This window comes from Aegilops tauschii, chromosome 7 (genome assembly GCF_002575655.3).
Source record: "Aegilops tauschii subsp. strangulata cultivar AL8/78 chromosome 7, Aet v6.0, whole genome shotgun sequence".
Taxonomy (NCBI): Eukaryota; Viridiplantae; Streptophyta; class Magnoliopsida; order Poales; family Poaceae; genus Aegilops; species Aegilops tauschii.
Window position 1 is genome coordinate 421,752,856 of NC_053041.3, and position 288,358 is coordinate 422,041,213.

Below are 288,358 nucleotides of genomic sequence, written 5' to 3' on the forward strand. Positions count from 1 at the left end.
CTCCATACTTATATTTCTTCTCTTATAAAAAATCGAGTTGGTGATGATGGTACGCGTGCCATCTTGCAATATAGACCGTCCGATCTATATCTGACTGATGGAAATTAAACTAAAAGATACTTGCACCCCTCTCCACATTTGCAGACAAGGCCTTCCCTCGTTCATCCTTATCTCCAACAACCTCATTGTTGAGCAACTAAGAAAGGAAGCCTCTGGAACAAACTGGCCTGGTGGCCGCTGCCGGCGTCATCAATCCCCATGCCTCCGCTCAGTCCGACCACCGATCACCACCACGCCCCACTCCTCTTCACCTTATCTCCTATTTCTCGAGATATCATTAGTTTTTTACACATGGGATTACTCCCGCATGGGTCAATCACAATGAGTGTTTTTATAAAAAATGCATCTTGATGTTCCGTGCAATGCACGGATCTTGCTAGTACTCCTACAGAAGACTAAGTTGGTGATGATGGTGTGTCTGCCATCCGTCGTTTGTGACCATTAGATCTACATCTAACGACTGTGAGGTAAGTTGTTGTCTTTTCTCACAAACATCCCACTTGTCTACCAATTTGTAGAAAAACCCATAATTAGTATCTTAAAACCAACCACATCCCTCCCTGACCTCACCAAAACAGCCCAAGGAATATATTCTAATTGAAACATAATATATCTCTAGTGATATATGTATATCAAAATTAGAGTGTTTTGTATCAAGTTTGTGAATAAGTATTATTCTAATTATGATTCGTTGCAACGCACATGAACATTGCTAGTATTTCCAACCATGCAATTTTTTCCCTAGTATTCCATAGTTTCGAGTTTTCCATCAAGATATTAGTAACTCATGGTTGATATTTACTTTCAATCATGTACACATATGCACTATGTAACTAGCCTTGCTTCTTGGGTTCCAAAGCTTAACTTTCACTCCTACTTACAATATGTAGAGTATTTAACAAAAAACTACCACTTTCAACCAGCCCTAGGAAGAATCTATTTTACAAAAAATAGCAAAAACATACCCAAAATTTCTTAATCCACACCAAAAACTACTACCTACCGATTAGGTTAGTTTAAACCCATTTATGACAGGGTTGGCCCACACGTCCGTGCTGACGAGGCAGCTTAAACCAAGACATTTTGTTTGACCGTTGACACGAGGGACCCACATCTGACCTTCTATCCTGTTATTCCCCCTCAAATCATTATTTTTCCTGAACATTACTTCAAACAGTGCTGATGCGTGTTCGTCGGTGGCGCCGGTGATGAGCGAGTTGGCCGCCGCTCCGCCGGACGGGCCGGACACCGCGCTGGCCTCCGCACGGGTTGGCAGGCAGGCCCGAGCGTGACTCACGAGCGAGCAAGCCGCCGCGCTGGCCTTCACTCGAGCCAGATGGCTGGCTTAGCGCGGCACGCGCGAGCAAGCCGCCGCGCTAATCTAGCTAGCAAACCTTGCAGACAAGCAGCTGGACGGAGCTATCTTGGCTAGCTAGCGGTCGCGAGCGCCGGACGGAGCTGGCAGCCGGGTTGCCGCAAGATGGGCTCCGCACCGCCGGCGGTTTTGACCTCGCCTTCTGTCGGCGGCGGTAGCTGCGTCCCATGGCCGAGGATGACTAGGTGGACGGGTCGGAGGTAGGAGGTCACTCGGGGATCTTTGTGCAGACTAACATGTAGGTCCCACAAGTCATAACTCCCGGTCGAATAGAAGGCGTTGACTTAATGGGCGACACGGGCCCTGTTTGGATACTCTAAGTCAGAGGTTAGATTCTAACCCTGAACTAACTCTAACCAAAGTGGTGTTTCGATGGCAGGGTTAGATTGACAACAAATGTATCCAAACAGGGCCATGGGTTGAAACGTGCCTATAACGACACTTTGTAGAGTAGTCGTTTCTTGGTAGGGCTGGTTGGTAAGAGCATGTACAGTGGTTGATAAGGTAGTCTTATCTTAAGTCTGCCACGTATGCAAGTGGTAGTAGTTTCTTGGCATTATTAGTGGTTTCTTGCATTATTAGGGGTTTCTTGTAAGGAACAATGTACTACTAGCGACAAAAGGCGATTCTAGGTTGTGTTGTACTCCAACGAGTACTACTAGTGGTCACGGGAGTGTATACCTCGTTTTGTGGGTTCGATCCCGGCCGAACGCACGGCGGCCTTTTTTTAAAATAGTAACTTTGCTGCGAGCCAATATTTTACACGGGTAGTTTGAGTTTTGAAGTCAGACGGACGTGCGGCACCACAATCTAGGTGCACTGGATAGCCTAGCCACGTGAACGGGGTTTCCTTCCCAGCATCTCGTGGCTCGCGTGCTTGCCCTAGCCGCACCTCGCTTGCAGCTTCCTCATCAACTAGTAGTAGCATATTTAAACTAGCGCCTCCCAATTAAGCCCGAGGAGCCGGAAAAGCCTGGCGGGGCATTGGGAACTGTGCAATATGGCTCTGTACGTAAAGTGCTCTACTACTACTCTATAGCTTGTGGCGTTGCACGCATGGACTTCACTCCATTATCGGCTCTACTATAAAAGAAATTCCTCTTGACGTGTTTTTTTTGAAACGGAGGCAAAAGCTTTGCTTCATCTCATTCATAAAGAAGAAACTACTAACAAAGTTCGACGAGATCCATTACACCTCCACAAATGGAAGCGAAAAGCCTAGTCTAGCTATATCAAATAACTCAAATGTTCTGCCCCCACAGTAACCGTCGCTGATAAACAGGCTACTAGTGTGTGCGTGAGAGGAGCGGCTGAGTAGGCCAGCTACGTGAGAGGAGCGGCTGAATAGAGCACCGAGAGTACCCACTAGGCCACTATGCAGGTGTACTTTCCCTGCATTGATAGTACAGTGATGGTTCTAGAGAACAGTAGTACCCTCCACTTCCAACTGTAGCTCCTTGGCCCTGTGATTCAAGAGTTCAAAACTGGTGCACTATACTAGAAGTACAGTACATAGCACTAGTAGTACCCTCGCACTACTAGTTGAGAAAGTAGTACTAGTACTGCTACAGTACGAGTACGTACTCCTCCGTCACATAATATAAGACATTTTTTGACACTAGTTGGCGTGTACAAAAAAAAAGCAAAAACATACCCAAAATTTCTTAATCCACGCCAAAAACTACTAGCTAGTGCCAAAAATTTCTTACTAGTGCTATTATTTATAGTATAATGCAATCCCATAACGTCCCATAATGCTAGTACTAGTAGTAAATAATAGCCTCACCTGTTCGCTACAGTTGGAAGGAACGATCTACAGTTGGAAGGGACGAGGCCCTGCGGTTACTACGCTCTTATCTCCTCCTCGCCAGTTCTCCTCCCCCCGAAGAGAAGGCAGTTCGTCGCTGCTCCCATGGATTCGCCAGGCGGTTCTCCTCCTTGTCGGGGCTGGGAGACCTTGGACGACGATCCTCTGGGAGAAATCGCACGCCGCTCCGACGTCCTCACCGCCGCAAGACTCGGTGCTTCCTGCACCAACTATTTCAAGACGGTGCTTAAAATGGCTTGGGAAAAGGCCATGCTTGTTGGTCTTCCATGCGTCCTCGAGGAGAAGGTTCTTCTATGGGACAATCCTTCGAACAGTCCACCGCTCCCTGGCCATGGTTGCACGTTGACTCCGCTAGAGTTGCCGACGTTGAGAGGTAGTCGGATTTTGTCCGATGCGCAGGTCAGTAATGGAGTTTGATCAGGTAGGACTTAGTTATTCCATTTCCATCCCGTAATTTCTCCGCTGCCCACCGTCTTATATATAGGTCTGGGTCGGTGCCAACGAAGATTGGCTTGCATACCTCCGGCCGGATAACACCATCATTTTGCACAACATCCACAGCAGTGCGACCGTTCGGGTACACCCCTTCTCCACCATTGGGATCGGCCTTCCGGACTGGCCGGGCTTGAATACGTATGATGATGCCTACATGAGATTGAAGAAGATAGCAATTGCGGACCTGCCGACAAAGCGACGCGGCTACGACGATTACTATCTCATCACGATGTTCGACATAAGGATTGCCATCAATGCAAGAGGCAGTAACGACAGAGGCTAGCGCATGTTGGCGGCGGCAGATTTGTACCCCTACACGTTTGAAGACACCGTGGGCCATCTAGGCCGCATCTTCGCGGTGACAAGCCAGGGGACTTGTTTCATCTGGTTGCCATCCTACGGTATGGGAGATTACAAACGGAATGCACAAACCATCATTTGCATCCCTAACGGTACTCCATTATTTTGCAGGGACCAGTCATCCCGTGATCAAAATAAGATCGACGATCCTGGATGTGCATTTGCATCCATGATTCAGTCTAACCTGGAACCTTGTAGCTGACTTTGGCATATCGGGATCAACTATCTTAGCAGTCGTTACCCATGGTACCACTGATGTGCAACATGGTCACACAATCTACCACGATCGGACCGTCACCATCTACCCAGGTATTCCATTTTTTAACCCTCTCGCCTTCTCTTTCATTGTTGTACTAGTACTCTACTTACATACTAGTAGGAGTACTTTTTACCTTGGAGGACGCGTATAGTAGCTAGGCCCTTGAAGACTTGAACCCACTAGCCGCCACCATTTTTGTTTTTCCATGTCTTACTATCTCATCCATGTAGCCAATAGTGGCTATATATAATAAGCCGGTTATTTTACTTCCTCTATACTGGAGTAGTACTATTTGCCGCACAGTATTACTGACCGCCATATTTGAGCACAACATTATTATGCATTAACCTTGACTATGTATGTCACCATGTGTCCAGATATGAGATGCCGCGTGTACCAGATGAACGGCGCCGAGTTCGACCCCCGTGATGCTACGTGGGTGCCGAGGAACACTCTTGGAGAGTACTCGCTTTTCATTGGGGATAGCTACCCCATTGTGAAGCAGATGCCACCTTCCGTGCACGACACGGAAGGCCTGCCATTCATGAAGCATGGTTGTGTCTTCCGTGCGCACCGCCGGATGAACGACATGCTGGGACATGCTATCCCTGATTTATGCCGCTTCAGCTTGGATGAGTCTCCATCGTGTGGAACCGGACTAGAAAGCTGCGACAATGATTCCCGTTGCCCACCGCTATGGATCGTGCCATCCATGAAGAACACCTGGGACTGGAACCTGGAGGAGGACATGTAGCCCATCTATAACGTGTAAGTGGGGTATGGTAAATTGTGAACGGTAGCGCTGTGAATATATGTAGACTAGTCGTGCACAAATTTATCACATGAATTGGAGATGAACTTGTGTGGCATACTGGCATTTGTCCTTTAGAATTTATTACTAGTAAATGTGTTATGTGTACGTGCAACTTGTGTGGTTGTTGCACGGGCTCCAACACGCTCTTTGAGAAAAGAAAGGTGGCACAGCTTTGGATATACGTGACGTGGCGGCATCATACAGTAGCATCGTTCGCTATAGTTGTAGTACGCTCCTACTAGGACAACAACTCCTATAAAACCTTGCGCTTGGCTCTTTGCCTCTTCGGGAGGTTCAACAGTTCGTACTCATGTGAACCTTGCACTTGGCTCTTTGCCTCTTTGGAAGGTCCAACAATGATGATACTACAGTACACATTATGCTTCTGGCAATCTGACACCGATTGAACTGCTGCACGTCCACCGCGAGGGCGAGGGCGAGGGAGAGGGAGAGGGAGAGGGCGCGCTGTAGTCAAAACCCTCACCTCGTCCTGCGAACCACCGCGCGCGTGGGCGAGGGAGAGGCGTAGTAAGCAAGCTTCTCCTTGTTCGGCGAGTTGACGGGACACATCAAAGCAGTACTAGTACTAGTCCATACTGCGTCCTTTCCGGTTAATATGGCTTAATTTGAAACGAGAAAAATACATTGGCGGTCAACGTATGTAACAATACGCTCTTTACGGTCACTATATATAGTTTTGCGGTGATTATACAATCACTAGCTCATCGTAGAGCACCGTATTGCACCCTACTGACCGGCCACATAGTCGACGTGGCACTTTGTTGACTGGTTAAATTGTCACCTGGTTTCTGGGTCCCACCTGTCAGTTGGCAGAGCAAAGAAATCAGCTAAAAAACAAAGAGTGTAATACATCTACACTTCCAATGCATTTAGCCTTTAATCTAAATCGATATTGGTTGACTAATGCACCAACTTGTGCTCTAGTTATAGGCTACATGTCCAACCTTAATTACAGCATGCAACGACCGTCATTTAATCTTCTTCTCTCAATGGTCGCATGCACACATAACTTTTGGGCGCTAATTATGCCCTGGTCAATGTGTAAATCTCTAAATGTACAGTCTTTCACGGACATAGGGAGTAGGTTGAGCACTTTAGCGTGAGCGTGTGTGTTGTGTCGTGTGCTGTGTGCCGCATGGGTGCATGAGTGTTGCATGCGTCCATGTGTACGTGTGAGTGTTTCATGTTGCATGCATGCATGGGGCTTACTCCCTCCCATTGACATGTTCATATTTCAAGCTTCCTCTGTTCCCTCCATATGGTGATACTCCCTCTGTTCCCAAATACGGAGTAAAATCCTCCCTCTGTTCCCAAATACGGAGTAAAATCCTCTCTCTATTCCCAAATACAGAGTATTTGTCTTTCTAGAGATTTCAACAAGTGACTACGTACGGAGCAAAATGAGTGAAGTGAGCGTAGAGGCATAGGGATAATGTAGAAAGGAAGTCTTCGCGATCCATTATTCCCCATCTCGGTCAGAGAGAATTATTCAACTAGTCTTCGTAGTGAAGTGACAATACACGCTGCAGCAGATGGGACACTTAATTAATAAGCTGAACCAGCGTGTTGGTGTTACTAAATCAGCCTTACCCAGTACTGCCATCATGTTTGCCAGTAGAGCACGCTTCTGTCCTCCATTAACTGACATACGGGCCCTCTTGTAGTAGACCCACATGTCATTGGTGTAACTATTTACAATCCGAAGGACGGTATATCCTGGTACTAGTAGTAGAATTGAGATTTAATGCACTTTCTTCCCCGTCTTCCACTCTTCTTCCTCCTCTCTTCTTCTTCCTCCTCTCTTCCCCATCGTCGGCCGCACACCATTTCCCCCCGCTCACTGCTCGCCCGCCCGCGCTATCTTCCTTGGTAGCTCGCACGTACCATATCCCCCCGCTCACTGCTCGGCCACACGAGGAGAAGCTTCTTCGCTCGCCCGCCCGAATCCGGTTCCCCGCTGGCTCGCAGGCACCGAAAATCCCAATGGCAGAACCGACTGACACGCAGAGCCGCGATTGGAATTCCCTCCCCGATGTTCTCTTGGAGCAGATCTGTAATCGTATGGACCTACTCAGCACCGTCCGTCTGGGCGCATGCTCGGTGTCTTTGTACCATCTACTCGTCTGCAACCGGCCGGCCCTTTTCAAGACACCCTGCTTGCTGATGCCCGATCCTCGCAGGTGGCCCAGACACCGACTTGACGATCCTACGGAGGTTGCCGTGGTGCCCCTCGACATGCTACCACTACCCGTCCACCTGCCCTTCATGCGCGGCCACTACTAGGCGGGCATGAAGGCCAACTGGATCGTCCTCATCCACCAATCCGGTAGTCTGTGGCGTCTCATGGATATCTACACCCAGCGAGAGATCACCCTTCCATCTTTGGATACCCCCGCCATCGAGCCTCGTGGCCCGCCAGACACTCCTGCCTACTACGCACGAGACGCGTCGAGCTTTTGGCTCGACCTCTGTTTGCTGAAGGTTATAATCTGCGAAGTGCCCACACCATCAGAAGACTACATGGATTACAAGCTCATTGCCGTGTTCAACATGGGATTAGTCTATCTGGAATCCGGTCGCCATACATGGTTATGGCTCATCGTCGATCCTCTTCACCCAACACTTCTGTCTGATGCTATAGTGCATGATGGCATCGTTTATGCAGTCGACGCACAGATTGGCTGCCTATACTGGTGGAATCTATCGTCGTGTAATTGTTCTATCTCATCTCATCATTACCTTAAGAATACGACTGCCTGTTCATTGTTACAAATTTAGAATATATAGTATGTCTATAACCACATCATTGCTATATGTTCCTCTCATTTCCTAGATTTTTATGACCACACATGTTATTGTTAGAGTTGATACGAGAACAATTGGTATCTAATGATTGTTAGAATAGATATTATGAGTATAACCTCATGATTGCTATATGTTACTCTCATTTCCAGGATTTTTATAACAACGCATGTTATTGCTTAGAGTTGATATGATAACTGTAGTAAGTGCTATGGTAGAATATGAGTAGGCCCTGTCATATCTGTTTTCCTCTCATTGTTACATGATGTTTGAACCATGATATATTGCTAGAATATGAAAGCCATTGGCTTATTTTTTTTTAACTTGGGGTATGATTATGACCACGGCATTGCAATTCTCTGTCTATGATATGTGTCACTGTTATAATAATCTTAATTCCACACATACTCTAAACATTATTGTTTATTTTTGTCCTTTTGGTCTCCAATTTGAATTGTTGCAGCAGACGCAAATGCGCTGGCCTTCATGATTCCAGGACCTGGAATCATACCAGCCGATGGGTGGTGGTTTATCACTTGTTCAGCTGACGGGTGGTCATTTGATGCTCATTCGCACGTACCAAATTGACCAAACCATTTCATCAAACCACATGCAGTACAATGCCTAGGGCGTTCGTGACATTGATGGCTATGGCTGCTTCGTGTTTGAGAAAGATCCCAACTCCGTTGGGCCAGGCGTATTCAACTGGAGGCGGGTTTACAGCCTCGGCAACCACTCCATGTTCCTCGGGCTCAATTATTCGATCATCCAACCAATCATCGATCATATCACCGACGATGATTACCGTGCTATGCAACTTCCATTCGCCAGGGGGGGCTGTGTTTACACATCATACCATGGGTTTCATGAATCACCATATCCAGAGATTCGTCGACACAGCTTGTTGCGAGATAATCTTCAGTGTGTGAAAGGCATCAAGCTTCCATGCGATGGATGGCTTTTGCAAACCCGACATGCGGCGATGTGGTTCATGCCAACAACAAATATGCACAACTTGGTTCGTACTGATATGTAGACTGAGCCATGTATTCTGCTGCTGTAGCACGACCCTCTTTTGTTGGACTGTTGTTAGTTTGAAGCACTCCTCTGGTTTGAAGGATAGATACCTTTCTGGGATCAAGTGCATCCTAACTCACCTGCGCAGGATGTACTGATAATGATGATGGAGATGTTGTGCAGTATATATATAGGACAAATGTTTCCTACAAGCAGTGGTAGTTACCACCACTTGCGTTTTGTATGTTGTATGTAGTATCTGTCGAAACCGAGAGTATGTACGTGTAGCATGTAGTATATAACAATGATTAGGTAGTATATATACTAGTTTTTAGGTAGTATGTACCATTTTTTGAGTATGCTCTTTTTTACGTACAAATATGTACGTATTTCACAAATATAACAAATACTATGGGCTCATATGCATTTTTTTCATGTAACTTGCTTTGAAATATCTTAGATATAGTATACGAACATATTTAAAATAATAAAATAGTATATATATAGTACCATATGGTAGTATATGAGACATGTGGGGTAACTACCACCGGGTGGTAGGATGGATTTTTCCTATATATATATATATATATATATCACTTAGGCTTCAAGTGCGTACTTGTTAGTTAAACCTATGGTTAAAATGTGACACTAAATACGACTAGTAAGTAGTACAGTAGCAGTACTAGTATACATCGGTCAAATTATTCATCATGTCCACACATTGAATTTACGTGACAATACGCTGTGCGTGAGGTGACACAAGAATCCCGGGGGCGTGTTCGGGTATTCTGGACTTCAGATTTGGAGTACCACTTATCTGTCGAAATCTTTCATCATTCACTTAAAACAGTCGATTGATCATACATTGAGTACCATATAACTGGAATTAACCCATGCAAGTCGAAGAAAGATTGGCCGGTACTGCCGGCTGGCGTCAAGTTCGATCCCATGGATTAGGAGCTAATCGAGCACCTTGAGGCCAAAGTGAGTGCTGACAGCGCGAGATCTCACCCTCTCACCGATTTGTTCATACCAACCATCGACAGCGAGCACATCATATGCTACACCCATCCTGAGAAATTTCCAGGTAAGACACCGATCGGCCGTCTACTTGCACAAACATATTCCTTCGTTTATAGCTCTATTTTTCTTTTTAGACGCAGACCCGGTGAAGCAATTACAATTTGACAGTTAATAAAAAGTGAAACAAGTGACTGCAACATGCCAAAGATGTTATGAAAATGCCAACTACGTACACTAAAACCTGTATTCGACAATACTGCAGGTATCACACTGAGTGGCCTAAGCAAGCATTTCTTCCAGCGCAATTCCAGGGTGTTCAAAAGGGGCACGTGGACGCGTCGCAAGATACAGTCGGAGTGTGGCATGCACGCGATGTGGCACAACACCGACAATACCTTGCCGGTGATGGTCAACGGCCGGCAGACGGGCAGCAAAAAGGTTCCGGTGCTGCACACCAACAAGAACTTCGACCAGCAGAGGACCAACTGGGTGATGCACCAGTACCACCTCGGGGACCCGGAGCAAGAGAAGGAGCGGGAGCTGGTCCTCTGCAAGATTTTCTACCAGACGAACACTAGGGCCAGGAGTAAAAAGATTATAAGTTAGTTTGGTATTGGTACTTGTACTACCTTGTCGTCCGCAAGTTGGTATTGTTGTTAACGATCTTTTGGTATGAACTTGGCATTTGCTTCCAACCATCATGCCGAGGGTCACCGTGGATATAAAGCTGATTCATTTGTTTTAAAACGAATTTTCAGGCACCTGATTTTTATTTGATGGGTAGCATAAGCACCTGCCGTTCGAATTCCCAGTTCTCTAAATTTTTCGAAACAAGTGCATGCTCTTATTATCACGATGAGAAAACAATATCCCTGCTGCATCCCAGTTATCAGTCTGTACTTGCAGAATTCTCTCGTTTATTGAGCACGTATATTTTTTTCAGGTCGAGCAAGTTTCAACTGGGCTGTAGACTGCCCAGGCTTGGTTTTGTTTTTAACAGGCCCAGCCCATGACGACAACGGGGCACAAAGATCCAGCAGGTATCTACTGGTCTCTGGCCCGCCAGCATTAGTTATATTTTGTCTTACAACATCCGCATGCACTTTTTTTACTGAATCAAACACACAGCCCATTTCTATTTTCCTCTTGAAACGCATGTCCTACATCCATTTTCTAATCTCTACCTATAGTTTTACTAGTACATATACACGTATCATTATATTGAAAATACATAAAATTCACTTTTCATATTTACATCCTTATTTTTGTTGTTGTTTTCCCTCCTAGCGCTGATTTTTTTACCACTGGTTTTCCCTTAAACCAACTCAATTGTCCCACGTCTTATTTGCCTACAAAAACAAAATGATTTTTTTGGCAAATCAATAAGTTCTTACAAAAATGTTTATCATTTCGGGATTACAAAAGTTCGGACTCCACCGAAATATGCAAAATAAGGTTGAACTTTTTGACCGTGGTCCTGTGCAGAAAATGGGCTGTAATAAATTACTTAAGGATTAGCAAATGGGCTGCAAATTATTAAAAAATAGCAAATGGGCTCTATGTTGTCTGCCACAGATTTGGAGGCTGACTTGTGGGCCTACTAAGTTCATGCATACACAAGGTTTATCAAAAAAGAATCTTAGTCAACAATCGACTCTACCAGCGTCACACCGTTAGATGTCAATATAACGACAATCGTGCTTCTTCAGTCTCTGATCTTCCTGCCCCAGCCGCCCAAACTAGTGCCGTTGGAACCGCCTGCTCCCGCCTCCGATGGCCAGCTGTGCTACTGAGCAGGCCTGACGGCTCCATCATATACTCGCATCCCTGGCCTGTCTATCCCTCTACTCACCCACACCTCCTGTTATTTTCCGGCGACGGCAGCGAACCAGTCAACCCTCGTACTCTCCACCGCGTGGGCATCCACTACCGTGTCTTCCCCGGCTCCATGTCGTTCCCTTCGTAGGCCTCGCCATCGTCCACCGCCCTGGTGCTCTCGGCGCGGCGTGGTCAACGTGGTCAACGAACAACATCCATCGGAAGTGGACTGTACGTGGAGAGGCTGACAGCTGGGTCCACGGCCGCACACAAGGAAATGATTCCTTATTACGTGCAAAATAATGATTCCTCCACCTGACATCTGGGACCCGCCGGAAGGGCCTCTGTATTTCGCGAAAAAACGTTCCCTCCGCTGACAGGTCGGACCCACCAACTATATCTTTGCACGCAAGGAAGTGCCTCCTTATTGCGCACAAAAAAATGAATACCACCTGCCACCTAGGACCTACCACAGTGGGAGGCTGACTTGTGGGCCTACTAAGTTGACGGGGACGGAGGGCTTTGTCAACTTAGTCAATATGAACGATTCTAGCTCCAGCGACCGTATGATGTCCATCCAACGGCCTTAGTGCTTCTTCAACCTCTGGTCTTCTTGCTCCAGCCGCCCAAAGCAGCGCCGGTCGTGCCGCATGCTCCTGCCTCTCGTGGCCGGCTGTGCTGCCGCGGAGGCCTCACCGCCCCCTACTATTCCCACCGCTAGCCAGGCCTTGCGGCGACGGCAGCCTCACACCACAGCCGAACCAGTGAACCCTCGTACTCCTCTCCGCGCGGGCTTCCACTGTCGCGTCTTCCCTGGCTCCGCGTCGTCCCCTTCTTAGGCCTTGCCGTCGTCCACCGCTCTGGTGCTCTCGGCGCGGCGTGGTCAACATGGTCAAGGAACGGGTTCCATCAGACGTGGACTGTACGTGGAGAGGCTGATAGCTGGGTCCACGGCCGCAGCAAGGAAGTGCCTCCTTATTACGTGCAAAATAATTATTCCTCCACCTAACAGCAGGGACCCACCGGACGGGCCACCGTATTTCGTGAAAAAAACATTTCACCCTGACTGCTGGGACCCACCAGCTACATCTTCGCACGCAAGGAAGTGCGTCCGGGCAAAAAAAATGATTCGCCCCCCTGACTGCTGGGACCCACCAGCTACATCTTCGCAGGCAAGGAAGTGTGTGACAGTCGGGACCCACCTGGTCGAAGCGTACGTAGCGTTGTCATTCTGGTCGCGAACGTGTACGTACATACTGGTCGATGTAGAGGCGCGCACGTGTCGTAGTACAGGCGCACACGTAGCATGTACACGTACGTACAGCGGCCAGTGTGCAAGAAAGAAAATACGGCCACATACGTACATACGGGCACGGTCTCGAACGCCTACTCACGCATACGTACGGCCATGGCTCGTGTACATGGCTGGGTCGGAACGGAGAAACAACATCGTCATCGTGTTCATGGGGAGCCAACCGGCTGGGTCGAAACGGAATGCGTCGTCGTGTTCATCGGGAGGGCTTGGACGGAACAGCCGATGGAAACGAGGCCTGGCGTACCGCAGAACGGAGGAAACGGCCTTGTGTTCGACCGGCCACGTTCGAAACGGGATCCTGTTCATCGGGAGGGGTCTGGCGTACCGCAAAACGGAGGAAATGGACCTCCTAAAGTCGAAACGGGGGTCTTGTTGATCGGGAGGGGTGTGGCGTACCGCAAACGGAGGAAACAGACTTGTGTTGGAGCGCTACGGTGGAAACGGGGGTCCTGTTCATCGGGTGGGGTGTGGCGTACCGCAAAACGGGACTCCACGGGATACTGTTCATCTCCACCGTCGACCCCCTCCAGCCTCCATGGGCTACTGTTCATCCACCGTCGACCTCCTCCAGCCTCCACCTGCGACTGTTCATCCACGGGCTCCTGTTCATCCAGCCTCCACCGCGCGCTACTCCACCGGCTACTGTTCAACCAGCCCTCTCCACGGGCTCCTGTTCAACCACCCCTCCACGGGCTACTGTTCATCCTGCCCTCCACCGTCTACTATTCATCCTGCCCTCCACAGGGTGGTCCTATTCATCCTGCCCTCCACGGGGTCCTGTTCATCCAGCCCCAACCGGTTCGAATGATCGGGGTCCTGTTCATCCACCCCCACCGGGAACTGTTCGTCCAAACCCCCCAGCAACGCTCACTGTTCATCCAGAGGCAACGCCACGGGGTCCTGTTCATCCACCCCCACCGGGAACTGTTCATCCAACCCCCCCGCAACGCTCACTATTCATCCAGAGGCAGCATCGATCGGCTTCAGTTAGCAGCAGTAGCGAAGGAATCGCTCGATCGGGTTCAGTTAACAGCCATCGATCGATCGCTCGGGTTCAGTAACGCGTAGCCTGCAGTGCAATCGCTCGGGTTTAGTTAGAGCCCAACGCCTCGCTCGGGTTCAGTTAGAGCCCAACGCCTCCCACCCACGCGCGTGCGTGTACGATCGCTCGGCCCCGACCACCCACCGTAACCGGGAACACCCCGATATTTTCCTCGCCCTTGCTTCTACCACGGTTTTTTCTGTCATGGACAGCCCAAAGAATGTCATGCAGCTGCGTCTCCAGCCCACCCAGGACGAAAAGCCCATTTTCTGTCATGATTTTTTGTCATAGAAGTAGGACCCCACCACATCTATGATGATACCGTGTTTTGTCACAATTATTGTCATAGAAGTGTCATAAGTATGACATAATTTTTTTCGTTCGGCCCAAAATGTCACGGATGTGTCTTTTTTTTGTAGTGTAGGTAGTAGCTTGAACGGGGTTGAACGGAATCGAGAGACATGAGTTTACCTAGGTTCGGCCCATCATGGTCGAGATAAAAGCCTACATCCTGCTTTGGTTATATGGATGGCGTTATCGATTACAAGGATGCGGATTCGCTAACCTAGCTCCCGATTGATTGTAACTTAGTTCTCTCCGCCACAGGGGCTCCCCTTTATATAACAGGTGAGTCCCCCGACTTACAATTGACTCCGGGTCGTAGTACAACCCATGTCTTAGTCTATTTCCTATTCATCTTGTTCCTCACGTAAGAGAGATTCCCTCTGGCTTCCTTCTTGAGCCGGTCCTGCTAGATTCGAGGTTGTGGGCCGGCCTTCTCCTCAACCCGCCCTCTGGGCCTTGAGTCTCATTTCTCGTTGATAACCCACAAGTATAGGGGATCGTTTGTAGTCTTCTTCGATAAATAAGGGTGTCGAACCCAATGAGGAGCTAAAGGTAGAACAAATATTCCCTCAAGTTCTATCAACCACAAATACAACTCTATGCACACTTGACGTTTGCTTACCTAAAATAAGTATGAAACTATTTTGCAAGAATAAAACTACGAGTACTTTGCGAGAATAAAACTATGAATAAATTGCAGGATAATAAAATTGGATAGCTTTTTGTCAACAAGAAAGTCATTTGTCCCTAGGCAATCGATAACAAGTACTGGTAATCATTCTTGCAATTCTATATGAGGGAGAGGCATGAGCTAACATTCTTTCTCTACTTGGATCATATGCACTTATGATTGGACCCCTAGCAAGCATCTGCAACTACTAAAGATCATTAAGGTCGTGAAACCCAACCATAGCATTAAGTATCAAGTCCTCTTTATCGCATACGCAACAACCCACCTACTCGGGTTTAAGCTTTCGTCACTCTCGCAACCCACCATAAGCAAATCATGAACGTATTGCAACACCCTATGGCGGGGACCCCTCACGTTTGCGCAAGACGGAGGGCACTGTAGGATAGCACCATAAATAAAATATACAATCATACCAACCAAGATCACGATTAACCCACATGACAAAACGGATCTACTCAAACATCATATGATAGCCAAATATCATTGGGAAATAATATATGGAGTTGAGCACCATGTTTAAGTAGAGATTACAGTGGGGAGAAGGGGTGTTACACCGCTGCATAGAGGGGGAGAGAGTTGGTGTTGACGGTAGCAAGATTGTCGATGTATATCGCCATCACAATCCTTGCCCCGGCAGCACTCCGGTGCCACCGGGAGAGAGGGGGAGAGAGCCCCCTCCTTCTTCTTCTTCCTTGCCCCCCTAGATGGGAGGAGAGTTCCCCCTCTGGTCAATGGCCTCCATGGCGGCGGAGGGGCGGGAGCCCCTCCGAGATTGGATCTCCCTCTCTGTTCTCTTCTATTTCGCATTCCTCCAGATCTGACCGAAAACCATTTCTTATATTTCGGGAGATCTGTAACTCCGATTGCGCTGAGATTTTAACATGATTTTTTCCAGATATAAGCTTCCTTGCGCCCGAAATAGAGCCCCAACCGATGTACGAGGTTAGCACAACCCACCACCATGCGCCTGGCCCCTGGGGCGCGCCCTGGTGTCTTGTGGACACTGTGGGCCCCCGTTTGCGTTGATTCCAAGTCCCAAAAATCACATATATTCCAAAATAATTCTCCGTAACATTTTATCGCGTTTGGACTTTGTTTGATATGGATTTTTTGCAAAACAAAAAACATGCAACAAACAGGAACTGGCACTGGGCACTAGATCAATATGTTAGTCCAAATAAATCATATAAAATGTTGCCAAAAATATGTGAAAGTTGTATAATATTGGCATGAAACAATCAAAAATTATAGATACGATGGAGACGTATCACTCGTTACGGCCCAAAATGGTCAGGTCTGATACGTCTCCAACGTATCTATAATTTTTTTATTGTTCCATGCTATATTATATTCTGTTTTGGATGTTTAATGGGCTTTATTATACACTTTTATATTATTTTTGGGACTAACCTATTAACCGGAGGTCCAGCCCAAATTGCTGTTTTTTGCCTACACTACAAAAAAAAATACACTTCCGTGATGATACGTGTTTGTCACAATAGGTCGCGTTTTCTGTCATGCATGTACATCCATGACAAATTTATGACAGAATCAAGATAGTCATACCTGTGTTGTCGTAGAAGTGTTCCATGACATTGCCAAAATTATCATCACTGAAGTGTCCACTTCCATGACGATAAATCGCGCGTCAAAGAAGTGCTTTCGTCAAGGGTGACCGACACGTGGCATCCACCGAAACGGAATGCCGTTAAGCTATCGGGTCGGGTTTTGGATCCGATAACCCGTTAACAGCCCCGACCAATGAGTTCCGCGCTGGCTCACGAGTGCCCAGATACACCTCGTGCCCTGCCGTACAAGGCTCAAAACCAGGCGCAACCCGCCTTGAGGTAGGGCCTCGTGAGTCCCGCGCTGGCTCACGAGTGCCCAGATACACCTCGTGCCCCGCCGTACAAGGCTCAAGACCAGGCGCAACCCGCCTTGAGGTAGGGCCTCGTGAGTCCTGCGCTGGCTCACGAGTGCCCAGATACACCTCGTGCCCTGCCGTGCAAGCCACGTATCAGGGCGGGGTTGTACACGCCCCGGGGGCTCCTCCCGAAGGGGGCCCCCTCCCACGTACCAGTGGAAGCACCATGCTCCACGCTGGCTGACGACACTGCCGAGGAGCGGCTATGCCCGTACACATACGGAAGCGCTATGCTCCGCGCTGGTGATAAACAGCTGAGGGCGGCCCCACGGCCGTATCAACCTCAGGGAGCCCAGATCTCAGTGTCCGGCCTCATCGCAACCCCTCCCCTCGGGAGCGTCACGCGAGGGGGCTGGACATGGGGCTGCGCTCGGGTCACGCCCGAGCACACGCCACCCAGCCAGGTCCCACGGACCTGGTCGTCGCGCCCCCCCGAGCGGAGCCAAGGTATGAGGACCGTTTGAACGTCAAGGGGGACTCTTGAGCATCGCGACTCAGGAGCCTAACTGGTCACGTAGCCCCTCACTCCTTAGTTCCGCAAGGCTAACGGCGGTTGAGGTATGCACGGGGCCGGGCCCTGCCGACGTAGAACGCCAGATCCACTCCTACACTCCCTCCCTATTTGTTGTTCGCGCGTCAAGGGGGACTCCGGAGCATCGCGACTCGGGAGCCTAACTTGTCACGTAGCCCGTCACTCCTTGGTCCCGTCCTGGTGATCCGGTCGGGGCTAACGGCGGTTGAGGTATGCGCGGGGCCGGGCTCTGCCGACGTAGAACATAAAGCAAATAGGAAGGAAACCGCAAGATTTCGAAGCAAATCCAAAAGCAAATATTACAGACCATAATTGTCTTCACAATACCAAATGCAAGTTTAAACGCCTCCATGAGGCACGGTGCATATTGCAGGAGTTAAAACAGGAAAGAAGCCGCGAGAAGATCACCCTTGGGCAAGGCCATCGTTTGCCAGGAGCCCTGCCTCCGCGGTGGTGTTGCCTTCACCAGTTACACCTCCCGAGACCGCGGGGTCAGCAGCACCTGCCCTGGGCACAGTGACAAAGGCATGGAACTTCGCCAGCAGGCCTTCCACCTGGCCCTTCACGGCTTCAGCAGCAGCGGCGAAGTGCTCGTCACCCACGGGCTCCAGCAGCTCGTCGAGGTTGGCGCCGGGGTCGCGGAGGTAGACGTGGCTGAAGACACGCATCAGCGTCACAGAAGAAAGGACGCGAGCTTCAGCCTCGGCCATGGGGACGACGCCGGTCACAACTTCCTCGAGCGCTTCGACCAAGAAAGGAAGCACTGGGCAGGGCCCTCCTCGGCACCAGCCAGCGGCGCCTCCAAGCCGCCCTCGTAGAGCGTCTTCAGTGCCTTGCGGGATCTCTCCTCAAGATCCGCGAAGGCCACGCGGTCCTCGGCCAGGACCTTCGCCTTGACGTCCAGCTCGACCCTCTGTATCTTCAGCTTCTGCTCCAGCGTTCCCAGCCGGCCGCATTCAGCGGTCAGCTCCACGTCGCGGTCCTCAATAGCGTCCTCTCGAGCCTTCATCTCCTCCTCCTTCGCCTGGCGGCCGCGAACTTCCTTGGCAAGCTCATCGCGCAAGCCCTGCAGCTCGGCCTCCAGTGCCTTGCAGCGGTCCTGGGCGACCGTGGCCTCCTTCAGTGTCGTATCGCGGGCGGCTGCGGCCTGGATCACGGCTTGCTTCTCCCCCTCAGAAGCTGTTGCGGCCCGCTCCAGTGCCGCTCGGACAGAGGCGTCAGAGTGAACCCAGCCAGAGATCAACTCCAGGCACCCGGCTACCAGGCGAGAGTCGGCGCCCTGGAGATCCTTTCGCATCTGACCCAGCACAGAAAGGGCATGGTCCAAGACAGCGGAGGAGGCAGAAGGACCCGGAACCAGCGGAGAAGGAGGAGAAGGCGGCAGCGTAACCACGGCTCGGGAGACTGGGGGCTCCTGAGCCTCGGCCACCTCAGCAGCAGCATCGGGCGCCGGCACCTCCGGAGCCAGCGGGGCCATGGGGGCTGGCACCCCGCCAGAGCGCTCCTCCGGGCCTCGCGAGGAAGATCGGGCAGGGGAGGTGCGAACCTCACCACCTCCCCTCCCCACGGATGAAGACGCGGCCATGCAGATGAATCTGCCCCAAGCAGGGCCACCGAGTCTTCCTTCTTCTTCTTCGCTGCAAGCGGCGGCCTAACCAAGTGATGGAGAGCGTCAAGCCCCGGCAGCAAAAACAAGGACAAGACAGAGATGGAGCACTTACTAGTCAATCGTGGCGTGGGCCACCGACCTCTTGCCAAGCTTAAAGCCCGAAAGCCTCTTGGTCCGGGGAGCAGCCTCGAGAGGGCCAGGAGCAGAAGAGGGCGCACCGGAAGGGCTGGAGGTGGCCTTGGCCGGAGCCTGGGCAGAAGCGGCCCCTTGGGAGATCAGCCCCGACTTGTCCTTCTTCGGGATCACGGGCGGGTTCTCTTCCTCTCGCATGACAGCAGCCTCGTCGTTGTCCGGCAGGGTGCGGAGGATGCTGGCCCTGCACCGGGGGGAAGTCTCCCCCGTCCCCTCAGCGGCCGCCTCCGAGTCGCGCTCCTCTTCTTCCTCGCCTTCCTCTTCCTCCCCGAGGGAGTCACCAGAAGACACGTCCACCGGCACTGTCGCCCCCTGAGCCACAGGAGGCTCCGCCGGCACCAGGCCACGCCCATCAAAGGTAGGCATGGCATCCACGACCTGCTTCCAATCCTGCTGAAGGAACAGGGGGTAGGAGCGCCCTCCAGGCCTTCCAGGTCGTCTCCAACCAAGAGGCGGAGAGCCACGACCAGATCCTCGTCGGCCAAGGCCGCCAGGTTCAGGCGAAGATCGTCGTCCGCGCCCCCAAGCGTCCATAATGGGTGCGAGTGCGCCTGAAGTGGAGCCACCCACTGCGTCAGGAACTCCCTCAGGAGCGTGGCCCCTGTCAGCTTCGCCGCCTTCACGTTGCTTGGCCTCAGATCGGTGTTCATCTTCTTCAGCACCGACTTCGCCCGTCTGTCCTCAAGCTTCGCGCGAGACCACGCCTCGTCAGGCTGGGGCGGCGCCGTTGGCAGCGCCAGTCGGGAGTGGATGCACCGGGCGTCCATCATGACCCACTTGCTCCGGAAGCCGTCGGGCCTCTTCCCGGTCTTCAAGATCGCGTTGGCCTTGGAGTACGCGACGAAGCCTGGGCACGCCGAGGTATGGTCGCCGTTGATTCGAAGGGAGAAGAAGTGGCGCAGCAGAGCCACAGACGGCATCACCCCAACATGCGCCTCGCAGTAGTAGGCGAAAATCGACAAAAGGAGAACAGAGTTGGGATGGAGATGAATGGCCTGCAACCTGTAATGGCGGAGGACGGCGTAGAAGAACTCGGAGAACGGAGGAACCAGGCCGGCAACAACGGCATTCATGAAGAAGGGGTAGAAGGTGCTCCCCTTAGCTTCCGGCTCGGCGGTGCCGGCCCGGAGTTCGGTCACCCCCATCTTGCTGCTCTCCGCCACCGTCATTAGGCGCGTAGCGGCGAGATTCTTCTCTGACATGTTGGGGGCATCCAGGGCCGGCGAGTACCAAGCCGGCATGGTGTCAGCCTTAGCCTTGCGCGGCACCATGGCTCGCCGAAGGGGAAGGATTGGAGCAGATCTGGAGGTTTCAGAAGCAGGGAGCAAGGCGAAGGAGAGCAGTGAAGGCAGCCTTACCCAGGACAGCCTTTTGTCAGTCGGGAAGTTGCCGAGGCAGCGTGGGGAAGTGGAGACGCCCACGTCCAGTCAAGTCGCCATGCGTCGACCAAGGCCGCGGGCTGTTGGGGCCCGCGGCGCTCCACACTTGCCCTTTGGCTTTGCTGCTAAGCCAAGTCCGAGCGTGCCTTGGGCCCGGGGGCTACTGTCGGTGTTCTGGGAACGGGGGTCCCCAGACTTGCCTGCCTGTGGCCTACAGCGTGGCTCGCCAGTGGCCCAGTACGGCCCGTCTTCATCAACCCAAGCCCAAGACCCTCGCGAGGGGCCAAGCCTCGCGGGGCGGACGACACAAGGCCTCCTCAGGGGTGGCCTCACCATGCAGGCTCGCGAGGAGGTGGAGAGATCAAGGCGAGGGGTACCTCGCGAGGTGCCCATGACGCAAGCCATGACGATCAAGGCCAGGCCGGCGCCAGGCGGGTGCCAGCCTGCACAGTGTCCACGTTTCCTCTTTGGTGCAAAGGGGGCAAGCGCAGGCGCGGGGTACCGAGGCATCAAGCAAAGGTTTCCATATCGGTGCAATGAGACCAAGACCAGCAGAGCGGCAGGACAGAGGTCACCGTGGAGCCCAAGACGGCGTCATCACCAGTGCTTTTGGCAGTCGAAGACCACCTTTAGTCAGGATAGCTTGTACTAGCTATCCCCTTTCAAAATGGTCATTGTTGGCTCCCTTCCCGCTCAATATTTGGGAAGAGGACCAGGGCCTCTATAAATAGGGCTAGCCACCACAGTAGGAGGGATCCGATCGAATCCTTCCCAAGAAGAGCACCACACAACCACAAGAACACCCCTCGCGACGCTGTTCTTCCTCTGTACTGTTCATCATCAGCCCAAGAGGCAATCCACCACACCACACACTAGATTAGGGTATTACACCACGACGGTGGCCCGAACCAGTATAAACCTCGTGTCTCTTGCGTTGTTCATCGTGTTAGCTTAGATCCGCGGCGAGGTTGTGAGTGTAGTTCGGTAGGGAGTAGATCTTCGTGTGCACCCCAGTGTTCGAACCTTAAGGGTTTTGCCGAAACCCCACATCCGACAGCGTATATAATTAACAACGTAAATAATGTGCCAGTTGGACAAATATGATTGGAGATGGAGATGGAAATGGAATTTTACGTAAACACGGATATGCATGTCTATGTCTATGTGTGTGTGCGCGACGACTCTCGCGACCTGGAAGCGGGGGCGTGTTTTTGATCGAGTTTTCTTTCTTGGTGCGTTAAAAAAATTGTCCGCCAGTTTTCGTTTCTTTTTTCCGGGAACGCGCGTATTCTATTTAAAACCACTGCTATGGAGAGATTTTTTTACTCCATTATAGCCTCTTGTTTGATAGAGTTTCTTGCATCTCGCTCTCTCACCCTCTCCATATCAAAACAAGATGACAGTGTCCACTCTATCTCTCTCCTCACCGGTGGTCACAGATCCGGCCGAATCCCGTCCGCTGCGGGAGGTGAGGAGGTGCAGCGGACGTTGTCACCATCGGCGATGGAGGAAGCCGATGCGCACCGTCCTCTTAGAGCCGGCGCTGGCGCGGACGAAGGTCCTCCGCGCCCTTGTTCGCTGCCGTCGTGTGGGCAGATCCCGCCCGCCCGCCTAAGCGACATCTCGCCCACCTGAGGTATAACTTCTTGTACCAGTCCAGCTCCTCAGGTTGCTGCATGCGGGTTTTCTTCCATGCGACTACTCCCCAGCTCCCCATGTATAGTTGCTAGGGTTCGTCGACTGGTCCAACATCACCCACTATTATAGAGGAAATGCCACTCGAAAAGTTGTCCTGATTTATGCCTCGGTGGAGGTATACATGTTATTTCGACAAAAAGTACATGGTGGTTGTGCGGTCATTGTCCATATGCTCCTATTGCTGCTGCTAATCTAATACTATCATTGGTTAAATGAAGAAATGCTTTTTTTCTCGGATATCCTGGTTTAGTTCCCATCAAGATAATCATGATGCTTCTGTTTGTTGGTGTACTTTTCATTAATTCTTATTGACAATTGAGATGTCGTTGTTAATCTTGTAAAACAAAGTAACAACACTATATCCCTTTTTTACATTTTTGGAAACAGCGATGCGTATCCCCATACCCGGGCGTGTATTCCTCAATTTTAGTGGAACTGCACAAAATTGGATGGCCATTGTTGTTCCGCCTCACTGTCCTCTGCCACGTGGTTCTTCCTTCCTCGAGCTTGATTACTGAGAAGAAACAGACCACAGTGAGGATTTGTCGAACTTCATAGGTGCCTCACCCAAACTTGATGCCAAATGGATGATGCATCACCACGATGACCTATCGATGCTCATGGTTGTGCCTGATGGTTGCATCGGCTAGTGAAGCTGATCGATTTTTCAATGAAAAACAAGATGTCTTCCATCAGTGCTCTTTGCTTGTTACCCACAAAGATGATATCCTTCGTCAGTTCTCCTTGGTTGCATTGGAAACGCAGTCATCTTTCACATTGGTGCAATTTTATCACATAATTGGCTATGAACCAAATATTTCCTCGAAGAAGGATCGACGTTGGTACTAAGAGCATAAGTTTTGTATTGATTTCTAAGCCTTCTGACAACTTTGTCTCCAGCTCCCCTGTAATTTTATTTGTCCACCTATTAACTTTGATTAAAAAATGGTGTGGACTAAAAACCAGGATGGACGTTGTAGCCCTCCATTTTTATTTACTCCGCATATTAGATTTGACTGAAGTCAAACTTTGTAAAGGTTGACCAAGTTTAGGCCGAACACAACAAACCATAATTATTAGAGAGGGCAACTTGTACATACTCTCAAACCTTTCCGATAATTGAAATTAAAATTCTTTATTTGTACACACTCTCACACGTTTCCGATAATTTGGCGCATGTGTGGTTGTTCACTTAAGGGAGGGTAGTGTACCGCACGTGAAGGACCGGAAGTGCGACCAGGACGCGTGGATCATTAGTTCATCGGAAGTGGTTTGAAATGGACTACCATATACATATGTATATAGACATATTTTACAGTGTAGATTCACTCATTTTGCTCCGTATGTAGTCATTTGTTGAAATCTCTAGAAAGACAAATATTTAGGAACAGAGGGAGTAGTAGTTTTCTTCACTGGTACGTTAAATAAAGAGTTTCGTTTCGTACTTACACAATTTAAAACGATTGTTATGGAGAGAATAAGAAAACCACGCCACTATATATTAGTCGTATATACACGAGTACTATATGGACACAGCTTCATTGACTTTAGTGCACCTGCCTTTGGGTTTATGACAGGTGGGCCCAAAATGTGGCTGGCCCACCTGTCATACAGCCAAAAGCAGGTGCAGTTAAGGCACCGGAGCTCAGTCTGTACTACAGTATATATATAAGCTGGAGCCTCAGCGCTTGTTCGCTAGGGTTTTCACTCTCCACACTCTCGCCGCACTACATATATATATACACGTTGGAGGCTCAGCGTTCCTTTGCTAGGGTTTGCTATATTCATAGTCTCTCACCCTCTCTTCACCAGATCTAAACAAGACTGCGTAGGCCTCTTGTCTCTCTCCCCCCTCACAGCTGGTGAAGGAGGCGTCCGGATCCCGTCGCACCGGGAAGGGGAGGAGGTGCAGCGTTTACTCTATCGCCTTTGGCGAGGGAGGCAATCCACTGCCGGCTGCACTGTTCTCTTTCACCCAGCGCCTGTGCGGGAGGGCCACCGACCCCTTCTTCCTCGCTGCCGTACGTAGTGTGGGCAAACCCGGCCTCCCGCCGCACGCCTTGCCAGATCCCGATGACCCTAAGGTATAAGTTTCTTTGAAACCGTCATTGCTCTAGCTGCATGTGTTTTTTTCGATCTGTAGTCGAATCTAGGTCTTGGTTCAAAGAGGAAAGAAGGGTGCGGTGGGGTGGAGCATGAATCTAGGACGTGGTTCAATGAGGAAAGGAGGGACGGAAAGTAGTATAGACTGGCTATCCAGCCGCTTTGTTGGTCGAAAAGGGAAAAAGGGGGTAACCCAGTACACACATCTGTAAGGAACCGATCTCTTTGTTGAAAAGGGAAAGAAACTGGGGGGTCGGGTAGTTTGTGCAGGACTAGATTTGCTGCCCTCACATAGGAAAAAGGTTCGAAGAGAACAAATATGGGACCAACGCAGATATGCTGCTTGGCTACATACTCTGCATCACCCATTTATACATGTGGATGCACATGGTGCTGGCATGTCCCATACAACTATTTTGCTGTTGTTAATCTAAGAATGCCGCCGGAAAATTGAAGCAATGCCACTGTTAAAAGTAAATTACATTTTTTACTGAATGTTGTTTTAAGAGAATGTCTCTGTTAATATGAATCAATGCAGCTGTTTTAGAAATGCTACTATCCTACTTTGTTTTCCATCAAGATAAGTTAGATGCTTCTTTCTGTCACCGTTTGTTTCATCCTCCTTTATCGGCAAGTAATTGTTTCCCTTTTTGCCTCTGTTAAAACAGGGGTATCTATTCAACTTGTTGCTATTGCGACATTTTGCTTCGCTACGCGAAACACTTTGCTTGATTTCAGTGCAACTGCACAAAACGAGATTGGATTTCCTATTCGTGTTGGTAGATTCGTATTTTATGTTGGTCTTCTCATGAAAGGTCAGTACAGGCCTTCATCCACATGATTGTGCAGTGTGCTTTGAGATGTTGTGCTACATGTATTGGTACTGTTTTAAATAAATGTTGAATTGAAGCTATTGTATTGTTGTCTTTTCCCATTAAGTAGTGAACAAAAATGGGACCAACCCAGACATGATGATTGTTGCTTTGTTACAACAAACTCTGCATCACCCCCTTTATAAGTAGATGGAAGCACATATTGTTGTTGCGCCCACTCTCCCCTGGAACTGTTTATGCTTTTCGTTAATCTAATGCCGCTGGTAAAATTAAGCAATGCAACTCTCAGAATTAACTACTGAATCTTATTTCAAAACTGCAACACTTGTTAGGGATTGGCGGGATTACCATTTTTGTGGCCGCATGTTTCATCCTCCTTTATTAGCTAGTAATTGATTCCTTTTTTGCCTCTGTTTAAACAGGGATATCTATTCAACTTGTTGCTATTGCGATATTTTGCTTCGCTACGCGAAACACTTTTGTTTTAAGAGTGTTTTGTGCAGTTCAACTTGAATGTCACACCGGCGACTTTGCTTAATTTTGGTGGAACTGCACAAAAGGAGATCGAGATTTCATATATGTGTTGGGATATGTTTCCAGTCTTCCTCGCGAGCTGTTTCAAAACTTGGTCAAGAAAGGTCAGTACCAACTTTCATCCACATGATGCTACAGTGTGCTTTGAGATGTTGTGCTACTTGTATTGGTACTATTTTGGATAACTGTTGGATTGAAGCTATTGAACTGTTGTCTTTTACCATTAAGTGAGCAAAAATTGTTCCAACCCAGACATGATGCTTGTTTCTTTGTTACAACAAAACTCTGCATCACCCCCTTTATAAGTAGATGGAAGCACATGCTGTTGTTGCGCCCACTCTCCCCTGGAACTGTTTATGCTTTTTGTTAATCTAATGCCGCTGGTAAAATTAAGCAATGCCACTCTCAGAATTAATTAACTACTGAATCTTAGTTCAAAACTGCAACACTTGTTAGGGATTGGCGGGATTACCGTTTTTGTGGCTGCATGTTTCATCCTCCTTTATTGTCTAGTAATTGATTACTTTTTGCCTCTGTTAAAACGAATCAGTCGCATTGTTTTAGGAATGGTACTATCCTGCTTTGTAGTTCTTTCTACATGTTTAACCAAGGTATTGTTAAGATAATGTCTCTGTTAAAATGAATCAGTCGCATTGTTTTAGGAATGGTACTTTTCTGCTTTGTCGTTCTTTATACATGTTGAAACAACGCATTCCTAAGATAATGTCTCAATCAATATGAATGAATTACACTGATGGAGAATTGCTACTCTCCTGCTTTGTTTCCCATTAAGATAAGGTAGATCAGTAGATGCTTTTCTTCTGTGAGTACAAGTCATCAACCGTTATTTCTGAGTAATTGTTTCCCTTATACCTATTGTTGCTTACAGGGATATCAAAATTAAAGCTCGGTTTTATTCCGACTTTGATTTTAGTTGAACTGCACAAAAGGAGCCAATGTGTCCAAGGCAAACTGCTGCATTACCGGGTCCAGTTGGTCGTTCCACTTTGCAGAAAGAAGCAGTCACTATTTGCGCTACATTACAGAAGGAATGACCGAGAAGCTTTACAGAGTATTAGTAGACGCTGGTGACATGACTAGTCTGCAGAGAGCATCGGCAATTCTACAACACGTGGAGTGCACTGGGCAAAAAGTGCCCAAACAAGTACAAGAAGCCACGACAGGACTCCACGATCATAGGCATTACATATTTTGAATGGGAAAAGCTTGTCAAAGTTTAATCATTGATGTTAGCAAGAAGACGTTAGTTTAATATATTGGAATTGGAAAACCTTGTCAAAATTTGCTCATTGATGTTAGCCAGAAGACATGCATTTGATATTTTTAATTTGCTGTGAGCAGCGTCGATCGTTTTTTCCTATTCCTGTGTTCAGTTTAGAAGTAAATAGTTTCTCAAAATCAAAAAAGAAGTAAATAGTTACTCTGCTGAGATATTCCTGTGTTAAGAGTTTGTTCTGAATATTGTCTATGTAATGCCAGGCCTTGTGTTTGATTGCAAAGTTGAGCTTGGAATGTTGTGGCATGCGGCATCACGAGCTGTTCACCGTGCCTCCTGAGAATAATGCTTCGTATTGTTTTGCATGTCGATCTAATGCCAGTGATTTGCTTGTTAAGAAGATGATCCTCTTCTGTTGTTTCCGTGCTTAAGAAGTCCATCGTCTTATGTTTCATTCATAGCCTATACGACAAGTCGGGTAGGTTAGACGTGAAACCATATGATCTTCCGACCAACTCATCATCTTAGGCCGTGATTGGATCGTCGTTTTCCAACCAAAAGCGCTTGTATAACTCACGCTTGTAAATAAAAGAAGATGGTCTCGGGCGAAGCGCTTGGTTGGTCGATTCCGACTAGTAAAATATACACTGGTCTCTCAAATTACACGCGTAACCCGCCGGTTTTACTTACAGACCTCGGGCCCTCGGTTTCATTATGCCTGTATATTTTTTATTTTTTGCGGGTCATTACGCCTGTATTTTACGCGTTGTTTCCGATGACGAGTAAATTACACTTGTATGTTAATACAGGTGTGAAAAAAACCAGAGCTCCCAAGCGCGGCCTTACCGTTTCATGCCGTCTCAGTCTCTCGAAGGTGCTCATAGGTGTCCGATGATCCTGGGTTCCTGAATGAGCAGCGGGCGCTGTATCAGACTATCTGTAGGGCCTGCGAGGCCCTCTCCGTCATCCTTCGAGTTGTTGCGCTCGCCGTGGCGCCGAGCATTGTTAACATGGTCAACGAACATGAGGATTCAGGTAATGACTTTATTTTGACTGGATGACAGTAGGGACCCACTAGGGCCATAGTCGTACGTACGCAAGTGCCTCCTTATTATGTATAACTATACTTTTTTTGCTTCCTCCTGGTTTCCTGACATCATGGTCCCACACCATTGTCAACCTATGTAGTCATTATAAATGAGAGAATTGCACAAGGTGCGGCCGACAGCTGGGACCAAGCAGCTCGAGCAGTATTTGTGTTTTTTAGGCGTGAGCACTGCACAGCTTTTCTTGGCGATGTTTTCGTTGTTGTTCAGAGGAGAGCAGGGTATTAACTAGGCGGGCTGTGGCCCGTCTAGCCCAGGCCAGATATCCAGCCCAGATATTAATTTTTTTCAAGATGAAAATGGCTAGCCCAGCTATACTTTTTTTGAGGAATACCCACGCAAGGCCAACTTGTTATTCTCCGCCCCGCTGGGCTGCAAATCTTTCCTAGGAGGGATGCATTAGGCTTAACAGGAAAATGGGCTTTAAAAAATAATAAATGGGATGTAATTATAAAAACTAGGCAGTAACTATAAAAAAATGCACGAAACACGAAATTAGTTTCTAAAATATTATTTATGGATTTTGAAAATCTTAATTTTTAATTGTTGTGCGCGCAATGTTTCGTTGGATTTTTACATAATACAAATTTATATTTAATCTGACTAGAAATTTCGGGATAAAAATATTTCGGATCCCATCAAAATGTGGGAGATTTTATTGAATTCTGTCTTGAACGGTTGGTTGAAATTATTAATCGTTGTCCTAGCTAGAAAATGGGTTGTACTTTTAACAAACTGTAAATGGGCTATAGTAAATTCTATTAGAATTCAAAAATGGGCTGTACATTCTTACAAATCGGAAATGGGCTATAAGTTCTCTGCCACACACTTGTGGGCCTACTAAGTTGACGCGTCCCCTAAAAAAGAAGTTGACGCGTATTCCTCTCCGCGTGGGCATCCACTGCCGCGTCTTCCCCGGCTCCGCGTCGTCCCCTTCCTAGGCCTCGCCGTCGTCCACCGCCGTGGTGCTCTCGGCGAGACGTGGTCAATGTGGTCAACGACCGACTTCCATCGGAAGAGTACTGTACGTGGAGAGGCTGACAGCTGGGTCCACGGCAGCCGCAAGGAAGTGCCTCCTTATTACACTCAAAATAATTATTTCTCCACCTGACAGCAGGGACCCACCGGCCGGGCCATCGTATTTCTCGAAAAAAACGTTTCCCCCTGACTGCTGGGACCCATCGGACGGGCCACCGTATTTCGCAAAAAAAACGTTCCCCCCTCTGTCAGCTCGGACCCACCGGAAGTGCCTCCTTATTACGCACAAAAAATTGAATACTCCCCCTGCTAGCTGGGACCCTCCTTGGTGGGAGGCTGACTTGTGGGCCTACTAAGTTGACGGGGACGGAGGGTCTTCTTGCTCCAGCCGCCCAAAGCAGCACCGGTCGTGTCGCATGCTCCTGCCTCCCGTGGCCGACTGTGCTGCCGCGGAGGCCTCACCGCCCCCTACTATTCCCACCGCTGGCCAGGTTCTGCAGCGACGGCAGCCTCACACCCCAGCCGAACCAGTGAACCCTCGTACTCCTCTCTGTGTGGGCTTCCACTGCCGCGTCTTCCCCGGCTCCGCGTCGTCCCCTTCCTAGGCCTCGTCGTCGTCCAACGCCCTGGTGCTCTCGGCGCGGCGTGGTCAACGTGATCAAGGAACGACTTCCATCGGAAGAGTACTGTACGTGGAGAGGCTGACAGCTGGGTCCACGGCGGCCGCAAGGAAGTGCCTCCTTATTACGCGCAAAATAATTATTCCTCCACCTGACAGCAGGGACCCATCGGACGGGCCACCGTATTTCGTGAAAAAAATGATTCGCCCCCTGACTGCTGGGACCCACCAGCTACATCTTCGCAGGCAAGGAAGTGTGTGACAGTCGGGACCCACCTGGTCGAAGCGTACGTAGCGTTGTCATTCTGGTCGCGAACGTGTACGTACATACTGGTCGATGTAGAGGCGCGCACGTGTCGTAGTACAGGCGCACACGTAGCATGTACACGTACGTACAGCGGACAGTGTGCAAGAAAGAAAATACGGCCACATACGTACATACGGGCACGGTCTCGAACGCCTACTCACGCATACGTACGGCCAGGGCTCGTGTACATGGCTGGGTCGGAACGGAGAAACAACATCGTCATCGTGTTCATGGGGAGCCAACCGGCTGGGTCGAAACGGAATGCGTCGTCGTGTTCATCGGGAGGGCTTGGACGGAACAGCCGATGGAAACGAGGCCTGGCGTACCGCAGAACGGAGGAAACGGCCTTGTGTTCGACCGGCCACGTTCGAAACGGGATCCTGTTCATCGGGAGGGGTCTGGCGTACCGCAAAACGGAGGAAATGGACCTCCTAAAGTCGAAACGGGGGTCTTGTTGATCGGGAGGGGTGTGGCGTACCGCAAACGGAGGAAACGGACTTGTGTTGGAGCGCTACGGTTGAAACGGGGGTCCTGTTCATCGGGAGGGGTGTGGCGTACCGCAAAACGGGACTCCACGGGATACTGTTCATCTCCACCGTCGACCCCCTCCAGCCTCCATGGGCTACTGTTCATCCACCGTCGACCTCCTCCAGCCTCCACCTGCGACTGTTCATCCACGGGCTCCTGTTCATCCAGCCTCCACCGCGCGCTACTCCACCGGCTACTGTTCAACCAGCCCTCTCCACGGGCTCCTGTTCAACCACCCCTCCACGGGCTACTGTTCATCCTGCCCTCCACCGTCTACTATTCATCCTGCCCTCCACAGGGTGGTCCTATTCATCCTGCCCTCCACGGGGTCCTGTTCATCCAGCCCCAACCGGTTCGAACGATCGGGGTCCTGTTCATCCACCCCCACCGGGAACTGTTCGTCCAAACCCCCCAGCAACGCTCACTGTTCATCCAGAGGCAACGCCACGGGGTCCTGTTCATCCACCCCCACCGGGAACTGTTCATCCAACCCCCCCGCAATGCTCACTATTCATCCAGAGGCAGCATCGATCGGCTTCAGTTAGCAGCAGTAGCGAAGGAATCGCTCGATCGGGTTCAGTTAACAGCCATCGATCGATCGCTCGGGTTCAGTAACGCGTAGCCTGCAGTGCAATCGCTCGGGTTTAGTTAGAGCCCAACGCCTCGCTCGGGTTCAGTTAGAGCCCAACGCCTCCCACCCACGCGCGTGCGTGTACGATCGCTCGGCCCCGACCACCCACCGTAACCGGGAACACCCCGATATTTTCCTCGCCCTTGCTTCTACCACGGTTTTTTCCGTCATGGACAGCCCAAAGAATGTCATGCAGCTGCGTCTCCAGCCCACCCAGGACGAAAAGCCCATTTTCTGTCATGATTTTTTGTCATAGAAGTAGGACCCCACCACATCTATGATGATACCGTGTTTTGTCACAATTATTGTCATAGAAGTGTCATAAGTATGACATAATTTTTTTCGTTCGGCCCAAAATGTCACGGATGTGTCTTTTTTTTGTAGTGTAGGTAGTAGCTTGAACGGGGTTGAACGGAATCGAGAGACATGAGTTTACCTAGGTTCGGCCCATCATGGTCGAGATAAAAGCCTACATCCTGCTTTGGTTATATGGATGGCGTTATCGATTACAAGGATGCGGATTCGCTAACCTAGCTCCCGATTGATTGTAACTTAGTTCTCTCCGCCACAGGGGCTCCCCTTTATATAACAGGTGAGTCCCCCGACTTACAATTGACTCCGGGTCGTAGTACAACCCATGTCTTAGTCTATTTCCTATTCATCTTGTTCCTCACGTAAGAGAGATTCCCTCTGGCTTCCTTCTTGAGCCGGTCCTGCTAGATTCGAGGTTGTGGGCCGGCCTTCTCCTCAACCCGCCCTCTGGGCCTTGAGTCTCATTTCTCGTTGATAACCCACAAGTATAGGGGATCGTTTGTAGTCTTCTTCGATAAATAAGGGTGTCGAACCCAATGAGGAGCTAAAGGTAGAACAAATATTCCCTCAAGTTCTATCAACCACAAATACAACTCTATGCACACTTGACGTTTGCTTACCTAAAATAAGTATGAAACTATTTTGCAAGAATAAAACTACGAGTACTTTGCGAGAATAAAACTATGAATAAATTGCAGGATAATAAAATTGGATAGCTTTTTGTCAACAAGAAAGTCATTTGTCCCTAGGCAATCGATAACAAGTACTGGTAATCATTCTTGCAATTCTATATGAGGGAGAGGCATGAGCTAACATTCTTTCTCTACTTGGATCATATGCACTTATGATTGGACCCCTAGCAAGCATCTGCAACTACTAAAGATCATTAAGGTCGTGAAACCCAACCATAGCATTAAGTATCAAGTCCTCTTTATCGCATACGCAACAACCCACCTACTCGGGTTTAAGCTTTCGTCACTCTCGCAACCCACCATAAGCAAATCATGAACGTATTGCAACACCCTATGGCGGGGACCCCTCACGTTTGCGCAAGACGGAGGGCACTGTAGGATAGCACCATAAATAAAATATACAATCATACCAACCAAGATCACGATTAACCCACATGACAAAACGGATCTACTCAAACATCATATGATAGCCAAATATCATTGGGAAATAATATATGGAGTTGAGCACCATGTTTAAGTAGAGATTACAGTGGGGAGAAGGGGTGTTACACCGCTGCATAGAGGGGGAGAGAGTTGGTGTTGACGGTAGCAAGATTGTCGATGTATATCGCCATCACAATCCTTGCCCCGGCAGCACTCCGGTGCCACCGGGAGAGAGGGGGAGAGAGCCCCCTCCTTCTTCTTCTTCCTTGCCCCCCTAGATGGGAGGAGAGTTCCCCCTCTGGTCAATGGCCTCCATGGCGGCGGAGGGGCGGGAGCCCCTCCGAGATTGGATCTCCCTCTCTGTTCTCTTCTATTTCGCGTTCCTCCAGATCTGACCGAAAACCATTTCTTATATTTCGGGAGATCTGTAACTCCGATTGCGCTGAGATTTTAACATGATTTTTTCCAGATATAAGCTTCCTTGCGCCCGAAGTAGAGCCCCAACCGATGTACGAGGTTAGCACAACCCACCACCATGCGCCTGGCCCCTGGGGCGCGCCCTGGTGTCTTGTGGACACTGTGGGCCCCCGTTTGCGTTGATTCCAAGTCCCAAAAATCACATATATTCCAAAATAATTCTCCGTAACATTTTATCGCGTTTGGACTTTGTTTGATATGGATTTTTTGCAAAACAAAAAACATGCAACAAACAGGAACTGGCACTGGGCACTAGATCAATATGTTAGTCCAAATAAATCATATAAAATGTTGCCAAAAATATGTGAAAGTTGTATAATATTGGCATGAAACAATCAAAAATTATAGATACGATGGAGACGTATCACTCGTTACGGCCCAAAATGGTCAGGTCTGATACGTCTCCAACGTATCTATAATTTTTTTATTGTTCCATGCTATATTATATTCTGTTTTGGATGTTTAATGGGCTTTATTATACACTTTTATATTATTTTTGGGACTAACCTATTAACCGGAGGTCCAGCCCAAATTGCTGTTTTTTGCCTACACTACAAAAAAAAATACACTTCCGTGATGATACGTGTTTGTCACAATAGGTCGCGTTTTCTGTCATGCATGTACATCCATGACAAATTTATGACAGAATCAAGATAGTCATACCTGTGTTGTCGTAGAAGTGTTCCATGACATTGCCAAAATTATCATCACTGAAGTGTCCACTTCCATGACGATAAATCGCGCGTCAAAGAAGTGCTTTCGTCAAGGGTGACCGACACGTGGCATCCACCGAAACGGAATGCCGTTAAGCTATCGGGTCGGGTTTTGGATCCGATAACCCGTTAACAGCCCCGACCAATGAGTTCCGCGCTGGCTCACGAGTGCCCAGATACACCTCGTGCCCTGCCGTACAAGGCTCAAAACCAGGCGCAACCCGCCTTGAGGTAGGGCCTCGTGAGTCCCGCGCTGGCTCACGAGTGCCCAGATACACCTCGTGCCCCGCCGTACAAGGCTCAAGACCAGGCGCAACCCGCCTTGAGGTAGGGCCTCGTGAGTCCTGCGCTGGCTCACGAGTGCCCAGATACACCTCGTGCCCTGCCGTGCAAGCCACGTATCAGGGCGGGGTTGTACACGCCCCGGGGGCTCCTCCCGAAGGGGGCCCCCTCCCACGTACCAGTGGAAGCACCATGCTCCACGCTGGCTGACGACACTGCCGAGGAGCGGCTATGCCCGTACACATACGGAAGCGCTATGCTCCGCGCTGGTGATAAACAGCTGAGGGCGGCCCCACGGCCGTATCAACCTCAGGGAGCCCAGATCTCAGTGTCCGGCCTCATCGCAACCCCTCCCCTCGGGAGCGTCACGCGAGGGGGCTGGACATGGGGCTGCGCTCGGGTCACGCCCGAGCACACGCCACCCAGCCAGGTCCCACGGACCTGGTCGTCGCGCCCCCCCGAGCGGAGCCAAGGTATGAGGACCGTTTGAACGTCAAGGGGGACTCTTGAGCATCGCGACTCAGGAGCCTAACTGGTCATGTAGCCCCTCACTCCTTAGTTCCGCAAGGCTAACGGCGGTTGAGGTATGCACGGGGCCGGGCCCTGCCGACGTAGAACGCCAGATCCACTCCTACACTCCCTCCCTATTTGTTGTTCGCGCGTCAAGGGGGACTCCGGAGCATCGCAACTCGGGAGCCTAACTTGTCACGTAGCCCGTCACTCCTTGGTCCCGTCCTGGTGATCCGGTCGGGGCTAACGGCGGTTGAGGTATGCGCGGGGCCGGGCTCTGCCGACGTAGAACATAAAGCAAATAGGAAGGAAACCGCAAGATTTCGAAGCAAATCCAAAAGCAAATATTACAGACCATAATTGTCTTCACAATACCAAATGCAAGTTTAAACGCCTCCATGAGGCACGGTGCATATTGCAGGAGTTAAAACAGGAAAGAAGCCGCGAGAAGATCACCCTTGGGCAAGGCCATCGTTTGCCAGGAGCCCTGCCTCCGCGGTGGTGTTGCCTTCACCAGTTACACCTCCCGAGACCGCGGGGTCAGCAGCACCTGCCCTGGGCACAGTGACAAAGGCATGGAACTTCGCCAGCAGGCCTTCCACCTGGCCCTTCACGGCTTCAGCAGCAGCGGCGAAGTGCTCGTCACCCACGGGCTCCAGCAGCTCGTCGAGGTTGGCGCCGGGGTCGCGGAGGTAGACGTGGCTGAAGACACGCATCAGCGTCACAGAAGAAAGGACGCGAGCTTCAGCCTCGGCCATGGGGACGACGCCGGTCACAACTTCCTCGAGCGCTTCGACCAAGAAAGGAAGCACTGGGCAGGGCCCTCCTCGGCACCAGCCAGCGGCGCCTCCAAGCCGCCCTCGTAGAGCGTCTTCAGTGCCTTGCGGGATCTCTCCTCAAGATCCGCGAAGGCCACGCGGTCCTCGGCCAGGACCTTCGCCTTGACGTCCAGCTCGACCCTCTGTATCTTCAGCTTCTGCTCCAGCGTTCCCAGCCGGCCGCATTCAGCGGTCAGCTCCACGTCGCGGTCCTCAATAGCGTCCTCTCGAGCCTTCATCTCCTCCTCCTTCGCCTGGCGGCCGCGAACTTCCTTGGCAAGCTCATCGCGCAAGCCCTGCAGCTCGGCCTCCAGTGCCTTGCAGCGGTCCTGGGCGACCGTGGCCTCCTTCAGTGTCGTATCGCGGGCGGCTGCGGCCTGGATCACGGCTTGCTTCTCCCCCTCAGAAGCTGTTGCGGCCCGCTCCAGTGCCGCTCGGACAGAGGCGTCAGAGTGAACCCAGCCAGAGATCAACTCCAGGCACCCGGCTACCAGGCGAGAGTCGGCGCCCTGGAGATCCTTTCGCATCTGACCCAGCACAGAAAGGGCATGGTCCAAGACAGCGGAGGAGGCAGAAGGACCCGGAACCAGCGGAGAAGGAGGAGAAGGCGGCAGCGTAACCACGGCTCGGGAGACTGGGGGCTCCTGAGCCTCGGCCACCTCAGCAGCAGCATCGGGCGCCGGCACCTCCGGAGCCAGCGGGGCCATGGGGGCTGGCACCCCGCCAGAGCGCTCCTCCGGGCCTCGCGAGGAAGATCGGGCAGGGGAGGTGCGAACCTCACCACCTCCCCTCCCCACGGATGAAGACGCGGCCATGCAGATGAATCTGCCCCAAGCAGGGCCACCGAGTCTTCCTTCTTCTTCTTCGCTGCAAGCGGCGGCCTAACCAAGTGATGGAGAGCGTCAAGCCCCGGCAGCAAAAACAAGGACAAGACAGAGATGGAGCACTTACTAGTCAATCGTGGCGTGGGCCACCGACCTCTTGCCAAGCTTAAAGCCCGAAAGCCTCTTGGTCCGGGGAGCAGCCTCGAGAGGGCCAGGAGCAGAAGAGGGCGCACCGGAAGGGCTGGAGGTGGCCTTGGCCGGAGCCTGGGCAGAAGCGGCCCCTTGGGAGATCAGCCCCGACTTGTCCTTCTTCGGGATCACGGGCGGGTTCTCTTCCTCTCGCATGACAGCAGCCTCGTCGTTGTCCGGCAGGGTGCGGAGGATGCTGGCCCTGCACCGGGGGGAAGTCTCCCCCGTCCCCTCAGCGGCCGCCTCCGAGTCGCGCTCCTCTTCTTCCTCGCCTTCCTCTTCCTCCCCGAGGGAGTCACCAGAAGACACGTCCACCGGCACTGTCGCCCCCTGAGCCACAGGAGGCTCCGCCGGCACCAGGCCACGCCCATCAAAGGTAGGCATGGCATCCACGACCTGCTTCCAATCCTGCTGAAGGAACAGGGGGTAGGAGCGCCCTCCAGGCCTTCCAGGTCGTCTCCAACCAAGAGGCGGAGAGCCACGACCAGATCCTCGTCGGCCAAGGCCGCCAGGTTCAGGCGAAGATCGTCGTCCGCGCCCCCAAGCGTCCATAATGGGTGCGAGTGCGCCTGAAGTGGAGCCACCCACTGCGTCAGGAACTCCCTCAGGAGCGTGGCCCCTGTCAGCTTCGCCGCCTTCACGTTGCTTGGCCTCAGATCGGTGTTCATCTTCTTCAGCACCGACTTCGCCCGTCTGTCCTCAAGCTTCGCGCGAGACCACGCCTCGTCAGGCTGGGGCGGCGCCGTTGGCAGCGCCAGTCGGGAGTGGATGCACCGGGCGTCCATCATGACCCACTTGCTCCGGAAGCCGTCGGGCCTCTTCCCGGTCTTCAAGATCGCGTTGGCCTTGGAGTACGCGACGAAGCCTGGGCACGCCGAGGTATGGTCGCCGTTGATTCGAAGGGAGAAGAAGTGGCGCAGCAGAGCCACAGACGGCATCACCCCAACATGCGCCTCGCAGTAGTAGGCGAAAATCGACAAAAGGAGAACAGAGTTGGGATGGAGATGAATGGCCTGCAACCTGTAATGGCGGAGGACGGCGTAGAAGAACTCGGAGAACGGAGGAACCAGGCCGGCAACAACGGCATTCATGAAGAAGGGGTAGAAGGTGCTCCCCTTAGCTTCCGGCTCGGCGGTGCCGGCCCGGAGTTCGGTCACCCCCATCTTGCTGCTCTCCGCCACCGTCATTAGGCGCGTAGCGGCGAGATTCTTCTCTGACATGTTGGGGGCATCCAGGGCCGGCGAGTACCAAGCCGGCATGGTGTCAGCCTTAGCCTTGCGCGGCACCATGGCTCGCCAAAGGGGAAGGATTGGAGCAGATCTGGAGGTTTCAGAAGCAGGGAGCAAGGCGAAGGAGAGCAGTGAAGGCAGCCTTACCCAGGACAGCCTTTTGTCAGTCGGGAAGTTGCCGAGGCAGCGTGGGGAAGTGGAGACGCCCACGTCCAGTCAAGTCGCCATGCGTCGACCAAGGCCGCGGGCTGTTGGGGCCCGCGGCGCTCCACACTTGCCCTTTGGCTTTGCTGCTAAGCCAAGTCCGAGCGTGCCTTGGGCCCGGGGGCTACTGTCGGTGTTCTGGGAACGGGGGTCCCCAGACTTGCCTGCCTGTGGCCTACAGCGTGGCTCGCCAGTGGCCCAGTACGGCCCGTCTTCATCAACCCAAGCCCAAGACCCTCGCGAGGGGCCAAGCCTCGCGGGGCGGACGACACAAGGCCTCCTCAGGGGTGGCCTCACCATGCAGGCTCGCGAGGAGGTGGAGAGATCAAGGCGAGGGGTACCTCGCGAGGTGCCCATGACGCAAGCCATGACGATCAAGGCCAGGCCGGCGCCAGGCGGGTGCCAGCCTGCACAGTGTCCACGTTTCCTCTTTGGTGCAAAGGGGGCAAGCGCAGGCGCGGGGTACCGAGGCATCAAGCAAAGGTTTCCATATCGGTGCAATGAGACCAAGACCAGCAGAGCGGCAGGACAGAGGTCACCGTGGAGCCCAAGACGGCGTCATCACCAGTGCTTTTGGCAGTCGAAGACCACCTTTAGTCAGGATAGCTTGTACTAGCTATCCCCTTTCAAAATGGTCATTGTTGGCTCCCTTCCCGCTCAATATTTGGGAAGAGGACCAGGGCCTCTATAAATAGGGCTAGCCACCACAGTAGGAGGGATCCGATCGAATCCTTCCCAAGAAGAGCACCACACAACCACAAGAACACCCCTCGCGACGCTGTTCTTCCTCTGTACTGTTCATCATCAGCCCAAGAGGCAATCCACCACACCACACACTAGATTAGGGTATTACACCACGACGGTGGCCCGAACCAGTATAAACCTCGTGTCTCTTGCGTTGTTCATCGTGTTAGCTTAGATCCGCGGCGAGGTTGTGAGTGTAGTTCGGTAGGGAGTAGATCTTCGTGTGCACCCCAGTGTTCGAACCTTAAGGGTTTTGCCGAAACCCCACATCCGACAGCGTATATAATTAACAACGTAAATAATGTGCCAGTTGGACAAATATGATTGGAGATGGAGATGGAAATGGAATTTTACGTAAACACGGATATGCATGTCTATGTCTATGTGTGTGTGCGCGACGACTCTCGCGACCTGGAAGCGGGGGCGTGTTTTTGATCGAGTTTTCTTTCTTGGTGCGTTAAAAAAATTGTCCGCCAGTTTTCGTTTCTTTTTTCCGGGAACGCGCGTATTCTATTTAAAACCACTGCTATGGAGAGATTTTTTTACTCCATTATAGCCTCTTGTTTGATAGAGTTTCTTGCATCTCGCTCTCTCACCCTCTCCATATCAAAACAAGATGACAGTGTCCACTCTATCTCTCTCCTCACCGGTGGTCACAGATCCGGCCGAATCCCGTCCGCTGCGGGAGGTGAGGAGGTGCAGCGGACGTTGTCACCATCGGCGATGGAGGAAGCCGATGCGCACCGTCCTCTTAGAGCCGGCGCTGGCGCGGACGAAGGTCCTCCGCGCCCTTGTTCGCTGCCGTCGTGTGGGCAGATCCCGCCCGCCCGCCTAAGCGACATCTCGCCCACCTGAGGTATAACTTCTTGTACCAGTCCAGCTCCTCAGGTTGCTGCATGCGGGTTTTCTTCCATGCGACTACTCCCCAGCTCCCCATGTATAGTTGCTAGGGTTCGTCGACTGGTCCAACATCACCCACTATTATAGAGGAAATGCCACTCGAAAAGTTGTCCTGATTTATGCCTCGGTGGAGGTATACATGTTATTTCGACAAAAAGTACATGGTGGTTGTGCGGTCATTGTCCATATGCTCCTATTGCTGCTGCTAATCTAATACTATCATTGGTTAAATGAAGAAATGCTTTTTTTCTCGGATATCCTGGTTTAGTTCCCATCAAGATAATCATGATGCTTCTGTTTGTTGGTGTACTTTTCATTAATTCTTATTGACAATTGAGATGTCGTTGTTAATCTTGTAAAACAAAGTAACAACACTATATCCCTTTTTTACATTTTTGGAAACAGCGATGCGTATCCCCATACCCGGGCGTGTATTCCTCAATTTTAGTGGAACTGCACAAAATTGGATGGCCATTGTTGTTCCGCCTCACTGTCCTCTGCCACGTGGTTCTTCCTTCCTCGAGCTTGATTACTGAGAAGAAACAGACCACAGTGAGGATTTGTCGAACTTCATAGGTGCCTCACCCAAACTTGATGCCAAATGGATGATGCATCACCACGATGACCTATCGATGCTCATGGTTGTGCCTGATGGTTGCATCGGCTAGTGAAGCTGATCGATTTTTCAATGAAAAACAAGATGTCTTCCATCAGTGCTCTTTGCTTGTTACCCACAAAGATGATATCCTTCGTCAGTTCTCCTTGGTTGCATTGGAAACGCAGTCATCTTTCACATTGGTGCAATTTTATCACATAATTGGCTATGAACCAAATATTTCCTCGAAGAAGGATCGACGTTGGTACTAAGAGCATAAGTTTTGTATTGATTTCTAAGCCTTCTGACAACTTTGTCTCCAGCTCCCCTGTAATTTTATTTGTCCACCTATTAACTTTGATTAAAAAATGGTGTGGACTAAAAACCAGGATGGACGTTGTAGCCCTCCATTTTTATTTACTCCGCATATTAGATTTGACTGAAGTCAAACTTTGTAAAGGTTGACCAAGTTTAGGCCGAACACAACAAACCATAATTATTAGAGAGGGCAACTTGTACATACTCTCAAACCTTTCCGATAATTGAAATTAAAATTCTTTATTTGTACACACTCTCACACGTTTCCGATAATTTGGCGCATGTGTGGTTGTTCACTTAAGGGAGGGTAGTGTACCGCACGTGAAGGACCGGAAGTGCGACCAGGACGCGTGGATCATTAGTTCATCGGAAGTGGTTTGAAATGGACTACCATATACATATGTATATAGACATATTTTACAGTGTAGATTCACTCATTTTGCTCCGTATGTAGTCATTTGTTGAAATCTCTAGAAAGACAAATATTTAGGAACAGAGGGAGTAGTAGTTTTCTTCACTGGTACGTTAAATAAAGAGTTTCGTTTCGTACTTACACAATTTAAAACGATTGTTATGGAGAGAATAAGAAAACCACGCCACTATATATTAGTCGTATATACACGAGTACTATATGGACACAGCTTCATTGACTTTAGTGCACCTGCCTTTGGGTTTATGACAGGTGGGCCCAAAATGTGGCTGGCCCACCTGTCATACAGCCAAAAGCAGGTGCAGTTAAGGCACCGGAGCTCAGTCTGTACTACAGTATATATATAAGCTGGAGCCTCAGCGCTTGTTCGCTAGGGTTTTCACTCTCCACACTCTCGCCGCACTACATATATATATACACGTTGGAGGCTCAGCGTTCCTTTGCTAGGGTTTGCTATATTCATAGTCTCTCACCCTCTCTTCACCAGATCTAAACAAGACTGCGTAGGCCTCTTGTCTCTCTCCCCCCTCACAGCTGGTGAAGGAGGCGTCCGGATCCCGTCGCACCGGGAAGGGGAGGAGGTGCAGCGTTTACTCTATCGCCTTTGGCGAGGGAGGCAATCCACTGCCGGCTGCACTGTTCTCTTTCACCCAGCGCCTGTGCGGGAGGGCCACCGACCCCTTCTTCCTCGCTGCCGTACGTAGTGTGGGCAAACCCGGCCTCCCGCCGCACGCCTTGCCAGATCCCGATGACCCTAAGGTATAAGTTTCTTTGAAACCGTCATTGCTCTAGCTGCATGTGTTTTTTTCGATCTGTAGTCGAATCTAGGTCTTGGTTCAAAGAGGAAAGAAGGGTGCGGTGGGGTGGAGCATGAATCTAGGACGTGGTTCAATGAGGAAAGGAGGGACGGAAAGTAGTATAGACTGGCTATCCAGCCGCTTTGTTGGTCGAAAAGGGAAAAAGGGGGTAACCCAGTACACACATCTGTAAGGAACCGATCTCTTTGTTGAAAAGGGAAAGAAACTGGGGGGTCGGGTAGTTTGTGCAGGACTAGATTTGCTGCCCTCACATAGGAAAAAGGTTCGAAGAGAACAAATATGGGACCAACGCAGATATGCTGCTTGGCTACATACTCTGCATCACCCATTTATACATGTGGATGCACATGGTGCTGGCATGTCCCATACAACTATTTTGCTGTTGTTAATCTAAGAATGCCGCCGGAAAATTGAAGCAATGCCACTGTTAAAAGTAAATTACATTTTTTACTGAATGTTGTTTTAAGAGAATGTCTCTGTTAATATGAATCAATGCAGCTGTTTTAGAAATGCTACTATCCTACTTTGTTTTCCATCAAGATAAGTTAGATGCTTCTTTCTGTCACCGTTTGTTTCATCCTCCTTTATCGGCAAGTAATTGTTTCCCTTTTTGCCTCTGTTAAAACAGGGGTATCTATTCAACTTGTTGCTATTGCGACATTTTGCTTCGCTACGCGAAACACTTTGCTTGATTTCAGTGCAACTGCACAAAACGAGATTGGATTTCCTATTCGTGTTGGTAGATTCGTATTTTATGTTGGTCTTCTCATGAAAGGTCAGTACAGGCCTTCATCCACATGATTGTGCAGTGTGCTTTGAGATGTTGTGCTACATGTATTGGTACTGTTTTAAATAAATGTTGAATTGAAGCTATTGTATTGTTGTCTTTTCCCATTAAGTAGTGAACAAAAATGGGACCAACCCAGACATGATGATTGTTGCTTTGTTACAACAAACTCTGCATCACCCCCTTTATAAGTAGATGGAAGCACATATTGTTGTTGCGCCCACTCTCCCCTGGAACTGTTTATGCTTTTCGTTAATCTAATGCCGCTGGTAAAATTAAGCAATGCAACTCTCAGAATTAACTACTGAATCTTATTTCAAAACTGCAACACTTGTTAGGGATTGGCGGGATTACCATTTTTGTGGCCGCATGTTTCATCCTCCTTTATTAGCTAGTAATTGATTCCTTTTTTGCCTCTGTTTAAACAGGGATATCTATTCAACTTGTTGCTATTGCGATATTTTGCTTCGCTACGCGAAACACTTTTGTTTTAAGAGTGTTTTGTGCAGTTCAACTTGAATGTCACACCGGCGACTTTGCTTAATTTTGGTGGAACTGCACAAAAGGAGATCGAGATTTCATATATGTGTTGGGATATGTTTCCAGTCTTCCTCGCGAGCTGTTTCAAAACTTGGTCAAGAAAGGTCAGTACCAACTTTCATCCACATGATGCTACAGTGTGCTTTGAGATGTTGTGCTACTTGTATTGGTACTATTTTGGATAACTGTTGGATTGAAGCTATTGAACTGTTGTCTTTTACCATTAAGTGAGCAAAAATTGTTCCAACCCAGACATGATGCTTGTTTCTTTGTTACAACAAAACTCTGCATCACCCCCTTTATAAGTAGATGGAAGCACATGCTGTTGTTGCGCCCACTCTCCCCTGGAACTGTTTATGCTTTTTGTTAATCTAATGCCGCTGGTAAAATTAAGCAATGCCACTCTCAGAATTAATTAACTACTGAATCTTAGTTCAAAACTGCAACACTTGTTAGGGATTGGCGGGATTACCGTTTTTGTGGCTGCATGTTTCATCCTCCTTTATTGTCTAGTAATTGATTACTTTTTGCCTCTGTTAAAACGAATCAGTCGCATTGTTTTAGGAATGGTACTATCCTGCTTTGTAGTTCTTTCTACATGTTTAACCAAGGTATTGTTAAGATAATGTCTCTGTTAAAATGAATCAGTCGCATTGTTTTAGGAATGGTACTTTTCTGCTTTGTCGTTCTTTATACATGTTGAAACAACGCATTCCTAAGATAATGTCTCAATCAATATGAATGAATTACACTGATGGAGAATTGCTACTCTCCTGCTTTGTTTCCCATTAAGATAAGGTAGATCAGTAGATGCTTTTCTTCTGTGAGTACAAGTCATCAACCGTTATTTCTGAGTAATTGTTTCCCTTATACCTATTGTTGCTTACAGGGATATCAAAATTAAAGCTCGGTTTTATTCCGACTTTGATTTTAGTTGAACTGCACAAAAGGAGCCAATGTGTCCAAGGCAAACTGCTGCATTACCGGGTCCAGTTGGTCGTTCCACTTTGCAGAAAGAAGCAGTCACTATTTGCGCTACATTACAGAAGGAATGACCGAGAAGCTTTACAGAGTATTAGTAGACGCTGGTGACATGACTAGTCTGCAGAGAGCATCGGCAATTCTACAACACGTGGAGTGCACTGGGCAAAAAGTGCCCAAACAAGTACAAGAAGCCACGACAGGACTCCACGATCATAGGCATTACATATTTTGAATGGGAAAAGCTTGTCAAAGTTTAATCATTGATGTTAGCAAGAAGACGTTAGTTTAATATATTGGAATTGGAAAACCTTGTCAAAATTTGCTCATTGATGTTAGCCAGAAGACATGCATTTGATATTTTTAATTTGCTGTGAGCAGCGTCGATCGTTTTTTCCTATTCCTGTGTTCAGTTTAGAAGTAAATAGTTTCTCAAAATCAAAAAAGAAGTAAATAGTTACTCTGCTGAGATATTCCTGTGTTAAGAGTTTGTTCTGAATATTGTCTATGTAATGCCAGGCCTTGTGTTTGATTGCAAAGTTGAGCTTGGAATGTTGTGGCATGCGGCATCACGAGCTGTTCACCGTGCCTCCTGAGAATAATGCTTCGTATTGTTTTGCATGTCGATCTAATGCCAGTGATTTGCTTGTTAAGAAGATGATCCTCTTCTGTTGTTTCCGTGCTTAAGAAGTCCATCGTCTTATGTTTCATTCATAGCCTATACGACAAGTCGGGTAGGTTAGACGTGAAACCATATGATCTTCCGACCAACTCATCATCTTAGGCCGTGATTGGATCGTCGTTTTCCAACCAAAAGCGCTTGTATAACTCACGCTTGTAAATAAAAGAAGATGGTCTCGGGCGAAGCGCTTGGTTGGTCGATTCCGACTAGTAAAATATACACTGGTCTCTCAAATTACACGCGTAACCCGCCGGTTTTACTTACAGACCTCGGGCCCTCGGTTTCATTATGCCTGTATATTTTTTATTTTTTGCGGGTCATTACGCCTGTATTTTACGCGTTGTTTCCGATGACGAGTAAATTACACTTGTATGTTAATACAGGTGTGAAAAAAACCAGAGCTCCCAAGCGCGGCCTTACCGTTTCATGCCGTCTCAGTCTCTCGAAGGTGCTCATAGGTGTCCGATGATCCTGGGTTCCTGAATGAGCAGCGGGCGCTGTATCAGACTATCTGTAGGGCCTGCGAGGCCCTCTCCGTCATCCTTCGAGTTGTTGCGCTCGCCGTGGCGCCGAGCATTGTTAACATGGTCAACGAACATGAGGATTCAGGTAATGACTTTATTTTGACTGGATGACAGTAGGGACCCACTAGGGCCATAGTCGTACGTACGCAAGTGCCTCCTTATTATGTATAACTATACTTTTTTTGCTTCCTCCTGGTTTCCTGACATCATGGTCCCACACCATTGTCAACCTATGTAGTCATTATAAATGAGAGAATTGCACAAGGTGCGGCCGACAGCTGGGACCAAGCAGCTCGAGCAGTATTTGTGTTTTTTAGGCGTGAGCACTGCACAGCTTTTCTTGGCGATGTTTTCGTTGTTGTTCAGAGGAGAGCAGGGTATTAACTAGGCGGGCTGTGGCCCGTCTAGCCCAGGCCAGATATCCAGCCCAGATATTAATTTTTTTCAAGATGAAAATGGCTAGCCCAGCTATACTTTTTTTGAGGAATACCCACGCAAGGCCAACTTGTTATTCTCCGCCCCGCTGGGCTGCAAATCTTTCCTAGGAGGGATGCATTAGGCTTAACAGGAAAATGGGCTTTAAAAAATAATAAATGGGATGTAATTATAAAAACTAGGCAGTAACTATAAAAAAATGCACGAAACACGAAATTAGTTTCTAAAATATTATTTATGGATTTTGAAAATCTTAATTTTTAATTGTTGTGCGCGCAATGTTTCGTTGGATTTTTACATAATACAAATTTATATTTAATCTGACTAGAAATTTCGGGATAAAAATATTTCGGATCCCATCAAAATGTGGGAGATTTTATTGAATTCTGTCTTGAACGGTTGGTTGAAATTATTAATCGTTGTCCTAGCTAGAAAATGGGTTGTACTTTTAACAAACTGTAAATGGGCTATAGTAAATTCTATTAGAATTCAAAAATGGGCTGTACATTCTTACAAATCGGAAATGGGCTATAAGTTCTCTGCCACACACTTGTGGGCCTACTAAGTTGACGCGTCCCCTAAAAAAGAAGTTGACGCGTATTCCTCTCCGCGTGGGCATCCACTGCCGCGTCTTCCCCGGCTCCGCGTCGTCCCCTTCCTAGGCCTCGCCGTCGTCCACCGCCGTGGTGCTCTCGGCGAGACGTGGTCAATGTGGTCAACGACCGACTTCCATCGGAAGAGTACTGTACGTGGAGAGGCTGACAGCTGGGTCCACGGCAGCCGCAAGGAAGTGCCTCCTTATTACACTCAAAATAATTATTTCTCCACCTGACAGCAGGGACCCACCGGCCGGGCCATCGTATTTCTCGAAAAAAACGTTTCCCCCTGACTGCTGGGACCCATCGGACGGGCCACCGTATTTCGCAAAAAAAACGTTCCCCCCTCTGTCAGCTCGGACCCACCGGAAGTGCCTCCTTATTACGCACAAAAAATTGAATACTCCCCCTGCTAGCTGGGACCCTCCTTGGTGGGAGGCTGACTTGTGGGCCTACTAAGTTGACGGGGACGGAGGGTCTTCTTGCTCCAGCCGCCCAAAGCAGCACCGGTCGTGTCGCATGCTCCTGCCTCCCGTGGCCGACTGTGCTGCCGCGGAGGCCTCACCGCCCCCTACTATTCCCACCGCTGGCCAGGTTCTGCAGCGACGGCAGCCTCACACCCCAGCCGAACCAGTGAACCCTCGTACTCCTCTCTGTGTGGGCTTCCACTGCCGCGTCTTCCCCGGCTCCGCGTCGTCCCCTTCCTAGGCCTCGTCGTCGTCCAACGCCCTGGTGCTCTCGGCGCGGCGTGGTCAACGTGATCAAGGAACGACTTCCATCGGAAGAGTACTGTATGTGGAGAGGCTGACAGCTGGGTCCACGGCGGCCGCAAGGAAGTGCCTCCTTATTACGCGCAAAATAATTATTCCTCCACCTGACAGCAGGGACCCATCGGACGGGCCACCGTATTTCGTGAAAAAAATGATTCGCCCCCTGACTGCTGGGACCCACCAGCTACATCTTCGCAGGCAAGGAAGTGTGTGACAGTCGGGACCCACCTGGTCGAAGCGTACGTAGCGTTGTCATTCTGGTCGCGAACGTGTACGTACATACTGGTCGATGTAGAGGCGCGCACGTGTCGTAGTACAGGCGCACACGTAGCATGTACACGTACGTACAGCGGACAGTGTGCAAGAAAGAAAATACGGCCACATACGTACATACGGGCACGGTCTCGAACGCCTACTCACGCATACGTACGGCCAGGGCTCGTGTACATGGCTGGGTCGGAACGGAGAAACAACATCGTCATCGTGTTCATGGGGAGCCAACCGGCTGGGTCGAAACGGAATGCGTCGTCGTGTTCATCGGGAGGGCTTGGACGGAACAGCCGATGGAAACGAGGCCTGGCGTACCGCAGAACGGAGGAAACGGCCTTGTGTTCGACCGGCCACGTTCGAAACGGGATCCTGTTCATCGGGAGGGGTCTGGCGTACCGCAAAACGGAGGAAATGGACCTCCTAAAGTCGAAACGGGGGTCTTGTTGATCGGGAGGGGTGTGGCGTACCGCAAACGGAGGAAACGGACTTGTGTTGGAGCGCTACGGTTGAAACGGGGGTCCTGTTCATCGGGAGGGGTGTGGCGTACCGCAAAACGGGACTCCACGGGATACTGTTCATCTCCACCGTCGACCCCCTCCAGCCTCCATGGGCTACTGTTCATCCACCGTCGACCTCCTCCAGCCTCCACCTGCGACTGTTCATCCACGGGCTCCTGTTCATCCAGCCTCCACCGCGCGCTACTCCACCGGCTACTGTTCAACCAGCCCTCTCCACGGGCTCCTGTTCAACCACCCCTCCACGGGCTACTGTTCATCCTGCCCTCCACCGTCTACTATTCATCCTGCCCTCCACAGGGTGGTCCTATTCATCCTGCCCTCCACGGGGTCCTGTTCATCCAGCCCCAACCGGTTCGAATGATCGGGGTCCTGTTCATCCACCCCCACCGGGAACTGTTCGTCCAAACCCCCCAGCAACGCTCACTGTTCATCCAGAGGCAACGCCACGGGGTCCTGTTCATCCACCCCCACCGGGAACTGTTCATCCAACCCCCCCGCAACGCTCACTATTCATCCAGAGGCAGCATCGATCGGCTTCAGTTAGCAGCAGTAGCGAAGGAATCGCTCGATCGGGTTCAGTTAACAGCCATCGATCGATCGCTCGGGTTCAGTAACGCGTAGCCTGCAGTGCAATCGCTCGGGTTTAGTTAGAGCCCAACGCCTCGCTCGGGTTCAGTTAGAGCCCAACGCCTCCCACCCACGCGCGTGCGTGTACGATCGCTCGGCCCCGACCACCCACCGTAACCGGGAACACCCCGATATTTTCCTCGCCCTTGCTTCTACCACGGTTTTTTCTGTCATGGACAGCCCAAAGAATGTCATGCAGCTGCGTCTCCAGCCCACCCAGGACGAAAAGCCCATTTTCTGTCATGATTTTTTGTCATAGAAGTAGGACCCCACCACATCTATGATGATACCGTGTTTTGTCACAATTATTGTCATAGAAGTGTCATAAGTATGACATAATTTTTTTCGTTCGGCCCAAAATGTCACGGATGTGTCTTTTTTTTGTAGTGTAGGTAGTAGCTTGAACGGGGTTGAACGGAATCGAGAGACATGAGTTTACCTAGGTTCGGCCCATCATGGTCGAGATAAAAGCCTACATCCTGCTTTGGTTATATGGATGGCGTTATCGATTACAAGGATGCGGATTCGCTAACCTAGCTCCCGATTGATTGTAACTTAGTTCTCTCCGCCACAGGGGCTCCCCTTTATATAACAGGTGAGTCCCCCGACTTACAATTGACTCCGGGTCGTAGTACAACCCATGTCTTAGTCTATTTCCTATTCATCTTGTTCCTCACGTAAGAGAGATTCCCTCTGGCTTCCTTCTTGAGCCGGTCCTGCTAGATTCGAGGTTGTGGGCCGGCCTTCTCCTCAACCCGCCCTCTGGGCCTTGAGTCTCATTTCTCGTTGATAACCCACAAGTATAGGGGATCGTTTGTAGTCTTCTTCGATAAATAAGGGTGTCGAACCCAATGAGGAGCTAAAGGTAGAACAAATATTCCCTCAAGTTCTATCAACCACAAATACAACTCTATGCACACTTGACGTTTGCTTACCTAAAATAAGTATGAAACTATTTTGCAAGAATAAAACTACGAGTACTTTGCGAGAATAAAACTATGAATAAATTGCAGGATAATAAAATTGGATAGCTTTTTGTCAACAAGAAAGTCATTTGTCCCTAGGCAATCGATAACAAGTACTGGTAATCATTCTTGCAATTCTATATGAGGGAGAGGCATGAGCTAACATTCTTTCTCTACTTGGATCATATGCACTTATGATTGGACCCCTAGCAAGCATCTGCAACTACTAAAGATCATTAAGGTCGTGAAACCCAACCATAGCATTAAGTATCAAGTCCTCTTTATCGCATACGCAACAACCCACCTACTCGGGTTTAAGCTTTCGTCACTCTCGCAACCCACCATAAGCAAATCATGAACGTATTGCAACACCCTATGGCGGGGACCCCTCACGTTTGCGCAAGACGGAGGGCACTGTAGGATAGCACCATAAATAAAATATACAATCATACCAACCAAGATCACGATTAACCCACATGACAAAACGGATCTACTCAAACATCATATGATAGCCAAATATCATTGGGAAATAATATATGGAGTTGAGCACCATGTTTAAGTAGAGATTACAGTGGGGAGAAGGGGTGTTACACCGCTGCATAGAGGGGGAGAGAGTTGGTGTTGACGGTAGCAAGATTGTCGATGTATATCGCCATCACAATCCTTGCCCCGGCAGCACTCCGGTGCCACCGGGAGAGAGGGGGAGAGAGCCCCCTCCTTCTTCTTCTTCCTTGCCCCCCTAGATGGGAGGAGAGTTCCCCCTCTGGTCAATGGCCTCCATGGCGGCGGAGGGGCGGGAGCCCCTCCGAGATTGGATCTCCCTCTCTGTTCTCTTCTATTTCGCGTTCCTCCAGATCTGGCCGAAAACCATTTCTTATATTTCGGGAGATCTGTAACTCCGATTGCGCTGAGATTTTAACATGATTTTTTCCAGATATAAGCTTCCTTGCGCCCGAAGTAGAGCCCCAACCGATGTACGAGGTTAGCACAACCCACCACCATGCGCCTGGCCCCTGGGGCGCGCCCTGGTGTCTTGTGGACACTGTGGGCCCCCGTTTGCGTTGATTCCAAGTCCCAAAAATCACATATATTCCAAAATAATTCTCCGTAACATTTTATCGCGTTTGGACTTCGTTTGATATGGATTTTTTGCAAAACAAAAAACATGCAACAAACAGGAACTGGCACCGGGCACTAGATCAATATGTTAGTCCAAATAAATCATATAAAATGTTGCCAAAAATATGTGAAAGTTGTATAATATTGGCATGAAACAATCAAAAATTATAGATACGATGGAGACGTATCACTCGTTACGGCCCAAAATGGTCAGGTCTGATACGTCTCCAACGTATCTATAATTTTTTTATTGTTCCATGCTATATTATATTCTGTTTTGGATGTTTAATGGGCTTTATTATACACTTTTATATTATTTTTGGGACTAACCTATTAACCGGAGGTCCAGCCCAAATTGCTGTTTTTTGCCTACACTACAAAAAAAAATACACTTCCGTGATGATACGTGTTTGTCACAATAGGTCGCGTTTTCTGTCATGCATGTACATCCATGACAAATTTATGACAGAATCAAGATAGTCATACCTGTGTTGTTGTAGAAGTGTTCCATGACATTGCCAAAATTATCATCACTGAAGTGTCCACTTCCATGACGATAAATCGCGCGTCAAAGAAGTGCTTTCGTCAAGGGTGACCGACACGTGGCATCCACCGAAACGGAACGCCGTTAAGCTATCGGGTCGGGTTTTGGATCCGATAACCCGTTAACAGCCCCGACCAATGGGGATTTTCCACGTGTAAAATCATCATTGGCTGGAGGAAACACGTGTTGGCTCATCGTTGGGACAGATGTCATCCACTCATTGGACGGAAGGCGCCTATGATACGTCGGCACGTGGCACGGCCCAACAGAGGCCCATTCCTGTGAAAAGGCCGGCCCGTTAGACTTGGTCAAAATGTGGCGGGCCGGCCCATGGAAAGCCTGTTAACGGCCTGTTCGCATATAGCCCATTTACAGCCCGCTAACCCAAGGCCCGTTACGCCCTATCCGAATTAGGCCCAGTAGCGTCATCTGGGCCATCCAATATGATTCCAGTCCATTTTCACTTCTGGCCCATGTATGGCCCATGACGTCTTTCGGCCCATATGAGGCCCTATGTAACTCTTGGCCTATTAACGGCCCGTGGTGAAACTGGCCCGTAATGAACAGTGTATCACTTTACACCCATTAACGGCCCGTGGTGAAACTGGCCCGTAATGAACAGTGTATCACTTTATACCCATTAATGGCCCGTGGTGAAACTGGCCCGTAATGAACAGTGTATCACTTTATACCCATTAACGGCCCGTTATTCCGTTGGGCCGTTTCTAGCCCATGTTATCTTTCGGCCTTCTCAGAGCCCATTTATTCTTGGGCTCATTTCCAGCATTCATTTACTTACGGCCCGTTACTGTCATTTTCTGCTTGTGGGCCAAATTCAGCCCGTGGTTACAGTCGGCCCGTTTGTGGTCCGTTAATACGTTGGGCCGTTTTCATAGCGTCATCAAATACGGCCTATTAATGATGGCCCATTATGGTCGGCCCATAACGGACGATTCCAACTCTAGCCCGTCTACGGCCATAATGCGGCCTGTTATTGGCCCATGTTTGGCCAATCGATCATACGACCCGTATAAGGCCCATTGATGATACGACCCGTAGAAGGCCCATTGTTTGTACGGCCCGTAGAAGGCCCATTGTTTCTACGGCCCGTAGAAGGCCTACTGTTTCTACGGCCCATAGAAGGCCCACTGTTTCTACGGCCCGTAGGAGGCCCAGTGTCACTACAGTAAATATTAGCCCATGGTTATTGTGGCCTAGTTTTAAAAAATAGGTTATTGCAGCCACTAGCAAACCGTGGAAAAAGAACTGCACTGACTACAAGCAAACAAATAAACAAGACAACAAGGAAATAAATAAGGAAGCAACTTATGCTAGGCTATCACGGCTATTACACATATTACATCCACTGGGCATCAAAGTTCGCCACCAGTGCAAATATAGGGAACAAAGCAGCATATAAACGCCGCAGCAAAACACGTCCAGAACTGAAACCACTTCAGAAGAGTTCAAGAAACAATATCCTGGGTACCCATAATGCTGGCCAGATGCTTAGCAAGCTTATTAACTTTCTCTTGTTTGGCGCTTAAATCCTCCAGCGCTTGCTGTTGCACAAGAAGGTACGCATCTGAATTCTGCAGGGACTTCCTCAGTCCTTCGGCTTCTTGCCGCAGCATAGCTGACTGATGCCTTTCAGCTTGTAGCTGAGACTGAAGAAGCCGAAGTGATTCAGGCAGCAAGTTCGAAGAGCTTGTGCCAGCGGTACTGGCCAGTAACTCGAACACTACATCAACGCAGGACTGTGGGGTTTTCTCACTGTCTACAAGATCGTTTTTATCACCTTTCTTGGAGACCAACAGGGTTGTCTCACTATCTTGAACCTTATCTGCATTACTTTCTCTACCATTGCATAGTGGGGTGCTCTTCTCCAATATTCTGTTTGCATACTACAAGAGAAACAAGCAGACACATCACAGGTTTAGCTTGTAGTATACGAAACTCATTTTGGTAAACCGGTTCAGTAGTAAGGTGGACAGGATAACAACATGAAACAAACATATATCTATGTACTATGGTCATTGTATTGTCCATATCATTCTAGTTTATGTTCCCTAATCAAGATAGAGACACAGTTCAACTCATATATTTTTAAGACACATCAGCATAGACAGAATATAAGTGTGAGAAACTACACAACATTGGCAGCACTTGTAATGTGCATCACATGAGAACATAACTGTTTATACAACTTAAACTGAAATCAACATAGAGCAAGGAGTTAGAATAGCAATCCAGTTAAAGAAATAGGTTTAAAACATACCTGTTGCGCCATTGGAGTTTCAATTGGATCCTTCAAATTCGAAAGTAGTTGGTATGAGTAAATACAGTGATGCAACAGCAAAGGAGTATGGACCATAGCTACGGAATCTGACCTGAGAACAGTTGCTCTTCTGCTTTAACGTGGAGTTTGGGTTAGCTGTGGTGGTCTTCGTGCTTTGGGCACTGCAGTAGCTTTACAAACTGCTCGTGTGGGGGTACTCTGTGGTGGACATGGTGCTTTGTCAACTATAAGTGGGTTACTATCCGCTGGGGTTGTGGTTAGATGGGTTGTAGCTGGTTCTCTGCCCAACGGTGTAAGTGTGCAATCTGGAAGAGTCTCGATTATGTGTGGTGGGGCTAGTTTGTGGGCCAGTACAACCATGGTTCTATCTGCATCGACGGGTAGCACTGTCTTTTGTGAAGAACGGGTTTTTGCTCCCTTAGATACTGCCATCACCCCCTCCAATTCAAATGGCTGATAAACAAGAAAAGAAATTGAACGTACAGACATTGTATGATAGACAGATGTGGTAATTCACATATATGTTGTCTAACCAAACAGGACAGCATGACACAATTTCACATATATGATGCCTAACTAAACAGGATAGCATGACACAGTTTCAGATATATGATGGATAACTTAACAGGATATAATGGCATAATTCAACATATGATGAGTACCTAAACAGGATGACATGACAAAACTATATGATGTCTTTCTAAAATAGGTTGGGATGAAATAATTCACATACATGTTGTCTAAGTATACAGGATGGCATGATATAATTGACATAATTGATTCATATACTAAGCAGCTGGCACTCGCATGTATGATCTCTAAACTAAGCAGATAGAATTCAATATTGTGCATATGATGTCTAAACTAAGCAATGCAAGACACCATATGCATCATATGAGAAATATAAACATTGCAACTTAGAGCATACACCTCAGGTGGGACATAGGACTGGTCATCTGTCTCTGAATCCTCCTCTGAGGAGCTCCCTGTAACCATCGAGATATATGCTTCAACAGGTACCATTGCCTGCTTTGAAGACCTTGTTTTCACTCCAGATTTTTCCATAACCGGCTCAAATGGCTGATACACATGAAGAGTAGTTCAATATACACAGATTGTCGACAAATGGAATACGTAATGAAAAAAAGATGGCATGAGATAATTCACATATATGATGCCTGGCTCCATGGCGGTGCATAATTCACATATATGATAACTGGCTGAAAAACATGGCATTGCATAATTCACATATCTGATATAGAAAGCAAACAGGAGGCATTCACACAAAGCATGTCTAATCTAAGCAGATGGCATGGCAATGCAAGACACCATATGCATGATATGAGCAATATAACCCAGCCAAGTTAGAGCATGCACCTCAGGGGGGGGATACGATTGGTCATCTCTCTCTGAATCCTCCTCTGAGGAGCTATCTGTAACCAGCAAGAAATCTGCATCGACAGGTAGCACTGACTGGTCAGAAGACCTTGTCTTCACTCCAGATTTTCCCATGACCGACTCAAATGGCTGATGCACAGGAAGAGTAGATGAATGTATAAACATTGTTGACAAATGGAATACATTATGGAAAAAATATGGCACAATACAATTCACATATACGATGACTGGCTAAACAGGATGGCATTGCATGATTCACGTATATGATGCCTGGCTAAAGAAGATGGCATTGCATAATTCCCATATACTCCCTCTGTTCCTAAATATTTGTCTTTTTAGAGATTTCAAATGGACTACCACATACGGATGTATATAGACATATTTTAGAGTGTAGATTCACTCATTTTGTTCCGTATGTAGTCACTTGTTGAAATCTCTAAAAAGACAAATATTTAGGAATGGTGGGAGTATGATATAGAAACCAAACAGGTGGCATTCACACAAAGCAAATCTAAACTAAGCTGATGACATATAAGATGTATAATGTAAGCAATGCAAGGCGCCATATGCATGATATGACCAACATCAGCATGCCAGGTTAGAGCAAACACCTCAGGTGGTAAACAGGCGTGGTCGGCTCCTTCTGAATCTCCATCTGAACAGTTATCTTCCTCTGGAATACAATCTGGAAATGCAGGAGGGGGGGGGGGCACTTCGCCCACCATGGAGCGGCATCTGCATGACATTATATTCGCACACAACGGTCTTCTCTTTTTCTCTACATGTTCAGTACGATTGTGTACAATATCTGACATGCATAATAAAAAAAATAGTTAGATTTTGTAAGGCCTAAGGGGTGCATGCAAAAATCAAGACTGATGGTAGCAAACGAGTGGATGGATCCAAAACTAATGATAGTAGGTAGATTATAGCTTCAGTTTAAAAAGATAGACAATGGATCATCTATTGTTTGTTGCCCACCCAACATGAACCACATAGAAGACCCCAGATGAACCAGATAGTAGAAATATACTATTCGTTGCTGGCTCGATATGAGACCCATGGGCAATTCAAAACTCAAGATTGAACGATAAAGTAGCAGGTAATAATAACCGATGTATAACGTAAGCAAACACGAAAGACTGCGACCTCTCTTCCGGAACTGTGTAGTCCTCAGGTTCATCTGCTCAGTCGATGATGGTAATGCAGTTGGCGTGGCTGCCGGCAACGGGGAAGATGATCTGAGGCGGCAAAAGGAAGTGTGCAGGGGGATCTCTGCTGCAGTGAACGCTTCTGTCGATGGTGCACCTCAGGTGGGGTGGATGACGGCACGGCAGGAGCAGGACATAACACACAGAGTTTTCTTTGACACCTATTTGAAAATGAAGTAAATCTGTAAGGGCTCCTTAGAATTGGAGGATTCTATAAACGCAGGGACAGGAAAAACACAGGAATAGGATAGGAATGCACGTGCAAAACAGAGCATTTGGAAACATAGGATTTCAGTCAACCTGGGTGTTTGGCTCACATGAATTGGAAGAACAGAGGAATGGAGAAACAAACTGATGCGACGAGTGTACAACCTCTTTGGCATAGCCTTGTGGACCTCAGCATCATTGGGTTGGACGTGGAGGATGGTGATGATGCTGGTGTGACTGTCGGAGGCGGGGGAGAAGATCCGAGGCCTCTGGAAACGGCGTCGAGGGTACTGCTCCGCTGTGATGGACGGTTCCGTCGTTGGAGCAGCTCCGCTAATGTGTACGGCGACGAGGCTGAAGCATGAGAAGACAGACAAGGTTAATCTGAAGTGGGACCCTAATATCATCTGCAATAGATGATGTAAAATACATCACCAAAAAGTGCTAGATGTAAAACGCATCAGCCGCGCCACGGCCGCTCCGACAGATGCTGTAAGTACTTTTCACTTTGAACTTAACTGAAGAAAATGAACTTCACAGTCGAAACTGAATTTTACTGTCAAAACTGATTGAACTAGTAACAGAGCATTGCAATAGATGTTTAGGGCGTTCGAGCACTAGTAGCAGAGAAGCAGTCATCTAAATCAGCAGACGCTCGAGCAGGGAACGAACTAGCAGAGAGCAAGTCATGCAGTAGCATCGCGAGCGAGTGCTAAAGCAGCAGCTCCTATAGGTGCTGGAGGTCGTGCAGCAGCAGCAGCGCTAGCGAGAGCAAGAGCAGAGCAGCAGCACGAACGAAAGCAGGAGCAATGCAGCAGCACGACCGACAACAAGAACAGAGCTGCAGCGCGAGCGAGAGCCGGAGCAGCTGCAGCTAGTGCCGTTGTGGAAGTCGCCGCCGAGGAAGCAACGACATGGGGGAGAGACGCCGTGGATGATGTGGCCGGCGACGGCGCCGTCGATGGAGACACGCCATGTCTGCTCGGTATCGAGCACCGGCAGCCCCGTGAGATCGAAGAAAAGATAAAATGCAGCGGTGAGTGCAGAACCTCCTTGGTGGCGCCGAGTTGGCCTTGGCTTCATCGGAGGAATTGGTGAGGGTGATGCGGTTCCGGTGGGCCAGGTCAAGACGACGCTGTGGGGATTGAGGTGGCGCGATAGACGAGGCGAATGTCGGGGAAGCTCCTTGGAGGTGGAGGACGGGGCGGCTGATCCGGCGGGACGTCGAGATCGACAACGGATCCTCATCCGGTGCGGTGGATGAGGGACGACGAGCTGTTGCGGTAGACGACGTAGTCGGGGAAGAGTCTCCGGCTGGGCGGCGGTCGGGAGGCCGACGGAGGAGCGTGGGGTTTCGCGGGTTTTGGCGGCCTCGGTGTACGAATGGGGGGGCGAAGGGGAGGGGGGAGCCAAGCTTAGGGACGCGCTTGTCCGAAATGTAGGGTAAGTTACCAGCGTACCCCCACCGGTTTTGACACCGCGACGTGGAGCTTCATTTCCGGCTGAGGGGTAGAAGGGGGATTTCGCGTGTCTAGGCTGCGGGAGCGATTTCGGATGAGGAGGGAGTTCTCGCGCGCGTCCAAATTTCGGGATAACAAGGCGCGGCACGGGTTGAAGAAGCGGGAGTTTCAAAGCAGGTGAGACAAAAGATACTCGAGCTTGAAAATTTCGGGATAACAAGGTGCGGATTCCTTGTTCGGCAGAACAAACTTAACGTGTAAAAAAACAATTCATACAAGACACAAGAGAGTCATGTCCCCTTTTACTATATTGCTATAGATGCCATTGAAAAAACTACAAGAAAAATGTAAAAAATCGGGAGAACAAGATTACCCTGCATAGTACCAAATCGATTCGCACTTCCCTCAACAACAACAAAAAACAAATCAATTCCCACCAAAGAAAGAGTAATGTCCCTTTTTATATGATTACAGATGCCATGATCTCGAATGTCAATTTTTGAATCCACGTTATGTTGAATTCGAATATATCGTTAGGTGACCTTGCGGTTTATAATTGATGTAGTCGTACATTTTGATCTTCCATCATATATGAACATTTTACTCCACCATGTGAACATATATATTGTCGTCTACCATATGGACTAAATTTGAATCAATTTTCCTTATTTGAATACGATTGTTGTCAAGTTATACAATAATTTAAATATTATCTTGATAACAAAAAACATACATATAGAAGTAATCATATTTCACTATGAACTACATGTACCGTACGCTCTCCAATTCAAATATTTGTATCCATTTTATGTTGAATTCAAATCATAGTACATTATTGGTCTAGGTAGCGAGATGTTTGGGATAATCAAAACCCTGTTTTCATATGTATAATTTTTGGCTGAATTGGGACAAGTTTTGGTATAAGCCTCTTGCAAAACCGGAGATTCTCTCAACAAGCCTCGTGGTTCCGAGAGGGAACGTGTCACCTTTGTGAGCGAAATGATATACGCTGCCTCCCCCCTGATTTTATTTATAGAGGCAACATAGAACTATATGAGTGCCCTGTTAAATTTTGGAATTATTTCGGGTTCATTTGGCCTTTTTATACATTAATTGAGTTTATGGACTTTTAATGTGCATAATATAAATATGAATTGCACGCACATGCTCTGGTGCACCAAAGTGGGTTGAAAAATCACATGTGTGTCCTTGGTTGAATTTCTAGGTCCCATGGAAGAAATGAGAATGAAATTCAAACATCTGGGTGTCATGACTCGGCCGAGAACATCGAGAAACTTTGATTTTAAATTCATGTAAATCCAAAACTTGCCTGGAAATCATGAAACTTGGCATGGTGTCATGTCATGGCACTAACATGTTGTGGTAAAAAATTGGGCCGATTTGGAAGCTCGTGGTTCTAAGAGGGAACGTGCCACCTTTGAGTGTGAAACGATATACACTGCCCCCCTGGAGTTTCTTAACAAAGGCAACATAGAACTACATTAGTGCCCTGTTAAATTTTGGAATTATTCCGGGTTCGTTTGTCGTTGTTTATACATTAATTGAGTTTCTGGTCATTTAATGTGCATAAGTCAAATTTGAACTACAAGCACATGCTCTCGTGCACCAAAGTTGGTTGAAAAATCACATTTGTGTCCTCGGGTGAATTTCTAGGTCCCATGCAAGAAATGAGAATAAAATTAAAACATCTGGGCATCGTGGCTCGGCCGAGAACATTGAGAAACTTGGTTTTAAAATTCTTGTAAATCCAAAACACGTCTGAAAATCATGAAACTTGGCATGGATGTCATGTCATGGTACTACCATGTTGTGGTAAAAAAATTGGCCGAATAGGAACAGATTTTGGTATAAGCTTCTTGCAAACCGAAGCTTCTCTCAAGAAGGCTCGTGGTTCCGAGAGGGAACGTGCCACCTTTGAGTGCGAAACGATATACGTTGTCCCCCTTGAGTTTATTTGCAAAGGCAACATAGAACTACATGAGTGCCCTGTTAAATTTTAGAATTATTCCGGCTTCGTTTGGCCTTATTTACACATTAATTGAGTTTTTGGTCATTTAATGTGCATAATTCAAATTTGAACTACAAGCACATGCTCCCGTGCACCAAAGTTGGTTGAAAAATCACATTTGTGTCCTCGGGTGAATTTCTACTCCCTCCTTCCATCTATATAGGTCCTAATGCGTTTTTTGAGGCTAACTTTGACCAAACGTTAGAGCAATAATATATGACATGCAACTTACACAAAGCATACCTTCAAATTTGTATGTCAAAGGAGCTTCCAATAATATAATTTTCATAGTATACATCTCATGTGCTATTAATCTTGTCAATAGTCAAAGGCTGTCTTGAAAAACACATTAGGCCCTATATAGATGGAAGGAGGGAGTAGGTCCCATGCAAAAAATGAGAATAAAATTCAAACATCTGGGTATCGTGGCTCGGTCGAGAACATTGAGAAACTTGGTTTTAAAATCATGAAACTTGGCATGGTGTCATGTCATGGTAGTACCATGCCGTGGTAAAACAAATTGGCCGAATAGGAACAAATTTTGGTATAAGCTTCTTGCAAATCGGAGCTTCTCTCAAGAAGGCTCGTGGTTCTGGGAGGGAATGTGCCACCTTGGTGTGCATAATTCAAATTTGAAAGACAAGCACATGTTCCAGGGCACCAAAGTTGGTTGAAAAATCACATGTGTGTCCTCGGGTAAATTTCTAGGTTCCATGCAAGAAATGGGTGTCGTGGCTGGGTTGGAAACATTGAGAAACTTAGTTTTTTAATTCCTGTAAATCCAAAACACGCATGAAAATAATGAAACTTGGCTTGGTGCCATGACATGGCACCAACATGGTGTGGTGAATTTGCAGTCCGATTTGCGAAGGCGCACACATTAACAATCAACAAAGTCATTTTGGAACAAGTGCTATCACGTTACAATCGGAAACACAAGTATTATTGAAACCGTGGGCGTTTTACTTACTAGTACCATTTACGTGCCGCCACGCATCCCCATTTTTTATTAGCTAGGAGGCGCCGTGCAGGGTAGCTATTTGAGTACGAGAGGTGTGCGATCAGACCCCTGCGCGTGCTTATCGGGAGGAGAGCCCTTTGACCTCCATCTGCCGTCCACCTCTCTCCCAAGGTCTCCATTACTGGCGCCCGAGCCTCTGTTTAATGGCGTGGCTATGTCTCACTCGACTGAGATTTAAGAGAGAAAAAAGAAAATCTAAAAGCACGGATCTTGATGTAAGATCCGACGGACCTATATAGCATCTACTGCGACTTATAGCAAGACTGATGAATATATAAGGACGATTAATTTTTTTGATCAAAGAAGGGCTTGCCCCTTCCGATTTTCATTACTGAAAACCACCACAATTCACAAGAAGTTTAGCACAACTCGTTGAGAAACCACAATTCAAGGGGCGGAGGCACAAGGGCAGTGGAGCACGGTGAGGTCCATCGAGACCTTAGAGAGCTCCATCGCCGGGTCCTGTTCGGTCTGCATGATCTCGCCCTCCTCGTGCACAACCATCTCTCGACTTGGGCCGGGGTATTACAAAGATTTACCGTCACATATTTTATACTACTTCAAGGTGCATTAAATCAACACATGCAAGTATCAGAAGGAGAGTCACGGCATGCATGCATGCGTTGTAATTAATGCATCGGTAAACGCAAATTATTGAAATATATCGAGTGAAGTCCTTTGATGTGTCGCGTCAACTCGTACATCAATGAGAAGTTTGATTATCCTCTCCCTCGCGGACTTAACTGCACCTGCCTTTGGCTGTATGACAGGTTGGCCACACACCTGTCGGGCCCACCTGTCATACACGCAAAGGCAGGAGCGTCCCTCCCTCGCCCATGAGCGTGGTGGCTGGCAAGACTAGGAGAAGCTTTCGCTACACGCTCTCCCTCCCGCACGCGATGGACATGCAACAGTTCAATCAGCGTCAGATGGCCAGAAGCATACTATAGCACTCCTCCAGTGCAGTAGTACTCCATCATTGTTCGACTTCCCGAAGAGGCGAAGAGCCAAGCGCAGTCCGGATGCTTGTGCGGCAGTTTCATGTGTAGAGTAGTCTAGGATAGCGTGTACCGTGCCTGTAAGCTTAAAATCGTTGGGGTCGGCTCCATGCTATGTGGCCGTCTCGAAGTTTTTTTTAAAAATTAAAATAGTCTTCTGGCCCTACCTGACACCCTGGTGATTGTAGTTTGCACACTCATCTGGTCAAGACAGGAATATATATTTTAATTTGTTTTTTTTCGAAAAGGGGGGACTCCCCGGCCTCTGCATCAGTACGATGCATACGGCCACATATATTTTAATTTGTGGTGGGTAAATGTTAGAGGTTGCAGCAAATATATTGTACACTGCGGGTCTTTCAGCCAAGTTTAGAGGCAAGCATGTGGGGCCAGTGCTATGATGTGTCGCGTCAACTCGTACAACGAGGAGAAGCTTGATTTTACTACACGCCTTCTCCCTCACCCATGCGCGCGGTTGCTCGCAAACGAGGACATGCTTTTGCTTAGTAGTACTTCTACAACAAGCTATCCATCCCGCTCGCGGTGGACGGACATGCAGCAGTGGATTCGACACTGTAGAAGCAGTAGTAGTAACATCATTGTTCGTCTTCTCGAAGAGGCGAAGAGCCAAGCGCAAACCGAATGTTGCAGTTGCGAACATTGGAGCACGCATATAGCCAGGCTCTTGCATGAGACAAAATTGCTAAGTGAGCCCACTATTGTACTAGTACGTACAACTAGTTGCTAGTATAGCACTGTAAACCAGAAATGAGTATTTGCCCTTCTAGAGATTTCAACAAGTGACTAGACTACACCGAGACGGAGTACATATGGAGCAAAATGAGTGAATCTGCACCGTAAATAAATACGTACTAGTTCTATCGTTTTCCTCTCCGAGGTGCACAATATTGAGTATACTGACTAGTCTCTTTTTGACACTCATTTCCGTTTTTTACACAGTACAGACGCAAGCGCTCATATACACGCGCATACACTCACCCCTATGAACGCACACTCACACGACAGTATCATCTTGAAATTTACGAAGTCACCATAGGCACCTCGTCGTCGACGAGTCCATAGGTGCTTGAATGCCAAGGAGGGAGAGGGTAGCGGTTCCCGAGACGTTGAACGGTCAATGATGCATCCTCAATTACATACAGAGGGAATTAATTGGAGAAGCAGAATAGAGCCAGCACGATGTGAATGCAACACAGTTTGGACTCTCATATAATAAAGGCGCCCCACCACTCCAATCCATCTACTCCCAAGTCTCTGCGCAACACTGCTCACTCCAATCCAAGACCAAGTGACCAGAAGCCACAAGTACCTATGGAGGCGATGGACGCGAGCAGCAGTCGGCTGTGCCAAATCATCCAAGGCGCTGGCCTGCGGCCCCGCACCGCGCAGCGTTTCCAGACGGTGCTGGCGACCGCAAAAAAAAGGGCCTCTTTGATTCACAGGATACTGAAAACACATGAATGGGGAAAGTATGATGGCGATGAACCGAGACGAGGAGAACTCTAACTCAGTTAGAGGTTAGAGTTAGATTCTAACCCTGAACTAACTCTAAACCAAAGAGGTGTATGGATGGCAGGGTTAGATTGACAATAAATGCTCTATCTCAATCATTTGACTACTTTGGACCCTATTTCCTGCCGGATTTGGAGGGTGCTTGGATACGTTTTAGTTCCATGACTAAAAGTAGTGGGACTAAAACTTGCTAGCCTCACCCATGCTTGGATCCAAATACTAAAGAGACTAAAATCAAGTTAATGAGCATTTATTATCGTCCAAACCCTCCAATCCAGAACTCGCCTGTGTTAAAGGAGAGGAGTTAAATGAGGAGAGAGAGGACTAATCAACATTTTAGTAGGGGTACCCCTGACTAAATTTTTTTTAGTCTCAAGACTAGTTTTAGCCCCTCTTTAGTTAGGGGTGCTTGGAACTTTAGCCTCTTAAAGAGACTATTTTTAGTCAGACTAAAATAAGTCCCTTGGATCCAAGCACCCTCTTGGTGTGGCCGGCTCTTCTGTGGCCTCCTCCCACTCACAATTGACATAAACGAACCATCTATACAAATCAAGCATGCAAAACATGATAATTTTTACTTTGTCCATACAAATGAGATATCCCACTTAAACATACAAGTCGTCAATCAAGCTTCACAAAATAAAAAAACACTTCATGAAACAAAGAGTGAGCTAACTCATCACGGAAGTCATTCACGATAGGGAGGGAGCCCGGAGCCCCTCACGCACCGAGGGAGGAGCTCGCCATCGTCGCTCTGGAGGAAGGCTCTGTAGAGCCCGAGCCCCGGGAACCCCTCCGATGCCGGCCCTTGCGAGTTGAGGTCGACACCGGCATGGGTAGCAGGGTCGCTTGCCGCCGACTGGGAACTTAATCTTTGGGCCTCTAGAAATAATGCAAGCCTGTAACTAAAATACCTAGAAAGGTGAACTGAATCTTTGGGCCTCTAGAAATAATGCAAGCCTGAAACTGAAATACCTAGAAAGGTGAACTGAATCTTGTTGGAAATATGCCCTAGAGGCAATAATAAAATGGTTATTATTGTATTTCCTTGTTCATGATAATTGTCTATTGTTCATGCTATAATTGTATTAACTGGAAACCGTAAAACATGTGTGAATACATAGACCACAACATGTCCCTAGTAAGCCTCTAGTTGACTAGCTCATTGATCAATAGATGGTTATGGTTTCCTGACCATGGACATTGGATGTCATTCATAACGGGATCACATCATTAGGAGAATGATGTGATGGACAAGACCCAATCCTAAGCATAGCACAAGATCGTGTAGTTCGTTTGCTAAGAGCTTTTCTAATGTCATGTATCATTTCCTTAGACCATGAGATTGTGCAACTCCCGGATACCGTAGGAATGCTTTGGGTGTACCAAACGTCACAATGTAACTGGGTGGCTATAAAGGTGCACTACAGGTATCTCCGAAAGTGTCTGTTGGGTTGGCACGAATCGAGACTGGGATTTGTCACTCCGTATGACGGAGAGGTATCTCTGGGCCCACTTGGTAATGCATCATCATAATGAGCTCAATGTGACTAAGTAGTTAGTCACGGGATCATGCATTACGGAACGAGTAAAGTGACTTGCCGGTAACGAGATTGAACGAGATATTGGGATAGCGACGATCGAATCTCGGGCAAGTAACATACCGATTGACAAAGGGAATTGTATACGGGATTGATTGAATCCCCGACATCGTGGTTAATCCGATGAGATCATCGTGGAACATGTGGGAGCCAATATGGGTATCCAGATCCCGCTATTGGTTATTGGCTGGAGAGGTGTCTCGGTCATGTCTGCATGGTTCCCGAACCCGTAGGGTCTACACACTTAAGGTTCGGTGACGCTAGAGTTGTTATGGGAAATAGTATGTGGTTAATGTCGGGGATATACCATGCGGTATGACCCGGCCGAACTTGGCGGCTCACAGAGACCCGGCGAGTATTTGGTGACTTACTGATAACCTCAAATGCGGGTCAGATAGAAGACAAGGCCCAAGGCCCAGAAGGCCGGCTCACGTTTATGATGGGCCGGCTTAAGAAGAAAGGGATGACGAATATTTCCTTTACGAGGAAGCAAGACCCGGACTTGTAATTAACTTGTAAGAGAAGATAGACTAGTCCTAGTCCTACTAGGACTCCACATGTAACCCGCCCCTCTAACTTATATAAGGAGGGGCAGGGCACCCCAAAGAGGGACAAGAAACAATCGATAGGGCTAGACACCGAGAGCCGATTCTCGGCGACTCTCCCGTGATCATAATGAGACCTAGCCTCAAACAACATGTAGGGTTCTTACCGGATGATGTTTCCCGGGGCCCGAAGCTGTCTAAATCCTTGTCTTGTGTTGCGTCTCTCGATTCCGCTCAACCCCTCTCAAGCTACCACATAGATGCGTTGGCCTCACGACTAAGTCCTGACACTAAGGACATCTGCCGTGACACCTCCACGACAGTTGGCGCCCACCGTGGGGCATGCGCACGGTGGTGTAGAGTTCTTGGAGGGATCTCTCCTGGGATCGAGAGTTCGCAATCTTCCGGATGAAAAGTAACCGGTTTGGAAAGATTCACGTCACACTACAAATTCATCAGTCAAGATCAAAGGAGTTTTCAACAATGGTATATACAAAAATTGAGATCAAGAGGAGTTAGGGTTACGCCACTGTTTGGGACTTATTTGCTGGATTTTTGAGTCGCCGAGATCAAAGGATCAAGCCAAGACCCGGAGATAGATTGGTCAAAATTTTACGACTTGGAAAAGAATTCGGCCACAGTTCGCAAGTGCCTCCGAGCGGCCCTCGGATCATCCCAGCGTCACCATAGCTCGCCGCGTCGCCGGCCCTTCGTCGTTGAGGAGTTACCTGGTGTAGCCCTCGCATTGAGCCGCCGCCGCGCTTATGTTCCGCCTCTGCCGTTTCAAAAAGTTTCAAGCAGCGGGAGAGCCGACGTCGCCTCTCTTTCAAGTCACCTCCGTTGACCTGCTGTCAATCTGAATCGCCATCGAAGGATCAAATTGCCCGGTCCGCCTCTACCGCATCCTGACTCTGTCCGATTTGCCGCGTCGTTTCCTCTGTCGCCAAGAAATAGCCGCCGCGACCTCTCCAAGACGTTTTTCCTCAGCTGCAGCCGCACCGAGTAACCGGCGGACGCCATGATCTGTCTCGCGGATTGCCTCTACCATCAAAATACAACTTCAAACCGCTGGCCGTCGAGCCCTGTGAGCCACGGCTGTCACTGAGCCGCCCCGTCGCCACGGGTCCGCTCCTGCCTCTTATGCCTCGTCGACCCGCCGTAGTCCTCTGCTATCTTAGGCCGCCGCGTCTTTCCTTCATCACAGGCTGCCGAGCTGGCCGCCTGCACCGCCCCGTTCCAACTCCACTCCGACTCGCCAGGCCGTGCTGACTCTGCCTCAGATTCGCTAAACCGCGTACGTTCCGTCTCTACTGCGGCCTCCTCCGGCTCACGCGTGGCTTGGTCGCCCGCCAGTTCGCCTGCTCCGAGCCGATGTGGCCTCGCGCCTCCGCCTTGTGCGCGGCCTTGCCACTTCGTCGGTTACCACGAGTCGCCCCCGCGCTCGACCTCCAGCGCCCTGAGCCGGCCGGTCCTGAATCGCCTCCGCCTCACCGCTGCGCCTTGCCGGGTCTCCCACGCCTGAGTTGCCTCCCCCTCCGTGGAGCCGCTGTCCCGGTGTTGAACCGCCACCGGATCAAATCGACCCGGCCTCATCGCCGCCCCTGCGGCCGTCCGAGTTATAGTTGCCACGTGATGGCCTCGTCTGCACCGAGACCCGCCTGGTTCCGCCTCACCTCACCTCTCCCGCAATTCATTGGCTGCCATGGAACCACCGAGTCAATCTCGCGCGCCGCTTCGCCGGCTTCCACCGACTGTGTTTGAGCCGTCCATCCGCCTCTCCAAGCTCCGCTTTAAACGCAGCAAGGGCAAGGCGCCGCTTGCCCAGAGCCGCCGTTCGAATGCCGCTACGACCGTCTCTTGCTGCTGTTGTCTTTGCCACTCCTCCGCCTCAGCCGCCGTGGCTTTGCGCCGCCGTGAGCCGCCCTCACCAAGAGAGCTAAGTCGCCGCGGGCCACCTCCGCCGCGACGCGCGGAGCCACTACAGCTTCATCGAGCCACCCTTGCGCCTCTTTCGCGGCGGGTTACAATGCGCCTTGGGCCACCAACTGCCTCTGAGCCGCTGTCCCTACTGCTGTGTATTGAGTCGCCTGCGCCGGACCGGCTGTCGCCGACCCACTTGCACCTATGTACCGATCGGCATTGAACCGCTGCTGGTGAACCGCTCCGCACTTCCGGGCTTCCTTGTGAGTAGCCGCCAGAGCCGCCCCTGCGCCGAGAGCCGCCTGGCCTCCCTCCGACCTGCTACCCGGCGCCGTGCCTGCGTGCCCGGGCTCTTTCGAGCTTGACCAGGGCCTCGTTCATCGATGTGCTCTGCTGCGGGAGAACGGCCCCGCCTTGGAGCTGCTCCGTCGACGCATTTTTGCCACTGCCAGTCGCCCAATTGTCAACGGGTTTTTTGTTTTGGCCGGGCTGCGGTTGTGGTCTCCGTTTCCGTCGCTCGCGCCTCAAGTCGCCGTCGCCCGGGTTCGCGGCGCCGTCTCCACCTCAAGACGCCTTGCTTCTTCTACAAGATCGTCACTGCTGGCCGCGCCAAGCAGGCCTCGCTCTGTCAGCCGCCGCGTACTTGTTTGTTAAGAAAAACAAGGCCGCTGTATTTGCAACAAGTTCCTGGACAACGACGTATATTTACTAGTGCTACATGCAAAGCACGGGTGAGTTGCTCGAATGCTGGTCTCAAGTGGGTTTCAAAAAAGATGCGGAGGCTAGGAGATCAGCAAAGGAAAGCATGTACTCACATCACCAAGGACTGTATTGGCTCTCGCATCAATAGCCAAAGCGGGTACAAGATTAATTATTTATTTGGCTTCAGTGAAGACCAAAACCAGCCGCTCTGGGTGCTAGTGTTTGGAGATAATATAGCAAATGTCCTGACAACAAGATCTATCGGTTAGGAGACCGAGGGCTCGACGTCGCCAGGAAACAATGCGTGCACGCGCAGCCTAGGTGCCACTTCAATCACAAGGGCGTTGCACATACAGCTTCAATTATCTGTGGGATGTAAACAAAGGCAAAGTCAACATGACCCGGAGGATCCATTTTAAGCCGCCCGGTTCCAGCGCTTGAAAGCCTCCACCTTCGCTACGGTACCGTCAATGCCGCCTTGCCTCTAACGAAGAGAGTGACTAGAACACCATTGAAGTTATCAGAAGTCATTCACAGACGCGGATCATCCGTCATCTGAACAAATCAGGACAAAGATTCATTATAAAGGTGGTGCCATACTGTGCATATGGAGTGTATGTTAGCATCATCATGCACCAGCGTCCACGCTGGCTTACAACTCCGCGGTGGATAATCACTAGCCTGGCATATCAGGTGAAATCCATCCAGTATATTTTATATTGCATATTATTTTCTTTAAAAGAGCAATTACTTTGGCTTGCAAGTTCTCCCATGCAGGACTCAAACCGGTCTATATCACGGTCAACTACGGAGAATCTTAGGCCAACTCCTTGAGTCGTCTTAAGACTCGGGGGCTACAGTGACATGACTCGAGAACCCCGGGTCGTTGGAGGGAATGATAACCCGGTTTCGGAGGCTGCTACCATATTGATGAAACTTTAAAAGCTGTCAGAAAATTGCCGGTTCAAATAAAGAGTCCGGTTTAAAATCCGGTTCAAGAGATATCTTTCTCCCGCAAAGTTTCGAAGCTCTCAAATCCGGTTCAAACGTCCGGCTCAAGGTAAATTTATATCTTATAAAGCTTTGAAGCTCTTAATATCCGGTTTACAAATTTCCGGTTCAAAATGAGGTTATCTCTCGCAAAAGTTCGAGGTCTCAGGAAAAATTAAAGGGACCAAAGAGAGTCTGTTACAAAGCACAACTCCAATATAGGTACCTTGCTTTAATGACCATTGGGAGCTGATCGTATTCGAATTTAGCTTAACCCTTTTGGTGTGACCCTGATCGTATTCAAATCAGAGTCGTTAAATATTCTCATGATCACTAGGGGGCTTCCTGTTCAAACATAGGTCGTATTCGAACCAAAGAGAACATAGCTGTCGATACCCTTTTGATCGGCACACTGCTGAGCTCATTGGGGAGTTTCTTGGTCATATTTGAACCGTAGCTCAACCCCCTTTGGGAACCGACATGGATCGTATTCGAATCAGCGTCGTTAAACAACTCTCAAGGTCATTTGGGGGCTTCCTGTTCAAACATAGGTCGTATTCGAACCAAAGAGAACATAGCTGTCGATACCCTCTTGATCGGCAACGCCAAGGCCACTGGGGGCTATATGATCGTATTCGAATCTTAGCTTAACCCCTTTGGGACGGTTTTCTGATCGTATTCGAATCAGAAGCCTCAAAAATTTTGAAGTCTCTTTTTGCAAACAATTTTTGGATTTTATTTGAAGCTCTTTTTCATATCTAAAGTGTATATGAGTGGTTGTTATTTAACCCGGCTTGATTTTCAATGGTAAATCGCCAGCTTATGACAATCATCATCTATGTGGAAGCATTGGCTTCTAAGGATTGGGTTATCACCCTTACTGCACAGGTCATGTAAACCGGCAGTACAAATTCAATATCACAGTGGTTATATGTAAGATATTATGACCCGCCCTGCGGTAAACCACCAAGGGATTTTGTGATCTACTTGTGTGCAGGATAAGACTACATTTGGGTGGTTACCCGTCCTGGCTTTTAACGTTAAGTCGCCAGGGCATATGTTGTTTAAACTCTGTGCAGGATTTACAGGGCTATGACTTACATAAATGATTAAGTTCAAGCCCATCATCAAAGATTGAAATTGGTGTCTCAAAAGGGTTGTCAATTCTTGGTTTTCTCAAAGGCTATAAGCCGCCGGGTTATAAAATCCGGCTTACAATGGAGGCGTAATAAATTGCCATCAGCCAAGAGTCACCGGGTATTTAAACTCCGGATTTACTTGTCAACAGATAAGGTATTTGAATCTTTAAATAGCCAAACTTGGCTGGATTTTCACTATGATATTGAATGACTGAGGTTTCAAACCGGGTTATTCAAATGTTTAATAGCCAGCATGGCTGGATTTTTATTATGGTTATCAGTAACTAATATTATGATTGAGGTTTTCAAAGTTGCTTTGGCGCAATGGCTATTATTTTATCAATGGATATGATTTATTCTACAATGAAAGGAATAGTCCCGAGTCGCTGCAGGCTTACAACCCGGCACTTGGGGGCTACATTATTCAAGTTGAGATTACATCAAATATGCAAGTCCCATGTCACTGCCAGCAGGCACCATGGCACTTGGGGGCTAATGCAAAGTCATTTTTTGCTCACTTCATTGAAGACCCGACTCATCACATTCTAAATGAGCCGGCCCTTGGGGGCTACCAATTGCTCCTGGCAACAATTCAAGACAATTCTAGGATGACCCGGCTACACTACTATGACTATAGCCGATTCATGGGGGCTACACAACTGGATTTTATTTAAAGCCATGGTGATAAGTCCCGGCTTATTCATGCTGATTAAACCGGCCCTTGGGGGCTACAGGTAATATGGATGTAAGGGAGAAATATTTTTAAATTCTTTGTTTTGAGCAAACCATATTGACCCGGCGTCACCAATTATTATGACCCTGTGTCTACAACCCGGCGACATCAATAATCATGACCCGGTGTCGGCAACAGTTATGACCCGGTGCTATCAATATTTACAAGCCGACAATTTTGGTTACGATAAACCGGCAAGTTTTACCTCTTCAAGCCGACTGAAAGTCAGATGAGTATTTGAAGACCAATATGTTTTAAGCCGGCGTTCTGGAAGCCGATTCAAGTGGGTTATTTTTTACAATATTTCTCTACAAGAGACTAATGTGAATAAATTGACTCTGAAGCTGGCCGATTGACCCGGATATTCAAGGAGAAAATGTCAAGGACTCAAGGATGATCAGGTGCCGGTTTACAAGAATATTTAACCCGGAGCACAACCTGTCAAATTTGTTCTTGTGTTTATATTGCAGGATCAGTTTAACATGGATAAATCCAAATTAAACTGGGGGCTAATGTCGGGGATATACCATGCGGTATGACCCGGCCGAACATGGCGGCTCACAGAGACCCGACGAGTATTTGGTGACTTACTGATAACCTCGACGGCGGGTCAGATAGAAGACAAGGCCCAAGGCCCAGAAGGCCGGCTCACGTTTATGATGGGCCGGCTTAAGAAGAAAGGGATGACGAATATTTCCTTTACGAGGAAGCAAGACCCGGACTTGTAATTAACTTGTAAGAGAAGATAGACTAGTCCTAGTCCTACTAGGACTCCACATTAACCCGCCCCTCTAACTTATATAAGGAGGGGCAGGGCACCCCAAAGAGGGACAAGAAACAATCGATAGGGCTAGACACCGAGAGCCGGTTCCCGGCGACTCTCCCGTGATCATAATGAGACCTAGCCTCAAACAGCATGTAGGGTTGTTACCGGATGATGTTTCCCGGGGCCTGAAGCTGTCTAAATCCTTGTCTTGTGTTGCGTCTCTCGATTCCGCTCAACCCCTCTCAAGCTACCACATAGATGCGTTGGCCTCACGACTAAGTCCTGACACTAAGGACATCTGCCGTGACACCTCCACGACAGTTACCGAAGGTTGTTCGGAGTCCCAGATGAGATCCCGGACATCACGAGGAGTTCCGGAATGGTCCGGCGGTGAAGATCGATATATTGGACGAAGGGTATTGGAGTCCGGAAGTGTTCCGGGGGTACCAGGCTATGGCCAGCATGACCGAAAGGTGTTTCGGGAGCCCCGGCAAGTGTTGGAGGGCCTCATGGGCCAAAGGAGAAGGGGCAAACCAGCCCACTAAGGGGTGGTGCGCCCCCACACCCTTTCCCACGTTACTTGGGGAGGTGGGGCGCCTCCACCTGGCTTGGGAGGCAAGCCTCCACTTGCTTGGCTTGGGGGGCAAGTCTCCCTAGGATTTTCCCTAGGGAGATCCAATCTGCTTGGCCGCCGCCCCTAGGGGAAACCCTAGGGCACCTCCCCCTCTCCCCTTGCCCCTATATATAGTGGAGGGGTGGGAGGGCAGTTGCACCTCTTCCCTGGCGCAGCCCTCCCTCCTCATACACCTCCTCCTTCTCCTCCATAGTGCTTAGCGAAGCTCTGCCGGAGAACCACGAGCTCCATTGCCACCATGCCGTCGTGCTGCTGGAGTTCTCCCTCAACTTCTCCTCTCCCCTTGATGGATCAAGAAGGAGGAGACGTCCACGGGCTGTACGTGTGTTGAACGCGGAGGCGCTGTCCATTCGGCGCTAGATCGGATCTTCCGCGATTTGAATCGCTGCAAGTACGACTTCATCAACCGCGTTTTTGTAACGCTTCCGCTTAGCGATCTTCAAGGGTATGAAGATGCACTCCCTCTCTCTCGTTGCTAGCATCTCCTAGATTGATCTTGGTGACACGTAGGAAAATTTTGAATTATTGCTACGTTCTCCAACAGTGGCATCATGAGCTAGGTCTATGCGTAGATTCTATGCACGAGTAGAACACAAAGTAGTTGTGGGCGATGATTTGTTCAATTTGCTTGCCGTTACTAGTCTTATCTTGATTCGGCGGCATTGTGGGATGAAGCGGCCCGGACCGACCTTACACATACTCTTACGTGAGACAGGTTCCACCGACTGACATGCACTTGATGCATAAGGTGGCTAGCGGGTGTCTGTCTCTCCCACTTTAGTCGGATCGGATTCGATGAAGAGGGTCCTTATGAAGGGTAAATAGCAATTGGCATATCACCGTTGTGGCTTTTGCGTAGGTAAGAAACGTTCTTGCTAGAAACCCATAGCAGCCACGTAAAACATGCAACAACAATTAGAGGACGTCTAACTTGTTTTTGCAGGGTATGCTATGTGATGTGATATGGCCAAAAGGATGTGATGAGTTATATATGTGATGTATGAGATTGATCATGTTCTTGTAATAGGAATCACGACTTGCATGTCGATGAGTATGACAACCGGCAGGAGCCATAGGAGTTGTCTTAATTTATTGTATGACCTGCGTGTCAATGAAAACGCCATGTAATTACTTTACTTTATTGCTAACCGTTAGCCATAGTAGTAGAAGTAATAGTTGGCGAGACAACTTCATGAAGACACGATGATGGAGATCATGGTGTCATGCCGGTGACGAAGGTGATCATGCCGCGCCTCGAAGATGGAGATCAAAGGCGCAAGATGATATTGGCCATATCATGTCACTTTATGATTTGCATGTGATGTTTGTCATGTTTACATCTTATTTGCTTAGAACGACGGTAGCATAAATAAGATGATCCCTCACTAAAATTTCAAGAGACGTGTTCCCCCTAACTGTGCACCGTTGTGAAGGTTCGTTGTTTCGAAGCACCACCGGTGTGATAGATTCTAACGTTCGCATACAACGGGTGTAAGCCATATTTACACATGCGAAACACTTAGGTTGACTTGACGAGCCTAGCATGTACAGACATGGCCTCGGAACACAAGAGACCGAAAGGTTGAACATGAGTCGTATAGTAGATACGATCAACATGGAGATGTTCACCGATGATGACTAGTCCGTCTCACGTGATGATCGGACACGGCCTAGTTGACTCGGATCATGTATCACTTAGATAACTAGAGGGATGTCTATCTGAGTGGGAGTTCATTAAATAATTTGATTAGATGAAGTTAATTATCATGAACATAGTCAAAAGGTCTTTGCAAATTATGTCGTAGCTTACGCTTTAGTTCTACTGTTTAAGATATGTTCCTAGAGAAAATTTAGTTGAAAGTTGATAGTAGCAATTATGCGGACTGGGTCCGTAAACTGAGGATTGTCCTCATTGCTGCACAGAAGGCTTATGTCCTTAATGCACCACTCGGTGTGCTGAACCTCGAGCGTCGTCTGTAGATGTTGCGAAACATCTGACATACACGTTTTGATGACTACGTGATAGTTCAGTGCGTAATGCTAATGGTTTAGAATTGAGGCGCCAAAGACGTTTCTGAAACGTCGCAGAACATATGAGATGTTCCAAAGAATGAAATTGGGATTTCAGACTAGTGCCCACGTCAAGAGGTATGAGACCTCTGACAAGATTCTTAAGCCTGCAAACTAAGGGAGAAAAGCTCAATCGTTGAGCATGTGCTCAGATTGTCTGAGTACTACAATCGCTTGAATCGAGTGGGAGTTAATCTTCCAGATGAGATAGTGATGGTTCTCCATAGTCACTGCCACCAAGCTATTAGAGCTTCGTGATGAACTATAACATATCAGGGATAGACATGATGATCCTTGAGCAACTCGCGATGTTTGACACCACGAAAGTAGAAATCAAGTGGGAGCATCAATTGTTGATGGTTAGTAAAACCACTAGTTTCAAGAAGGGCAAGGGAAAGAAGGGATACTTCATGAAACGGCAAATCAGTTGCTGCTCTAGTGAAGAAACCCAAGGTTGAACCCAAACCCGAGACTAAGTGCTTCTGTAATGAGGGGAACGGTCACTGAAGCAGAACTACCCTAGATACTTGGTAGATGAGAAGGCAGGCAAGGTCGACAGAAGTATATTGGATATACATTATATTAATGTGTACTTTACTAGTACTCCTAGTAGCACCAGGGTATTAGATACTGGTTCGGTTGCTAAGCGTTGGTAACTCGAATAAAAGGCTACGGAATAAATGGAGACTAGCTAAAGGTGAGATGACGATATGTGTTGGAAGTGTTTCCAAGGTTGATGTGATCAAGCATCGCATGCTCCCTCTACCATCGAGATTGGTGTTAAACCTAAATAATTGTTATTTGGTGTTTGCGTTGAGCATAGACATGATTGGATTATGTTTATCGCAATACGGTTATTCATTTGAGGAGAATAATGGTTACTCTGTCTAATTGAATATTACCTTCAATGGTCTTGCACCTAAAATGAATGGTTTATTGAATCTCGATCGTAGTGATACACATGTTCATGCCAAAAGATATAAGATAGTAATGATAGTACCACATACTTGTGGCACTGCCACTTGAGTCATATTGGTATAAAACGCATGAAGAAAGTCCATACAGATGGATCATTTGGACTCACTTGATTTTGAATCACTTGAGAAATGCAAATCATACCACATGGGCAAGATGACTGAAAGGCCTCGTTTTCAGTAAGATGGAACAAGAGAGCAACTTGTTGGAAGTAATACATTTGATGTGTGCAGTCCAATGAGTGCTGAGGCACGCAGTGGATATCGTTATGTTCTTACTTCACAGATGATTTGAGTAGATGCTAAGAATATTTACTTGATGAAACACAATTCTGAATTATTGAAAGGATCAAGTAATTTCAGAGTGAAGTTGAAGATCGTCGTGACAAGAGGATAAAATGTCTGTGATATGATCATAGAGATGAATATCTGAGTTACGAGTCTGGCACACAATTAAGAAATTGTGGAAATTGTTTCATGACTAATACCGCATGGAACACCATAGTGTGATGGTGTGTCCGAACATCATAACTGCACCCTATTGGATATGGTGCATACCATGATGTCTCTTCTCGAATTACACTATCGTTTATGGGTTAGGCATTAGAGACAACCACATTCACTTTAAATAGGGCACCACGCAATTCCGTTGATGCGACACCGTATGGACTATGGTTTAGAGAAACCTAAGCTGTCGTTTCTTAAAAGTTTGGGGCTGCGACGCTTATGTGAAAAAGTTTCAGGCTGATAAGCTCGAACCCAAAGCGGATAAATGCATCTTCATAGAATACCCAAGACAGTTGGGTATACCTCCTATTTCAGATCTGGACGCAAAAGCGATTGTTTCTAGAAACATGTCCTTTCTCGAGGAAAAGTTTCTCTTGAAAGAATTGAGTGGGAGGATGGTGGAGACTTGATGAGGTTATTGAACCGTCACTTCAACTAGTGTGTAGCAGGGCACAGGAAGTTGTTCCTGTGGCACCTACACCAATTGAAGTGGAAGCTTATGATAGCGATCATGAAACTTCGGATCAAGTCACTACCAAACCTCGTAGGACGATAAGGATGCATGCTACTTCAGAGTGGTACGTAATCCTGTCTTGGAAGTCATGTTGCTAGACAACAATGAACCTACGAGCTATGGAGAAGCGATGATGGGCCCGGATTCCGACGAATGGCTCGAGGCCATAAAATCCGAGAGATCCATGTATAAAAACAAAGTGTAGACTTTGGAAGAACTACTTGATGGTCGTAAGGCTGTTGGGTGCAGATGGATTTTAAAAGGAAGACAGACGATGATGGTAAGTGTCACCATTAAGAAAGCTCGACTTGTCGTTAAGATGTTTTCCGGCAAGTTCAAGGAGTTGACTGCGATGAGACTTTCTCACTCGTAGCGATGCTAAGAGTCTGTTGGAATTATATTAGCAGTTACTGCATTATTTATGAAATCTTGCAGATAGGATGTCAAAACATTATTTCCTCGACGATTTTCTTGAGGAAAGGTTGTATGTGATACAACCAGAAGGTTTTGTCAATCCTGAAAGATGCTAACAAGTATGCAAAGCTCCAACAATCCTTCTAAGGATTGGAGTAAGCACCTCAGAGTTGGAATGTACGCTTTGATGAGATGATCAAAGATTTTGGGTTTATACAAAGTTTATGAGAAACTTGTATTTCCAAAGAAGTGAGTGGGAGCACTATAGAATTTCTGATGAGTATATGTTGTTGACATATTGTTGATCAGAAATGATGTAGAATTTCTGGAAAACATACAGGGTTATTTGAAAAGTGTTTTTCAATGCAAAACCTGGATTAAGCTACTTGAACATTGAGCATCAAGATCTATAAGGATAGATCGAAAACGCTTAATAGTACTTTCAAATGAATGCATACCGTGACAGGATTTTGAAGGAGTTCAAAATAGATCAGCAAAGAAGGAGTTCTTGGCTGTGTTACAAGGTGTGAGTATTGAGTAAGACTCAAGACCTGACCACGGCAGAAGAGAGAGAAAGGACGAAGGTCGTCCCCTATGCTTTAGACGTAGGCTCTATAGTATGCTATGCTGTGTACCGCACCTGAAGTGTACCTTGCCATGAGTCAGTCAAGGGGTACAAGAGTGATCCAGGAATGGATCACATGATAGCGGTCGAACTTATCCTTAGTAACTAGTGGACTAAGGAATTTTCTCGATTATGGAGGTGGTGAAAGAGTTCGTCGTAAAGGGTTGCGTCGATGCAAACTTTGACACTATCCGGATGACTTTGAGTAGTAAACCGGATTCGTATGGTAGAGCAGTTATTTGGAATAGCTCCAAGTAGCGCGTGGTAGCTGCATCTACAAGATGACATAGATATTTGTAAAGCACACACGGATCTGAAAGGTTCAGACCTGTTGACTAGTAACCTCTCTCACAAGCGAGATATGAACAAACCCCATGGGTGTTGGATTCATTACAATCACATAGTGATGTGAACTAGATTATTGACTCTAGTGCAAGTGGGAGACTGTTGGAAATATGCCCTAGAGGCAATAATAAAATGGTTATTATTGTATTTCCTTGTTCATGATAATTGTCTATTGTTCATGCTATAATTGTATTAACTGGAAACCGTAATACATGTGTGAATACATAGACCACAACATGTCCCTAGTAAGCCTCTAGTTGACTAGCTCGTTGATCAATAGATGGTTATGGTTTCCTGACCATGGACATTGGATGTCATTGATAACGGGATCACATCATTAGGAGAATGATGTGATGGACAAGACCCAATCCTAAGCATAGCACAAGATCGTGTAGTTCGTTTGCTAAGAGCTTTTCTAATGTCAAGTATCGTTTCCTTAGACCATGAGATTGTGCAACTCCCGGATACCGTAGGAATGCTTTGGGTGTACCAAACGTCACAACGTAACTGGGTGGCTATAAAGGTGCACTACAGGTATCTCCGAAAGTGTCTGTTGGGTTGGCACGAATCGAGACTGGGATTTGTCACTCCGTATGACGGAGAGGTATCTCTGGGCCCACTCGGTAATGCATCATCATAATGAGCTCAATGTGACTAAGTAGTTAGTCACGGGATCATGCATTACGGAATGAGTAAAGTGACTTGCCGGTAACGAGATTGAACGAGGTATTGGGATACCGACGATCGAATCTCGGGCAAGTAACATACCGATTGACAAAGGGAATTGTATACGGGATTGATTGAATCCCCGACATCGTGGTTCATCCGATGTGATCATCGTGGAACATGTGGGAGCCAATATGGGTATCCAGATCCTGCTATTGGTTATTGGCCGGAGAGGTGTCTCGGTCATGTCTGCATGGTTCCCGAACCCGTAGGGTCTACACACTTAAGGTTCGGTGACGCTAGAGTTGTTATGGGAAAAAGTATGTGGTTACCGAAGGTTGTTCGGAGTCCCGGATGAGATCCCGGACATCACGAGGAGTTCCGAAATGGTCCGGCGGTGAAGATCGATATATTGGACGAAGGGTATTGGAGTCCGGAAGTGTTCCGGGGGTACCAGGCTATGGCCAGCATGACCGAAAGGTGTTTCGGGAGCCCCGACAAGTGTTGGAGGGCTTCATGGGCCAAAGGGTAAGGGGCAAACCAGCCCACTAAGGGGTGGTGCGCCCCCCACACCCTTTCCCACGTTACTTTGGGAGGTGGGGCACCTCCACCTGGCTTGGGAGGCAAGCCTCCACCTGCTTGGCTTGGGGGGCAAGTCTCCCTAGGATTTTCCCTAGGGAGATCCAATCTGCTTGGCCGCCGCCCCTAGGGGAAACCCTAGGGCGCCTCCCCCTCTCCCCTTGCCCCTATATATAGTGGAGGGGTGGGAGGGCAGTTGCACCTCTTCCCTGGCGCAGCCCTCCCTCCTCATACACCTCCTCCTTCTCCTCCGTAGTGCTTAGCGAAGCTCTGCCGGAGAACCACGAGCTCCATTGCCACCATGCCGTCGTGCTGCTGGAGTTCTCCCTCAACTTCTCCTCTCCCCTTGCTTGATCAAGAAGGAGGAGACGTCCCCGGGCTGTACGTGTGTTGAACGCGGAGGCGCCGTCCGTTCGGCGCTAGATCGGATCTTCCGCGATTTGAATCGCTGCAAGTACGACTCCATCAACCGCGTTCTTGTAACGCTTCCGCTTAGCGATCTTCAACGGTATGAAGATGCACTCCCTCTCTCTCGTTTTTAGCATCTCCTAGATTGATCTTGGTGACACGTAGGAAAATTTTGAATTATTGCTACGTTCTCCAACAAATCTTTGGGCCTCTAGAAATAATGCAAGCCTGAAAGTGAAATACCTAGAAAGGTGAACTGAATCTTTGGGCCTCTAGAAACAATGCAAGCCTGAAACTGAAATACCTAGAAAGGTGAACTGAATCTTTGGGCCTCTAGAAATAATGCAAGCCTGAAATTGAAATACCTAGAAAGGTGAATTGAATCTTTGGGCCTCTAGAAATAATGCAAGCCTGAAATTGAAATACCTAGAAAGGTGACCTGAATCTTTGGGCCTCTAGAAAGATTTATTACCTCCTCAAGCAGCATCAAACAATTCCATGCATGCACCACAAATCTATACCAAGTTTGATCATGATCTACTTTTCCAAATCAGAATTAGCGCTAGAGCAAGCAAGATCAATGATATGGCCGTGAGACAGAGAAGGAACGAACAAACTCACCCCTCTCGCGACCTCCCTGGTAGATGCTCTGCCGCCGCGCACGACAGAGGGAGAAAAACGACTAGTGAAGGGGGAGCGGGGCGACCTTCGAAGGCCGGAGGGAGAGGGCGGCCGGAGTAGGGCGGCGGAGGCCGGAAGGAGAGGGTGGCCGGAGGAGAGAGAGGGCGAGCGGCCCTATGGGGAACAGAGAGGAGTCGTGCGAGAGGGGGCGAGCGATCTGGTGTGGGCAGGGGAGATTTTTTTAGTTCTCTTTTAGTGGGCCCGAGGATAACTAACCCAATTAGAACCTCTCCACTGGGCTAGTTTTTTTAGCTGGGTTAGAGCAAACTAGCTCAAACTAACCCCTCTTGTTTCGATAATTTGAGGCTATTGCAACCCAAACTAGCTCTAACTCAGGGATCCAAAAAAAGAGGAGTGTTACTGTACATGCTACAGTGTGGACCGTAGCACATTGTTTTTTATGGCCATATCACCACATTGTTTTCTACTACTGGTTCACTGGGCTACCGTGGTTCGCACTGCTGGTTCACTGGGCTGCCGTGGTTCACACTCCTCCGACCTGAGCAGTACTCTAGTATAGTACTAGTATACACCGCATCATTCTTTGCTCCTTCTTACTACTCCGACATGTGGGAGAGCCAGCATCCGGGTCGACGTGTCATGCACCAGATTAGAGCGTGGAACGGAAGGGGGGCATCACCCCGATCGGAGCGCCAGTAATTCATGACTATAGTGAGTGGTCATATCACAAGTCTTTCCAGCAGTAACGCGCCGTCAAATCACACAGCCCCACTCGCTCACCCTCCTCGCCTCTCTGTCAAACCGCCTACCCGAAAACTGCCACGCGTACTGCCCGGGAAAAGCCCCGCCCTCAACTTTTAACTACGCGAAAATAGTTCGAGTTTGTTCATTCTATATAAATACAGTACTTACTGTATGTTTATTGACCCGTGGGGTTGTTCAATGAATGGAGGGGCGGGGAGCACAAGTGAACAATACTGTACTACTACTAGTAGTAAGTAGGAGTCGTACAGTAGTCACCTTAAATAGAGAGTTTCTTTTCTTTAATGCCACGTACACAAATTGAAACGCTTGTTGTGGAGAGAAAAAATATAATCACTCCACTATATATGGACGCAGGGGCCTGAGCGCTTGCTTTACTAGGGTTGCTCTCTTCATTCTCTCATCCTCTCCAGATATAAACAAGACAGCGGTAGCGACATTTTCTCTCTGCTCACCGCTGGTCACAGATCCGGCCGGATCCCTTCGGCCGGTGTGTGTAGAGGACTAAAAGGTGCATCGTTCACGCGGTCATCGCCGCCGAGGGAGGAAACCCACAGCTGTCGGAGGGGCCCGATCCTCTGCCCGTGCCGTTCTGTCTGACACAGCACCGGCTCGGGAGGTCCTCCGACCCTTCTTCCTCCCTGCCGTATTGTCCGCAGATCCGACCTGCCGCCGCCGACATCCCGGCGACCCTCAAGTATAAGTTCTTCGAAAGCGGCCTTGCTCTACTGCCCCAGCTCCCCACGTGTCTGCATGTGCATCTTTTTCTACTCCCATCAGCTCTTCCAAAGCCACCTAAATTTTTAGTATTATTAGAGGTAAAGCTACTTCATGCATTCGAATCTAGGGCTTTGTTCAAACAACGAAGAAAGGGGGGAAAGTTGTAGCATGAATCTAGGACTTGATTCAAAGAGGAAATAATATGGTGACAGTAGTAGAGACCGGATACCCAACCGGTCTCTTGGTTGAAAAGGGAAATAATGGGAAAACGCAGTACAAACTGGATAAGGAACAGATCTATTATTGGTTGAAAAAAGGATAGAAAGTGGCGGCTGGTGGACAAGTCAACAGAGTATGTCCAGGATTAGATTTGCTGCCATCACATAGTAAAAGATCTCCATGATTAGATTTGCTGCCCTCACATAGTAAAAGGTCTCAGGATTAGATTTGCTGCCCTCACATAGAAAAGGTCTCAGGATTAGATTTGCTGCCCTCACATAGTAAAAGGTCTCCAGGATTAGATTTGCTGCCCTCACATAGTAAAAGGTCTCCAAGATTAGATTTGCTGCCCTCACATAGTAAAAGGTCTCCAGGATTAGATTTGCTGCCCTCACATAGTACAAGGTCCCCAGGATTAGGTTTGCTGCCCTCACATAGCATGAACAAACTCGGCATCACCACTTTATGCCTCCTTGTAGGTACATTGTGTTGATGCGTCCACTGTCGCATGTCCTTATACCAACCTTTTGCTGTTGTTAATGTAAGGGCGCATGTAAAATGAAGCGATCACACTGTTACCTTAGGGACATGTCTAACCAGTGTTATTGTTAATCTAATGCCTCCAGTGATAAGATGCAATTAAACTGTGTTACAAATGGCACTCCTGCTGTTTTCCCCAGTATGATAAGTAAGTTGCTCCTTTACGCTGCTGAGTGTCCTGGTGTCCCCACGGTCCCATGCCCTTAAACCAACTCTTTAGCTGCTGTTGATTTACTGTGTCTGGTAAACAAGTAATGCCACCATTAAAGTAATCCCATATTTGAGGAATCTCATTGTTGATCGTAATGCTTCTGGTAACATGAAGCATTGCTGACGTTTTAAAATTTCTACTGTCCTTGCGTGATTGCCATGAACATAATTAAGATGCTTCTTTTCATTTTGTATATGTTTCGTATATTCTTATTGACCAGCAACTGTTTACTTTCTATCTTTTTGTGCAGATAGGGATATCCATTTCACCTTGTTGCTATTGTGACCTTTTGGTGAACTGCACAAAACACTTAATGAGTGTCTTGTGCAGTTCAACTAAAATGTTACATGGGCAACATCTCTCAATTTTGGTGGAACTCCACAAAATGGTGATTGGAGTTTCCAAAATCTCCGTCAAATTTTGCTGGTAATCTCGTGCAACATTTTATTAGCCTTTGCAAGATGAGCCGTAGCTGAATGATGCAATCTTTGCTTCATTTCAGGCGAACTGCAGAAAAAGTGGCATGAATTGAATCATCGGGTGGAGCTGCAGGTTGACTTCCACTAGTGCCACTATTATAGTAATCATGCTCTTTATTATCTGCGCTATGGAAACATGAATACTCAACTACAGATGTTGTGATGGTCAAGAGCATTCGCCAAGTTCTTCGATTGTATGACATGGCTAGCCAAGATGGATTTAATCCCGATATTCACTTTATCAAAAGGCTCTAATGGGTTGGTTCTGAATCTTGCAAGCTGGGAATCAGTGAGATGTGTAGGCATCTTTGTTGTACTTATTATTTGAATCTTATTTGTTGGTTCTGAATCTTGCAAGCTGGGAATCAATGAGATGTGTAGGCATCTTTGTTGTACTTATTATTTGGATCTTATTTGTTGGTTCTGAATCTTGCAAGCTGGGAATCAATGAGATGTCTAGGCATCTTTGTTGTACTTATTATTTGGATCTTATTTGTTGGTTCTGAATCTTGCAAGCTGGGAAACACGGCATCATGATGCAGAGGACAACAACCATAACAAACAGTTCAAACTTGGTAGTATTATCTTTGTGAAAGTGCGACAAATGTGCTGATCGTGAGCGTCCTGAGAATAATAATTCTAATTGTTGTGCATGTTGATCCTGTGGCACTGATAGAACGAGCGAATGCATTGCTTGTTTTATAAGTATAAATTTCTATGAAAGAATTAAATTTAAGTAAAGTGACCACTAACTCCTGTTATTACAGTACCAATACAGACCTGCTCGTGAACCGACGTGTGGCCGAGGGTGCATCTTCTGCCGGGTGTGCAGCGGACGAGGGCGGGGTAGTAACTGTTGTCGCCTATACACACTCAACTTACTATTGAATCCAGTTCCCCAAGAGCTGAAAAACGAACTGCCACCACCGCCTACACACTCGTTCACTCGAAGAGACTCCAATGGCGATCCGAGGGGTGAGCCTATTGGATATGGACTTCAGCAAGGAGTTCCCCTTTGAGTTCGCCGTTCAGTCCTATGGCTGCACCAAGTTGAATGTGATGTACACCAACGATACGGACTCGGTGAAGCTCTGCCTCGCCTCAGTCCTATGGCTGCACCAGGTTCTGGAGCATTCGCCCGTTTCATCGGCAGCGCCGACTGCACGTTCGCTACGGTGGAGAGAAGGAAGAACGCGATGATTCGGCCATCTGGTGCAACAAGCTTGTCGACATCCAGAAGCAATACAAGATCATCAGCAACGGGCAGGAGAAGGACTCCGTGGTTGACCTCGCTGAGACCATCATCGACCCCTGATACGCCAACATAAAGAAGACCACCTGAACACGTGGGAGGTACCTCTGAATCTAGCCTACATAACCTACGTGGCCAAGGACGCATACGCATGCTACGACATGTACAGGCAGATCTTGGACATGAGGGCGTGTCTGCTTCCCGTAACCGACGAGTACATGGACAGCCGCAGCGTCATGATCAAGCGTGCCAGGAAGGTCTAGATGTTGTACTTTATCTGTTTATAAGCACCTTTATCATCTGAGTGTTTCATGCATTAGCCTATGTGTCGTAATTATCTGTTTTGTCCGAAATATTTCTTTTAAGAACCCATTAACCTGATTGCTTTTTAGTGGCTATTTGCTTATGTATGTAAACTAGTTCACTTGTCCGTAAAAAAACTAGTTCACTCGGCTGCCGTGCTTTGAATCTCCTTCCTCCCAACATATTCCCCTCCTCAGGTGGACCCAGCAGGTCTCTGAATTTTCTCCCACTTTCTTTTTCGATGTAAACTGAGTTTTCTCCCAGTACTTTCCCCTAGAACCAAATCAACTGTCCCACGTCTAGCCTAAAAAATAATAATACCCCACGTACTATTAACTCATCAAATTAAAATGATATTTTATTTCGTAAGTTGAAAGTTCTTACAAAATAATAATAATTGTTTATATATAACTTGGCAAGTTAACTCCTAGTGATTGCGTACATAAGCTTGCAAAGATTTTACTGACGTGCAATCATGTGTTTATGTTTTTATAACATTTCTCCGTCTAGCCCAACATGATATTTTCACCCAGCCCAGCAAGTCCGCGGATTTCAAGAAAAATGCAAATGGGATTTAAGCGGGCTGCATAGATGCTACATCATTGTTTCAGCCAGCCCACCAAATGGACTAAAAAAACAAATGGACTGGCTGACATGTGGGCCAGTAGGTCGAAGCCTAAGAAGGCGTTGGATTTACATCCAACGGCCGGCATTCTTCTTCAATCTCTTGTCTTCTTCCCCCAGCGCTGCCGGAACCGCCTGCTCCAGCCTTCGGCGTCCAGCGGCGTTGTTTTGCGCTCCTCAGCGAAACGCTACCCCGCCAACGGCCAGGCCATCCCTCCACTCCGCACCTCCTGTTATTCTCTGCCGAGTGTAGGCCCACCCCGCACCCGAACCAGTCAAGTTTCCCACTCCTCTCCGTCTGCAACTCCACTGCCGCGTCTTCCCCATCTCCGGGTCGTTCCAGTCTGGGGCCTCGCCGTCGTCCACCGCCTCGGTGCGCTCGACGCAGCATGGTCAACATACGAGAGTCATCGGAAGAGGACTGTACGTGGAGAGCCTGACGGCTGGGACCCACGAGGTCCATGGTCGCACGCAAGGAAAGTTCCTCCTTATTACGCACTGTACGTGGGAAGGGCTTCTGTATTTCGCAAAAAAAACGTTCCCCCCGCTGACAGGTCGGACCCACCAGCTATATCTTCGCACGCAAGGAAGTGCCTCCTTATTACGCACCAAAAAATGAATACCCCCTGCTAGCTGGGACCCACCATAGTGGGTGGCTGACTTGTGGGCCTACTAAGTTGACGAGGACGGAGGGCTTTGTCAACTTAGTCAATATGAACGATTCTAGCTCCAGTGACCGTACGATGTCCATCCAACGGCCATAGTGCTTCTTCAACCTCTGGTCTTCTTGCTCCAGCAGCCCAAAGCAGCGCCGGTCGTGCCGCGTGCTCCTGCCTCTCGTGGCCGGCTGTGATGCCGTGGAGGCCTCACCGCCCCCTACTACTCCCACCGCTGGCCCAGGGTATCCCTCTACTCACCCACACCCCCTGTTATTCTGCGGCGACGGCAGCCTCACGCCGCAGCCGAACCAGTGAACCCTCGTACTCCTCTCCGCGTGGGCATCCACTGCCGCGTATTCCCCGGCTCCGCGTCGTCCCCTTCCTAGACCTCGCCGTCGTCCACCGCCTTGGTGCTCTCGGCGCGGCGTGGTCAATGTGGTCAACGACCGACTTCCATCGGAAGAGTACTGTACGTGGAGAGGCTAACAGCTGGGTCCACGGCCACAACCCAGTTTTTTTGTGATTTGCCAAGTAAGTCGCTTTGTCAGGCCTGTTGGGCTGCAAATCTTTCAAGACGAGGAGAGCTTCATTCGGCTGGCCGAGAAAATGGCCTATCAGTAATGAGAAATGGGTTGTACATTTTTAAAACACATCAAACCGGCAATTAGTTTCAAATATCTTTTTTTCATTTTGAGATTTTAAATTACATTAATTTTTATGCATGGAGAATTTGTTGGATTTTATATTGATATACATTTATTTTTAAAATCAGTTTGAATGTGAGTCGAAATTTCGGGATTAAAAACAGTTCGGACCGCACCGAAATATGCAAAATTTCATATAATTTTTTAACCATGGCCACAATATGGGCTGTAATGCTAACAAAAAGAATATGGGCTCCAAAAAACCTTAAGAATTAGCAAATGGGCTGTAAATTATTAGAAATAATGGCAGATGGGCCATATGCTGTTTTCCACAGATTTGAGGCTTTCCTAGAAAAAAGGTTGACGCACAAGCAGTGACTGTTGGATGTCCATCGAACGGCCGTCGTGCTTCTTCAATCTCTGCTCTTCCTGCTCCAGCCGCTCAAACAAGCGCCGGCGGGACTGCCTGCTCCCTCCACCCCGCGGCCGGCTGTGCTGCCGCGCAGGCCTCACCGCCCCACCGTACTCCCATCACTGGCCTAGCCATCCCTCTACTCACCCACACCTGCTATTATTCTCCGGCGACGGCAGACGAACCAGTAAACCCTCGTACAGTCGTACTCCCCTCTGCGTGGGAAACAACTGCCGAGTCTTCCCTGCCTCCGTGTCGTTCCCTTCCTAGGCCTCGCCGTCGTCCACCGCCCTAGTGCTCTCGACGCGGCCTGGTCAACGTGGTCAACGACCGACATGCATCTGAAGTGGACTGTACGTGGAGAGGCCGACAGCTGGGTCCACGGCCGCACGCAAGGAAATGCCTCCTTATTACGCGCAAAATAATGATTCCTCCACCTGACATCAGGGACCCACCGAAAGGGCCTCTGTATTTCGCAAAAAACGTTACCGCCGCTGACAGCTCGGACCCACCAGCTATATCTTCGCACGCAAGGAAGTGCCTCCTTATTACGCACAAAAAAATGAATACTCCCCCTGTTAGCTGGGACCCAGTATAGTGGCAGGCTGACTTGTGGGCCTACTAAGTTGATGGGGACGGAGGGCTTTGTCAACTTGGTCAATATGCACGATTCTAGCTCCAGTGACCGTACGATGTCCATCCAACGGCCGTAGTGCTTCTTCAACCTCTGGTCTTCTTGCTCCAGCCGCCCAAACCAGCGCCGGTCGTGCCTCGTGCTCCCGCCTCCTGTGGCCAGCTGCGATGCGGCGGAGGCCTCACCGCCTCCTACTACTCCCACCGCTGGCCAGGCCATCCCTCTACTCACCCACACCCCCTGTTATTTTGCGGCGAGGGCAGCCTCACACCGCAGCGAACCAGTGAACCCTCGTACTCCTCTTGCCATGGGCATCCACTGCCGCGTCTTCCCCGGCTCCGCGTCGTCCCCTTCCTAGGCCTCGCCGTCGTCCATCGCCCTGGTGCTCTCGGTGCGGCATGGTCAACGTGGTCAAGGAACGGCTTCCATCGGACATGGACTGTACGTGGAGAGGCTGACAGCTGGGTCCACGGCCGCAGCAAGGAAGTGCCTCCTTATTACGTGCAAAATAATTATTCCTCCACCTGATAGCTGGGACCCACCGGACGGGCCACCGTATTTTGTGAAAAAAAGTTTGCCCCTGATTGCTGGGACACACTAGCTACATCTTCGCACGCAAGGAAGTGCGTCCGGGCAAAAAAATGATTCGCCCCCCTGACTGCTGGGACCCACCAGCTACATCTTCGCAGGCAAGGAAGTGCCTGACAGTCTGGACCCACCTGGTCGAAGGGTACGTAGCGTTGTCATTCTGGTCGTGAACGTGTATGTACATATATACTGGTGGATGTAGAGGCGCGCATGTGTCGTAGTAGAGGCGCGTACGTGTCGTAGTAGAGGCACGCACGTAGCATGTACACGTACGTACAGCGGCGAGGGTGCAAGAAAGAAAATACGGCCACGTATGTGTACATACGGGCGGGGTCTCGAACGCCTACTCGCGCATACGTACGGCCATGGCTCGTGTACATGGCTGGGTCAAAACGGAGAAACAACGTCGTCGTCGTGTTCATGGGGAGGCAACGGAATGCATCGTGTTCATGGGGAGGCAACGGAATGCGTCGTGTTCATCGGGAGGCAACGGAACGCGTGGGAGCCAACCGGCTGGGTCAGAACGGAATGCGTCGTCGTGTTCATCGGGAGGGCTTGGACGGAACAACCGATGGAAACGAGGCCTGGCGTTCCGCAGAACGGAGGAAACGGCCTTGTGTTCGACCGGCCACGTTTGAAACGGGATCCTGTTCATCGGGAGGGGTCTGGCGTACCGCAAAACAGAGGAAACGGACCTCCTACGGTCGAAACGGGGGTCCTGTTGATCGGGAGGGGTGTGGCGTACTACAAAACGGAGGAAACGGACTTGTGTTGGAGCGCTACAGTCGAAACGGGGGTCCTGTTCATTGGGAGTGGTGTGGCGTACCACAAAACGGGACTCCACGGGACACTATTCATCTCCACCGTCGACCCCCTCCAGCCTCCACGGGCTACTGTTCATCCACCGTCGACCTCCTCCACCCTCCACCTACGACTGTTCACCCATGGGCTCCTGTTCATCCAGCCTCCACCACGCGCTACTCCACCGGCTACTGTTCAACCAGCCCTCTCCACGGGCTCCTGTTCAACCACCCCTCCATGGGCTACTGTTCATCCAACCCTCCACCGTTTACTGTTCATTCTGCCCTCCACGGGGTCCTGTTCATCCAGCTCCAACTGGCTCGATCGATCGGGGTCCTGTTCATCCAGAGGCAACACCACGGGGTCCTGTTCATCCACCCCCACCGGGAACTGTTCATCCAAACCCCCCCAGCAATGCTCACTGTTCATCCAGAGGCAGCATCGATCGGCTTCAGTTAGCAGCAGTAGCGAAGGAATCGCTCGATCGGGTTCAGTTAACAGCCATCGACCGATCGCTCGGGTTCAGTAACGCATAGCCTGCAGTGCAATCGCTCGGGTTCAGTTAGAGCCCAACGCCTCGCTCGGGTTTAGTTAGAGCCAACGCCTCGCACACACGCGCGTACGTGTATGAGAGAAACACGCATCGCTCGGCCCCCGACCTCCCACCGTAACCGGGAACTCCCCAAAATTTTCCTCGCCCTCGCTTCTACCATGGTTTTTTCCGTCATGGATGACCCAAGGAATGTCATGCAGCTGCGTCTCCGGCCCGACCAGGACGAAAAGCCCATTTTCTGTCATGATTTTTTGTCATAGAAGTAGGAGCCCACCACATCTATGATGATACCGGGTTTTGTCACAATTATCGTCATAGAAGTGTCATATGTATGACAGAAAAAAATTTCGTTCGGCCCAAAATGTCACGGATGTGTCTTTTTTTGTAGTGCTATTTCAGTGTTTCGCAGAAAAAGAATATCAAACGGAGTCCAAACGGAATGAAACCTTCGGGAACATGATTTTCGGAACAAACGTGATCCAGAGGACCTGGATTCCACGTCAAGAAATCAACCAGGAGAGCACAAGGCAGGGGGCGCACCTACCACCCTGGGCGCGCCCTCCACCCTCATGGGGCCCACGTTGCTCCACCGACGTACTTCTTCCTCCTATATATACCTACGTACCCCCAAACTATCAGATACGGAGCCAAAAACCTAATTCCACCGCCGCAACCTTCTGTACCCGTGAGATCCCATCTTGGGGCCTTTTCCGGCGCTCCGCCGGAGGGGGCATTGATCACGGAGGGCTTCTACATCAACACCATAGCCTCTCCGATGATGTGTGAGTAGTTTACCTCAGACCTTCGGGTCCATAGTTATTAGCTAGATGGCTTCTTCTCTCTCTTTGGATCTCAATACAAAGTTCTCCACGATTCTCGTGGAGATGTATTCGATGTAATCTTCTTTTGCGGTGTGTTTGTTGAGACCGATGAATTGTGGGTTTATGATCAAGTTTATCTATGAACAATATTTGAATCTCCTCTGAATTCTTATATGTATGATTGGTTATCTTTGCAAGTCTCTTCGAATTATCAGTTTGGTTTGGCCTACTAGATTGATCTTTCTTGCAATGGGAGAAGTGCTTAGCTTTGGGTTCAATCTTGCGGTGTCCTGTCCCAGTGACAGCAGGGGCAACAAGGCATGTATTGTATTGTTGCCATTGAGGATAATAAGATGGGGTTTATATCATATTGCATGAGTTTATCTCTCTACATCATGTCATCTTGCTTAAAGCGTTACTCTGTTCTTATGAACTTAATACTCTAGATGCATGCTGGATAGCAGTCGATGTGTGGAGTAATAGTAGTAGATGCAGGCTGGAGTCGGTCTACTTGTCACAGACGTGATGCCTATATACACGATCATACCTGGATATTCTCATAACTATGCTCAATTCTATCAATTGCTCAACAGTAATTTGTTCACCCACCGTAATACTTATGCTCTTGAGAGAAGCCACTAGTGAAACCTATGGTCCCTGAAAGTGCTAGTTATCGACTAGAGGGGGGGTATAGGCGATTTTTATGAAAGTCTTCAAAACATGAGAGTTTTGAAGACAAACAATAGAAATGAACCTTTTGATATGCATCGGAAGGTAGACTACACTAAGCAAGCCATAGTCAAGTATGCAGTGAAGTGAAAGCACGAAGACTAACAACAGCTAGGTAGTAAAGATCAGGATGGAAGATAGTATGAAGCCAAACAATGATAGTAGTCACACAGTGAAGTCAAACAGGTAGTGCAAGCAGGCAATGACTTCACGAAGACAAACTGTAAGTAAGGAGAGGGAGAGGATAGAACCAGTCACTTGTTGAGGACACAGGATTTGTTGGACCAGTTCTAGTTGTTGTGAAAACTGTATGTCTGGTTAGGGAGGCTGAGATTCAACTCAGAAGACCGCATCTTCACCTTATTCCCCTTGAGCTAAGGACACCCAGTCCTCGCCCAATCACTCTGGTAAGTCTTCAAGGTAGGCTTCCAAACCTTCACAGACTTCGTTCACCGGCGATCCACAATGACTCTTGGATGCTCAGAACGTGACGCCTAACCGGCTGGAGGATTCACAGTCCTCAAGTGTAACAAGTCTTCAGGTCACGCGAACAGAAAGACTTCAGTGATGCCTAACACTCTTTGGCTCTGGGTGTTTGGGCTTTGTCCTCGCAATGATTTCTCTCTCTCAAAAGCTTCGGAGGTGGGTTGCTCTCAAACGACAAAAGCCGTGCACTAACTCTGAGCAGCCACCAATTTATGGTGTAGGGGTGGGCTATTTATAGCCACTAGGCAACCCGACCTGATTTGTCCGAAATGACCCTGGGTCACTAAGGAACTGACACGTGTTCCAACAGTCAGATTTCAAACACACGCGAATTCTTGACTTGGGCTACAAGTAAAGCTGACTCATCCAACTCTGGATAAGATTTGCTCTCATTGTCTTTGCTCGAAGACATAGGTTTTGGTTGAGCATCACTTCAGTCACTCTGACTTTGTTCACTGGGACCCCACTTAACAGTACGGTGGTTCCTATGACTCAACAAAGAAGAAAAAGGAACAACGAAACAAATAAGTCTTCGCGCTCCATAGTCTTCACGCGATGTCTTCTCATGTCATAGTCTTCACTGTGAATATCTTCACATACCACCATTGTCTTCAATGTCTTCATACATTTTTAGGGGTCATCTCCGGTAGGTAAACCGAATCAATGAGGGACTACTACCTGTGTTATCCTGCAATTCTCACAAACACATTAGTCCCTCAACCAGGTTTGTCGTCAATACTCCAAAACCAACTAGGGGTGGCAGTAGATGCACTTACAATCTCCCCCTTTTTGGTGATTGATGACAAACTGGTTGAAGTTTTCAACGGGAATAAAAATATGTGAAATTGTAAAGGATTTAGGTATTGTCTTCATAAGTAGCAAAAGGCTCCCCCTGAAGATGTGCATACAAGTAATTTGCTTTTGGAATGCAAATGCACATGGCAGGTTGTACTTGTGGAGATCCTCTTCAACTTATGAAGACAATTCATCATGCATGATTTGATATAACGAAGATAATGACATGCATAATGAAAAATGGACGTCTGCAATATGACTTCGTGCGGGATTTACCATCGCACATGCGGAATTTATCATCGCATCACAGAATAGCAAACAAGTAGCAGACGACCATCAAGTTTAAGTGTTACAACTCAAATAACCAAATGTATCAAAAGCGAGAGTTGTAAACACTAGGCAAAATATAAAGCAACCGCCCATATGGACCCGCTTGAAGACTATCAACTCATATGCTTCTCTCCCTTTTGTCAGTAAGGACCAAAAAGGTTTGAAGACATAGAGCCTCTACTCGTTCCTAGAAGGAGTAGGAGAAGCTGCAAGGTCGGCGTCAGGGTTTGGCGGTGCAGAAGAACTTGGTGCAGTGTCGACACGCGCTGAAGTTGGAGGAGGTGAAGTAGCATCATCTTGATCATCTATGACTCTGGCATTCACCATTGCAGCTGAGGAGGAATAGTTAGAGTCTTCAAGAGATGGAGTTCGACGCAAGACAACATTCCTTGGAGGAGTGGAGTCAAACTTGAATCTTTCAGTGAAGCCATCGTCTTGAAGATCTGCTTCAACACTCAGCAATGTCAAACTCTTCCATGACCTCCGACAGGTTTCATGAGTGACAAAGGCATTCTTGGTGGCAAGATTGCGAATGCGATTGACGTCCACCAAGAGGCTTTGCATCTGCTGCTTCAGCCAGTAGTGATGCTTATCCTGTTTTTGATGCAGGGCAACGAGAAGCTCTCGGTCATTGAGAACACGAGATCGCTTCCGAGGCCTTTCTGCAATAGTGCTTTCAGTGGCTTCAGTTTGAGCACGGTGAGGTAAGCGTGTATTGCCAGCCAAAGGATAAACACGAGTGACGGCCTGGACTCCTTAAATGGGCTATGTGAAGCTTTGGTGATCAGCATTGTGAAGACAAACAGGCTCCTTGGCAGGCTCGGGGTATATGACTTCAACTGACATATCAACCTCTGGCAGAAAGATCAGATGGTTGCGAGCAGAGGGCTGATAGTTGAAGTTGACTGAAGCTTGATGAGGCGCATAACCCATGGAGCGTAGAACTTCAGTCCAAAGAGATCAGAGCCTGATGCAGCCAACTGCCTGATAAAGAAGTCTTGAGCATTGAAGCTGATGCCGTTGAAGATATAAAAGACCAAAGCCTTCATTGCTCCTTCAATTTTCGTGCTGAAGAATGTCCTTTGACAGGCCATAGAGTTCACCTGATGATATGATAAATAGTGCGGGGCAGATACTCTAGGTCTTCAACAAAGAACTCCTTTGGGTAATTAGCGTCATGTGGCAGAGGCTTCATCATGCTCAGCATTTGGCTCATGTTGGGCTCTGGCTTCTGAAAGATGCTCTCCAATGCATTGCGGTGAAGCTGACAACCAGGTTCATATAGTTCACCTGGAGTGGGTAGACCAGTGAGCTCAATAATGTCAAGAGCTTTAGCTTCATGGTGTACGTTGCCTGTCATCCACTCAAGGACCCATGTCTTCGGATCCCTGTTGTAGCCGCGAATGTGGAGGGTGGCATAGAATTGCAGCAGAAGCTCTTCATTCCAATGCTCCTTATTAGTCACAAAATTCAGCAATCCAGCATCACGGAAGCAGTCAAGGGCTTCTTCAATGCATGGCAATCTAGCAATGGCTTCACAGTCAAGACGCATATGAGGGAAGATGCGCACTTGATCATAGAGAACACATGAGTAGTAGCTGCGCTGCTGATAGCTCCAGAACCGATCAGATGAAATCATTGGTTTGGAATAGGGTTTCTTGGCACTATCAAAGAAAGTGTGGTGCGCAATGAAGCCATTTGCATTGAAGGACCCTGGTGAAGTGGCAGTACCTGGAAACCTGGGCAGTCTTGGCTTAGGCATCTGGACCTGAGGCCTGTGCTCGACATGGTAATCAAATTGCTGACCAACAGCAGGTGGAGGAACCAGAATATGCCATCTGACAGTGACCAACTGACCATAATTGTATGCTTGCTCGATAGTATGTGGCCTAGGAGGCGGTACAGGAGCAGGGGCAGTGGCAGTGGCTTCAGGCTACAGATTTGCATCGGGTGCAGCATTGGCTTCAGGTGCAATCACTTCGGGCACCACATTAACTTCAGGCGCCACATGATCGTCAGCCATGACAACGTCATTGGCTTCAGTGTTGGAGTTGGTGGTCGCCTCAATGTTGTTAACCTCCACTTGAGTAGCTGGAGGGTCGGACACGTTCTCCTCGAGAACAACTTCAGGGTTGGACGGGGGTGTAGAAACACATTCTTCTTCCAATCTTGGCTCTTCTTGTTCATCGGCTGATGCAGCCGGAATATCATTAGCCGCGTTGGCTTCAAACTCGGAGTTGTTCGCAGTTGGAGAGGCTTTAGGAAATACTTGGCGTGATACTGATTGGCGCTCTTCTCCTTTTGGAACACTCGAAAGAGTGACTTGTGGCCTTGGTCCTTTGCGAAGCCTGCGGAACGCTGGCGACGCTTGTGGAGATGGAGTAGGTAGGGCTACAAAGTCTTCATCTTCAAGCACCGGAGTGGTGACTTGAGTTGGGGGAGTAACTGGTGTTTCTTCACGGGAGGATTCTTGAGGGTGATCAGCCCATGAGTCATCCTGAGCGATTGGCGTCAAAGGACGACCAATGCTGATGAGTTTGCTGTTTGTGAGAACAGGCGATGATACCACATTGTGCTCGATCTGAGGAAGGACTCCATCATCTTCAACATTGTCTTGATGACCAATGTCTTCAGCTGCGGTGGGGTCAACAGCTGGAATGTCTTCAGCTTCAGGAGCCTCTGGGGAAGCAGGCTCATGAACTATCAAACGACGTTCTTGTTGTGCAAATGCAGGACGAGCAACAGAAATTGGCTCGATGACAAGGGGCTCTGTGGGAGCAGCCCAATCTTTCTTCTTGGTCTTGCGCTTCTTGGTGGGTGGAGCATCGTTAGTGGTGTTCTTGGTCTTGCGCTTTCTGGCTTTGGCTTCAGCTGCCCTTGTCTTCTGAAGCTCTGAAGCCACTGTGCGGACCTTAGGCTTCACGCCTGTCATACTCGCTGGGAAGACAATGCGAGGTTCTTCCCGCCTGGATGGTTCAGCTTGGTCCACAGTAGGCTTCTTCTGCTTGGCAGCCATCTTGGGGTCGATGCCAAGATGCCCAAGTGCCTTGCGCTTCTCAGCTTCATTGTAAGCTTGAACACACTTTGCAGCCAGAAGCTTCATTCGCTCTCGAGAACCTTTGGCTTCTTCACGTTTCTTGTGAAACGCTTCCTTGAGCTCATGCAGCATGACCTTGAAGTTCTGGACGTCTGTTACGCTGAGCTTGGCCATGTGCTTCTTGAACTGAGCCTTTTCATACTCGATCTTGTGCTTCAGCTCAACAATTTTCTGAGCAAGAGCCAGCTCAGGAGCAATGGCGCCATGGAAGGAGACGCTTAGGCCAACGGGAAGTTGCAGATCATCAAAGCTGAGATTGGGGGTGTGAAACCACTCATCAATGAAATTGTTTAACACTTCCACGTCAAAGAGAGGCAAATCATTGAAGATTTCTGCCTCTTGCTTGCTCTTTATCAGCAGTTCAAGAGCGTCATCAGCAAGATCGCCGTCACTCAACAGATTAATGGCGTCATTCTCATTCCTCAGAACAGCAGCAGGGGTCAGAGCTGGACTAGTGGTGTGCATGGGCTTCTTTTTCTTCTTCTCAGACTTGGAGATGTGTGAGAGATCTTCTGACTGCACACTTGGTGCAGGAGGAGCAGTGGCCAGAGGCTTCGCTCGTGAAGCTTTTGGTGCAAGGTAAGGCTTCGAAGCCTTGGGTTTCTTCAGCTTCTTAGACTTCTCTGGAGCAGGCGCTTCGTCAGAATCAGCGTCGTCTGCAGGTTGATTCACGGCAGTCCCTTGAACCATGATATGAGTGATGAGACCTTCTAGATTGTAGAAGGGCCCAACAAGATTGGGTTCTGCTTCGCATGTGCCATTGGCACGAGGAGCAGAGGGACTAGGATTGAAGTCTAATCCCCGCGACTTCTTGTTCTCTTTGGCCGAGTTTTTGGCAAACTGAAAGTTGCGCTTGAACAGATTGTCGTCACGACACCATAGCAATGAAGATGGGTCAGCATCAGCAGGCTGCGGTCCACGGACCATGCAAGGGTAGAAGCCTTGATCAATGGCTTCAGCTCTGGACCTTGGTGGAAGATTTTTGTACAAGATGTCTCCCCAGGGCCGCTTGATGGCATTCTTCTCAGCATATTCCTAGGTCACGAACCTGTACTTGTACCATTGTTCTGCCCAATATCTTCGAATCCATTGGATTCGTGTTTTGCGCTGATTGTAGTCTTCCTCTGGATCTGTCTTGTACAACTCATAGAGATCTGGTGGCAAATCCTTCGATGTATTCCCACGGCGCTATCTGCCACCCTTCCTTGCTGACTTATCTGTTGCCATGAAGTTCAGACTGAATGGCTTCAAAACTGTCAAAGGCTTCCGTCTGCTGGTCAGACAGGAACTGGCTTCGGGAGAGTTGCTATGATGCTGTAAGAATTCTGCAAATGAATGCAGACTATGAGAACCAAGGGATTCTCCCACGGACATGTACCTGTGACAACATTAGAGATGCGAGGGAAGGGGAAGAGGTCATATGCATTCTCAGAAGATTTTGAAGATAAATCAGTTTAGAAGACATTGACCTCATAGCGCGAAGACATTCACTTATATGTTGAGAGTTGGTTCCAGATTTGTACGAATCCAAGAATAAGTACAAGTGAGGAATCTAAGTACGTGTGAAGCATAAGTGAATATACTTGGCATCATATGAGATGCAAAACAGGGTAGATCCAAATTTGTGGAGGCAGAAACAACTTTTGGTAGAAAGGATGAATCTTTCGGATAAAAAAGACGGTAAAAAGAGAGTTTTAATTTACCACACGATGAACTGCTAGACGGAGTAGAAGATGAGGCCGAGCAGTTCGATCTTCCGTGCCCTAACTTGGCGACGGAGGACACCTACGGCGGCGGCGGAGAAGACGATGTCCGCCGCCGGCGTGAAGATGGCGTCGGAGAGGTTGCGACAGCTAAGCGCTTCGTCGCCGGCGTCGTCGAGAGCTAGCGGAGGCGCTAGGGTTTGTCGTGGTGGAGAGGTGGAAGAAAGATTTTGACCGCGATTGGATGTGCATTTATAGGGAGAGGGACGACACCGCGCAATTACGCAGGTGCCCCTGGCGGTTCACATCTGAGGGACACGTGGCGAACATGCAACACATTGGGAGTTGTCCCATGTTCCCACGCACGCCTGGACTGTCGGGTGGTCGTTCCGGCTTCTCCGGGTTTCAGGCAATAAGAATTGAGCATTTAAAACCGATTTAATGTTTGTCTCTGTATCTTCTGCTGACAAGGACGCAGAGAAGACATTCGACAGTTTCAGCAGAATGCATATGATTTGGATAGATAGAGTTTGAGATAGGAAGCATAGAGAGGTTAGGGTCCGATCACATTCACTTAGTTCAAAAGGTTCAAACGAGAAGACATAGCTATAAATGAATGTTGTAGAGGACAGAACACTAATATATGTATATATCAGAATAAGACCAAATCAACATTGTGAAGATAAATATGAAGTCATGTTGATATTGAAGACAAACCAAATGCGAAGACTTAGAAAATGTAACGCCAGGGGAAACACTTCAAATAAGGTTTGGTGGTGGCGTTACCCACCGTATAGGAAGTATTAGACCCAGACACGGGGCACAATTATGGTGGCGCTCCGAAGTCGAATTCCGCATTAATGTATTCACACTCAGAGTGTAAGTCTTCATTGATTGAAGACATACATTACTTCGTGTGTTGCACATCTAAGTCATCAACATGCATAAGTGTTAGGATGTGTGCCTGATCACAGAACATTCGAGGATTCCAAGATATTTAGCTCACACCGCAACTTGCAAAACCTTTTCTCATCCAAGGGCTTTGTGAAGATATCTGCCAATTGCTCTTCAGTGTTGACGTGTATGATATCAATATCTTCCTTCATGACATGATCTCTGAGAAAGTGATGACGAATTTCAATGTGCTTTGTCTTCGAGTGCTGAACTGGGTTGTTAGCAATCTTGATGGCGCTTTCGTTGTCGCAGTAGAGTGGTACTTGCTTCAGATGGATGCCATAGTCCTTGAGTGTTTGCTTCATCCATAGAAGCTGAGCGCAGCAAGATCCAGCAGCAATGTATTCAGATTCAGCAGTGGAGAGTGATACACAGTTCTGCTTCTTTGAAGACCAACAGACAAGTGATCGTCCTAGAAAGTGACATGTGCCTGATGTAGACTTGCGATCCACCTTGTTACCAGCATAGTCAGCATCCGAGAATCCAACTCGATCAAACTCTGAGCCCTTTGGATACCGTAATCCTAATGTTGGGGTGTAAGCCAAATATCGAAGAATTCGCTTCATAGCTAAGTGATGCGATTCCTTTGGTGCCGCTTGGAATCGAGCACACATGCAAACACTAAGCATAATATCTGGCCTAGATGCACATAAATAAAGTAAAGAACCAATCATGGAGCGGTATACCTTTTGATCGAACTCTTTACCATTGGCGTCAGGACTCAGATGACTCTTGGTTGGCATTGGCGTCGTATAACCTTTGCAGTCTTGCATTCCAAACTTCTTCAGGCAATCTTTGAGATATTTGTCTTGAGATATGAAGATGCCATTGCTTTGCTGACGAATTTGAAGACCAAGGAAGAACTTCAGCTCACCCATCATGGACATCTGATATTGCTCTTGCATCATATGTACAAACTCATCACTGTATTTCTGGTTGGTGCAGCCGAAGATAATGTCATCCACATATATTTGGCACACAAACAGTTCACCATCATATGTCTTCATGAAGAGTGTGGGATCCAGGGAACCAGGTTTGAAGCCTTTGCTCTTCAGGAAGTCCTTGAGCGTGTCATATAAAGCGCGAGGGGCTTGTTTGAGGCCATACAGTGCCTTGTTTAGCTTTTACACCATATCAGGATGTTTTGGATCTTCAAAGCCAGGAGGTTGTGCAACATACACTTCTTCATCAATCTTTTTGTTGAGAAATGCACTCTTCACATCCATTTGATACAACAGGATGTTGTGATGATTTGCTTAGGCTAGTAATGTGCGAATAGCTTCAAGCCTAGCCACGGGAGCAAATGTTTCATCGAAGTCAATCCCCTCAACTTGAGTGTATCCTTGAGCAACGAGGCGAGCCTTGTTTCTGACAACTTGACCATGCTCATCTTGCTTGTTGCGATATATCCATTTTGTGCCTATTATGTTGTGCTTGCGAGGGTCAGGACGCTTGACAAGTTCCCAGACATTGTTCATCTTGAACTGTTGAAGCTCTTCTTGCATAGCTTGAATCCATTCAGGTTCCATGAAGGCTTCAGCAACTTTCTTGGGTTCAGATATTGAAACAAATGCAAAGTGCCCACAGAAATTTGCAAGCTGTGTTGCTCTTGAACGAGTGAGTGGACCAGGCACATTGATGCTATCAATTATCTTCTCAATCTGTACTTCATTTGCAACACGAGGATGAACCGGACAAAGATTTTGCTCTTGCTGATCATTGTCACCATCAGGAGGATTGTCTTCGGGCTGAGCATTGTCTTCAGGTTGATTAGGTGCAGAAATGATAAGTTCCTCTTGAGGCTGTGCTTCAGACGGTATGATTTCTCCAGTTCCCATTAGCTTGATGGATTCACTAGGTGGAACTTCATCTAGCACATTTGGCAGGTGCTCTCTTTGCGAGCCGTTAGTCTCATCGAACCGCACATCCATAGTTTCAACCACTTTATAGTGAAAGAGGTTGAAGACTCTATAGGAGTGCGAATCCTTTCCGTAACCAAGCATAAAACCTTCATGTGCTTTCGGTGCAAAATTTTAAGTGTGATGTGGATCCTTGATCCAGCACCTAGCACCAAATACTCTGAAGTAACTGACATTTGGCTTCTTACCAGTGAGGAGTTCATAGGATGTTTTCTTCAGAAGCTTGTGAAGATAAACACGGTTGATGACATGGCATGCAGTATCAATAGCTTCAGGCTAGAACTTTCTTGGAGTCTTGTATTCATCAAGCATTGTCCGTGCCATCTCAATGAGCGTTCTGTTCTTGCGCTCCACGATGCCATTCTGCTGAGGTGTGTATGGAGCTGAGAACTCATGAGTGATGCCCAATGTATCCAGGTAAAGATCGAGGCCGGTGTTCTTGAACTCTGTGCCGTTGTCACTTCTGATATGCTTGATCTTGACGCCATAATTGTTCATGGCAGGGTTGGCGAAGCGTCTGAAGACATCCTGCACTTCAGTCTTGTAGAGAATTATATGCACCCATGTATATCTGGAATAATCATCAACAATGACGAAGCCATAGAGACAAGCAGTAGTAGTGAGAGTAGAGTAGTGAGTAGGGCCAAATAAGTCCATGTGTAGCAGCTCGAAGGGTTGAGATGTCGTCATGATTGTCCTCGAGGGATGCTTGGCCCTAGTCATCTTTCCAGCTTCGCAGGCACCGCACAAGTGTTCCTTCTTGAACTTGACGCCCTCGATGCCTATGACATGCTTCTTCTTTGCGAGAGTGTGTAAGTTCCTCATGCCAGCATGCCCTAGCCTCCGATGCCAGAGCCAGCACTCTGACGCTTTTGCTAGAAGACATACTGCAAGCTGTGGTCCTGCTGAGAAATCTACCATGTACAGATCATCTTTCCGGTACCCTTCAAAGACTAGAGACTTGTCAGATTCCATTAGTACAAGGCAACGATATTTTCCAAATATCACAATCATGTTCAAGTCACAAAGCATTGAGACAGACATTAAGTTGAAACCAAGGGATTCAACAAGCATCACTTTATCCATGTGCTGATCCTTTGAGATTGCAACTCTACCTAGACCCAATACCTTGGTTTTACCAGTGTCAGCAAATGTGATGTGACTCTTGTCAGATGGACGTAAGGTTGAGTCCATGAGAAGACTTCAATCACCAGTCATATGATTAGTGCATCCGCTGTCCATAATCCATTCTGAAGCATGAGGTGTCATACCCTACAGTATAGTTAGGGGGATAGGCTTCACCAAGAGTATTGTGAAGCATAAACATTTGACACACAAGAGGATTATCAAAGCTCAGATCAAGATTAGGCTGATAGGATGAATGGCAAACGATTCAGGAACAAAATACATAGTAAGACCATTTGGGCATTTGATCTTGCGCCCTACAAGATGTCTTAGGTCCCTAGCATTAGCATCAGACGCCTTTGATTTTCGGCTGGAGACCTTTCCTTGCAATAGAAAGTTAATTCTTCTTAACCACCCACATCTTCAGGGATGGCTTAGAAGCAATGAGTCTAAGTGCAGCATCTGAGAACTTCGGCTTTGAAGCCCTAGCAAATAGCCTTGCAGGAGGTGAATAGTACTCATATGAATAAGCAGAAAAGTTCTTAGTTTTATGAACATAGCGGTTTGAAGAAACACGCTCATATTCATAAGTCTGAGTATGATTTCCCTGCAAGACATAGGCGTTAGGGTGACTCAGGTGAGTCCTCTGTCTGTATGAAGCCTTTGGACCATATGAAGCCTTTGGTCTGGGATTTGTCTTCTTCCCAGGCGGTGTCATGATGACATTCACAGGAAGATTCTCAAGACAACTTTTGGGAACCTAGATCTTCTTCATAGGTGGCCCATTCCTGCAGTTAGTACCAATATACCTGGCAAACACTTCACCATTCTGATTCTTAAATAGTTTATAGTTTGCATCAAAGGATTCATCAATGATAATAGGGTTAGCACAAGTGAAGCCAGATAAGGTGGATGGATCCACTGAAGGTCCCTTTGCAGCAACCCATGTGGTTTTGGGATACTGCTCAGGCTTTCAGTAGGATCCATCAACATTCATTTTCCTCTCGAACCCAATACCCTCTTTCCTAGGGTTTCGGTTCAGAATCTGCTTTTTGAGGACATCGCATAGTGTCTGATGCCCTTTGAGACTTTTGTACATCCCTGTTTCAAGCAATGTCTTCAACCTAACATTTTCATCAGCAATAGTAGTGGTATCCTCAGTAGAGGGGTTAGTCACCACATCAACAGTTGAAGATATTGCAACAGCGGCAGCAGTAGAACATTCAGCAACAGAAGTAGCGTTATCACGCTCAAGGCATTTTAGACATGGTGGTTCAAATCCTTCCTGAGCGGGACTGATCTGTTGAGCGCGAAGTGACTCATTCTCTTTTTGAAGATCTTCATGAGCCGCTCTCAATTTCTCAAGCTCTTGCTTCCTTTGAAGATAATCATAGGAAAGCTTTTCATGAGTGGTTGAGAGCGTTTCATGACGACTTTCAAGTTCCTGGTACTTAACATGAAGATTTTTTAGGTCTTCAATTAAGGACTGAGAACGGGTCATTTCCGCGTCCAACAGGTCATCGCTTTTGTCTAACAGTTTTTGAGTATGTTCCATAGCTTTTTGTTGTTCAGTTGCAATTTTAGCAAGTGTTTTGTCACTGGGTTTGGATTCACAATCAGAGTCATCTTCACTTGATGTTTGAAAGTAAGAATCGCGTGATTTTACCTTGGCACCACGTGCCATGAAGCAGTAGGTGGGAGCAGAGTCGTCCTTGTCATTAGCATCAGCGTTGGTGACGGGGCCATTGTCTTCAGTGTTGAAGATGGACTTGGCAACGTAGGCTGTAGCTAGAGCCAGACTTGCAACGCCAGGGTCGGACTCCTCCTCAGACTCCACCTCCGCCTCCTCAGAAGCAGACTCCTCCTCTGAATCCATCTCCTTGCCAACAAAAGCACAAGCCTTGCCAGATGAGCTCTTCTTATGAGATGAAGACTTGGATGAGGACTTGGAAGAAGACTTTGAGGATTTCTTCTTCTTGTCATCAGAATCATATTCCTTGCTCTTCTTCTTCTTCTTCTTCTTCTTGTTCTCATTGTCCCACTGTGGACACTCAGAGATGTAGTGTCCAGGTTTCTTGCACTTGTGACATGTTCTCTTCTTGTAGTCATGAGTGGAAGCTTCATCATTTCTTGAGCTGGATCGTGAAGACTTTCTAAAGCCCTTCTTCTTAGTGAACTTCTGGAACTTCTTCACAAGCATAGCAAGTTCCTTTCTAATGTCTTCAGGATCATCAGAACTTCAGTCAAATTCTTCTTCAGATGAGGAAACAACTTTTGCCTTCAAAGCACGAGTTCGGCCATAGTTGGGACCATAGATATCTCTTTTCTCAGATAGCTGGAACTCATGTGTGTTGAGCCTCTCAAGTATGTCAGACGGATCGAGTGTCTTGAAGTCAGGGCGTTCTTGTATCATTAGGGCAAGGGTGTCGAACGAGCTGTCAAGTGATCTTAGCAGTGTCTTGACGATTTCATGCTTGGTGATCTCAGTGGCACCGAGAGCACGAAGCTCATTTGTGATGTCAGTGAGGCGATCAAACGTGAGCTGGACATTCTCATTGTCATTTCTCTTGAAGCGGTTGAAGAGGTTGCGAAGCACACTGATCCTTTGATCTCTCTGGGTTGAGACGCCTTCGTTGACCTTGGAGAGCCAGTCCCAGACTAGCTTCGACGTTTCCAGAGCACTCACACGGCCATACTGTCCTTTGGTCAGATGACCACAGATGATGTTCTTGGCAGTAGAATCCAGTTGAATGAACTTCTTGACATCAGCAGGGGTGACACCTTCACCAGTCTGGGGAACGCCATTCTTGACGACATACCAGAGGTCGACATCAATGGCTTTAAGATGCATGTGCATCTTATTCTTCCAGTAGGGATATTCAGTTCCATCGAAGACGGGGCAAGCAGCGGAGACTTTGATTATCCCTGCAGTCGACATAGCTAAAACTCCAGGTGGTTAAACCAAATCACACAGAACAAGGGAGTACCTTGCCCTGATACCAATTGAAAGTGCTAGTTATCGACAAGAGGGGGGTGAATAGGCGATTTTTATGAAAGTCTTCAAAACATGAGAGTTTTGAAGACAAACAATAGAAATGAACCTTTTGATATGCAGCGGAAGGTAGACTACACTAAGCAAGCCATAGTCAAGTATGCAATGAAGTGAAAGCACGAAGACTAACAATGGCAAGGTAGTAAAGATCAGGATGGAAGATAGTATGAAGCCAAACAATGATAGTAGTCACACAGTGAAGTCAAACAGGTAGTGCAAGCAGGCAATGACTTCACGAAGACAAACTGTAAGTAAGGAGAGGGAGAGGATAGAACCAGTCACTTGTTGAGGACACAGGATTTGTTGGGCCAGTTCCAGTTGCTGTGACAACTGTACGTCTGGTTAGGGAGGCTGAGATTCAACTCAGAAGTCCGCGTCTTCACCTTATTCCCCTTGAGCTAAGGACACCCATTCCTCGCCCAATCACTCTGGTAAGTCTTCAAGGTAGACTTCCAAACCTTCACAGACTTCGTTCACCGGCGATCCACAATGACTCTTGGATGCTCAAAACGCGACGCCTAACCGGCTGGAGGATTCACATTACTCAAGTGTAACAAGTCTTCAGGTCACGCAGACAAAAAGACTTCAGTGATGCCTAACACTCTTTGGCTCTAGGTGTTTGGGCTTTATCCTCACAAGGATTTCTGTCTCTCAAAAGCTTCAGAGGTGGGTTGCTCTCAAACGACAAAAGCCGTGCACTAACTCTGAGCAGCCACCAATTTATGGTCTAGGGGATGGGCTATTTATAGCCACTAGGCAACCCGACCTGATTTGTCCGAAATGACCCTGGGTCACTAAGGAATTGACACGTGTTCCAACGGTCAGATTTCAAACACACGCGGCAGCTTGACTTGGGCTACAAGTAAAGCTGACTCATCCAACTCTGGATAAGATTTTCTCTCATTGTCTTTGCTCGAAGACATAGGTTTTGGTTGAGAATCACTTCAGTCAGTCTGACTTTGTTCACTAGGACCCCACTTAACAGTAGGGTGGTTCCTATGACTCAACAAAGAAGAAAAAGGAACAATGAAACAAATAAGTCTTCGCGCTCCATAGTCTTCACACGATGTCTTCTCATGTCATAGTCTTCACTGTGAATATCTTCACATAACACCATTGTCTTCAATGTCTTCGTACATTTTTAGGGGTCATCTCCGGTAGGTAAACCGAATCAATGAGGGACTACTACCTGTGTTATCCTGCAATTCTCACGAACACATTAGTCCCTCAACCAGGTTTGTCGTCAATACTCCAAAACCAACTAGGGGTGGCACTAGATGCACTTACAGCCCCCAGGTCTATTCTCCATCATATTAATCTTCCAACACTTAGTTATTTCTTTTGCCTTTTATTTTACTTTGCATCTTTATTTCTCATTATTATAAAAATACTAAAAATATTATCTTATCATATCTATCAGATCTCACTCTCGTAAGTGACCGTCGAAGGATTGACAACCCCTTTATCGCGTTGGTTGCGAGGTTCTTATTTGTTTGTGTAGGTGCGTGGGACTCGTGCGTGATCTCCTACTGGATTGATACCTTGGTTCTCAAAAACTTAGGGAAATACTTATGCTACTTTACTGCATCACCCTTTCCTCTTCAAGGGAAAACCAACGCAATGCTCAAGAGGTAGCAAGAAGGATTTTTGGCGCTGTTGCTGGGGAGATTCGCGCCAATTCAAGTCAAGTCAAGACATACCAAGTACCCATCACAAACCCTTATCCCTCGCATTACATTATTTTCCATTTGCCTCTCGTTTTCCTCTCCCCACTTCACCCTTGCCGTTTTATTCGCCCTCTTTTTCCGTTCGCCTCTTTTCGCTTGCCTCTTGTGTTACCATGTGCCTTCTTTTTGCTTGCATCTTCGCTTGCTAAAAGTTTATGGATCCTCATCCACTTTCCAATCTCTTAAGAGATCCAATTATGATGAACCTATTGCTAGTGAGTTGAGTGCACTAGGTTATCTTTATGAGGTTTTGCTTGAAATTCGTGAATCTGAAAATTGTGATGAAGTGCTTTATAAAGTGATTCACGATAGATCTTTGAATAAAAAGCATGATTGCAATGATGTTACTATGAATTCTATTGATGACAATTGTGCTAATAATATGCAAAACCCTAAGCTTGGGGATGCTAATTTTGCTATGTCTACTACTTGTTGCAATGATCATGATTGGGGTGATTCTTCTTATGATCTTGAAAATTTATTTAAGCCCCATGATGAACATGAGATTCATAATATTGTTTGCAATAATATTGAAAGTGGGTTTGGAAGAGTGTCAACTTTAGATCCCACATATTTGGAGAATGTTCAATCTTATGAAGTTTTTGATAAAAGTGGGTTTGGAGAGGTCATGACTTTAGTTAATGTTAATCACACTATTTTGGAAGAGTGTCAACTTTGCATACATGTGGATCGTGTTGAGAATATGTTATGTGATAGCTATTTTGTTGAATTAGCCTATGATCCCACATGTAATTATTATGAGAGAGGAAAATATGGTTGTACAAATCTTTATCTTACTAAATTACCTCTCGTCATGTTGAGATTGCTATTGTTTCTTTCCACTTCCTTCCATATGCTAATTTTTGCTTGTCTTGATAATTTTTTTGCTTATAAAATGCCTATGCATAGGAAGTATGTTAGACTTAGATGTGTTTATCATGTGTTCTTTGATGCTCTCTTTGTGCTTCAATTCTTGTCTTTCATGTGAGCATCATCGAAATCTCAGTGCCTAGCTTAGGGCGTTAAACGGTAGCGCTTGTTGGGAGGCAACCCAATTTTATTTTTAGTTTTTGCTTCTGTTTAGGAATAAATATTTGATCTATCCTCTGGTTAGATTTGTATTTATGTTTTAATTAGTATTTGTGCCAAGTTAAACCTATAGGATCTTCTTGGATGATAGTTATTTGATCTTGCTGAAAATTCCAGAAACTTTCTGTTCACGAAAACAATTGTTAAAAATCACCAGATCGTCCTATTTTGTTAGATTTTTTTGAGTTCCAGAACTTTGCGTTAGTTACATATTACTATAGACTGTTCTGTTTTTGACAGATTCTGTTTTTCGTGTGTTGTTTGCTTATTTTGATGAATCTATGGCTAATAAAATAGTTTATAAACCATAGAGAAGTTGGAATACAGTAGGTTTAACACCAATATAAATAAATAATGAGTTCATTACAGTACCTTGAAGTGGTGTTTTGTTTTCTTTCGCTAACGGAGCTCACGAGATTTTCTGCTAAGTTTTGTGTTGTGAAGTTTTCAAGTTTTGGGTAAATGATTTGATGGATTATGGAACAAGGAGTGGCAAGAGCCTAAGATTGGGGATGCCCATGGCACCCCAAGATAATCTAAGGACACCTAAAATCCAAAGCTTGGGGATGCCCCGGAAGGCATCCCCTCTTTCGTCTACTTCCATCGGTAACTTTACTTGGAGCTATATTTTTATTCACCACATGATATGTGTTTTGCTTGGAGCGTCTTGTATTATTTGAGTCATTATTTGTTAGTTTGCCACAATCATCCTTTCTATACACACATTTTGAGAGAGACACACATGATTCGGAATTTATTAGAATACTCTATGTGCTTCACTTATATCTTTTGAGCTATATAGTTTTTGCTCTAGTGCTTCACTTATATCTTTTAGAGCACGGTGGTGGATTTGGTTTATAGAAACTATTGTTATCTCATGCTTCACTTATATTATTTTGAGAGTTCTATAAAAAAGCATGTAATTTTCTTAAATTGAGAAATTAGTCCTAAAGTAATAGGCATCCAAGATTAGTAAAAATTATCTTATGAGTGTGTTGAATACTATGAGAAGTTTGATGCTTGATAATTGTTTTGAGATATAAAGATGGTGATATTAGAGTCATGCTAGTTGAGTAGTTGTGGATTTGAGGAATACTTGTGTTAAAGTTTGTGATTCCCGTAGCATGCACGTATGGTGAACCGTTATGTGATGAAGTCGGACCATGATCTATTTATTGATTGTCTTCCTTATGAGTGGCGGTCGAGGACGAGCGATGGTCTTTTCCTACCAATCTATCCCCCTAGGAGCATGCGCGTAATACTTTGCTTTGATAACTTGTAGATTTTTGCAATAAATATATGAGTTCTTTATGACTAATGTTGAGTCCATGGATTATACGCACTCTCTTCCTTCCACCATTGCTAGCCTCTCTAATACCGCGCACTTTTCGCCGGTATCATACACCCACCATATACCTTCCCCAAAACAGCCACCATACCTACCTATCATGGCATTTCCATAGCCATTCCGAGATATATTGCCATGCAACTTACCACCGTTCCATTTACTATGTAACGCTCCATCATTGTCATATTGCTTCGCATGATCATGTAGTTGACATCGTATTTGTGGCAAAGCCACCGTTCATAATTCTTTCATACATGTCACTCTTGATTCATTGCATATCCCGGTACACCGCCAGAGGCATTCACATAGAGTCATATTTTTTTCTAAGTATTGAGTTGTAATTGTTGAGTTGTAAGTAAATAAAAGTGCGATGATCATCAATTTTAGAGCATTGTCCCAAGTGAGGAAAGGATGATGGAGACTATGATTCCCCCACAAGTCGGGATGAGACTCCAGACGAAAAACAGAAAAAAGAAAAAGAAAAAAGAGGCCATAAAAAAAGAGAAAAGTCCCAAATAAAAAAAAATAAAGAGAGAAAAAGAGAGAAGGGACAATGTTACTATCCTTTTACCACACTTGTGCTTCAGAATATGTGGCACCCCGGCTCAGACAAACCGGAACGCCCCGTATTCCAGCCCAGAGATCGAGGAGAAGTCTCTGGAATACGGCACTGCTTGACATAGAACAAATCAGCTCTTATTACAAGAATAATAATACAAGGGTCTGATGTTACAAAGAAGCACATCAGCACGGCGACACTACGCCTACGATACTACACTTGCTCTATGCTAGCAGCGAAACAACTCGTAGCAGCGGAACAACGAAGAAGGTGGTGAACTCCACTCCGCAGGGACTCTGGCTGGGACATGATCTAGCTCGCACGAACGGACACCTCGACAAACAATCAAGCAATCATGGCATCACCTGCAATCTGGCATGACACGCCAGGTTAATACATTGAATGTACTTGCAAGCTCACAACAACCATAAACATCAAGGCAAGACAATAACATAGCATTAACAGGTTAATTAATTAACATCTACCAAGATGAAGCAACTACTAATCATGATATGAAACTGATACAATTCTGATAAATCACCATCTCAAATCTCCATAACCATATCTCTCTTGGCTAACCGGCCAAGCAATATACCATCTCGATCACCTCGTGATCAAAACCAAACGGTGATCATTCCGGCGATCACAACCCTGACCAACACCTGGTCTCTAATGGTGATCTTTCCGGCGATCACTACCATGACCAACACTTGGTCGCCAACATCATCATCAACATCCTGCCAAACTGTTACTGCTCACATATATCAACATATAAATATATATCACCTATAAGTCATTCCGTCATGTGAGTGTTGATCGAACGGTGTGAGGTAGCGCACTTTACCCACACCACGAAACCCATGGCCTCGCACTCCCATTTGGGTGGACCAACGGCGTTCCGACAAAACCGATCTACTGCCGTGACACTCTCCCGGCCACTCCGACCAACACCCCTTTTTGGGTTCAGTCCTGGGTGGCCCATGCCTACCAAAGGTCTTACGGCCACCGTCGTGGCAAAAACGGTCCCAAACGGGGACAAAGCGCGCAAAACAACTCGGGCTCACAAGGTTCATGTCCGCCTACCTGATCAGGGTAGCGCGTGCCCATAACCTTCCCTACGTTGGAGGCACCGGCGAGAGGCACGGCAATAGCATCGCATTAGGGCCTTCCCATAAAGGCAACTGTGGTTGCACTGGAGAAAGCCCGGTTCGGTGGCACATGACCAACTTAATGACAAAATTTATCCCCAAAAATATAACTGTAATGACTGATACTCCGATATCATCTATCAACCTATAATCCAAGTCATAGCATACCCAACAAATAATCCAAGCATCATAACATCATACCAAGATACTCCGAGGATAGTATAACACTACTATCATGATGAATCCAAGAACGATAATACTACTACTCAAATATCAAGAACTAACTATCCAACTATAATCCACACGCAAGCATCATCTCCAACATCATACTCCAAAACATAATATCATCTAGCATCATGATGGAAATAACACTAGCCACTAATAATCCAAAGGCAACATGATATCCAAAGTAATACTCCAAAATAATCCCAGATACCATCATGAAAATAATCATAATAGCCACTAAGAATCCAAAGGCACATGTCATCCACATAATCATCAAAATATAAGTCCTAGAACTCCAAGCAATATCATGGCAATAGCAAGATCAAAACAATACTCCGAGAATGCCATGAACAAATCACAAGTAGCTAGAACAATATTTTAAACAAGTTTAAATAAAGAAACCATGTCACTACATTGCAATCATGCAAATGGAGGGTGTGGCTGTTGGGGAACGTAGTAATTTCAAAAAAATTCCTACGCACACGCAAGATCATGGTGATGCATAGCAACGAGAGGGGAGAGTGTTGTCCACGTACCCTCGTAGACCGACAGCGGAAACGTTATCACAACGCGGTTGATGTAGTCGTACGTCTTCACGATCCGACCGATCAAGTACCGAACGTACGGCACCTCCGAGTTCTACACACGTTCAGCTCGATGACGTCCCTCGAACTCCGATCCAGCCGAGTGTTGAGGGAGAGTTTCGTCAGCACGACGGCGTGGTGACGATGATGATGTTCCACCGACGCAGGGCTTCGCCTAAGCTCCGCAACGGTATTATCGAGGTGTAATATGGTGGAGGGGGGCACCGCACACGGCTAAGAGATCTCAAGGATCAATTGTTGTGTCTCTGGGGTGCCCCCCCGCCCCCGTATATAAAGGAGCAAGGGGGAGGCAGCCGGCCAAGAGGAGAGGCGCGCCATAGGGGGGACTCCTCCTTTCCTTGTGGGAGTAGGAGAAGGGAAGGGGGAAGGAGAAAGAAGGAAGGGTGCGCCCCCCTTCCCTAGTCCAATTCGGACCAGACCACGGGGAGGGGTGCGGCCACCTTTTGAGGCCTTTCTCTCCTTTCCCGTATGGCCCATTAAGGCCCAATACGAATTCCCGTAACTCTCCGGTACTCCAAAAAATACCCGAATCACTCGGAACCTTTCCGAAGTCCGAATATAGTCGTCCAATATATCGATCTTTACGTCTCGGCCATTTCGAGACTCCTCGTCATGTCCCCGATCTCATCCGGGACTCCGAACTTCTTCGGTACATCAAAACTCAATAAAACTATCATCGTAACGTTAAGCGTGTGGACCCTACGGGTTCGAGAACTATGTAGACATGTCCGAGACACGTCTCCGGTCAATAACCAATAGCGGGACCTGGATGCCCATATTGGCTCCCACATATATTCTACGAAGATCTTTATCGGTCAGACCGCATAACAACATACGTTGTTCCCTTTGTCACCGGTATGTTACTTGCCCGAGATTTGATCGTCGGTATCTCGATACCTAGTTCAATCTCGTTACCGGTAAGTCTCTTTACTCGTTCCGTAACACATCATCCCGCAACTAACTCATTAGTCACAATGCTTGCAAGGCTTATAGTGATGTGCATTACCGAGTGGGCCCAGAGATACCTCTCCCACAATTGGAGTGACAAATCCTAATCTCGAAATACGCCAACCCAACAAGTACCTTTGGAGACACCTGTAGAGCACCTTTATAATCACCCATTTACGTTGTGACGTTTGGTAGCACACAAAGTGTTCCTCCGGTAAACGGGAGTTGCATAATCTCATAGTCATAGGAACATGTATAAGTCATGAAGAAAGCAATAGCAACATACTAAACGATCGAGTGCTAAGCTAACGGAATGGGTCAAGTCAATCACGTCATTCTCCTAATGAGGTGATCTCGTTAATCAAATGACAACTTATGTCTATGGCTAGAAAACATAACCATCTTTGATTAACGAGCTAGTCAAGTAGAGGCATACTAGTGACACTCTGTTTGTCTATATATTCACACATGTATTATGTTTCCGGTTAATACAATTCTAGCATGAATAATAAACATTTATCATGATACAAGGAAATAAATAATACTTTATTATTGCCTCTAGCGCATATTTCCTTCAGTCTCCCACTTGCACTAGACAATAATCTAGTTCACATCGCCATGTGATTTAACATCAATAATTCACATCTCCATGTGATTAACACCCATAGTTCACATCTCTATGTGACCAACACTCAAAAGGTTTACTGGAGTCAATAATCTAGTTCACATCGCTATGTGATTAACACCCAAAGAGTACTAAGGTGTGATCATGTTTTGATTGTGAGATAATTTTAGTCAACGGGTCTGTCACATTCAGATCTATAAGGATTTTGCAAATTCCTATGTCTACAATGCTCTGCCCGGAGCTACTCTAGCTAATTGCTCCCACTTTCAATATGTATCTAGACCGAGACTTAGCGTCATCTAGATTTAGTGTCAAAACTTGCATCGACGTAACCCTTTACGACGAACCTTTTGTCACTTCCATAATCGAGAAACATTTCCTTATTCCACTAAGGATAATTTTGACCGCTGTCCAGTGATCTACTCCTAGATCACTATTGTACTCCCTTGCCAAAATCAGTGTAGGGTATACAATAGATCTGGTACACAGCATGGCATACTTTATAGAACCTATAGCCAAGGCATAGGGAATGACTTTCATTCTCTTTCTATCTTCTGCCGTGGTCGGGCTTTGAGTCTTTACTCAATTTCACACCTTGTAACACAGGCAAGAACTCTTTCTTTGACTGTTCTATTTTGAACTACTTCAAAATCTTGTTAAGGTATGTACTCATTGAAAAACTTATCAAGCGTCTTCATCTATCTCTATAGATCTTGATGCTCAATATGTAAGCAGCTTCACCGAGGTCTATCTTTGAAAAACTCCTTTCAAACACTCCTTTATGCTTGCAGAATAATTCTACATTATTTCTGATTAACAATATGTCATTCACATATACTTATCAGAAATGCTGTAGTGCTCCCACTCACTTTCTTGTAAATACAGGCTTCACCGCAAGTCTGTATACAACTATATGCTTTGATCAACTTATCAAAGCGTATATTCCAACTCCGAGATGCTTGCACCAGTCCATTGATGGATCGCTGGAGCTTGCATATTTTGTTAGCACCTTTAGGATTGACAAAACCTTCTGGTTGCATCATATACAACTCTCCTTTAATAAATCCATTAAGGAATGCAGTTTTGTTTATCCCTTTGCCATATTTCATAAAATGCGGCAATTGCTAACATGATTTGGACAGACTTAAGTATAGATACGAGTGAGAAACTCTCCTCGTAGTCAACATCTTGAACTTGTCGAAAACCTTTTGCGACAATTCTAGCTTTGTAGATAGTGACACTACTATCAGCGTCCGTCTTCCTCTTGAAGATCCATTTAATCTCAATGGCTCGCCGATCATTGGGCAAGTCAATCAAAGTCCATACTTTGTTCTCTTATATGGATCTTATCTCAGATTTCATGGCCTCAAGCCATTTCGTGGAATCTGGGCTCACCATCGCTTCTTCATAGTTCGTAGGTTCGTCATGGTCTAGTAACATAACCTCTAGAACAGGATTACCGTACCACTCTGGTGCGGGTCTTACTCTGGTTGACCTACGAGGTTCAGTAATAACTTGATCTGAAGTTCCATGATCATCATCATTAACTCCCTCACTAATTGGTGTTGGAGTCACAGGAACAGATTTCTGTGATGAACTACTTTCCAATAAGGGAGTAGGTACAGTTACCTCATCAAGTTCTACTTTCCTCCCACTCACTTCTTTCGAGAGAAACTCCTTCTCTAGAAAGGATCCATACTAAGCAACGAATGTCTTGCCTTCGGATCTGTGATAGAAGGTATACCCAACAGTTTCCTTTGGGTATCCTATGAAGACACATTTCTCCGATTTGGGTTTGAGCTTATCAGGATGAAACTTTTTCACATAAGCATCGCAACCCCAAAATTTTAAGAAACGACAACTTTGGTTTCTTGCTAAACCTCAGTTCACAAGGCGTCGTCTCAACGGATTTTGATGGTGCCCTATTTAATGTGAATGCAGCTGTCTCTAATGCATAACCCCAAAACGATAGTGGTAGATCGGTAAGATACATCATATATCGCACCATATCTAATAAAGTACGATTACGACGTTCGGACACACCATTACACCATGGTGTTCCAGGTGGCGTGAGTAGTGAAACTATTTCACATTGTTTTAACTGAAGGCCAAACTCGTAACTCAAATACTCTTCTCTATGATCAGATCATAGAAACTTTATTTTCTTGTCACGATGATTTTCCACTTCACTCTGAAATTCTTTGAACTTTTAAAATGTTTCAGACTTATGTTTCATCAAGTAGATATACCCATATCTGCTCAAATCATCTGTGAAGGTCAGAAAATAATGATACCTGCTATGAGCCTCAATATTCATCGGGCCACATACATCTGTATGTATGATTTCCAACAAATCTGTTGCTCTCTCCATAGTACCGGAGAACGGCGTTTTAGTCATCTTGCCCATGAGGCACGGTTCGCAAGCATCAAGTGATTCATAATCAAGTGATTCCAAAATCCCATCAGTATGGAGTTTCTTCATGCGCTTTACACCAATATGACCTAAACGGCAGTGCCACAAATAAGTTACACTATCATTATTAACTTTGCATCTTTTGGCTTCAATATTATGATTATGTGTATCACTACGATCGAGATCCAACAACCCATTTTCGTTGGTGTGTATGACCATAGAAGGTCTTTATTCATGTAAACAGAACAACAATTGTTCTCTAACTTAAATGAATAACCGAATTGCAAAAAAACATGATCAAATCATATTCATGCTCAACGCAAACACCAAATAACACTTATTTAGTTTCAACACTAATCTCGAAAGTATAGGGAGTGTGCGATGATGATCATATCAATCTTGGAACTACTTCCAACATACATCGTCACCTCGCCTTTTACTAGTCTCTATTTATTCTGCAACTCCCGTTTCAAGTTACTACTCTTTAGCAACTGAACCAGTATCAAATACTGAGGGGTTGCTATAAACACTAGTAAGTACACATCAATAACATGTATATCCAATATACCTTTGTTCACTTTGCCATCCTTCTTATCCACCAAATACTTGGGGTAGTTCCGCTTCCAGTGAACAGTCCCTTTGCAGTAGAAGCACTTAGTCTCAGGATTAGGACCAGACTTAGGCTTCTTCACTTGAGCAGCAACTTGCTTGCCGTTCTTCTTGAAGTTCCCCTTCTTCCCTTTGCCCTTTTCTCGAAACTAGTGGTCTCGTCAACTATCAACACTTGATGTTTTTCTTGATTTCTACCTTCGTCGATTTCAGCATCACGAAGAGCTCGGGAATTACTTTCGTCATCCCTTGCATACTATAGTTCATCACGAAGTTCTACTAACTTGGTGATGGTGACTAGAGAATTCTGTCAATCACTATTTTATCTGGAAGATTAACTCCCACTTGATTCAAGCGATTGTAGTACCCAGACAATCTGAGCACATGCTCACTAGTTGAGCGATTCTCCTCCATCTTTTAGCTATAGAACTTGTTGGAGACTTCATATCTCTCAACTCGGGTATTTGCTTGAAATATTAACTTCAACTCCTGGAACATCTTATATGTTCCATGACGTTCAAAACGTCTTTGAAGTCCCGATTCTAAGCTGTTAAGCATGGTGCACTAAACTATCAAGTAGTCATCATATTGAGCTAGCCAAACGTTCATAACGTCTGCATCTGCTCCTGCAATAGGTCTGTCACCTAGCGGTGCATCAAGGACATAATTTTTCTGTGCAGCAATGAGGATAATCCTCAGATCACGGATCAAATCCGCATCTTTGCTACTAACATCTTTCAACATAATTTTTCTCTAGGAACATATCAAAAATAAACAGGGAAGCAACAACGCGAGCTATTGATCTACAACATAATTTGCAAAATACTATCAGGACTAAGTTCATGATAAATTTAAGTTCAATTAATCATATTACTTAAGAACTCCCACTTAGATAGACATCCCTCTAATCCTCTAAGTGATCACGTGATCCATATCAACTAAACCATGTCCGATCATCACGTGAGATGGAGTAGTTTCAATGGTGAACATCACTATGTTGATCATATCTACTATATGATTCACGCTCGACCTTTCGGTCTCCGTGTTCCAAGGCCATATCTGTTATATGCTAGGCTCGTCAAGTTTAACCTGAGTATTCCGCGTGTGTAACTGTTTTGCACCCGTTGTATTTGAACGTAGAGCCTATCACACCCGATCATCACGTGGTGTCTCAGCACGAAGAACTTTCGCAACGGTGCATACTCAGGGAGAACACTTATACTTTGATAATTTAGTGAAGGATCATCTTATAAAGCTACCGTCAAACAAAGCAAGATAAGATGCATAAAGGATTAACATCACATGCAATCAATATAAGTGATATGATATGGCCATCGTCATCTTGTGCTTGTGATCTCCATCTCCGAAGCACCGTTATGATCACCATCGTTTACCGGCGCACCGTGTTCGTGATCTCCATATCCGAAGCACCTTCATGATCACCATCATCACCGGCGCGACACCTTGATCTCCATCGTAGTATCGTTGTCGTCTCGCCAACTCATTGCTTTTACGACTATCGCTACCGCTTAGTGATAAAGTAAAACTATTACATGGCGATTGCATCTCATACAATAAAGCGACAACCATATGGCTCCTGCCAGTTGCCGATAACTCGGTTACAAAACATGATCATCTCATACAACAAATTATATCACATCATGTCTTGACCATATCACATCACAACATGCCCTGCAAAAACAAGTTAGACGTCCTCTACTTTGTTGTTGCATGCTTTACGTGGCTGCTACGGGCTTAGCAAGAACCGTTCTTACCTACGCATCAAAACCACAACGATAGTTTCTCAAGTTGGTGTTGTTTTAACCTTCGCAAGGACCGGGCGTAGCCACACTCGGTTCAACTAAAGTGAGAGAGACAGACACCCGCCGGTCACCTTTAAGCAACGATTGCGCAACGGTGAAACCAGTCTCGCGTAAGCGTACGCGTAATGTCGGTCCGGGCCGCTTCATCTCACAATACCGCTGAACCAAAGTATGACATGCTGGTAAGCAGTATGACTTATATCGCCCACAACTCACTTGTGTTCTACTCGTGCATAGCATCAACGCATAAAACCAGGTTCGGATGCCACTGTTGGGGAACGTAGTAATTTCAAAAAATTTCCTACGCACACGCAAGATCATCGTGATGCATAGCAACGAGAGGGGAGAGTGTTGTCCACGTACCCTCGTAGACCGACAGCGGAAGCGTTATCACAACGCGGTTGATGTAGTCGTACGTCTTCACGATCCGACCGATCAAGTACCGAACGTACAGCACCTCCGAGTTCTACACACGTTCAGCTCGATGATGTCCCTCGAACTCCGATCCAGCCGAGTGTTGAGGGAGAGTTTCGTCAGCACGACGGCGTGGTGACGATGATGATGTTCCACCGACGCAGGGCTTCGCCTAAGCTCCGCAACGGTATTATCGAGGTGTAATATGGTGGAGGGGGGCACCGCACACGGCTAAGAGATCTCAAGGATCAATTGTTGTGTCTCTGGGGTGCCCCCCTGCCCCCGTATATAAAGGAGCAAGGGGGAGGCAGCCGGCCAAGAGGAGAGGCGCGCCATAGGGGGGACTCCTCCTTTCCTTGTGGGAGTAGGAGAAGGGAAGGGGAAGGAGAAAGAAGGAAGGGTGTGCCCCCCTTCCCTAGTCCAATTCGGACCAGACCATGGGGAGGGGTGCGGCCACCTTTTGAGGCCTTTCTCTCCTTTCCCGTATGGCCCATTAAGGCCCAATACGAATTCCCGTAACTCTCCGGTACTCCAAAAAATACCCGAATCACTCGGAACCTTTCCGAAGTCCGAATATAGTCGTCCAATATATCGATCTTTACGTCTCAGCCATTTAGAGACTCCTCGTCATGTCCCCGATCTCATCCGGGACTCCGAACTCCTTCGGTACATCAAAACTCAATAAAACTGTCATCGTAACGTTAAGCGTGCGGACCCTACGGGTTCGAGAACTATGTAGACATGACCGAGACACGTCTCCGGTCAATAACCAATAGCGGGACCTGGATGCCCATATTGGCTCCCACATATTCTACGAAGATCTTTATCGGTTAGACCGCATAACAACATACGTTGTTCCCTTTGTCACCGGTATGTTACTTGCCCGAGATTTGATCGTCGGTATCTCGATACCTAGTTCAATCTCATTACCGGCAAGTCTCTTTACTCGTTCCGTAACACATCATCCCGCAACTAACTCATTAGTCACAATGCTTGCAAGGCTTATAGTGATGTGCATTACCGAGTGGGCCCAGAGATACCTCTCCGACAATTGGAGTGACAAATCCTAATCTCGAAATACGCCAACCCAACAAGTACCTTTGGAGACACCTGTAGAGCACCTTTATAATCACCCATTTACGTTGTGACGTTTGGTAGCACACAAAGTGTTCCTCCGGTAAACGGGAGTTGCATAATCTCATAGTCATAGGAACATGTATAAGTCATGAAGAAAGCAATAGCAACATACTAAACGATCGAGTGCTAAGCTAACGGAATGGGTCAAGTCAATCACGTCATTCTCCTAATGAGGTGATCTCGTTAATCAAATGACAACTTATATCTATGGCTAGGAAACATAACCATCTTTGATTAACGAGCTAGTCAAGTAGAGGCATACTAGTGACACTCTGTTTGTCTATATATTCACACATGTATTATGTTTCCGGTTAATACAATTCTAGCATGAATAATAAACATTTATCATGATACAAGGAAATAAATAATACTTTATTATTGCCTCTAGGGCATATTTCCTTCAGTAGCTTGCCTGGGGTGGAAGATATCACCGGGAAGAAGTGCGAGAAACTCGCGGAAGGAATCACCGGAAAACGTTCATTCTCAGAGGGGGATGATTAAGGGCAGGGGCAAAATGGTCATTTTCAGAATGTCAAAACATGGTGAAAATGATACCAACAGAACGGGCTCGATGAAACGAAGAAGTGGGCTTTGGAATCACCTCATTTGGAGTTACGAGCAAAAAGATATAAGGGTTTTTCTGCCAGGGACCTATTTGTAATGAAATCATCACAAACAGGCCCTCGGCTTGAAAAACAGAACGCGCCTTTCTCAGAAATACGTTTTCCAGAGAGGAAAGCGCATTCTGGACCGAAGAAGAAATGAAGTACGCCTTCGATAAGAGAACGCGTACTCACAGGAGTACGTCTCCACTTATCCACGCTGGCAAGCGCGGGGCCGGTGGCTGGCTCACTGATGCGTGGGGCCCGCGGGCGTTGACTCTCTCCTCCCGCCTCCTTCTTCTTCTCCCCCGACACTGCACGCAGAGCCGAGGAGAGGCGCTCCTTCCGGCAGCTCCGGCCATCTCCCGAGGAGATCCGGCCATGGCTGAGCTCAGCGTTGCACGACGCATCACCTGGGACCATCTTCGGCCGGCCAGGAGGGCCGAAGCGTTGGCTGCTTCGAGGCCAGCGGGCGGAGGTCTTCGGGCGCTGGTGAGCTTGCGGAAAGGGGCCACTAGAGAAGGAGAGATGCAGGGGAGGCTCGCGGGGGCTAGGTGGGTCTCTGGTGGTGGTATAAGGAGGGGAGGGGCTCGACTCCAGGTGAATTTAGCCGGAGCACCGCGGCGGCCATGGCGGCCTAGAGCAGCGAGGAGGGGCGCTGGAGCTTGGGCGAGAGGCTGGGCGGGATCCGGGGAGTGGTGTGAGGCTGGGGGTGAGCTCGAACGCCTCGGGGGAGGCATATATATAGGCGGGCGAGAGGGATGGGCTCGGGTGCCACCGGGCACATCTAGCCGAGGCGGAGACAGACGGAGGGGGAGAGGGGTCCAGGGGAACGGCGACGACGCAGGCCAGCTGCTGGACACGCTCACGCGCGCGAAGGCGACGAGAGGACGAGGGGGGTCCAGCACAAACAGGAACTGGACGCGGCCACTTCACAGAGAGCGCGTGCACAGGCATGCCATTGTCGCGGTCACCGTGTGCACTGGCATATAGCGGGGGAGATGGGCTGGAACTTGTTGTCTACGGGTTAGTTCTTCCAGGGTAGGTTTCAACTACGGTGATAGTTTGGCGAAAACGGCTCTGGTTAAAAGGTAATCACCCTCTGAAGTTTACTGCAGTAAACTTGGGTGAGCACTGGTGATCAACAGGAAGGTGATTGGGAGAAATGGAGTTGTCTGGGAGGTTTAGGGTAAGAAGGACTTTCATCCTGGTAACTTTGAGAAGATTTGGATAAATATTTAATGTAGTTGCTTTGCAACTGACCAAAATGGTCCAGAAACTTGATCAGGAAGGTGCACTCACATGGAGTGTCAAATTGAGCTCAAATTGGGCAAGGCAGAGTCATTTGGTCCTATGAAGATGCTCAAAAAGTCTCATACCAATTGGCCAAGCCAAACTGGTACTTGCTTCACAAACATCTCCTCTGGACAGAAACTTGCAAAAATTCTAGAGGAATAAAGGCTTGATGAACCATGCCCAAAATGGGTGGAGGTAGGTTATATGGATAATAGAAGGCCTAGAAAAATTGGCTGCCATAATGGAGCAAGATAAAATATACTTGCTTCACAAACTGAACTTTTGGATAGAATCAAAGAACTGAAGATGAGCGCTCATGGAGACATGACATGAGCTCTACTTTGGTGGAGGGCTATGATATGATGATATGAGGGATCATGCAAAATGGCAACTCATTTGGATATGCCTAGCTTGCACCTCCTTCACAAAGCATCTTTCTGGATAGAAACTTTGGAAAATAATAATGAAATAATTACTAGGCAAACGAGGTTTCATTTTGGCATGTGGCAATGATATGGACAGGAAAAGGTGTCCAAGGAGTTTGAGGTCAATTGGGAAAAGGAAAATAGCACTTGCTTCACAATGTGCCATTTAGGGCAGAATAGGGAATGAATTATTTGAGCATGATGATAAACATGACAAATGAAATATTTTGCCATATTTGAGAAAGATATGACCCAAAAAATTTATGAGAATTATTTGGGAATTTTTGGAGTGATGGAAATAAAGGTTGCTTCACAACCTAGGGCAATTTGAGCTATTCCTTTAATAGAAAAGGAATATTCCCAATGAAAAGAATATTGGGATTTGGGCTAGGATGAAAATGACAGGGTCTAGGGAAGGGTTTGGGAATGACAAGCCACTATGGAAACAAAGAAGAGGGCATCTTCTTCAGTTTCCAGACCACAAAGCCGCGAAAAAAGAAAACTCAAGCAAAAACCTCATAAAAACAAAAGAAAAAGAAAGGGCCAAAAATCAGGCTGTCACAAACCTTACCCCCTTAAAGAAATCTCGTCCTTGAGATTTGGTTGCTCAGGGAACAAGTATGAAGATACTGTCTTAAGGAAACCGTTTCCAACTCGGGTATCCTTTTTCTTATTTTTGTTCCCACTAAATTTTTATCTGACTGGCCCTGGGGTGGTTTGCTTTAATATATCCATATTCTGACAGATCTTACCTTGCTTGTTCATGCTTATACATGCTCCAATTTCTTTTTAGATCCGCTGACTAACTGACTATGATTGAATCTCACGACTGAAATATATGTCGGTCTCACAAATCCAAGAGTGATTTCCGCTGGGTGTGTCATCCGGCAGTGACAATCTTTCATGAAGTGGTGATCAGATTTTTCTAGTGGACACCCAAGCTCTAACTCCTCGCATTGGGTTTCTCCACTAAATGCAGGTCATTCGGGTTCCTAACAGTGAGTTGGGTAATATCCGCTTTCCTGACAGATTCTGGCTTATCGCGGAAGTTTCTGAATCATCTTAACTCGTTCCACTGTCTTGAGTATTGGATCCGTACCAAATATTTGATTGTCGCCTGTCATGGCTAGCATAAGAGTTTGACCTGTATGATAATATCTGCAGACTTGACTGACGATGGTTCTGCACCACGCGAGTCTTGCAACAATTTTTCATACCTGCATCACTAGTCTTGCTCCTTCATTATTGTTTTCTTGGTATGGATCCTTGGCTAAAAGAGCTGGGTCATATTGCTTCTTCGTATCACCATAGGTACCGTCGGTGCAATTTTTTGGCAATCATAGCTTATCCTCATTTTTCTGACAGGGTACCCTATTAAATGGTAGGTTCAACACCCCTCAAGTTCTGACCGCAGGAAAATGATCATCCGAACCTTTGCAAGAAATCGGCAAATAAATCAGTAGCCACCAGAACGGTCCTTACAACTCAGATCTGGGACATTATTGAAATAACTCAACCACGACTCAGAACGGCCGAAAAGCAGCTCAGAACATGAGACCGGGTTGATAAGAAGAAGGTGGTAGCTCCCTAAAATAGCCAAAAAGCAGCTATAGGGCTACTGTCACAAAAAGAAACTCAACAACTGTACGAGACGGCTGAAAAGCAGCTCAGAACTCGTGACAGTCGTTGAGAGAGAAATAAAAATCGGCATCCACCCCAGATAGCTAAAAAACAGCTTAGATCACAGGCGCGGTGTCGTCATTGGAGAAAAAGGGGACAAGGGCTCATCAAGATCATTTTCCAGGTTCACAGGTACTTGTATTGAGCTCATTGATGTCGTCAATCCTCATAATCCTCTGTCACACTGCGGTGTATACTGGCTTTCTTCTCTTAACCATCCTCACGTGGTTCTCAGATCCTCATCTGAGTGACTTGTAAGATCTTGGTGGTATGCCCACCGCATATATATGAGAATCTAATTCCCGAGACAGACGTGTATTCTGACTGATTCTCGCTTCTGACCGAAATGTTGTGGATATGATTCTTGGGATTCACTGCCATATGCAATTCAATTCACAGCGTACTACCTTGTACCAATGTCTTACTGAGGAAGATTGGCTTGCTTGTGCTTGAAACTTTCATCGGACACTTTGCTGAAGAAGACTGGGTATCGTGCTTCAGAAGCTTACCCCCTTAACGATCTTGCTGGGGAAAGACTCAGTACCTTATGCCGAAAGCTTTTGCGGTTGCTTACTGAAGAAGGCAGAGTACCTTGTACGGGAAATCATCCATGTATCGTATTGAGGAAGATAGATGAATCTTGCCTTGGAAGTTTCTCGGGTATCTTGCGAGGGAAGATTGGGTTGCTTACACCAGAAGCTTCTTATTGTGATATGCGGACTGATTTCCACATATATAACCATCTTAATATTTTTGTTATTGATTTCTTGTATGAAACGGGGTTTTGCAGGACTATCCTCCTTTCTGAGTACATGCCATATTTTTGCTTGCTTCCAGGTACATCGGGTTCCAAAATCATCCTCAACAAAAAATTAAACTTGTATCTCAGCCATACCTTTGATAATATTCTGTCAACCTTGCACACAATTTATCTTCTTGCTGATTTGATCATTTCTGCTATGAGGAGTGCACGCTGAGGGAGACTTGACACTCAATAACATGATCAGATATCCCCCAATCTGAATGCAGCCGGTTGAGAATTCCATACTGTTGTGAGGAGTGCACGTTAATGCAAACTTTATACTGACATTCCATCCAGGACTCTTTTGTATTCAGACGAGCTATTTCCAATTTCACTACAGTCCGCTGACAATTCCATTCTGTTTAGTTGAGTTTCCAAATATATGCATTTCTTGCTGATTCTTCGGGTCCGGTGTCGGCTGACGAGCAACTTTAATAGGGGAAAATTTGTAACACTGAAGGCCCAAAGAAAGAAACAAAAGAAACGACTAAAACAAAAGCACACAAGCATACTACTAATATAATTAATCAAGCAATCATCACATATTACTGCTACTCACACCATAATATGCATGCACACCTAAGCACACAAATCGCGCGGAAACTCCGGTATTACGGTCTAATATGCTGTGGCGGTGTGCACGAAAATTATATCCATGTGTGGAAGGAGTTGGCGTAACCGAAGCTACACCAAGCACTGGCTGAACAGTGGCTGGATCCGGATGGATACACAGGTGAGGACGGACTTGACGATCAAGTAGCGAGACATAAAAGTCACGACCACATCATCATCAAACGTACGAAATGGATTCATACACGTCCAAAGAATAGAATGACTGGGTAGGGTAGCTGTGGAAAAACAAGGCTCGCTGGCATTGCCCTTTTCTGATAACCAAGATCAGTAAGGGTTGCTAGAGGGACGAGATGGATGGCATGATTCGGGATAGAAACAAGTCTGTCACCGAAATAATATGGGTAGGTTGCGGAAAAATATATGCGATACCTGAGCATAACTCCTGCAAATGGTGTCTGGAACTCTGGGTACCAGGGCATCACTATGCTGGGACAGAGATGACGCCGAACACCAAAGAGCAGACATGCTAAGAAGGAGGGTACACGCGGTGGACCGAAAACGATGCCACCTACACTCACCAGATAAAATCGTTAGCAGCAAATAATAAGGCTATATGCATGCTATGCAACAAACAAATGCAGCAACCAAATGCAACAAACAAGGTAGACTCTATACTACCGATTACTACCGATTTCTACCACTCGCGCTGACTAGGGCGTCCTACAGCCAGACCTGCTCTGATACCAAGCCCGTGGCACCCCGGCTCAGAGAAACCGGAACGCCCCGTATTCCAGCCCAGAGATCAAGGAGAAGTCTCTGGAATACGACACTGCTTGAAATAGAACAAATAAGCTCTTATTACAAGAATAATAATACAAGGGTCTGATGTTACAAAGAAGCACATCAGCAAGGCGACACTACGCCTACGATACTACACTTGCTCTATGCTAGCAGCGAAACAACTTGTAGCAGCGGAATACTTCTAGCAGCGGAACAACGACGAAGGTGGTGAACTCCACTCCGCAGGGACTCTGGCTGGGACATGATCTAGCTCGCACGAACGGACACCTCGACAAACAATCAAGCAATCATGGCATCACCTGCAATCTGGCATGACACGCCAGGTTAATACATTGAATGTACTTGCAAGCTCACAACAACCATAAACATCAAGGCAAGACAATAACATAGCATTAACAGGTTAATTAATTAACATCTACCAAGATGAAGCACCTACTAATCATGATATGAAACTGATACAATACTGATAAATCACCATCTCAGATCTCCATAACCATATCTCTCTTGGCTAACCGGCCAAGCAATATACCATCTCGATCACCTCGTGATCAAAACCAAACGGTGATCATTCCGGCGATCACAACCCTGACCAACACCTGGTCTCAAATGGTGATCTTTCCGGCGATCACTACCATGACCAACACTTGGTCGCCAACATCATCATCAACATCCTGCCAAACTATTACTGCTCACATATATCAACATATAAATATATATCACCTATAAGTCATTCTGTCATGTGAGTGTTGATCGAACGGTGTGACCTGGTACGAACCCATGCCCATGACCAAGGACGCGGCTATCGATAGATTTAATTACACACTCTGCAGAGGTAGCGCACTTTACCCACACCACGGAATCCATGACCTCGCACTCCCATTCGGGTGGACCAACGGCGTTCCGACAAAACAGATCTACTGCCATGACACTTTCCCGGCCACTTTGACCAACACCCCTTTTTGGGTTCAGTCCTGGGTGGCCCATGCCTACCAAAGGTCTTACGGCCACCGTCGTGGCAAAAACGGTCCCAAACAGGGACAAAGTGCGCAAAACAACTCGGGCTCACAAGGTCCATGTCCGCCTACCTGATCAGGGTAGCGCGTGCCCATAACCTTCCCTACGTTGGAGGCACCGGCGAGAGGCATGACAATAGCATCGCATTAGGGCCTTCCCATAAAGGCAAATGTGGTTGCACTGGAGAAAGCCCGGTTTGGTGGCACCTGACCAACTTAATGACATAATTTAGCCCCAAAAATATAACTGTAATGACTGATACTCCAATATCATCTATCAACCTATAATCCAAGTCATAGCATACCCAACAAATAATCCAAGCATCATAACATCATACCAAGATACTCCGAGGATAGTATAACACTACTATCATGATGAATCCAAGAATGATAATACTACTACTCAAATATCAAGAACTAACTATCCAACTATGATCCACATGCAAGCATCATCTCGAACATCATACTCCAAAACATAATATCATCTAGCATCATGATGGAAATAACACTGGCCACTAATAATCCAAAGGCAACATGATATCCAAAGTAATACTCCAAAATAATCCCAGATACCATCATGAAAATAATCATAATAGCCACTAAGAATCCAAAGGCACATGTCATCCACATAATCATCAAAATATAAGTCCTAGAACTCCAAGCAATATCATGGCAATAGCAAATTCAAAACAATACTCCGAGAATGCCATGAACAAATCACAAGTAGCTAGAACAATATTTTAAAGAAGTTTAAATAAAGAGACCATGTCAGTGCATTGCGATCATGCAAATGGAGGGTGTGGCTTGCCTGGGGTGGAAGAAATCACCGGGAAGAAGTGCGAGAAACTCGCGGAAGGAATCGCCGGAAAACGTTCATTCTCGTAGGGGGCTGATTAAGGGTAGGGAAAAATGGTCATTTTCAGAATGTCAAAACATGGTGAAAATGATACCAACAGAATGGGCTCGACGAAACAAAGAAGTGGGCTTTGGAATCACCTCATTTGGAGTTACGAGCAAAAAGATATAAGGGTTTTTCTGCTAGGGACCTATCTGTAATGAAATCATCACAAACAGGCCCTCGGCTGGAAAAACAGAACGCGCCTTTCTCAGAAATACGTTTTCCAGAGAGGAAAGCGCATTCTGGACCTAGAAGAAATGAAGTACGCATTCGATAAGAGAAAGCGTACTCACAGGAGTACGTCTCCTCTTATCCACGCTGGCAAGCGCGGGGCCGGTGGCTGGCTCACTGACGCGCGGGGCCCGCGGGCGTTGACTCTCTCCTCCCACCACCTTCTTCTTCTCCCCCGACACCGCACGCAGAGTCGAGGAGAGGCGCCGGCGCCGGCGTTCGTTCCGGCAGCTCCGGCCATCTCCCGAGGAGATCCGGCCATGGATGAGCTCAGCGGAGCACGGCGCATCACCTGGGACCATCTTCGACCGGCTAGGAGGGCCGAAGCGTTGGCTGCTTCGAGGCCGGCGGGCGGAGGTCTTCGGGCGCCGGTGAGCTTGCGGAAAGGGGCCACTAGAGAAGAAGGAGAGATGCAGGGGAGGCCCGCGGGGGCTAGGTGGGTCTCTGGTGGTGGTATAAGGAGGGGAGGGGCTCGACTCCAGGCGAATTTAGCCGGAGCACCGCGGCGGCCATGGCGGCCTAGAGCAGCGAGGAGGGGTGCTGGAGCTTGGGCGGGATCCGGGGAGTGGTGTGAGGCTGGGGGTGAGCTCGAACGGCTCGGGGGAGGCCTATATATAGGAGGGCGAGAGGGATGGGCTCGGGTGCCACCGGGCACATCTGGCCGAGGCTCTGGCGACGGCCAGCGAGCACGGGAGGGCGCGGGAACATGATGAGCTATTGATGCAGGGATCATGGAGAGGTAGGCGACGCCGGGGAGCAGAGGAAGAAGCCGAGCACCATTAAAACATGTCGGGGCACTGTGCTCCCGTGGGCGTCCGGCGGCGAGCGTCGGTGAGGAAACGGACGGAGGGGGAGAGGGGTCTAGGGGAACGGCGACGACACAGGCCATCTGCTGGACACGCTCACGCGCACGAAGGCGACGAGAGGAGGACGGGGTCCAGCACAAACAGGCACTGGACGCGGCCACTGCACACAGAGCGCGTGCACAGGCACGCCATTGTCGCGGTCACCGTGTGCACTGGCATATAGCGGGGGAGATGGGCTGGAACTTGTTGGCTACGGGTTATTTCTTCCAGGGTAGGTCTCAACTACGGTGATAGTTTGGTGAAAACGGCTCTGATTAAAAGGTAATCACCCTCTGAAGTTTACTGCAGTAAACTTGGGTGAGCACTGGTGATTAACAGGAAGGTGATTGGGAGAAATGGAGTTGTCTGGGAGGTTTAGGGTAAGAAGGACTTTCATCCTGGTAACTTTGAGAAGATTTGGATAAATATTTAATGTAGTTGCTTTGCAACTGACCAAAATGGTCCAGAAACTTGATCAGGAAGGTGCACTCACATGGAGTGTCAAATTGAGCTCAAATTGGGCAAGGCAGAGTCATTTGGTCCTATGAAGATGCTCAAAAAGTCTCATACCAATTGGCCAAGCCAAACTGGTACTTGCTTCAGAAACATCTCCTCTGGATAGAAACTTGCAAAAATTCTAGAGGAATAAAGGCTTGATGAACCATGCCCAAAATGGGTGGAGGTAGGTTATATGGATAATAGAAGGCCTAGAAAAATTGGCAGCCATAATGGAGCAAGATAAAATATACTTGCTTCACAAACTGAAATTTTGGATAGAATCAAAGAATTGAAGATGAGCTCTCATGGAGGCATGACATGAGCTCTACTTTGGTGGAGGGCTATGATATGATGATATGAGGGATCATGCAAAATGGCAACTCATTTGGATATGCCTAGCTTGCACCTCCTTCACAAAGCATCTTTCTGGATAGAAACTTTGGAAAATAATAATGAAATAATTACTAGGCAAATGAGGTTGCATTTTGGCATGTGGAAATGATATGGACAGGAAAAGGTGTCCAAGGAGTTTGAGGTCAATTGGGAAAAGAACAATAGCACTTGCTTCACAATGTGCCATTTAGGGCAGAATAGGGAATGAATTATTTGAGCATGATGATAAACATGACAAATGAAATATTTTGCCATATTTGAGAAACATATGACCCAAACAATTTATGAGAATTATTTGGGAATTTTAGGAGAGATGGAAATAAAGGTTGCTTCACAACCTAGGGCAATTTGAGCTATTCCTTTAATAGAAAAGGAATATTCCCAATGAAAAGAATATTGGGATTTGGGCTAGGATGAAAATGACAGGGTCTAGGGAAGGGTTTGGGAATGACAAGCTACTCTGGAAACAAAGAAGAGGGCATCTTCTTCAGTTTCCAGACCACAAAGCCGCGAAAAAAGAAAACTCAAGCAAAAACCTCAGAAAAACAAAAGAAAAAGAAAGGGCCAAAAATCAGGCTGTCACAGAATAGCACCATGATCTTCATGTTAGAGAGTCTCCTATGTTGTCACTTTCATATACTAGTGGGAATTTTTCATTATAGAACTTGGCTTGTCTATTCCAATGATGGACTTCCTCAAAATGCCCTAGGTCTTCATGAGCAAGCGAGTTGGATGCACACCCACTTAGTTTCTTTTGTTGAGCTTTCATATACTTATAGCTCTAGTGCATCCGTTGCATGGCAATCCCTACTCACTCACATTGATATCTATTAATGGGCATCTCCATAGACCGTTGATACGCCTAGTTGATGTGAGACTATCTTCTCCTTTTTTGTCTTCTCCACAACCACCATTCTATTCCACATATAGTGCTATATCCATGGCTTACGCTCATGTATTGCATGAAGATTGAAAAAGTTTGAGAACACCAAAAGTATGAAACAATTGCTTGGCTTGTCATCGGGGTTGTGCATGATTTAAATACTTTGTGTGGTGAAGATAGAGCATAGCCAGACTATATGATTTTGTAGGGATAACTTTCTTTGTCCATGTTATTTTGAGAAGACATAATTGCTTAGTTAGTATGCTTGAAGTGTTATTATTTTTATGTCAATATTAAACTTTTGTCTTGAATCTTTCGGATCTGAATATTCGTACCACAATTAAGATAATTACATTGAAAATTATGCTAAGTAGCATTCCACATCAAAAATTCTGTTTTTATCATTTACCTACTCGAGGACGAGCAGGAATTAAGCTTGGGGATGCTTGATACGTCTCCAACATATCTATAATTTTTGATTGTTCCATGCTATATTATATTCTGTTTTGGATGTTTGATGGGCTTTATTATACACTTTTATATTATTTTTGGGACTAACCTATTAACCGGAGGCCTAGCCCAAATTGTTGTTTTTTTGCCTATTTCAGTGTTTCGCAGAAAAAGAATATCAAACGGAGTCCAAACGGAATAAAACCTTTGGGAACGTGATTTTTGGAACAAACATGATCCAGAGGACTTGGAGTCCACGTCAAGAAATCAACCAGGAGAGCACGAGGCAGGGGGGCGCGCCTACCCCGCCCCCCCCGGGCGTGCCCTCCACCCTCATGGGGCCCAAGTTGCTCCACCGACGTACTTCTTCCTCGAGGCAGGTGGGTGAACAAATTACTGCCGAGCAATTGATAGAAAAGCGCAAAGTTATGACGATATCTAAGGCAATGATCATGAACATAGGCATCACGTCCGATCAAGTTGACCGACTCCTGCCTACATCTACTACTATTACTCCACACATCGACCGCTATCTAGCATGCATCTATAGTATTAAGTTCATAAAGAACGGAGTAACGCCTTAAGCAAGATGACATGATGTAGAGGAATTAACTCAAGCATTATGATGAAAACCCCATCTTTTTATCCTAGATGGCAACAATACAATATGTGTCGGTTCCCCTTCTGTCACTAGGATCGAGCACCGCAAGATTGAACCCAAAGCTAAGCACTTCTCCCATTGCAAGAAAAACCAATCTAGTTGGCCAATCCAAATCGATAGTTCGAAGAGACTTGAAAAGATATCAAATCATGCATATAAGAATTCAGAGAAGATTCAAATAATATTCATAGATAAGCTGGTCATAAATCCACAATTCATCGGATCTCGGCAATCACACCGCAAAAGAGTATTACATCGAATAGATCTTCAAGAACACCGGGGAGAACTTTGTATTGAGAATCAAAGAGAGAGAAGAAGCCATCTAGCTACTAGCTATGGACCCGTAGGTATGTGGTAAACTACTCACGCTTCATCGGAGAGGCAATGGTGTTGATGTCGAAGCCCTCCGTGATCGAATCCCCCTCCGACAGGATGCCGGAAAAGGCCCCTAGATGGGATCTCACGGGTACAGAAGGTTGCAGCGGTGGAAAAGTGGTTTCGTGGCTCCCCTGGAAGTTTTTGGGATATTTGAGAATATATAGGAGGAAGATCTAGGTCAGGGGGTCACCGAGGGGCCCACAAGGTCGGGGGGGCACCCTCCACCCTTGTGGCCGCCTCATGGCTCTTATGACTTGCACTCCAAGTCTCCTGGGTGTCTTCTGGTACAAGAAAAATCATCACGAAAGTTTTATTCCATTTGGACTCTGTTTGGTATTCCTTTTTTGCGAAACTCTAAAATAAGGAAAAACAGGAACTGACACTGGGCTCTAGGTTGATAGGTTAGTCCCAAAAGTCATATAAAATAGCATATTAATGCATATAAAACATCCAAAACAGATAATATAATAGCGTGTAACAATCAAAAATTATAGATACGTTGGAGACATATCACGTACGTCATGCTTGAATATATTGGATGTGTATATATGATTACAGAGTAGATCTACCTCGAGATCAGCATGAGCTAAACCCTAAGGTGATGAGCTGGTATGGGAAGCTTTGTCCCTAATGACTAAAACCCTCGGTTTATATAGACACCGATAGGGTTAGGGTTTTCCGGAGATAGATTACAACAAGGAATAAAGAGATCCTGCCCGTCCTTGACTTGGAGGGCACACCACAGCTTCATAGGTCCCCCGTTACTATACGGCTTCATTAGTCCGGCCCATACTCAGTGGGCCGACGCCTCGAGGACCTCTTAGTCCATGACTCCCTCAGTAGCCCCCGAACTGTCCTTCAATGCCAAAGCTTGTGTCCGGCATCCGCTCTGCTAACTGTATTCGGCTTGCAAGGTGAGTTCTCTTATTCAGTCCGGGGTCGGACCAATCTCGCCGGTCCCTATTCGGTACCCGAACTAATGCGCTCGGGCCAGTACAACTTCAAGACTCCAGGCTTCGAAGATATCACAAGATCAAGGTGGGACCCTCAGGATTTTAATGTCGTTCCTCGGAGCAAGGGCTTCACGCACCTTTTCAGAAGGCAGGCGGCTCAATGCCATCTTTTCACGAGCCCGTCCTTCCATCTTCAAAGCAAGGCGCCTATTTATAGATCCAGGGGTGCGGGGGACAATTTACCCCCCCCCCCCTTAACAAGGAACAGCGCCAAAACAATTCCCGGCGCCATGGCCGACCTTCTAGGTTCATCCTCGCGCCTGCACAGCCCCCTCCCAGGTGATTGGTCGTGTTGTTCAGTTTCACACCTTCAGTTGAGGCACTTGCAGACGCAGTGCATCCTCCCTTCAGCAGATCTGGTTACCATCCGTGCCGGTCTCATCTCCATCGATGGCCGCGCCCTTGCTGAGAACTCCCCTGCTCCAAGTAGGGAGGAGAGAGTATGCCTCGTGCCCTTCCTTATAAGAGGTTTGAGCTTTCCTATCCACCCCTTTCTACGGGGTTTGTTAGAGTTCTATGGGATCCAGCTCCACAACCTCACCCCGGGGTCCATACTGCATATCTCTGGCTACGTGGCTTTGTGCGAGATATTTTTGAGTTGCGACGCCCACTTTGATTTGTGGGGGAAGTATTTCTGTCTTGTCACTCGCCTCCGAGGAGGATCTATATTTGAGTGGGCGGTGCCGAAGTATGGCGGATAGCTGGGACAGGGTACCCAATTGGCACCCCATGGAAAGATCCCGAAGGGTGGACCTCGTAATGGTTCTATATTGAAGATATTCCCCTAATAGATCCAACCCAGCAAGGGTTGCCCGAGTACTCAAACAACCCGCCTATAAAGCAGTTCAACTGGCCGCCCAGAGGCCCTTTCACAACAGGACAACGAGGAGGTGCGCGCGTTGGCAGCCGAGATCAGGCTGCTGACCAGCAGTAAGTTGACCATGATTGAAGAATGGTTGTCGCCATCACCCGATACTTGGAAACCCCTCCAGCAAAAGGGTCATCCTTTATGGTGCTACAACGGGACTAACGACGTAACCCGCTACCAGCGACAAGGTCCAGATAACAAGGCGGCTTTGGCCAGAATATTGGCCGATCTCTCCAAGGGAGAGGAGGCAAAATTTGCTCAAATGATTATCCGGGATGGCTGCTCCGAATACAATCCGGCGGAATGGGTAAGTCACAACCCACTGAATCTAGTACACCGATTATGCCCGAGTTCTGACTGATTATATTTGAACAGGGTTGGAGGCGTCAAGTTGAATCCATTAACTGCCCTCCTCCTCAACCGCAGGATCATTCCCGTGACGACGATCCGGGGTTTCATGACGACCCAGAGACGTCGATCGATTTTGAAAGGCGGGGTGTTTTACAGGAGAGCCTTGACGGCGTCAAGGTTGCTGTGACAGACGACCACCCCGGGGCTCTCCCTTCTTCCAGAGTAAGTGAAAGAAGACACCCCTCCCGAACAGGGAACTCATCTCGCGCTATTCCCCACGTGTCGACTTCTGCTCCCAAGGGTCGCCGTACTACGCATCAAACCGGCTTGGGAGGAGTTCGGATCGCTTCGGCTCTGGCCCCTAACAGGAGATCAAAGAGGAAGGCCTCCACCGAAGCAGAAGCACCTATCTCCTCAGCCCAAAGGTGTTGCATTGTGGAATTACAGTGAGGGCCACTTTTAACACCCCTTTATTTAAAACTTCTTTATGTTTTGCAGAAGAAGAATGCCCCTACGCCAATCCAAAGATTCTTCGGGTGCGTTGAACCACAACTCCAGTCCTAGGTCTTTGGCGCAAGCCGAAGCTTCTCCCGAACATGCAGCCATCGTCCTGCCTCCGGCGGATTCCGATGATGTTTCGGTTACCAATTCCGAAGTCGAGAGCGTAATGAATCATCGCTGCCGGAAGGAAGCTTTACGTCATGCCGCCTTTGCTAATCAACATTTTAATGCCTTTAATTCGGTGGATGCGTACCTTGGAGCGGCCCGGGCAGGTCTTGAAGGGATCACCGGTCTGTTTGCCACCAGAGTGCAGGTGTGTAACTAAAATAGCTTAATAGTAGATCATGTTCCCTAACCGACTAGCCCCCAAGCCTTAATTTGGGCGGGACGGCTGAGTTACCGCTGATGATATGATTTATGTAGGCCGCGAGAGAACAAAGCAAAAATCTTTTTGAGGACCTTGAGGCAAGCCGGACACAGTTAGTCGAAACCAAGGTCGAACTGGATGCGGCTCGAAAATCTACCGGCGATTTGTCCGGTAAATAGGAAAACCGCTCCTCATCGTGTAAAAAGATATATGGTGTATTTATGTATTAACACCTTTTTCGTCAAGCAGCCGCAGAAACCATATGCAAGTTGCAGGAGGAGCTAGAAGCTGGCAAATGAGTGCTGACGCAAAGTCATGAGGAGAAAAATGAGGTCAAGACAGAGAATCAGTGGCAAGCTGAGGAGATTGGGAGTTTGAGAACTCAACTATCAAAAGCCTTGGGGGAAAACCGGACGCTAAAAGGTGGCATATTTGGTAAGTACTGACCTAGCCATTTAGCAAGTAACATGGGCGTCTTAATAACTAAATGCACACCTGCTTTTTAGGTCTCCTGACGGGGCGGCCCGAGGAGGAAACCAACACTTATGGAGGATGTCGGCGTCCTAGGAACGGGGGTACCCAGACTTGCCTACCTGCAGCCCAGGGCGTGGCTCCACCAACGGCCTCGTATGGCCCACCTTCGGCATCAACTACTCAAGACCCTCGCGAGGGGCCAAGCCTCGCGAGGCGGATGACACCAAGACCTCCTCAGGGGCGCCCTCGCTAGGCTGGCTCCCAAGGAGCGGAGATATCTATGCAAGGGGCACTTCGCGAGGTCCTCGTGACATGAGCCACGACGACCAAGGCCAGGCGGGCGCCAGCGGGCGTAGAGTACCTGTTTCGTCTTTGGTGCTAAAGGGGCAAGCGCCGGCGAGGAGTCTCGAGGCATCAGGCAAAAGTTTCCATATCGGTGCAACAAGGCCAAGACCAGCAGGACGTCAGGACGAAGGTCATCGCGGAGCCCACGGCGGTGTCACCACCAGAACCTTTGGTAGGCGAAGACCAGCTTTTGTCAGGATAGCTTGTACTAGTTGTCTCCCTTCGAAATTGGCCGCTGTGGGATCCCTTCCCGCCTAACATTTGGGAAGAGGACTCGGACCTCTATAAATAGGACTAGCCACCACCGTAGTCAAGGTAGGGGGGCTCATCTTGGATCGGATCCACTCCACCAAGGCCATCTCACCAGCTCATCGAGCTCAAGAACAGCTCTAGTCAGGAGGCTGTTTGTCCACTGTACTAGTTCATCCTCAGCCCACGAGGTAATCCGCTACACCACACTGGAGTAGGGTATTACACCACAACGGTGGCCCGAACCAGTATAAACTCTCGTGTCTCTTGTTCCTTGGGTTTGGCGAGCTAGGCCTTGAGATCGTTGCGGGAGCGAGCTAGGGAGAGATCCTCGTGCGCACCCCAGAGTTCGAACCTCAAGGGTTTGCCGAAACCTGTAATCCGACATTTGGCGCGCCAGGTAGGGGTGTGCCGAAGCTTCACCCCTCCACCAGCTTCACCTCCCCATTCGGCCCCCATGGCCGGCACCGCTCCTCCGACCTGGTCGACGGATGCCCACGACGGCGCCATGGGGCTTAGGGCCCTCGCCCCCGCCTTATGATGGGTGCGGTGGCCGCACAAGTTCAGGCCGGAGATGCCACCCCGCTACGACGACGCGTCGGATCCGTCAACCTTCCTGCTGGCATACGAGGAGGCCGTTCTGAAGGCTAGAGGCGACGACAAGGTCATGGCCAACTGGTTTCCTATGGCCCTCGCTGGCGCGCCGCGCGCTTGGCTGCTCAACCTGCCGGGGTCCTCTGTGGCTTCTTCGGAGGAGCTGCGCGGCCTTTCCGTCACACGCTTCGCGGCGCCAGCATCTGTCGCCATCGCGGCTCTCCTCGGCGGCTCATAGGCACCGCCCTCGAACCGCCATGTCAAGGAGTTCTTCCGCCAGATCGGCACCGCCTCTATACAGCAGGGAGCCCCTCCAGGATGGGTGGCGCCCAAGGCCGACCTCACCTTCGACTCAGGGGACCACCCCACTACCACTTCAGGGTCGGGCGTGCTCCAGAGGCGAGGTCGGCATGAGCGAGCACAGGACGCAAGACATACCCAGGTTCGGGGCTCTCCGGAGAGATAACACCCCTAGTCCTGCCAAGTGTGGTTTATATGTAACAGTACAGGGTTGCTCCTATAGCTGTATGGAGGGAGAAGGAAGGCTGACCAGGGCTTAGGCAGCTCCCTCTCCTCGGGTGTTGCTTGCTAGGTGTGTGTGAGTGGTCGCCTGTGCGAGTGAAAGAGTTGCCCGTATGCATGAGGGCTCCTGGGGGGTTTTATAGGTCAACCCCCCAGGGGTACAATGGTAATGTTACAAGGTTGTAGGGCCGGGTCGTCAGTGTCCAGGAACCCGGTGCTGGGACCCGCCAGGTACGGGGGCACTGTTGGCCGTCTTGTCGATCATCAGGGAGTGGCCGGGTTGAGTCGGCTACAGTGGCGCTCTGTCAGGTTGCCGATTGCTGGCGTCATTGGTGACGACGGGTGCACTATTGCCATGCTAGCCCTGGTCCGCGGGTTGGTGGGGGCACTGTTGCCTCACCCGGCTGACCAGAGGCATGGGCGAGGCACTGTGGCTTTGGTCATCAGTTGGTGGAGACTCGTACCATCGTACGGCTGGGATGGGACGGCCCCTGACCCTTTGCCGAGTTGGAGAACACGCCAAGGAGGGATCTGGCTTGTTGAAGAAGTCTTGGTGCGCCGGGCTTTGCTGTCTTGAGCTGGTTGTTGGCGCCGAGTTGAGGAGTCTGGCCGGGTCGAGGATAAGGCCGGGTTGAGCAACCCGGCCAAGCGCGAGCCGGCTTGAGGGGCGATGCTGGCCCCGTCGTTTTTGAAAAGGATCCGGGTTCCGTTGCCTGCCTGGGGTTCATCCCCACGACAGTAGTCCCCGAAGCTGTGAAACTCCGCCGTCTTCGGATGGGAGGGCCTTCGCAGTTCCCCCCTTTGAAGGAGGCAAATTTTGAGACCACCGGGTCCGACAACACCCACTGTGTGTCGGCTTCTGGAAGCCAGATCGCGGCATCCCGGCGGCGGCGGGAAACCGAGGAGTCCACCGAATCTTTGAGGCAATCTTTTGGGATTCACGCGGGCGCCACGTGGCGTCTGGGAGCTGGAGGGGCCTGACAGGCCACGCGTGTGACGGGACATGGCAACGCGCTGGGGCCCGCGGCCGTGCGCCCTCGGCCCAAGCACACGGATTTATTACGGCGTCCGCAAGTCGTTTGCCATTCTCGAGGCAGTTATTGCACATGTACGTGCGCAGTTATTGCGGGGAAGTGGGAAAGGCGAGCGCAAACGATCCCACTCCCCCACGTTTCGAACCGTGGCTTATAAATTGGGGCGAGGAGGAGGCGGCGGAAATCATTCTCGCTCGCGCCCCTGCCTTCGTCTTCCTTCCTCTGCTTCTTGAGGCCGCCGCGCACCGCGACGCCCGTTGCTTTGAGCACAGCTTTGTAGCCACCTTCTTCTTCCTTCCCTCGCATCTTCGTCAATGGCGCTGCCGTCGGGCTCGTGGATGGGTTCAACGGTCACCCTCGACGACATCGCTTACCTCCGCACCACCAGGCGCCTGCCGGGGGCGACGGAGGTTGCCGCACGCCTTCCGCAGGGTGAGCGGGAGCCGTGGCCCAAGGGCACGGAGCGCGTCGTCTTCTTCCCGCACTTCAAGCACGGGTTCGGGCTTCCCGCGAGTGGCTTCTTCCGTGATTTCCTGGAGTTCTTCGGGCTCCAGCCCCATCATCTAGGCGCCGGCGCCATCGTGAAGCTGTCGGGCTTCGTCACCCTCTGCGAGGGGTACCTGGGGATCGAGCCTTCGATCGACCTCTGGGTGCACTTCTTCTCCCTGAAGCAGCAGGGGCCGAGGGCCGGGGAGATGTCTGAGTGTGGCACCGCCATCATCTCCAAGCGGTCGGGCGCTGACTGCCCGAAGATGCCGCTAGAGGATTCTGCCAAGAAGTGGTAGAATTCTTTCTTCTATGTCCGCAACCTCGGCGCGGACCGCATCAACTTGCCGCCCTTCATCAACTCACCGTCGAGGGAAAAGCAGAACTGGGGGTACTACCCCAAGCATCCGTCGCAGGAGGTGCTTAACCTGCGCGAGCGGGTGTCTGTGATGAAGGAGCGAGAAGGGCTCACCGGCACCGACCTCATCACCGCTTTCATCGTCCGCCGAGTGCTGCCGCCGCAACAGCGCAGCCACCTCATCGGTCAGATGACCGGCCTTCAGGACCCCAACCACATGGCGAACTTGCGGCTGGCGGCAGACCAGGTCGCGCGCCGGGTCAACAACATCTCCAAGGCCAACCTGCGGGATGACTAGCAGTTCGGGAAACCCCTGTACAGCCGCGTGAACCCGACACCGATGGTGAGTCCTTGGTCTCCGTATTTCGCTGCTGCTTATCTTCTTATCCGCCCCGACGCGACGTGGGAGGTGCTTCTGAACGCCATCCGGCATCCTTACGACCGGGAGTGGGCGCAGGTGGTGCGCGTCGCCTCGGAGGAGCCCGAGGCCCACGACGGAGAGGAGGAGGCGACCGCCGACGCGGGCGCAGGGCGCCGAGCCGGTAAGTCTTGGGTTTTCTTCTTGAGTTGCCGGTCGGGTTACGACATTGGGGGTGCTGACGTGAGCCGTTGATGTAGCGGCGCCGGGTGGAGGAGGCGGTGGCGCGGCCGGAGCCAGGTCGTCTCGGGGGGCGCCGGCGGTGAGGCGGCCGCACGGGAAGGACATCATCACGCCGTGAGCTCCGATCGCGAAGCATGCGGTGGACCCTTCTGGGGTGGCGAAGCCGCCCACAAAGAGGAGGCGCGCCGCGCCGCAGGAGAGGGTGGCGAGGCCCGCCGTTCAAGTGGTGCCAGGGTGAGTTTCTTTTTGGCTAGAACCGAGTTTCCGAGCGGCTCTGCCTGGCCTGTATTTAGTTTGTCTTGGGTTTCAGGTCGTTGATCTCGCTGGCGCTGGCGGCGGCGAATGCGGCGTCTGTCGAGGGCGCCGCGTTCCGTAGGAGCCGGTCCGGCACCGTCGACCGGGACGAGGAGGAGGAGGAGCGGGCGGATCCGGATCTCGGTCTGGACCCGGCCGATGCCGAAGGCCTGGCCTGGCGGGACCGGAACTGGACCGAGGCGGAGCTGGAGGTGGCGTCGACCCAGGCCTGGGTTAGTGCCGCGGCGATGTGGGCGCGAGCCGGCGTGGCTGGAGATGCTGGCGGGGATGGTGGCGGCGGCGACAGTCTTCGTGCCGTCGTTGGAGGAGGAGCACGGCCAAGGCATCCGTGCGGATGTGATGGACCTCGACCGGGAGTTCGTGGTCGTTGGGGACGACACCCCACCGCGGACCAACGTGGTAGAGCGGGCGGGGACCGACGGAGGCGGCGGCGACGCCATCTTGGGGGAGGCGTCATGGACGGTGCCGGAAGGGGCAGCTCGGACGCCGATGAGCGAGGCGCTGCCGGTGGTGGAGCCACAAGCCACTCCGGCCACCGGGCCGGCGTCGGAGCCGGAGAAGGCGCCGCAGGGGGCGCCGGCCTCAGGGGAGGCGGCTAGCGGGGGGCACGCCCTAGTCCCCCGGCCCGGGGGTCGCCGGGTTGCCGGGTCGCAAGCGTCGTAGAGCGGGACTAGCGGGGTCTTCTTCGGGCCCCTGACCCAGGAGGAGGCAGTGATGATCGCCGTGACCCGGCGCCTGCGAGGGCGGACGGGCCGGATCCAGGCCTTCGCCCAGGCTGAGGCGGAGGCGACGCAGGAGCTGGAGCGCGCCGTGTTTGTAAGTTTTCCGTTGCATTCTACTTTTTCTTTTTTCGTTGCTTCTTCTTTGTGGGGGCGCGCCAGCGCACCCACTGGGTGTAGCCCCCGAGATTTGGGCCAATTGCGTAGCAGCTGTGTCGAATCTTTTCTTGCTGTCTTGTATTGATCATTGCTTTCTGCAGCAACTGGACTCCTACCGGGTCGGCGTCTTCAACCGGCTCCTTGAGACGCACCATCATCTGAAAGAAAGGCTCGCTGCCAAGGAGGAGGAGCTCTGCGCCGTGGCAGGTACTTTTATTGCATGCTCTTTTTTAGTGGGGGCGCACTAGCGCACCCACTGGGTGTAGCCCCCGAGATTCGGGCCAACTACGTAGCAGTTAGGTCGAATCTTAAAGTAGTACTTTGTTTCTGAGTTTCTCTTATGCAGCCGAGGTGCTGTCTTGGAGGACCCGGCTGATTCGGGCCGGCTTCCACTACGACCGGCTCTTTGCTGATGCCGGTCGGCTTGGAGCCAAGGTGGAGCAGGCGAGGGCGGAGGTGACGGGAGCCCGGCGGGCGCTCGACGAAGCCAGCCAGCTGCAGGAGCAGCTAGCGGGCGACAAGGTCCATCTTGAGGCCGAGGTGGAGAGCCTCAAGGCGGAGGCCGCCAAGGTTGTGGAGGCGCAGCAGGCCCTTGCCGAGGCGGACCTGCAACGCGGCAAGCTGGCCGACGACAAGGGGCAGCTCCAGGCTGAGGTGGAGCGCCTGAGGGCGCTGGTGGCCACGGCGGAGGAGACCCGGCAGGGGGAGACCCGGTGCCGCGAGGAGGCCATGAAGGCGGCCGAGGACAAGGACGCCGAGCTGAAGGCGGCGCTTGCCAAGGTCGCTGATCTGGAGATGACGCTCCAGGAGCGTGACCGCACCATTGCCCGGGAGCGGCGCGGTACGTTGCTCGAAGCGCAGCACCTCGAAGAGTCCTTCTCCAATAAGTCCTTTCTTTTGGTTTTGTTGTTGCCGGGTTGGGACTCCGACTTCTTGTTCTTGGTGACTTTTTTCTGACTTGCTTTTCTTTTTGACAGGGCCTTCCTGAAGACGCGCCAGCTGGCAGAGGAGGCAGTCCACTTTCAGCGCGACCTGCAAGGGATCGTCGGCTCCGGGACTGACCCGCGGGTGGCCTGGACCTTCCCGGAGATCATGGCCGCTGCGGAGGCCCCTCTACGAGTATTGAGCAAGCAGATGGGGCGGCTCTCTGAGGCCGGCGCGGCGATGACGGCGGCCCTCTGGCCGGGTGCCGTCGCACCGACCAGCTTCATGCAGCTGGCGTGGTGGTTGGAGGCGGGCCCGGACCGTCTTCATGAGTGGCGGGTTTCCGCCGCTCGTGCCAGCGCCGAGATGGCGCTCAGGTTCGTGGTGTCTTGGCATCCGGACCTGGCGCTGGATGCGTTGATGGGCCAGCGAGCTGGCTCGGAGAGCCAGCTGCAGGCAGAGGCCGGACGGATCGCCGCCCGGGCCAGCTACATCGCCAGGTTCGCCTTCCATGAGAAGTTCCAGCCGGAGCGGGCGGAGGATGGCGGAGTCGTGCCTGCTGACGACTACGGCCTGCTTCTAGACGACCCGAAGGGCAGCTTTGAGGAGACGGACGTCTACCGCGATGCGGACGCCGGGGAGGAGGATACCGGCACCTTGGCGGACCCGGGAGCTGCGCGATCCGGCGGTGGGAATGCCTGATTTTTAACTTAGTAAAAATTTCTGTTAGGTAGCAGGCCCACCCACCCACTGGGGGTTAACTGGGTGTAATGAACTCTGGCCTTGGGCCTGTTTCTGAATTTAAGATGTATGAGCTTTGTGAATGTTTGTGCTTTTGCTTTTCGTTTTTTGAGCCGTTTTCCTGCACTCTCCCCTCCTGGGCTTCTCCCCCGTGAGTCTGACGGCCGAGGCTCCGGTCCGTGACAAGTGGTTTGGCCTTCGAGAAGAGCGTGCAGTACTTAGGCTTTCGCAACATTGAGCGCGAGCGAAACACCCACTGGGCCAGCTGGCGGCAATCCCGCGTGGCCGGGTTGGCGAGCAGTCGGTCGTGCGGCAACTTAAAGTGGCGAGGCCGGGTTGAGCGACCCGGCGTTATGCATAAACTTCGTGGATGTCTACGCTCTTGCTTTCCATCTCTGGAGCCGTTTTCTCGCAACTTTTCCCCTTTGGTTCCCCCCCCCCCCGCGACTCTGACGGCCGAGGCTCCGGTCCGTGACAAGGGGTTCAGCCTTTGAGAGGAGCGTGCGATACTTAGGCTTTCGAAACATTGAGCGTGAGCGAAACACCCACTGGGCCGACTGGCGGCAATCCGGCGGGACCGGGTTGGCGAGCAGCCGGTTGTGCAGGAACTTAAAGTGGCGGGGCACGCTGGTGCTTTGGTCTCATGCGCTTGCCAGCCAACAGCTGAAGCCGGTTCTGCGGCTTGGGGCAAAGTGAGAGGCCGTGGCGATCCAACGCGTCAGGAGCTGCTAAGGAGAATGGCGGGTGGCCAAGCCGGCCAGCCCCCGAGCCCCCGGGTCGAGCTAGTCGACCCGGTGGTCGGGTTGGTTTAAGAGGAAAGCAATGCACAAATGTAGGAGATACAATAGCTTGGTCGCAAAAGGGCAGCCCCCAAGCGTCGTTCAGGGATCCCATGGTTTTTAGATGATTACAAAAGGCAGTGATACATACGTGCACACGGCTAACTGTAAAATGGGCGAAGGAGCTCTGTATTCCATGGCCGGGTTGTTTCTTCGCCGGCGGTGTCCCTCTTGCGCTTGTTTGACTTGCGGGCGCCGATGAGGTAGTACGCGTTGCGGTCGCACAAGGCCTTGCTGACGATGAAGGGGCCCTCCCATGGGGACGACAGCTTGTGTTGGCTGGTCTGCTCTTGGATGAGCCGGAGGACGAGGTCTCCCTCTCGGAAAGGGAGGGTCTTGATCTTCTTGGTGTGGTAATGCCTCAGGCCTTGCTGGTAGATGGCTGAGCAACTGAGCGCTAGGAGACGTGCTTCTTCGAGCAGGTCGACGCCATCTTCACGGGCTTCCTTGGCTTCGGCTTCCGTGTACATCGTGATGCGCGGCGAGTCAAACTCGACGTCGATCGGGATGACGGCTTCTGCTCCGTAGACGAGGAAGAACGGGGTGAACACGGTCGACCTGTTTGGCATGGTGCGGAGACTCCAGAGGACGGCCGGCAGCTCGTCAAGCCAACTACCGGGTGAACGGATGAGTGGCTCGACGAGTCGCGGTTTGATGCCGGATAGGATGAGGCCGTTAGCCCGCTCGACCTGGCCGTTGGACTGCGGATGCGTGACGGAAGCCAGGTCGAGGCGGATGCCGGAGATGGAGCAGTACTGCGTGAGCGCGCCCTTGGCGAAGTTGGTGCCATTGTCCGTGATGATGCTCTTCGGCATGCCGTAGCGCACCGCGATGTCCTTGACGAATCGAATGGCCATTGGCCCATCCAGCATCTTGATTGGCCTTGCTTCGATCCACTTGGTGAACTTGTCCACCGCCACCAGCAAATGCGTCATGCCGCCTCGAGCGGTCTTGAAGGCCCCCACCATGTTGAGTCCCCAGACCGCGAAGGGCCAGGCGATCGGGATGGCCGGAGTGCCGACGCCGGCTGGTGGCTGCGCTTGCTGAAGCGCTGGCACCCCTCGCACTTGAGGATGAGCGACTCTGCGTCTTCGAGGGCCGTGGGCCAGTAGAAACCATGGCAGAAAGCCTTGGCCACCAGGGACTGCGAGGCGGCGTGGTGCTCGCAGTCACCCTAGTGTATGTCGAGGAGGATCTCAATGCCCTTGTCTTGCTCGACGCAGCGTTGGAATACGTCGGTGGAGCTGCGCTTGATGAGCTCGTTGTTGATCATGTTGTAGGCGGATGCTCGGCGCAGCACTTGCCGAGCTTCGGTCTCGTCCACGGGGAGGACTCCGTTCTCCAGGAACTTCGAGATGGGTAGGGACCAGGATGGGGCCGTCACCACGGCGAAGACGGCCACCATTTCGGTTCTGGGGTGGCAGCCCCCGAGCCGGGTTTGGCAGCCCTCGGGTCGGGTTCGACAGTCCCCGAGCTGGGCTCGGCAGTCCCCGGGCAGGGTTGAGGCGCGGCCGGGTCGGGTGGAGCAGCCCCTGGGCCGGGTTGAGGCGCGGCTGGGTCGCCTAGGACATGGATGGACTCGGAGTCCAGAGACGGCTTGACGGATGGCTTGTGCAGATGCTCGAGGGAGACGCCGGACGGAATGGACTACCCGGACGAGGCGATCTTGGCGAGCGTGTCGGCCGCCTCATTTTCTACGCGCGGGACGTGGACGAACTCACAGCCCGCGAAGAATCCGGACAGCTTCTGGATAAGGAAGCGGTAGCTTGCCATGTTGGTGTCGTGGGCATCCCACTCGCTGGAGCACTGCTGCACCACCAGGTCCGAGTCGCCGTAGCACAGGATGCGCCAGATGCCGAGTTCCTTGGCAAGCCGGAGGCCGTGCACAAGGGCTTCGTATTCGGCGACGTTGTTGGAGGCGGCGAAGTGGATCTGCAGTGCGTACTTGAGCCGGTCGCCCTGGGGGGGGGGGACAGCACGATGCCGGCCCCTAGGCTGAGTCGCATCTTCGAGCCGTCGAGGTGCATGCACCAGTGCGTCGAGTCCGGTGGCGGCGGCAGGTACTGGGTCTCGGTCCAGTCGACGAGGAAGTCGGCCAAAGCTTGGGACTTGATCGTAGTGCGGGGCTTGTAGAGGATGGTGTGGCCGGCTAGCTCAAGCGCCCACTTGGCGACCCGGCCAGAGGTATCCCGGCACCTGATGATTTCGCCGAGAGGGGCCGTGCTGACCACGGTGACGACATGCTCTTGGAAGTATTGCTTCAGTTTCTTGGCGGTGAAGGACACGCCGTAACACATCTTCTGGTAGTACGGGTAGTTCTGCTTCGAGGCGGAGAGCACCTCGCTCAGGTAGTAGACGGGACGTTGGACGGCTTGGACCTTGTCCTTCTCTGGTCGCTCGACCACCATCACCGTGCTGACCAACAGCGAGGTTGCAGCGATATAGAGCAACAACGGCTCCTTCTCGGCTGGTGCGGCCAAGACTGGTGCGGTGGAGAGTATGCGCTTGAAATCCCGGAAGGCCACGTCCGCCTGGTCGTTCCACTCAAACGGCATCGTCTTCTTCATCAGCTGACATAGGGGCAAGGCCCTCTCGCCCAGCCGGCTGAGAAACCGGCTGACCGAGGACAAGCAGTCGGTGAACTTCTGGACATCGTGCAGCCGAGCCGGCTTGCGCATGCGCTCGATGGCCTTGATTTTCTCCGGGTTTGCCTCAATGCCGCGCTCCGACACTACAAAAAAAATACACTTCTGTGATGATATGTGTTTGTCACAGTAGGTCACGTTTTCTGTCATGCATGTACATCCATGACAAATTTATTACAGAATCAAGATAGTCATACCTGTGCTGTCGTAGAAGTGTTCCATGACATTACCAAAATTATCATCACGGAAGTGTCCACTTCCATGACGATAAATTGCGTGTCATAGAAGTGCTTTCATCAAGGGTGACCGTCACGTGGCATCCACCATAACGGAACGCCGTTAAGCTATCGGGTCCGGTTTTGGATCCGATAACCCGTTAACAGCCCCGACCAATGGGGATTTTCCACGTGTAAAATCATCATTGGCTAGAGGAAACACGTGTCAGCTCACCATTGGGACAGACATCATCCACTCATTGGACCCAAAGCGCCTATGATACGTCGACATGTGGCACGGCCCAACAGAGGCCCATTCCTTTGAAAAGGCCGGCCCGTTTGACTTGGTCAAAAGGTGGCGGGCTGGCCCACGGCAAGCCCGTTAACGGCCTGTTCGCATATAGCCCATTTACAGCCTGCTAACCCAGGGCCCGTTTACGGCCTATCCGAATTAGGCCAAGTAGCGTCATCTGGGCCGTCCAATATAATTCCAGCCCGTTTTAACTTCCGGCCCATGCATGGCCCATGACGTCTTTCGGTCCATATGAGGCCCTTAGTAACCCTTGGCCCATTAACGGCCCGTGCTAAAACTGGCCCGTAATGAACAGTGTATCACTTTATACCCATTAACGGCCCATTATTCCGTTGGGCCATTTCCAACCCATGTTATCTTTCGGCCTTCTTAGGGACCATTTATTCTTGGGCTCATTTCCAACATTCCTTTACTTTCGGCCCGTTACTGTCATTTTCAGCTTGTGGGCCAAATACAGCCCGTGGTTACAGTCGGCCCGTTTGTGGCCCATTAATACGTTGGGCCGTTTTCATAGCGTCATCAAATACAGCCTATTAACGACAGTCCATTATGGTCGGCCCATGAACGGACGATTTCAAATCTAGCCCATTTACTGCCATAATATGGTCTGTTATTGGCCCATGTTTGGCCAACCGATCATACGACCCGTAGAAGGCCTATTTATGATACGGCCCATAGAAGGCCCATTGTGTCTACGCCCCATAGAAGGCCCATTGTGTCTATGCCCCGTAGAAGGCCCATTGTGTCTACGACCGTTAGAAGGCCCATTGTTGCTACGACCCGTAGGAGGCCTACAGTAAATATGTAGCCCATTCTTAATGTGGCCTAGTTTAAAAAATAGGTTATTCCGGCCACTAGCAAACCGCGGAAAAAGAACTGCACTGACTACAAGAAACAAATAAACAAGACAACGGAAATAAATAAGCAAGTAACTTACGCTAGGCTCTCACGGCTATTACACATATTACATCCACTGGGCATCAAAGTTCGCCACTAGTGCAAATATAGGGAACAAAGCAGCATATAAACGCCGTAGCAAAACAAGTCCAGAACTGAAACCAGTTCAGAAGAGCTCAAGAAACAATATCCTGGGTACCCATAATGCTGGCAAGATGCTTAGCAAGCTTATTAACTTTCTCTTGTTTGGCGCTTAAATCCTCCAGCACTTGCTGTTGCACCAGAAAGTATGCATCTGAATTCTGCAGGGACTTCCTTAGTCCTTCGGCTTCCTATCGCATAACATCTGATCGATGTCTTTCAACTTGAAGTTGAGACTCAAGAAGTTGAACTGATTCAGGCAGCGAGTACGAAGAGCTGGTGCCAGCAGTAGTAGCCAGTAACTCGAACACTACATCAAGACAGGACTTTGGGGTTGTCTTAGTGTCTTCAATATAGTTTTTTATCAGCTTTCTTGGAGAACAACAGGGATGTCTCACTATCTTGAACCTGATCTGCATTACTTCCTTTACCATTGCATAACGGGGTACTCTTCTCCAATATTTTATCCGCGTTCTAAAGGAGAAACAAATAAACACATCACATGTTTACAATGTAGTATATGAAAATCATTTTGGTAAACCAGTTCAGTAGTAAGGTGGACAGGATAACAGCATGAAACAAACATATATCTATGTAGTATGGTCACTGTATGGTCTATATCATTCCAGTTTATGTTGCCAAATCAAGATAGATATAGTTCGAATCATATCTATTTAAGACAAAGCAGCATAGACAGAATATAAGTGTGGGAAACTACACAGCAATAACAACACTTGTAATGTGCATGGCATGAGAACATAACTGTTTATTCAATTGAAACTGAAATCAACATAGAGCAAGTTACAACAGCAAACACGTTAAAGAAACAGGTTTAAAACATACATGTTGCGCCATTGGAGTTTCAATTGCATCCTTCAAATTTGAAATTAGTTGGTATGAGTAAATACAGTGATGCAAGAGCAAAGTAGTATGAACCATAGCTACGAAACCTGACCTGAGAACAATTCTTCTTCTGCTTTAAGCGTTGACTTGGGGTTCGGAGTGGCGGTCCTCGTGCTTTGGGCACTGCAGTTGCCTTACTAACTGCTCGTGTTTGGGTGCTCTGTGGTGGAGACGGTGCTGTGTCAACGGGAACTGGGTTACTATCTGCTGGAGTTGGGGTTAGAAGGGGTGTAGCTGGTTCTCTGTCAACTGGGTAGGGGTACAATCTGCGTGAGTCTGGGTTATGTGTGGTGGGGCTGGTTCTTGGGCAAGTACAACCGTGGTTCTATCTCCATCGACAGGTAGCACGATCTTTTCTGAAGACCGTGTTTTTACTGCCACAGATACTGCCATCACCCCCTCCAATTGAAATGGCTGATAAACAAGAAAAGTAATTGAATGTACAGACATTGCAAGATAGACAGGTGCAATGGATAGTAGGGAAGAAAACAGGGCATGAAATAATTCACATTTATGTTGTCTAACCAAACGGAATAGCAATACATAATTTCAAATATATGATGGCTAATTAAACAGGATAGCATGACACAATTTCACATGTATGATGGCTAACTAAACATGATAGAATGACATACTTCAAAATATGATGACTATGTAAACAGGATGACATGATATAACTATACGATGTGTCTATTAAAGTGGTTGGCATGCCATAAATCACAAACATGTCGTCGATGGAAACATGATGGCATGATATAATTCACGGATAGAATGACATAATTCAAAATATGATGACTATGTGAACAGGATGAGATGATATAACTATATTATGTCTTTAGAAAATGGGTTGGCATGCCATAATTCAGATACATGCTTTCTATGTAAGCATCATGGCATGATATAATTCAAATATATGATTTATATACTAAGGAAGTGAGCAGAGGGCAATGGCATATATGATGTGTCAACTAAGGAGATGGCATTCAACATCGTGTATATGATGTAAAAACTAAGCATTGCAATACAACATATGCATGATATGAGTAATATAACCCTTCCGAGTTTGAGCATACACCTCAGGGGGGATAATAGGACTGGTCATCTGCCTCTGAATCCTCCTCTGAAGAGCTATCTAGAACCAGCAACATATCTGCTTCACCAGGTAGCATTGTCTCTAAAGACCTTGTTTTCACTCCAGATTTCTCCATCACCAATTCAAATGGCTGATGCACAGGAAGAGCAGTAATATACAAACATTGTCGACAAAAGCAATGAGAAATAAAAAAAAGGACGACATGATATAATTCACATATATGACGCTTGGCTAAACAGCATGGCATTGCATAATTCACATATATAATGCCTTGCAACAAGATAGCATTGCATAATTCACATATATAATGTCTTGCAAAAAGATGGCATTGCATAATTCACATATATGGTAATTAGACACTAAACAGGTGGCATTCACACAAATCATGTCTAAACTAAGCAAATGACATAGCAATGCAAGATACCATACACACGATATGAGCAACATAACCCTGCCAAGTTAGAGCATGCACCTCGGGGGGGGGGGGGGATAGGACTGGTCATCTATCTCGGAATCCTCCTCTGAGGAGCTATCCGTAACCAGCGAGATATGCGCTTCGTCAGATAGCATAGTCTGCTCTGAAGACCTTGTTTTCACTCCAGAATTTTCCATCACCGTGTCAAATGGCTGATGCACACGAAGAGTAGTTGAATGTACTAACATTGTTGACAAATGTAATACGTAATGAAAAAAAAGGATGGCCTGATATAATTCACATATAAGATGACTGGCTAAGCAGGATGGCATTGCAAAATTCACATATATGATGCCTGTCCAAACAAGATGGCATTGCATAATTCACATAAACGATGAATAAACTAAACAGATGGCATTCACACAAAGCATGTCTAAACTAAGCAGTTGACATATTTGATGTATAAAGTAAGCAATGCAAGGCACCATATGCATGATATAACCAACATCAGCATGCCAAGTTAGAGCGAAGACCTCATGGGGTAAATAGGAGTGGTCTTCTTCTGAATCCCCCTCAGAACAGTTATCTTCCTCTTGATTACGATCCAAAATGGGTGGAGGGGGGCTGCCTTTGCTCCCACCATGGAGCGACGTCTGCATGAAATTTTATTGCCACGCAAGGCTCGTCTCTTTTGCTCTACATGTTCAGTTCCATTGTGTACAATAACTGACATGCATAGGAATAAAACATAGTGAGATTATGTAAGGAGTGCATGCACAAATCCAGAGTGATGGTAGCAAACTGTGGATAGACCCAAAACCAATGATAGCAGGCAGATAATAGCTTTAGTTAAAAAAATACAGATAATGGCTCCTTTAATGTTTGTTTGCACCCAACATGAAACTCATAGTAGACACACGAGATTAACCAGATAGTAGACAGATAGTACTGATTGCTGCCCCAATATGTACCCCACAACCATTTAAAAACTCAAGTTTCAGCATAAGTTTGGACCTAAGTCGGAGTCTAATAGGTGAACACGACGATAAACTAGCATGTCATCATATTAAGCGATGCATAATGTAAGCATACACGGAAGAGTGCGACCTCTCTTGCGGACCCGTGTAGTCCTCAAGGTCATCTGCTCAGTTGATGATGGTAATGCAGTTGTCGTGGCTGCCGGCGGCGGGGAAGAAGATCTGAGGCGGCGAAAGACAGTCTGGAGAGCGCATCCCTGCTGTGGTGAACCCTTCCATCGTTGGAGCAGCTGAGCTGGGGTGGAACACAGCACCGCAGGAGCAGGACAAACCACACAAGGGTTTCTTTGACACATATCTGTAACAGAAGTAATTGTGTAAGGGCTTGTTTGAATTTGAGGATTCTAACAATGCAGGGATAGGAAATAGACAGGAATAGGATAGGAATGCACGTGCAAAGCAGAGAATTTAAAAACACATGATTTCTGCCAATCTCGGTGTTTAGTTCACAAGAATTGGAAGATCACAGGATGCAAAGAAGTATGGTGAGATTAAGTCAAACCACAAGAAGTGTACAACCTCTTTGGCGAAGCCATGTCGATCTCAGCGTGATTGGGTTGGCCGGTGAGGATGCTCCGGCTGACTTGGTTGTCGGAGGAGGGGAAGAAGATCTTAGGCGTCTGGAGATGGAGCCCGAGGTACTGCTCCGCTGTGATGGATGGTTTCGTCGTTGGAGCAGCTCCGGTGAGTTGTACGACGCCGAGGCTGAAGCAGGATAAGAGAGACAACGTTAACCTGAGTGGAATTCTAATAGCATCTCCAATAGATGACGTAAAATACATAACCACAAAGTGCTAGATGTATACATCAGCCGCTCATCTCTGAACTTAACTGTCGAAACTGAATTTAACTATCGAAACTGAACTTAACTGTTGAAACTGAATTTTGCTGTCGAAACTGAATTTTATTGTCGAAACTAAACGCACTAGAGGTGAGGCTACACGTCAGTCGACTGACTTTTTCATCTCTGGTCAGTCGATTTTGCAGCCGTTGGATACGAAATCAAGGGCCTGCAGTTCATCTTCAACCTCCACCCCCCTGAGCCGCCTGCCACCACCGGCCAAACAGCCGCCCCGCCCGCCCCGAAAACACTCCCCACCGCCGGTCCGCCGGCGCCCCGACCATCCCTCTAGGCCCCCCCGTGCCGAGCTTTTTCTCCGGCGATCCCCACGCCACCGCCCCACCACCGCCAGCAACCACGGCCCCCACCCTGAACCCTAAGATAGATAGTGGGGTACTTCTCCGGCAAGCCCCCCTCCCCTCTGCGGCTGGTTCTTCCTTAACTCCGGCGAGCCCCCCACCCCCTGAAAATCGACTGACCCAAAAGTCGATTCAGTCGACTGAAGTGTAGCTAAATCGGAGCAGCATTGCAAGCAAGAGCAATAGTGAGAGCAGCAGCGCGAGCAAGAGCAAGAGCAAGAGCAGACCAGGCAGGGGACCGAGAGCAAGAGCAGAGCAGCAGCAGCTCCTACTGGTGTGGACGTCACCGCCGAGGGAACGACGCCGTGGAGGAAGTGGCCGGCGACGCCGCGGTGGATGGAGTCACGCCGTATCGGCTCGGGACCGAGCACCGGCAGCACCGTGAGATCGAATCAAGAAGAAAATGCGGCGATTAGTGTACAACCTCTTTGGTGGCGCCGATTAGGCCGCAGAGGGGAGGTGAAAACGGCGGTGTGGGAATGGAGGTGGCATGAAAGACGAGGGGAACATCGGGGCAGCTCCTTGGAGGTGGAGGATGGGGTGGCTGAACCGGTGGGGCGACCAGATCGACGACGGATCCTCATCCGGTACGGTGGATGAGGGACGTCGAGGTGTTGCCGTGGATGACATCGTCGGGGAAGAGGCTCTGGCTGGGTGGCGGACGGAGGAGGGTGTGGGGCTTCGCGGTTTTTCCCGGCCTCGGTGTACGCATGGGTGGGTGGATGGGATGGTGTCACATCCCTAGCTTCTGGTACTGCCTGGTGTTTTGCATCTTGTTGCATCATGTTTAAATTCTATTTAAGTTGAAATGGGGATTGACCAAACCCTAGCATCAGAAAGAATTCAACTAGGTTTAGATAAAAAATATTTTCAATGAACCCAAAATGCCTTCCCAAATAAATACTATGAGTCGTAGAGTCTTGTTGTGATGCCATGTTGTACTTGCACATATCGAGCATATTGTGTGTATGATTGAAATGCTTGGTATGTGTGGGATCCGACAACCTAGTTGTTTATCCTTGGTAGCCTCTCTTATGGGGAAATGTAGTCTTGTGCTTCCATGAGCCATAGTAGTCCGCTACAGCCCGGTTCACCGGGGTCCTGCTAGCCCAGCAGTACTGCTCCGGAACACTTGACTGGCCGGCATGCGATTCACTTCGTTCCTGTGTCTGTCCCTTCGGGGAAATGTCACGCGGTGACATCCGGAGTCCTGCCTAGCCTGCTACAGCCCGGTTCACCGGAGTCCTGTTAGCCCAGAGCTACAGCCCGGAATCGCACGCTGCTGACCGACATGCTCGATGTTGATTCATGTATGCATGTCCCCGTAAGTTAGTGCCACTTTGGATTCACGACTAGTCATGTCGGCCCGGGTTCTCTGTCATATGGATGCTAGCGACACTATCATATACGTGAGCCAAAAGGTGCAAACGGTCCCGGGCCATGGTAAGGCGACACCCGTGGGAATACCGTGCGTGAGGCCACAAAGTGATATGAGGTGTTACCGGCTAGATCGATGTGACTTGGAATCGGGGTCCTGACAGCTTTGGTATCAGAGCCTGACTGCCTGTAGGATTACCAAGCCAAACTGGTCGAAGTTGAGTCTAGAAGTGCTTTAGTTATATAAGGGAATTGATTGTGGAAGGGAACGTAAGGCTCTTTTTACTTCTTTACCTTATGCCCTTCTGATCTGAGTCATCCTCTTCTCTTCTACGGGGATTAAGAACTAGGCTTCTCATCTTTCTATCAGGATCATGTGTTACTACTCTATAGACTTGTAGGATTGTTGGATTTAAGCCCCAGTTCAGTTTCTACTACTTACGTGTGTTGTTAGGTGATCTCAGAACCTTGATATTGTGATATTAAGTGGTTATGCCACCAATTTGCAGGATGTCTCGAATCTCTTTGAGCATTTACAGTCGTTATGTTGTCCGAGTCATCCCAGGTTTCTAAACAATCTGATGCATTTGCAAATCCTTTCCCTATAGTTTTGATGTTCTTTTGGGCCAGGCTAATCACACTAATTGCCGAGTTGAGGTATTCTATTGCCTCGACATATATGTTGGAATTATTATTACGACCCTAGGTGTCTTAGAGGATCACCTAATAATCTAGCCATGTTTTGTGTTCCCAGTGTGATGATTTTGACCATCTTCCTCGAAAGCATCCCGTGATGTTATTAGTTAGTAGGCATTCTATTCCTGGGATTTTGAACCCGAGCTTCACCCTACTTACTTCATGTTGATAGTGTTTGCTAGTTCCTTTAGGATATTAGTAACCTTGCGATAGTCCTCGAGGTTCGTGGTTTATCATTCTTCCAATACCATGAACCAATATGGCAGAAGTTCCTTTGACCCAAAAGATCACAACCAGAGTGCTCTTGATGAGTTCTCCATTCTGCATTGTGAATCTGCCAGTCCTACCTTTCTGCATGGATTATCTGTGGAACTTGTTGACATACTAAATCTATGCATCCGCAACTCAGAAAACCATATGTCCCTTTGAGTTGTTTCTCTTTAGTTGTATTCTGACCTCTGTCTATCAATTGATAGTCAGGACTAGTTGTACATCCGTGTTATCGATGCATACTATCCTTGTGGTCCGTCAAGCCATTGTATTTCAGAATGACTAGGAGAAACAAACTCCATAACCTCGTCCATATCTAGGATTGGGTCAAAGCAATTGTATTCCGCAGACCAAAATGCCAATCCAGCTTTTGCTCTGCTCTACCTTGGAGCGTTACCATCTTTGTGTCAAGAGTGTCATGAGAATTGCACCACCTCTTATGAATTCTTGATGCAGTGATACTTCTCGCCATCATTATTCATTCCTCGGTCCCGTGTTGTCACAACCGGAATACCGACAAGTGAACCGTGATGTGTGAAATCAATACTCTGAGCAACTCGTTGCTTGGTAGTTAATGGCAATACTCTCATTCTTAGCGTGCTGGTTATTGAATCATCATCCTACGATTGATCGTGCTACCTAGTCCTTATTTTTGGTGCACTCTTCAATCAATGAGTTAGGATTTTGTCAAACCTTTGCTCAGTTGATCATATCGTCTTGCCCTGAAAAGCAAGATTGTTCTCAAGCTTAGTAACATATCGGTGGTTCGTGATTTTCTGAATATCTTCTCAGAAGTATCACCAGGTTGCCACCTGACCGCTATGTTGAGCTCGTGATTAAATGGTTTTCCTATAAACCACTCTTTCTCCAAGAATCTGTGTTGGATACCTTGAGCTAGTTGGTTAAGCTAAACAACAACTTGGAGAGTTGGAAGATAAAAGCTTGCCTGACTTAGTTCTTTCCAAAGGATATCTCGTGTGTGTGTGTTTGTTGTAGAAAGATGATTTCTTCATCGATTGGTCCTCGTGATCAATTAATGGACCTATCATCTTAACCAAACTTTGATTTGAGTATGGGCTATTATCAAATCAAATCAGAACCGACGATGTTCGTAATGTTGTCTTACTCGTAGTTGATTCCTCGAGCATACACCATTAAATCTTTTGGTCTGACCAATGCTATCATCATGTTCACATGAGGGTGGAAGTCCAGTGATATGGAAATTCCGATGAGTTGCTGTTGAGCCCATCAGCAGCATTTTGTCTCCTCCATGATTCATGTTGAACATCCAGCTAGTGTTGGGAAATTGTGTAAGCATTTTCTTCATGCTATGTTCATGAAGTATATGTTTGGATGAAAGTAGTGACTTCCTCTAATTCACGTGCATTTGGTGTAAGTTGCCGCCGTGAATTCGAGAAAGCTTGTTTTTGCTTCCTCTGGAATCATCCCAAGTTAGTCACGCATATGTGCGAAGTACATTATGGTTGGATAGGTTGGCCGCCTCCACTCCGTATATGTTTCCTAGCACACCAAGCCACTGATTGATTTGCTCAAGGATAATAAGTTCTAAGTGCTAGTTCTGAAGGTACCAGACGGATTTGTACAAGATTCCGTTATCCTCGATGATGGTTCCCAACCAGAACTTGGTAGTGTTTCATTGTAAGACTACCATGTGAGCATGCTTGTCTGGGACAACGTGTTCACATGTTTGTAGCAGAACCAACTCATGTTTTGGAGCTTGCTATCATAGTTCATTCCCCGAGAATCTCGCAACGTCATCTCGTCGGTTTGTGTTGCAATTCTTCTTTTCATACATGTTGAGTCTGAAGTATCCTGTTACCAACCAGATCTGAATCTCAGGCAGATATGATGGTTGGAACATTCCCAGCATTTGCATTTGGTTCCCAGCTTGCACCTGCCATTGTGCCATTGTGCTATGGTCTGAACTTCTAGTAATTGTTATTCAGGGTCATCTTCAAAAGTAGGCTTGCCATGGGTCCCATCTATTTCCAATGGTAAGCAAAAATCATCCTTTGTGTTGTCTTCAACAAGGTAGTCCACATCATCCACACTAGCCCAAGTATGCCATTCTTTTGAATTCTTTCAAACGATCAATTGTGAATTGCCTCAGGCTGGTATGAAGAGTTCCAATGGTCTATGGATCAAAAGTAATTCTTTTTGCCACTTCAGTAAAAATCCTGCAAGTCACCTACCGTAAGGTGCCCCATTACGGAATCATGGCAATCAACTCCTCGCCACTCAGAAACCTTGCACCATCTTACTTAAGCGTTGTGCTTACCAAATTGAACCCTCGTCATCTGTTACTATCCACCTCTCTCGATGTATGTGTTTGAGTATCAGATCAAGAGATGATCTAATGTCTCACTCCATGTGTTGATCCTGATTGCTCGATCTTCGAGGAGATCAATTCCTGTAGAGTTTCTCTCTGTCGTCATCATGCTGGATGAAGATCTCGCAAGCAAAGACGTCAAAATCAATTGGAGCAACAAATCAACATCTTCGAGAAGGGCTATTGGATCATGAAGATCGTGTTAGCTTGTGACTCCTCTGACTTCTTACCTCACGTCCTTAATCTCGGGACGAGATTCTTGTTTAGTGGGGGTGAGTTGTCACATCCCTAGCTTCTGGTACTGCCTGGTGTTTTGCATCTTGTTGCATCATGTTTAAATTCTATTTAAGTTGAAATGGGGATTGACCAAACCCTAGCATCAGAAAGAATTCAACTAGGTTTAGATAAAAAATATTTTCAATGAACCCAAAATGCCTTCCCAAAGGTCACTAAATTAAATCATATAGTATTTCCATTTGGGCATTTAAATCCTATAAAATATATTAAATGCCCAAATAATCACAAACTGAATTGTTTACTGTTGGAAATATTCCAAACAGTGGCCACAGTCAGTTGCATGATTTTTGGAAATGCTCTGGTATTTTTTCTAAAGCCAAACACAATTACAGAAAATAGAAAACAAAAATAAATAAAACAGACAAGGAAAGGGCCTTACCTGACTTACCTGCCTGGCCCAACTCCTGTTCTGGCCAGGCCCACAGGGGCAACACCGTCTTCTTCCTCCTGCCAGGAGGAGAAGCAGCTGCGTGTCTGCACGCGCGCAACCGACGACGCCACCTCCTGCTCCAGCGCGACGCCCCGGCGCTTCCAGCCACACCAGTGAGATGCCCAGACCCCCTGGATTCCCCCCTCTTAGCGCTCTCTTGCCCCTCGCCTGGACCCCTCTCTCTCACCCACCCGAGCGCACCGGTCGCCACCATCGCCGACCACCACGGCCACAGCCGTCCCCGCGCCTCTCCGTGCTATTTAGGAAAGCATTTTCGGTTCATTGAAAATATTTTTTATCTAAACCTATTTGAATTATTTCTGATGCTAGGGTTTGGTCAATCCCCATTTCAACTTAAATAGAATTTAAACATGATGCGACAAGATGCAAAACACCAGGCAGTACCAGAAGCTAGGATGTGACAGATGGGAGTGGGGAACCATGGCTTACGGACGCGCTTTTCCGGAATGTGGGGTAAGTTACAAAAGTACCCCCACCGATTTGAGGCCGTTCTTTCGGTTCAGGCGTACCACGGGCATTTCGCGTGTCGGGATTTCATAGGAGGTGGGAGTTTTCGCACGCGTTGTAATTTTGGAATAGCAAGGCGCGGGTTGAGATGGAGGGAGATGTCGGAGCACAACGAGACAAAGATATATCTTAAATATTTTGGGCTAACAAGGCGCGGGTTGAAATTTCCGGACAAGTCTAACGTGTACCGTACCAAATCAATTCGCACTACAAATGTCATTCAAAACTTTGAATTCATGGTATGTTCAATTAAAATATTTCGCTACGTGTGTAATGCATGCAACCTAGTACTCAAATGAACGTTTTAGTGCATTCCAAACGTATATACTACCGCGTCAATATGAACTAAATTTGAATTCGTTTCTCTATTTGAATAAGATCTACAATAATGATTGTTGTGAAGTCAAAGCGTTTGAATTCGTTTATCTGTTTTAATAAGATCTACAATCATCATTATTGTCAAGTTAAACCATCGTTTGTGTATTATCTTCACAGCACACCACATGATTAGTCTCGAGTTACATACGAACTATGTGTACTACATGAACTCGAACTCGATTTTTTGAATCCACTTTATGTTGATTTCAAATCATAGTACATTTCAAGCTCTAGCTAGATCTTCACAAACTAAACCATGTCTCATATGTATAATGTGTTTATCACGTTATGTATGGTGCCCCGCCCCCTACGCCCACAAGTATTTAGATGTGAGTTGCAAACACCACACATTACCAACAAATTCAAATAAAATGTGAGAATGTTCGATATATAGTATTGTTTAGATTGTTTGATATTTAGTTGTAAGCTGAAAATGCCACACATTATCACAAATTCAAATAAAATGTGAGATTGTTCGATGTATAGTATGGGTTAGATTGTTCGACATTTAGGTGTGAGTTGCAAACGCCATGCATTATCACATCATGGTATAACATGTGCAAAACCACAACACGTGTATCACCGCTATATTCATGCATGCATATGTTTAAAACACTATGATCTCCTATTCAAATATATGAATCCACTTTCATATCAAATTATGATCTTTGTTAGTCTCTTACACCCACACAATCCTCTAACCTTTGTAGCTACCACTAACCTTCTCTCATGCATGCACATGCCCTCCCCCTCCCTCAGCATTCTATCCATCGCGCACATTCATTTTTCTTCTTCTTTAGGTCGTTCTCCCATAGTCTCCACAACTCCTTTCCGACACACACCGATCGATAAACCTCTTCAGCGATGTCTGCCTATAACATACACACGCACCTTCAATCTCCTCCTTTATGTGTCCTTGCCTCGTGTCTCTCATACGGTCCCACTCACGTGTAAACTCTCGCCCCTCTTTTCATAAATCTCACAACCGCACACTCCTCCCCCTATCTAGCTAGTAGCTGGGCCTCTCGCACCACCTCCTAGCTCCATTCTCTTTGTCTATCCGTCTCGTCGGGCCTTATTTGCCTCTAACAAATGGACGTACACCGACCGATCTCCTGCTATACATATAGCTAGCTAGGTCCTTATAACTCGTTTTCCCCACGCGTCGATCGATCTACCTCATTAGTTATGTCTCTCCCCTCCTTCGACAAACAACAATTGATCTACCGATCTACTTAGGTTTGCTTACCAAACACATGGTTCCCCTTCATCATCCATGGATGTGTCCCGACAGATCTATCACACACAGGCACACACAGAAACACATCCCCACTCTTATTGATAATATTGCAGTTGCACCCTCAGTTTGTCTAGTAGGCCTCTCCCACCATCTTCGAGAAGCAACTCCATCACCCATCCAGCACTCTACCCCTCTCCCCCCCCCTCTCTCTCTCCTCTCTCTCTCTATCCCATCCTATTTCTTGTCCTTCAGTTATGTATGGATGTCGACCGATCTCCCTCAAGACATAGCTGGGTCTCTCCTTCTCAACACATATACGAGTCGTTCTACCTCTATAGTTAGGCCTCTGCCTACCCCTCCCCCGCCCCCTCGCACACACACACACACCCCGATACATCAAGCGCTCTAGTCATGCCTCCCTGCCAGACACAAACTTGACCTGTGCCCTCTGACGTTCCGGTAGGTAGGTCAGTTGCCCTATATCTTTGACTTGCACACACACACACACACACACACAATTTCGATGGCTCTCTTCATCGATCTCGCACCCACCCACTTGATCCTCTCTTTGACTCTATCGATATCTATGACCCCTCCCTCTCTTCTCGTGGATTGCTCGACCCTCTATATATGATATGGATAGGCCTCCATTTCACACACATTTCATGCAAAATTTTGTTTGAGATGTCATCGACACATATTCCCACAAATACATTCACGAAATCAACCTCCCCCCCCCCCAAAAAAAACAAAAAACACTCACGAACGCACAAGACATTTGTCTAGGTTTGTATCTCTCATACACACCCACGTAGGTGGGGGACGTGCACGAAGAGAAGAGGTGCACACACGTCGCACGTACTCCCGTCTCTTTCCCAACCACACCCATGCGGGTACACGGTGGAGCTCATTTCTGTACGAAAAGGCAGCCCACATGGTAACTTGACACGTGTACTGGTTGTCCATTAGATGGAGGGAGGATCGTCTACCACGGGTGAACAAACAAATTGCGAGTTGACGCGTTATGTTAAAAAAGAGGCAAACCATGTGGGGCCTACCTTAGAGGCAAGGCTCTATACACTGGAGTACTTTTGATGTGTCCCGTCAACTCACAGAACGAGGAGAAGCTTGCTTAGTACACCGTCTCCCCCGCCCACGGGCGCGGTGGCTCGCAGGATGAGGTGAAGTTTGCTTACTACGCCTTACACCCGCTCCCTCGCCCACGCGCGCGGTGGCTTGCAGGACGAGGAGAAAATTTTACTAGTACTCCCTCCGTTTACTCCTCGTCCCTACTACCTTGGTTAGAGAGATTATCATATTGTTTGGAATATATGTCCTTTAGTAGATTTCAATATGAACTACTAGTACATACTCCAAACACTGATGTATATAGACGTATTTTAGAGTGTAGATTCACTCATTTTGTTCCGTATGTAGTCCATATTGAAACGAACGTAATAGTACGCACTTTCCCTCGCCCCTCGACCCTTGCCACGTGGTGGACGTGCAGCAATTCATTCGGTCTCATATAGCCAGAACGATATATACTGCAGTACCATTATTGCTCGACTTCCCGAAGAGGCGAAGAGCCAATCACAAGGTTAATAGTTTGGAGATGCCAAGCGCAATGTTTATAGGAGAACTAGTAGTAGGTGCCACGTCATTTATAAATAAAGGTTTTTTTCTTCAGTGGCACGTACGCAATATAAATAGGTTCATATGGAGAGAAAAGGAAACCGCTCCACTATATACATAGGCAGGACGAGCCTACACGGTTGCTTGCTGGGGTTGCTCTCTTCAGTTTTCACACTCTCTCGCACAAAACCACTATGGACACATATCTAACATCCCGGCGGATCACGTCCGCCGGGGGAAGGGGTGGATGCTTAGTGTAGATGCGGTCACCGTCGCCGACGGCGAAAACCCACTGTCGACACGTCCCGATCAGGGGTCCCCGCCATTCTCTCTCACAAAGCCGGTGAGGTTGCCTTTGTCCATTGCTCACTGCCGCGACGTGGGTAGTTGCCTCCTCCCGCCGCCCTCGTCTAGGTTGAGCTACGTCCCGACATCCCTCAGGTACAACTCCCTTTACAGCCGGCTTGCACCACTGCTCCAGCTGCCCACATCACTCCATGTGGATATTTCTCTACTTCTTTGCCCCGCACATACCTCTACTGGCTTCTACGTACTGTATTTGTGATGAGTTTATGTCTCATCAACTAGTCCCACTAATCTTATTCTAATCACGCTTCTTCAATTTCTTTGCCACAGGGATGCTCATCTCGATTTTGGTGAAACTGCACAAAATGATCCGATGGTCAAAGGGTTGCAAACTTCATTTCTTAGGAAGCGCCGACGTTGCCAGCAAATTAAAGCCTGGTTAGGGTTTACGGTTCAAGGGCTAGGAACTGCATGGATCGTTTTTTTCTTTAGTTGTCTCTGTTTCAATGGCTAGGGACTGCATGTGTAGTAGTAGTACTGTACGCCTTACGCCCGCTCCCTTGCCCACGCGTGCGGTGGCTCGCAGGACAAGGAGAAAATTTTACTACTCACTCTGTTTACTCCTCGTCCCTACTACCTTGGTTAGAGAGATTATCATATTGTTTGGAATATATGTGTCCTTTAGTATATTTCAATATGAACTACTAGTACATACTCCAAACACTGATGTATATAGACGTGTTTTAGAGTGTAGATTCACTCATTTTGCTCCGTATGTAGCATAAAGTTGAGACACTTATTTTGGAATGGAGGGAGTACATATTTGCTATGATCTGTCAATCATTGTGATGCAATAGCATACATGTTATTCTCCTTTGTATTTGATGAAATGTTGCAACGGGCAACCTTGGACGCAGATGGGGAACGTAGTAATTTCAAAAATTTCCCTACGCACACGCAAGATCATGGTGATGCATAGCAACGAGAGGGGAGAGTGTTGTCCACGTACCCTCGTAGACCGAAAGCGGAAGCGTTAACACAACGCGGTTGATGTAGTCGTACGTCTTCACGATCCGACCGATCAACTACCGAACGCACAACACCTCCGAGTTCAGCACACGTTCAGCTCGATGACGTCCCTCGAACTCCGATCCAGCCGAGTGTTGAGGGAGAGTTTCGTCAGCACGACGGCGTGGTGACGATGATGATGTTCTACCGACGCAGGGCTTCGCCTAAGCTCCGCTACGATATTATTGAGGTGTAATATGGTGGAGGGGGGCACCGCACACGGCAAAAATATCGTATATCAATTGTGTGTCTAGAGGTGCCCCCTGCCCCCGTATATAAAGGTGCAAGGGGGAGGCCGCCGGCCTAGGAGGAGAGGCGCGCCTAGGAGGAGTCCTACTCCTACCTGGAGTAGGACTCCCCCCCTTCCCATGTTGGACTAGGAGTGGAAGAGGGGAAGAGGTGGAGGGGAGGAAGGAAGGGGGGGCGCCGCCCCCCTCTCCTTGTCCTATTTGGACTGGGGGGAAGGGGGGCACGACCCTGCCCTAGCCTCCTCTCCTCTCTTCCACCTAGGCCCAATAAGGCCCATTAAGTTACCGGGGGGTTCCGGTAACCTCCCAGTACTCCGGAAAAATCCCGATTTCACCCGGAACACTTCCGATGTCCAAACATAGGCTTCCAATATATCAATCTTTATGTCTCGACCATTTCAAGACTCCTCGTCATGTCCGTGATCACATCCGGGACTCCGAACAACCTTCCGTACATCAAAACATATAAACTCATAATATAACTGTCATCGTAACGTTAAGCGTGCGGACCCTACGGGTTCGAGGACTATGTAGACATGACCGAGACACCTCTCCGGTCAATAGCCAATAGCGGAACCTGGATGCTCATATTGGTTTCCACATATTCTACGAAGATCTTTATCGGTCAGACCGCATAACAACATACGTTGTTCCCTTTGTTATCGGTATGTTACTTGCCCGAGATTCGATCGTCGGTATCTCGATACCTAGTTCAATCTCGTTACTGGCAAGTCTCTTTACTCGTTCCGTAATACATCATCCCGCAACTAACTCATTAGTTACAATGCTTGCAAGGCTTATAGTGATGTGCATTACCGAGTGGGCCCAGAGATACCTCTCCGACAATCGGAGTGACAAATCCTAATCTCGAAATACGCCAACCCAACAAGTACCTTTGGAGACACCTGTAGAGCACCTTTTTAATCACCCAGTTACATTGTGACGTTTGGTAGCACACAAAGTGTTCCTCCGGTAAACTCTAGTGCGGATCTTAATCTGGTTGACCTACGAGGTTCAGTAATAACTTGATCTGAAGTTTCATGATCATTATCATTAACTTCCCCACTAATTGGTGTAGGTGTTGCAGAAACTGGTTTCTGTGATGATCTACTTTCCAATAAGGGAGCAGGTACAGTTACCTCATCAAGTTCTACTTTCCTCCCACTCACTTCTTTCGAGAGAAACTCCTTCTCTAGAAAGGATCCATTCTTAGCAACGAATGTCTTGCCTTCGGATCTGTGATAGAAGGTGTACCCACAGTCTCCTTTGGGTATCCTATGAAGACACATTTTTCCGATTTAGGTTCGAGCTTATCAGGTTGAAGTTTCTTCACATAAGCATCGCAACCCCAAACTTTAAGATACGACAACTTTGGTTTCTTGCCAAACCATAGTTCATAAGGTGTCGTTTCAACGGATTTTGATGGTGCCCTATTTAGAGTGAATGCAGCCGTCTCTAAAGCATAACCCCAAAACGATAGCGGTAAATCAGTAAGAGACATCATAGATCGCACCATATCTAGTAAAGTACGATTACGACGTTCGGACACACCATTACGTTGTGGTGTTCCGGGTGGCATGAGTTGCGAAACTATTCCGCATTGTTTCAAATGTAGGCCAAACTCGTAACTCAAATATTCTCCTCCACGATCTGATCGTAGAAACTTTATTTTCTTGTTACGATGATTTTCAACTTCACTCTGAAATTCTTTGAACTTTTTAAATGTTTCAGACTTATGTTTCATTAAGTAGATATACTCATATCTGCTCAAATCATCTGTGAAGGTGAGAAAATAACGATATCCGCCACGAGCCTCAATATTCATCGGACCACATACATCTGTATGTATGATTTCCAATAAATCTGTTGCTCTCTCCATAGTTCCGGAGAACGGTGTTTTAGTCATCTTGCCCATGAGGCACGGTTCGCAAGTACCAAGTGATTCATAATCAAGTGATTCCAAAAGTCCATCAGTATGGAGTTTCTTCATGCGCTTTACACCGATATGACCTAAATGGCAGTGCCACAAATAAGTTGCACTGTCATTGTCAACGCTGCATCTTTTGGCTTCGACATTATGAATATGTGTATCACTACTATCGAGATTCATTAAAAATAGACCACTCTTCAAGGGTGCATGACCATAAAAGATATTATTCATATAAATAGAACAACCATTATTCTCTGATTTAAATGAATAACCGTCTCGCATTAAACAAGATCCAGATATAATGTTCATGCTCAACGCTGGCACCAAATAACAATTATTTAGGTCTAATACTAATCCCGAAGGTAGATGTAGAGGTAGCGTGCCGACCGCGATCACATCGACTTTGGAACCATTTCCCATGCACATCGTCACCTCGTCCTTAGCCAATCTTCGCTTGATCCGTAGCCCCTGTTTCGAGTTGCAAATATTAGCAACAGAACCAGTATCAAATACCCAGGTGCTACTGCGAGTATTAGTAAGGTACACATCAATAACATGTATATCACATATACCTTTGTTAACCTTGCCATCCTTCTTATCCGCCAAATACTTGGGGCATTTCCGCTTCCAGTGACCAGTATGCTTGCAGTAGAAGCACTCAGTTTCAGGCTTAGGTCCAGACTTGGGTTTCTTCTCCTGAACAGCAACTTGCTTGCTGTTCTTCTTGAAGTTCCCCTTCTTCTTCCCTTTGCCCTTTTCTTGAAACTAGTGGTTTTACTGACCATCAACACTTGATGCTCCTTTTTGATTTCTACCTCCGCTACCTTTTGCATTGCGAAGAGCTCGGGAATTGTCTTATTCATCCCTTGCATGTTATAGTTCATCACGAAGCTCTTGTAGCTTGGTGGCAGTGATTGAAGAATTCTGTCAATGACGCTAACATCCGGAAGATTAACTCCCAGTTGAATCAAGTGATTATTATACCCAGACATTTTGAGTATATGCTCACTGACAGAACTATTCTCTTCCATCTTGCAGCTGTAGAACTTATTGGAGACTTCATATCTCTCAATCCGGGCATTTGCTTGAAATATTAACTTCAACTCCTGGAACATCTCATATGCTCCATGACGTTCAAAACGTCGTTGAAGACCCGGTTCTAAGCCGTAAAGCATGGCACACTGAACTATCGAGTAGTCATCAGCTTTGCTCTGCCAGACGTTCATAACTTCTGGTGTTGCTCTTGCAGGAGGCCTGGCACCTAGCGGTGCTTCCAGGACGTAATTCTTCTGTGCAGCAATGAGGATAATCCTCAAGTTACGGACCCAGTCCGTGTAATTGCTACCATCATCTTTCAACTTTGCTTTCTCAAGGAACGCATTAAAATTCAACGGAACAACAGCACGGGCCATATATCTACAATTAACATAGACAAGCAAGATACTATCAGGTACTAAGTTCATGATAAATTTAAGTTCTATTAATCATATTACTTAAGAACTCCCACTTAGATAGACATCCCTCTAATCATCTAAGTGATTACGTGATCCAAATCAACTAAACCATGTCCGATCATCACGTGAGATGGAGTAGTTTCAATGGTGAACATCACTATGTTGATCATATCTACTATATGATTCACGCTCGACCTTTCGGTCTCCGTGTTCCGAGGCCATATCTGCATATGCTAGGCTCGTCAAGTTTAACCTGAGTATTCCGCGTGTGCAACTGTTTTGCACCCGTTGTATTTGAACGTAGAGCCTATCACACCCGATCATCACGTGGTGTCTCAGCACGAAGAACTTTCGCAACGGTGCATACTCAGGGAGAACACTTTTATCTTGAAATTTTAGTGAGAGATCCTCTTATAATGCTACCGTCAATCAAAGCAAGATAAGATGCATAAAAGATTAACATCACATGCAATCAATATAAGTCATATGATATGGCCATCATCATCTTGTGCTTGTGATCTCCATCCCCGAAGCACCGTCATGATCACCATCGTCACCGGCGCGACACCTTGATCTCCATCGTAGTATCGTTGTCGTCTTGCCAACTTATTGCTTTTACGACTATCGCTACCGCTTAGTGATAAAGTAAAACAATTACATGGCGATTGCATTGCATACAATAAAGCGACAACCATATGGCTCCTGCCAGTTGCCGATAACTCGGTTACAAAACATGATCATCTCATACAATAAAATATAGCATCATGTCTTGACCATATCACATCACAACATGCCCTGCAAAAACTAGTTAGACGTCCTCTACTTTGTTGTTGCAAGTTTTACGTGGCTGCTACGGGCTTAGCAAGAACCGTTCTTACCTACGCATCAAAACCACAACGATAGTTTGTCAAGTTGGTGCTGTTTTAACCTTCGCAAGGACCGGGCGTAGCCACACTCGGTTCAACTAAAGTGAGAGAGACAGACACCCACCAGTCACCTTTAAGCAATGAGTGCTCGCAACGGTGAAACCAGTCTCGCGTAAGCGTACGCGTAATGTCGGTCCGGGCCGCTTCATCTCACAATAGCGCTGAACCAAAGTATGACATGCTGGTAAGCAGTATGCCTTATATCGCCCACAACTCACTTGTGTTCTACTCGTGCATAGCATCAACGCATAAAACCTGGCTCGGATGCCACTGATGGGGAACGTAGTAATTTCTAAAATTTCCCTACGCACACGCAAGATCATGGTGATGCATAGCAACGAGAGGGGAGAGTGTTGTCCACGTACCCTCGTAGACCGAAAGCGGAAGCGTTAACACAACGCGGTTGATGTAGTCGTACGTCTTCATGATCGGACCGATCAAGTACCGAACGCACGACACCTCCGAGTTCAGCACACGTTCAGCTCGATGACGTCCCTCGAACTCTGATCCCGCCGAGTGTTGAGGGAGAGTTTTGTCAGCACGATGGCGTGGTGACGATGATGATGTTCTACCGACGCAGGGCTTCGCCTAAGCTCCGCTACGATATTATCGAGGTGTAATATGGTGGAGGGGGGCACCGCACACGGCTAAAATATCGTATATCAATTGTGTGTCTAGAGGTGCCCCCTGCCCCCGTATATAAAGGTGCAAGGGGGAGGCCGCCATCCTAGGAGGAGAGGCGTGCCTAGGAGGAGTCCTACTCCTACCGGGAGTAGGACTCCCCCCTTTCCATGTTAGACTAGGAGTGGAAGAGGGGAAGAGGTGGAGGGGAGGAAGGAAGGGGGGGCGCCGCCCCCTCTCCTTGTCCTATTCAGACTGGGGGGGGGGGGGGAAGGGGGGCGCGGCCCTGCCCTAGCCTCCTCTCCTCTCTTCCACCTAGGCCCAATAAGGCCCATTAAGTTACCAGGGGGTTCCGGTAACCTCCCGGTACTCCGGAAAAATCCCGATTTCACCCGGAACACTTCCGATGTCCAGACATAGGCTTCCAATATATCAATCTTTATGTCTCGACCATTTCGAGACTCCTCGTCATGTCCGTGATCACATCCGGGACTCCGAACAACCTTCGGTACATCAAAACATATAAACTCATAATATAACTGTCATAGTAACGTTAAGCGTACGGATCCTACGGGTTCGAGAAATATGTAGACATGACCGAGACACCTCACCGGTCAATAACCAATAGCGGAACCTGGATGCTCATATTGGTTCCCACATATTCTACGAAGAACTTTATCGGTCAGACCACATAACAACATACGTTGTTCCCTTTGTCATCGGTATGTTACTTGCCCGAGATTCGATCGTCGGTATCTTGATACCTAGTTCAATCTCGTTACCGGCAAGTCTCTTTACTCGTTCCGTAATACATCATCCCGCAACTAACTCATTAGTTACAATGCTTGCAAGGCTTATAGTGATGTGCATTACCGAGTGGGCCCAGAGATACCTCTCCGACAATCGGAGTGACAAATCCTAATCTCGAAATACGCCAACCCAACAAGTACCTTTGGAGACACCTGTAGAGCACCTTTATAATCACCCAGTTACGTTGTGACGTTTGGTAGCACACAAAGTGTTCCTCCGGTAAACGGGAGTTGCATAATCTCATAGTCATAGGAACATGTATAAGTCATGAAGAAAGCAATAGCAACATACTAAACGATCGAGTGCTAAGCTAACGGAATGGGTCAAGTCAATCACGTCATTCTCCTAATGAGGTGATCCCGTTAATCAAATGACAACTCATGTGTATGGCTAGGAAACATAACCATCGTTGATTAATGAGCTAGTCAAGTAGAGGCATACTAGTGACACTCTGTTTGTCTATGTATTCACACATGTATTATGTTTCCGGTTAATACAATTCTAGCATGAATAATAAACATTTATCATGATATAAGGAAATAAATAATACTTTATTATTGCCTCTAGGGCATATTTCCTTCAGACGCAAGATACATGTAACAGAAGCTGGAAGCTTCATAGCATTGTACTCTCTCGCTGATAAATTACAGTACGTACTATACAAGTAGTACTATGTAAAGAGTTAGGTGTCGCACGGTGTCCAGAAAATATGGTGATAGTGTGAGGTGGGCCATGTAATCACTGAGCCTGCGTGTTTTCACTGCTCTTGCACTCCTCCGCCGTAAGAATGGAGAAAATTGTAATCTAGTAGTACCTCCTTTCGCTGAAAGCATGGGACATCCAGCAGTCCTACCACCTCAGTAATAATGACCAATGAGCCGTCAAATCACATAGACCCAGCAGTAAGTTGGACGGATGAAGCAACCATCACTCTTGAATCCGCTTCTCCCTTCAATGCAGGTGCCAGTGAGAGGTCGCGTCCGCTCTGCCCGGGCATGAATGCGGCACCGATTCTTTGGAGCGGCGCTGACCGTTTCGGGCGGGAAGTGCGCGCGGGCGATGGAGGGGCTTTGGGTGGGCCAGGCTGGTCAGGAGCGGGTGTGGCAGCTGTCCGCCTGTCCCTACCGGACGCCCAGAAACGAGAGGATGCACCGACTCTCGTGGCTAAAATCGTACACTACACACCATCTCTGTGTAGGAGTAGGTCGATCTATCGCTCTCTCTAACACACACATGCTGTTAAACACACACACGCACACGCACACACAGGTTCATAGAATAGGGAAATCGTGCGAGTGCGAAGCCACATGAAGTGAGATACAAATGGAGTACGTACAAGAAGAGAAGAGGCATCTCTTAGTTGTTTGGATTAATTGTTGCGTTTAGAGACAGAAATTAGGGCTTTGATTGGAGGAATGACCGGTCAAGTTTCTCCTTCTCCTCCAATCTGCTTGCACCTTGGTCCCGCTGCACCTTCTAACGTGACTTATTACACCTAGACGGAGGGAGTCGTACGAGATACGGTGGCACACCGACTTAGGTCGAATACAAGTGCCCAAAATTGTGTGCATGTTATAATAAGGATTCACTAAAAATAGTACGTGAGCGAACAGAGGGATCAATTGGACAGTGTTCCCGAGCAGTAGCGAGATGTGTGAGGTAAGATACACCGCTGGCACTTTTAATTTTCTTATTAATTTGTTTGTTTCACTGTCGGGTGGTAGGTGCGACATATGCCAACGGATGGCTTATCATGGTGGGAGCCAGTAAAACATCGCTGGTGCCTGGAAATGGGATGAGGCGAAGACATGCACGCTGGCGGATCTTACCCAGGTTCGGGGCTCTCCGTGGAGATAACACCCCTAGTCCTGCTCTACGGGGTCTCCGCATGGTCACTAGATCTATACAAGTAGCTACAAGCGCTCCTGGAGCTGTTTGGCTAGAGGAAGAAGAAGGGCAAGGCTAGCTCTCCTTTTCTCTCTATGTGGTGTGTGGAATTCTATGAGATCAACCCTTTGCATGGGTGTCCCGGGGGGTTTATATAGGCCTACCCTCCAGGGGTACAATGATAATCCGGCTGGGCGCGGGTCCCAGCCGTCAGCGTCTATGCACGTCGGCTTCTCCGCCGGTCATTGGGGCCTGCCGACTGGTGGGTCCCGCCGGCTGCCGGCCTCTTGGCCGACAGGCCGGCCCCACCGCTTGGGGGCTTTGTCGGCGGCTCGTTACTATTGCCTCGCCTCGGATGATGAGAGCTTTGTTGAGGTAAGCGTGGCTATAGTGTCGCCGCCTTGCGGACTCTCACTGTAGCCTTACCTCGTCTTGTCTCCTTAATGAGGCACATGTTTCGAGGGAGGGAGGTAGCCGGCTATTGGGAGCCGGCCACACCCCTGGCCGACTAGAGGAGGCTAGGTCGCCTTCGGGTGTCTCTCTGGCAAAAGGGGCCCGCCGCCTACGGGCCGTACTGGTGCCTGTCGTGGGTGACATCGAGGCCAACACGGCTACAGTTCCGCGCCGGAAGGGGGATGGCTGGCCCGTACGGCGCCCTGTGGCCATGCCTGTTCCGGGATTCGGGGGTAGTGGGATGTACTGCGGCCACGCCCCATCCTATCGCCGTTATGTGGGTACAGTCTTAGTGGGTGCAGTCTTGGCCGGCTTCTGGGAGCCGGCTTTCTTCATGGCCGGCTTCTGGGAGTCGGTCCTGGGGATAGCCGGCCGGGGGAAGGCGGCCCTATGCTTTGTATGCTTGAAGGCTTGAATGGCCTGATAGTTTTTCGAAGAGCCAGGGGGAGTCGGTTAGGCTACCCGTGGCCATTTACTCCGACAGTAGTCCCCGAAGCTGGTTGGGCTTCGAGGCTGAGAGGAGGTCGAGGAGCTCGGTCAGCTTCTTATCTTGACGAGCCAGCAGCTGGGAGCCGGCTTCGGTTGGGCGCGCCGTCTTCGTGAAATTTTTAAAGTCGGAAGGGGGAAGTCCTTTGGCGCGTGCATCGGGCCGCGGGCCGGTCGCTCGCCGCCTGCGAACCACGTGGCGTCCCTTGGCTGAAAAGAGCCTGCCAACCCACGCGTGCGACAAGACGTCGCCGCAGGCCAAGGGCCCACCACTCCAATGCCTGGGCCCAGGCGCGGATTCTTTGTGACAAAAATCTGTCCGCACGTCTTCCGGCGGCGGTTTCCGCACGCCGTTAGGGCGCAGTAATCGCGGGGCATGGGGGAGTGGGCGCAGTTAATCCCACGTTCCTCCCCACGCCTCGCTGCCGCGGCTTCGCCGCACGAGGCTATAAGTAGGGGGAGGAGGGGAAGCGGCAGGCGCTCGCACGCTCCTCTCCTCTCCGCCATCTTCTTCCTCCTGCTTTCTCTCGCAGCAGCGCCTCGCCGCCGCGCCGTCCCACCAATTTTCACTCCGTCCTGCAGCTTTGCCGCCGCAGGGCCGTGCTTTCTCCGCCGCCGCACTCTTCCTCGTTAGCTTCTCGCCACCATGCAGTACGGCGGGGACTGGGACGGCTCCAACGTCGATATGTACCACATTGAGTTCCTCCGCAAGACGCGGCGGTTGCCCGGCGCAGACCAGGTGCGGGCCCGTCTCGCACCTGCGAAGGAGATCACGCCGGCGCCGGAGGAAGGCAAGCGGGTAGTCTTCCGCTCGCACTTCCTGCGCGGCATCGGCTTGCCGGCGAGCGCTTTCTTCCGCTCCTTCCTCGACTTCTATCAACTCCAGCCGCATCACCTCACTCCGAACACGGTGGTGCTGCTGTGCGCCTTCGTCACATTGTGCGAAGGCTTTCTTGGCGTTCTCCCCACCCTCGAGCTCTGGGGGGAGTTCTTCCAATCGAAGCTAGGCACCCGCATGCAGGGCGTGCCGGCCCAGAGCGGCGCCTTCATCGTGATACGGAGGCCAGCGGCCGACAACCCCTTCCCCGTCATCACGTTAATCCAGTCGGTTAAGCTCTGGCAGAAGTCATATTTCTACGTGAAGAACGTCGCCCCACAAGGCGACTACGTCAACTTGCCGGCTTACGTAGCCGGCCCGCCGGCTGGGAGGCGGCCCCAGTGGTCCTATCGGGCCGTGACGCTATCGCAGGCTGGAGCGGTGGCCGTCGCCCGACTGCGGGTGATGATTCAGTCGAAGGGCCTGGCTGGATCCAACTTGCTGGCCGCCTTCGTCGCGCGCCGGGTGCTTCCGCTTCAGAGCCGCCCTCACCTGATCTGTCAGATGAGCGGCCAACTCGATCCAAGTCGGATGTGCACCAAGGACATGCCGCATGAAGAGGTGGCCCATATGGTGAATTATATTGCGAACTGCAAGCTCTCCGCGGAGTGGCGGTTTGGCAAGGAGCCATACTCCCGTGCACATCCGACGCCCATGATATGTTCTCTTTTTCTCTTTCTTCTCTTAGTTTTGTCGTTGAGTTCCTCTTCGTCGACTCTGACCAGTCGGCACGTCTTGGCAGAGCCCTCTCCTTCGACCGGCAACTGGGTCGGAGACGGAGCACCGATTCCTCCCCGACCAGGCGGAGCATGACCTGGACGACCACAACTTGGGGGCGGCCGCCATGGATGAAAACACCGAGGCAGGTGGCGGCGAAGCCGGCGGCGAAGGAGGAGGCTCCGGGCTCGGAGCTAGCTTCGACGACTGGCCAGATGACGACGAGGCGGAAATCGTCCCACGCCGCCAGCCGGCGCCCGGCCACGGCGCGGGTTCCTCCGCCGCGCCGCCTGCTTGGGGCGGCGGGCAAAAGCGCCGGGCCGCCTGCTCGGGGCGGCGGGCAAAAGCGCCGGGCCGCGTCGGGCTTGTTCGACAGTCGGCCGAAGAAGCCCAAGGGCGGAGCGGCGGCGACCAGGCGGGATGAGGCGGCCGCGAAGGCGGCCCGTTTCCGCAAGGTGGTGAAGCAGCCGCAGAAGGTGTCGGCGTAAGTGTATATTCCTTTGTACATTCTTTCTTCTTTTCTTGGTGATTCCGGAATCCTTGTCCTTTCTCAAAAATCAGGGCTTCCCTTTCGCTCGAGCGGGTTGCTGCCGCCTCCGTCGTTGGATCGCCGGGAGGATCCGGGAGCACCCGCCGCGTGGACCCCCGCACCGAGCTTCAGGCAGCGACGGAGCGAAAAGCGCGGGAGGCGCGGGAGGAGCGGGAGGCGGAGGAGTTGAGGGCGGCTGCTGCCAAGGCGGCACAGGAGGAGGAGGAGGCGGCGAAGGCGCGCGCCGATGCAGCGGCCAAGGCCTAAGCGAAGGCCGCGGCCGCGACAACAGTGGAGGGGGCCTTGCTCGTCACCCCTCTGCGTGTCGCGGCGCCCGAGGCCCCGGAGCCCCCGCCGGAGGAAACCAGCGGCGACCAGCCAGGGTTGGTGAGGGAGGACGACGTCGTCGTCCCGGAGAGGGAGGCGGCACCGGCCCCGTCGACTGGGGCGGCTCAAGGTAGCCGGCCTAACGTGCCGACTGCGCAATCGGCCGGGGGCAAGCCCGCCGCGAGGATGGACCTGGTGGTCCAGTCGCCATCGCGCCAGCGCGCGGGAAAGGCCGCATTGGACCCGCAGAAGGCCGCGGGCTCTGGCTCGTCGGCCCGGGACATGGAGGCGGCCAGCGCCAGCTCAGGGTGGACGCCGGGTGGAGGGACGACCGTGGTGAACGTGGCGGCGCAGGACGTCTGGAACCGGCTTCAGTCCCAGGCTTCGGCGCTGAGGAAATACAACGACGAGTTGCTTGCGACGCGAGCGGCCATTCGGGTTAGTCTTCCTATTTTTGCTTTTTTGATCTTGGTTTCTTCCGTGGGGGCGCGTCAGCGCACCCACTGGGTGTTGTCCCCGAGTTCTGAGTCGGCTGCTGAGCAGGCGGCTTGGAACTTCTTAGCTGAGCAGGCGGCTTGGAACTCCTCTGCCTGACTTGCAGGACTACCACAACCTCCGTGCGGCTGCCTTCAACTCCCAGGCTCAGGAATTGACCCAGAAGAATGCTGACCTATCTGAGAGCCGGGGTAAGTGCTTCGTCCTTTATCTCACGTGGGGGCGCGTCAGCGCACCCACTGGGTGTAGTCCCCGAGATTCGGGCCGACTGCTGAGCAGTCGGCTCGGATCTTCCTTGACGACTTCTTCCTTATTGCTTCTTTCTTTTTTGCCCTGCCTACAGCGGCCAACGCCAGACTGAGGGAGCAGCTGGGTGGGACTCAGGCCGCCCTCCGCGCTAAGGAGGCCGAATTTGATGCCTTGGCCCAGGAGCGTGACCGCCTGGCCAAGAGGCTGGCCGACCAGGAGAAGAGCCATAAGGCGGCCCTGAAGGCGGTGCAGGATAGCGAGGCCACCCTCCAAGCCTAAGATGAGACAGAGGCGGCAAGTTGGGCCGAAGCGAGGCAGTCACTGATCAACGGCTACGGCCAGATCGAAGACTTGGTTGACGGTAGGCCGCCCTCTTCTTCGTCCTTTCTTGCCGCTTGCCGTTTGGCTCATTTTCTAACTTGGTGTTTTCTTTTCTTTCTCTTTCTTTCTTGCGCAGAGTACTTCCCTGGCTACTCTACTGCCGCCAACCAGGTCGTCGAGGCCCACCGCGAGGCACAAAGGCAGGCTGGCGCCGAGATCGCGCCGGATGCTCGCTGGTCGCTGGAGGAGCAGCTCTTGGCGATTCAAGCCCGCCTTCAACCGGCTCACCGCATGCTCCGCCGGCTTCAGCGTGTTAGGGCGCAGGTGTTGACCGCTCTCTGGCCTAGTGAGGTGATTCCCCGCACCACCAGTCGGACTGCCGACTGGCTGGAGGTGGCGGTAGGCCGCTTCGAGGCCTGGAAGGCTTCTACGGCTTGGTCTGGCACCAGGCGGGCGCTGGAGTTCGTCAAGGCCTGGTATCCCGAGCTGAGTCTGGACCAGCTGGCCACCTGGCGGTAGGAGGCCGACACGGAGCTGGAGCGGGCGCGGCCGGCTATCATCCAGCGGGCTTCGGCGATTGCCGACTACACCGACACTAGCGCCTTCGCTCCTGAGGTGGACGACAACGGCGTTGCCCAGCCGGAAGAGTGGTTCGGGCTGAACCCGGCAGATGGCGAGGACTCGGCGGAGGAGAATGACTCCAGCGACGAGGGCAAGGAGGAGGAGGAGGAGGGTGAAGACGCCGCGCCAGATGGTGGAGCGGTCGGTCAGCCTCAGCTTGACCGTGCCTCCAGCAACAAGGCACGCGCGGGTGCACCGCCTGCAGCCGGCGATGATCAAGCCAAGACCCTCCAGTCGGCTACTCCTCCAGCCGGCGGCGCCGTCTCCACCGACCAGCCCGGCTCCCTGCTGCGCCCTTAGTCTAGTCTGCTGCCTCTACTTTCCTGTTTTACCACTCTTGGAACAGTTTTTTGTTAAGTTTGCACAATTCCACCCACTAGGGGTGTATTCGAACTATATTGACTGCCGGCCTGTTGGGGGCCTTATGTGTAAATATAATTATGCATGCGTTTGGCTTTCCCTTGTTCTTTGCTTTTCATCCTTCGGCTGTTTCCTTTGCCGCCCTCCCTTGGTTGCTGCCTTCCCAGCCGGACAGCTGCTCTGCAATCTGTGGCTGGAGAAGTGCTTGGCCAGTTGGGAGGGCAAGTACTCTAGCTTTGTTGGATTATAGCGAAGTGACTGGGAGGCCGGCCAGCTGGCTCTTTTGACAGCCGGTAGGCGTGGTTGGAGGCCGTCTTTGCGTTATATTAGTTCGTTAGTCCTTAGCCGTTTTTCATGTGGGCATCCTTTCTGCCTTTGGCTCTTGCCAGTCGGACAGTCGGTTCTTCGAGCTGCGACTTTCAACAGGAGAGGGCCCGGGTGCCGGCACACTACGTGTCTGACTTCAGGTAGAACTTCTAATATAACTTAAGGCGGCCAGTCCCCGGGCCGACTAGTCGAATGTAACACCCCGCATGTAACTTGCCTTATTTGTAACTCCGACTCTTGCCATTTCCGGCTATGTGTTATAATATTCCCTCCGTGGTCGGGTTTTGCCTTTCGTTTTGCTTTTGTTCATGTCATGCATTTTCATATCATGTCATCATGTGCATTGCATTTGCATACGTGTTCGTCTCATGCATCCGAGCATTTCCCCGTTGTCCGTTTTACAAACCGGCGCTCCTATCTCCTCCGGTGCACCCCTGTTGTTTTTCTTTCGTGAGCGGGTGTCAAACTTTCTCGGAATGGACCGAGGCTTGTCAAGTGGCCTTAATATACCACACGGAGACCACCGGTCAAGTTTCATTCCATTTGGAGGTCGTTTGGTACTCCAACGGTTAACCGGGCATCCGCAAAGTCCATTTGAGTGTCCACCAAAAAGCCCCTAAAAAACCTGCCCAAAACCCACCAAACTCTCTTCCATGCTCTAGGTCGTTCGATCACGATCGTGTGGGCGAAAACCGCACCTCATTTGGAGCCTCCTAGCTCCCTCTAGCTATAAAAGAGCATCCCCTCCCGTATACGAGACGCAGACGAACCCTAAAATTTCTCCACCGCGCGCCGTCGGACAAAATTGCCACCGACGGACACCTCCGACTTCCCCGCCGCCGCCACGGGTCGCGCCACCGCTCGCCGTCGTCGCCGGCCCGCCTGCGGCCCGGGGAGCCCGCAGCCAGCCCCCGCGGGCCCGCGCTCTCCTCCGCGCCGGCGCCTCGCCCCGTCGGCACCGGCCGCCGCCCGCCGCCATCGCCGGCGTGAAGCTCCGCCGGCGCCGCCGCTCCTCCGCCGCCCGCGCCACGGCGCGCCGCCGCCGTCCTTCCTCCTCCGGCCACCACCTCCCCAGCGCCGGCCGCCTCCTTCCCCTCCTACTCCGGCCGTCGCCGGCGAGCCCAAGCCCGAGCTCTCTTCCCGATCCAGATCTCGAGCAGTTACTGTAGCTCTTGAATTTCTCGATCCCGTTTTTTTTCTAAGTCCTACAAATTTACAGCATATGCTCATGTTCAACAGTTCATAACTCCTTGCATGTAGCTCCGTTTCGCGCGTGTAATATGTCAAATTGTTCGCCCGTGATGCTCTACATTTTGTTCAATTGAACCATGTTCATTAGAGGTCATCTTGATGCCCAAATCTCTGTTGGAAGAGGGCTAGTTGCTGTTATCCTCTGGTTCTTAACAGAACTTGGAGATTTGTCATTTTTGTATCATTTAATCTATGCATCTTATGAGCATCAGCTCTACATGTGTTTTGTTGTATGCCATGCCATCTTTCCAAGGGTGTATGCGATGTTTTTTTGTGATCTCTGTGGTGACTAGCACAAGCATGCAAAGTAGGCTCCGTAATGTTTCTGATTTCAGGGACTTGGTGATTTCCAAGTCCTTGTCTGCTGTTATTTTGTTGCCATGTTAACTTGATGCTACAGAGAGATCCATGCATATTTTGGTAATGTTCAGTAAGGATGTTTTGTAGCTATTGTTGTAATTGATCCATTCCTGCCCTTGTTTGCAATTATGGAGTGCCATAGAATGACTCAATCTTGCTCTACTTTTGCTATAAAATATTTCTGGCAGATTCTTAACATGATATGCAATTTTGCCAAGCTTATTGTAGTTGATCCATACATGCTATGCTCTTGTTCTTGCCATGTATAGCTTGATAAACATTACATCGTGCTGTAGGTATGCTAGTTTTGTCATGCATTGCTTTGTGGTGAGTGCATCAAGCTCACAAACATGCCTTCATATTATTGTTTCTGCTATGCTCTGTTTTCTGCTAAGTCTGAAACCTGATAACGAAACTTGCTATGTTCACATGCTTGCCATCATATCTTCTGGTCCTTTTTGGCTTATGGTCAGTAAGGGACTTTTGTCATATGCATTTAGTAGAACACTGGAATTCCTTGTTTTGCTATGTTAAGTTTCTGTAGCATGTTGATTTCGTGCTCTGAACATTGCTACCTGATGCTGTTTTCTGCCATGTCCAGTTTTTCACTAAGTCTGTGATCCTGTTATCTTTTGCACTTTTGCCATGCTTGTTTGAGCTTGATATGTTGTGATCTAGCCATAGCTCAGTGTTCATCTTTTGTCAGGCATCTCCTTTAGATTACTTCCATATGCTTTGTTGCTATGTTGGAGTGCCGTAGCATTGCTACTTATTGCATTTTAAGTGCTATCATGCTGTTAATCGCAGATTCGTGTCATTCTTGTTTTGCTTGCCATTTGCAAACCGTGCATCCGTTTCCGGTGATCTTTATATCGATTTCGACCAAAATCATCTCATCTTTCTAGTGGCATGCTTGGTTTGCCAAGTTACTGCCTTGTTCATCATTTTCCTTCCGGAGCACGCATATGCATCGCATATTATATCTCGCATATCATACATGTTTTGCATCATGTTGCTTGTGCATTTCCCGTGATTGATTGTGGTTCCGTTGCTTGTGTTCTTGTCTTGGGTAGAGCCGGGAGACGAGTTCGTGAACGAGGAACCTGTTGAGTACGCTTACGAGGATCAAGCTTTCGACAACTCTGAGAACCTTGCAGGCAAGATGACCACCCCTCGAAATCACTTCTATCTTTGCTTTGCTAGTTGTTCGCTCTATTGCCATGCTGCGCTACCTATCACTTGCTATATCATGTCTCCCATATTGCCATGTCAGCCTCTAACCATCCTTTCCTAGCAAACCGTTGATTGGCTAACTTACCGCTTTTGCTCAGCCCCTCTTATAGCGTTGCTAGTTGCAGGTGAAGTTGAAGTTTGTTCCATGTCGGAACATGGATATGTTGGGATATCACAATATCTCTTATCTAATTAATGCATCTATACATATTTGGTAAAGGGTGGAAGGCTCGGCCTTATGCCTGGTGTTTTGTTCCACTCTTTCCGCCCTAGTTTCTGATATACCGGGATTATGTTCCTTGAGTTTGCGTTCCTTACGCGGTCGGGTGATTTATGGGACCCCCTTGACAGTTCGCCTTGAATAAAACTCCTCCAGCAAGGCCCAACCTTGGTTTTACCATTTGCGACCTATGCCTTTTTCCCCCGGGTTTTCTAGAGCCCGAGGGTCATCTTTATTTTAAACCCCCGGGCCAGTGCTCCTCTGAGTATTGGTCCAAACTGTCAGTCGCCGGTGGCCACCAGGGGCACCTCTGGGCTGGCCTATCGGAAGCTTGGACAATCCGGTGTGCCCTGAGAACGAGATATGTGCAGCTCCTATCGGGATTTGTCGGCACATTCGGGCGGCTTTGCTGGTCTTGTTTTACCATTGTCGAAATGTGTTATAAACCGGGATTCCGAGACTGATCGGGTCTTTCTGGGAGAAGGTTTATCCTTCGTTGAACGTGAGAGCTTATGATGGGCTAAGTTGGGACACCCCTGCAGGGTATTATCTTTCGAAAGCCGTGCCCGCAGTTATGAGGCAGATGGGAATTTGTTAATGTCTGGTTGTAGAGAACTTGTCACTTGACCCAGTTAAAATACATCAACCGTGTGTGTAGCCGTGATGGTCTCTTCTCGGTGGAGTCCGGGAAGTGAACACGGTCTGTGTTATGTATGACGTAAGTAGGAGTTCAGGATCACTTCTTGGTCATTGCTATATGGCGACCGCTCCGTTGCTTCTCTTCTCGCTCTCTTTTGCGTATGTTAGCCACCATATATGCTATTGCCGCTGCAGATCCACCTCATTACACCATCCTTTCCTATAAGCTTAAATAGTCTTGATCTCGCGGGTGTGAGATTGCTGAGTCCTCGTGACTCACAGAGTCTACCAAAACAGTTGCAGGTGCCGACGATGCTAGTGCAGATGATGGGGTCGATCTCAAGTGGGAGTTCGACGAGGAACGCGGTCGTTACTATGTGTCTTTTCCGGATGATCAGTAGTGGAGCCCAGTTGGGACGATCGGGGATCTAGCATTTGGGGTTGTCTTATTTTCATCTGGATTTTGGCCGTAGTCGGTCTATATGTTTGTATTTTGGATGATGTATGATTTATATTCATGTATTGTGTGAAGTGGCGATTGTAAGCCAACTCTTTATCCCATTCTTGCTCATTACATGGGATTGTGTGAAGATGACCCTTCTTGCGACAAAACCACTATGCGGTTATGCCTCTAAGTCGTGCCTCGACACGTGGGAGATATAGCCGCATCGTGGGCGTTACAAGTTGGTAATCAGAGCCATCCCCGACTTAGGAGCCCCCTGCTTGATCGAATCGCTGGCATTGTTGAGTCTAGAACAAAAATGTTTTGAGTCTTAGGATTATATATATCGGAGAGTAGGATTCTTTTTACTCCTCAGTCCCTTCGTCGCTCTGGTGAGGTCTCCTGTCGTAGAAGTTTTGACTATTCTCTCCTCAAATTTCACTAAAAAAAATTTAGGATCACGCGGGTATCTTGGAATCGTTCCGATGGTTTTGTGACGAGAACATTGTTCTTGGTACCTCCTGACATTTAGGGGTTGTGGCAGTGTCCCGGGGAGTTGAGCTCCGAGGTGTTGTCGTCACAATTTTATCGTTGCAGTTCTGGAATACCTGAGTTTCGCCGACATCGAAATCTCTTTTATGCAGTTGTTGGTGAGATCACCTCGACGCCACCCAGTACTGGGGCGGGAGTTCGGGAGTATTGCCATAACTTGTATAACGGATGTTTTTCGAAGGTTGAGGTAAACGATTTCCGAAGATTTCTTGGTTTTGTGTTGACGGATGGATACAGCTGGATCTAGGGATTGCTAGTTTGGGTGATATATTTTGTGTCCCCTGTATCCCCAACACCAGATTGCATAACCAGAAAGTTTCGGGAGTTTATAATTGGGAATTCAAGTAGCCTTAGGATATCTTTCCGACAGACGCATGATATGAGATTGGGGTTCGACGTCTAGTGGTCCGCCTGTACACGGTTGATTTTAAAGTGGTCTCGTAGTGTCTTAAAGAGTCCATGGCTATGCAGACTCGGGGACGCTTCGTATGTCATGTGCACAGCCTTGTACATGATGGTGCTGTACGATTGAGCCCGTGTGGGCCCCACCACGAAAACTTCGGACGAAACCTCTATCATATGTTTGTTCCGGCTTATTCTGCAAGCCAATACTTTGTTTTGTTTTCAATTGTGGTATTCGAGTTTGCTTCGAAGTCATATGTTGATTCCATATCTTTTTCAAGTGGCTTCTCAACTTATGGAAGTGTGATGATTTACTACGGAATTCATTCGTTCTTTTTCGTTTGAATGTTTATTGTGAAGACTATATGTTGTAATTTCTATCCGTTGATTCTTCTTATCTATTTGTCTATCTAGATGCTAACGGATGTCACCCTCTTCAGGATGGCTCCGCCAACGCGTCAGAATCCGGATCACAATGAAGGGAGTCAAGCGAACCCTCCGCCACCACCTCCGCCTCCGGAGGCATGGCAAGCTATCATGGCAGCCACCAACGCCAATGCTCAGATGATTCTGCAACTCTTGCAAGAACGTACTCAAGGGCAAGGCAATCAAGGCAATCAAGGTCAAAGCAACAATCAGCCTAACTTCGCTACACTCAACCAGTTTCTCGCAAATCAGCCCAAGTCTTTCAGCTACTGTGTCGAGGCCACGGATGCCGATGATTGGCTCGTGGACATCAACAAGCATTTTGAATGTAGCAATGTCAGGTCTGAGGACTTTGTCAAGTTTGCTTCTTTTCAGCTCAAGGACCAAGCTGCTGATTGGTTTCAGCAATACAAAGATTCCAGAGGAGGTCGTGTGATCACTTGGACTGACTTCTGTCGGGACTTCAAAGCGCACCACATTCCACAAAGTGTTGTTGAGAGCAAGCGTGAGGAGTTCTGCAATCTCAAGCAAGGCAACATGTCTGTGTATCAATACAACATCCAGTTTCAGAAACTTGCTCGCTTCGCTAAACAAGACGTTCCTGATGAAAAGAGCATGATTTATCACTTCAGAGGTGGCCTTAAAGAGGATCTGCAGTTAGCTCTCGTTCTTGTTGAGCCTACTCAGTTTGATCAATTCTACAATATGGCACTGAAGCAAGAGGCTGCTCAGCTCAAGTGCGAGGCTTCTAAGAAAAGAGTCAGAGACGCAGTTCAGTCTTCTTCTTCCTCACTTGTGACAGCTAAGCAACAGAAGTTCTGGTTGCCTCCTCCTCCTCCGTTTCATCAGCCTTACCAGCAGAAGAACAAAGGTGGCCATGGTTCTTCCAACTCTTCCAACTCTGGCTATCAGAACAAGTCTCAGAATCAAGCTCCAAAGTCCAATGCTCCTTATCACCGTCCACTCTTAGAGGTGACTTGCAACAAGTGTCAGCAGAAAGGTCACTATGCTAACAAGTGCTTCAACCAAAGGCGTCTTCCTCCTCCTCCTCCTCCTGTCAGATCTTCCAGCAATGCAGTGGTCAAGCATAATCCAAAGTTTGCAAAGGTGAACATGTTGAATGTAGCTCAAGCGGAGGAATCGACTGATGTGATAATGGGTAATCTTCCTGTTAATGATATTCCTGCAAAAGTTCTTTTCGATACTGGTGCATCGCTTTCTTTCATATCAAGACCATTTGCATCTAAGCATGAATTGCATTTCCAAGGATTGCCTAGACCGTTAGCAGTTGTCTCTCCGGGCAAATGCATGAATGCAAGTTCCATGGTTTCGGATGTTTCCATCAAGATGGGGGACTATTTTTCTGTCTTCTCCAATTGTTCTTGGTGACTCGGATATTGATCTTATTCTCGGGATGGACTGGCTTTCTAAGCACAAGGCTCAACTTGATTGTGCTGCCAGGGAAATTCAATTGACACACTCTTCTGAGGATGTGATTATTTTTGCCGCTCGCGATGAAACCATTCGGTTTTTTTCTCTCAATGAGAAGGGCGAATTGAATGCCATCTCTCAAATTCCAGTCGTTTCTGAGTACAAGATGTTTTTCCAGAAGAGCTTCCGGGTATGCCTCCTCATCGGCCAGTTGAGTTCGTTATCGAACTTGAGCCAGGCACTGAACCCGTTTGCAAGCGTCCATACAAGCTTGGACCCAACGAGCTGAAGGAATTGAAGAAATAGCTCGATGAACAAGAGCGTCTGGGTTTGATCAGACCGAGTTCTTCTCCATGGGGTTGTGGTGTTCTTTTTGTCAAGAAGAAGGATGGCACGGACCGACTTTGTGTCGACTACCGTCCATTGAACAAGAAGACAATCAAGAACAAGTATCCACTTCGCAACATCAATGAGCTATTCGAGCAACTCAAGGGTGCTAAAGTATTCTCGAAGCTTGACCTTCGTATGGGTTATCATCAGATTCGCATTCGTGAAGAAGATATTCCCAAGACAACATTTAGAACAAGTTTTGGTTCTTGTGAATATACTGTCGTGTCTTTCGGACTTGTCAATGCTCCTCCAGTGTTCTCTCGGATGATGAATTTCATCTTCAACCCCTATACCAATGAATTCGTCCTGGTGTATCTCGATGATATCTAGGTCTTCTCCAAGAATAAGAAGGATCATGCCAAACATTTGCGATTGGTGCTCGACAAGCTGAGAGAGTATTAATTCTGTGCGAAGTTCTCCAAATGTGAGTTTTGGCTTGATGAAGTTCTTTTCCTTGGTCACATCATCTCTGCCAAGGGCATCGCTGTTAACCCCGAGAAGGTGTCCGCAATTGTGAATTGGGAACCTCCTCAGAATGTCAAGCAGCTTTGTAGTTTTCTTGGTCTTGCAAGCTATTGCCGAAGATTCGTTGAGAATTTCTCCAAGATTGCAAAGCCTCTTTCCAACCTCCTCCAGAAGCATGTGAAGTATGTCTGGTCTCCTGAGTGTGACGTTGCTTTCAACACTCTCAAAGAGAAACTAGTCACAGCTCCTGTCTTGACTCCTCCTGATGAATCCAAGCCGTATGAAGTTTTCTGTGATGCTTCTCTCCAAGGTCTCGGTGCTGTGTTAATGCAAGAGAAGAAAATTGTGGCCTATACCTCTCGTCAGTTGAAGCCCAACGAGAAGAACTACCCCACTCACGATCTTGAGTTGGCGGCAGTTGTCCATGCATTAATAACGTGGAGACATCTCTTGCTGGGAAGACTAGTGGACATTTTCACCGATCACAAGAGTCTCAAGTACATCTTCACTCAGCCTAACCTCAACCTCAGGCAGACTCGATGGGTCGAAATGATTCAAGAGTACAATCCGAGTATTGAATATACTCCAGGCAAGGCCAATGTCATTGTAGATGCCTTAAGCAGGAAGGCGTATTGCAACAGCTTAATTCTCAAGCCTTTCCAACCGGATCGTTGTGAAGCTTTCCGCAAGCTGAATGTCCAAGTTGTTCCTCAAGGCTTTCTTGCCAACCTCATAGTCTCTCCTACTTTGGAAGATCAAATTCGTGAGGCACAACTCCTTGATGCCATGGTGAAGAAGGTGAAACGTGGTATCGACAAGGGCCTTTCCAAATACAAGTGCTATCGCATTGATGACAGAGACACTTTGTTCTTCGAGGACCGGATTGTGGTTCCTAAAGGTGATCTAAGGAAAGTCATTATGAACGAGGCGCACAATTCCCTCCTGTCCATTCATCCTGGAAGTACGAAGATGTACCATGACCTCAAGCAGTCGTATTGGTGGACTCGAATGAAGCGAGTAATTGCCCAATTCGTGAACGAATGTGATGTCTGTCGAAGAGTGAAAGCAGAACACCAACGACCAGCTGGTCTCCTTCAACCTCTTGCTATCGCAGAATGGAAGTTTGATCATATCGAAATGGACTTCGTGACTGGTTTTCCAAAGTCCAAGCGCGGAAATGATTCTATCTTCGTTGTCATCGACAAGCTTTCTAAAGTGGCTCATTTCCTTCCAATCAAAGAATCCATCACAGCAGCTCAGCTGGCAGAGCTTTACACCTCCAGAATTGTCTCCTTGCACGGCATTCCACAATTGATTTCTTCTGATCGTGGAAGCATCTTCACCTCTAAGTTCTGGGACTCCTTCCAGAAGGCCATGGGCACAAACATTCGCTTCAGCACAGCTTTCCATCCTCAAACTAGTGGCCAAGTCGAGCGAGTCAATCAAATTCTTGAAGATATGCTCAGGGCTTGTGTCATTTCCTTTGGCATGAAATGGGAAGATTGTCTCCCATATGCTGAATTCTCCTACAACAACAGCTTCCAAGCAAGTTCGGGCAAGGCCCCATTCGAGATTCTCTATGGCAGAAAGTGACGTACTCCTCTCAATTGGTCAGAGACTGGTGAACGCCAACTTCTTGGCAATGACTTAATCACTGAAGCTGAAGAAATGTGTAAAGTCATCCGTGATAATCTCAAAGCCGCGCAATCGCGCCAGAAGAGTTACTATGATAGTAAGCACCGTGCTGTGGCTTTCGAGATCGGAGACCATGTCTACCTCCGCGGCTCTCCAATGAAAGGCACTCGTCAATTCGGTATCAAAGGGAAGCTTGCCCCTAGATACGTGGGTCCTTTCAAGATCATTGGCAAAAGAGGCGACCTCGCCTATCAACTGGAGCTTCCTGCCAACTTCGCGAACGTGCACGATGTGTTCCAAGTGTCACAGCTCCGCAAGTGCTTCAAGACGCCTGAGCGCACTATCAACTTCGAAGAGATTTACCTCCAAGAAGATCTGTCTTATCATGAGCACCCCGTTGCTATTCTTGAAGAAACTGAGCGCAAGACTCGCAGCAAGTCAATCAAATTCCTGAAGTGAAGTGGTCGCACCATTCCGACCGGGAAGCCACCTGGGAACACGAGGACCATCTCCGTTCCGAATATCCGGAGTTCCTTTAGTCCTAGATCTCGGGACGAGATTCTCTCGTAGTGGTGGAGTGTTGTAACACCCCGCATGTAACTTGCCTTATTTGTAACTCCGACTCTTGCCATTTCCGGCTATGTGTTATCATATTCCCTCCGTGGTCGGGTTTTGCCTTTCGTTTTGCTTTTGTTCGTGTCATGCATTTTCATATCATGTCATCATGTGCATTGCATTTGCATACGTGTTCGTCTCATGCATCCGAGCATTTTCCCCGTTGTCCGTTTTGCAATCCGGCGCTCCTATCTCCTCCGGTGCACCCCTGTTGTTTTTCTTTCGTGAGCGGGTGTCAAACTTTCTCGGAATGGACCGAGGCTTGTCAAGTGGCCTTAATATACCACCCGGAGACCACCGGTCAAGTTTCATTCCATTTGGAGGTCGTTTGGTACTCCAACGGTTAACCGGGCATCCGCAAAGTCCATTTGAGTGTCCACCAAAAACCCCCTCAAAAACCAGCCCAAAACCCACCAAACTCTCTTCCATGCTCTAGGTCGTTCGATCACGATCGTGTGGGCGGAAACCGCACCTCATTTGGAGCCTCCTAGCCCCCTCTAGCTATAAAAGAGCATCCCCTCCCGTATACGAAACGCAGACGAACCCTAAAATTACTCCACCGCGCGCCGCCGGACAAAATTGCCACCGACGGACACGTCCGACTTCCCCGCCGCCGCCACGTGTCGCGCCACCGCTCGCCGTCGCCGCCGGCCCGCCCGCGGCCCGGGGAGCCCGCAGCCAGCCCCCGCGGGCCCGCGCTCTCTTCGGCGCCGGCGCCTCGCCCCGTCGCCACCGGCCGCCGCCCGCCGCCATCGCCGGCGCCGCCGCCAGCCGCCGCCGCGGCCTCCTCCGCCGCCCGCGCCACGGCGCGCTGCCGCCGTCCTTCCTCCTCCGGCCACCGCCTCCCCAACGTCGGCCGCCTCCTTCCCCTCCTACTCCGGCCGTCGCCGGCGAGGCCGAGCCCGAGCCCGAGCTCTCTTCCCGATCCAGATCTCGAGCAGTTACTGTAGCTCTTGAATTTCTCGATCCCGTTTTTTTTCTAAGTCCTACAAATTTACAGCATATGCTCATGTTCAACAGTGCATAACTCCTTGCATGTAGCTCCGTTTCACGCGTGTAATATGTCAAATTGTTCGCCCGTGATGCTCTACATTTTGTTCAATTGAACCATGTTCATTAGAGGTCATTTTTGTATCATTTAATCTGTGCATCTTATGAGCATGAGCTCTACATGTGTTTTGTTGTATGCCATGCCATCTTTCCAAGGGTGTATGCCATGTTTTTTTGTGATCTCTGTGGTGACTAGCACAAGCATGCAAAGTAGGCTCCGTAATGTTTCTGATTTCAGGGACTTAGTGATTTCCAAGTCCTTGTCTGCTGTTATTTTGTTGCCATGTTAACTTGATGCTACAGAGAGATCCATGCATATTTTGGTGATGTTCAGTAAGGATGTTTTGTAGCTATTGTTGTAATTGATCCATTCCTGCCCTTGTTTGCAATTATGGGGTGCCATAGAATGACTCAATCTTGCTCTACTTTTGCTATAAAATATTTCTGGCAGATTCTTAACATGATATGCAATTTTGCCAAGCTTATTGTAGTTGATCCATACATGCTATGCTCTTGTCTTGCCATGTATAGCTTGATAAACATTACATCGTGCTGTAGGTATGCTAGTTTTGTCATGCATTGCTTTGTGGTGAGTGCATCAAGCTCACAAACATGCCTTCATATTATTGTTTCTCCTATGCTCTGTTTTCTGCTAAGTCTGAAACCTGATAACGAAACTTGCTATGTTCACATGCTTGCCATCATATCTTCTGGTCCTTTTTGGCTTATGGTCAGTAAGGGACTTTTGTCATATGCATTTAGTAGAACACTGGCATGCCTTGTTTTGCTATGTTAAGTTTCTGTAGCATGTTGATTTCGTGCTCTGAACATTGCTACCTGATGCTGTTTTCTGCCATGTCCAGTTTTTCACCAAGTCTGTGATCCTGTTATCTTTTGCACTTTCGCCATGCTTGTTTGAGCTTGATATGTTGTGATCTAGCCGTAGCTCAGTGTTCATCTTTTGTCAAGCATCTACTTTAGATTACTTCCATATGCTTTGTTGCTATGTTGGAGTGTCGTAGCATTGCTACTTATTGCATTTTAAGTGCTATCATGCTGTTAATCGCAGATTCGTGTCATTCTTGTTTTGCTTGCCATTTGCAAACCGTGCATCCATTTCCGGTGATCTTTATATCGATTTCGACCGAAATCATCTCATCTTTTCAGTGGCATGCTTGGTTTGCCAAGTTACTTCCTTGTTCATCATTTTCCTTCCGGAGCACGCATATGCATCGCATATCATATCTCGCATATCATACATGTTTTGCATCATGTTGCTTGTGCATTTCCCGTGATTGATTGTGGTTCCGTTGCTTGTGTTCTTGTCTTGGGTAGAGCCGGGAGACGAGTTCGTGAAGGAGGAACCTGTTGAGTACGCTTACGAGGATCAAGCTTTCGACAACTCTGAGAACCTTGCAGGCAAGATGACCACCCCTCGAAATCACTTCTATCTTTGCTTTGCTAGTTGTTCGCTCTATTGCCATGCTGCGCTACCTATCACTTGCTATATCATGTCTCCCATATTGCCATGTCAGCCTCTAACCATCCTTTCCTAGCAAACCGTTGATTGGCTAACTTACCGCTTTTGCTCAGCCCCTCTTATAGCGTTGCTAGTTGCAGGTGAAGTTGAAGTTTGTTCCATGTCGGAACATGGATATGTTGGGATATCACAATATCTCTTATCTAATTAATGCATCTATACATATTTGGTAAAGGGTGGAAGGCTCGGCCTTATGCCTGGTGTTTTGTTTCACTCTTGCCGCCCTAGTTTCTGATATACCGGGATTATGTTCCTTGAGTTTGCGTTCCTTACGCGGTCGGGTGATTTATGGGACCCCCTTGATAGTTCGCCTTGAATAAAACTCCTCCAGCAAGGCCCAACCTTGGTTTTACCATTTGCGACCTATGCCTTTTTCCCCCGGGTTTTCTAGAGCCCGAGGGACATCTTTATTTTAAACCCCCGGGCCAGTGCTCCTCTGAGTATTGGTCCAAACTGTCAGTCGCCGGTGGCCACCAGGGGCAACTCTGGGCTGGCCTATTGGAAGCTTGGACAATCCGGTGTGCCCTGAGAACGATATATGTGCAGCTCCTATCGGGATTTGTCGGCACATTCGGGCGGCTTTGCTGGTCTTGTTTTACCATTGTCGAAATGCCTTGTAAACCGGGATTCCGAGACTGATCGGGTCTTTCCGGGAGAAGGTTTATCCTTCGTTGACCATGAGAGCTTATGATGGGCTAAGTTGGGACACCCCTGCAAGGTATTATCTTTCGAAAGCCGTGCCGCGGTTATGAGGCAGATGGGAATTTGTTAATGTCCGGTTGTAGAGAACTTGTCACTTGACGCAGTTAAAATACATCAACCGCGTGTGTAGCCGTGATGGTCTCTTCTCGGCGGAGTCCGGGAAGTGAACACGGTCTGTGTTATGTATGACGTAAGTAGGAGTTCAGGATCACTTCTTGGTCATTGCTATATGGCGACCGCTCCGTTACTTCTCTTCTCGCTCTCTTTTGCGTATGTTAGCCACCATATATGCTATTGCTGCTGCAGATCCACCTCATTACACCATCCTTTCCTATAAGCTTAAATAGTCTTGATCTCGCGGGTGTGAGATTGCTGAGTCCTCATGACTCACAGATTCTACCAAAACAGTTGCAGGTGCCGACGATGCTAGTGCAGATGATGGGGTCGATCTCAAGTGGGAGTTCGACGAGGAACGCGGTCGTTACTATGTGTCTTTTCCGGATGATCAGTAGTGGAGCCCAGTTGGGACGATCGGGGATCTAGCATTTGGGGTTGTCTTATTTTCATCTGGATTTTGGCCGTAGTCGGTCTATATGTTTGTATTTTGGATGATGTATGATTTATATTCATGTATTGTGTGAAGTGGCGATTGTAAGCCAACTCTTTATCCCATTCTTGTTCATTACATGGGATTGTGTGAAGGTGACCCTTCTTGCGACAAAACCACTATGCGGTTATGCCTCTAAGTCGTGCCTTGACACGTGGGAGATATAGCCGCATCGTGGGCGTTACATCGAACCCGGTGCCAAATAGAAAATCAAATGTAATAATACATTCATGAGTATGACATTCGTCATTCATAGATAAAGGAGGGCAGTCCCCGAGTGCGCCTCGGGGTGCCCGTTTGTCTCATATTTAATAAAAATGGTAGCATGATACATACTGCTTTTAACTGTAAAATCTTCTCAGGAGGTTTACGTTCCATGGTCGTTCCGATTCCTTGCCGGAATCATGCCTCTTGCGTGCTCTTCGCTTCTGTGCGTCGATCAGGTAGTAGGAGTCGTTGCCTAGTGCTTTGCTGACGACGAAAGGGCCTTCCCAAGGGGCCGAGAGCTTGTGCTGGCCGGCTGTTCGCTGGATCATCCGGAGCACAAGGTTGCCCTCTTGGAAGGATCTTGGCTTGACCTTTCGGTTGTGGTAACAGCGGAAACCCTACTGGTAGATGGTGGACCGGCTGAGTGCTAATAGCCGGCCTTCTTCCAGCAGGTCGACGCCATCTTCTCGTGCTTCCTTGTCCTCCGCCTCCGTGTACATGGTGACCCGAGGCGAGTCGAACTTGATGTCAGTTGGGATGACAGCCTCGGCACCATACACAAGGAAGAATGGAGTGAAGCCGGTTGACTTGTTTGGGGTAGTACGCAGACTCTAGAGGACAGCTGGCAGCTCGTCGAGCCAGCAGCCGGCCGAGCGCTCCAGTGGTACGACCAGTCGGGGCTTGATGCCGGAGAGGATGAGGCCGTTTGCTCGCTCGACCTGGCCGTTTGACTGCGGGTGGGCAACGGACGCTAAGTCCAGTCGGATGCCCTGTGTCGCGCAGAAACATGCCAGTGCTCCCTTGGCAAAGTTTGTGCCGTTGTCGGTGATGATGCTGTGCGGCACGCCATACCGAGTAGTGATGTCGGCAATGAATGTCACGGCAGTCGGCCCGTTCAGCTTCTTGATCGGCTTCGCTTCGATCCACTTGGTAAATTTGTCCACGGCGACAAGCAGATGTGTCAAGCCGCCGCGGGCTGTCTTGAATAGGCCCACCATGTCCAGCCCCCAGACGGCAAAGGGCCAGGTGAGGGGGATGGTCTTGAGTGCAGAAGCCGGCAGGTGTTGCTTGGAACTGAAGACTTGGCATCCTTTGCAGCATTTGACTATCTCTTTGGCATCTTCCAAAGCAGTCGGCCAGAAGAAACCATGGCGGAAAGCTTTGGCCACAAGTGATCTCGAGGCTGCGTGGTGGCCGCATTCGCCTTGGTGGATATCCTTGAGGATTGCTACACCCTTCTCTGGCTCAACGCAGCGCTGGAAGACTCCAGTGACGCTGCACTTGACAAGTTCTCTGTTTATTATTGCATATGCTCCGGCTCGGCGTTGCACTAGTCTTGCCGAGATCTCATCAGTCGGCAGCTCTCTGTTGACTAGGAAGTTGAGGATGGGCTGGGCCCATGATGGACTTGTGACTTCTTCTACTGTTAGTACGGCCACTGTGACTCGGGTGGGTGGGTTGGGTGGTGGAGAGTTGGAGTCGGCCACCGCTTCTTGTGTCGCTGCAGTCCCCGGGCCAACTGTTGCAGTCCCCGGGCCGGGTTCTGAAGTCCCCGAGCCGGGTGTGACTACGGCAGTCCCCGGGCCGCTTGTCGAAGTACCCGAGCCGCCTGCTGGGTTCCTCCAGTCGGGTCTGGCTGCATCGGGGGCGGGCGGTACGAAGATAGAGTCCGACTCTGGAGACGGCTTGATAGACGGTTTGAGGAGGCGCTGGAGAGAGACACCGGTTGGTATAGCCTGTCGGGTGGAGCCGATTCGTGCCAGGGCATCTGCTTGGTCATTGTCGGCCTGTGGTACGTGAAGGAACTCGCACCCTTCGAAGTACCCACTGATCTGCTGGACGAGGAACCGATAGCTCGCCATGTTTGCATCCTTGGCGTCCCAGTCGCCAGATGACTGATGGACCACCAAGTCTGAGTCGCCATAACACAGGATCCGGCGTATGCCGAGCTCTTTGGCTAGCCGGAGCCCGTGTATGAGCGCCTCGTATTCAGCCACGTTGTTGGAGGCGGCAAAGTGGATTTGCAGCGTGTAACTGAGCTTGTCGCCTTTGGGAGAGGTGAGGACGATGCCGGCTCCCAAGCCGGTGCGCATCTTGGACCCGTCGAAGTGCATCCGCCAATGAGTAGAGTAGGGAGCCAGTGGTAAGTACTGGGTCTCGGCCCAGTCGACGAGGAAGTCGGCCAATGCTTGGGACTTGATGGCAGTGCGGGGCTGGTAGAAGATTGTGTAAGGTGCCAGCGTAATGGCCCATTTAGCCACCCGGCCGGATGCATCCCGGCTGCCTATGATCTCGGCAAGCGGGGCGGTGCATACGACCGTGATGGGATGCTCTTGAAAGTAGGGCTTCAGCTTCTTGGCGGCGAAGTACACTCCATAGCACATCTTCTGGTAGTTTGGGTAGTTTTGCTTTGAGCTGGACAGTACTTCGCTTAGATAATACACCGGCCTCTGGACTAGCTGGGCTCGGCCTTCTTCTGGGCGCTGAACCACGATGACTGTACTGACTACTCGGCTAGTTGCGGCAATGTAGAGGAGCATGGGCTCCTTCTCAGCTGGCACCGCCAGGACAGGTGGAGTGGTCAGCATCTTCTTCAACTCATGGAAGGCTTGGTCTGCTTGGTCATTCCACTCGAAGTGAGTGGATATCTTCATGAGTCGGTACAGGGGGAGAGCCTTCTCTCCTAGCCGGCTGATAAAGCGGTTTAGGGAGGCCAGACACCCAGTGAACTTCTGCATGTCTCGCAACTTGGTGGGAATCTCCATTCTTTCAATGGCTTTGATCCTCACAGGGTTGCACTCAATGCCGCGTTCGGAGACCAGAAAGCCTAGAAGCTGGCCGGCTGGTACTCCGAACACGCATTTCTCGGGGTTGAGCTTGATCTGGAATCGGCGCAGGTTGGCAAATGTTTCCTTGAGGTCTTCCAGCAGGGTGCCGCGCTTCTCTGTCTTCACCACAATATCGTCTACGTAGACGTGGGCGTTTCTACCGAGTTGCTTGAGGAGGCATTTCTGCATGCAACGCTGAAAAGTGGCACCGGCATTCCTTAGGCCGAATGTCATAGTCAGGTAACAGAAAGCTCCGAATGGTGTGATGAAGGCGGTCTTCAGGCGGTCTGCTGGGTCTAACTTAATCTGGTGGTATCCTGAGTAGGCATCCAAGAAACTCAACAGCCCGCATCCGGCTGTGGAGTCTATTACTTGATCAATCCGTGGCAGAGCAAACGGATCTTTGGGGCAGGACTTGTTGAGGCTAGTGTAGTCTATACACATACGCCATTTGTTGTTCTTCTTCAACACCAAGACTGGGTTGGCAAGCCACTCTGGGAAAAAGACTTCCATAATAAAGCCGGCGGCAAGGAGCCGGGCTATCTCTTCTCCTACGATTCTTCTTTTTTCTTCTGACAGTCGGCGGAGAGGCTGCTTGACCGGCTTCGCGTCCGCTCGGACGTGCAACTTGTGCTGGGCGAAATCCTTCGGAACACCCGGCATGTCCTTTGGGCACCATGCAAAGATGTCTCGATTCTCACGGAGGAAGTCGACGAGCTCGCCTTCCTATTTACTGTCCAGGTTTGCACCAATGACTGCAAACCTCTCCGGGTTCTCCGGGTCCAGAGGTATCTTCTTCGTCTCCTTGGCCGGCTGGAAGGAGCCCTGCGCATCATATTCCTGGGGGTTGGGGGACAAGGCCGGCTGCTTGCCGGCCATGGCCACAACTCGCTCCAGCATCTTCTTCTCTTCTGCCACTACGAGGGACTCGGCCAGCCGGCTGCTGGCTGCAGCGCACTCGATGGACTTCTTGTAGTCGCCGGCTACAGTGATGATCCCCTTCGAGCTCGGCATCTTCATCTTCAGATAGGCGTAGTGGGGCACAGCCATGAACTTGGCTAGAGCAGGTCGGCCAAGCAAGGCGTGGTAAGGGCTTTTCAGATCCACTACCTCGAACCAGATTGCTTCTCGGCAAAGGTGATCCTTGTCTCCGAAGAGAACAACCATCTTGATCTTGCCGATCGGGGAACAGGACAGGCCGGGTACGATGCCATGGAACACGGTCCGGCTTGGCATGAGCTGCTTCGCCTTGAGGTTCAACTTCTCCATGGTATCGCGGTACAGTATGTTGATACTGCTTCCGCCATCAATCAGAACGTGGGAGAATCGGGCAGCCCGCCTCTCCGTTGCGAGGGTGACATCCAACACTAATGCGTAGGAGCCAGGGGACGGCATCACCTCTGGGTGATCGGCCCGGCTCCAGTTGATAAGCCTTTCGGACCAATGCAAGAACTCGGGGTTGTTGGAGGCGACTGCGTTGACCTCTTGGTGTTGTCGGCGCCGGCTGCGCTTGTCTTCAACCTGGTTTGTGAAGACGACGTAGGCGGCGTGTTCATCAGGGAACTCATCTTGAATGGCTCCGACTGCTGGTCGAGCAGCCGGCTGCTGGGGGCTGGAGGCGGCTGGCCGGGAGGCGGAGGCGGCACCAGCCCCTCGCCCTTGGAGATCCGGGTGAGCCAGTAGCACTTTCGGGTCGTGTGGTTGGACGGCTTCACGCCGCTGTGGAACTTGCAGGGGGCATCGAGAGTCTGCTTGTAGGAGAAGGCCGGCTGCCAAGCCGGCCTGCCGCCCTTCTTCTTGGGAGCGGGCCGCTCTTCGGGCTGCTCATCTTCGACTGTGGCCACCTGCCGGCTGGTGGAAGGCGGCATAGGGGCCTTGCGCTTGTGGTCATTCTGGTAGGGGCGCCGATTGGAGTCGCCAACCGACGTCTTAGGAGCCGGAGCGAGCACCTTTCCAGAGGCGTCGACTCGGAGCTCGGTATTCATCGAGGAGTCGGCCGTGGCGTACTTGTCTGCAATGACTAGCAGCTCGTCGAGGGTAGCCGGCACGTCGCAGAGGAGTCGGTGCTTGAGGAGGGTGCCCTCTCGGCACCCGGCGGTGAAGTATTCGATGGCTTGAACCTCGTGCACCCCCTCGCAGGAGTTGCGGAGCTCGGCCCACCGCGTGAGGTAGTCGCGGGTCGACTCGCTGGGCCCTTGGACGCATAAGGAGAGCTGGCAGGGCTTGGGAGGCCGCTTGTACGTGCTGGTGAAGTTGCGGACGAAGACTTCCGTGAAGTCCAGCCAGCTGTTGACGCTGAAGGGCTTGAGGCTGTTGAGCCAGGTGCGTGCCGTGCCCTGTAGCATGAGAGGGACGTACTTCACGGCTACGCGCCTATTGCCGTTCGCTATGCTGACAGCGGTAGAGTAGTCGATGAGCCAAACTTCCGGCTTCACAGAGCTGTTGTACTTGGGCGTGTCTCTGGGGAGCGAGAACCCTTTGGGGAAGGGCTCGTCGCGGATGCGGGGGGCCAAAGCACGGCGGGGCGACATCGTCTTCTTCTTCTAGTGCCAGGGATCGAGCTAGGCGGTCGATCCGGTGGCAGGCGTCGTTCTCGCCGACTCCTTCGCGGTGGCCTAGTCGGCCACCGAGAGTCGGATGCGTGACAGACGGCGGGGTGGGATGTCTCTCCCCACGAGGCGGGGGAGGAGGTGGATTGCCTTGGCGCTCCACTGCTCGAGGGCGGCCTTCCGCGTCGCGCTCGATGGTGATTCGAGTCCGGCTGCGGCTAGCAGCCGGCTCCTTGTCTTTCCTTGCGCGGGCACCGCTCGCAGTCGGCGACCGGGATGTCGCGGCGTGCTCTCGGCGTGGGGGAGGACTCTCAGCGCGGGCGCCGGCTTCATGCCGTTCTGTGGCCGCGTCGATAAGCTGCTGGATGTGCCTTGTCATGTAGGGGAGCTCATCAGCCCCCAGCCCATTCAGCTCTTGTGCGGCCGCCTGAGCGGCTCGCAGATTCTCGAGCGGTGTGGCATAGACGGGGCGGTCTGCCTCCAGCATGCTGGCGATGGCCGCGCCGCGCTTCTTGACGAGGCCGGCTAGGCTCGGCCCGCCATGAGGCGGCGTACCAAAGGCGGCGCGGTCGACTTCGCGCTGGTGAGCCTCAGTGAGGCGTCTCATTGAAGCTATCTTCTGGCCCTCCGCGATGAGGGCGAGGCGGCGTGCCTCCAGGGTCTCGGCGTCGGCGTCGGCCGGGATGGGGACGGACAAGTCATGCATCGCCGCTTGTAGGGCGTCGTGGGCGTTCTCGCCCGAGTCGGCGACGTGGCTGATGACCAGCACCTCAGTGACAGCGCTGCTGCCGCTGTTAGCTCGATGGAGAGGGTCGTCGAAGACTACCACATCGGAGGGGTAGGCATCGAGCGATGCCGTGTCGGAGTCGAGAAGCATCGGGTCAGTGGAGCCGACCGATTCCAAGTCCACAGCAAGCTCGCTGGAGACGTGAAGCTGGTCGAGGAGGCTGACGAGGCGGCTCTCGGGGCAGTCCGTGCCCGCGTCGGACGCGGGCTCATCGGAGATGCGAGTCTCGCCAAGAAGATCGGCGAGGCAGCTCGCTGCGCAGGCGTTGTCGACGGCTAGCAGCGCATCGGGGCAAGCGCCATCGAGCGCAGCAGGCTGGCTGCGCTCGCGCAGGAGGAAAAGGGTTCCCGTCCAGAACAGGTCTCCGGACGACGGTGCACCTGGCCCCACGGTGGGCGCCAAATGTCAGGTGGTAGGTGTGACATATGCCAACGGATGGCTTATCATAGTGGGAGCCAGTAAAACATCGCCGGTGCCTGGAAACGGGATGAGGCGAAGACATGCACGTCGGCGGATCTTACCCAGGTTCGGGGCTCTCCGTGGAGATAACACCCCTAGTCCTGCTCTGCGGGGTCTCCGCATGGTCACTAGATCAATACAAGTAGCTACAAGCGCTCCTGGAGCTGTTTGGCTAGAGGAAGAAGAAGGGCAAGGCTAGCTCTCCTTTTCTCTCTATGTGGTGTGTGGAATTCTATGAGATCAACCCTTTGCATGGGTGTCCCGGGGGGTTTATATAGGCCTACCCTCCAGGGGTGCAATGGTAATCCGGCTGGGTGCGGGTCCCAGCCGTCAGCGTCTATGCACGCCGGCTTCTCCGCCGGTCATTGGGGCCTGCCGACTGGTGGGTCCCGCCGGCTGCCGGCCTCTTGGCCGACAGGCCGGCCCCATCGCTTGGGGGCTTTGTCGGCGGCTGGTTACTGTTGCCTCGCCTCGGATGATGAGAGCTTTGTTGAGCTAAGCGTGCCTACAGTGTCGCCGCCTTGTGGACTCTCACTATAGCCTTACCTCGTCTTGTCTCCTTAATGAGGGACATGTTTCGAGGGAGGGAGGTAGCCGGCTATTGGGAGCCGGCCACACCCCTGGCCGACTAGAGGAGGCCAGGCCGCCTTCGGGTGTCTCTCTGGCAAAAGGGACCCGCCGCCTACAGGCCGTACTGGTGCCTGTCGTGGGTGACATCAAGGCCAACACGGCTACAGTGCCGCGCCAGACGGGGGATGGCTGGCTCGTACGGCGCCCTGTGGCCATGCCTGCTCCGGGATTCAGGGGTAGTGGGCTGTACTGTGGCCACGCCCCATCCTATCGCCGTTATGTGGGTACAGTCTTAGTGGGTGTAGTCTTGGCCGGCTTCTGGGAGCCGGCTTTCTTCATGGCCGGCTTCTGGGAGTCGGCTTTCTTCATGGCCGGCTTCGGGGAGTCGGCTTTCTTCATGGCCGGCTTCTGGGAGTCGGTCCTGGGGATAGCCGGCCGGGGGAAGGCGGCCCTATGCTTTGTATGCTTAAAGGCTTGAATGGCCTGATAGTTTTTCGAAGAGCCAAGGGAGGTCGGTTAGGCTACCCGTGGCCATTTACTCCGACATTCACCCTCTAACTAGTGGGACCCAACGTACTACGTGGAGAGAGGTAAGGTGACTAAGGCTGCATTATTTCTGCACCACTGTGGTAGTCTTACCACCAAAGCCACATGACACGATTATGATTTAAATCCCAATGACTCCCGCACACAAAAAAACACGGCATGCTTGTCACACGAATGCAGGTTATTTTCCTCTCGTTGAACATAACGGGAGGGTTATGTAACTGGTTAGCCTGTTCGCTCATCAAACTTGAGGTCTCGGGTTCGATAACTACACTTGAGCATAATTCGTGCCAGGAGGATTCTTTGACTGGTCAAAATGGATGGATACGGAGCTATACGATCTCGTAGTGACCGTAGAATCACCTCATCACGTATAAGCTACAGCCTCGGCGCTTGTTTTCTAGGGTTTGCACACTCTCTCCAGTATATATATACACGCTGGAGCCTCAACGCTTGTAGTTGCTCTCTTCACACTCTCTCACCCTCTCCAGATCTAAACAAGACTTCGTTGGCCTCTCTCTCTCTCCCCTCACCGCTGGTCTGCTTGTAGTTGCTCTCTTCACACTCTCTCACCCTCTCCAGATCTAAACAAGACTTCGCTGGCCTCTCTCTCTCCCCTCACTGCTAGTCAAAGAGCCGTCCGCCGGGAAGGGAAGGAGGCTTAACGCTGTCGCCGTCGGCGAGGGAGGGAATCCACTACCGGCGCAGCTGTTCACTTTCACCCAGCGGCAGCACGGGAGGGCCTCCGACCCCTTCTTCTTCGCCGTCGTACATAGTGTGGGTCGAACGGCCTCCGGTTGCCCACCGAACAACACCCCAAGAACCTTAAGGTATAATTTACTTATTCCACATGCATTGCTCTAGCTGCATGTGGGCTTTTTCCGCTTCTGCACTCGAATCTAGGTGTTGGATCAAACAGGAAAGTAGTGGGGAAAGTTGTATACCATGAATCTAGGACGTGGTTCAAAGAGGAAAGGAATGGGGGAAAGTTGTGGGAAAAGTTGTATAGCATGAATCTAGGACGTGGTTCAAAAAGGAAAGGAAGGGGGAAAGTAGTGGGGAAAGTTGTATCGCATGAATCTAAGACGTGGTTCAAAGAGGACAGGAATGGGGGAAACTAGTGGGGAAAGTTGTATAGCATAAATCTAGGACGTGGTTCATAGAGGAAAGGAAGTGGGGAAAGTACTAGTACAGACTGGCTATCCAGCACCTACGTTGGTCGGGAAAACAATGACAAACGCAGTACACACATCTGTAACGAACAGATCTTTTGTTTTGGGGGACAAGGCTGTAGAGTTTGAGCAGGACTAGATTTGCTGCGCTCACATAGGGAAAGGTGTCTAAAGATAACAAAACTGGGACCAACACAAATATGCTCCTTGGTTGTTTGTTCTTTGTTGCCACAGACTATGCATCACCCTAGTACATCGGTAGATGCACATGGTGCTGGTGCGTCCACTGTCCCGTGCAACTCTTTAGCTGTTGTTAATCTAAGGCCCTGTTTGGTTAAAAACTCCCTAGTCCCTACCTGCTTGGTTTCAGGGACTAAACATGGACTAGAGGTTATTAAATGACAAGCTAAAAGACCATGTCACCCCTAGTAGTGAACTAATAGAGACAAGGTGCGATGCGTGGCAGGGGCAACTGTTGGAAAAAGTCCCAAAAAGACTCCCTCGGGGTCTTCTTTCTTTAGTCCCAAATGCCCACCTTTAGTCCCTAAAAGTCCCTCCTGTTTGGTTTAGATGGGACTGACACGGAGTTTTTTTAGTCCCTCCACCAAAATGTCCCTGTAAACAAACACCCTCTAATAATGCCGCTGGAAAATTGATGCAATGCCACAGTTAAAAGCAAATTACATGTTTAATGAATTTTATTGTTAATATAATCTCTCTGTTAATATTAATCAATGCCACCGTTTGAGAAATGCTACTGTCTTGCTTTCTTTCCCATTTAGATAAGGTAGATGCTTCTTTTTGTTGGCTTCTGTGTCATCCACCGTTATTGACCACTAGTTGTTTCCTTTGCACCTCTATGTAAACAGGGTTATCTACTTCACCTCGTTGCCATTGTGACCTTTTGTTGCACTCCACAAAACATTTTTGTTTTAAGAGTGTTTTGTGCAGTTCAACTAAAATGTCACACCGACAACGTTGCTTGATTGCTTGATCTTAGTGGAACTGCACAAGAGGAGGTCTTACTTCCTATCCGTGTTGGCAAATTTGGTTCAGATCTTCTTCTTGTGAGTTGTTTGAATTCCGCGTCATGAGAGGTCAGTACTAGCCTTCTTTCACATGATTCTGCAGTGTGCTTTCATATGTTGTGCTACTTGTACGGTAATGTTGCTTGATTTTAGTGAACTGCACAAATGGAGACAAGACTTCCAATCTGTATGTGCACCGTAATATCCCATTGAGGTAAGATAAGGGTATTTCACAACTGTTGGCCTGTATTTTGCCACTTTCATCAGAAAATTAATGTCATTGTTTAGTGCTATAGTTGTGCAACCTAATTGACATGCCAAATCTTACATTGAAGGAGAAGCTTGTCTGTTATTGAACCAACTGATGAAGGGGAAGAACAAGCGGAAAAAACAAAAATCAACTCCTGGTGTTGTAATGAAGCACTGGAACTGTGATGACACAAGTAATGATATAGTTTTGCATCTTAATTTATTGCTATGGCTGGAACGAGCAATTGTTTTGCCACTGATTTGATGCCACTCTTAATGTAATACATAATTATCTCTACTTGTGCAAACAGGGATCTTCTTTGAAGATACCATATATTTTAGTGGACTTGCACAAGAAGATGTTGGAAACATTAATCTAATCGAGGAGTATATAGTAAGCATGGCCACCACAGTAGATAGCAACAGATGGTTCCGGAGAAGTGCTTCATCTCTATGCTCTACACAATAAGCCTCCTGACAAAGGTTGGTACTCGCCACTGATTTCATCCATATGATTGAGCTTTGTCATCTCTATTGGTGTTGTGCTACTGTTTAGATGCTGTCATCAAAAAGTGGTATTGTCCTTGAGAAGTGCTTCATCTGTGCTGTTTTAAATATTTCCTTTCCTTTTTTCGAGCAAACAGGGATGCTAGCATTTAGTTATCCTCTTGCCTTTGCACAACAGGATCATCCTCCTCTGAAGAAGAATATGGAGTATGTGAAGTGACTAGTTCTGATTATGCCAGGATGAAGAAGCCTTGTCTATCTTCTCATCAGAAGGAGCAGTTGAAGGATGGTTACATTACCCCCACAAGACCAAACTAACTTCAGCTCAGAAGGACTAACAAATCTCCATTTTCTTGCTATGATGCGCGAGTACAATGTTGTTCTAGGATTCTTTCCGGTGAGTTCCATTTTTGTAAAAGTGTGCTCTACATGGACCATGTAGGTGCCTGTTTCAACTGTCAATTCATAGTACAGTTTGCTTTATACTAATCACTTTTTTTGTATTTGTGCAAACAGGGGTGCTGAGCTTGATTTCAATGGGAACTGCACAAAATGTTCATGAATACATCAAATCATTCATTTCCACCACAAGAAAGGAGGTGCCGATAAGTTCAAGGCGTTGCAACATATAAGGGCGAAATCATACAAGCTACGCGCGAATTTGGTTGATTTTGGTGGAACTGCACAAAAATAACAGCTGGTTTATTTAGCACGAGGTGCCATGTCAATGTCCGAACTGATGGCAAACCCTGCCCATTCCATAATCGTAGGCATTTGATATTTTGGAATGGGAAAACCTTGTCAAAATTTGCTCATTGATTTTAGCAAGAAGACATGCGTTTGATATTTTCGAATGGGGCGCCCTTTGCTGTCAGCAGCGTCGATCCATTTTTTCTTTATTCTTTAGTTGTGAAGTAAATATTGGCTCTGACATGTGAATCGCTGAGATGCATAATCATCGATTGTTTTGAATGTTCTCTATGACATGTGAATCACTGTGATTGCAATGTACAGGAACGCTAAAAAGCTACTCAAACTCTTTGTACTCCTTCTGTTCCTTTTTACTTCGCACATTGTCCGGTAGCATACAACTGAAGTGCTCAAGTTCTCTAGCAAATGATTGTATCTCATGAGCTTGCTCAACCACGGAGCGCTCTTCAATCAACCTATAATCATAGAATTGCTCCATGATGTACAGCTCAGTGCGAGCAACCGGAGGGTAGCAGCGGTGGCCTTACTTGGACCCGAGCGGCGGCGACCTACCGTGTTCTACTCTTCCTTGTTTTCTGTGTGGCACGGCCTCGTTGGCAGCGGGGCGGGGCCTCGGCGGAGCCGGCGATGTCCTCTGTCTCTTTGCCGGCGGGCGGCGCCTCGGTGGAGCGGGGGAAATCCTCCCCCTCGTTGCCGGCAGGGTGGGGCCTCGGCGGAGCCGGTGGTGTCCTCTACCACGTTGTTGGTGCCGCGGGGCCTCGGCGGAGCAGGGCCTCGTCGACGCCAGCGGAGCGAGGACTCGTCGGAGCCGGCATTGTCCTCTACCTCGTCCTCGGTCTCGCCAAACAGCGCCTCGGCCACTTCATCGCCCTCTTTGTAGGCGGCCGCAGCCTCCGCCACCCGCATGCGGTACCGCCAGCGCTCGAGGCGGCCCTCGCGGGCGGAGCGGTATGAGTCGAGCAGCGCCTCCTGCTCCGCCCGCTCCGCGGCGATCTGCTCCTCCGCCTGCAGGTGCTCCTGGAGGAGATGGTGGTTGTAGGCGGCGTCGGCCTGCGCCTCCTGGAACTGCTGCTCACGCTTCTGCCTCACCGTGTCCATATATTGGGCACGGGCCTCGCCGATGGTCATGGTGCAATGCACCGGCGAGGATGGCGCGGAGGAGGGGGTTGGCGCCGGATCGTCGACTACCATGTTCTCCATTGGGACATCGTCATCCTCCGGCTGCCTGCCGGCCAGCTAGTCGTTAGCAATGGCTGCCATCTCCTTGTGGACCATCGTCCGCACGTCCCGGAGAGCGCTCGAGCGCGAGGAAGCCATGGTGGGTAGTAGTGGTGTGGATAGGAGCATAGGAACGGATGCGGATGACTGCGGCTATGGCCGGCGCAGTAGTTTATATAGCAATGGTGGGCGGCGGAGGGACGGACGTGTGACGCCGGAGTAGCCGCCTCGGCAACCACGTATCATTAATGTGGGCGGAAGAAGGACGGACGGACAGCACTTGTGTCGTTTAAAGGCGGAGCAATCACATGCACCGGGAAGCGGGGCGGGCGGCGCTGGCGAGGGAGGCGGTCTGGGTGGGCCAGGGCAGTCAGACTCGTGCTTGGCAGCGGGTCGGTCCAGCAGCCGGATATGCTGGCTCGCCAGCTACCTCGCCGAGCTGAGCGACGACAATCAGACGATGGATGTAGCTTCCGACCAGGAGCCGGTGCCACTGTCCAAGCTGGTTCATGCCGTGTTCACCATAGAGCAGGTGCGGCCGCACTTTGACGCCCTAATGGCTCAAGAGCTACCAGCGCAGGAGGACCTGTGCTGCAACCTCCGTCTCCTCAATGAGCACCGGTGAACAAGTGAACGACAATGCCGTCGCAGACATGTGACCCTATGATCCTGGCTTCCCGAATGAGTAGCGGGCGCTGTATCAGACCATCCATAGGGCCCGCGAGGCCCTCTCCATCGTCCTTCGAGTTGTTGCGCTCGCCGTGGCGCCGCCGTCTCGCGTTGTCAACATGGTCAACGGACATGAGGATGAGGAGATGACTTTACTTGGAGAGGATGACACCAAGTGCCTCCTTATTAGTATATAAAACTATAATTTTTTTGCTTCCTCCTGGTTTCCTGACATCACGGTCCCACACCACTGTGAACCTATGTAGTCAATAAACGAGAGAATTGCACAAGAAGCGGCCGACAGCTGGGACCAAGCAGCTCGAACAGTATTTGTGTTTTTTAGGTGTGAGCACTGCAGAGTTTTTCTTGAGCGATGTTTAGCCCAGATATTAATTTTTCTCCTCTGAACAACAATGAAAACATCGCTGCAGCTATTAACTGGGCGGGATGTGGCCCGTCTCGCCTAGGCCAGATATCCATCCCAAATATTAATTATTTTTCAAGCTGAAAATGGCTAGCCCAGCTATACTCTTTTTAGGAATACCCAGGCAAGGTCAAGTTGTTATTCTCCGCCCCGCTGGGCTGCAAATCTTTCCTCGGAGGGATGCATTTGGCTTAACAAGAAAATGGGCTTTAAGAAATAATAAATGGGATGTAATTATAAAAAGTGGGCAGTAACTATAAAAAATGCACCAAACACGTAATTACTTTATAAAATATTATTTTTGGATATTGAAAATTTTAATTTCATTAATTGTTGCGTGCGTAATGTTTCGTTGGATTTTTACGTAATATAAATTTATATTGAAATTGTATTTAATCTGACTAGAAATTTCGGGATAACAATATTTCGGATCCCATCAAAATGTGTGAAATTTTATTGAATTCTGTTTTGAACGGTTGGTTGAAATGGGTTGTACTTTTAACAAACTCTAAATGGGCTGTAGTAAATTCCATTATAATTCAAAAATTGGCTGCACATTCTTACAAATCACAAATGGGCTATAAGTTCTATGACACACTTGTGGCCTTACTAAGTTGACGCGTCCCCTAAAAAAAGAGAGTTGACGCGTATGCAAGGCTTTGTCAACTTATAGTCAACACGTGGTTCTAGCAGCAGTGGCCGTTGGATGTCCATCCAACGGATGCCGTGCTTCTTCTTCAATCTCGGATATTCTAGCTTCACCCGAACAAAAAATGATTCCTCCCCCTGACATCTGGGGCGCACCGTTTCGGAAGCTGACCTGTGGGCCTACTAAGTTGACGGGGACAGAGTGCTTTGTCAACTTACTCAATATGAACGATTCTAGCTCCAGTGACCGTACGATGTCCATCCAACGACTGTAGTGCTTCTTCAACCTCTGGTCTTGTTGCTCCAGCCGCCCAAAGCAGCGCCAGTCGTGCCGCATGCTCCTGCCTCCCGTGGCCGGCTTGCTGCCGCGGAGGCCTCACCGCCCCCTACTATTCCCACCGCTGGCCAGGCCCTGCGGAGACGGTAGCCTCACACCACAGCCAAACCAGTGAACCCTCGTACTCCTCTCCGCGCGGGCTTCCACTGCCGCGTCTTCCCCGTCTCCGCGTCGTGCCCTTCCTAGGCCTCGCCGTCGTCCACCGCCCTGGTGCTCTCGGCGCGGCGTGGTCAACATGGTCAAGGAACGACTTCCATCGGAAGAGTACTGTCGTGGAGAGGCTGACAGTTGGGTCCACGACCGCAGCAAGGAAGTGCCTCCTTATTACGCGCAAAATAATTATTCCTCCACCTGACAGTGGGGACCCACCGGACGGGCCACCGTAGTTCGCGAAAAAAAATGTTTCCCCCTGACTGCTGGGACCCACTAGCTACATCTTCGCACACAAGGAAGTGCGTCCGGGCAAAAAACAAAAAAATGATTCGCCCCCTGACTGCTGGGACCCACCAGCTACAACTTCGCGGGCAAGGAAGTTCCTGACAGTCGGGACCCACCTGGTCGAAGCGTACGTAGCGTTGTCATTCTGGTCGCGAACGTGCACGTACATACTGGTCGATGCAGAGGCGCGCACGTGCCATAGTAGAGGCGCGCACATAGCATGTACACGTACGTATATCGGCCAGGGTGCAAGAAAGTAAATACGGCCACGTACGTACATACGGGCGGGGTCTCGAACGCCTACTCGCGCGTACGTACGGCCAGGGCTCGTGTACATGGCTGGGTCGGAACGGAGAAACAGCGTCGTTGTCGTGTTCATCGGGAGGCAACGGAATGCGTCGTGTTCATCGGGAGGAAACGGAACGCGTGGGAGCCAACCGGCTTGGACGGAACAGCCGATGGAAACGAGGCGTGGCGTACCGCAGAACGGAGGAAACGGCCTTGTGTTCGACCGGCCATGTTCGAAACGGGATCTTTTTCATCGGGAGGGGTCTGGCGTACCGCAAAACGGAGGAAACGGACCTCCTACGGTTGAAACGGGGGTCCTGTTGATCGGGAGGGGTGTGGCGTACTGCAAAACAGAGGAAACGGACTTGTGTTGGAGCGCTACGGTCGAGACGGGGGTCCTGTTCATTGGGAGGGGTGTGGCGTACCGCAAAACAGGACTCCACAGGATACTGCTCATCTCCACCGTCGACCCCCTCCAGCCTCCACGGGCTACTGTTCATCCACCGTCGACCTCCTCCAGCCTCCACCTGTGATTGTTCATCCACGGGCTCCTGTTCATCCAGCCTCCACCGTGCGCTACTCCACCGGCTACTGTTCAACCAGCCCACTCCACGGGCTCCTGTTCAACCACCCCTCCACGGGCTACTGTTCATCCTGCCCTCCACCATCTACTGTTCATCCTGCCCTCCACGGGGTGGTCCTGTTCATCCAGCCCTCCACGGGGTCCTGTTCCTCCAGCCCCAACCGACTCGATCGATCGGGGTACTGTTCATCCAGAGGCAACACCACGGGGTCCTGTTCATCCACCCCCCCCCGCAACACTCACTGTTCATCGAGAGGCAGCATCGATCAGCTTTAGTTAGCAGCAGTAGCGAAGGAATCGCTCGATCGGGTTCAGTTAATAGCCATCGATCGCTCGGGTTCAGTAACACGTAGCCTGCAGTGCAATCGCTTGGGTTCAGTTAGAGCCCAACGCCTCGCTCGGGTTCAGTTAGAGCCCAACACCTCGCACACATGCGCATACGTACGAGAGAAACGCGCATCGCTCGGCCACCGACCACCCACCGTAACCGGGGACTCCGCGATATTTTCCGCGCCCTTGCTTCTACCACGGTTTTTTCCGTCATGGATGGCCCAAAGAATGTCATGCAGCTGCGTCTCCGGCCCGCCCAGGACGAAAAGCCCATTTTCTGTCATGATTTTTTGTCATAGAAGTAGGACCCCACCACATCTATGATGATACCAGGTTTTGTCACAATTATCGTCATAGAAGTGTCATAAGTATGACAGAAAAGATTTTCGTTCGGCCCAAAATGTCATGGATGTGTCTTTTTTTTGTAGTGCGAGACAAGGAAGCCGAGCAGCTTTCCGGCCGGGACGCCAAAAACACACTTTTCCGGGTTGAGCTTGACCTTGTACTCGCGCAGGTTGGCGAAGGTCTCCTTTAGGTCGTCGAGGAGTGTGAGGTGCTGCTTGGTCTTCACCACGATGTCGTCTACGTAGACGTGGATATTGCGGTCGAGTTGCGGCAGCAGGCATTTCTGCATGTAGTGCTGGAAAGTGGCACCGACGTTCTTCAAGCCGAATGACATTGTAATGTAGCAATACGCCCCAAAGGGCGTGATGAAGGACGTCTTCAGGGCGTCGGCTGGGTCCAGCTTGATCTGGTGATAGCCGGAGTAAGTATCCAGGAAGGATAGGAGCTCACACCCGGTAGTAGAGTCGATGACTTGGTTCATCCGCGGGAGGGCGAACGGGTCTTTGGGGCAGGCCTTGTTCAGGCTAGTGTAGTCGATACACATGCGCCAGGTCTTGTTCTTCTTCAGGACGAGGACTGGGTTGGCCAGCCACTCGGGGTGAAACACTTCCATGATGAAGCCGGCCGCCAAAAGCTTGGCGACCTCTTCTCTTCGGAAAAACGTCGCAGGGGTTGATGGATGGGCTTGGCGTCCTTGCGGACGTGGAGTTTGTGCTCGGCGTACTTCCTCGGGATACCCGACATGTCCTTTGGAGTCCATGCAAAGATATCCCGATTCACATGGAGGAAGTCGACGAGCTCGCCATCCTATTTGCTGCCGAGGCGGGTGCCCACGACAACGTACTTGCTGCAGATGGGATCTTCCGGGTTCAGCTTCACTTTCTTGGTCTCCTTGGAGGGCTTGAACGAGGCCTCATCGGCCGGGACCAGTGCGGCCGACACTTCTTGGGCCAAGGCGACGATCCGGTCGAGCTGGCGCCGCTCCTCGGCTACGACCAGTGACTCGGCCAGCTTGGCGCTGTCTCGGGCGCACTCTATGGACTTGCGGTAGTCGCTGGCGACGGTGATGAGGCCCTTCGGACCCGACAGCTTCATCTTCAGGTAGGCATAGTGGGGAACCGCCATGAATTTTGCGAGCGCGGGCCGGCCCGGCAGCGCATGGTACGCGCTGGACAGGTCCACCACCTCAAACCAGATCGGCTCGCGCCGGAAGTGGACGCTGTCGCCGAACAGGACGTCGAGCCGGATCCTGCCGATTGGGGAGCAGGAGAGGCCGGGAACGATGCCGTGGAAGACCGTCTGGGTTGGCTCCAGGTCCTTGGCCTTGAGGCCGAGCTTGGTCATGGTGTCGCGATAGAGGATGTTCATGTTGCTGCCGCCATCGATGAGAACCCGGGAAAACTTGCACGTGCGCCAAGGCGCGACAATGGTGGGGTCGAGAACAAGGGCGTAACCACCCGGGTTCGGCATGACGTCCGGGTGGTCCTCCTAGTCCAGGTGACCGGGCGCTCCGACCAGTGCATGTATTCCGCCTTAGCCGGGATGACGGTGTTCACCTCCTGCCGAAGGAGGTGCTCGTTGCGCTTGTTGTCGCCGAGGCTGGTGAAGACGACGTAGGTTGCATTCTGGGACAGGTAGGCATCGTCGCGCATCGTGCTGCCAGCCGGTGGCGGCGGAGGGGGTGGAGGCGGCTGTCCCGCTCCTGGAGCCGAGGTCGGAGGAGGCGGGATGTCGCCCCTCAGGATGCGCTTAGTGATTGCGCACTGCCGAAGCGTGTGCGTGGACGGTCTCGCGCCGCTGTGGTGCTTGCAGGAAGCGTCGAGCATCTCCTCGAAACTCATGGCGGGTTGCGACGTCGTCTTGCTGGTCTGCTGGTGCTTGGCGGCCGGGTCGGCCGTGGGCGCCTGCTCGGCGGCCGCGACAAACCGGTTGTCGGAGCGCTCGGCCGGCTGATCGGCGTTGCACTTGTTGTTCTGCTAGTTGTGCTATCGCCGGCTGCTTTCGCCGGCCGGGTTCGGGGGGGGGAGGGGGTGGCACAGCCCTAGATCTTTCTTGTAATTAATTGCATTAGTGAGCATCCATGCATCTTTTTAAATTCAAGGAATTTGATTTGAGGGAATTTACAAAGCCTCAGAAACATTTTAAAAATGATCAACACTAAAATCTTCTCTAATAAGTCCAAGAAAATGTTCCTGTTATTCTGTGAAAATATTGGCAAGAGGTAACATTCAACCCAGTATTTTTGGAATGTCAGAAATATTTATTTTGGGAATTTGAGTTAATCTAATAATTATTTGCATTGGACTTACATTTATTATATATTAAATATTGGTCAATAATTTTGAAAGTTTGTATGTGGATCTGGACTAGTTCCCTAAGTCCACATATTGAATTTCAGAAGTTTATAAAGTGATTTGATAGTTAAACCAAATCAAACAAACAGAACAAAATAGAAAACAAAAACAGAAAGGGAAAACGGAGAGAGAGAGAGCGAGAGAGAGAGAGAGAGTTTACCTGGCAGCCCACTTACCCGGCCCAACTCCTCTAGCCGGCCCAACGTACCTAGCTCTGCAAGTCGTCCTCAACCTCGTGCCAGAGGGCACAAGGGCGTGTGGCCACCGCCCGTGCGTACGTGCCGCGCCACCTCCTGGTTGCCTGCTTCCCCTGGCCTCCTGTAACGTCGCCACACACAACCCCCCGACCCCTCTCACTCTCCCCCATGGCCCTCCTCTCCTCTGATCCGTCTCTCTCACCCTGACCGAACGCGCTCGTCGCCACCGACGCCGTTCGCCGTCGCCACCGCCTCCTCCTGAACCTCTCTCCGTGCCCAGAAGATCCCCCATGACCACCTCTTCTTCCTCGACGAGTCACGTGAGCTTGGCCGCCCTGCATCGCCTTCTTCTCCCTCCGGCCGCCGAGATCGCCGGCAACACCACGACACCGTCCGTGCCTCCCCGAGCCCGCTGTTTTTCTCTGCGCATGCGCCGTGAGCTCCTCTCCGTCTCCCCTCCTTCCTCGTGCTCGTTTTCACACCGCAGCACTGCTCGCGCTCACGCCCGAGCTTCGGCCGTCGTGGCCGAGCTCCCGGCGTCGTTCCAGGCCACCCACCTCCTCCTATATGCTCCACCAGAGGTGGGAGAACCACAGCTAACCGTAGCCGCAAACCACGCGTAGAATGGTGCCCTGTAGCGAGCGCACGGTGAACCTCCGCCGTCGGCTGTGGTCGTCGCCAGTTAACCTCCGGCAATGATGACGTGGCACTGTCATTAGGAGCTAATCACCCACTATTTACCCCACCACAATCACTGATAGCGGGTCCCGCGGTGGGTCAAACCCCAGTCAACACGGGATTAATCCCCAGCTAACAGTGAGCTAATGAAATGTGGGTCCCAAATGTCAGGTTTGACCTCGTCAGTGCTGTTGACTTGCTGACGCAAGCATGGCGCAGTGCTGACGCAATAAATGATTTTCTGGATTATTTCTATTTTGGAAATTCCAGAAAATTAGCAAAACTTAAAAAATTCATAGAAAATAATATATAACTCCAATGTTAATAAGTTACATATGAAAAACGATCAGAAAAATCCAAAAAATCTGTTTATGTCATTTTCATGCATGTTAGAACAATTTTTGGCTACTGTTTAGGACAAATCAAGTGAATGGCATTTAAATAACCATATGTGGAGTTTGAATTTGAACCTTTGGTTCAAACCAACTTCATTTAATCTGGTTGCTAGTTGCATTATCTCAATCAACAACATATTGCCATGTCATGATCATGCATCATATTGTTGCATCGCATTGATTGTGTTCCCTCTTTTTTGCCGGTGGTTGTTCCCCATCGGTAGACGTATGTTCCAGCGATGAGTTCGATGACACCGATGAAGAGCTATACTATCTTCAGAAGTGCCAGGCAAGCAAAACCCCCTTGCTCATTCCGATACAATCCCACTCTCTTGCTCCTGCTCCCTTTTACTGCATTAGGACAACAACGATTCAACTGTTACATGTTGCGGTAGTTGAACCCTTTCCTCTGCATGACCTGTCATTGCCACAGTAAATAGATGAAACCCACTAGCATGAGTAGGAGTTGTTTGAGACCTGATGTGCCTACTCATTCATGCTTGTTTGTCATGCCTGCTATTGCTTAGAGTTGTGTCAGTCTGATTCATCAGGGATGAATTGGAAAGTTGTGAACATGTCCTACTATTGAGAGCTAAGTGTGTGAACACGATTTGGTAAAGGCAGCAGTGAGAGGCCATGTAGGAGTACATGGTGGGTTGTCTCATTGAAACCGTCCTCAGGAACTGAGTTCTGTGTTTGTGATCCATGAATAGTTACTAGCACACATTGGAATGCTTAAGTGCCCCTCTCGGCTTATTAACCGCCTCGATCTCTTTCCAGGAGTTGCAACTATTTTCTGGTGTTTGTAGGTAGTGTTAGTAGTCTACCAAGTGGCACCCGGTACATATGGGCTTGGGACAGACTAGGCATCGTCGCACGGTGTACCAAGCGCAGATCCATCCGATGAGGTGGGCTTGGGAACCCTGCACACATCGTTTGGGTCCGTGAGCGACACCCCGGCCGAATCTCCTTGCGAATGGAACCCAAATAGGCGATAAACCTGGACTAGAGACTTGTGTGGTTAGTCAGGTCGTGGCCGACACCCTCGCCAGGCTTCCGCTTGAAGGTTGCCGAGATACATGACGTGTACATGGCGGTAAGTGGCAAGAGCGTGTGTGAAGAAGTACACCCCTGCATGGTTATAAATGATCTATTCGAATTGCCGCGTCCGCGGTAAAGGACCTCTGGGTCGCCTATACAGTTCATAGACAAATTGGAAGTGGATACTAAAATGCGCAAGATAAGCGTGAGTGCTATGGATGGCCTTCTCGTAGGGAGACGGGAGCGGATCCATAGTGGTGTATTGATATGGTGAATATGTGGACTCGTGTGCGCCACCTCAAAGAGTTACTTGCAGTCGTAGTTCAGGATAGCCACTGAGTCAAAGCTGGCTTGCTGCAGTTAAACCCCACCATCCCTTTGTTGATACTGATGCATATGTAGGTAGTTCTGATGTAAGTCTTGCTGGGTACACTTGTACTCACGTTTGCTTAATTTATGTTTTTGCAGAGACTTCAGTCTCACTAGTAGTTCCGCGTGGACTTCGACGTTTAGCTTGTTACCTCAGCTACGATCTTGTACCCTTGGGAGGGTCTTGTAGATAGTCAGGCTTCTCAGCCTTTTTCATTTGTAGTTGTCTGTACTCATACAAGTTAAGCTTCCGCATGTGCTTATTGCTTGTATGCTCTGTATGTTGGGTCATGAGACCCATGTTTGTAATACTTGGCTCCTCGGAGCCTAATGAATAAATACTTTGAGTTGTAGAGTTTTGTTGTGATGCCATGTTGTATTTGCACATATCGAGCATATTGTGTGTATGATTTTAAATGCTTGGTATGTGGGATCCGACAACCTAGTTGTTTATCCTTGGTAGCCTCTCTTACCGGGAAATGTCTCCTAGTGCTTCCACTGAGCCATGGTAGCTTGCTACTGCTCCAGAACACTTAGGCTGGCCGGCATGTGTCCTTCTTCGTTCCTGTGTCTGTCCCTTTGGGGAAATGTCATACGTTGTCTACCGGAGTCCTGCTAGCCTGCTATAGCCCGGATTCTCCGGAGTCCTATTAGCCCAGCTGCTACAGCCCGGATTCACTCATTGATGACCGACACGTTCGTTGCTGGGTCATGTATTCCTGTCCCTATAAGTTAGTGCCACTTTGGGTTTACGACTAGTCATGTCGGCCCGGGTTCTTTGTCATATGGATGCTAGCGACACTATCATATACATGAGCCAAAAGGCGCAAACGGTCCCGGGCCAGGTAAGGTGGCACCCGTGGGAATACCATGCGTGAGGTCGCAAAGTGATATGATGTGCTACATGCTAGATCGGTGTGACTTAGGATCGGGGTCCTGACAGCTTTGGTATCAGAGCCTGACTGCCCGTAGGATTACCAAGCCAAACTGGTCGAAGTCGTGTCTAGAAATGCTTTAGTTATATAAGGGAATTGATTGTGGAAGGGAACGTAAGGCTCTTTTACTCCTTATACCTTATGCCCTTCTGATCCGAGTCATACTATCTTTCTTACGGGGTTAATAAACTAGGCTTTCTCTTCTTTCTATCAGGATCACGTGTTACTAATCCGCAGACTTATAGGAATGATGGATTCAAGTCTCAGTTCAGTTCCTACTACTTCCGTATGTTGACAGTTGGTCTCGGAACCTTGATATTGTGATGATAGAGTGGTTACACCACTATTTTGCAGGATGTTTCAAATCTTTTTGAGAATTTACAGCCGTTATGCTGTCCGAGTCATCACAGGTTTCTAAATAGTCTGATGCATTTGCAAATCCCTTCTTTCCGTTCCCGATGTCCCTTGGGCCAGTTCAACCACACTAATCGGTGAGTTGAGGTACTCTATTGCCTCGACATATATGTTGGAGCTATTATTAGGACCCTAGGTGTTTTAGGAGTCGCCTAGTAATCTAGCCATGTTTTGTGTTCCCAGTGTGATGATTCTGGCCACCATTCTTGAAAGCATCCCGTGATGCCTTTTAGTTAGTAGGCCTTCTATTTCTGGGTTCTTAAGCCCAAGGTTCACTCTACTTACCTCATGTTGATACTGTTGCTCGTACCTTTAGGATATTAGTAACCTTTGCGATAGTCGTCCAGGTCCGTGGTATTTCCTTCTTCCAAATACCATGAACTGCTTATGGCAGAAGTTCTTTTGAACCAAAAGATCACAACCAGAGTGCTCTTGATGAGTTCTCTGTTATAGTTGTGACTCTGCCAATCCTACCCTTCTGCATGGGTTATCCGGAAGAAAGATGTTGAGCTTTGTTCAACATACTAATCTATGCATCCACAACTCAGAAAGTGCTATGTTCCTTTGAGTTGTCTCTCTTTAGTTGTATTCCGACCTCTGTCTATCAATTGATAATCAGGACTAGTTGTGCATTCGTGTCATCGATGCCTATTATTCTTGTGGTCCATTGAGCCATTCTATTCTGGAATGACTAGGAGAAATAAACTCTAGTACCTTATCCATTTCTAGGATTGGGTCAAAGCAGTTGTATTCCACAGATCAAATGCCAATCCAGCTTTTGTTCTGTTCTACCCTGGAGTATTACCCTTTTTATGTCAAGAATGTCATAGGAAGTGCACACCATCTTATGAAATCTTGGTGCAGTGATACTTCTTGCCATCATCTTTCATTCCTCGGACCCGTGTTGTCGCAACCGGAATGCCAACAAGTGAACCATGATGTGTGAAATCAATACTCCTAGCAACCGTGTTGCTTGGTAGTTAATGGACATTAATATCATTCTTAGCGTGTTGGTTATCGAATAACTATTCTAGGATTGATCGTTCTACCTTGTCCTTATTTCTGGTGCACTCTTCGATCTTTGAGTTAGGATTGAATCCCTTGGTCTTATGATCATGTTGTCTTGCCTTGAAACGCAAGATTGTTCTCGAGCTTAATAACATATCGGTGGTTCGTGATTTTCCGAATATCTTCTCAGAAGTATTACCAGGTTGTCACTTGACCGCTATGTTGAGTTCGTGATCAAGTTGGTTTTTCCATAAACCAACCTTTCTCCAAGGATCTGTGTTGGATACCCCTGAACTAGCTGGATAAGCTAAACTGATGTAGGTTGGAACCCTATACGGCCGATCTTTCATGAAAGGAGCGGATCCCAATTAAGAACATAGAGAACACACGGGGAATCACAAGGGAAAACACAAGAGGAACTCTAAAACCAACAAGATATAGTCACACATATGCTAGATCCTCGAAACACGAGAGGAGGTACAAGATTCAAATCCAACAAAGGACGATACAAAGGGTAACCGGTTCTTCTCCGTGAGGAGGTCTTGATGGGGCCACCCAAGAGGGGGTCTTCAATCCAACGTGGATCGTCTCCGTAGAGGGGTCGCGGTCTCTCTCGTGGAGCAGATCCGTATGGATGTGCAATGCTCTACCTCACATATGAGCTAAACCAATGCTAACCCTAACTAGGAGGAGGTGGGGGAGTATATATAGTGTTAGCCCACGAAGGGGTAAGTGAGAGGGGGGATACATGGGCCCTTGGCCCATTCTCTATGCACAGGCAGGTGCCGGATGTGCGGGCTGGGGGCCGGATGTCCGGCGGCTCACGAAGAGCCGGATGTCAGGGCCTCTGGGCGGATGTCTGGGCTGACGGGGTTCAGCTTCGGGTGCATTCTATGATGAGCGCCAGATTTCCGGGGGTCGGGCCGGATGTCCGGGCTGGGGCCGCATGTCCGGGGCCTGTAGCAGCTGGCTCTTCTTCCTTCTCCTTCCTTCGGTCCCGCGCACACCTGGCCTTGGTCCTTGGGCTCTCCATGGTCTCCTCGGGTGTACCTGAGTATGCACAAGGTCCACACTTGAAGTAGCATCCATGTCTTACATGCGGAAAGGGAAGATTCGGAAAGGAGCGAGTTCACCTTAGGTCCAATGGCGTAGGCTCGAGTGTACATGGGGATGATCATAGGATGCTTCGCATCATCTCCCCTCCCTTGGGAAAGATCCGACCTCGGATCGGAATCCTCATCACCATGGAAACGGTTGTCATGGGCGGACTTGTAGTTGGACGAAGTGGAAGACATGGCACAATCCAAGTACTCCAAGGTGTCTCCGTAGTGGTACACATGCAAAAAGAGCAAACACAAGCGACACTCGAAAATACAATGGTTAGCGGACACAAAGTGTCCATCAAGTAAGTATGAGTCCGTGCGGCAAGATTGTTCATGGCAAAGCGAATGAAGCTTATCAAGATGATATAGAATGATATGCAGAGTGTTCATTGGAGCAAAAGCATTCATTGTGCACACAAATGTGTTGTGAATATGATCAATGCAACCACGGTGCAAAATGATGTCATAGTGAGACGGTTTATCAATAGCATGAATATGGCAATGGATGCTCAATATGATTATGTTATCATGCAATTGATGGTAGGCAATGTGATCATTATGTATGAATATGCCATCAAGAAAGATCACAACAAATTTGCTAAGGAAGTGCACAAGCTCATATATCATGAATGACATAGAAATACAAGATGCAACAAGGAAATCATAATTTGAGTCAATCCATGCAAATTCGTTATGGATGGTGTTGTACCATAGCTCGATGTCATGGTAGAAGTGTTGGTCCAGTGGTGCATCCACTAAGTCCGAGCACTCCTCAACTTGAAGGTCCATAGAGTTTATCTCCAATGTCGCTCCTCCGTTCACGAGACGTATCATGTAGACAACAAGAAGGAAACAACAATGAAAGAATGACCCATCCAATATGCGTATTTGAGGATGGCTCAAAGGGAATGAGGTCACCTTTAGAAGTTTCTCGAAAATGTTGGTGTCGCACATCATGTACACCTTCACATAACCAATATGTCTCGTGATGGTACCGCCTTGTGAATTCCTTAAAATGAAAGAACATGACAAACACTCAGAAAAACAAACGAGGTTAGCGGAAATGCAAAACCTATCATTCATGTGGTAAGATACCCAACAAGTGTTCTCATCATTCTCATCATAAGAAAGGACAAGGTGTGGTATGGTATGAAAGCATATGATGCAACTACAACGAAAGACAATAGGCTCAAGTAAGCAAGCATGCTTCACAAGTAATATGTGCAAGTCTCCACGATCAATAAGCATAGAAAGTTGGAACTCAATACAAGGTGATATGAGAGATGCAACTAATGGAGACAAGAGACAATGATCAAGAAAAATCAAGTGAGAGGCATGAACATATATGTCATCAATCCAAGAAAGCGAGTGAGAGTGGAACATGGGTGATGCGACAAAGCAAGCAATCATAGCGCTCAAGTCAAACAAGCTAGTAGTGCGAAGATGCTACGTACTAGAAGGAACCATGGCAAGCATGTCATGTGTGCAAATAATGGTCATGAATAATGCACATAACATAACGCAAGCATGAAAGCAAGATATGAGCAAAATATCATCAATGTATTGGCGAGAGGCCATATGTAAATAGCAATGGAACATCATGACTCTCCCAACACAACAAGCATCAATAGCATGTGGCACATGGTAAACATGGCAATAGCAACAAGTATCTCCACCAAGCATGCAAATACACATAGAAGTAGTATAATGGTGAATCATATGTAAGTGCAAGCAAGGGTCACAATTGCATGGCAAAGGCATGGAAAGAGGCATAGCATGCAAAGTGAATAGGAGAAAATGGGCATAACGTAACAAGTGATATATAGCCCAAAGCCGTGTGAGAGACAAGGAAAAGAGATGTGCGTAGTCCTTGCGCAAAAGGAATGGTGGTAAGGATAGTCCACGGGATCCCAAGTCATCGTTGCTCTCAAGAGCTCGTTTCGTCAACTCTTGGGATTGAGAGTTTGACGAGTATATGTGAGTACCTACACAAAACAAAGGCAAAGGAAAAATTGTGTGTGCGTGGTAGATGTAGACATCATCCATCATGATGCATACATGCATGTGTTGGTTAGCACAAAATAGCCAATGCTCAAATAAATGAGATGCGTGATATAGAAACATGTCATCCATCATGATAGGTTTGTTATTATGTAATGCATCATGGGAAATATCTAGAGCATTGTTATGAATGGTATGCATATGGTGCAAGCAATTATGGGAAACATGCAAAGTATCGAATGCATCAAGATCTCCTAATATGTATGAGGAAACTATGGGGGTCTCCTCATGAGCATTAGTGGAAACATCACATGGAGAATATTGACAACATCCAAAACAATGCATATTTGGAACAATGTGATCATGGCATGGCATAGTAGATGAATTGCGCAAATCATGGAAAGGAAGAATAGCAATATCATCACATGAAAAACAAAAGCCAATAACCATCATCTCGTCATCTATGCCACAAGTGCAAATGGGATTTATTTTAATGGGGCATGCATAGTTACTATGTTGAGATTGAAGTGATGCAATATGGGAGATCTCACTCATAGCATATGACAAGTTCAATGGGTGGTCGAACATGAAGTGACCAATATAATTTTCACATGATATCCTATGGAGCATACCATCACAACTAGGTAACTCAACATGCTCATCATCATATTCATCATAAATGGGTAAGTCATGACATGAAGAAGTCGCACTAGCATGAAGCATGGTAATAGGTGTGTCATCATCATGCAAACAATCATTGGTAAGATAGTCCACTAGTGGGACAAGAGAAGCACCATCACGTATGTTACTGTTGGAGCATCGCTCATGTGTTGTAGGTGAGGTGTCGAAGATCAAGTCGTGGTCATCTTCATCTTGATGGAACCATGTGGGGGTGCATCATCTTCCACCATTGCCATCGTTGTCTCCATTGGAGGTATGGAATCGTCGAGGATAGGCATGTCATCATGTAGGGGACCTAGCACCAAAGAAAACACACTCGGAGTAGAGGTTAAGTTGTTAGAAATCATAGTGGCCTCACGTGCACTCTCAACTACCTCACTCACTAAGTGTCGTGGCTCACTCACTTCCTCAAAGATGCTCTCACTCATATGGTTGGTGGAGTCACTCAAATGGCTCTCAACCTCACATAGGATGTGTGGCAAGCTCTCATGTCTGGGGCTAGTGGTGGTCACACTCACCCTCATAAGAAATGCACTCAATGTCACATATGGTGGAGTCACTCATATCACTCATGGTGGGGTGGCTCTCCTCACATGGGAATTGGGGCACATATGTGGGTGTCGGAGAGATGTTGGTGCAAATGTCTCCATGCTCAATCATGTCGTAGTCATTGCCGTGGATGAAGGCCGAAGATGGCACATCATCACTCTCCTCTAAGACCAAAGATAAGGTCTCATGTGCGGTCTCGTAGCTTGACTCGGAGTATGAGTCCAATATGGGCGCCGTCTTCTTGTTGTTGAAGAGGTTCATGCTCGTCGCCCTGGTCGAAGGGGATGGCCCTTGCTCGACCTTCTTGTCAGCGTCTTGTTGTTGGAGGCCCATATGATGTGGCACCTCGTAGCTCGTCTCCATGACCGAAGGGAAATTGCCATGCTCGGCCATCTTCCTTGAGGGGCTTCCGAAGATGGAAGTGTCGTCCTCACATGTAGGTGGTCGCCTCGTTGTTGAAGATGTCGATGTAGGCGAACTCATGGGAAGTAGGCGAAGATGCCATACGTCCAAAGGCGAAGATTCCTTGATAGCATTTGGCGAAGATGCCGAAGTGGTGGTGGTAGTAGCCGTAGCTCCGTCTTGGTGGTGCTTGTCTCACGGTCTTCTCTTGTGCTCATGAAGTTTAGACGTAGCTGGATGTAGAGCTTGTTGGGACTTGTAGGTAGGCGCATCTCGAGCATCTTCATGTTGATGGTATCGTTGTCGTACTTGAGCTCGTAGTAGATGTCGTTCGTTGTCATCGTGCCCTTGATGCTTGGAGGTGACTTGCTCTTCATGACGATGTAGATCACGAACGTGATGGTGGTCGCCATGTAGATGTGGACGTGGACGACTTGCGCTTGCCTCATGTTTGTGCTCCGAAGACTTGTGACTTGAATGTCGCCGCCTTGAGGATGATGAAGGGGAAGAACGGTTGATCAACAAGGTTCGAATCTCCTCCATCCTTGCATCTTCCTCCTCCTTTTGTGCGGAAAGCTTGATGTCGAAGTAGTCTCTTGTATGTGCTTCGGAACGTCGTATGTCGATGGCGAGGTTGTCGATGCGCTCTCGCAATCTTGATTGTGCGCCTTGCATTTGTCGTTGTAGATCGAAGATAGACGCTTTGGTGATGTAGTTGTTCACGCCGTCGTTGTAGTCGAAGACCGGAGATGAAATGCCTTGCCTATCCATCACAAGACTCGAACAAATATGAGTGGAGAAAGAGAAGAACTATACCAAATGTACCTTGACCGATGTTGAAGATGGATCAATGATCACTCAATAGTGTAACAAGGAAATAGCACAATTGTTACCAATTCTTGTCGGTTTCTCACACCTACACAAGTAAGGCTTATGGTGGAGCTTGGTGAGGATAGTGGCACAAAAAATTTGATGCGAAATATTAGCAAGAGTCAATAATGTTGAAAGAGATTCACAAATTCGCAAATGTAACAAGTAGACCAATAGCAAGATAAGGTACATGGAAACACACATGCAAATAGATAAATGGGGTCGTGCAACCAAGGAATGAGCTCAAAATGTGGAATCCACGGAAAATGCTCTTGTTGCACAACTCTAGAGAGACGCTAGCACGATTGCACAATAGGCGGATACGAAACTTGTGCACAACCTACTACGCAAAGATGCAACGACTTCTATCCCAAGTATGCTATATGTATGGTATTCCAATGATATGATCCAAGATGATCGAGTATGACAATCTTAATGTAGTATGATGCTATGGTTCTTGCTTATAAGCTCTTTTGCTTATCTTTCCCTTTTGCTTAAAAGCTTTGTTGGTTCTTTCTCTTTTGAGCTCTTTTCTCATGCAAAACTTCACGAACCAAGATAGCAATTGAGTATATGCGATGAAAACTTTGTTACACAAAAGTTGATACCAAGATATGTACCAATGATGATATGGTAAGTATGCAATGGGAGCTATGATCACTAATGTGCACAATTAACGTTGCCGGCAATACTCAAATGGCTAGTCTCGATAGGCAAGTGACGCAAAATGGTCTAGGGTTTATCAATGCAATTGCAAGGGGATATACAATGGAGGGATACCACGATACCAAGATGATATGGAGGTTACCGTCAAGGGTTTCTTGTTTGTACGCCAAGGACGGATGATGGTGAAGTGGTCAAAGTCGATGATGACCTCGTGGCGATGATGAGTGGCGGTGTTCTTGATAGAGATACCAAGATGATGGAGACTCGTCCCTAAGTACCCGAAACACCTTAGGAAACGGAAAAAACCGCGAACTCAAAATCTAGAATGTCAAAGGTCAAATGGTGGTAGAGGGAATGCGGTGGTGGTTTTGCGGAAGCTCAAAGGGATTCCGGAAATGCAATGATGGGGTTTTGAGACACAATGCGGAAGTCGGGGGTAAGGTGGTGGACTATACACGGTGTCGGAGTTGGAAGCACGGTCCCTAAGTAGCCGAAACACCTTAGGAGACACAACTCACAACACAAGCAAAATTGGGTTAAGTTGGGTTGGCGGAAGTGTATGGTGGGTAAGCCTATGCGGAAGTTATGGTGGTGGTTGATGAAGATGCAAACGTCCCTAAGTAGCCGAAACACCTTAGGAGACAGAACTCACAACACAAGCAAAATTGGGTTAAGTTGGGTTGGTGGAAGTGTATGGTGGGTAAGCCAATGCGGAAGTTACGGTGGTGGTTGATGAATATGCAAACGTCCCTAAGTAGCCGAAACACCTTAGGAGTCTCGAATCACAACTCAAACAACCACTAATGCTAAGGGTAACAAAATGTGTTAGGTTGCGGAAGGCTATGGTGGTTTTGCGGGAGTTATGGTGGAAGCCCTAGGCAAAGATGCCAAAGTTCCAAAACTTTGATGGAGTCAAATGGGGATGGTAGTATTTTTGTGTTATGGTGGATGTCAATAGCTTCAAAACGAGCTAAAGAACGTCAAAAACGGACTCCGGATGAGTTAGTTATGGACAAAACGGTGAAACGGGGAAGGCTGAAATGCCAGGGGCCGGACATCCGGGGCTCGGGCCGGATTTCCGGGACCTGATATCCCGAACCGCACGCGAAATTGTGCTCTAGGAGCCGGATGTCCGGGGGCCAGATGTCCGGGGGCCAGATGTCCGGGCCTACGGGCCAGATGCCGTGCTCCAAATCTGAGGATGAATTCAAGGAACTCGATTTTGCGGGCGGAAATTGATGATTTCAGGGGCAAAATTGCGGAGATTTCGTGGATGGAAAGTGGGGAAACTTGGAGAAATGCTACATCCACTTGAAACCAAGAAAATTCATGGATCAAAATCAACAAAACATCATCAAACCAACAAATCACAAAAAAATTTGGGGGCTATTTTTGGTGGGGATTTTCGAATTTAGGACGAAATCAAGCAAAAGAAGGCTAGAAACAAGGGGTGGGGGCTCCGAAACCGTGATCAACATGGCTCATGATACCAAGATGATGTAGGGTGGAACCCTATACAGCCGATCTTTCACGAAAGGAGTGGATCCCAATTAAGAACACGAAGAACACACGGGGAATCACAAGGGAAAACACAAGAGGAACTCTAAAACCAACAAGATATAGTCACACATATGCTAGATCCTCGGAACACGAGAGGAGGTACAAGATCCAAATCCAACAAAGGACGATACAAAGGGTAACCGGTTCTTCTCCGTGAGGAGGTCTTGATGGGGCCACCCAAGAGGGGGTCTTGAATCCAACGTGGATCGTCTCCGTAGAGGGGCAGCGGTCTCTCTCGTGGAGCAGATCCGTATGGATGAGCAATGCTCTATCTCACATATGAGCTAAACCAATGCTAACCCTAACTAGGAGGAGGTGGGGGAGTATATATAGTGTTAGCCCACGAAGGGGTAAGTGAGAGGGGGGATACATGGGCCCTTGGCCCGTTCGCTGCGCACAGGCAGGTGCCGGATGTCCGGGCTGGGGCCGGATGTCCGGGCTGACGGGGTTCAGCTTCGGGTGCGTTCAGTGATGGGCACCGGATTTCCGGCGGTCAGGCTGGATGTCCGGGCTGGTCCGGATGTCCGGGCTGGGGCCGGATGTCCGGGGCCTGTAGCAGCTGGCTCTTCTTCCTTCTTCTTCCTTCTCCTTCCTTCGGTCCCGCGCACACTTGGCCTTGGTCCTTGGGCTCTCCCTGGTCTTCTCGAGTGTACCTGAGTATGCACAAGGTCCGCGCTTGAAGTAGCATCCATGTCTTATATGCGGAAAGGGAAGATTCGGAAAGGAGCGAGATCACCTTAGGTCCAATGGCGTAGGCTCGAGTGTACATGGGGATGATCGTAGGATGCTCCGCATCATAAACAATAACTTGAAGAGTTGGAAGATAAAAGCTTTATCCGACTCGGTTCATTCAACGGGATATCTTTTGTATGTCTGTGTGTTGAAGAAATATGACATCTTCATCGATTGGTCCTCGTGATCAGTTGTTGGATCAATTATCTTGTCAAAACTTTGATTCGAGTGTGGGCTATCGTCAAACGAAATCAGAACCAACGATATTCGTAATGTTGTCTTACTCGTGGTTGATACCTCGAGCATACACCATTACATCTTTTGGTCTGACCGATGCTATCACCTTGTTCACATAATTTTGGAATTCCATTTATATGGAAACCTGGATGAATTGTTGCTGAGCCCCATCGACAACATCCTTATCTTCTCCATAATTGTGTTGAATATTAAGCTAGTGTTGGAAACTTTGTAAGCAATGCCTTCCTATTCTGTTCATGAAGGATATGTTCGATGAAAGAAGTGACTTCCTTTGATTCACGTGCATTTGATGCAAGTTGCCACCGTGAATTCGAGGAAGTTTATTTTTGCCTCCTCTGGAATCTTCCCAAGTCAGCCAAGCATATGTGCGAAGTATTCTGTGGTTTGGAGACTTGCAACCTTCATCACATATATATTCCCTAGCACCCCAAGCCACTGATTGATTTGTTCAAGGAAAATGAGTTGATGTGCGAATACTAGTTCATGCACAAGACTTCGATATCCTCGTTGATAGTTCCCCACCTGAACTAGGTAGTGTTTTATTATAAGACTACTACGTGGTCATGCTTGTCTGGGACAGTGTGTTCACATGTATGTAGTAGAACTAGCTCATGTTTTGGAGCTTGCTATCGTAGTTCATTCCCCGAGAATCTCGCAACGCCATCTCGTCGGTTTGTGTTTTAAACTTTCTTTCCAGACATGCTGAAATATCCCGTTACCAACCAGATCTGAATCTCAGGCGGATATGATGGTTGGAACATTCCCAACATTTGCATTGTGTTCCCAGCTTGCACCGCCATTGTACTAAATTCCCATGGGCTGCCCTTCTCAGTAATTGTTGTTCAGGATCATCTTCAAAAGTGGTCCCACCATGGGTCCCATCCATCTCCAATAATAGGCAAGAATCAATCATTGCGTTATCTTCAACAAAGCAGTCCACATCATCCATTCTAGTCTGAGTATGCTTGTAACATCCCAAAATTCTAAATTTTGGAATGTTATATTAAATAAATAGTTTTGATTGATTGTTTGTTTGATTGTGTAGAACTGAGTGAAATTTGAAAATTTTGAAAGTTGAATGCGAGGGAATGAAATGACTTTCCCAAACTTTCACCCTTGCATTTATGATCTCCATGAATTCAAATTATTTCATCACAAAACCCTAGAGTGAAGATGATATGACTTCTTCCATTTAAATAAATGAAAAGGGTTTTGAAAGGATTTGAATTCCATTTGGAAATATTTCAAATTCGGAAACTTTATGCAACTCAATGATTTTCACGAGAGAAGATAAAATGACTTCTTCAATTATATGAAATATGAGTTGGAAGTTACAAAGAATCAAATTGAAAGTCATTGGAAGTATTTCGAAACTCCCTTTCAAATTTGGAATTTTTTGGATTTTATTCAAATTATTTTTCTCCTAAAAATAAATAAATGGAAATAAGGGTAAAATGATTCCCTTCAATGGAAAATTAGGAGAAAATAATTTTGAAAATCATTTTGGTATTTAAAAAATGATTTTTGTTGTGCTTTATTGCAACAGTACCTCTGTTCGCTTTATTTAAAGTTTTGCTGATTTTATTTGGACTGGAAAATATGTTCATGTTTTAGGATTTCTTTTTATGAAAATTTTGATATATTATATGCCTATATACTTTTTATTATTATTTGTTGTTTCTTTTTATTTTGTTGTCTGTGAAAAGAATAAAAAGAAAATCCTCGAACAGTACCAGGCCGAAGCCCAGCACTGTTCCTCTCTCTCTCTCTCTTCCCGCACCGCACCGGCCCACTGGCCTTTCAGCCCACAGCTGCGCGCACGCCCGAAACGCCTCCGCCCCGGTCGCCCGATCCCCTCGCACCCTTCCCGCGCTCACTGACGCGTGGGACCCCGCCGTCGCCTTCCTCCTCCGCACGCAACCGCCGCACCACGATCGCGCCGCCGCCGCCGCCGAATCCCGGATCTCAAGGGATCGCGATCCCCGCTCGCCCCCTCTCCCAAGTCGCCCTCCCCTCTATAAATACCCCCCTCTCTCTCCGTTCCGCCCCTAAAGCCGTCCCGAACCCCTCTCCCTCGCGTGCAATCCCTCGCCGGAGCTCCGCCTCCACCACCGCGCCATTGCCGCCCAGGCCACTCTCTCCGTTGCCCCCGAGCCCCACCACTTCTACCAATCGCCTCTACACCGTCCACCGCACCGCCCCGTGCCCTCGCCCGAGCTCCAGAGCCACCGGAGCGTCGTCGCCATCCATCACCGAACGCCATCCGCCGCCTCGGCCTCGTCGTCGACCGCCTCCGACCATCTCCTCCGACTCCACGACCACCGTTGGACTCGTCGTCGCCCGCTACATCGCCCCGACCCCTCCATCTTCATCGTCGACGACCGGAGCGCCACCGCCACCGACGTCCGAGCCGCCACCGCCGCCGACGACCTCGCTGGAGTCGCCACCACCGCTGTAAGCAACCTCCACCGTCCGATCTATTATTGACGGCGTAGATTAGATCTAACGATCGGTTACGTTTTTTTATTAGATCGGTTTAGTTCCGGTTAGTTACGGCTTTATTAGGTTTAGATCGGTTCAAATCTAGCCGGTTTAGCCGAGCGTTTTTTTTCTGTTTAACCGTACGCGTTTTATTTAGTTTACGACCGAGCGTCGTTCAGTTGAGATCGCCCATTGCTTAGGCCCAATAGCAGCCCGACGCGTAGTACCTGCCCGTTTGTTTTTTTAGTTTATTTTCGTTTCTGTTTTAAAAACAGAAATAGTTTCAATTTTAGATTGCTTATAACTTTTATGTTTTAGATTCAATTTGAGTGATTCTTTCTGCATTGTGTCACAAATTTGTTGAAGTTTTTGTTTGCGTACTTAGTTTGCAAATTTGAGTAGTTTAAATTTGAATTATTTCAAATATGCTTCAAACACTGTTTTGGCTCTAGTTTGAGTTTTATAAAATATTTTTGATTGATTCTTTTCGCTACTGTTTTATTATGGTTTTGTCTATCCAGTAGGTTATATTTATTTATCTTTAGTTTAATTTTAAATTAATTTTTTAGCAAAACAGTACTGTTTTAGTTATAGTGTTGTTTTAGTCTTTTCTTTATTGTTTTTATTAGTTTTAAATTATTTCTTTTTGTCACTTTTGACAAATTTAGTTTTGTTTCTGTTAGTCAACCAAAGAAAATTTTATTTTTATTTCAAAAAAAATTATTTTATTTAGTGTTGTATGAAAACTTGTTTAGGTCATAGTTACTGTTTCATAAAAGCTTTTTATTTGTTTTTTTTTGCAAATAAAATTTTATGAAAAATACCTTCTGTTAACTTAGTTGTTTTACTTTGTATTTTCTGTTAATTTATAAGTTTAGTGTTTTAATTGTTGTTAAGTTTTTACTTAAGACAAAACTATTTTGTGTTATGTCTTAGAGTTTTCTTTATTAGTTTTGTTGTGTAGTTGTCCTTTCTTCTTATTTGGTGTCCCTTGTTGTTTTGCAATTTATTTGTTGGTTTTATTATGAGTGTTAGAATTGCTTGCTAGTATGTTTGCTTATATGAATGCTATGTTTGACTATATAGATTTTCAACGGAGTGACGAATAGTTCTACCAAGTCATTATTCCGAGAGTTTTGTTATATTCATCAAGTAATACCAGGCAAGTTCACTTTGACCATGTTTTTCATACCTATGTTTTACTGCATTTAGTGTCATCTTTGTAACAATCCCTCCAGTAGTGATATTGAATTCTTGTAGTTGAGTAGTATGCATGAGGTAGGAACCCATCACCCTGTTACCAAGCCCGGGACGTTATTTATTTTAATGCTACGCTATAGTAGACGGGGTTTGGTATGAGTGCACGAGAGTGGTGTGAAGAAGGAGGACTCTACGTCAATGACGACAACTCCATGATGGCATATGCGAGGACTACATCTTCAAGGCCTCAAGACTTCAAGACTCGAGACAAGAATTCAATACACACTACTGGGTGAAGGACGGTTGACGGGCACCCTGGAGAAACCAGTGGATGGCCGGGATGCATGGAGAAGCGCCATGACATCTTGCGGAAAGCTTCACCCAGACTCAAAGAGACGGAAGAATACTTCTTGCCCGGAAGCTTACCTGTGCAACCGCAAGTCACTATGGGCTCTGGCTTGGTTGACCTTAGTTGTGACTCTGGCTGGGATGGTGCTAGCAGATGTAGAACTACGGTAGGATTGGATGAGCACCAGACAGTGGTCAGAGGAACTCTTTGGAAGACCATGTTTCGGTCATCTTGTTCTCAAACACCCTGAAGTGCGAGAACGTAAAAAGAGGGATCGAATCTTGCGGGTAAAGTGTACAAACCTCTGCAGAGGGTTTAAACCTAATCGATTAGCCGTGTCCCCGGTTATGGACAATTTGAGCCTCTGGACTTGGATCTATCTCGGAACTCTCAACACCGGACTGATAACATAATTGTGGGCAAGTTATGATGATTTTGGGCTATGAGACATCGGTTGGCGGAACCATGTCATGATAGAAAACTCCATAGTACAGACTCCGGTTAATTCCTTTGATGTAGGAAAAATAAAACCAGCTTTTATGCAAACAAAACTCAGATACAGAGCCACAAAGCCATATTGCATATAGTATAGTTTTATCATATGTTTTCTCATGTTGTGATCTTGCCGGTACATTCAATGTACTAACCTACACGGCTGCAACGTATCATGTTGCAGGATTCTCTTCGACGAGTAAGAGTTATGATACAGGGTTACGGTCTACACTCAACTTGCCGATGGTGTTGATGGGACTCCACCCCCGTTTAATTGTTTCCGCTGAGTATTATGAGGTATATATCAGTTTTACGTTATTTATACATGTGATTGCACTTTGATATATACATTGATGTACTGTGTGTGCCAGCATACTGATCCAGGGATGGCACAGAAACACAGAGACTTGACCGTCTGAGGCCGGGTCGCTACAATGCCATCCTTTCCGACTTCTTCAAACGATCGGTTGCGAATTGCCCTAGGCTAGTATAGAGAGTTTCATTGGTCATTGTATCAAATGTAATTCTTTTTGCCAATCAAGGCAATATCTCTGCGAGTCACCTTCCCTAAGGTGCCCCGCTTTGGTGTTAAGGTCAAGTTAACTCCTCGCTACTTTGAAACGCATCCACTATTCTATTAAGTGTGGAGTTGTTGCCTACCAAATTGAATCTTCGTCATCTGCCTTCCATCACCTCTGATATGTGTTTGTGTCTCAGCTCAAGAGATGTTAACATGTCTCATTCCATGACTTGTTCGTGAATTGCTCGATCTTGAGAAGATCGACATGAGTAGAGTTTCTTTCTGTCGTCATCGTGTTGGATGAGATTCTTAGAGCAAGACGTCGAGACCAAGATGATGGAATGAATCAGCATCCTCGAGAAGTGCAACTTGGATCATGAAGATTGTGTAGTTCTGTGTCCCCTCTGTCTTCTTACCTCACGTCTTGAATCTCGGGACGAGATTCTTGTTTAGTGGGGGTGAGTTGTCACAACCCTAGATCTTTCTTGTAATTAATTGCATTAGTGAGCATCCATGCATCTTTTTAAATTCAAGGAATTTGAATTGAGGGAATTTTCAAAGCCTCAGAAACATTTTAAAAATGATCAACACTAAAATCTTCTCAAATAAGTCCAAGAAAATGTTCCTGTTATTCTGTGAAAATATTGGCAAGAGGTAAAATTCAAACCAGTATTTTTGGAATGTCAGAAATATTTATTTTGGGAATTTGAGTTAATCTAATAATTATTTGCATTGGACTTATATTTATTATATATTAAATATTGGTCCAATAATTTTGAAAGTTTGTATGTGGCTGTGGACTAGTTCCCTAACTCCACATATTGAATTTCAGAAGTTTATAAAGTGATTTGATAGTTAAACCAAATCAAACAAACAGAACAAAATAGAAAACAAAAACAGAAAGGGAAAAACAGAGAGAGAGAGAGAGAGGGAGAGAGAGAGAGAGAGAGAATTTACCTGGCAGCCCACTTACCCGGCCCAACTCCTCTAGCCGGCCCAGCCTACCTGGCTCTGCCAGTCGTCCTCAACCTCGTGCCAGAGGGCACGAGGGCGTGTGGCCGCCGCCCGTGCGTACGCGCCGCGCCACCTTCTGGTTGCCTGCTTCCCCTGGCCTCCTGTAACGTCGCCAGGCACAACCCCCCGAACCCTCTCACTCTCCCCCATGGCCCTCCTCTCCTCTGCTCCATGTCTCTCGCCCTGACCGAACGCGCTCGTCGCCACCGACGCCGTTCGTCGTAGCCACCGCCTCCTCCTGAACCTCTCTCCGTGCCTAGAAGATCCCTCATGACCACCTCTTCTTCCTCGACGAGTCACGTGAGCTTGGCCGCCCTGCATCGCTGTCTGCATCGCCTTCTTCTCCCTCCGGCCACCGAGATCACCGGCAACACCACGACGCCGTCCATGCCTCCCCGAGCCCGCTGTTCTTCTCTGCGCGTGCGCCGTGGGCTCCTCTCCGTTTCCCCTCCTTCCTCGTGCTCGTTTTCGCACCGCAGCACTACCCGCGCTCACGCCCGAGCTTCGGCCGCCGCGGCCGACCTCCCTGCTGTCGTTCCAGGCCACCCCACCTCCTCCTATTTGCTCCACCAGAGGTGGGAGAACCAGAGCTAACCGTACCCGCAAACCACGCGTAGAATGGTGCCCTGTAGCGAGCGCACGGTGAACCTCCGCCGTCGGCTGTGGTCGTCGCCATTTAACCTCCGGCGATAATGATGTGGCACTGTCATTAGGAGCTAATCACCCACTATTTACCCCACCACAGTCACTGATAGCGGGTCCCAAACGTCAGGTCAAACCCCAGTTAACACGGGATTAATCCCCAGCTAACAGTGAGCTAATGACATCAGGGTCCCAAACGTCAGGTTTGACCTGTTCAGCGTTGTTGACTTACTGACGCAAGCATGGCACAGTGCTGAGGCAATAAATGATTTTCTGGATTATTTTTTATTTTGGAAATTCCAGAAAATTAGCAAAACTTAAAAAATTCATAGAAAATAATCTATAACTCCAATGGAAATAAGTTATGTATGAAAAACGATCCGAAAAATCCAAAGAATCTGTTTAAGTCATTTTCATGCATGTTAGAACAAGTTTTGGCTACTGTTTAGGAAAAATCAAAAGAATGGCATTTAAATAACCGTATGTGGAGTTTGAATTTGAACCTTTGGTTCAAACCAACTTCATTTAATCTGGTTGCTAGTTGCATTAGCTCAATCAACATCATATTGCCATGTCATGATCATGCATCATATTGTTGCATCGCATTGATTGTGTTCGCTCTTGTTTGCCGGTGGTTGTTCCCCCTCGGTAGACGTATGTTCCAGCGATGAGTTCGATGACACCGATGAAGAGCTATACTATCTTTAGAAGTGCCAGGCAAGCAAAACCCCCTTGTTCATTTCGATACAATCCCACTCTCTCGCGCCTGCTCTCTTTTACTGCATTAGGACAACAACGATTCAACTGTTACATGTTGCCGTAGTTGAACCCCTTTCCTCTGCATGACCTGTCATTGCCACAGTAAATAGATGAAACCCACTAGCATGAGTAGGAGTCGTTTGAGCCCTGATGTGCCTACTCATTCATGCTTGTTTGTCATGCCTGCTATTGCTTAGAGTTGTGTCAGGTCTGATTCATCAGGGATGAATTGGAAAGTTGTGAACATGTCCTACTATTGAGAGCTAAGTGTGTGAACACGATTTGGTAAAGGTAGCGGTGAGAGGCCATGTAGGAGTACATGGTGGGTTGTCTCATTGAAACCGTCCTCAGGAACTGAGTTCTGTGTTTGTGATCCATGAACAATTACTACCATGCATTGGAATGCTTAAGTGCCCCTCTCGGCTTATTAACCGCCTCGATCTCTTTCCAGGAGTTGCAACTAGTTTTTGGTGATTGTAGGTAGTGTTAGTAGTCTACCAAGTGGCACCCGGTACGGGTGGGCTTGGGACAGACTAGGCACTATGGCACGGTGTACCAAGCGCAGATCCATCCGACGAGGTGGGCTTGGGAACCCTGCACACATCATTTGGGGCCGTGAGCGACACCCCGGCTGGATCTCCTTGCGGATGGAACCCGAATAGGCGATAAACCTGGACTAGAGACTTGTGTGGTTAGTCAGGTCGTGGCCGACACCCTCGCCAGGCTTCCACTTGAAGGTGTCCGAGATACATGACGTGTACATGGCGGTAAGTGGAGAGAGCATGTGTGAAGAAGTACACCCCTGCATGGTTATAAATGATCTATTCGAATTGCCGCGTCCGCGGTAAAGGACCTCTGGGTTGCCTATACACTTCATAGACAAATTGGAAGTGGATACTCTAAAATGCGCAAGATAAGCGTGAGTGCTATGGATGGCCTTCTCGTAGGGAGACGGGAGCGGATCCATAGCGGTGTGTTGATATGGTGAATATGTGGACTCGTGTGAGCCAACTCAAAGAGTTACTTGCAGTCGTAGTTCAGGATAGCCACTGAGTCAAAGCTGGCTTGCTGCAGTTAAACCCCACCATCCCTTTGTTGATACTGATGCATATGTAGCTAGTTCTGATGTAAGTCTTGCTGGGTACATTTGTACTCACGTTTGCTTAATTTATGTTTTTGCAGAGAGACTTCAGTCTCACTAGTAGTTTCGCGTGGACTTCGACGTTTAGCTTGTTACCTCAGCTACTATCTTGTACCCTTGGGAGGGTCTTGTAGATAGTCAGGCTTCTCAGCCTTTTTCATTTCTAGTTGTCTGTACTCAGACAAGTTATGCTATATGTATGGTATTCCAATGATATGATCCAAGATGATCGAGTATGACAATCTTAATGTAGTATGATGCTATGGTTCTTGCTTATAAGCTCTTTTGCTTATCTTTCCCTTTTGCTTAAAAGCTTTGTTGGCTCTTTCTCTTTTGAGCTCTTTTCTCATGCAAAACTTCACGAAGCAAGATAGCAATTGAGTATATGCGATGACAACTTTGTTACACAAAAGATGATACCAAGATATGTACCAATGATGATATTGTAAGTATGCAATGGGAGCTATGATCACTAATGTGCACAAGTAACGTTGCCGGCAATACTCAAATGGCTAGTCTCGATAGGCAAGTGACGCAAAATGGTCTAGGGGTTATCAATGCAATTGCAAGGGGATATACAATGGAGGGATACCATGATACCAAGATGATATGGAGGTTACCGTCAAGGGTTTCTCGTTTGTACGCCAAGGACGGGTGATGGTGAAGTGGTCAAAGTCGATGATGACCTCGTGGCGATGATGAGTGGCGGAGTTCTTGATAGAGATACCAAGATGATGGAGACTCGTCCCTAAGTAGCCGAAACACCTTAGGAAACGGAAAAAACCGCGAACTCAAAATCTCAAATGTCAAATGTCAAATGGTGGTAGCGGGAATGCGGTGGTGGTTTTGCGGAAGCTCAAAGGGATTCCGGAAATGCAATGATGGGGTTTTGAGACACAATGCAGAAGTCGAGGGTAAGGTGGTGGACTATACACGGTATCAGAGTTGGAAGCACGGTCCCTAAGTAGCCGAAACACCTTAGGAGACACAACTCACAACACAAGCAAAATTGGGTTAAGCTGGGTTGGTGAAAGTGTATGGTGGGTAAGCCTATGCGGAAGTTATGGTGGTGGTTTATGAAGATGCAAACGTCCCTAAGTAGCCGAAACACCTTAGGAGACAGAACTCACAACACAAGCAAAATTGGGTTAAGTTGGGTTGGTGGAAGTGTATGATGGGTAAGCCTATGCGAAAGTTATGGTGGTGGTTGATGAATATGCAAACGTCCCTAAGTAGCCTAAACACCTTAGGAGTCTCGAATCACAACTCAAACAACCACTAATGCTAAGGGTAACAAAATGTGTTAGGTTGCGGAAGGCTATGGTGGTTTTGCGGGAGTTATGGTGGAAGCCCTAGGCAAAGATGCCAAAGTTCCAAAAATTTGATGAAGTCAAATGGGGATGGTAGTATTTTTGTGTTATGGGGGATATCAATAGCTTCAAAACGAGCTAAAGAACGTCAAAAAGGGCTCCGGATGAATTAGTTATGGACAAAACGGTGAAACGGGGAAGGCTGAAATGCCAGGGGCCGGACATCCGGGGCTCGGGCCGGATTTCCGGGACCTGATGTCCAGAACCGCGCGCGAAATTGCGCTCCAGGAGCCAGATGTCCGGGCCACGGGCCGGATGTCCGGGGCTACGGGCCGGATGTCCGGGCTCCAAATCCGAGGATGAACTCGAGGAACTCGATTTTGGGGGCGGAAATTGAGGATTTCGGGGGCAAAATTGCGGAGATTTCGTGGATGGAAAGTGGGGAAACTTGGAGAAATGCTAGATCCACTTGAAACCAAGCAAATCCATGGATCAAAATCAACAAAACATCATCAAACCAACAAATCACAAAAAAAATTGGGGGCTATTTTTGGTGGGGATTTTCGAATTTAGGACGAAATCAAGCAAAAGAAGGCTAGAAACAAGGGGCGGGGGCTCCTAAACCGTGATCAACGTGGCTCATGATACCAAGATGATGTAGGGTGGAACCCTATACGGCCGATCTTTTACGAAAGGAGCGGATCCCAATTAAGAACACGAAGAACACACGGGGAATCACAAGGGAAAACACAAGAGGAACTCTAAAACCAACAAGATATAGTCACACATATGCTAGATCCTCGGAACACGAGAGGAGGTACAAGATCCAAATCCAACAAAGGACGATACAAAGGGTAACCGGTTCTTCTCCGTGAGGAGGTCTTGATGGGGCCACCCAAGAGGGGGTCTTGGATCCAACGTGGATTGTCTCCGTAGACGGGCCGCGGTCTCTGTCATGGAGCAGATCCGTATGGATGAGCAATGCTCTATCTCACATATGAGCTAAACTAGTGCTAACCCTAACTAGGAGGAGGTGGGGGAGTATATATATAGTGTTAGCCCACGAAGGGGTAAGTGAGAGGGGGATACATGGGCCCTTGGCCCGTTCTCTGCGCACAGGCAGGTGCCGGATGTCCGGGCTGGGGGCCGGATGTCCGGGCCTCTAGCCGGATGTCCGGGCTGACGGGGTTCAGCTTCGGGTGCGTTCTGTGATGGGCACCGAATTTCTAGGGCTCGGGCCGGATGTCCGGGCTGGGGCTGGATGTCCAGGGCCTGTAGCAGCTGGCTCTTCTTCCTTCTCCTTCCTTCAGTCCCGCGCACAATTGGCCTTGGTCCTTGGGCTCTCCATGGTCTCCTCGGGTGTACCTGAGTATGCACAAGGTCTGCGCTTGAAGTAGCATCCATGTCTTACATGCGGAAAGGGAAGATTCGGAAAGGAGCGAGTTCACCTTAGGTCCAATGGCGTAGGCTCGAGTGTACATGTGGATGATCGTAGGATGCTCCACATCATAAACAATAACTTGAAGAGTTGGAAGATAAAAGCTTTATCCGACTCGGTTCATTCAAGGGGATATCTTTTGTTTGTGTGTGTGTTGAAGTAAGATGACATCTTCATCGATTGGTCCTCGTGATCAGTTGTTGGATCAATTATCTTGTCAAAACTTTGATTTGAGTGTGGGCTATCGTCAAACCAAATCAGAACCAACGATATTCATAATGTTGTCTTACTCGTGGTTGATCCCTCGAGCATACACCATTACATCTTTTGGTCTGACCGATGCTATCACCTTGTTCACATAATTGTGGAATTCCATTTATATGGAAACCTGGATGAATTGTTGCTGAGCCCCATCGACAACATCCTTATATTCTCCATAATTGTGTTCAATATTAAGCTAGTGTTGGAAACTTTGTAAGCAATGCCTTCGTGTTCTTTTCATGAAGGATATGTTCGATGAAAGAAGTGACTTCCTTTGATTCACATGCATTTGATGCAAGTTGCTGCCGTGAATTCGTGAAAGTTTATTTTTGCCTCCTCCGAAATCTTCCCAAGTCAGCCAAGCATATGTGCGAAGTATTCTGTGGTTTGGAGACTTGCAACCTTCATCCCATACGTATTCCCTAGCACCCCAAGCCACTGATTGATTTGTTCAAGGAAAAGGAGTTGATGTGCGAATACTAGTTCATGCACAAGACTTCGATATCCTCGTTGATGGTTCCCCACCTGAACTCGGTAGTGTTTTATTATAAGACTACTAGGTGGTCATGCTTGTGTGGGACAGTGTGTTCACATGTATGTAGCAGAACCAGCTCATGTTTTGGAGCTTGCTATCGTAGTTCATTCCCCGAGAATATCGCAACGCCATCTCGTCGGTTTGTGTTGCAAACTTTCTTTCCAGACATGCTGAAATATCCCGTTACCAACCAGATCTGAATCTCAGGCGGATATGATGGTTGGAACATTCCCAACATTTGCATTTTGTTCCCAGCTTGCACCGCCATTGTACCAAATTCCCATGGGCTGCCCTTCTCAGTAATTTTGTTCAGGATCATCTTCAAAAGTGGTCCCACCATGGGTCCCATCCATCCCCAATAATAGGCAAGAATCACTCATTGCGTTGTCTTCAACAAAGCAGTCCATATCATCCATTCTAGTTAGAGTATGCCATCCTTTCCGACTTCTTCAAACGATCGGTTGCGAATTTCCCTAAGCTAGTATAGAGAGTTTCATTGGTCGTTGTATCAAAAGTAATTCTTTTTGCCACTCAAGGGAATATCTCTGCGAGTCACCTTCCCTAAGGTGCCCCGCTTTGGTGTTAAGGTCAAGTTAACTCCTCGCTACTTTGAAACGCATCCAAATTGAATCTTCTTCATCTGCCTTCCATCACCTCTGATATGTGTTTGTGTCTCAGCTCGAGAGATGTTATCATGTCTCATTCCATGACTTGTTCGTGAATTGCTCGATCTTGAGAAGATCGACACGAGTAGAGTTTCTTTCTGTCGTCATCGTGTTGGATGAGATTCTTAGAGCAAGACGTCGAGACCAAGATGATGGAATGGACCAGCATCCTCGAGAAGTGCAACTTGGATCATGAAGATTGTGTAGTTCTGTATCCCCTCTGTCTTCTAACCTCTTGTCTTGAATCTCGGTACGAGATTCTTGTTTAGTGGGGGTGAGTTGACATAGCCCTAGATCTTTCTTGTAATTAATTACATTAGTGAGCATCCATGCATCTTTTTAAATTCAAGGAATTTGAATTGAGGGAATTTTCAAAGCCTCAGAAACATTTTAAAAATGATCAACACTAAAATCTTCTCAAATAAGTCCAAGAAAATGTTCCTGTTATTCTGTGAAAATATTGGCAAGAGGTAAAATTCAAACCAGTATTTTTGGAATGTCAGAAATATTTATTTTGGGAATTTGAGTTAATCTAATAATTATTTGCATTGGACTTATATTTATTATATATTAAATATTGGTCCAACAATTTTGAAAGTTTGCATGTGGCTGTGGACTAGTTCCCTAAGTCCACATATTGAATTTCAGAAGTTTATAAAGTGATTTGATAGTTAAACCAAATCAAACAAACAGAAAAAATAGAAAACAAAAACAGAAAGGGAAAAACACACAGAGAGAGAGAGAGAGAGTTTACCTGGCAGCCCACTTACCCGGCCCAACTCCTCTAGCCGGTCCAGCCTACCTAGCTCTGCCAGTCGTCCTCAACCTCGTGCCAGAGGGCACGAGGGCGTGTGGCCGCCGCCCACGCGTACGCGCCGCGCCACCTCCTGGTTGCCTGCTTCCCCTCGCCTCCTGTAACGTCGCCACGCACAACCCCCCGACCCCTCTCACTCTCCCCCATGGCCCTCCTCTCCTCTGATCCTTCTCTGTCGCCCGGACCGAACGCGCTCGTCGCCACCGACGCCGTTCACCGTAGCCATCGCCTCCTCCTGAATCTCTCTCCGTGCCAAGAAGATGCCCCACGACCACCTCTTCTTCATCGACGAGTCAAGTGAGCTTGGCCGCCCTGCATCACCGTCTGCATTGCCTTCTTCTCCCTCCGGCCGCCGAGATCACCGGCAACACCACGACGCCGTCTGTGCCTCCCTGAGCCCGCTGTTCTTCTCTGCGCATGCGCCGTGAGCCCCTCTCCGTTTCCCCTCCTTCCTCGTGCTCGTTTTCGCACCACAGCACTGCCCGCGCTCACGCCCGAGCTCCGACCGTCGCGGCCGAGCTCCCCGCCATCGTTCCAGGCCACCCCAGCTCCTCCCGTTTGCTCCACCAGAGGTGCGAGAACCACAGCTAATCGTAGCCGCAAACCACGTGTAGAATGGTGCCCTATAGCGAGCGCACGGTGAACCTCCGCCATCGGCTGTGGTCGTCGCCAGTTAACCTCCGGCGATGATGATGTGGCACTGTCATTAGGAGCTAATCACCCACTATTTACCCCACCACAGTCACTGACAGCGGGTCCCGCTTAGGGTCAAACCCCAGTCAACACGGGATTAATCCCCAGCTAACAGTGAGCTAATGACATGTGGGTCCCAAATGTCAGGGTTGACCTGGTCAGCGTTGTTGACTTAGTGACACAAGCATGACGCAGTGCCGACGCAATAAATTATTTTCTGGATTATTTCTATTTTGGAAATTCCAGAAAATTAGCAAAACATCAAAAATTCATAGAAAATAATCAATAACTCCAATGGAAATAAGTTATATATAAAAAACGATCAGAAAAATCCAAAGAATCTTTTTATGTCATTTTCATGCATGTTAGAACAACTTTTGGCTACTATTTAGGACAAATCAAATGAATGGCATTTAAATAACCATATGTAGAGTTTGAATTTGAACCTTTGGTTCAAACCAACTTCATTTAATCTGGTTGCTAGTTGCATTAGCTCAGTCAACATCATATTGCCATGTCATGATCATGCATCATATTGTTGCATCATATTGGTTGTGTTCCCTCTTGTTTGCCGGTGGTTGTTCCCCCTCGGTAGACGTATGTTCCAGCGATGTGTTCGATGACACCGATGAAGAGCTATACTATCTTCAGAAGTGCCAGGCAAGCAAAACCCCTTGTTCATTCCGATACAATCCCACTCTCTTGCTCCTGCTCTCTTTTACTGCATTAGGACAACAACGATTCAACTGTTACATGCTGCGGTAGTTGAACCCCTTTCCTCTGCATGGCCTGTCATTGCCACAGTAAATAGATGAAACCCACTAGCATGAGTATGAGTTGTTCGAGACCTGATGTGCCTACTCATTCATGCTTGTTTGTCATGCCTGCTATTGCTTAGAGTTGTGTCAGGTCTGATTCATCAGGGATGAACTGGAAAGTTGTGAACATGTCCTACTGTTGAGAGCTAAGTGTGTGAACACGATTTGGTAAAGGTAGTTGTGAGAGGCCATGTAGGAGTACATGGTGGGTTGTCTCATTGAAACCGTCCTCAGGAACTGAGTTCTGTGTTTGTGATCCATGAACAGTTACTACCACGCATTGGAATGCTTAAGTGCCCCTCTCGGCTTATTGACCGCCTCGATCTCTGTCTAGGAGTTGCAACTAGTTTCTGGTGATTGTAGGTAGTGTTAGTAGTCTACCAAGTGGCACCCGGTATAAGTGGGTTTGGGACAGACTAGGCACCATGGCACGGTGTACCAAGCATAGATCCATTCGACGAGGTGCGCTTGGGAACCCTGCACACATCGTTTGGGGCCGTGAGCGACACCCCGGGCGGATCTCCTTGCGGATGGAGCCCGAAGAGGCGATAAACCTGGACTAGAGACTTGTGTGGTTAGTCAGGTCATGGCCAACACCCTCGCCAGGCTTCCGCTTGAAGGTTGCCGAGGTACATGACGTGTACATGGAGGTATGTGGCGAGAGCGTGTGTGAAGAAGTACACCCCTGCAGGGTTATAAATGATCTATTCGAATTGCCGCGTCCGCGGTAAAGGACCTCTGGGTTGCCTATACAGTTCATAGACAATTGGAAGTGGATACTCTAAAATGCGCAAGATAAGCGTGAGTGCTATGGATGGCCTTCTCGTAGGGAGACGGGAGCGGATCCATAGTGGTGTATTGATATGGTGAGTATGTGGACTTGTGTGCGCCACCTCAAAGAGTTACTTGCAGTCGTAGTTCAGGATAGCCACTGAGTCAAAGATGGCTTGCTGCAGTTAAACCCCACCATCCCTTTGTTGATACTGATGCATATGTAGCTAGTTCTGATGTAAGTCTTGTTGGGTACATTTGTACTCACGTTTGCTTAATTTATGTTTTTGCAGAGAGACTTCAGTCTCACTAGTAGTTCCGCGTGGACTTCGACGTTTAGCTTGTTACCTCAGCTACGATCTTGTACCCTTGGGAGGGTCTTGTAGATAGTCAGGCTTCTCAGCCTTTTTCATTTGTAGTTATCTGTACTCAGACAAGTTAAGCTTCCGCATGTGCTTATTGCTTGTATGCTCTGTATGTTGGTTCATGAGACCCATGTTTGTAATACTTAGCTCCTCGGAGCCTAATGAATAAATACTTTGAGTTGTAGAGTTTTGTTGTGATGCCATGTTGTATTTGCACATATTGAGCATATTGTGTGTATGATTTGAAATGCTTGGTATGTGTGGGATCCGATAACCTAGTTGTTTATCCTTGGTAGCCTCTCTTACCGGGAAATGTTTCCTAGTGCTTCCACTGAGCCATGGTAGCTTGCTACTGCTTCGGAACACTTAGGCTGGCCGGCATGTGTCCTTCTTCGTTCCTGTGTCTGTCCCTTCAGGGAAATGTCACGCGGTGTCTACCAGAGTCCTGCTAGCCTGCTAAAGCCCGGATTCTCCGGAGTCCTGATAGCCCAGCTGCTACAGCCCGGATTCACTCGCTGATGACCGACACGTTCGTTGCTGGGTCATGTATGCCTGTCCATGTATGTTAGTGCCACTTTCGGTTTACGACTAGTCATGTCGGCCCGGGTTCTTTATCATATGGATGCTAGCGACACTATCATATACGTGAGCCAAAAGGCGCAAACGGTCCCAGGCCATGTAAGGTGGCACCCGTGGGAATACCGTGCGTGAGGTCGCAAAGTGATATGATGTGTTACATGCTAGATCGGTGTGACTTAGGATCGGCGTCCTGACAGGGGGGAACCAGCTTAGCTTTGTCGGCTTCGTCCAGCGCCACCTGCATCTTCATGGTGGAGTCGATGTTGGCGTACTTGTCCGCTGTCACCACGAGCGCGGCCATGGTGGCCGGCTCGGATTGCAAGAGCTTGTGCTTGAGGAGGGTGCCGTCCCGGCACCCGTTGATGAAGTATTGGATTGCTTGGACTTCGTGGATGCCCTCGCAGCCATTCCGGGGCTCGGTCCAATGTGCGAGGTACTCGTGGCCGGACTCCGCCGGACCCTGCACGCACATGGTGAGCTGACTAGGGCGGCCGGGTCGCTTGTACGTGCCGGTGAAGTTGCGCACGAAGGCCTGCTCGAAATCAACCCACGCGTTGATGCTACCCTCCAGTAGACTGTTCAACCAGGTGCGGGCCGACCCCTGGAGCATGAGAGGCGCGTAGCACACGGCGAGGCGGCGGTTGCCGCCAGCGATGCCGATGGCGGTGCTGTAGTCGGTGAGCCAGTCGTCCGGCTTCACGGTGCCGTTGTACTTGGGGGTGTCGCGGGCGAGCATGAACCCTTTAGTAAAGCGCTCACCTCGGATGCGTGACCTGAAGCATGCGGCCGGTCCGACGGGGCCGGTCTCCTCCAGCTCTTGGGAGAGGGCGAGTCGGTCGAGGCGGTGACAGGCGTCGGCGTTGTCGATGGCACGCGGGCCCAGCCGGTCTGTGACCGCGCCGCGGGGGACCGGGTCGCCTCTAGTCGTACGTCGGTTGGGTTGGAGCAGAGGGTCGAGTCAGCATCGGGCCTCCGAGGCCGGCTCGTCACCCAAGCCGCCGGCGGTCGTCGGGGCGGGCTTGTGCCGGGTCCGGGTGCGGCCGGAGTGCACCTCGCCGGGTGGCGAGGATGTCGTGTGCTGGAAGTCGCCGGGTCCAGCGACGTGGGTGGAGCCGGACCCGGCCGGCTTGGCGAGTTTGTTGAGGCGGTCCTGCTGCATGTTGGCCGCAGCGAGGAGGTCGTTCACCCTCTTGAGGCGGTCCTGCAATTCTTCGCCCACGAGCTGGTCTAGGCCGACCGCGGCCGCCTGGGCAGCGTGCATGTTCTTCACGGGAGTCTCATAGACGGGAGGGATGGCGCTGAAGGCGCGCCCGATCGCGCGCCCCGGGCCCGCACGTCGGCAACCCGGCCTGGCTCGGGCGCGTCCGGCGTGAAGCCGTAGGCGGCGTTGCACTCCAGCTGAGCGGAGTCGAGGCGGCGCTACGTGGCAGCGAGCATCTCGGTGAGGTCCAGCAGGCACTGACGGTCCTCGTTGAGGCGAGTCCGGGCCTCGGTGAGGTCGGAGGCGTCGATGTCGGTGCCGATGGGGACGCGAAGGCTCTGCATCGTGGTGCGCAGCGGGTTGGGTGGGCTGGCCTGCTCTGCTGCAGCCCTGGCTTCGGCGGCCTTCCTTGCCGCGTTGGACGGGAAGCGGCGCCGGTGTCAGTGACAAAAACCTCCACACAAAGGTCCATCGCCCCGGCGGGAGTGCCGCCGCCGAGGGAGATGGGGGAGTCAGAGAAGTCAAGTACCTCGCTGGGGTACTCGTCAGCCGCAGGCCCGTCGAAGAGGCGCAGCGCAGCGAAGGAGGTGGCGAGTGCATCGATGACGTCGTCCGCCAGCATGACGGGCTCGTCGGAGTCGAAGAGGAGCCCCGGCTGAAACATGCTCCTGGCTAGGACCTCGAGCTGCCCCACAGTGGGGGCCAACTGTCGTGTTTGCGCACGGCAGATGCCAAGGGATGGCTAAAGAGAGGAGGAGGCTCGAGGGCACTAGTGGGCTCCAGAGGCGAGGTCGGCATGAGCGAGCGCGGGACGCAAGACATACCCAGGTTCGGGGCTCCCCGGAGAGATAACACCCCTAGTCCTGCCGAGTGTGGTTTATATGTAACAATACAGGGTTGCTCCTAGAGCTGTATTGATGGAGAAGGAAGGCTGGACAGGGCTTAGGCAACTCCCTCTCCTCGGGTGTTGCTTGCTTGGTGTGTGTGAGTGGTCGCCTGTGCGAGTGAAAGAGTTGCCCGTATGCATGAGGGCTCCTGGGGGTTTTATAGGTCAACCCCCAGGGGTACAATGGCAATGTTACAAGGCTGTAGGGCCGGGTCGTCAGTGTCCAGGAACCCGGTGCTGGGACCCGCAGGGTACCAGGCCTCGCCGGGTTCCCCGGGCGGTGGACCCGCCGGGTACGGGGGCATTGTTGGCCGTCTTGTCGATCGTCAGGGAGTGGCGAGGTTGAGTCGGCTATAGTGGCGCTCCGTCAAGTTGCCGCTTGCTGGCATCATGGGTGACGACGGGTGACGGTGTCCTGGATTAGGGGGTACTCACCACGTCGTCTCCTGATCAGTTAGATTGGGCCGAGGACCTCGTGGCCGCGTACTCATGGGCCAGTTCGGACAACCCCAGCCGCATACAAGGAAGACTCCACAAGACTTGGCGCCCAAGACAAGGGCTCTCCTAAACCGTAGGCCTCCAGTGTCTTATATAAACCGAGGCCAGGCTAGTCAATACACAATCTCATATTCATTACTACAATCTCATGGTAGATACATGTACTCTATACTACACCCATATGAATACAATCAAAAGCAGCATGTAGGCTATTATCTCATCAAGAGAGCCCGAAGCTGGGTAAAACCCCGTGTCCATGTTACCATCGCTCCAAGACGCCTAGCTTAGGACCCCTACTACGAGATACGCCGGATATTGAACCGACATTGGTGCTTTCATTGAGAGCCTGCTTGGTGATCAATGCGGATCGATGGGATGATCAGGTGATATTTTTTCAATTAGCTGGGTAAAATATGACTACTGCCTTGGGATACCCTGTTCATAGTCAAATGAAGATCATACAAAACGTGTCCGACCTCTGATAATACGGCAGATCCGATCTCCGCTGTTGCGGCGTCGGCGCGCCGTGGAGGTGTCGGAAAAACGGGCACAGAGGCAATGGAAAAATCCATCAAGCGGCGCCGTAGCCAAGGAGCCACCCTGGACCAGTAGAGCTCACGCGTGGCAACTATGCACATCGGCCGATCAAATCAGCCTGACGGAACGCACGCACCGGGGAGGTCCTTTTCCTTACCTTTTTTTATTTCATCTCCTGCCCGACCGCCAGTCCTCTGCTACCTTTTGCTAAAAAGTGCATGGACCTAGAATCTTACTACTTCAGGTAATTGAGTACTAGTATGCTAATCCAATTGACTACTAGTTTTGCAATACAGTGTCCTGGACGTGGTTGGATCTAGTAATCCAAAATACTACCTCGCGCAGAAAGGAAAGAGAAGAGATTCTTTTCATGGTAGTTCTTACTTGTCTTGTATAGTCCATTGCCTTTTATTTGTTTTGGCAGATCAGAATTGTGAAAATAGGGCAGTACTCCGGACCCGAGAAGTGCCAGCCCGGTACTAGCATTTCATCAGCATCTGGATGTGGATTTTTTGTCCGCAGTCTGACGGACGCCGTATCTGCAACCGGATTTGCCCTATAAAGAGTGTGCGGTACTAGTCCGATGAGTTCAGGCTTTTTCACCTCGAATTTCAGCGCCTCGCTAATCGAACAGAAATATCAGGTTCTATTTTTCCAGTTACCTACACAATATATATTAAATACGCACTGGATATTGTTCTGCTGGTTCGCATAATTTTTTCTGTGTAGACCTTTAGCGACCGATCTAAAATTTGGTCCGTCGAAGCGGCGGCCCCATCCGGACATAAAGTCACAGGAGGAGATGATCCCCACGCAAGCTGGCAAGCTCCGGCTTGATCGGCTTCTCAGGGGCGCACGCGGGGCAACGCATACATGAAGCGGCGGCAGCACGTCCCGAGCGACCACATGGGGATGAGGACCTCCGAACACACATCAGTACGGTACCTCGATTTTGGTCAGCGAATTTTAGTAATTCGGATCAGCCCCGTCATCGCCGTCGAACAGGTTGTTTTGCAATGCATTATTTTTGCAGGGGTATTTTGTCGGCACTTGGGCACGACGTCGGTCTAGCCAGCGTCTTGCCGTCACTGAGGTTGGCCGACCTGTGTCGACATCGCCGCGCCACAACGCCATCATACCATCGAGCTAGCCTCAACGCTCAGGCCATATTTACCAAACCTTTTTTTACTTCGCATAAATTAATTATGCACCTTTTTTCATTATTATTATTTCTTGGTTGCACTATGTTGTGCGTGCAGGCAATCTATTTAGGTTGGGCCGCGCCAACACCTCGGCAAGCCGATGTCGTCATCCTGCCTGCGTCGACCAAGTCATTGCATCGCGTCAACATGTGTCCCGTAATCGACTTCGACTGCGTCACGCGGTCACTTCGGCAAGCCGACGCCGTCGTCCCAATCGGCATAAATCGGCTTGCGTGATCATCTTGTTCGTCAAATTGCCATACCGACATGTTCGGTTGCCTCGGGGTCTTCGGCATCATTGAGAGAGCTCTACCTCATCGAGTGTTCGGCACACGGGCCAAATTTCTTTTATTACTCACTTTTCATAAATTATTAATTACGCAACAATTTTTTTATTACTATTATCTCCGGCTCGCACTATTTTCTGTGCACAGGTAAATGATCCGGCTTGGGTAGCTCTGTCACCTCGGCGTACCAACGTACCACGTCACCTCGGCTGGACCGGGGGTTTCGCCATCACTTCATTAACCCACTCCCAGGACTTCGGTGTCATACTGCCGGCCTGCTCCGTCACCTCGGTCGGACTGGGAGTTCCACCTCGCCGCACTGGCCGTACTATGTCGTCACTTCTGAGTGCCGAGATCTTTGCTCCCCCTACTCGGGACTGGCTTTGGGGCTGGAACCTTGTCCCGCACCAAGCTCGGACCGCGTCATCAACACCGAGCACATTAACCAGCTAGCCGCTTTCATGCTAAAAAAATTTAGTTTTAAATTTTGTTCGGTTCGACCAAGCATTATACTTTTTTGGCAAAAAGTTGTTTGTGAAAAAAACCCTTGTCAAAACTTTGTTTGTGACACACAAACTCACATACCCCGTTTACTTGGGGGCTTCCTTTATGAAGCCTCTCCTCTTGCAAATGATTATACTTGTACGGCTTCGTTCCTTGTTCGTGTATTACGCCACAATATGCACCATGTTGACTTAAGCGATTTGCAAGCTGGGTTGCCTCGCTCCTGTGTTTACCCCTACGTTCCCGATTGTTCGGTTAGGGAGTAAAGGGAGCACCTCTGCGATTGTCACGATCGGGTCATCCGAGCCGGACCTCCGACTGGGTGAAGCCGAAAGCTAGCGCTCTTATTGTTTTCAATTATGGTCGGCACACAACGGAACTCATGAGTACAAAAAATATATTGCACAAGTCTCATAGTAACAACGAGCACCGAAGAAAGGTATCGGTGGGGGTACTATTTTCTTTGAAGATGCTTCTTACACTTTGTCAGTAATATAGCATAAGTTCCCTGAGCGCGCTTTGTCTGTTACAGCCTTATGGCCTGATTGCCTGGTTATCGGAAACACCGTTGATATTCTCGACAGGTGGAGTACATAACACTTTTCAGTCCTTGACCGAAGAGGGAGAAGCCGACGGTCGGTTAAGACGCGTTTAAAGTTCGGGTGAACACAGATATGATACAAGTACTTCGGTACATACGATCATTATACATAAAATTATTTTACCCAAGCCACATGGGGGCTCTTAAATTTAAATGAGCCGTTTTATAATAAATGATTTCTTCCTAGTCGTTGCAAAGTCTTTTTCTATCACTCCTTTTTCGACGCGAGTGTGTGGTCAATAGCCGGGGAGCCTAATTTCTCTCTCAAAGCCGCTAGAGTTTAGTTTGCTAAATTAGCCTAACGAGAAGTACCCCGCCTTAGGGATAGGAGGTTGAAGCCGTAGGCTGACCCGCTTGAAGTCTTGAGATAGGATGTGTCATATTAAAGCACGACATAAGCACTTTTTTTCTAAGACCAATTGGCACCGAACACTTGATCTTGTTCGAACGTCAAGTTTTTACTGACGTTTTTTGGTTTTCCAAGCTTATGGCACTTTTAAACTATTTGTGTGTTTCCAGCATAAGTCTCGCAGTGCAGCGCCGGACACCTTTAGAGATTCGGCAAGAACATTCTCGGACACTACTATATATGCATTGGTTTCGAATTGTGTCTTTGGTCAATAGTTGGGTTGCCCGGCTCCTGTGCTTGCCTCCAATGTTCCACTTTTGTTCAGCTACGTGTGCAAAGGGAGAACCACTGCGATTGTGCTTCCAGCTCACATGGTTAAGCACCTCAGTGGAGAAAGCCAAAAAACTGACTATCACAATAAGTGTAAACTGGTCAGCGATCCGATGACTATGTTAAATGACGGGCCGTTCATAACATTGGCCGAAGTGTTTACGGCTTGACCTCGGATGTCGCCGAACACTAACCAGGGGCTCATAGCTAGCTTCCCAAGTTTAAAGCTCCTATGACTAAGCAAAAGTTATAAAGCCCGCATATCTGATTGCCTCGTTTCAGCTAACACAACCGCCTTCGGGCACCGAGACGTCAGCTAAGGGTTCTCTTGTTATTGCAGAAACACCCTGCGTAGTATCTACAAAGGGGTAGAAGCCGATGATGGGCCACTTTTAACTGATAAACGGTCACAATGGAGTCAAAATAATGATGTAAAGTACTTGGATACATAGAATCATTACACATAATCTGTGATTTTACTCTGGATATCGATTCTTAATTCGGCCACCCGTGCCCACATTAAAGCTCGGGGGCGACTGGGATTTGCGCTCATTATTTACAAATATTGAAGGGGCACATCGATCCCCTAATCTGGTGTTGCCACCCGACCAGTGTCTCGGGGGCTACTGCATTGCCTATCCAATGCAGAAAATTCAAAGTGCTCAGTGTTCGGCATAACCGAACTATGGACAAGCGCGTCTTCGGACGACAATAAGTACCATATGGGACTCATCCGGCATCAAGCTGATATATCACGGCGACTTCTCATGACCCTCTCTCAAGGGCCCGTCCGCCGATCACTATTACCTCTAATATATTACACTGCGTTTCTATTCCTATGTATGCTGCCGAGCTAGGAGTTGATCCTCAGGCCGATTTCACGACCTGGGTCTCAGGGGCTACCAGGATCAGCAGTTTTATGTTTTCCTTCAGGTGCATCTCGGATTTTAGGCCGATAGACACCTTGAGGGCTACTGGTAATACATCTCGTCAACAAATAAATTTATACGCATCGGAAATAAAATCCACAAACAATCAGCCCATGACCGAGGTGCTGAGCCACCTCGGAAGCAGTTCGGCATATAGCTCAGATGCAAGTGGCTGGCTCCTTAGAGGGCATTTCCAGCATTAAGCTCGGCTAAACACTTTTTTGAACCAAGGTGATCTATGACACCTCAAACGTAGTCCGGCGTTGGAGCTTGAACATAGTCCGGCGTTGGAGCACGGATACAGTCCGGCGCTGGAGCTCGGATACATTCCGGCGGTGGAGCTCGGATACATTTCGGCGTTGGAGCCTGGAAGCGGTCCGGCGTCGGTGCTCGGCTGCAAAAGATACCTTGAATGCAGTCCGGCGTGGGAGCTCGGACGCAAGAGGACACTGCCACCCGGGAACAACTTCAAACCCGAGTTGTGGCATGAAAATAGCGAGGCATTGATAAAGGCCGAAACTTAAAGGGGATCCTCGGATGCCTGACATGTAAACTCTTCGGATTCACTTTGGCGATCCTCAAGATCGCAGATGGAAAGATTTGTTGAACCAGTTTTCAAGACCGACGACCGAAGATGAAGAACAGTTCGGAAGAATCGAGGAGCGTCCCCAACTTGAAGACCGGTTCAAGGGGCTACTGACGGTGTCCTGGATTAGGGGGGTACTCACCACATCGTCTCCCGATCAGTTAGATTGGGCCGAGGACCCCGTCGCCGCATACTCATGGGCCAGTTCGGACAACCCCAGCCGCATACAAGGAAGACTCCACAAGACTTGGCGCCCAAGACAAGGGCTCTCCTAAACCCTAGGCCTCCGGTGTCTTATATAAACCGAGGCCAGGCTAGTCAATAGACAATCTCATATTCATTACTACAATCTCGTGGTAGATACATGTACTCTGTACTACACCCATATGAAAACAATCAAAAGCAGCATGTAGGGTATTATCTCATCAAGAGAGCCCGAAGCTAGGTAAAACCCCATGTCCATGTTACCATCGCTCTAAGACGCCTAGCTTAGGACCCCTACTACGAGATACACCGGATATTGAACCGACAACGGGTGCACTGTTGCCATGCCGGCCCTGGTCCGCGGGTTGGTGGGGGCACTGTTGCCTCGCCCGGCTGACCAGAGGCATAGGCGGGGCACTATGGCTTTGGTCATCAGGTAGTGGAGACTCGTCCCATCGTACGGTTGGGATGGGATGGCCGCTGACCCTTGGCCGGGTCGGAGAACACGCCAAGGGGGGAGCTGGCTTGTTGGAGAAGTCTTGGTGCGCCGAGCTTGGCTGTCTTGAGCTAGTTGTTGGGGCCGAGTTGAGGAGTCCGGTCGGGTCGAGGATAAGGCCGGGTAGAGGGGCTTGGCCAGGTTGAGCAACCCGGCCAAGCGCGAGCCGGATTGAGGGGCGATTCTGGCCCCGTCATTTTTGAAAAGGACCCGGGTTCCATTGCCTGCCTGGATTTCATCCCCCCCCCCCCGACAAAAAGTGTCGGACCTAGCTAGCTGCTGCTACCGTCGTACTGGAGGAATCCAAGAAGGCATCACCTGGTAATGTTCCCCTCTATCAAGAAAATATAATCATATACCAACAATATTAAAATAAAATTTGTACTCCCCATGGCAGGATCGTCAGATCAACTGAAGGAGGCCCTGCAAGTCACACAAGAGGCCAAAAGGAACTGGCCGCGGGCGATCGTGTGCTGACACGGGTCAGGGATGAGAAGAATAAGCTGCAGGATTCCAACACTCTGCTGGGCGAAGAACTAAAAGATGTGTGAGCCCAGCTAGCTGACTCCGTGAAGGAGAATAAGAGGCTACGAGGCGGAATATTCAGTATGCTTTTCGAACTTGTCTCCCTATAATTCGGCGAGGGCAGGAACTGATAGATTTATGTCTGTAGGTATGCTGACTGGCCGTCCCGAGAGGAAATGTCCGGATCTGAAGGCGACCTGCTACAAGAGCTCTCCCAAAGGCACGAGCGAGTTCGGCAAGCAAGGCGAAGTGTTGCCAAGGCATTATGGCCAGCCGCCTCCCCTCCAGGAAGTATGATGGAGCTCCTGGAGCTATTCAAAGGAGCCCGGCGGCGTATTCGATTATGGAAGATATCAACCTGCCGAGAAGGTGCGCGAGAGGCCTGGGCCATGGTGAAGACACGGTACACCAAGCTTGATCCAAATCATATGGCCCGGGTAGGACCTCTAGGATCGGACGGAAAAGAAATTCATGTTAGTTTGGTATATGACCAGGTAAAAGTAGACGCAAAATATTCCCAACAGGATTGCAAGTTAGACAACCTGTTAGATGGCATAGAGGAGGAAATTTTTGAGTCCCAGTGACTATGTACTTTCCTCGACATATTTGTCCCTAGCCAGAATGTAAAACGATCATCATGGCAGACCTTTTCGCTTCGACCTCTGTACCCGAAGGTACGGAGTGTTTCCGAATACCTGAGCGGCAAGATAGACCGGGATATGCGTGGAAACCACGTGTAGGGGTCATAGTTTCTTAAACAGAGAAGTTGTATCCGGCTAGCTATGTTATATTACATTGTAATTGTAGGAAACATCTTCCAGAGAGAATAGTTCCGTTAAGGGTTCCTTTCCCTGGGTGAACATGCGTTGATATGCATGTCTGAACTGTGATTGAAAAATCACAGTATACGTAACATCCGGGGGTTCAAAGTGTAATGAGTGTGAAAACATCTTTAGTCCACCGACCAAATATTCCCTTAAGAACGCTAGCTTTCGGCTTCACCCACTCTGAGGTACACATCCGGATGACCCGGTAGTAACAATCGCAGAGGTGCTCCCTTTATGCCCTAGCCGAACAAAAGGGAACGTAGGGCATAAGCACAGGAGCCAGGCAACCCATATTGGCCAAAACTTAAGTCATAACGATGCATATAATGGCGAAGAAAAGGTACATATGAGGAAAAAACACATATGTGGTGAGCCTGATGCTCGGAAAATAATAATAAGCTTCTGTACAAGAAGCCCCCAGGTATTGTGGGCATACATATTTAAGAATGTGTACGTCGTGGGTGCGCGGTTTAGCCGCACGAGAGCTTTAAAGCTAAAAAAGCAAAAAGAGAGGAAAAGGTAATTGAAACAAAAAAGGGGGAAGAATACGAATAAAGAGTTCGGCTCTAGGCGTAGAATCTTGGAGTCTGGCCGCATTCCATGGGTTTGGCTCTAAGCGGTTATCTGATGCATCACGCAGGCGGTACGCTCCTCCAGTGAGAACTTCGTCAATGATGAAGGGACCCTCCCACTTGGGCTTGAGTTTGTCCTTTTTCTTCTCTGGCAAGCGTAGAACGAGTTCGCCGACATTATAAGTCTTGGCCCGCACTTCTCTACTTTGATATCTGCGAGCGTGCTATTGATAAAATGCGGAACGGGCTTTTGCGACGTCGCGCTCCTCCTCCAGGACATCTAGGCTGTCCTGCCGATCAAGCTCAGCCTCTCTCTCTTCATACATGCGCACTCGAGGTGAGTCATGAATAATGTCGCAAGGCAACACAGCCTCTGCGCCATACACCATGAAGAAGGGTGTATATCCGGTAGTGCGATTGGGCGTGGTCCGCAGCCCCCAGAGTACGGAGTCGAGCTCCTCAACCCAGTGCTTGTCTGATTCTTTCAAAGACCGCACTAGTCTAGGCTTGATGCCGCTCATAATAAGACCATTGGCTCGTTCGACTTGACCGTTTGTTCGCGGGTGATAGACAGAGGCGTAATCGACCTTAATGCCCAGGTTAGCACACTAGGTTTTCACCTCATCGGCTATGAAATTGGAGCTGTTATCGGTGATGATGCTGTGTGGGACACCATAACGGTGCACGACACCGGATATAAAGTCTATCACTGGTCTGGCTTCGGCCGTTTTAACTGGTTTGGCATCTATCCACTTAGTGGATTTATCCACCATGACCAGCAGATATTTTTTCTTGTGGCTTCCTCCTTTAAGGGGTCCGACCATATCAGGCCCCCGACCGCAAAAGGCCAAGTGATGGGGATTGTTTGTAGAGCGGTGGGTGGCATATGGCTTTGGTTGGCGAAAAGCTGGCATCCGACGCAACGTTGGACAAGGTCCTGTGCATCTGCTCGGGCCGTCAGCCAATAGAAACCTGTACGGAAGGCCTTACTTACAAGGGCCCGAGCCGCGGCGTGGTGACCACCGAGATCGGCATGAATTTCAGCCAAGAGCTGCCGTCCCTCTTCTTCGGAGATACATCTTTGAAGTACTCCAGTAGCGCTTTTCTTGTAGAGCTCTCCGTCATGGACCTTGTAGCACTACAAAAAAATACACTTCCGTGATGATACGTGTTTGTCACAGTAGGTCACGTTTTCTGTCATGCATGTACATCCATGACAAATTTATGACAGAATCAAGATAGTCATACCCGTGCGGTCGTAGAAGTGTTCCATGACATTACCAAAATTATCATCATGAAAGTGTCCACTTCCATGACGATAAATCGCGCGTCACAGAACTGCTTTCGTCAAGGGTGACCGACATGTGGCATCCACCGTAACGGAACGCCGTTAAGCTATCGGGTCCGGTTTATGATCCGATAACCCGTTAAAAGCCCGGACCAATGGGGATTTTCCATGTGTAAAATCATCATTGGCTGTAGAAAACACGTGTCAGCTCCGCGTTGGCACAGGTGCCACTCATCCAATGGGCGAGATGCGCCTATGATATGTTAACACGTGGACCGGCCCAAAAGTGGCCCATAAAGTTTAAATGGGCCGGCCCAACTAAAGGCCCACAAGATTTTGTGGACCATAATGGGCCGGCCTAGCTAAAGGCCCACAAGATTTTGCGGGCCATAATGAGCCGGCCCAGGTAAAGGCCCCCAAGATTTTTGCGGGCCATAATGGGCCGGCCCAGGTGAAGGCCCACAAGATTTTTGTGGACCATAATGGGCTGGCCTAGCTAAAGGCCCACGAGATTTCGCCGGCATTAATGGGCCGGCCCAGCTGTAGGCCCACAAGATTTTGAGGACCCTAGTAGGCCGGCCCATTAACTGGCTGCCATGTTTTGGGCCAAATGTCGGCCCATATTTGATCCGGTCCATTAATGGCCTGCCATGTTCCGGGCCTAATAATGGCCCATATGAGATTCGGCCCGTTAAATGCCTACCATGTTCTGGGCCAAATTAGGCCCAGATCAGGTCCGGCCCTTTAAGAGGCTTTGGGCTAAATTATGGCCCATATCAAATTCGGCCTGTCAACTGGACGCTATGCTTTTGGGCCCACTTACTAAAGGCCCATTTAGTAATTTGGCCTGATATTAGTTTCGGCCTGTTAAGGGCCCGTTTAACATTTCGGCCCTATATTAATTTCGGCCTGTTAAAAGCCCGTCATATAGTTGGGCCTAACTACGGCCCAGTTTGCATCAGGCCAGCTCGCAGACTATAATCTGATTGGGCCAAACAAGGACCGAGACAATTTTGGCCTTTTATAAGCCCATGATTTGATTGGCACATTCATGGGCCGGGGTCTATTTCGGCCTGCTGCCGGCCCGTGAGCTGTTCGGCATGTTTCAGGCCCAACATACTTTTCAGCCTCCTAAAGGACCATTGAGTTTTCTTGGGAAAATAGGGTCGGCGGTTTACTCGGCCTATTAAAGTCCCAAATCTACTAGTGGGCCAGTTTACATTTAGTCCTGTTAACGGACCAAGATGACGGGGCCCATGATGCGGATCATACATGGTGATTTGCATGATGGCTCGATTATGTACCGTAATTTTACGGTTTGGCCGGTTTACTGCGAACACAGGATATATATACAGTAAAAAAACTGCAGCATTGTGAATAAGAAAAAAACCTAGACTATACAATAAAGAAATTACGGCATATTACATCTACTGGGCATCAAAGTTCGCCACTATGATAATAAAGCACAAGCAGACAGCAGATTACATACACTGGGCATCAAAGATCGCCACCAGTGCAACTAAACACGCCGACAAAATAATATACAAAACCGACAACACTTCAATAGAGTTCAAGAAAGGTTAGCCCTGCTCGGGAGCTGCAGCGCAAGCAGCTGAGCAAGCTGGTGAGACTGCACTTGTTTGACACTTATATCCTCCTCACTCTAAAAGATAAACAAGCAGACAGATGACATGTTTTGCACATATAAGTATCAGTGCTGACAATTCATCACATTTCTTACTGACGAATAAAGTGACACAGTTTAAAATAGCATTAACACAATATGGTATTGTTCAGGTCAAGACATGGCAGGAAACGACATTGTGAAGGAGTTGGCAGCTTCACGACACCACTGGATTACAGATCAAGAACTCATAAGTATCAATGGTTAGTGTGCTGTCAATTTATCCCATTTCAGATTGGCAAAATAAGATCACTTGCTCTGTATAGTTTAATTTACATGGTATGAAGAAGGAACTTGGTTGTACAACTGAAAACTTAAATTGAGAAGGACAAACTTTTGTTTATGAACTGGAGTACATAATAAACTTTAAACATGCAATTTGATGCAAACACCAAAAATAAATAGTTGTTGCAGTCATGCCGAACCAAATATACACAACAAAGTTTGAAGGCTTGAGAAGGACAAACTTACATTATTGGTGAAGGCAGGCTCTATAAATGTAACATCCCAAATTTTCAATTTGGAATGTTATACATAGATCATCATTGCATAGCATATTTTATTGCATTTTGGCAAATCCTCGATAAAGCCTAAGCAACTCAAGGACCCTCGGAGAGAGTTGGGGATTTAACCGGTTTTTCATATTTGATTTTTATCAAATAATAAAACGAGGATTTTGGTTCTAATTATTTTTCTCTCCGAAAAATATTTCATATTAAAAGAAATGAGAAGAGAAAATATGACTTCTCCAAAACAATTGAAATATTGGAGGAAAAATATTAAAATCATATATTGGATTTTATTCGGATTTTATTTGCAATTTTACTTGCATTAAAAAAATTGCACGTTTTCAAAACTGCATTTTTGTGTCAAAAAAATGTCCACCTTGTTCTAATTATTTTAATTAGACGGGGATAAATTGTTTTATCATTTTTGGATTTTTATTTATTTTTCTGTGATTTTGTTTTGATTTCGGCGGAATATTAAAAAAAACCCCACCGCGCCCGACCGGGCCGAGGCCCAGCCGAGCCGGCCGGCCCATCCCGCGCCCGTCTCCCTCGCGCGCACGCCTGCGCCGCCGCTCGAGTCCGAGGCGAGCACGCCATCGCCGCCGCCTTGCCCCCTCCTCTAAGCAGCCCCCCTCTCTTATATACCCGCCGCCGCCGCCCCCTCCCTCACCCCGAGCCCCGCCCCCAAGCTGCCGCCGCCGGAGCCCGCTGCGCCGCGCCCGCGGAGCCGCCGCCCAGCTTGCCGTACGCCGCCGCCGACGCCGCCCCTCACCGCCCCGAGCCGCCGCCCGAGCCCCGCCACCCCGCCGCCCTCGCCGACCGCCGCCGGAGCCCCAAGCCGCCCCGCCGGAGCCCGTCCCGATGAGTTACCGAGCCGCCGCCGCCCTTGCCGGTTTTCTAAAAAAAACCGCTCGTTTTTTCTCTAAACCCTAGATCGGTTTATTTTTCTTTGGTTTTATTATTTAGTGAACGTTCACCGACCCGTTCGTTAAATCGAACGTGTTCGTCGGATTTTCGCTGTTAACGAACGTCCGTTCTTTAACCGTTCGTCGGTTTTTCTTTTTCGTCGGATTTTTCCGCGATTTTCCAGATCTTGATTTCAGACCAGATCTTCGTATTCGTTTAACTTTTCGCTCTTTATCGGAATCAGGCGATTCAAATGCCTAGAGTTTCGTCTCGAAATTCTCTTTCCGTTTAACCTACTCAAACAAGTTTTTGCTACTGTAAAATTTGACCTAGATCCAGATTAGTAAACGAAGCTTGTTTCTTTCGCCGTTTGACTTTCGTTGCTTCGTTCGATTTGATTCTTTTTGCAAACCGGAGTTCTTAAGTTGAACTTTCTGGTTGGATCTTTTACTTGAGTTTTACCTGTGCATTAGATGAGTACTTATTGTTTGCTTGTTTGTTTGCGATAGAGTACCCGGAGTGCGCCGCTTGTTACTTCGAATCTCTAGGTTTCGCGGATCATCAGCAAGGCAAGTAACACTTTGATCATACTTTTCCATACCCAGTTTTATTGCATTAGATCAATCCTCAAACATTGCATGATTAGGATCTAATTAAATTGTGGGTAGTGGGAAGTAGTTGAGGTAGTACCTATTACCTGTTTTATTATCAAACCCTTGGGAGTTACTTCTACGTTGCTATTATATTGCTATGCTATGCTCGTAGACGTGGATTGGGTTTGAGAGTATTCATGACAGATGTGAGATTGTTAATTCATGGTTTACTTAAGGTGGCAACTAAAACTCACATCTGGGTGGATTGAGGTACCTGGGTATTCCAGGATTGCCTGCTTTTTTCTTTTGGACCGCCACCCAGGTTCAAAGGGATCATGAGATTATTCATGCTAGAAACTTCCGTGTGCAGCCGCAAGCTATTATGGGCTCTAGCATAGTTGATTAAGTTGTGTGAACTCTTACAGTGGTAGACTAGCAGATGTAGGTGGTACGGTCTATCACATCGTAAGGTGCGAACACTTCTGAAAGACTGTGTCTCGGTCATCCGTTTCTCAAACATCATGTAGTGCGAGAACCAAGCGGAGGCGATCGAGTCTTGTGGGAAAAGTGCACAAACCTCTGCAAAGTGTATAAACTAATCATGGTTAGCCGTGTCCCCGGTTATGGACATCTTGAGTATCTAGTACTTGGATTATCATGTGAATCTCATCACCATGTTACTTTAATTAATTTTGTTGGGTTAATGATGATACTTAATTGGGATTGAGATGCTGTCAACCATCTCAATGTTTCACAACCACCATGATAGTTAAATAAAATTTATTCCTTTGCAGTAGGGAAAAATTGGCTTTTCGCAAAACTGTAACCATAGAGCTTTCCACCAGCCATATATGCATGTAGTATAGTATTATCATGTTCATTATTCTCTATGTGTTACTTTGCCAGCATATTCCATGTGCTGACCTGTTTTCGGGCTGCAACGTTTCATGTTGCAGACTTTTCAGACGACGAGTAAGGTGCCTTAGATCGTGGTCTTATACTCAGTGATGCCGTTGGAGTTGATGGACTCACTTATCTTCCAAGTCTTCCGCTGTTATCGTATTTAGATGGCCTTAAGCCATATTTATCATACTTATTCTCTTTGAGATATTCGATGTAATAAGTGTGTGATTGCTACTCTGTTATAAATCCTCCATTTGTACTGTGCGTGTCAGCATTACTGATCCAGGGATGACACTGGTGCACAGCAGCACAAACTGCTTGAGGTCTGGTCGCTACAAAGGTGGTATCAGAGCACACACTGACTGTAGGACATGACCACTAAGCTTAAACCCTAGAACACTTCTCTCTTCTCATTTCTGACCCCTCTCCACCTTCTACTCTTTTAGGAATGGCGGATGCAAGGAGCAAGTTCATGCAACCAGATGAAGACACGCCTGTTGGACGTCACTTGAAGGAAGTCACTAAGTACTTGAACATAGGAATACCAAGCATCACCGGAACCTACAACGCCATATTACCCGAAGAGGAGAGCTGGAAGATTCAAGTTCAAGTTCCAGGAAAGACGTTTGCGCTAGTCACTGAGCCCATAAAATTGGCTTTTGAAGCACCAACCTGGAGTTTAGGGAAGAGCATGGCAGCCCACATCGCCATGGGACGCATTGGAGAAGTCTACTACAGGGAGCTTAAGGATACTATTTATCAGATTTGTGGACGCCGAGACGAGCAATGGGAGATGATTAGCACCAAGAAGGATGGATCCATTGCAGCTTTCATCCAGGAGCAAAACCAACACATTCGTCGCCAGGAGAACCAGATGTGCTCCGACAAGATAGATCTGAAGAAGCCATTGACGAAGATCAAGGAGCTGGAGGAAGAACTCAAGGCTACACGCGAGGATTATTTGGAGGAAATCGTCGCGCTAGTAGGCAAGAATGACGACCTGGAGAAGAAGATTGGAGTATTCATGGGAAATCCAGTGCCAAAAGCAGAAGATGATGAATGCACTTGCCCGGATAACTACATCATCATCGGCGACACCGACTCGGACCCCAGTGAAGATGACTTTGTTGATGAAGCTGGAGCAGATATCATGGAGTCTTCAACTGATCAGAATTTCTAGTAGACCACCACATCAGTAGTAGTTTTCCCCCATTTATATAGTATAGTTCAAGCACTTTTGTAACGCTAGTTAGATCGATTGTATGCCTTGTTTGGATTGATTGAGTGATATTGATTGTGTTTGACTCATGAGCATATGGGTAGTGTTTTCTCTCTAGACCCCATTCTATTCTAAACTCTCATCTTTTCTAACCTATCAGATGCCTCCGAGACACGACACCGGATTTGTTTTCCCACCGGAGATCACTCAGTTGATTCAGCAACAGAATGCCCTGATGCAAGTGTTAGTACAGAACCAAGGCAACAACAACAACAACAACAACCCACCACCACCACCTGTTGATCATTTAGCCCGTTTCTTGAGGCTGAATCCGCCGGTGTTTTCCAGCAGCACCGAGGCGATTGTTGCAGATGATTGGCTCCGCAATGTTGGGAGAGAGTTGGCCACTGCAGGATGCACAGATGCGGAAAGAGTGCGTTTTGCTGCACATCAGCTTGATGGACCCGCGGCATCATGGTGGGAGAATTACACAGCATCATGCTGGGACCAGTTTCAGCAAGCTTTCCGTACAGCCCATGTTTCAGCAGGAGCTATGGCTATGAAGAAGCGTGAGTTTCGCAACCTACGCCAAGGAGGACGCACCGTAGGCCAGTATGTGGAGTATTTCAGTAAGTTAGGACGTTATGCACCAGATGACGTTGCTACAGATGTAGCCAAGCAGGAGAAGTTTCTCGAAGGATTGAATGATGAGCTAAGCATGCAGCTAATGGTAGCAACCTTCAACAACTATCAGGAGTTGGTAGATAGAGCACTCATGATTGAAGGGAAGCAGCAGCAGATTGAAAACTGTAAAAGGAAGTATGGACAAGGGAAGTACAATTCTGGAGCTCAGCAGAAGCCACGTTTTGCCCCGAAATCGGGAGGACAGTTTCAGCATACTCATGGAGGAGGTAGTTCGCACAACCATAATGGCTCCAAGAATGGTAATGGGAATGGAGGAAGCAACGGACAGAACCGTACCAACCCTTCAACCCCAGCTAAGAGAGACCTGAGCCAAGTCACATGCTTTAAGTGCCAGAAGACTGGACATTATGCCAATGAATGTCCTGAAGCCCAGAATGGAAATGGCAATGGAAGCTCTGGGAAGAAGCCGAATCCTTTCAATAAAGGACATGTGAACCACGTGAGCGTGGAGGAGGTTGAAGCATAGCCTGATGCAGTAATAGGTAAGTTTATGGTTAAGTCATTTACTGCACTCGTTCTTTTTGATACTGGCGCATCGCATTCATACATATCAAGGGGATTTGTGGATAAGTATAAACTGCCAACCCAAGCCCTTAGGTCACCCATGTTAGTAACCTCGCCAGGAGCAGAGTATATGGCTAGTTTATGGTGTGATCGGTTACCATTAAGGATTGGTAACTACCTGTTTCCCTCAGACCTAATAATATTGGCATCGCAAGGATTGGATGTGATATTAGGCATGGATTGGTTATCAAAGTATGGAGGGAACATCGATTGTGCCAGTAAGTCGATTATGCTTACCACCCCAGAAGGAAGAAGGATCAAGTATGTATCCCGGCATGTGCCGAAGAGGACTCAAGTGAATTCCTTATCAGGAGTTGTACAGGAGGAAGTGCCGGTGGTGAAGGATTACCCGGATGTATTTCCAGAAGAGTTGCCAGGCATGCCACCGGATAGAGACATTGAGTTTCTGATTGAACTTTTGCCAGGCACAGGGCCAATATAAAAGAGACCGTACAGGATGCCCGCAAAAGATTTGGAGGAGATTAAGAATCAGATTAAGGAATTATTGGATAAAGGCTATATTCGCCCAAGTTCGTCACCTTGGGGATCGCCCGTACTTCTAGTGGAGAAGAAAGATGGATCGTTAAGGATGGTTGTTGATTACCGTGGATTGAATGAAGTGACCATCAAAAACAAGTACCCACTGCCGATGATCAATTATTTGTTTGACCGCTTACAAGGAGCCAAGGTATTTTCCAAGATCGATCTACGATCAGGATACCATCAGTTAAAGATTCGAGAGCAGGATATACCTAAGACGGCTTTTACCACCAGGTATGGGCAGTATGAGTATACCGTTATGTCATTTGGTCTGACTAACGCACCTGCCTATTTCATGAACCTGATGAAGAAAGTGTTTATGGAGTTTTTGGATAAGTTCGTCGTGGTGTTCATTGATGATATTTTGGTCTACTCAAAGAATGAAGAAGAGCATAAGGAGCATTTGCGTTTGGTACTTGAGAAGCTCAGAGAACATCAGTTATACGCCAAGTTCAGCAAATGTGAATTTGGGCTGAAGGAAGTTGGATTCCTCGGACATGTTATATCCGGAGAAGGAATAGCAGTAGACCCCGCCAAAGTTGACACAGTAACCAGTTGGGAATCACCCACGCCAGTTGGAGAGATCCGGAGTTTCCTTGGACTTGTAGGATACTACCGGAGGTTCATCGAGAATTTCTCAAAGATTGCAAAACCCATGACTGAGCTATTGAAGAAGGACACCAAGTTCAATTGGACTGAGGAATGTGAAGCTGGTTTCCAAGAGTTGAAGAAACGATTGGTTACATCACCAGTGTTGATTCTGCCAGATCAACGCAAGGATTATGAAGTTTATTGCGACGCTTCTCGTCGAGGACTTGGAGTAGTGCTTATGCAGGAAGGAAGAGTTGTTTCATATGCTTCACGACAACTTAAACCCCATGAGAAGAATTATGCCACACATGATTTGGAATTAGCAGCCGTAGTGCATGCATTGAAGACATGGAGACATTTTCTCATCGGAAACCATTGTGAGGTGTACGTCACAAGAGTTTGAAGTACATTTTCACGCAGAAGGAGTTAAATCTCAGGCAGAGGAGATGGTTGGAGCTTATTAAAGACTATCATATGAGATTGCATTACCACCCGGGGAAGGCTAACGTAGTAGCAAACGCGTTGAGCCGCAAGAGCCATGTCAACACACTCATGACAGGAGAGTTACCCCAGGAGTTAGCCAAGGATCTTCGCGAGCTATGTTTGGAGATAGTTCCAAGAGGCTATTTAGCGACATTGGAGATTCAGTCTACCTTGATGGAAAAGATCAGAGAAGCTCAGAAGACAGACAAGGAGATTGATGAGATAAAGGAAAAGATGAGCAAAGGAAAAGCCAAGGGATTTCGTGAGGATGAGAACGTTTGAGAGTGAAGGCAGAACATCAGAAGCCAGCGGGATTGCTACAACCATTGCCGATACCCGAATGGAAGTGGGATAAGATAGGCATGGATTTTATCACGGGATTGCCCAGGACTCGTTCAGGCTATGACTCAATATGGGTTGTAGTCGATCGTTTGACGAAAGTAGCTCATTTCATCCCAGTGAAGACCACTTACACCAGTGCTAAGTTGGCAAAGATATACATGACCAGGATCGTATGTTTGCATGGAGTTCCGAGGACCATTGTATCAGATAGAGGAACCCAGTTTACCTCGAAGTTTTGGAATCAGTTACATGAAACATTGGGAACCAGGCTAGAATTCAGTACAGCCTTTCACCCACAGACAGATGGACAGACCGAGAGAGTCAATCAGATTTTGGAAGACATGTTGAGAGCTTGTGCGCTAGATTATGGATCTAGTTGGGACGACAATTTGCCATATGCAGAGTTTTCTTACAACAACAGTTATCAAACCAGTTTGAAGATGGCCCCTTTCGAAGCTTTGTACGGAAGGAGGTGCAGAACACCATTGTTATGGGACGAAGTTGGAGACCGTCAGTTGTTTGGACCAGATTTGATTAAGGAGTCTGAACAGAAAGTGAGGTTGATTCGCGATAGGCTCAAGGTAGCCCAGTCCAGGCAGAAGAGTTATGCGGATTCTAAACGTAAGGAGACAGTTCAGGAAGTCGGAGACAGAGTTTATCTTCGAGTATCACCACTCCGAGGAGTGAAGCGCTTTGGAGTTAAGGGAAAGCTAGCGCCCCGTTTTATCGAACCATACCGAGTTTTGGAACGTATGGGAGAAGTTGCCTACAAGCTGGAATTGCCTGAAGGATTAGCAGGAGTTCATGATGTATTTCACGTTTCCCAGTTGAAAAAGTGCCACGCTGAGATGGCTGAGATACCACTGAGAGATATAGTGCCACTGGAAGCGATTCAGCTGGAAAGTGATTTGACCTATGAGGAGAAACCAGTTAAGATTCTCGAGTATGCCAGCCGAGTTACCCGCAGTAAGGTTATCAAGTTTTGCAAAGTCCACTGGAGTCACCACATGGAAGATGAAGCCACCTGGGAGCGGGAGGAAGATCTACGGAAGGACCACTCTCACCTATTTTCTAACCAACCCGAATCTCGAGGGCGAGATTCATCTTAAGGGGGGTAGGTTTCTAACATCCCAAATTTTCAATTTGGAATGTGTTGAGGATGTAGACCTTAGAGTCACCCCCCAGGAGGGGCCGGGTTACTCGAATAGTCATGCCAGAAGCCCGGAGCCAAGTTTCAAGACGATGGGCAAGAGATGGGCTGAGACCCGGATATGGCTTAGGGCCTGTAGTTACAATCATTATTACAGTAGACTTGTAGTATAGGGCAAGTATAGTTCAGAGTCCTAGCCGGATGTTCTTATGAGCCGGCCGGGACTCTAAGGGCTGCTGGGCGTCAGCCTCCCTATATAAAGGGATGACCCGGCAGCGGTTGAGGGGCGACAACAATCTCATCGAGAGCCGGGCATAGCTATTTAGCTCCCTGGCGATCGTAACCCTAATCAATAACACCTCAAACTGGACGTAGGCTTTTACCTTCACCGTAAGGGGCCGAACCAGTATAAACCTTCGTGTTCCTTGTCCCGCATAACCCCTTCAAGCTTCCTGGTTGCGATGGCTCCACGACTAAGTCCTAGCTCGAGGACATCTGTCGTGACAATTCCACGACAGTTGGCGCCCACCGTGGGGCTCGCGCACGGTGGATTTGAGTTCTTCAAGGGCAGCTTCGAAGGGCTCAAGGGATATGCTGTGGGCCGGATGACCAAGAGTCGTCGCGGCAAGCTCTACATCGACGATGCGGACTGGGGCCCCGACGCCGGCTCAATTGAGTACGGGTACCGGGTCCCCTTTGGCGCAATTCATGTCTTCATTGGCATGATTGGTGAGCCGGGCCCCGAGCCGGATCTCTGCGCCGATCTCATCGAAACGGCTCAGCGCGCACAACCCGCCTGGGCCCGGCATGCCTTAAAGCATGCTTTTGTGGGGTGTATCCATGGAGGACTCTCCAATCGATCTGGATCCGGTGATGAGGCGGCCGCCGGCTCTGATAATGAGTCGGCCACCGATGAGTCAAACTCGTTGTACCAGCTTCAAGATGGCAGGCTCATGGGTTGTTCCGATGGTGACAGTATTCCGGGCCTTTTTGAGCCACCGAGTCAGGTTGGAGTTTTTATGCCCGGTACGCAGCCTGTTCAGAACCCCGCCGCTGGAGCGGGAAACCCGGTGCCTTCTCCGGCTCAGGTGCTAATGGATCTCACGGACAAGATGACGGCCCTGTTAACCGCCACGGTTGACCCGGCGGATCAAGCTCAGCATGATGCGGAGGTGGCACAGCTAAAATTGGATCTGATAAAAGCTAAGGAGGATCTTGCAGCGGAAGGGATCAGGCTGGCTGCGGAGCGGGCGACTCTTGACTCCCGGACTCAGCTGATTCAGGCGCAGTCCTTCCAACTCACGATGGATTAGAACACGGCCAACGAGGTCATGAGAAGGAGGCATCAGAAGGCCCAGTCTCGACTCCCACCGGTTTACGATCCACGCAATCTTTTCAACACGCCGGGTGCAGGGTCTAGTAACCCGCCAGGGGTCATTGCGCCCGGGTCTGGACCTCTTATTCAGCCACGAGTGATGGGGCCTCCCCAGGTGCCCCCTGCCCCGCCTCAGTATGTGCCAATACCCCCGGGTCATTATGATAACCCGCTGGAGAACATGGTGGCGGCGGCAGCACGACTGGCGGCTCTCCCCGTTGACGGCGACTCTCCGGCGGCCATCGAAACCCGCCGGGTCAGGGAACTCCTGCAGACGGCACTGGCACAGCAAGAGGCGTACTCCTACAGCCGCGACAGGATCCACTCGACCCCTCGTCCAGGCCAGAGCCCGAGTTACAGCCGGCACATGGTCTCAGCAACCGGTTCAAGTAATGTCCGACGCCATGACCCGCCCCCTGGCCATGGCCCGACTCATAATGGAGCCTTCTACGCAATAGACCAAGCGCGGCAAGAGGCGGAGCAGGTGCCACAATTGACGGCTTACCAGACCCCCCCGGCTTATCCGACGACGTCCGTCGATGGGCATTTCTACCAGGACCGGGGGTGTCCCTTGTTTGGTACCAGCCATCCGTAATGAACGTCTACCTAAGGACTTCAAGGGCCCTAGGAAGGTACCTAACTATACAGCGGACTTATAGCCTGCAGCCTGGATTGAGAGTTATGAGATAGCTATGGAATTGCTGGAGGTCAGTGAGGCGGCCATGGCCAAATATTTCACCATGATGTTAGATGGAACTGCCCGCACATGGTTGAAAGGGTTATCGCCGAACTCCATTGGGTCTTGGGCTGAGCTGAAAGCCCGGTTCATTCAAAACTTCAAAGATACCTACAGGAAATCTATGTCAATTGTGGATTTGACTAACTGTAAGCAGCAGGAGGGTGAGTCCACGACCCATTGGGTTCGCCGGGTCAAGGAGATCATACATTCATCAGATAAGATGGATGCCGGCTCTGCAGTCTTAATGTTGGAACAGAACTGTCGCTTTGTGCCCCTTAAGATGAAGCTCGGACGGCTCAAGCGCGACTGCACCGATATGGGTACCCTAATGGCGGCTCTTGTCAAGTACGCCGATTCCGATGGTACCAAGGATCCCCCTTCAGACGATGAAAGGGCAGGGAAGGGAAAGAAGAATGGCAACAGCAAGGGTCCTCAGTTTAACCCGGGGAACCAAGGAGGAGGCAAGCGTAAAGCCGATGGCAGCCTGGAGTTTGTAGCCAACGCCAACTCCCAAGGTAATAACCAGCGACGCAAGGGGAGGCCCCCTCCCCGAGGCGGCGTGTCAGGTCCAACGCTGGAGCAGCTGTTGAATGAACCCTGTCCAAGGCATGGCTCTAGAGAGAAGCCAGCGACTCACCTGTGGAAGGATTGCGCGATCATGAAGGCCTTTAAGAGCTACAATGGCCCGGGCGGCGGCTCAGGCGCCGGCGGCTTTCATGGCCCGGGCGGCGGCTCAAATTCCGGTCCTCAGAACGGTCAAGGGGGCTTTAATCAACAGTCTGGTCAGGGTCATCAACAGCAGCAGGGGGGTTATCAGACCAACCCAAAGCAGCTTAGCGGTGGACAGTATCATGTGTTCACCACCAGTTTGTGCAAACGGGATCAGAAGCTTCACAAGAGGGCTGTGAACGCTGTTGAGCCGGCAGTTCCACGCTACTTGCGGTGGTCTGAGCAGCCTATAGTGTGGAGTAGGGAGGATCACCCTCCCCGGGTGGATAACCCGGGCCACTTGGCCTTAGTGGTGGCTCCTCAGGTGGGAGGCTATAAGTTCACAAAGGTACTCATGGATGGAGGCAGCAGCATCAATATCCTCTATTATGAGACCTTTCGCCGTATGGGGTTGGTTGATAAGAACCTCAGCCAGTCGAACACTATCTTCCATGGTGTAGTACCTGGTAAGTCAGCTTATCCAGTCGGCAAGATCGAATTGGAAATGGCTTTTGGTGATGAGAATAACTACAGGGTGGAGAAGCTGACCTTCGAGGTGGTCAAGATAAGAAGTCCATACCATGCTATATTTGGACGGCCGGCTTACGCCAAGTTCATGGCACGGCCGTGTTATGTGTACTTGCAGCTCAAGATGCCGGGTCACAATGGGACCATTATGGTTCATGGCAGCCGGAAAGTGGCTCTGGAGTGTGAGGAAGGTGATGCAGCTTATGCAGAGTCTGTTTGCGCTACAGAGGAGTTGAAGTTTTATAAAGACAATGTTGACCCAACAGATATGACCTCTCTGAAAAAGCCAACTACGGAGACTGAGCCGGCGATGAAATTTAAGTCAGCTGATGAAACTAAGCTTGTTGATTTTGTACCGGGAGATTCATCTCAGCAGTTTAGCATCAGTGCCAATCTGGATCCAAAATAGGAAAGCGCGCTCATCGAGTTCATCCGTGAGAATAGGGACATCTTTGCGTGGAAACCTTCTGACATGCCAGGTGTACCTAGAGAACTCGCTGAGCACACTCTCAATGTTGATCCGAAATTTAAACCGGTCAGGCAGTTCCTTCGGCGGTTTAACGAAGAGAGGCGGAAAGCTATTGGTGAAGAAGTGGCCCGGCTCTTGGCGGCCGGGTTTATCGTTGAAGTCTTTCACCCAGAGTGGTTGGCTAACCCGGTGCTCGTACTTAAGAAGAACGGCACCTGGCGGATCTGTGTCGATTACACGGACTTGAACAAGGCGTGTCCGGCTGATCCTTTTGCTCTCCCCCGTATTGATCAAATCATTGATGCTACGGCAGGTTGTGCACGCTTAAGTTTCTTGGATGCTTATTCCGGGTATCATCAGATTAAGATGGCAGTTAAGGACCAGGAGAAGACGGCGTTCATCACTCCCTTTGGAGCCTTCTGCTATGTGTCTATGCCCTTTGGACTCAAGTGTGCACAGGCGACTTACCAGCGTTGTGTACAGAATTGTCTTCATAAACAGATCGGGCGCATTGTTCACGCTTACGTGGATGATATTATTGTTAAATCCATCAAGGAGGACACCCTGATAGATGACTTAAGGGAAACCTTCGATAATCTACGGGTCTACAAGATGATGCTTAACCCGGCCAAGTGTGTTTTTTGGTGTTCCTGCAGGCAAACTATTGGGCTTCTTGGTTTCTGACAGAGGCATTGAAGCTAACCCGGAGAAGATCAAGGCCATCACCTCCCTAGCTAAACCGGCGTGTATAAATGACGTTCAGCGTTTGGCGGGTCGTATCGCTGCTTTAAGCCGGTTTATAAGCCGTTTGGGTGAGAAGGCTATGCCTTTATATCAGTTGATGAAGAAAACTGATAACTTTGTCTGGAATGATGCAGCTAACACCGCCTTTGAGGATTTGAAAAGGCAGCTGGCAGAGCCCCCAGTCCTTGCTGCTCCGGTTGATAAGGAGCCCTTGCTACTGTATGTGGCGGCAAACGCACGAGCCGTCAGCGTGGCTATTGTGGTGGAGCGCAAGGAGGCGGGTAAGGAGCATCCGGTTCAGCGGCCGGTTTATTATGTCAGCGAAGTGCTCATTGAGTCCAAGCAGCGGTACCCCCATTGGCAGAAGCTTGTGTATGGTGTGTTCATGGCGTGCCGGAAGCTTAAGCATTATTTTCAGGGTCATCCCATCACTGTGGTCAGTTCTGCCCCTCTTGGCGATATTATTCAAAACAGAGAGGCCACAGGGAGAATTGCTAAGTGGGCTATAGAACTTGGACCTCATGGCCTTAAGTATGTGCCACGCACTGCTGTTAAATCTCAGGCCTTGGTGGATTTCATCAATGATTGGACAAAGTCACAAGTGCCTGAGCAAAAGCCGGATAACACTTATTGGACTATTCACTTTGATGGGTCTAGGCAGCTGGAGGGCTCGGGGGCTGGCGTTGTATTGGCTTCACCTAAGGGTGACAAGTTCCATTATGTGCTGCAACTGATGGTTCCTTGCACTAACAATGCGGCTGAGTACGAGGCTTTGCTCCACGGTCTTCGGGTGGCTAAGGAGATGAGCTTAAGCCGAGTAAGGTGCTTTGGGGACTCAGACTTGGTGGCTCAACAAGTATCAGGCACGTGGGATTCTAAGGATCCTCTCATGGCGGCCTATCGCCGCGAGGTTGATGCCATTGCTGGGCATTTTCAGGGCTACCAAGTGGAGCACATTGATCGCAGGAAGAACGAGGCGGCTGACGCTCTAAGCCGGCTAGGCTCTCAGCGAAAGCCGGTGCCGCCTAACACTTTCCTGGACGTTCTGTATAACCCTTCGGTTAAGTTGCCTACAGAAGAAGACTTGGCTATCCCTGACCCGGAGGCACGACTGGTGGCGGCTCTTCATGTCATACCAGACTGGACAATGCCATATCTGGCTTATATAACCCGGGGAGAGTTGCCTGAGGATGAAACTTTGGCCAGGCAAATAACCCGGCGGGCTAAGTCAATGATCGTCATCGATGGTGAGTTACATCATCGCAGTGTTTCATGGGCATTTCAACGTTGTATCTCCCCGGAGGAAGGTCAAGAGATCTTGCGGGAGATCCATGAAGGGGATTGTGGTCATCATGCCGGCTCAAAATTTCTTGTGGCCAAGGCTTTCCGTCACGGTTTTTATTGGCTGATGGCTCACGCTGATGCTGAGGACTTGGTCAGTAAATGTGATGGTTGCCAAAGGTTCTCACGACGGGCTCATGTGCCGGCTCAGGAGTTGAGGATGATCCCCATCACTTGGCCCTTTGCGGTCTGGGGGCTTGATATGGTTGGGCCTTTTAAACGGTCCAAGGATAAAAAGACCCACCTCTTGGTGGCAGTTGACAAATTCACGAAGTGGGTGGAGGCTGAGCCAGTCAGCAAGTGCGATGCAGCCACGGCGGTTCAATTTATGAAAAAGGTGATTTTCCACTTCGGCTTTCCGCACAGCATCATAACTGACAATGGCACCAATCTATCCAAGGGCGATATGGAAGAGTTTTGTCAACGAGAGCATATCCGACTTGATGTTTCCTCAGTGGCTCATCCCCAATCCAATGGTCAAGCTGAGAGAGCTAACCAGGAGATTCTGAAGGGCATCAAGCCCCGACTTTTGGTCCCTTTGCAACGGACGCCGGGTTGTTGGGTGGAGGAGTTGCCCTCCGTCTTATGGAGCATCAACACTACTCCTAACAGGTCTACAGGCTTCACGCCTTTCTTCATGGTTTATGGAGTAGAAGCAGTCCTCCCCAGCGACATCCGTCACGATTCACCTCGTGTGGCGGCTTATGTTGAGACGGATAATGAACAGGCGCGTCAAGATGCTCTGGACTTGTTGGACGAACAGCGTGATGTGGCAGCAGCCCGTTCCGCGATTTACCAACAAGACCTGCGCCGTTATCATAGCCGCCGGGTCAAATCCCGGGTCTTCCAGGAAGGCGACCTTGTGCTCCGGCTCATCCAGGATCAAACAGATGCACACAAGTTATCCCCACCTTGGGAAGGGCCCTTTGTGGTCAGCAAGAACTTGCACAACGGGTCATATTACCTCATTGACATTCGGGAGCACAAAGATTCTCGTAAATCTGAGGAGGAGACCCGTCGGCCGTGGAATATAGCTCAGCTTCGGCCTTACTACACTTGAGCTACCGGCTCTAGTGGTGTACATATTTATCTCAGACATGTATATATTATGATAAGCAATAAAGCAGGACCTCTGTCCTTTTTTCTCCTCCAAATATGCGTGTGTTGCTTTTTTACATGCTGACTCAAAGGAGGATCCGGCTTATGGTCGTGTTTGAATCTAGCCGTAAGCAGTAAGGTCACTTGGGGGCTTCCTGTTCAAACATGGGTCGTATTCGAACCAAAGAGAACATAGCTGTCGATACCCATTTGATTGGCAAAGTGCCGAGCTCATTGGGAAGTTAACTTTGGTCATATTTGAATCACAGTTTAACCCCTCTGAGAACCGACGTGGATCGTATTCGAATCAGCGTCGTTAAACAATTTTAAGAATCATTTGGGGGCTTCCTGTTCAAACATGGGTCGTATTCGAACCAATGAAGAACATAGCTGTCGGTACCCTCTTGATTGGCATCGCCACACCCACTGGGGGCTATATGATCGTATCCGAATCCTGGCTTAATCCCTTTTGGGCCGGGTCTCTGGTCGTATTCGAACTGGAAGCCCCTAAGTTCTGATTTATCACAAGTTTACTCTGATTATGACAAAGTGTGCATGGCCGGGTCTCACTTGCCGGCTTAATTTTGGTTTCTCTTGTTAGTTGAACATCATGGATGTCATCAAGGCAAGTAAATTAGAGTTAAGATACCACCGTGCTACCCGGGTTATTTAATCCGGAAGTATGCTTACAGGCCGTTAAGTGTGTAATCACGACTATGTTCAGAGTATAATTAAGGACTAGTCTTTTTTGATTCATCTTCTGGGTTATCCATCTCAAACACCTGATTCTCAGGGTGGTAAGCCGCTTTGAGACTTGTGATTTGCCTTTCAATGCAGATACTTAAAGGCACCTTTTAAGGTTGAGAAGGACAAAGGGATAATTATGACCCGGAGGAACACCAAAAGGATAACTTCAAGGGATTTCAGCATTCATTACGTGCACGATGGCACGGCAGAGATAAATTGTTGCACCTATTCTATTACAAAATTCATCAAGTCTCAAGGATGGAGCGTTGTTCGGTGAACCGCCAGCCGCTTTATGATGCCTGCTGAGTTGAAGTCCCCGGCTCATTCCTGTCTTCTACTCCGGCTGATCCCACGACCTCGAAGGTTGACGACTTCCAGTCGATGCCGCTGAGAGCTTCGAACTGGGCTTCTTCGTCAATTAACCCGGCCGGGTCAATTTCCGGGGCGAAGGTGTGCTGACGAGCCGGAGGAATCAGATTGAGAGCTTCATAGCGAGGGATTGGAATCCTCTGATTCTCCGCATTGTATCCCGGCTGATACTTGGTTAAGTCGGTGTCATTCCCGATAATGGTGGCCACCGGGCGTACAGCCTTCACACATGCCGCGAAGTCTTTCTGGTCGAAGGCTGAGCCGTCTTCCTTCAGGCTTGGGTAACCCAGGGCGATGTCTGCCGGGTCTAGCTCCGGCAGGAATGCTTTGGCCCGGCTCAGCGCGGCAATGGCTCCGGCTCTTGCGGAGGCCCGGCGTAGCTCCTGGTTCCGCTGCGGCAGAACAGCGAGCCGGCGCAGGACTTCGGCCAGATGGGTTGGCACCTCGTTGGATAGGGCCACCACAGCTAAGGCGCGCTGTGACCCGGTGTAGAGTTGTTCCACCAGGGTGTACACGGCCTTTAACTTGGTGACCACGCTCTGGTTGAGGTTGGCACTCCTGGAACCTGTTTAACAACGTCAGATAAGCCGGTGACAAGGATGAATCAGGAGATGTAAACATTCTAACATGGATAAAAGCTGGTGAGGCGACTTACCGAAGATGACGGCTACCATCTGGGAAACCTGGCGCTGTAGGCCGGAGAGCTCGGCGGTTTTCTCAGAGAGCGCCTTCTCCGCCTGTCCCGCCCGGGTCACCAGTGTGGCCTTCTCCTCAGCCCAGGCCTTCCGCTCCGCATCAAATTCGGTCTTTAGCTTCTCTTGAGCGGCGATGCTGGAGACAAACTTGGCGTTTGCCTTCCGGGTCTCCATCTCCTGTGTCTTCAGCCGGCTCTTGAGATCCGCAAGGTCCGACTCTAATTTCTTGCCAACAGCCTGCATATATTTCCGGGTTATTAACAGTCATTCTATAAAGTCCCAAGCGCTTTCCAAGCAAAGACACTTGGCACTTGGGGGCTAATGCATATTGAACGTATTTATCTACGTACTGCCGGCTCAGTTGAGTAAGCCGGGACCTAAGTCTACAACATATTCAAGTATAAGTCGTCGACTTGGGGGCTAGCATGACAAGGGTCACTATGCAGAAAGTAAGAAGACAGCAGAAGGATACCTCAGATTTTTGTTGGATCTGGTTGACCATGGCGATCTCGGCGTCCCGGCTCTTGTGAACTTGGCTGATGTAGCCAGAGACGAGCTCTCCAATGCTCAAATCAGTGTAGCTGGAGAGGTCCAGATTCACCCGGTGGGGCTGCAGCAACTCCCCCTTCGCGGAGCATTTGGCCAGCACGGTCGGTCTCCCCGGCTCAACATACTCCGTCCGGGTAATTACCACGTCCGGGTCGTCAGCTGGTGGGGCTGAACCGAAGGCCTCCGGGTTAACCGACGCTTCGGTCGTTGTCTTGGTAGTCGGGGCAGGGGCTTCAGGCGCCGTGTCCATGGGAATGGTGGCCTCGGGGGTGGAGGCAGCTGGCGGCTCTTGAGCCGTCGCCTCCGGCTCAGGCAAGTCTGGCACTCCGGCTGACCTGGTCTTCTTTGCTCTTTTGGTGAGCTTTGCCTGGGCACTGAAAAGGCAGAAGTGTTAGGCATACAAAGAGTAAGTACAGACAGATAATGTAAGGAGATTGTTATTACCCGGGTGCAGTCTTGAAGGCCGGCAGACTTGACTGCATGGAGTCACCCGAAGAGGGGGAGGTCTCCTGATAATTGGAGTCAGAAGAGTTGAGTGGCTGACGGATAACACCCGCCAACGGATGAAAGGGGTACAGGTGAGAAAAAACCTCAGTGCGACGCTTCCAGGTTGCGTCGGGTAACCCGGCAGCGAGGTCGGTGTCTTTGCGGGCCCGGGTGTGACGCCGACTTTCGTGAACCTGCTGCTTCAAAAGAAATTGAGGGTCTTGATGAGCTAATGGATGTGAAAAGCTTACTTTCCGGGTTACTCTTCGGACTTTCAGCTGTGGCAAAGGCTCCGAGTCGGAGGAAAGTGACATTACCTCTTCAACCACCGGGTTACTGGCGCCGGTGTCATCCTGTTAAGGAGCAAATGTTGGTAAGGCGGACAGCAACAAACAACAAATATGGCAAGACTTTAAAGGTTTAAGGATTACCTCTGACTCGGAGCTGTCGCTTAATTGCAGTAGCTCCGAAGCAGTGGGTCTGCTTCCCTTTTTGCGAGGGGCGGCTTTCTTGGCGGCTTTCTTTGCTTTCCGGGCTTTCTTGGCTGCCTCATGGTCATATTTGACCCGCCAGAATTTATCATCAGCCTAAGAGATACAATGATTGATTCTTAAAACGGTTCAGTTGAAGGTTACATGCAGACGAAGATAAAGGTTAAAGTCAGCGGCTTACCGCTGGGGCTGGATTGGTCTTGCAGAAGGGGGCTAGCCCGGTTCTTCCGCAGTCTGCCAAGCTCTCGTTTAGAAGAGCCTTGGTCTCTTCCTCTGCAACGTCTTCTGGAAGATCATTGCGACTGTGCCTCTGCGGGTCAACCTTTCGCCCGGTGTACTCACACATTAAGCCGGGGCGGCGGCTCAATGGGATCACCCGCCATGAGATCCAGACCCGGACCAGGTCAATTCCGTTCAGACCGTTGCCTAGCAGGGCCTTGATCTTATTGATCTTTGGAAGCAGAGGCTGGCGTTCCGCGGCAGTCAGTTTGTCGGATAGCGGATGAGTCGGCTCTAGGCGTGTTGGGCGAAAGCCGGGCAGCGGGTTCTCGTCAGCCGGGGACGTGTCTTGGCAGTAGAACCAAGTCATATTCCAGTCCTTAGGGTGGCTCGGCGGCTCTGCGTAGGGGAACAGACAGTCCCTACGCCGCTGGATGGAGATGCCGCCTAATTCCAGACTTGGCCCGTTGGCACACTCATTTTGGCGGTTTAAATAAAACAGCTCTCTGAAGAGCAGCAGACTCGGCTCTTCTCCAAGATACACTTCACAAAAGACTTGGAAGTTGCAGATGTTGGATACGGAGTTGGGTCCTATATCCTGAGGCCGAAGGTCAAAAAAGTTGAGCACGTCCCGGAAGAATTTCGAGCCGGGCAGTGCGAAGCCCCGGCTCATATGGTCCGCAAAGATCACTACCTCCCCGTCCCTCGGCTGTGGTCTTTCTTCTGACGGATCAGGGGCACGGTAGGACATCACTTCCTTCTTGGGCAGATATCCGGACTTAACGAAGTTGGCCAGGGTCTCGTCAGTGACGTTGGATCTCATCCAGTTGCAAGTGATGGGAGCCTTGGGAGGCATGGTGAAGGTTGGTGGTCTATGATAAAAAGAAAAATGTCCGGGTTAACTGTAAGCCGGAGATTATCATTCAAACTAAGATGGTGACTTATGAAGGGGACTAATGGTATATATTCAGATACGGTGGGTTATTTAAGCCGCAGGGGGATTTAAAGTAATTTGGTTATCTACGGTTTTACCAGAGTTAAGCCGGAGGGTTCTACAGAGCATAGTTCTCTTTAAACCGGAAAAGTTCTATGGTGCATGTTTTCTTGAAACCGGAGATATAAGCCGCCAAGATTCAAGGTCTGCAGTTTTTACTCAGTGTGGTAAAACAGGTTTCACATATTGCAGTAACTTTTTTGGATCAAAATGGTCGGGTGAAATGAAAATTTTCTAGACCTAAAAAACAGAGGCAGGAGAAGTTTTTGAGGTTGAACACGGTTCTTATGCAGTAAAAGGAGGGCTTCTTGCAGGTGAAATGGATCTCAAACATCGGCTCTACGCAGAGTTAAGATCAAGAGAAGGGTGGTAAAAAACAAAACTACGCAGGCCGCAACGAACTATGAAGAACTAGAGGAACCCTACTGTAGATCTACTCTACGGGGTGGTGAGAACTTACCGGAGCTGAAGAGGTGCGGGAGTCGCCGCCGTTTGTCTGGTCCGGGTCAGGGTGATGCAGCGGCCAAGGTTGACGAAGGTCGGAGGCGAGACGACGGCGGCGGAGCACGAGCTCGGGCAGAGGAGCGACGGCGCGAGGAGGAAGAAGAGAGCGTGAGAAGAGCACGTTGGGCCGGCCTATTTATAAGGCGAAGTCATAAGTGGGCGCGAGATTCAAGGAGACCGCGGCGTGGTTATCTCCCCCTCACGACGCCTCGATTTTCGGAAAGACAGTAAATGCAAAGATCTGTTGCGGATCTGGCGGAGTAAAAAACGGACTTAATGGAGGATGACGTCAGGGCGGATTATCCGGAGTCCAGAGGATGACGTCACTCCGGGTTATGGCCTTCACATGAATGGTAAGCCGGAGATTTTCTCTGTCGGCAGAGTTGAAGATTGACACGAGCCGGCTCAAGTCAATCTGGGGCCTAATGTTGAGGATGTAGACCTTAGAGTCACCCGCCAGGAGGGGCCGGGTTACTCGAATAGTCATGCCAGAAGCCCGGAGCCAAGTTTCAAGACGATGGGCCAGAGATGGGCTGAGACCCGGATATGGCTTAGGGCCTGTAGTTACAATCATTATTACAGTAGACTTGTAGTATAGGGCAAGTATAGTTCAGAGTCCGAGCCGGATGTTCTTATGAGCCGGCCGGGACTCTAAGGGCTGCTGGGCGTTAGCCTCCCTATATAAAGGGACGACCCGGCAGCGGTTGAGGGGCGACAACAATCTCATCGAGAGCCGGGCATAGCTATTTAGCTCCCTGGCGATCGTAACCCTAATCAATAACACATCAAACTGGACGTAGGCTTTTACCTTCACCGTAAGGGGCCGAACCAGTATAAACCTTCGTGTTCCTTGTCCCGCATAACCCCTTCAAGCTTCCTGGTTGCGATGGCTCCACGACTAAGTCCTAGCTCGAGGACATCTGCCGTGACAATTCCACGACAGAATGTTATACCTAGATCATCATTGCATAGCATATTTTATTGCATTTTGGCAACTCCTCGATAAATCCTAAGCAACTCAAGGACCCTTGGAGAGAGTTGGGGATTTAACCGGTTTTCATATTTGATTTTTATCAAATAATAAAACGAGGATTTTGGTTTTAATTATTTTTCTCTCCGAAAAATATTTCATATTAAAATAAATGAGAGGAGAAAATATGACTTCTCCAAAACAATTGAAATATTAGAGGAAAAATATTAAAATCATATATTGGATTTTATTCGGATTTCATTTGCAATTTTACTTGCATTAAAAAAATTGCACGTTTTCAAAACTGCATTTTTGTGTCAAAAAAATGTTCACCTTCTTCTAATTATTTTAATTAGATGGAGAAAAATTGTTTTATAATTTTTGAATTTTTATTTATTTTTCTGCGATTTTTTTGATTTTGGCGGAATATTAAAAAAAAAACCCCACCGCGCCCGACCGGGCCGAGGCCCAGCCGAGCCGGCCGGCCCATCCGGCGCCCGTCTCCCTCGCGCGCACGCCTGCGCCGCCGCCCGAGTCCGAGGCGAGCACGCCATCGCCGCCGCCTTGCCCCCTCCTCCAAGCAGCCCCCCTCTCTTATATACCCGCCGCCGCCGCCCCCTCCCTCACCCCGAGCCCCGCCCCCAAGCCGCCGCCGCCGGAGCCCGCTGCGCCGCGCCCGAGGAGCCGCCGCCGCCGACGCCACCCCGAGCCGCCGCCCGAGCCCCGCCACCCCGCCGCCCTCGCCGACCGCCGCCGGAGCCCCAAACCGCCCCGCCGGAGCCCGTCCTGACGAGGTACCGAGCCGCCGCCGCCCTTGCCAGTTTTCTAAAAAAAACCGTTCGTTTTTTTCTCTAAACCCTAGATAGGTTTATTTTTCTTCGGTTTTATTATTTAGTGAACGTTCACCGACCTGTTCGTTAAAACGAACGTGTTCGTCGAATTTTCGCTGTTAACGAACGTCCGTTCTTTAACCGTTCGTCGGTTTTTCTTTTTCGTCGGATTTTTCCGCGATTTTCCAGATCTTGATTTCAGATCAGATCTTCGTTTTCGTTTAACTTTTCGCTCGTTTATTGGAATCAAGCGATTCAAGCGCCTAGAGTTTCATCTCAAAATTCTCTTTCCGTTTAACCTACTCAAACAAGTTTTTGCTACTGTAAAATTTGACCTAGATACAGATTAGTAAACGAAGCTTGTTTCTTTCGCTGTTTGACTTTCATTGCTTCGTTCGATTTGATTCTTTTTGCAAACCGGAGTTCTTAAGTTGAACCTTCTGGTTGGATCTTTTACTTGAGTTTTACCTGTGCATTAGATGAGTACTTATTGTTTGCTTGTTTGTTTGCGATAGAGTACCCGGAGTGCGCCGCTTGTTACTTTGAATCTCTAGGTTTCGCGGATCATCAGCAAGGCAAATAACACTTTGATCATACTTTTCCATACCCAGTTTTATTGCATTAGATCAATCCTCAAACATTGCATGATTAGGATCTAATTAAATTGTGGGTATTGGGAAGTAGTTGAGGTAGTACCTATTACCTGTTTTATTATCAAACCCTTGGGAGTTACTTCTACGTTGCTATTATATTGCTATGCTATGCTCGTAGACGTGGATTGGGTTTGAGAGTATTCATGACAGATGTGAGATTGTTAATTAATGGTTTACTTAAGGTGGCAACTAAAACTCACATCTGGGTGCATTGAGGTACCTGGGTATTCCAGGATTGCCTGTTTTTTTCTTTTGGACCGCCACCCAGGTTCAAAGGGATCATGAGATTATTCATGCTAGAAACTTCCGTGTGCAGCCGCAAGCTATTATGGGCTCTAGCATAGTTGATTAAGTTGTGTGAACTCTAACAGTGGTAGACTAGCAGATGTAGGGGATGTAGGTGGTACGGTCTATCACATCGTAAGGTGCGAACACTTCTGAAAGACTGTGTCTCGGTCATCCATTTCTCAAACATCATGTAGTGCGAGAACCAAGCGGAGGCGATCGAGTCTTGTGGGAAAAGTGCACAAACCTCTGCAAAGTGTATAAACTAATCATGGTTAGCCGTGTCCCCGGTTATGGACATCTTGAGTATCTAGTACTTGGATTATCATGTGAATCTCATCACCATGTTACTTTAATTAATTTTGTTGGGTTAATGATGATACTTAATTGGGATTGAGATGCTGTCAACCATCTCAATGTTTCACAACCACCATGATAGTTAAATAAAATTTATTCCTTTGCAGTAGGGAAAAATTGGCTTTTCGCAAAACTGTAACCATAGAGCTTTCCACCAGCCATATATGCATGTAGTATAGCATTATCATGTTCATTATTCTCTATGTGTTACTTTGCCAGTATATTCCATGTGCAGACCTGTTTTCGGGCTGCAACGTTTCATGTTGCAGACTTTTCAGACGACGAGTAAGGTGCCTTAGGTCGTGGTCTTATACTCAGTGATGCCGTTGGAGTTGATGGACTCACTTATCTTCCAAGTCTTTCGCTGTTATCGTATTTAGATGGCCTTAAGCCATATTTATCATACTTATTCTCTTTGAGATATTCGATGTAATAAGTGTGTGATTGCTACTCTTTTATAAATCCTCCATTTGTACTGTGCGTGTCAGCATTACTGATCCAGGGATGACACTGGTGCACAGCAGCACAGACTGCTTGAGGACTGGTCGCTACAATAAAGCCCTTGTCAATGCTGATGGGGGGGGGCAATTCAAGAAGTTTACCACAGAATCTTCTTCATAAGCATTGCCTTTATTCTACATTTTGTTAAGAGTAAATATAGATGTGACAATATAAGAAAAAATGGAGAATATTTAAGATAACATGAAGAGTGATGCTACATAACCAAGTAGCTATAAATGTAAGTATAGCGATACAGGCAAAAGGTACAGCCAAGAGCAATGCAGAGCTAAACTTCTTCAGTACCAATGGTGTTATCCAACCTTATTGTAAGAGTAAATATAGATCTTATGTGTAGAAAATGGAGGGCAAAGGAAAATAAGCTGCAGAGTGATGGTACATGAACAACTACCTGTCAATATAAGTACACTGATAAAGGACATCAGGTACTTACAGTAACAATGTAGAGCTAAAAAATTTCATTGGCATTGGATATATTCTACACTAATGTAACCATTCATTCAGATCAGATAATTTGGAGCGAACAATTGATAAGCAAGCTATCATGCATACTGCTGTCACATAATGAACGAGGTATGTATGCAAGTATAGTGATACATGACAACAGGTACTAACAAGAGCAAAGCAGCGGGCATCATATTTGCGATATCCTGTCGTTCTTTTCAAACTGGAATTCTTTTTCGAGCAGATTTCCTGCAAAAAAGATCCGTAAGGCACATGCGGAAAAGTAGAAGTTTAAATTGTCATGCGATATCATAGACAGTACCTCATCCTCGGAACGAGACCAGTGCATAACAAGGTTTTTCCATTCAATGTCTTCTAAATTTAGCGCAGGAGACTTCACCAGAAATTCATTTATAGACTTGCCATCAAAGTGTGATTTCCTCAGGTAACACCAATACTGCTGCAATGCTTCCTTGGAAAGCGCAAGCAAGCTTTGCTCGTCATGACTATCCAGATTGACCCTCGGCTACTTACAACAATGTAATGTAAATCATTGATGTGTTCAATCAGCAGAAAACAGGAAAATAATCACCATGAATAATAGCACTTACACGTAAGTGGGACAGGAAGATGTGAAAATGGTGTTTGTCTTCACTATAATCTTCCAATGATGGGAATATATGCACGTAGTCCCTAACAACATTGAAAGCATTGCCTTTTAAACTAGGAATAACTGCAATGGGGTTCCAATCTGCAGGGATTGGCCGTCTCTGCAGTTGGGATAGGTCTTCGGCCGATGGACTTGCTGTACTTGTTGCTGGAGTGGGATTTTTCTATGGTACGGCTGGTGCTATGGCAACTGAAATCGGCATACCTTTTGCTGGAGTGCAGGTCCTGTGTGGTGGGGCTAGTGGTGTGGCCAGTGAAGTATGGGTACAGTCTACTGGAGTCGGTCCTACGTTTTGTGTCACTGGTTGTACAACCAATATAAGTGGGGTCTTGTCTGATTTCTCCGGCACAACCACGTTTTTCAAGGACTTTGCTGGTGCTCCTTCAGGTTTGGCAATCACCCTCTTCCTTTTTGATGTCTAATGCACAAGAACAACATTTGAGTGGAAAAACACGGTATGATGACAAATGGAATATGTATTGATAATGGATGGGCATGGCATCTCGACATATATGATGAGTAAACTAAGCAGATGGCGGTGCAACAAAGTAGAAGAAATGCAAGACAACATATGCAAGATACGCACAATCAATAAAACCTTGCCAAATTAGAGCAGGCACCTGGATGGGTGAACATGACAGGCCATCTGCCTTTGACTCCTCAAGGTTAGAATAGTCATTAGGATCATATTCTGAACAAGAATCTACAGGGGAGGAGCGTATGTGTTTCATTGCATCCAGAATGGCACTCAATGCCTTGGTGCCAATTTTGTAAGTCATTGCAGTGTTCCACAATATTCTTCTGATGCGCGGATTCTGATATTCACTGTAATTACGTATAATATCTGAGAACCATGAAAACATAAATAGTTGTGAGATTATCTTTGTAATGCAGAGGATATTCTAATATAGGGGCGCCCCTGTAAACACTTGTGTGCTATCACTGGATTCTGATGAGAGAGCTCATGTGTGCTGTAATATGGTGCGTGCATTTATATAATCTGGCACAAGTACACAAAAAATAGGCTCCAGAAGTAAGGATAGTTGCCAGATGATAGGTTCAAAATATACTGTATAGAGAGTTTATTGCCAAACCATGATAACAAGAGCACACAGCAACAAGGCAGATCATAGTGTACATAAAAGGGGTACACCATAACCACGATATATAAATCGGGAAAGTGGAACTGGCTTGAAAATACGGTGTTGTATTGCCGCTAGTAATTGAAAGCCTATCGATCAAGTACATGCCAGCTCTATCAGCTATTGACTGCAGATGTCCCTGCTCCCCTTCCTGACAAGGAACATACTGTACGTACTAAATACAGAATAACAAAAGAGGAACATGTTAAAGAACAGAAGAGGAAGCATATTCTTGAGGTCTCGCTTAATTGCATACAATGTTGGTTGCCCACTCATGATGAATCACAGCGCCCAAAGAAATGCAATTCCATGTTGTCTCTCGATATGTGGCAATTTTGAACAAGAGTCATTAGGATCATATTCTGAACAAGAGTCAATAGGTGGGGAGCGTATGAGTTTCATTGCATCCAGAATGGCACTCAATGCCTTGGGGCCAATTTTGTAAGTCATTGTAGTGTTTAGCTTCAAGAGTGGACTGCGGCTAGTGCGACACAAAGCATCTACACATATCATAGTGTAGATATAACGGGAAATCCGTAAGCATCTCAGTAAAATCAGCAAAGTGGAACTTGCTGGAATATATGTGCTAGTATTGCCGAAATGGCTAGAAAGGCTTCGGATACCAGCTCTCTTCAACAGAAGGTGCGGTACTGTTAATATCAGTGTAACTCTCAAAGGCGACACAGCTCCCCGCATTTCCTTGCTGTTCTTATAGGATTCAAGTGGGCAGGCCACTACAAATCCTATTCCCATGTTTACAAAATCCTACGAATCAAAGAGGCTCGAAGAGTTCAAAGTGTCCATACCAACCGACCGTATAGACCTCTACACTGCAAATCTCCCTGCTCATCTTCACTACAAGGAACATACTGTACTACTATCATACTCCCTCCGTTCCAAAATATAAGTCTTGGTAGAGATTTCCACTATGGATCACATACAGATGTATCCAGATACATTTTAGAGTGTAGATTCACTCTTTTTGCTCCATATGTAGTCCATGGTGGAATCTATACAAAGACTTGTATTTAGGAACAGAGAGAGTACTTATTAAAGAAGATCGTAAGAGGAACATGCTAAAGAAGAGCAAGCAGATTTTGGATAATAAAATGTTCGTTGCGCAGTGCCCACACATGATGAACTAGAGCGCATTAAGAAAGCAACTCCCTGCTGTCTCTCTATATGTGGTGCACGAGCTTTTTCGAAAGTAAAGTAGGAACATTAGCTGACCAATTAAATGTTACCTGTTTTAGTAATATCAGCATTATATCAGATTCGCACTTGAGCAACAAGTTTGGAATTATGAGTGGCACGTTGTTTACCTTGATGGATTCAGGAGTAGTGCTAAGCAAGTATGATGATGATATTGAATATAAAGGCATGTCTGCATGCAAGTCGCATGACTTTTGTCATTTGGGTCAGTCGACCATTTCAGGCGGTTGGATGAATATCCTACGTCTCCTAACCCTTCTTCTTCCTCGTCTCTGATTCTTCCCATACAGAACACCACACGGGCCGCCGTCCGGACTACCGGCCCCCACCGCCTGTGTTCCTCCGCCACCCCCACCCCCGCCCCCACCCGCGTTGAGTTTTCTTCATTCGGCGAGGCCCCACCACCGCCCCCAACAACCAAAGTCCCCACCCGAGCCCCTTCGTTCGCACTGGCGAACTCCGGCGAGCTCTGAAAAATCGACTGAGCCAATTTTGAAATTTAGTCTACTGTGATTTAACTAGTGTGGAATATAAAAGGGGAAAACCATAAGCATTGGGAGTATAGTGTTGAGCGTGCCATGGGGGATCTAAAGGTGCAAACCGGACAAAGGCAACTTCGCAACCAATGTTTGCTTTCAACTAGCAAGTAAGTGATGGACAAGAAATTAGAGTAAAGCAGTGGCGATCTATTTTCTTGCTGCGATAAATAAGTTGAGCAGATACGAAAGAGTACCGCCTCTGGTGCGGCGCCGTGTATGCATCTGCTGAGAATTTGACGGTGCTGCGGTAGCGATGGCTGTCGGCGGCGTGGAAGCAGATCTAGGAGGGTAGACGGTGGCGGCGGGGCGCGGTGGACGAGACGGTCGTAGGAGCGGCGCCGGCAAGGTGGACGACGGCGGGGATGAAGTGAGAGGAAGGGATGCAAGGATCCCGGTCCGAAGCCGTGGATGAGAGAGGTCGATCTCTTGTAATGGACGGCGGCATCGGGGTATCAGCTCCGGCATGGTGGAGGAGGACGGCGGTGGATGGGGTGGCGGATGGATAGAGGCTGGGGTGGAGAGGGTGTTTTGGCGCCCACGGAGTACGAATGGGGAAATGGAGGTGGAGAGGAAGGGGGAACCATGTCTTCAGGGCGCGCTTGTCTCAAATGCGAGGAAATTTACAAACTTAGCCCCCATTTCAAATTTCCTACATCACAACAATATTAGTCGGTTGGGGATAGGACGGTAATCTCGCATACACCGAATATTTGCCCACGAGAGTTTGTTTTTGGCGCCCACCATGTATGAATCGGGGAGGGAGTCAATTTCGGCCAAGGACACACTGTGTTTTGGCGCCCACCGTGTATGAATCCGGGTGAGAGGCGGTTATGTCACGTTTGAGTGAAATGACAAACCTTCCCCTATCGAAACCTATAGAAATCGAGCAGAGAGGCTTTGCGTGGCAGGGATAGGCAGTAGTAATTTCCATGTCGCAGATTTTGGTTTCACGCGGTTAATGCGACTTTCCCCGCTTTGTTCAAATTTTGCAGAGTGCAGGTTTACCGTGCCAACTCAATTCGAATCCCGTTTGTATTCTTTTTTTTTCCGGGCGGGATCCATTTTCGATTGGAATAAAATTCTATATACATCATTTTTTTATATATACTTTCAAAAGCACAACACCCTTTATACATAAATATGGTTCACAAATGGCATGATCTCAGATTCATAAGGTTGTATCCATCAATTTGGATTTTCAAATATTTGAAACCACTTCATGTTGAAATCCAATGTATGCATTCCTCGCTAACTGTCTCTAATTAATGTGTGTTTCATGCGGGTTTTTTACTTCTCAAACATGTATAATGTGTTTCACACACGCAACATATAGTGTAATCCCGTTTAGACATTAATTGCATATAAACCATGCATTGTTTCTAATTAAAGAATCTATGGATCACCAATATTGATAAACTATATAACATTACACGTGTCCCCAAATTCAAATGAATATGCATGTTTGGTACACCAATTTGCGTTATGATATTATCGATGTCGTGATCTCCAGTTTAAATATTTGAATCCCATTTAATCCAGATATTCGTCTCATATAACTATCACTCATGCTTATATAGGACTATCTCTCTAGACCTATACGCGTTCATCGTCTCTCGGGTATCTCTCGTGCTACCTGTATGTCGACAATGATATTTTATCTTCGTAACACACTGACGGTACTCTCTCCCTCGACCTTCATCACTCTATCTCTCTCTAAGTATATCTCGCTCCCTGCTATGTGTCTCTAACTATGATTCTCCATGTGGAATCTCTTTCTCTCACACAAAAACAAAACTTTGTCTTCCGGGGTCTCATTTCTCTCTACTATTCCCCTGTGTGCCACTCGCACACCCCTCATACAGAGATGTCTTTCGCTCCTTAGGTATGAGAACCTACGACCTTCCTCTTAAATATCTCTTTCTCACACACAAACACAAACTCTGTCTCCCAGGGTCTCATATTTCTCCACTGTTCTCTTGTATGTCGCTCACACAGACACTCTCTCCCTAGAAATATCTTGCGTTCCCTCATATGTTTCTCTAGCTATCACTCTCGTTTTGAAATATCTTTCTCTCTCGCAGACACAAAACTCCGTCTCTCGGGATCTCATTTCTCTCCGATATTTGTTTGTATGTGAGTCACATGCACCCTTTCTTCATCTCTCTCACACCCACACCCATAACTCAGCCTTCTGATCCACTCGACTCCTATCTCTAACGCACACTAGCTAGCATCTTTATCTGTCTATTTATTTGTTTCTCCATCAACCTTCTTTCAATTATAGGTTGATCTCTTTTGCACAATCGTTGTGCCTCACTCCCTCTGCTCGCCATAGATGCATGCTCCAGCCCACGCCACTATCTCTTAAAGACAAAAACACTTGCTCAATTGTCGGGCCTTCTTCCCTGCATTCTCGCATGCATGCATATTGTCATACCGATCCGTCTCTCCCATGTTGTTGATCTTAGCTTATGACTTATGTCTTCTTTCTTTTATCTCGATCATGCGCGCGCACACGCACACACATCCCACGTATACATGTATACCTCTCACACATGCACGTTGAAGGTCTCTATGTCTCCATGCGTAGTTAATTACCCTCAACCCTAACGCCACATCGAATCGTTCTCTTCTTGTGTGCACATAACTTCCGCCTGGATGGGTAAAACACACACTCACACTTGACAATCTCCTTCTAGCTACCCCCCTCTCACTCTTCCCCTATATCCCCGAAAGCAATAAGACCATCCCTTCGTTTAATACCCGCCTACATGCACCATCGATATATAGTAGTCTTCCTCGGTGTCTCTCAAACAAACAGGTTCTCTCGATGTCGACTACTCTCACGCGCACACACCTTCTCTTCCCTCTCTACGGGCATTTTCTCTCTCGCACCCCATCATTGGTGGCCTCTGCCATACACATCACCTCTCTATGATGAAGCCATGCACACTTAAATTACATCCGCCACCGAGGACCCCGCGACACACACACACACACACACAAACACACAAACACGCACACACGCACGCACCCACCCACCCACCCACCCACACACACACGCACGCACCCACCCACCCACACACACACGCACGCACCCACCCACCCACCCACACACACACACACAAACACACACACACGTACACACACACTAAGACTCCATCTCTCTCTCTCTCACACACACACACACACACTGAGACTCCATCTCACACACACATGCTCTAGGCGGAGCATTTGTTCCTACCACCCTTCATCCACCCTTACCCGTATGATAAACAATCACCTTAATTTACTTGTATAACATGGACAAATTCCACTTTACTTTAGTAGTTAGCAAACTTATCATCTGTACCCTTATAAAAAACCAAGTTGGCGATGATGGTGTGCCTGCCATCTTGTAATATAGACCGTCTGATCTATATCTGACGGATAGAAAGCAAACTATGATAATTTTACAGAAGATAGCCGCACCTCTCTCCACATCCTTATCTCGCACAACCTCATTGCTGAGCAATTAAAAAAGAAAGTCTCCGGAACAATCTAGCATGGTGGCCGCTGCCGCCTGCCGGCGCCGACCATCCCCATGCCTCCGCCCATTCCGGCCACCAGTCACCACCACGCTCCACTCCTCCTCACCTTATCTCTCATCTTTCATTATTTCGATGACATTCTCGAGATACCAGTTTTCTGATAAAATTCTCAAAATATCATTAGTTTTTACACATGGGATTACTCCTGCATGGGTAAATCACAACAGGTGTTTTGTAAAAAATGCATATTGATGTTCCGTGCAATGCACAAGCATCTTGCTTGTAATTATATAACGCAAATCACGAGCAGGAAGTGACATTTTTTACACAACCACGTTAACATGGCCACGTAAATCACTAGCTAAAGTAAATACCATTAGACTTATATCCCGATGCAAAAGGTTGAGTACATGTCCGAAGAGTAGAGTCGCACACACGCACTCTGTCTCTCAGAATCTCTCTCTCACACACACACCAGTTACGTGACGCCCACTTAAGCAGACACGTATGTTACAATTTGTGCACCCGCGGGTACACGTGATGCTGCGCATTATTTAAGCCGGATGGTGAACCCAAAAAGTAGCTGCATTCATTCCCCTCCCGCCGCCTCTTCTCTGGTCGCTGTCGCCCGGTAGGATGAGGATCCCCTGACGTGAACAATCCTACCATTCTATCACTGACATGTGGGAGCCCCAAGCGTGGGTCCCACCAGTCAGCGAAGGAAAGGTAGGGTAAGGCAGTGATAGCCACGTCAGAGGATCCATGTCCCACCCGGTAGCCATGGCCCGGCCGAAGGTAACAACATACGCCATACTCCCGCCGGAGCGGCTCTCTAATCTGGAAATTTTAGTGGTCATGCATGCATCTTTTTGTGCTAGCACTCCTATATAAGGGTTGACCGGTCGCTTCCCGCGGACGTGCGCGGGCGGTGGAAGAGGAAGGAGAAGGGAAGCGGGCTGTGGAGTAACATTTTTTACCACAATTTCTTAGGCTAGTCATAGTGGGAGTAACTTAGCAAGTAACATAGCGCTTTCCAAGAAAATTTTGCATATGTGGCATGTAGTTAATGAGAAGTGGTAACTGATGTCTACTACACAACCTTCTTCTTGTAAACATTGTTGGGCCTCCAAGTGCAGAGGTTTGTAGGACAGTAGCAAATTTCCCTCAAGTGGATGACCTAAGGTTTATCAATCCGTGGGAGGCGTAGGTTGAAGATGGTCTCTCTCAAACAACCCTGCAACCAAATAACAAAGAGTCTCTTGTGTCCCCAACACACCCAATACAATGGTAAATTGTATAGGTGCACTAGTTCGGCGAAGAGATGGTGATACAAGTGCAATACGGATGATAGATATAGATTTTTGTAATATGAAAATATAAAAACAGCAAGGTAACTAATGATAAAAGTGAGCACAAACGGTATTGCAATGCTAGGAAACAAGGCCTAGGGTTCATACTTTCACTAGTGCAAGTTCTCTCAACAATAATAACATAATTGGATCATATAACTATCCCTCAACATGCAACAAAGAGTCACTCCAAAGTCACTAATAGCGGAGAACAAACGAAGAGATTATGGTAGGGTACGAAACCACCTCAAAGTTATTCTTTCTGATCGATCTATTCAAGAGTCCGTAGCAAAATAACACGAAGCTATTCTTTCCGTTCGATCTATCATAGAGTTCGTACTAGAATAACAACTTAAGACAAAAATCAACCAAAACCCTAATGTCACCTAGATACTCCAATGTCACCTCAAGTATCCGTGGGTATGATTATACGATATGCATCACACAATCTCAGATTCATCTATTCAACCAACACAAAGAACTTCAAAGAGTGCCCCAAAGTTTCTACCGGAGAGTCAAGACGAAAACGTCTGCCAACCCCTATGCATAAGTTCACGAGGTCACGGAACTCGCAAGTTGATCACCAAAACATACATCAAGTGGATCACGTGAATATCCCATTGTCACCACAGATAAGCACATGCAAGACATACATCAATTGTTCTCAACTCCTTAAAGACTCAATTCGATAAGATAACTTCAAAGGGAAAACTCAATCCATTACAAGAGAGTAGAGGGGGAGAAACATCATAAGATCCAACTATAATAGCAAAGCTCGCGATACATCAAGATCGTGCCAAATCAAGAACAAGAGAGAGAGAGATCAAACACATAGCTACTGGTACATACCCTCAGCCCCGAGGGTGAACTACTCCCTCCTCGTCATGGAGACCGCCGGGATGATGAAGATGGCCACCGGTGAGGGATCCCCCCTCTGACAGGGTGCCGGAACAGGGTCCTGATTGGTTTTTGGTGGCTACAGAGGGTTGCGGCGGTGCAACTCCCGATCTAGGTTATTTTCTGGAGGTTTCAGTATTTATAGGATTTTTTGGTGTAGGTCTCACGTCAGGGGGGTCTCCGGGTTGTCCACGAGGCAGGGGCCCATGCCTAGGGGGGTGGGCGCGCCCCCACCCTCGTGGGCAGCCCGGGACTCTCCTGGCCCAACTCTTTTACTCCGGGGGCTTCTTTTGGGCTAGAAAAAATCATCAAAAATTGGCACGTCAATTGGACTCTGTTTGGTATTCCTTTTCTGTAAAACTCAAAAACAAGGAAAAAACAGTAACTGGCGTTGGGCTCTAGATTAATAGGTTTGTCCCAAAAATCATATAAAATATCATATAAATGCATAATAAATATCCTAGAAGGATAATATAATAGCATGAATACTTCATAAATTATAGATACGTTGGAGACGTATCAGCATCCCCAAGCTTAATTCCTGCTCGTCCTCGAGTAGGTAAATGATAAAAGAAATAATTTATGAAGTGTGAATGCTAGCAGGTGCACAAGTTTGATCAATGATAATTTCAATCACCTTTTCTAGCATCATTATATGTCATAACAGTAGCTCAACTCATAAAACTTCTCATGATCA